The sequence below is a fragment of the Nelumbo nucifera genome, chromosome 6, assembly GCF_055504915.1.
Source record: "Nelumbo nucifera cultivar China Antique chromosome 6, China Antique-T2T, whole genome shotgun sequence".
In the NCBI taxonomy this organism is placed as follows: domain Eukaryota; kingdom Viridiplantae; phylum Streptophyta; class Magnoliopsida; order Proteales; family Nelumbonaceae; genus Nelumbo; species Nelumbo nucifera.
In genome coordinates, this window is record NC_142654.1 from 8,260,432 (window position 1) to 8,529,672 (window position 269,241).

Below are 269,241 nucleotides of genomic sequence, written 5' to 3' on the forward strand. Positions count from 1 at the left end.
CAAATCAGCGGTTTTGGAGAAATAACGGTTTTGGGTAAAACAGAACCGGTCACCTGACCGGTTTTCTGGTTTTTCTGGTCCGATCCGATTTTGGAAACCATGATTTGAATAACACCGTATAAGTCTTCTTCACATGACAAACTTTCTCCCTTGGTATTTGACTATTTGGTAAAGCTTTCTACTGGATAAAGATGTCCAATAAAACTATTTCCAACCCAATAACTAAATGGGGGATCATTTCCCTCTCTGTTGCTGCAAAGTACTCTAAGTAGGTGAGTAGGAGGGATCATCTCCCACTCAAAAACTAGCTTTTGAGGATGTCATCTTTTAACTCTGGTTAGTCCCATGTCCATTTGCGTTCTTGACCTTCAACCAAGTAAATGTTGAAGGTTGTGTTATTGTTTAAAAGGTGAATATTTAGTTTTATTTTGATAATTTGAAATTTGATGAAAGGAAAAATCGATTTACAAAAGGGTAATATTGGGTTTTAAAAAAAATTTACATATCACATAGTGTCACATGTGAATGGATACAATGCTAATGATAGAATCAATTGTCCAAAAAACTAAAGGTAATTTAAGACAATATCTAAATAGCAGGAGTGGAGTTGGTCAATTTCCTAAAAATTAGTACTTTAAGAGATTTGTCCTAAAACTTAAAATTCAGATTAACTCCCCATTCCCCACAAAACATGCCCTAGGGATGCAAATGGATCTGATCAGTTTCGAATCAATGTATATTTGAATCCAATTCGACACTATTCATGCCAAATCCAATCCAATCTGAATATCTAGTTGGATCTGATAGGACTTGATTTGAATTTGAATTTTATCGATAAGTCGGATCTTTGGATCCAATCCAGTTTGGCTTATTTTCTTTAAAAAATAATAAATCATTAAAAGAAAAATAAGATATACTAATTTAAATAAAGTAAAAAACAAAAAATATAGGTACTTTTTAATTATTTTCATCATATATACATACATGTTTTTTATTAAAATAAATAATGTAACAAATTTATAAAAATATGATATAAAAATATATTTATAAATAAATAAATAGATAACATATATATGTGTATTATATATATATTTATAAATATATAATATATATCGGATTGAATCTTCACGGATTAGATAAGGGGTGGTTCTAACCCGACCCGATTTATGGCCATATCATATTATTCGACTCAATGATCCAAACAGGGGTGACCCGAATTCGATCAAATAGGATCGGATTGAATCATGATTTGATCCGTTTGCACCACTGGCATGCCCCCACATGCACTGATGCACATCCCAACGTGCATTGGGAATATCTTCTGTGCTTATCGGGGAGATGTTCCCAATACACGCTTAGATGGAGTCCGCATTCTATGCATCTATGGGGTTCATGGGATGCGTGAACCCGCCAATCATAGGAGATCACGTAGTTTGGGTAACATTGAGGGTAATGTTAATGGGCCTTTGGCCATTAGCCTGAAGTAGCCAATTCAATCAAATACAAAATGACAATCCACCATATTCAAACTCTTACTCCCAATTTTCTCTTCCACGAACCCTATCCCACAAGCACCAGCAAACTCAACCCACAGAGACCAGATCTGCTCCTCACACCTGGCGCCTCACAGGCACATCCTACCATGCACCGGGAACATCTTCCGTAGTTATTTGTTATTATTCATGGGAGATGTTCCCAATGCATATTGGATGTGCATGTGAGGCGCCCATTTGTGAGTAACAGATCCCGTCACCAACACACCGGTGCTAGTCAACTCAAAAGCCACCAGTGCAGCGAGAGGGCTTTCATCCGACGGTACATTTTCTGGTTGTTCTTATTCCTCCCTAATGTTTTTTATGGTTTTCTTTTTTCAATAGATCAAATGTGAGTTACTTGAAGCAGAGAACGGTGGCGTACATCTCTTTCCGACGAATTTGAACTCATGGACCAAAGATGCCAAGAAGAAGAAGAAGGAAAAATACCATACCTGCTGGAATGCCCAGATTTCTTGCCGCCGTTGCACAGTCAAGGATGGGTTAGGTCTCGGAGGAGATGAGGACAAGAGATGGGGAGGGGAGAGCTCAGATTTCTTGCCGTCTATTCACACTTTTTTTTTTTTTTTGCGTTTTTATTTGTTTTCAGGTGATTTAATCAGCTAACGGCTGAACACCCGTTAGAGTTAGTGATTCTGCAAAAAGCCGACGTGGTCTCCTCTAATTGGCGGATTCACGGAAAACGCATCTCATGAACCCCATAGAACGCGGACTCACTTAGATGTGCAACTGGAGCACAATTAAGAATCTATTCATAACAGAGTTCTCTTACAACAATCGTAAATTGGTATGAGAAGAGATCGGCTTTTATCGTAACAAATCAGTAAAGCGCTTGAATGGACTTTGCCGTGACTGAAGCGGAACTCGTGTGAGAAACTATTTGTATTTGAGAATAAATCCCAATTGTGTAAGATCTGATCTGAAGAACGTCCCAAGTCCCAACAAGCCATCGCAACCGTATATGAAAAAACATCATTTGTGGCGAGATGCCTCTAATATACGGCTACAATGACTTGTTGGGACGTTCATGGTTTTTTTTTTAATATTTTTTAAAGAAAATGGATTCAGAATTATGTTTGAACTTTCCAATTTTGACGGGCAAACACGAATCCGAATACAATGGTCCGAATTATACAGACTTCCTAATTAGGTGTCAGCGCTACGTCACAAATCCATTTTCCAATAAAATGCATGCTGTTTGATAAGTCGTTTTTTTAAGAATGTTTTCTCAGACCACGCTGTAAAAAATTGGAAAAGGTGTGGTCTGTTTTTTTACGGTAACACTTTCTTAAAAATACCTATGTAGCAGCAATTGAGAAAATGTTTTTTAAAAAACAACATATTTATACAGCACCATTTTCTGTAAAAACGTCTTTCAGAAATCAAAAAACAGCATCGATCCCAAATACCGTAGAAGGCAAAATCATAACTGCAACCGCATAAGAAATCACATGGCAAAACCAGGTGCTGGCCTAAGTAGAGCAGCCCGACATGAATATTGAATGGCCCCCGGGTCCTGACAACCATTGTTAACGGTAGGTCGGTAGCTCAGATCGCGACCAGTGGATGATAGATCTAAACCGTTGAACAGGTCGTCGACGTTAAGTGGTGGACCAGATGCTTTATCTAGCCGTACAATTGGAAATGTCAAATTGTTGAAAATTGAAAATTGAAAATGACCACAGCTTTTTTTCTCCGCCACTACTCGATGATTTCTGATTTCTGAATGGACAAAACGGACGACGACGAGACGAGCACCAGACATTTTTTTTTTACTAATGAGGTTTCTTTCAGCAACTCCGTGAACGATCCCCATCAAATGTAGTGGCGGTCCATAGGCCACATTCCATGTGATGTGATCATTCATTCATGACTTTTAAACACAAAAAGGAATAGAATAGATTCAAAATGGACAGTGTTTAGATCCGAAGCTGTGACCTCCGAGAAACACATATATCAACATCTTAAAAGCTTATACCAGCTTTTGTTTGGGCATGTTTTTTTTGGGGAAATCCATGCTGCCGAAAAGGCATGATATCGAAAGGAGTTGGAATGTGCATCTCACACCGTCATATGCATTTGTAATATTTTTATATTTGTGTATTTTTGTTCATGTGGATATATTCTTAATGCATAGTTGCAATTGGCTGTGAATATGATGGGAGATTGAATTTTATCTCATTTTCAACCAATGTTTTTAAAATTAGATTGGACCAAACGGTCAGATCAGAAAAATCAGGAATCGGTCATTTGATCGGTTCCGTTTAACCTTAAAATCATTTTTTGGCCAAAAATCATTGATTTGGTCAATAAATCATTGATTTTAGCAGTTGAACTGTCAAATCATTTGACCCGGGAATGGTTTTAGGTCATTTCTTGTGTTTTTTATTTATTTTTATTTTTGTTTAAATGGGCCATCCATTCAAACAGGATGGTCGGACCGTTTGACTCAAGAATCAAACCCTAAAATGATTCCTTGTCCAATTCAGTTTTAAAAACCTTTCTTTCAACATGACAATTGGATTATTTGCAAGCAAAAGCTTTGTATACATTAAAAGAATAGAAATCCAATTGTACATTGGGAATATCTCATCATGAATTTAACATATATAGATGTAGGTCTCTTGGGAGATATCTGATCATGTTGAGACGTTTTTGTTGAGAGCAAACGAGTCTCAAATAAAAAGTTTTCATCAATAGAAATGCCTTGTAAATTTTGATGAATATCACTTGATTGATTACCACTTTTTATGATACCGTTGATTGATTACAGGTTTTATATTACACATTATGGAACAGAATAGGGTATAAACAAAAGCAAGTGCAAAATTGATACTTGATTTAAAAATTCTACATCGCAATAGGCTTAGATTTCAGGGCATAACTTTCCATTTAAATTTTTACAAAATCCCAACATGAGTCCAAATTAGACCCTTAAAATCTATAGAACTTATCACTAAAGTCTGTAAGTTATGGGTTGATGATGTGTAAAAGTGGCACACCAGTCACTCGCTGTCACGTGGACATCCAAAGCCACTTCGGATCGCCTTGGCACCTAACGTGGCAAGACTTCGGAAAAGTGCCTATTAATGATGAGGCTCATGCCGACCAAATGCACCCAAGCTTGACTGGAGACAGGTTGGCAAAATTGACCTAGGACATCGGTCATCACCTCGGAACATTCATGCAACCTAGACATTGGCAAGTTGCCCGACCTCATAGAGGCCGACCTACGTGATTTATCTGCCTTGATCCATTCAAACCATTTACTTTGCAGGGCACGTCGTCCACATAGTGACAATTTACATGAGTCTCCCCCGTTTCTTGGGGAAATGGTGAATGGTCGACTAAGTGACCGTTCTCTAGCGTTCCCCAGATTTTGGTGGTTGAGGCTCGTTACCTCTCAGTATGTCGGAGATGTTCTAGCTGATCCCAAAGTCCTATATAAGGGCAACCTCTTTCCCTCTAACGCTTTGATAAGTTCTTTTCTCTACTCTCAATTCTCTCTAGCTTTCACACTTCAGTACTAATTTGACCATCGGAGCTTCCTTGTTTGGATCCACCACATGGACACTCTGACATTTGCTTTCAGATTTGATTGTGTATTTTCATGTTGGAGCGATATTGAGTGACCATTTCAACCATTTGGTTATCCGTTATGGTTGTAAATGCATTTTCGGGATGTATTTGATAATGTATTTTAAATCATAAATTATTTGTAGGAAATATGGCAAGATAAAAGTCCGGATCAGGTCCTAAATGTGCAGCTGTAGTTGCATGCTGGGACAAAATCCAAACTCGACAATATAGGTAATGACTAACGTTTTAACCAAAAAGGCAGGGAGCGTTCATTTATTGGATTTTGAGAGGGGGGAAAGTTGGTCAATGGGATTTTAGCTCCCATTGACCAAGAAACCCATGTTTTTTTTTTTTAGATTTATGTAGAGATCAGGAAAAATTTATTTTCCTAGGTATCATTTATCTCCTAGGTGGGTAAATGACTTTCCCACTTGGGGTAAAGTTGCCAATACTTGAATGAGACAAAATTCCCCATTTAATAATTGATTTTTATGGCTAAAATAGTCATTGTCTTATTTACCTTAGAAATAAAAAGAACATGGATGAATACACTTACCCCCATGAAACACTTATCCAGGTAAGTGCATTTACCTAGGTAAGTAATTTACCAAAAAGTGAACAAGGCCAAAAGGTCTTTTGCAAGTTGAGCTATGGGGAAAGTGATTTGGGCACATCTACTTTTTACAACTCACCCAAATCACGAATCAGCGTCTACTACTCTCCATTGAGCGCTCCCAATGCATGGCTGCAATGTGCTATGGAGTTGGTGAGGGGAAACTCTAATCTATGGTAGCAAAGTTCGATTCCTTAAACATGTCTATTTTGAGTCAAGATCTGCTCCTCACAAAGAACTTCTTTGATATCTATTCTAAGTTTAGCATCTATGACTAAGGATGTCAATGGGACAGTTTTGGATTAAGCCCATCCATTCCAAAATCAATTTAAATGGATTGAACAAACGAATGAGACATATTGGATTGGACCAATCCAGTCCAAAATATTTATTAGATTGGATTAAACCTGATCCACCCATAATAAATTTATATTGAATTTGGTTGGATTAAGTCAATATCTAATCCATTGATATAAAATAAGAATATACGTGTTAATGGACCGGGTGTGAGTTGAAATCAAACTAAATCAAAACGAATTTAAATATATTGTACAGTCCAGACCTTAAACTGGATTGAACTTTCCAGTCCAATTGACACCCCTATCTATGACTGCCTTCGATTTGAATTAAATAATCTTACAAATGGACACTCAAGAATTAACTTATTAACCCCATAAAAGCTGTTAAATTTTTATATGATTGTATAATAGGATATAGAATCAATGATAATACCCTACATTAGTGATAAAATGCATATAGCCCACAACCTCTCAATCTTCCACTTAGCCTTTACAACTGGTGTGGGGCATTATCATTGGTTCCACCATCACATTTTATTCAAAAAATTTGAACATGCCACCTGGCTCAATTGATAAGGTATCTGACGGGTTGCAGATTGCATAGCCCCATAAAGCTGAAAAGGTTATCCTTTTCTGATTCAGGCATCCATCCTATTCCCATCCATAACCACCAACCCTAGTGGGAGCAGGATTTAATCTCGAATCTCCATCTCAACCAGCCAGAGACTTACCAGCTGAGCAGTTGACAGTAACAGTAAGACACCATCACCCAAAAAATCTCAATTGATATTTGATGGTTGTATATTAATTATAAAATAGACATTCTATAAATGCCAGCCAATAAAAAACCAAAAGAAGGGTATTGGGATAGGTTTCAAAGCTGACAATAACGGAACAAAACATTCTATACTAAACTTAAGGCTACATTCTAATAAGCTTCAGGATTCGTGCTTTTAAGGTCTAAAAAGCACAAAGCCTAAAATTTAACCTTTGTACTTTAAAGCTTAGAAGTGTTTAGACTTTAAATTATGATGTATTAATTTTTAAAGCAACTGTTACCAAATGCTTAAAATACTTTTTAGCTCACTAGTGTGAGGGTACCTGTGCAACTAAAGAATCAAATTTAACTTAAATGGATTACATCAAAACCGAGTCAATTACTATAGTATAGAATTTTATTTTCCACAGTCAAAAACTTAAAATCCGAAGTTTATCTATGCCGGGCCTAAGAATATATATATATATATATATATATATATATATATAGTCCTTGTGTTTTGGGGGAGTTTACATATGCTGCATTTGCTGTTGTTCCAAATATGAAGCGATCCAAATGAAATGCGAATAGTTTTTATATATCAAAAGAGAAAAATATATGATGCCAGAAAGACATGATACAAGAAAAATTTTGACCAATTAAAATCTTTCATGAATTATGATGACAACCCACTTGATTGGTTATTACTTTTATGATGCTGATTGATCTGTTATGAGTTTTTTCAATGTCATGTCTTTATCACATCATGGTATCTAGGGGTGTTAATGGACCGGTTTTGGGTTGGATTCCTTCCAAATCAAAATTCATTTGGATGGATTGAACTAATATGACATATTGGATTGGACCTGGTCCACCCATAATGAAATTATATTGGATTGAGTCAATATTTGGTCCATTGATAGAAGATAAGAACATAGGTGTCAATGGATCAGGTTTGAGTTGAAATCAATCTAAATTAATAGGAATTTGAACAGATTGGACAGTCTTTGAACCGCTCCAAAATGGTCCAAAATATTCATTGGACTGGATTAGACCAGGTCCATTTATAATGGATTCACATTGGACCGGACCAGATTGGACCAAATCCAGTCCAGTTGACACCCATAATGGTATCTCCACGAAGGTGGCCTCGGGGAGCCTTGATGAGTTTACATGCAACCATTGGTCCATTGCCATAGCATTTTCTTGCAACTGTCCAAATAAACATGGAGACGCTACCAACTCAAAGAAAAAAAGCATATAATTGGCTGTTTATAATTAAAAAGAAGCAGAGACCATGTCTATATATGCTGCCTTTATCTCTAGCTATTGCATCAACAGAGATCCCATCTCATAAAAAACTGTAGATGTTAGATTTCAGGAGTAAAAAAAAAAAAACATTAAACTAACGCATTCTTCTAGCAAATTTGCTTAAATATACAACATATGTTGAAAACAAGCCCAGTGACAAAGCCTACCCTTATCTTTACACACCTTTTTAATTTGGATCCTATGCTCATATCTACTGTAAGGTCAGGAATTGTTAAATGTCACTCCTTTAGTTTGTTCTTATCTGATCTGCGGGCTTATGGCCAAGAGAATTGGATGATTGGTTTGATACCTATAGACTATGTTTGGTTTAAAGGAAAAAGTAGGGAAAGGAAGAAAAACCTTTACAAATCTTGTATGAATTTTTCTATTTTTTTTTCTTTCCTTACATTTTCCTTCAAACCAAACACAATCATATAGTTCCAATTTTCCATCTGGTTGGTGGTTCAGTTGGTACGGAATCTATTCCTGTTGCCACCACTTCACCAGGGTTGGGGGGTTTAAGGGGATTGACGCATTATATATGTATATATATATATATATATATAGGGGATTATGGGTTTATGAAAAGGTCCCCCACAAATGAATGAAAAAAAAGAAGAAAAATGAGAAAGTTGTAATATAACTGCAAAAATTTCAGTCAAATAAGATGGCTAGCTAGTTTTCATGTATCCAAGCCTAGTTTTCTTTTCCTGCAAAAATACAAAACTAATATAAATGAGAAGGACTAGATCAAACTTAAGAAACTAGGTTTTGACAAATCCAATAACAATAAACATTTCATTTGAATAACACCCAACACGCCAATGGATTCAATTACATACCATATAAATGCATTCCGCACATGCCCTAAAGTCATTGATGAAACCCGACCCTAATCAAAACTCTAACCAAATAATTTGTTAAACACCATTTCTCTTCTGAAAATTTCGGTTATGTTTGTCTTTTCTATTTGTCACCTGGGAGAATTTGCAATTCTCTATGGGAAGAAGACTGAAGTGATTGAGTTAAACACCTTTTTTTTCTCTTCTTAATATAATTGAGACATTATGAGAAGGAAAACAAACATAAAGTAGAAGAAATATCAATCAAGAAGGAAAAAATAATAATAGAAACCTTTGACACTCATTGGTCTCTTGTTCAGAATCATTAGATTACCTTATCCAGAACCAAAAGTTTGCAAGCTTTTATCAACCCTCTGCAGTCTGCAATATTAAAATCAGCATAAACATACCAAGAAGGCAAGAAAGCTCACCTACTCAGTTGATCTTAGCCAATAGCCACCCAAGACCAAAAGTAAAGTAGTTGGCATAGTTTTTGGTGGGCTCCACTCCCATTTCACAATCGAATACCAGGTCCAATAATAAGCCCATAATTGGAGGCATCCACTATTGTATTCATTAGTCTAACACTTTGATATCTTTCTGAACTAACCAACCAACCATGTGAAGTATTTGGGCTTGGTCGGTGTTGTGGATGGGAAGGATAGGTGATTGGGTCCTTATGAACTACTTGCTCCTTCTCTCATTCTCGCTTATCATCAAGTCCATATGTAGTAGATGTTGGTTTTTCTTTTTTAGGGTCCGTTTGGTTTGTAGCCAAAATTGGAATCGGAATCCGAATCAAAATCTTCTAGAATCAGAATGATTCATTTTCATAGTATGCTTGGTTTAGATAGGAATGAAAATAGAAATTAGAATCGTAGGAATAGGATTTCATTCTCAAGAGAGAGCTAGGGAATGGCCATTCCAGTAGGAATGGGAATAAGATATTGATTCCACCCAACCAAACAATTGGAATCGGAATCGGAATTCGATTCAAAACCTCTATTCCCGCAAATCAAACTAGGCCTTAGTTTTGTTGGCCATCCCTCGTTTAACAACCCTTTTCAAAGGATTCTGGATCTCCTGCCCACTAGAATCCTATCCACCTCTACCTATACATGAAACTAGCTACAACTGTACATTGAGAACATTTTCCAATGAATCGTAACATGAAAATATGAAGTTGTTCCCAATGTACAACTATAATGTCATGTGGGTAGGATTCTTATGAACAGGAGATCCGAGCTATTTTCAAAGCCTAGGAACACCGGTAAGTCAGGTTCGACATGGGTTTGACTCAACTCGAATCCGAACCATTCCACTCTGAATTCCTACCCAAGACATTACCATCATAACCATATATTGGGAACATCTCCCCATTAATGATATGGGAGAGGAGATATTCCCAATGCACGCATGTAATATTCTGTGGGTAGGAAATCTGAGTTAGGGATGCAAACAGATTGGATTGGATTCAAATCAGGGTATATCCAAATCCGGTTTAACACTGTACATCTTGGATCTGATCTGATTTGAATATTCGATCGGATCTGATAGCCCTCGATTTAAATTCGAATCCTATCGGTAAGTCGGATCTTCGAATCTGATCTGATCCGACTTATTTTCTTTAAAAATTAATAAATTATTAAAAAAATAAAATATACCAATTTAAATAAAGAAAAAACAAAAAATATAAATATTTTTTAATTATTTTCATCATATACATACATATTTTTATAAAAAAATAAATAATATAACAAATTTATAAAAATACAATATAAATAATATATTTATAAATAAATAAATTAGTAATATATATATATGTATTATATATGTATTATATATTTATATAATATATATCGGATCGATCCATTCCATATACTACACATATACTCAATGAGGCATGCATGCAAATATTTCAATGCTCACCTCGACCGAAACCTGATAACCCGATATGATTGGATCTGTGCGGGTCTACCCGACCCACTGGCTGGCATCTCCATCAAAGCCCTAGTCCTCTTATTGATTTAGTAATATTAATTTGGTGGGCATCTTGTCACCTTCGAATGTTCCAACTTCCCAAATAAACCTTTTGTTATTCAAGTTTCCGACCTTATCTCATCCTTTTCATACCGGCAGCCACCGACTATTCCACCGCCGTTTATTTTTATTTACTTTTTGGCTGGTGCATCTGTTTGTGTACAGTTTTATAAGCAAATAATCCGAAGAGTATGAGAACGAAAGTACTCAGACGTCACCAAGCACAAGCGTACAGACAGAGAAATGGGCGGCTATAAATCAAAGGCTATTCGTTTGGACTTTGGAGCTTCGAATTGTACTGGAGGCTCGGTTTAGAATATAAATACATACAAAATAGTATATAAATAACAATATTTTAGACTTTACATATTAGTATTTGTATTACTTTCAAACTGAGCCGGAGTAATTGGACCAACCAGCAACTAGTTGAAAGGTTCATTCAGCCGAGTTCACATCTGTGCCCCATAACGTCCCACAATACATTTCTACCGTGTATTAGGAACATTTTTCGATGATGTATTAGAATCAATAATGTCATCACCAAGAGATGTTTCCAATACACAGCAGGAATGTGCTATGGGGCACCCCCTTGTGGGGCGCAGATCTGGATTCCATTCAACCTATACAAACTGACTGTCAAATAAGTGGAGAAAGTATCAACTAAATTTGATAGTTGTTTGATTAGTTGTGGGATCAATAATTTTACTCCACACCAGCTATAAAATGGATATGGCCCACTGTCACTCAATTTCTCACCATCACAATGATTGGTTCCACGACCAATAAAGAAGAAGATGATATGGAGTGGTGGCTTAGTTGATATGCTAGCTGGATAGTTCTAGCAAAGATGTGGATTTGAATCCTGCTACCTGTTTTCATCTACTTTACGAGTTAAAAGTGTGTTATGTTAAATACTGAAAAAAAAACGATAAAACAACTATCAAATTCAGCTAATCCTTTCTCATATATGTGCGACTTGAAAGCACAGTCAAGTGTTTTCAATCCATGGTTGATTGGCCAATTAGGCCAGTTGATCATTAATTTGTCTATATTTATTGATCATTCTTTTCCCTGAACTGTTCTTAGTCAACAAGTTAGACCCGGCTGCCGAACCATTTGATCTCCAGTCAGTGAGTCACGGATTAGATATATATATATATGTATATTTTTTCTATTTTTAACCATTTTTACCATTATTTATTCTTATTACATTTTTATTGTTTGATTTATAACATCACAATTTGACCTATTTAATTGGCATTAATGGTTTAACTACTCATCCATCACTGGAAAAGGAAAAATAGTTCTACTTTTGAGTCGATTTACATCATCGGTTCAACCATTCAGTCCTGTCGAAGTTTGACAACGCTAAAACCACATGGGCCCATTTGTACTTATACTCTTCCCAAATTCAGCCTAAAGTTCTAATAAAAGCTCCCACACCTTGAAACCAGACTGAAAACCTGCTTCATTTTGCCAAAAGACAAAGAGTTACAATAGTTTTAATATGCTAAAGTAAGTAAAAGAAATCTGAAAGTGTCTTTTAGATTTTGTATGGAAAAGAACAAAGTAGCTCAACTTTCTCCAAAGGGATAGACATAAAAACTTAAAGCCTTCCCAAATCTGATTCCTATCATACTAATAAAAAGCTAGTTAAGCCTTCCTCAAGATAGGGTACAGAGAACAAGGTATAAAATATTTACATGCGCGATATGCATTTTTCTATCGCACGATTCCAAGGGCCCAAACTCTTTCTTCTTCTTTTCTTCTCATTTTCTTTGCTAGAGAATCCCCAAACTCCCTCTATTTAACATTTCGGTGGATTCAAAAATCAATACGTATTATACAATATATATTAATACATTGTGATATTTTGAACTTGATAGTTAATTAAAGGATAAAATTAAGAATTTTAAAAAGACTATGGAATTATTGTTTAACTGTGAGACCAGTCTGATGTGTTTGTATGCTTCTAAAGAATTTATTTTAGTTGTAAGGAAATTTGTGATTTTAAGGATCATTATTAAGTTTGGATGTACAGAGAATAAAAATTTATTTAGGGACCTCACTAAAAGCTCAAGCTTTTAGGTTATAAAGGTTTATTGAAAGAAAATCTTCGAAACTAAGTATATTTTTAAAATTCAAAATTCATTCTAAGAATTGAATTGTTGGAGCTAAAACATCTAGGCTGCATTTGGAAACGATACAAATGGAGTGTAGTGCTAGACAGTGTATGCCCTTAGTTTCAATCATAATGATGTACATTATGACATTTAATGTAAATGAATAAAGTACATATTTGATTCATGTTATTATGGTGTGTTTCTGTGTAATATCCTTAAACTGGACATATATGAGACTCGTGTTAGTTTAGAAATCTTCACAGCCGTTGGATAAATCTGGGGAGATTTATCTTGCCAAGGCTGACACTGATATACCGCCAAGTTGGTTGGGGCGGCTTGTCTCAGCTTCCAGAGTGAGACCTGAGGTATATGCAGTGTGGGTTTTCTTAAAACCTTGAACCAGACCAGAATTCTAGTATTGCCCAGGACTTTGGAGATAGATGGGCAAAATTGGAATGTTACACCTGACCCCTAAACTCAATTATGATACTACACTAGGTGTCGGATTGGGCTATCTTTGATATGCCAATCAGTGAGATCCTTAGAGGGGGTCAAAACCTAGGTATGTTGGGACAGTCCGAGAATTCATCTAAGTGGGTGATCATAGTGACATGATCAACCCCTTTGTCGGACAAAGTGAATGATCGGGGATGCACTCTCTCTGATGGAAACTTAAACTGCGGCAGTTGATTTCAACCGTTGAAATTTGTTTTGCAAAATATTATATATATATATATATATATGGTTTCAAAATGTTTGCAAAAGGCTTTAATTCCCGGGATCCATGTGAGTAGAGAGTGCAACACAGTACATTGCAGCCGAGGGAGAGGTCCTCTCTTATCGGGCAGTGTTTGATCATTATGGACTGAGAGGTTAAGTGTAAGACCATTGAGGGTAATACCCGATGGGCTAATATTGCATCTGCCCACAGTCTTTAGGTTTTTATAAGATGGCTTGACCCAAGGACCATTTAGTGTAAATGTTGGGCCCATTAAGAGCCCATGGTGATGGACTCAGGGGTTCACTGTCTCCTATAGTGAATTCGGCCAGGCCTTGTAACAGAGGCTGGGTTGAACCCATGTGGCTGATGTGTAGATCAATGTTTGGGTCCTACGCCATACAAGGATAATCAACTGAGCAACAGATTGAGGGGTTAGTGAGTAGATAGACTTAATGGGCCTAAAGCCCAATTCGAACTGGCTTAATAAGATTAATTAAAAGAGGTCGGTTCTGGTATTTAGATTAGTAAATAGGATAAGGGATTATCCCTATCCACTCAAAGAGTCCAGATCCAAATAAAGATTTGGATCAGGAAACTCCTAATTAGACTAAGTAGGTTGATCTTTATCTGCAGATAAGATAAGTGATTATCCTTATCTTTTAAAGAGAGTCCAGATCCAAATAAAAGATTTGAATTAGGAAACTCCTAATGGGATTAGAATAACTTCTCTTTAAGGCTATAAATAGAAGAGCAGGGCGAACATCTAGATCATCTTACAGACTACTGAATTCCAAAGAGAGACAACACAATTTGACTGCACTGTCTTCTTCTCTCTTGCTCTTGCCACCCTATCAGTTCAATTTCCACTAGTGGGAGCGATCAAGAACAGTTCTTGATATTGCCTTTTGGTAGAAAAGGCAATATGAAGTCGTGCTCACCTGCCCTCCATTACATTCTTGCTGAAAAGCCATCCTACTGGTTCTGCTTCACCTCACACTATGTCATCTTTAGTGGGAGCAGTCTTTGGTTTTCTCCTTGGGCGTGAACACCTTCATTGGGAGTTATTGTTACTCCGTATCAGGTATATCCCTCTATTCCCTTTTTGTTTCATATCTGGTTCGGTTTGGCTTCAAGATTGATACTTGAAAATGCAGTTTTCTAAAATAGGGAATGTGATTTTCACATGAGAGAGAGAGAATTTTTTGAAATTTCGCCCAACCTTCCTGCATGGTTCGGCCATCCATATGATGGATCTCTCATCCCTTCATGTAAATCCCGGTTTAGGATAAATTTGCACTCTGGTTCACTTTTGCCTGTGTTTGGCAACATTTCATTTATGCATTGACAAATGACAGATTAATGCATTTTTACATTGATAATAAGATGTAAAAGTACATCAATAAAAAAAGAAGTAAATTTGCATTCAAGTGGCCTTTTGATAAAAAAAGGCATGATCTTTATTGGAACTCATGTTTGCATTCATTACAGCTAAAAATTTGTTTAGTAAGAAGGTAAATTTTCCAGTGCAAAACTAACCCAATTTTACAATTTACATGAACCGTTTTACACTATACATATTTGCATCGTTTCCAAACACAACCCTAATTTCAGAAAAAAAAAATCAATTTTGGTCCCAAACTCATTATTCAAATGGTGATTCTTTAGCAGCCCGGAAGCAATAGAAATATAGCAGAAATATAGACAACATGGCTGCAATGTGTACTATTAAGTTGAACCATCTTAGATGAGTCCATATACATTTAACAGTGTACTATTACCAGATTACTTTTGTTTATGCCTGAAATTAGAGGATAATATCATTATATGCTCAGTGGAAGATGTTCTCAATACACAGTTGGGATATGTCGTGGGGCATTTGTGGCGTGCAGATGCGAACTGATCTATGTATATCCAAAATGAATCCTAATAAATCTCTTGAAATCACTTTTTCCACATTCTTTGTGTTTCTTATATTTTGAACATTGATGACATGACTTTTTTCTTGATAACTTTTGTAATCCTCGTTCCTCGATGCTTTCATATAAAATATTTTTCCTAATCTTTACCAAATTTCTATTCAACCCCATACATTTCATGGATTCACTCTAATCAACTGATAATGCAAAATCGATTATGATAGATGTTTTCACAACTTGCCTAACACTTGACACACAAAATCGCAATAAGAGCCCATTGAAGCTCAGCCCAATCTCATCAGAGATATGAACTGGGCTTTGGGTTTGGGCAATTCTCACAAAGTAATTAATAACATGGAGATCAATTTTGGGCATTATAAGCGTAAGAAAACGACTCACTTGAGCTGATATTGTGGTTAACAAATACAATCTATTTATGTATTTTTTTTTCTAATGAATCGTACTGAACCACACTGTTTTCATAACCGGACTGGACCAGATGATCGGACTGAAAAAACCAGAAACTGGTCATGTGACCGGTTCCGTTCTCCTCCAAAACCGTTGATTTGATCAGCAAACCGCTGAACTGGCCGGTTAACCGTTTTCAAAATTTTTAATTTCTTTTTATTTTTTTGTCAGAACAGACCGGCCATTTGAATCAAACAGTCGGACCATTTGAACCGGTAACCGGACCCCTGACCGGTTCGTTTTTAAACACCATGCTGAACCATTTTCCGCTGCAGTTAAGAAAAAGAAAGATGCTCTAGGGTGGCTATAGGTGCTTCCTGTGGTTGCAGGAGATCTGATCAATGTCAAACCCCCCTTACTGTGCCCATAAAGGAGCATAAAAAAAAGTAAGTAATTGGGCATCACAGCTATACTAACCACTAATCCAGATGCCTCTCATAGTCAATGGAGAACATTTTAAGCACACACCTACTAGTCTAGTAGAAGCTTGAGACTGAATGTTGTTTTTAGTAGCTTATGCGTTCATGTGCTGGCTCGGAGGAATTTGTTATTCAAGGAACCCTATATCAGTATACTGTGCATTCCAATTTCTAAACCCTATATTGCTTTGATGCCATATTCACATCACCTTGTGGATACTTTCTTTCTTCCTTCCTTTCTTTTTTTCCTTTTTACTGTTTCTATACAGCTTTTACTATTGTTCTACTTCTACTATAATACAATGATAGACACTAGTTCCCCGGTCCAATTCAACCCATCTGGGTCCAATACTTCAATCCTAGCCCTGTATTCAATGTCATAGGCCCAAAGCCCAGACTGGGCTGGGTTTGTATTTCAGGTCCAGATTGGTTATAGCCTTTTTTCAGAGGTGCAAATCCCAGTCTGGCTTATGATCACCCTAGTAAGAGCTGAAATGGAAATTTTATTGCTTTTTTTCAGTAAACAAGTTTTTTATGAAGGCTGTAAGTTTGTTGATCAATACAAATTGATGAGAGATATATGTTATCACGTTACATATGAGAATTACTTTGGTAAGAATGACTAGACTTCATCCCCCTAAAATATAAAACACCAACTCGATGTTTTTAGAAACAGCCTCTCACATATACATTTGTATGCCAATTTATATTAATTAACCTAAAACGTTTCAGGTAGAAAAACCAATAGTACCAAATACAACTTAAGGCTGAAGCTGGAATTCTGTAAATTATTATACCCTTGAATATTTTATTACTTAATTATTTCATATGCTGACATTAGGTAAACCACAAAAGTACAATCCAGTGTATCCCTCCCAAAACAAATAAATGGCTGGGACCAACATTGGGACATGGCCTTTATTCACTAAAAGATGAAGCTATGAGTCCTTTAATTCAACAACTTCAGCCATTATCAAAGACCTCTAGTTGAACCAACCTAACCAACTTACTGAGATGAGTTTTAGTTAGAAGCATAACTTGTGTTGGGTTAGGTCAGATTGAGGTGGAGATTAGCCCTACCAAAGACAGTGAACCTAATTCTAATCCTAACTGAACTTGGCCTTTTGATCCGATGTAGCCAACCTTAACCCAATTCAAGCTGTAGCCAACCTTAACCCAATTCAAGCTGTAAAATCTCAGTCCTAATCCGATAAATATAGAGATTAGGTTGGTTCATCTTTCTTCACTTTTTCTCCTTTTAAATAAGAGGCATCACACTGTTGATTCCATCAATGCTTTGGAGCCCTATATAACTTAGCCAAATGGGGTTGGTATATTTCATCCCCAAGGCTAAGCCCTCTTTCAACCCAACCCAACCTAAATTGATTTTTTTTTTTTTTTGGTGGGGGGGAGGGGGGGATCAGCTTAATGGTAACCAATCAGGTGGTATTTATAAAAATTCACATGAGGGTTTTGATTAGTCAAAGCCCTTCCGGTATTATGTATTTCCCATAGCATAGGTTTTCCCAACTTTAATGAGCAAATTGTGCTATTATCACTCTTAAACACAACATTTAAATTGAAAGTTGCGTGTGTTCATATCACCTTGTTTAAAAAAATGCAAGGTAAATTATAAACTACTGTCCTGTAATTTGGGGTAATGGCAATTACCTCCTGAACTTTCGGATTCCAACAAAGACCCTCTTTATTAGGGTTTTGTTGGTTAATTCGCAAAAGATATCTATGTGATTGTTTAATTTTTTTTTTGAAATCCCCAAATTACCCTTTTTGTAATGATTTTTTAGTGTTTTTTTTTAATTTCCATTCGTTACAGGGTTGATATCAATTGCAAGTTGTGTTTGTTGCAATTCTGAGTTTTCATAAAAGTTTCTTGTATTTTTTGTTGCAATTTTCATTTTATAAAAGTTTCTTAGTGGGTATTTTGATAAATTAACTTCTTCTGTCACTCAACATAACAGAGGGGGGAGGGTCTTGGTCGCAAATGAAAGTTTGGATGTAATTGCCACTACCCCTAAAGTACAGGATAGTAATCTATAATTTACTGAAAATATATAAGCAATATGATTTGTTAAATGAATGTGGATAGTTGGCAGACCTTCTAGCTCTTTCAATAATATACATCAACATGCAAACCCTAGTCCTTTTGAATTATCATCATCTAAGCCTTCTCCCATCTATATGGGGTTGGCTTGGGTTACATGAATCGTATTTTACCTTTTAGATCTATTTAGTGCTATATCCATTGTTAAATTACACTTATATCATTTTTTATTAGTGGAGTCCAAAGTCATTTTGGAATTGTAACTAGCTCTTTAATTTAACCCCTTCAATTCTTAAAGGGCAAGCCACCCCAGTCCTGACTAAAAGGTAGAATACCTGATTGATTGTCAGCAAGGTGCCAACCAGCTAAGCTAGGGATGCAAGCGGATCGGATTGGATTCAAATCAGGGTATACTCAAATCTGATCCAATCTGAATATCCGATTGGATCTAATAGAACTCGATCTGAATTTGGATCTTATTGGATCTTCGGATCTGACTTGATTCAACTTGTTTGCTTTAAAAAGTAATAATTGTTAAAAGGAAAAATAAAATATACCAATTTAAATACAGAAAAAAACAAAAAATGTAAGTATTTTTCAAAATTTTTCATCATATATACATGTTTTTATAAAAAATAAATAATATAATAAATTTATAAAAATGTAATATAAATAATGTATTTATAAATAAATAAATAACATATATATTTATATTTATAAATATATAACACATCAGATCAGATGGGGGGGGATCCGAATCCAATCCGATTTCTGATTAGATCATAGGATATGATTTGAAGATCCGATAATGGATGAACCGAATTCAACTGAATAAGATCGGATTTGATCATAATCCGATCCATTTGCACTCCTACAACCAGCTGGTTGGTAAGGTCTCCTGCTGATCGTAGCAAAAACTTGGTATCGAATCCTGCGGTTTTGCCTACACCTGGGTCGTTGGGGGGTTATGGGTTGGGGGATGTGTAGCCCTCCAATGAAATCAGAAAAAAATTATTGTCATGAAACTTAAAGGTTTTATCTTGGGCATAGGGTTACAAAAACATCATACTAACTGCAGGCTGGCGTGGTGGGGATGTAAACAGCGGCCTGGCTTGAAAACTATATTTGTTTGTTTAAATAATAACTTAAATTTAAATTTTGATAATGTAATCTTAATAAAAATGATAAAGATGCTAAATTATTTATATGTTAATAAATTGAACATTTTTAACTAATATCATCTTATATATATTTTTTAAATTTATCATTTCAAACATATAGTACGATAAAAATTATAGAAAAAAAAATCTTATATATATATTTAATAAAATAATTAGTTCTGGGTCTGAATCGGTTTGAAACTGACAAGAACTAGAACCAATCCAATTATTAATCATGATAAAATTGTAGAACCAGAACCATCATAAATAGTTCGATTGATTCGGATCCGTCAGATAAATCCAACCCATTGACAGCCCTAATTACCATTGCAATATCTGGCCAGTGCCTTATTGCACAAGAACTTGCAGCAGTTCGGTGATGGGTAACTAACTGGGTATCAACTCTCAATCAATTCATACTGTTTTCTTTTTTTCTACTTGGTTCAGGTCTTATTCCTTGCTAATTTGACTCCCACAAGTAATGGGCCTCAGTCTGGGCTCTGAACAAAATTGAAGCACACATTTCTGGGCCGAAGTGGAGATGCGTTTGGGGTTTTATGTGTTTCTACTATTTGGGCCAATCCTGGGCCCAATAACGTAAGGAAGGTGGGCCGTACTTTTACCCAACAACATTAGCTCATCAACGTTCTCTTTCTTTCTCCTGCTGTCAAAAGAAGCACCAAGGCGGCGGGAAACACAGAAGTAGGGCTTCGCAGTTGGAACATAGCAACTAGCAAGCACATAACAAGCGGCTTCGAGCAACCACCGCAGTGACGCCGACGAACTAGCGAGGTTTCTGCCACACCGCGAGCCGCTGCTCTCCCGTCGCAGAAGCAGCGGCGAAGATGGTTAAGTCCTACCTCAGATACGAGCCGGTCGCAGTGTTTGGGGTGGTAGTTTCAATTGAATCCAACATCAGCTTCGACAGCTCCGGAAAATTCCTCCTCACCCCTGCCCTTGAAAACCTCGCCATTTGGAATGTTAGACAGGGCATCTGCTCTAAGGCCCTCTCCCCCTCTCCCGTATCTCATGGCCCCTCACTTGCCGTCACTGCCATCGCTTCCTCTGACTCCTCTTCGGTAATAAAATCTATCCTTTTCTTCGTTTCTTTCAAATTGCTAATGGTATTTCTATCTTTGGTAATAGTTGCGAAATTAAGACGACTGGGTTGTTTGTAGATAGCAAGTGGTTATGCGGATGGGAGTATAAGGATTTGGGATTGTATTAAAGGAACTTGTGAGGTCACACTGAATGGGCATAAAGGTGCAACTACCGCTCTTCGTTACAATAAGCTTGGTTCTCTGCTCGCTTCCGGAAGCAAGGATAACGATGTTATCGTGTGGGATGTCGTCGGCGAGGCCGGACTTTTCCGTCTTCGTGGGCACCGGGATCAGGTGTGCAGTTTTCTTCTGTAATGTGTGTTTTTGTTTCAAGTTGTAATCTAAGTTCTGTGGAAATACTGGGTTGAACTTTGTTTGTGCGTAGGTGACCGATGTTGTTTTCTTGGAATCCGGTAAAAAGCTAGTTAGTTCTTCCAAGGACAAGTTCTTGAGAGTGTGGGATCTTGAAACACAACATTGTATGCAAATAATTAGTGGTCATCATAGTGAAATTTGGTCTATAGATGTTGACCCAGAGGAGAGATATTTGGTTACTGGGTCGGCGGATCCCGAACTTAGGTTTTACACGATAAAGCATGAGTTGGTTGATAGAGAAACTTCCGCGAACTCAAATGGTTCTGAAATTGTAAACAATGGGGATGATGCTGCTGGAAACAAATGGGACGTCTTGAAGCCATTTGGTGAAATCCAGCGGCAAAGCAAGGATAGGGTTGCCACTTTGAGATTTAATAAGTCTGGAAGTCTACTTGCATGTCAAGTGGCTGGGAAGACAACAGATATATTCAGGGTTTTGGATGAGGCTGAATCCAAGCGTAAAGCTAAGAGGAGAATTCACCGGAAAGAGAAGAAGTCAGCAAAAGGGGCTCGGGAGGTAACCGAAAATGGGGACAGAAATCCTGTTGCTGGAGAAGAAGGAAATGTCCCTGTTGTAGTTTCTGATGTTTTTAAGCTTCTTCAAACTTTACGTGCTAGCAAGAAGATATGCTCCATTGCTTTCTCCCCGATTGCTTCAAAGAACTCACTTGCCACACTAGCGTTGTCTCTGAACAATAATTTGCTGGAGGTGTATTCTGTTGAAAGCAGCACATCCACAAAAATCCTTTCTATTGAGCTTCAAGGGCACCGTTCCGATGTTAGAAGTGTTACACTCAGCTCAGATAATACTCTCTTGTTGTCAACTAGTCACAATGCTGTAAAGATATGGAATCCAAGTACTGGTTCTTGCCTTCGTACTATTGACTCTGGATATGGTCTTTGTAGTTCATTTGTTCCTGGTAACCGGTATGCAATTGTTGGTACTAAAAGTGGGACACTGGAAATCATTAATGTTGGGAGTGGCACATGTACTGAAGTTGTAGAAGCTCACGGTGGCTCTATACGGTCAATTGCAACAACTCCAGATGGAAGTGGTTTTGTCACAGGAAGTGCAGATCATGATGTTAAATTTTGGGAGTATCAGATTATGCAGAATCCTGGTCAGGTGCATTCTCTTGTCTCTCATACTCTATCCTTTTCATTTCCACTTTAGTTTAACTTGTTAGGTTTATATTGTTTTGCATATTTCCTGAAAAATCTGGGAAATACACAACCTTATGTAATAAGGCTGATATTATTAGTAACAATAATTATAACCCTTCAGTTGTTTTGTAAAACATTGGTCATCTAGTAAAGAATTTTCTTGTGCTGTTGTTTCCTGATATCTATATAGCAATGATAATTTGGGAGCTCAGTTGGAACTTTCTTTTTGGAAACTCTTAAGCATCATGCTTTTGCAATAAATCAGTGGATTCTTCATTTTTTTTTTTGGATTTCAAAGTAAGCTGCTACATCGATTACCTGTGTTTGAGTCACTTACAAATCTCTACCGGTTCTAGTTCTGTTAATGGGTCAGGTCTGGGTTTGAGGTACTTAATTGGGTTGGTTTGGTTTGGGTCTATTGGGTTTGCCCGACCATTGATAGCCCTAGCTGGCTCCAGCTACTTTCACATTCCAGATTTTCTTTAAGGCATTGATGAGTAAACAACCAAGGTTGTGAACAAGACAACAAGTTGAGCTGACCTTTACCCAGCTTTGCTTAATGTCGGGAACTTTGGGTAGTAGTCAGGCCCAACTCAGTTTACCCAGCTTGTCTTAATATCGGGAACTTTGGGTTGTAAACAGGCCCAGCTTAGCCTTGCTACAAGTGTAAGGTGATTTTCTCAGGATTGGTTTGCCAAAGTTCTGTTTGGTGCAGGATTTGTTTGAATCATTTTATGTCTAGTTTTAGCATAGTTCCGTTAAAGGACCAAGGGTTTTAAGCCTATAAAGGCTACCCACAAGGTAAATAGACAGTGCTTATGGTTAACGGCAATTTTTCTTTTTGATAAGAAATGGTTAACAACAAATTGATTGATCACTTATAAAAAAACAACAAATTGATTGATCTAGCTGATAAAAAAAACAAATTAATTAATCAATTTAACCTTGTCTTAATATTCATAAGTAAATCACTTTATTATGATATCTGAGTGGACAAATCCCAAACCAAGCTGAACCCACACTAACATGGTTCTTGCTCTTTTAGTTGAAACTCAGGTTTAGATACAACCCATTAGAATTTAGCTCAGACTCAGTTAATTGACAATTCTAAATGAATGAATGGGTTTTGATGAACTCTCTCTCTCTCTCTCTCTCTCTCTTGTGTGCGTATGCATGCTCTCTCAATTTGAAGAACAAACTCATATCTTTTTATAGGATATATTTTGTGGAGTCATTAGCAGCTGTCTATACCATGTGCATGCATTTTGTTCTTTCCATCCAAAATATTGTTTTTGAAGTTTGAGCTCTGGAAGTTGTTGTAACATACTAACATTTGCATCCATTTACAACATCTCATTAGCTTGGGATTTTAAGTTGGTTGATTCATTTCTTGTGTTTAACATGCTCATCTTTCCAGGATTCTACGCACCTCACTGTGGCAAATGTAAGGACTCTGAAAATGGAAGATGATGTTCTTGTTGTTGCAGTGAGTCCTGATGCCAAATACATTACTGTTGCCCTGTTGGATTGCACAATAAGGGTCAGTGTAGCTTCTTTTACTCTGAAGTTAGAGTTTTTTTTGGATGACAAAGAAAACTTTCATATTTTCATTTATTCTAGAGAATATTCTCTTTGTCCAACATTCCAATATCACTTGTATGTTTTGTACTGCTTGCACTGACATATAGCTACTTTCTCTATATTTATTTATGGTGTGTTGGTATCGTTGTCTCTAATTCCATACTGGGTTTTAACTTAATAGTATTCTTTTCCTTCCTTTTTGGGAATGATGAAAATCAAGCTTGTGCAATAGAAGCAAAAATAATTACTAAAGGGTCTATATGCAGTAAGTTGCATTCTTTCTGATTAATCAAGAGAATGGCAGATTATAATCATCAGCAATTATTACAAGAGGCCAAAAAGATCAGATGGCTGGGTACCTTCACCTAAGAAATGGAACAAGTTGCCGTATGTGAAAAAATACTAAGAGTAGGATATGCCTTCTTCCATAAGGAAGTATTCACTATGGTAGCAAAGAAAAGGAAGACTATAGCTGCCATGTCCCGGGTATCAGTTCCTGAATAATGCTTTTTAATAATCTTTAATGCCATTTCAAATGGTTACTACTACCTAATTACAAGGTTTACCTGGTACACTTAAGTGGATGATCCTTTTTTTGGTTTTGGTATAGTTACTTTGATTTTTATCACATCCCAACCCCCTCTTTCTTCTGCCAACAAGAGATTTTTCAATAAAGAATTCCCTTATGGGATATCTGAATCTATATACTCATTCCAACTTCTAGATGCCTTTTTTTGGTCCTGTTAGATGCTAATTACTGTCATAAAATCGCCTAATACTAGAACTTCTACTAACCATGCTGAACCAACCCTTTGCAGGTATTATTTATGGACTCACTGAAAAACTTCCTCTCTCTATATGGTCACAAACTTCCTGTGCTTTGCATGGATATTTCATCAGATGGAGATCTATTAGTTAGTGGTTCTGCAGATAAAAATTTGAAGATTTGGGGTCTAGATTTTGGGGATTGTCACAAATCTATTTTTGCTCATGCAGACAGGTTTCTTTTTTATACTGTGTTTTATCACTAAAGTATGATGGATTTTGCATACAAAATGAAACAACTCATGGAGTTCTAATAAACTGTTTCCATGGCAGTGTTATGTCAGTGCAATTTGTGCGTAATACCCATTATGTGTTTAGTGTGGGGAAAGATCGCCTTGTTAAATACTGGGATGCTGATAAATTTGAGTTGCTTTTGACTCTTGAAGGGCACCATTCTGAAGTTTGGTGTCTCTCAATCAGCAACCGAGGTGATTTTGTTGTAACAGGATCCCATGACAGATCTATACGTCGTTGGGACCGCACTGAAGAACCCTTCTTTATTGAGGTACATGCTTTTATTTCGTTGTTTCATCTGGTATAGTTGCATACATGTAAGGCCGTATTATCATTTTGTTTGGAAATAATGGTAGCTTAATTACCATTTTCCTTTTGAATGGTTTGATGAGAAACCTAATGGTGGAAATTTGCGATCATTTCCAATTTCACTTAATAGACATTTTGGATACGCAGGAAGAGAAAGAGAAAAGGTTGGAAGAGATGTTTGAGTCTGACCTTGACAACTCATTTGAGAGTAGATATGCACCAAAGGAAGACCTCCCAGAAGAGGGAGCTGTGGGCATAGCAGGGAAGAAAACAAAGGAGACCCTTACTGCAACTGATTTGATTATTGATGCATTAGACATGGCAGAGGAAGAGTTGAAACGAATGGCTCAGCATACGGTATCTTAATTCTTATCTATTTTATTAATTTTCCCAATGAAATAACTTATGGAAATTGAAATTTGGTTGAAAACTGACTTGATTGAGTCCTAATCCATGGCCTAAGAAATTGAGCAAAGTATTAGACCCTCACCTCCTTTTTAATTTGTTCAAATGGATAGAACTTTTCTTCACAGATCTCTAATATGAAGTCTACAATTAGGTCCAAATTGTCTTTATTGTGATTGATACTATCATCACTATATATTTTCAGGAGGAGAACGAGGGTGGAAAGGCAACTGATTTTCTTCCAAATGTTATGATGCTTGGTATCTCTCCATCTGATTATGTTCTTCATGCAATTTCAAATGTTCACACCAATGATCTGGAGCAGACACTGCTGGTATGGGAATTTTTTTAGTTCTAATTAAGATCTTAAATCAAGTCAGCGTCCAATATATTTTCTTGCTTATTTAAGTTAGAATCAAGTTGTAGTGTTTATAGTGTAAACTTTCTCTAATGCCTTTCCTACTTTGTTTATTTGAATTTAAAGATAAAGTGATCTGAGTTGACACTTGCATTATTGGGTTAAATGAGTTGGCACTTCCGAAGCTATGACTTATTTAATTGGTTTCTTTGTTTGTACTTCCTAATTAGGGTCCAAATCCCAATTGAAAATAATGCTTCTTAGCCACTTTTTTTGTCATAGGGAAAATTGGAGTTCTAGTGTAGTAACATAAAGATGGAGTGGATTCTATAGCAGACCTGGAGTGAACTGGACAGACAGACTTTTGGACTGCAATCCAGCAATTCTTTTGGTTTTAGAAACACTGGTTGTCAGATTTTTCAACAGAAGTGATGGGGTGGTTTTCAGCAATTCAGCAGTTCACCTTCTCTTACATGAATCTTGGTTAACACTTCTCAAAAAAAAAAACACTTTCTCTCTTTATTTGGAAGAGATTGGGAGGCACCATCTGTAGTTGCACACCTTTTTAGATCTTCCATAATGAGCTGCTCCACACCCAAAGGCAAAAGATATTGACATATTGTGGCAATGTTCAAGAGGAGCAGTTTTATGGGGGTTGTTGAGTTAGAGGAATGCCAGAATTTTCATGGATCAGTATAAGCAAGTAGAGGGGAAGCAATAGAATTCACCATGATTAGGGCTGGTGTTATTGATAAAAAAAAAAAAGATTAGGGCTGCTGTATGTTGGTCTTTGTGGGAAGAAAGAAATAGCAAAGTTGGTCCAGGTCAAGAGGATCATCAGTCCTTGGATCCCCCCTCCTGCTGGGTATATAAAATTAAACTTTGATGGCAGCAGCATTGGGAATCCAGGACAATCAGGAATTGGAGGGGTTTTCAGAAATGAGGAAGGGAATACTATAGCCCTTTTCTCTGGCCCAATTGGAGAGGGTGACTCTCTCAGGGCTGAGATATCAGCAGCCTTGGAAGGGATGCAAAGAGCAAGAGAACTGGATATTAGGAGACTGATTCTTGAAGGAGATTCGGAGATAGTAGCAAGTTGGTTAAAGGAAGACAAGCCTGGTTTGTGGAAATACAACAATGAGAGGAAAAAAAATAAATGGCTGGCAAAGGATATTGAAATTATGTACAGCTGGGTTAAAAGAACTGCAAATTTTTTTTCTGACAGGTTAGCTAAGCAAGGGGTGTATAGGGCTTCTTTCTAATTCTGTTCTTTTTTGCTTGTGGGGGAGTTAAGACAGTTTACCTCCCTCTGTTTTATTGTAATACTTCCTAATTAATCTCAACGAAATTCTGTCATTGATAAACAAAAAAAATCACCATGATAAGAATTGCTCACTGGGTTTAATATGATGAGTTCAAAGGAATTACCCCAAGTGACATTCTAAGAGGCTGGTAGCCATGGATGATTTCCAGATCAGGAGGCAACAAAGCATAGCAAATTGGATTGCCCCAGTTGTAGTGAAGCTTAAATTTAATTTTGACTGGTGTTATTTGCGAAACCCAGGGTTGTCAGGGACTCAGGTGTGCGAGGAGCTGTCAGGGACTCAGGTGTGCGAGGAGCTGTTAGGGACCATTCTGGCAACATAATCCTCAGCTTCTCAGTATCAATTGGACAAGGTAATTCTTTGTGGGATGAAGTATTGGCTTTAATTCAAGGTCTGAAACTGATGAAGGTGCAGGAAATGAAAGATGCAGAAGAAACAAGGGGTGGAAGAAACAAAATTGTAACATTGATTAAGAGTTTGAGGAGAGTTAAGAGGGTTTACCTCTCCTCCTTTGTATTCACATTTGTACTCTGTTTTAAAATTCTTAATGAAAGATGCAGTTATTGATAAAAAAGTGAAAGATGTGGAAGTGGAGGGTGACTACCAAACTGTAGTTTCTTGGATGGAAGCTTGAGCATTAATCCCTCTGGAGTTTAGACACCTGGTGAGTCAGGCAAACTATCAAGGTGCCTCTTGAACATCTCATTCAACTGGGTCCATGGAAGTGCAAACATGATGGCGGGTTCTTTGGCAAGCGCAGGGGTGATGATGAGCAGCTACTTTGGGGTTATTCTGGGCTGGGATGTAATATGTACCAGGCTTTAGTTGTTTATGTTTAATTTTTGATGTATCAAGGCTCCATTGTTGGGTGGTGTTAATGAAATATTTGTTACTTGTATATATGTTCTTTAATATATTTTATGGGTCATTGGGGGAGCCTGTGACTGTGGTGTTTACCTATAACCTGGCTGCCTTGCTGTGGTGTGTTTGTGAGTGGTCCTGATTTGAGCATACAGTTGGTACTATATACACTCTTGCTCATTCTTGGATTTTAACTTGGGTACTGTGGATGAGGCATTTGGATTGCATATTATCCATGTTGTTTCTATATGAATTTCTGCTTTTGTCGTAATTTCTATTTCATTATGACTTTCATTTCAGATATTTGTGATTTTCATATTGTTTGGAGTCACTGTAGTGTTGGGTGCATTTGCTGTAAAGTAACCAATAGTGAAACTGCTTATATGCTTGGTAAAATTCTGTAGCACCAATATTTCCTTCTAGCATTTAATGCATTTAGTATTTTTTTATGCTTTTTAAAATAAATGACCTTTTTCTAGTATCTTGAATATTCTCTCTTCTCCTTTGCATCTTGGTTATACTTGGAGATTTTCTTAGCTTCTGGTTAACAACTTCTTTGTGGATGATACACTAACCATAGGCTTTTTGTTTGCAGTCCTTACCATTTTCAGATGCCTTGAAGCTTATGTCTTACTTGAAGGATTGGGCTTCCAATCCTGATAGGGTAAGGGTTTAAATGCACAAATATGTAGTACACCTGACTGCACAGTTATATGTTTACCATGTATTATCAAGTTATTTAAAATGGTTTTTATGTTTCCCTTTTCTTTGTTCTATAATCTGATTGCTGGGTTTTTCCATCAGTTTTGCATTGTTTCCTGATTCGAGTTTGCAATGCAAGGCATTTCATTGCTGCCTTCATTGGAATTCTTGAAAACAATGTTTGTTCATGGGGATATTTTGCTCTTCCTTTTTAAGTGTGCCGGAATATGTAGTTTTTGGTTCTTCCTATTTGTTGATCTTGGTGGCGGGTGGCCCAGGTATCACATCTTTCTAATTTACTTTCTGTTGGAATGCAGGTCGAGCTTGTTTGCAGGATTGGTACAGTTCTCTTGCAAATACATCATAACCAATTGATTACTACTCCTGCTGCCAGGCCTGTCTTGACTGTTCTTAAAGACATTCTTTATGCAAGAATTAAGGTAATCTTTTGATCTAGTTTTATGCATTGACCAAGGTGTGCCCCTTTTTGTTATCAATATTTCCTTCCTTAGTAGAAAATAATAGTAACCGAAATTAGATGGGGACTTAAATCTTCTGCATATCTGTACAGAGGCAGAATATTGATCAATTTTAGGTCTGTTGAGAATAGATTTGCAAAAGCAATTTATAGCATTATGAGGATGATTTTTTTAATGAAATTTGGTGCAATATCACTAATTTGTTAGTTTGAGAGGCTTCTCCCCAAATTTGTGGTTTTGCTGCATATCTTTATTGAAGCATGGGTCTCTGAATTTAGTTTGCTATTTCACATTTTACTTGTGCCACTTATCTGCTTGAAAAATCTCATTTATGCTGTGCTCATTAATCATTATATTGATGTGTCATGTTTAGTGGTTGTCCTAACTTTGTCTCTAGAAAGCATGGTCTTTCTGACCAAAGCTTTCCTTCGGTTTAATTGGCAATTTGGTATTGCCTGGGTTACACAGCAATTCAATATGAATGAATATTTTGAGCCTGCTCTATCTACTATATGGTTGACATCCTTCTCCACCTCTCCCATATTATGTGGTCAAACATTTATGAGATAAAAAATGTTTTGCCCTAACCTACTAGCTCATTTTAATGTGTCTTTACTGAACCAACATTGTTTATATTGCTATTGATGGGCTGTTGTTGCCATTGGGACCATTGAATGATCTCTTGATTCAATCCATCAAAAACCAAAGAAAAAAAATTCAATTTCTTGATTCAGGATCCATTTCTTAGATACTTGTTTAGGACAAATGTTATTCATACCCCTTGTTTTCAGCCATTTTTATATACCATGTACATACATTTCTATGTTTTTCCTTCAAACTTGATAGCCAAGCCTTTTTTTTTTTTCGGTATTATAGCCAAGCTTTTCAAAACTTGTGCTTTTGTAAGTTCATTCTTGTTGCTTTCAAACTTGTGTATTATAGCCAAGCTTTCAATCTTGATACCATGTTCTCATCAAAATCAATTACTGCTTAATGTATAAATTGTTCATTCTTGTTGCTTGGTGCTGGGAAGCCACAAATTGGTGATTAGGGTTTTCATTATAAGCCTTATTAATCATTTTACTTTTATTATACTTATTTTTAATTTGTTTAGACTATCATTTGTATATTATCTCCTAATGTATTTAGGGTTCCTAAAACTTTCTTGTGGTCTTATATTACATCGTTGACTGATTATTAGAATTTAGTTTAGTTTCTGACCCCATAATTTCTCTGCAACTGATATGATATGATCACAAAAAATATAAATATTTTGAAAGCACTTTATCTGTCTTTAATTTCACATGCTTATGTCAAGGGTCAATTAATGTCCTATGTAAATAGTCTTGTTTTTCCGAATACTTCTATGCATTTTTCATTTTAATATTTGTTTTTTTAAAGAAGCAAGGTCTCCTTACAATTGATTCTTTTCTTCGTGTGATGGACATTTTTCTCTGGATACGATCATGTTAACAAGCAAGGACTGAGTAGTTGATGGTCTAATGTGTTTTCATTTGTGTCAGGATTGTAAAGATATTATTGGTTTTAATCTTGCAGCAATGGACCATCTCAAGGTGAGCAAATTTAGCTTGTCCCGACAATTATGTTGTATTGTATCAAGTAGACTTAAAATGTCCCAGTTTCATACTTTCGTTTGGTATTGCAGCAATACTTGTCTTTGAAATCTGATGCTCTATTCCGAGATGCCAAGAAAAAGGTAGAAGAAATCCGTTTACGACAAGCAAGACGTCTGGAAGCAAGAATGGAGCCAAGAGAAGAGAAGAGGAGAAAGAAGAAACAGAAGAGCTGAGGTGATTTGCTTGCAGTATAAGAGGAGCTCTATCACATCGAAGGATTTAGAGATAAATGTCGATGGTCAACCAGGCTGTAAATCAAGGTTGACATCTCGATCTGAGCTGGTTGGTTAAGGCTTGTCACATAATCTACGGTTACGGTACATCACAGAAAAGGTGAGATTTTCTTAATTGCAGTTTAGGGCCCAGAGGTGATGAATAGTCAGTCTATCAGTTTTGATGTAACAAGCATTTTTGGCGGCTGGAGTTCAATACCCTTTAACCCCTAGAAAGTAAAAAAGAAGGAAAATTCATCCTCATTTTTTGTTTTCATTCATCTTGGAGACTGGCAAGTCTGATGTAAATTTTGACGATGATTTTGGTTAATATGTGCTTGAGAAAAGTGAGTCCAATCTTAGTAAATTGTTCGGCTACTTGGGATGTTTATCTATAATGATATTGGTGATATTTGATTGTTTTACATATACTGTGCTGCCGTGTGCGATTGGGAACCTATAGTTTGGTCCAGGCCGAGCCCTATCTTGCCTTGGGGGCTTTGGCCAGGCTGGCCAGTGTTGATATCTGTCATTTTGGCACAGCAAGTATACTTTGATTTTCTCTGCTTTTTTTTTTTTAATTTTTTTCAATGTTAATGTGCAATATAGTGCACCCCTCTCAATCCAAGATTCGGATAGCCGGGGGAAGTTGGGCTATAATTCTACTGTCTCACTCACCATTTTACCATCTTTTAGGTCTATGGATGGATATATGACAGTGGGAAAGGAAAATTTTAAGAATTAAGAGGCATTTGGGATGTCATGTGCTTTGGATATGCAATTATGCATAGAATTGCACACGCCTTTCCAAAGTGGCAGACATGGTAGAAAAAAAATTCCCCAAAAGGCAAAAAGCACATAAACATTTTTTTTTATAATTACACAAATAACATTAAATGATTAAATCTACGACTAAATGATTATAAATAAGATGTAAATACATAAGAGATATTTTAATAATTTTTACAAAAGAAATTTAACAAAATCAATTAAATGGAGTTAATGGGGTCGAGAGGCAAGATTCAGCCACAGATCGCGTTACTACCAATACAATTTGCTATTGAACTTATCTTTTTAAATTTATGTGATATAAAATTAAAGCATCTTTTTAAATTTACTATAAATTATATTATTTAATATATTAATTTAAAAGAGTGGGTTTGCCACCCAAATGGAAAGGCGGTTCCATTTAATTATCTACATCAAATTGGTCATTCTGTGGTCAAGGTTTGGAAAGGCAATTTTAGGAGACATTGTGAATCTGTGATATGATTTGGATATACATGGAAATATGTTAGGAAAGTAAACTAAATCCTTAAAAAATATATTAATAAAAATAGAGATAAATTTTATGACTGTAAATACGTTATATACAAAAATAACCATTATGGTTTATATGAGGTTTGAGATATTAATATAAACCATTATGTTTTATATTAGTATATATATCTTCTATTATATACAGTTTGTCCTAATGGTTATTAATACAAATTGTATTGACATAAATAACATTTAGTAAATAAGTTATATACATAATAAAGAACTAAATGTTCAGAAAATCAATACAATTTGTATTAATATTTATAAATATATTAAATAATTAATTTTAGTATTTATGGAGATAAATCCACTAAGAAGCGAATCAAATGGATATGATTATAACAAGCAATTAGGGTATGGGCGTATTGGTATGACAAATTGACCATTCTGGCCATCCAGTTTGGCTGCAGTTTAAAAACACTGAAGTCGATTCCATGTATTATTCACAGGCAATTAAAATGTGCTGACGTCTTATTTATAGCCAACTTATTTACATGGTGTTTGGAAGCGCGGCCGCTTTTTGGGATCGAGTTTCAAGAAAAAACACCCATGCTTTTAAGACCTGTTTTTCACAAAAAAAAAATATTTCTGCCACATAGGCAGTGAGCAATACTACGCTATTTGGTAAGGTGATTTTCATCACCGTTTTTCATGTATGTGCTGACAGGTAAATACCACATAAGAGACACATCAGTCAACCGTTGGGGGAAATGGTTCACTGATGCATGAAACGCCAAATTTTATTGGTTGGGTCCCGATTTTCGAAGCATGCCCAATTTTTTAATATTGGCTGAACCAAACAATGAGATACATGGGCATTTGTTGAAACACCTATGTGGATCCGTCATGGCACTGTTTTTTTGAAAAACGGCTACGGTTCCAAACATCCCCTTAGTTGTAGAAAGTATTATTTTATAAAATTTGTGGCTTCCTTTTATTTAACCTTGGGCCTAATATAATGCGATTAGATTTGATGTCAAAGATTCAGCTACTAAGGTAATGTTTGGCATTGATGATGATTCCTCCTTGCTGATTATCTAGAAAGTGGTTTTTGAAAAATCACCAAAAATTGTTGTTTGGTATCATTTATGCCATGTAAACCAATTTTTGAGAAATCTGCTTTGAGTCTGTTAGGTACTGATTTTTAAGGGCCGATTTATTTTTGTATTAGAGTTATTATTCAATGTTATGTTATATGTCATATCATCCTCGAAAAATCGGAATCAGGAAATCATAAAAAAAGGTGATCCCTGAAAAGGGTTGATTTCAATAATTGATTTTGGCCAAATTTCTGAAAATCACCAAAATTGGCCAACCAACAGAGACCGATTCCTTTAACGTTGATGTGGCTCTAACATGGCAGTGATTTTCAAGAAACCATCATCGATGCCAAACATCTGGTCTACAGCATCATGAGTGGATTTGATATCGAGGATCCAAATATCAAATTCTTGAGACTATCCGATAAGGTTGATTGGTTCCACTTCCACCACGAGGTTTTTTCTTCATGGCTCTCTACGTTAATGCTCTGTACCCATTTGCAAACCAAAAAGGTCAGGTCCCATGCTCTCTATTTACCAATATCAAACAACATGGTGGCTTAAATAATTCCCTTTAGCCTGTAGAATGCCTGGTTATACAGAAAACTATCCAAAAAGGTTACAAAGAGCGTAGTTAGTCCATAGTTCTTGAGAACCATACAATAGAAGAAACAAATAAAAACACAATAATGATTTAGCTGAAGGTTACTCAATATCAACACATCAAAATCTACATGCACGGCATCCTTTAGCAGGCATTGCTGTAGATTTGATATCGCCTTTTTAAGCATTGCTCCTACAATAGAAAAAGTTAACAGTTGTAAACAAGCAACTCATCATAATTTCGATGTAAAGATTTTTTCTAGGTGAACAAGGGATTTTCATTACAGAATGAAAAAGGTGAAGCTGCTAATGGTGATCATGGAGCAGCCAGGATTTGGGCCTATGCCGGTAAATACATTCTATTTAATACATATATGAGACCCAGCCTGCAAATTTCCGGGCCTCACACAAAACTCAGGCCTAAGCCCAGAAATTTGGTACTAGGCTTAAAGTGATCATCCCTACAAGCAGCTGCAGAGTGAAAGATTCATGCAGCTCTACAGGGGTCACAGAATGCCAAAGGACACAAATAAAAATAAAATAAAACAAACATGGAAAGATAACTACAGTTGGCACTTTTTTTCTGTATTCTGGATGAAATATTTTTCAGGTATTTTTTATGATATCAGAAAGGTATGATACCTGAAAAACTTTAAACAATTGGAAGCCCATCTGAATCTGGATGAATAGCAGTTGATTGGTTACGAATTGGATGATAACCAGTTAATTGGTTATATGATACCTTTTCACTTTTCAGTATCATAGCGGACTCTTTTGTTGAATATGCTATCATCTATCTTTATTTTATAGGAAACAGGGTTCTGTTGAAACCCAATCTAACCCCCTACCCCAAAAAAAATTAAATAAAACGAAAGTAAAAAATAAAAGAAAAAGAAATGAAATGAGAAAAACCAAAGGCCAAAGAGGATTGAAATAGAGTATATAAAGGGTATAATACCATTTGTTCTTTTTCGTTTTTTGATGGATGGGAATACCATTTGTCTTTTTTTTTTCCTTTTATATCATTGTTTAACTGTACAATGATGGGCCCCCAATATGTTGTCATTTGGGAGAGGGGTTCCAATCACAGTTCAAGTTTGACAGATTGTATATTTGTATTCCATGCATTTGTCTAATAGATGCAAGTTGTTGCTTACATATTTTCTATTGGATAAGAGGCTTTAATGCTTGTCCTTAGTTGGCATAGACATTCAATCTCACTCGAGCAGTAACTTCTGGGTGAAGTTTCAGTTCTGCAATATATTCTCCAGTTTCCCGGATCTCTGGAAGAGAAACAATCCGCTTGTCTACATCCCTACAGGCAAAAAGGTGGATAGGTAAGGGTATTATATCAACACAATCAAAGATGACACAGAAGTACTTTCTATTTCATTATCTGTAATACAGTAGCCTGTGGAGGTAAATGTCATGGAAATTGACTGTTCAAATAATAAATTAGGGAAAATTCCCAATTAGTACCCTGTACTTTGGGCCTGTTCACTTTTTATCAATGTTTGGATGGTTGATAAAGAGAATTAGATGACACTTGAAGGGCATTCGTGTCTTTTCAAATGCGACTTAACAGTTGATTAACAGACTGATTAACAGTAGGTACTGGATTGACATATTTTGAAAGTTTGGGTACTAAATTGTTGCGTTTTAAAGTTCGGGGACCAAAGTGACACCAGGCCCAAAGTACAGGGTACTAATAGGGAATTTTCCCAATAAACTAATAAAAATAAATTTATGAAAACAATCATTTCTAGATATGTGATGGTTAGCTCATGGCATTATTTTTTTGAAGAGTTTTTTTTTAGCTCATGACATTATTAAACAATCATTTTTTAAGTTACTGTTAGGTTGTATTTTTCATCTTTTTTCCCTAAAAAACTATTTAGAAAAAAAATAGTATATTGGTGGTGTGGGAGCAATTTGTAGTTGTAGATTGGCAGTTGCGGTGGAAATGATGATGAGAGTTGTGGTGATGGTGGGTGTTGTTATATATAGATAATATTAACCTCCTGACAGATAAAGAAGACGAACTAATACATGGTAATGAGAAAACATATATTAAGCATTCAAGAAAAATCAATATTTAATTAAAATTTTTTAATTAACCATCTATATGATTCACTGTGCATTTAATTTTAACTATGAGAAAGTATATGATACTCCAGACACATCAAACAGTAGATATAACCTTAGTCTCATTCATTCAGAAATGTTGAATAGGTGGGTAGCCCCTTTGGTGGAGTATAACACACTACCTCATTGACTAAAACTCAAAGTCTCAAACATTTCAAAGTAATATTAATAAGCAGGCAAAGGGTCTAAATTTGGTTGATCCAACATTGAGATGCTCTCCATCACTGTCTGAAAATGAGTTGGTAGGTACAGTCCCTACACTATGATGTGCAAAGGCAGAGTCCCCCCATGTTCCTAATATCACAACAATTTAGGCATTTATGGAACAATATTTGCATATTAAACATTACTAGAACATCATTGCATAACAAACACCAAATATCTACTTAACTGTCTATCCTCTAATATCATGTTCCATTATCCAATAACATCTACTAGCATCATTTCTTGTATTAATGTGCTGGGCAATCTCTGACAGTATATTTTTATGAATCTACACAAGGATACAGACATGGTACCTTTGAAGCTGTGCTTTGATAATGTCCACAAGATCTTGGGCAGTAACACTGGAAAGAAAAAAGTGCCTATGAGACACAACATTGAAAAGATGATTCAAGTAAGTTGTGTAGACTTGCATTACAGATCCACTTACGTTCCAAAGATTTGTTTCCCTTTTCCGCCTTTTCTTTTCACCTTGAAAGCTCCAACTGTTTCAAAAATTGTAGCAAGCTGTTGTGCTTCTTCTTTTACCTGCACACAAGGGTATAACATGAAAACCACAACTTACCCATGATTGGATAGATTGCTAGGGTTACAATTCCACCAGAAGGGAAACAACAGAAAGGGTGAGAACATGGTACTTGTAAGGCCCAAAAGGCACGAAGTGAATATAGTTTGGAAAATGCACTTCAATTAGCTGCAACATTAGACAAAACAAACCCAAGGTCCTCAACAAGACAGGAACGGGTCTTCAAATTACCAGAGCCAAGGTTCTCATATGCTATGGCTCTGTTTGGAGTTCCTGATTATGTAGAATCTCCATGCCACCCCAATTCCAGGGAAAATACCAGGTTATAACTACAGGAAGGGCCATTAAAATGAGAAATGGATCAACGACCAGATTGGATGATAAAAAGAAAAAATGGAAAAAGAACACAAAAGGAAACAGTGAAAACCAACTAATACCCACCAAAAATAGAAGAATCCATTGTCATATTTTTTAGCATAAGCAGATAGATCAAAAGAAAAGTTGACTATGTTTACAATATAAGGAAAAATAAGTATAACAAATAAATGTCTGTTAGTCAATTACCCGCTTCTTCTCTGCTTCGATTCTCTCCTCTTCCATCCGAATTTCCCTGGCAAAAGAATCAGGAGAATACCATCATCCTTACATCCGAAACAGTATAATATTCTCTACAAGATATTGCATATACATATGCTGGTTATCTAAAAGTTAATAAAATATTGCTTTCCTAAACTTTTATGTTTATGCCTTGTAATACACATCATGTGACCTGAAACCTTTCATTTGTTATATATTCCATTAATGGCAATTTCTTTGTTGTCAGCTCCAACCTTTTCATTATTTGTCCATTCTTTCATCTATAGTAAGATATTTTATAAGGTGAAGTTAGGGAAATGGGAAGAAGGAAACAAGGGAAAAAGACTTGCTGGAAAGACCAAATAAGAGAATACAACAAGAAGCATAAGAGCTGAAAAAGAGAAAAACTACATGAGAGTCATTGACCACTCAACTCAATTCAACTCAACAAATCTAAACTGTAGGAGTGAGCTATGTGAATCCTGGTTTGCCATTGCACTCTATCAAGGGCCACTTAAGCCTCCAATTGATTGGGGTACTCAAACCTGAAGCCAAGGACCCAGCATCTCCAATAAGGTAACAGAGCCTGCTAAGATCATTTTTTTTTCAAGCAAATATTCTGATGGTCCTTATCAAAGTGCAAGAATTTCTGGCCATGGCGGTTCTCTTTGTAACAGAAAGAATATGAAAGTGTAAATCCCTGGTATCACAAAAAGGATCTGTGTTTTGTTACAGTTGCCTTCTCCACCTTACCAGAAGAAACAGTAACCATGGCACCAAAAGCTGAACGATTTCCCAATGGGTAGCCATCAAGATTCAGTATTATGGATCCCAGATTAGGACTCAGGGGGTATGTCACACTCCAAGGAAGGAAAAGGCCTAGTTGTACTATGAGGAACCGTTCTCTTACTATATTCTGAAGAAATTACCATCATTAGATGTCCAGTTAGCAACCAAAATGGTGATCCAATTTAGAACATCCTAATTGGAATGATTTTCCAAAACACCATAATAAAACTGCAACAAGCATCAATGTTTCACAAACAAGCAAAAGCCAATTCCAAAGAAGAACTAACAAATTCTTAGGGATTTCGCTGTTCATACTGCTTCAAAATGATACACATACACTTACCAGTAGACTTGGTGCAATGGTAAAATCAAATGATGGCAAGCTGAGATTCTAGGAGCTATTGAAGGGATACAAAGGGTCAAGGAAATGAATGTTAAAAAGTTGATTATAGATTCTGAAATTGTGGTGAATTGGCCAAAAGAGGACAGTTCTATGCTCTGGAAATACAGCAATGAAAAGAGGAAGTTCAAGTGGCTCACCAAGGACATGGAAATTCATTGTACATGGATAAAGAGAAGTGCAAATGCATCGGCAGATGGTCTAGCTAGGCAAGAGGTAAACAGAAACACTATATTTTGGGCTGTTTTGTAATTGCCTCATGGTCAGGATGTACTTTGAGTTGTTGGGAGTAAAGATTCTTTAGCTCCTTCCCTTGTAATTCTGATTCTCTCAATCATTAATAAAATTTCATTGTTATTGATAATATATATATATATATATATATATATATATATCCGAATTCGAATCCAATTAAAAAATTCAATATCCGAATTTGATTCGATATCCAACGGATATTGAAAATTAATATTTGAATTTGACTAATTAATTATTTTAGGTAATTAATAAATATATAAAATAAATATTTTATCTATATAAAGTATACAAATATATAAATTATTTATATAATTTAATTATTATATATATATAAATTATATAAAACATTTAAAAAAGTTATATATTATATATAAGAATTAAATAACCGGTCGAATTCGGATATTTATTGAATCGAATAAGGTCATATCTGAATTTGAATCCGATTAGCTATTCAGTATGATGTATGAATAGGATATCTGAATTTGATTCGATTATGTCGAATCTCGAATTTGAAATCGGATTTTCAAATACTGTTGACACCCCTAGTCATGAGTTTGAGAGAAACGATTTTGTGCAAAAAAAAAAAAAAGAAGCGAAAAGTTAGGTCCATATCCAGTCTACCCTCCCAATTCCCCGGATTGCTGGGGCCATCATTGGGTAATGGCCCTTACTTACCTGTAAACTTGCAATGGATGAACAAGTGATTCACTGCATCCCCATTGGCTAGACATGAACTGTAGACATAAAGACAAATCTTCCATTTGAGCATGTTTTGTAGCATTGATTGACGTTATCCACTTATGGGCAACTTCCCACCTAAATTCCTTGAGCTTGAGAAAGGGGACTTCTTAAATAGCCATAGAGTAGAAGTGTTATTCCTGTGATAGCCGTAATATTGCTTGAGGCCTTTGAAGGTCCATGCCCTACTGTCTGAATCTTTAGGAAAAGGAGAAATTAGTTAAAGTGATCAATGAAAGAAGGGAAGACAAGATTTTAAGGTATCTAACTTGTTTAGAGGTCTTCTCTCATATTTCCTTGCTTCTGTTAACCTACATTATATGGATGAATATATATCTTCCAGAACAACTCTACCCACCGCGTTTCTTGAGTACCCAATTAATTCTTGATCCTTTTTCTCTACATCTTCTAAATGTGTTTTAAGTGAACTAGATTACAGTCATACAAAAATTAACAAGATTTGTGCATAATATGTTTTAGTCAGAAGAGCTACTTTCGACTCTTCCAGTTCCAATTCATGTACAAGAAGAATATAAGAGCGAAAGGTGTTTTCTTTTATAATTACTTGAGTAAAACGGGAGTGACAATTTGGGCCTTTCCCATGGGTAAGAGGTAGTTCCGGTAAAATCCAGCCTTGACGTCGAGAAGTTGCCCTTTCTTTCCCAGCTCTGGTATATCATCCTTCAGAATTATCTGCACAAAGCAGCAATGACCCACAAATAGAATTCAACAAAAAAGTATAGAAAACCCGATAAACCACCGTCTTCAAGGAAAAATAAAAACCCTAGCTACCAGAAGAGCAAAATGATAAACCGAAGTAGCCATGGCCACATCTCATCTCATGGACGAGTACCTTCCTGGTCTTCTTGGCTTTCTTTTGAGCCACAACCGCCATTGCAACCCCCTTCTCTGATATTTTTGAGACCTCACTGTTTATCCTTCCACCTAAGCTCTGAAACCAGGAGGAGGAACTCCACGATAACGCTGCTGTTGATGCCATTGCTAGTCCTCTGTCTCCTCTTTGGGTCTCTCTTCACTCTTATCTGTTATCGTTGAGCCTCGTTAACGTTCGATCCCAGGGAACCCACTTTACATTTGTTTTTGTTCGTCTCTTTTCTAAATAATACCCCATTCTTTTGCAGATAACTACCATATTGCCCTTACTGCAATGGGTGCAAAATAATACCCACGTATGGGCTGTATTAAACCATTAATAGGTTATTATTTATTTTAAAGGTAAAGTATTAATTAATTATAAAAAACATAATTAATTTAAAAATATATTATATTAGATCCATGAGAAGTAGAAGATGCATAGATCTAAGAGTGCAAGACACAAATTATATGCACCTTTAAATTTCAATTACTAAAATAATTATTTTTTATTTTATGATTTTTACTTTTTAAATTATAAAAAAATTAAAAATATTTATTTTTGGTATAAATTGTTGATTTTAAATTATATTTTATGATTTTTACTTTTTAAATTCATGGATTTAATAGATCATTCATAGATCTGTCTTAAACTTCTTCCCTACCATTTAAAACAAAAAAAAAAATTATTCTTTTTGTAATTTTTAGATTCTCCGATTTGTTTGGAAAATGAAATCCATAGATCTATTAATCTATACTACTTTAAAAAGCATGAATAGCCTTAGGAATATTTCTGGATTTTTTGAGGACAAAATTTACCCTTACACATTTAAATTTATTGATAAAAAATGAGGGCAAAATAGTAATCAATTATTGATATTAAATGAGTTGAGAAGAGACAATTATAAGATATTCAATGCATTCAATTTCCTCTCATTAAATCCAAAAATTAATGTATTAATTTGCATTCACCCTCATTGAATCATATATTTAAGGCATTTTGTTTCTTCTCATCATTAAATTCTATTAATTAAATTAATAATTCCAATAACATGAAAACATGGGAAATTGTCTAAAACTCACCATGAGTTTTTAACATTTCTCTTAAACTCACAACAACTTTTCAAAATGTCTAAAACTCACCATGTCACTAACTTGACATTAAACTGACTAATGGGTGTTAATATATTACCATTTTAATCTTCATAGAAAAATATAAAATATATACAAAATAAATTAACGGGTGTTAATATATTACCATTTTAATATTTAGGCATGAAAAAGGAAAAAGTTCAAAAAAAGTATTTTCAAATATAAAATACATAAAACATAGAAATTACAAAAATATAAAATTATAGAAATTGCAAACAAAATAAAAAATATTTTTGAATTATAGAAACTATAGAAATTGAAAAAAAAATCAGAAAATAAAAATTTTAGAAAAAACACAAAAAAATTATAGATTGTAGAAAATAGAAAAATGTAAAAAAAATAGAAATTATAACAAAACACTAAAAATGCAAAAAAAAAAACAAGAAAATTGAAAACTGAAAAATACCATTTTTCCTCTAACTCATCATTCAAGGGTAGTTTGGTCATGAAAATTGTTATTTATGCTGACATGGACACCTGTGTTAAGAAGCATTAACGGTGCACTAATTGAAGGTGATTTTTGGAAAATAAAACCTTATTGACATGGTGAGTTTTAGACATTTTGAAAAGTTGTGGTGATTTCAAGAGAAATGTTGAAAACTCATTGTGAGTTTTAGACAATTTCCCTAAAAACATACTTTTAAAATCTATTTGAAAAAAATAGTGTTTTCATCTAGGTGGTGGTAAGAAATTAAACTGTTTTAGGTCAAATGGGTCAATCCATGTTGCCACAATTAAATAATAAAATTCAAAATAGACCAAATGCAAAAAAAAATATAGAAATTTAAAAAATGGGAACATTTTTAACATCATATATTTGACAACAATAATAAGTATGATAAATAAGAAATGCTTTTATTAATGATGGAAATTGAATGTAAAATTTAAAACCAATTAGAAATAAAACTATTTTTCCGTTCTCTCTCATTAAATCTCATAACATTGTATATTCATTATACTAAATAAAAATACATATGAAATGTAAGAAGTAATTTCATTAATGATGAAAATGAAAAGCCAAATTTAAAATCAACCTAGAATTGAAATGAAGTCATAGTCAAATAATAAAATTTAAAAAAATAGAAAAAAATTGGGCACATATCTAATTTTATATATTCATAAAAATTAATATTGAGTACATCTCTAATATTATACATTCATTATATTGAACAAAAATAAGTATTATACATAAGAAATAATTTTATCAATGATGGAAATATATTGAACAAAAATAGATTTATTGACGATATGATAGATAAATAATAAATCTTTAAAAAATAAAAAAATTAAGTAATCAAAATAATATATAAAAATATATATATAATTAATTATATCAAACAAAAATGAAGTGTGATAAGTAAAAATTATTTATATAATGTAGATGATATGTAATTTAAAACTAATCTGAAAGCAAAGCTATTTTCTTATCTAGATGGTGGGTCAATGATCTAACTTTTAAAAAAAATCACAATGTCATAATTGAATAATAGATATTTAAAAAATATAGAACACAATCAATGAATATGTATAGAATTTTGTTGCATTTGAGAACATTTATAATGTTATATATTCATCATAATAAATAAAAATAATTGTTAAAATAAAAATTATTTTTATATATGACAAAAATGGAATACCAAATTTAATAATAATAATAATAATAATAATAATAATAATAATAATAATAATAATAATAATAATAATAATAATAATAATAATAATTGTTATTGTAATTTAAAATTTCCACATACAATACACATGCACATTTATTATAAGCATTTGAGTTTATTTTTAATCATATTGTTACTTATGTTAATTTTCAATTTTTATTTTAAATATAATATATCTAAAATTCAAGTAATTAATATAAAAAAATTCTTACATGCAAATACACATGTTTAATTACTAATACAATCAAAAGCATAATAGGTCTAATGGGATTATTAGTGTGGTTGAGCGTATCACCAAATACCAAAAGAAATGTGTACATCTATTGAAAGATATTTCGTTGGTTAAAACTTTTCATTCATTCATCTTGCATATTGTATTGCACCGTATCCACATTTATTGGTTTGTAACTTTGTATCAATCGACGATACATAATTGATATAATACAATACGGCCGGTACTTATTGGCATGGGTAGAATAAATCCCATGTTATCAATACCAGGCAATCGATAATTTTTTTTTTTTTCAAATCTGGTTCAGAGGGTCCTGTTTAAGATCTGTCCACTTCTAACCCGGTCAAAATCCCGATACACCCTCTTTAGGAACGTATCGGGAAGCTTGAACCTTGGTTATGATATCTACCGATACGTTATGTATTGGGCCATATATACTTTGAAGTTTGAACCTTGGTTATGATATCTACCTGTATGTAAGAATCCTCCACAGGAACAGGAGAATACAGGGTTAACCATGAAATGCTACATCAGCAGGCCACGTGGGCCCCACATGTATGTATCTGAAATGGTATATCATAACTCGGAGGAAGCAGGATGCCTTTTTATGCAAACACAATTTTGACTTTAGATTCTGGACTGTTAAGACATTGAACCCACCGTTTGAGAGATCCCACAAGCTAGTTACCGTGGAGTGTGGACTGAGAAATGACCAGAATCTTTATGCACAGCAGTAGTCTAGTCATCTGATCATCAGCCAATTTTACTTTATTGGCAGTGCATGTTGAATTTCTGATGCTAGGAGACATCCATCTTTTCTGCTCATGGTTTGCAGTCTATTAACCATTTGAATGTCAGTAATTATAACTTGTAAGCAGAGAGGTACATTCAATATCATTGACCATCATCACCATCTAACCCTCATCCCAAGTCCCAACTATATGGGTTGGCTACTTAGCTACATGAATCCTGTTTTACTATTCTGTTCTATTTAATAACAGAACCATTAAGTGCCTTGCTACTTCAAACTATGTTTTTTCTTGGTCTTATCCCTAGCCCTTCTAGCCCCTTCAAGGCTTCAACTTGACCACTTCTTTAAAGGTATTGTAGATGGTCTTCTATGCATGTGATCAAACCATGGTTTCGTCAAATGATTTCATTTCTGAATTCTGACCCTGTCCTATGTACCCATCTTTTGGACATGTTTCTATTCAACATAATTGAACATTGCCACAAAACCCATCCATGAAATCAGAGAAAGGATTATACAGTTAGATATACAAGTAGGATGATACATTAAAAAATGGCATTGGTACAGCTTGAGGCTATTCATGAGACGCGAGGACCTCAAAAATTTGTCGATGAATCAAAACCGCTAGAATTTTTTTTTTCCTCCCAGAACACTCTTCACTGACTTGGCCTACTAATATTACTTATTATGGGATGGCATATAAGGGCAAAAACATCAGATTCTCAATTCAAAATCTGCTCTGCTATTCTGCTGTTCTGGTAAAAGCCTTCACAACTTTCTAGAGAATATCCTCCTATTTGGTGATTACATCTCTCCAGGAAGCATTGTGTCTCCAGGAAGATCACAGTAGGCGTTACCCTAAAAAATAGGGACCAGATTAAGGCATTGTTAGCCAATCCATAAAAGGTGGTCACTGATATTTTTTAACCATGTCAGTAGACACATTATTTACCTCCCCTGTAAGGTGAGCTACACATCTCTTCTCAGCAAGCAACTCAGCTTCAGTCTGCATCACAGTGATCTTGTCATATTTTACCATCAAATAAATGCCATATGTCGATGGTACATTGGAAAATGGGTTAATGAAGAAGCAAACCTTTTTTATGCGCTCACACAGGAAATCATCAATGATCACATCTTTGACAAGCTCGTAATCACCATTTCCCTGAATATTACACATAAGCCTTGAGAGGCAGGTCATGCACTTGACATAACAAACATCATTAAAGGTAATTCATTGAATACGAAACTCACATCTGATCTGCATGGCATGCTGAAGACTATATCTTCGACAATACCATAAGGATTTCCATTGGTGTAAACCTGGAATTGTGCTGTAAACAGTAAGATTGGAGAAAACTATTCAATTTTTTTATAGCAATTCAAAAGTGGGAATGGTGTGACTGGTAGTTTATTATTTATTTATTTATTTATGAATAGTGCGACTGGTGGTAAATGCAGAATCGGGTTTCAGATTTCTTGAGAATCATAATGCATTACTGGAATTTGTCTTCTGAAGTGGAGACATCGAAATTTCAAGAAATGCACGGTTACCTTTATGGATATACAAACAGGAAAGAAACAAAATATCTGTGGTAGCTACTCTAAATGGTAATGACCAATTAATGTCATGTGTGCAGATTTTGTAGTTCATGGTTTTTATCTAATATCATGCCATTGACCTGGAAAGGTTCTTTCTTAAAAAGATCAAGTTAAACCTCCAAAATAGTCTCTTCAGAGTCCAGTTTTGCTCCTGATATTGGACAAATATAACATAATACACAAATAGAGATAAAAAGAATGCACAAGTAGAGATCTAGTTCAGAGAATAAAGAAAATAATTTTCCTCCAGCTCAGAGATCTACCTCTGAGAAATTTATTAATGACTGAAGAAAGGGGAAAAGAAAACATTTTCCTCCAGCATACTATCAACATTGAGAAGTAATGTATTCCTCCTGGTATGAACTCACCCCTGAAGAAAACCAATCACCCTTGGGAGTGAGAGTAATTAGGGATTTTATGGCATCAACAATTGAAACGGCAGTGGAAGCAGCTGAAGATCTTCCCCATTTTTGAATCAGCACACCCCCTCTCTGCAGAATAAATTCTTATCCTTTGTAATAGAATGTTAGTGCAACATTGATTAGAAACGAAGTAAGTCAGTTTTAGTTCTATTTTATGGTTATTACCTTCTGGACCTTCTCAGTGAACTCTTTCTCTAACCAATCAGTGTCCTTAATAACCTCTGTCACAGGTATGCCATTGATTCTAGCATTTAAAAAGTCTGGAACCTACTCAACTTGCAAAGACTCTTAGATTAAGACAGACTCAAAAGAACACATATATCTAACTAAAGCATTTTCTAGAAAACCTATTGGATGACCTGGGTAGTTGAGTGGTTCCCCCAGATAGTCATATTTGACACTTTATCATAAAAGACACCAGCCTTAAGAGCAAGCTGCATGGACCAGAATCAACATTTATTATAAGTTAGTCCTCCTTTTATAGTGATAACCATAATTAAATTGTGTTGCCAACAGGTCTACCTGACACTTGGCTCTATTCTCGTCCAACCTAGTCAAAGCATGGAAGTTCTTTGCAGGTATGTCTGGTGCATTTTTCAAACAAATAAGGGCACTGCACAAAATATAATCAGGTTAGCAACAATAAGCATTATGGAATAAATAAAATTCATAATTTCCCCTCACAGCAATATTTCCTCACTTTGTATTGCAGGGGTTGCCAACAATTATCACTTTAACGCTACGCGATGCAACTGCATTCAGTGCTTTTCCCTAGAATGACATTTAAAACCCAAATAATTAAAAGGTATATGAAAGAAAATGTCCTAGTGTGGCAATTCAGTCTCTAGGAAAGTTATATTTGATGTTAAAGGCTGAATTGAACCTGCTCAGCAAATATCTGCCCATTTATGTCTAGTAAGTCTGCTCGTTCCATTCCAGGTCCTCGAGGCTTTGCTCCAATCAGAAGAGCCCATTCTACATCCTGGAACACCTCATAAGGATCAATGCCAATACTTACCTCCCTCAGGAGGGGGTATAAGGAGTCCTCCAATTCCATAGCAACTCCTGCACATTTTAAGGTTAACATTTTAGGGAGCATTGGGAAATATCAACTAAAATTCCAAAAGATCATAATTTTAACCTGAATAAACAGTATTAGAGATGAACAACAAAAACAAATCATCAACATCATCATCCAATCCTTATCCCAACTATATGGAGTCAACTACATGAATCCTGTTTTGCCATTCCTTTCTGTTTAAAGCCATATCCATTCTTAAATTATTGGCACTTAAACAATAGTACTATTATTATATTTACATATCATATAAATCTGAAATTTAATTCAGATCATTTTCGAATTTAGAATCCTGTTTTGCCTATGACTATTCTCAACTCAACTCAGCCCTAATACCAACTCCCATCACTATTCTACTGTTCCAAATATTGATCAAGATCATTTTCGAATTTAGAATTAATAACTTACATCTAGTTTTGTGCAAAAAAAAGTGTCCCAATTTAATTGTTTCCTTAAGAGACAAGATTAACAGTGAAATCATTCATGGCATACATATAGATAATAATTTTTTACTGTATTCACTAGGTAATAAAAGAATATGGTACAGAATCCTATATAGATACTACAGGATTTTTATGGAATGGATACTATTGTTTTTCTTTCTATATTTTTCCTATGAGATTATATTAAGATGTTCATTCTTATTTAATGATGCACATAGTTTTCAATATATTCAATTTGCATGTTTTGGTCCCATCATCCATCTATGTCCAAATCAAAATTTCAAGTCTTTCAAGAATTATATCAGCGGAGAGAAATGTCTACCATCTGCAAGTGAAAATCAAGTGATATAAAAAGCAATTTACATTATATGAATATCAATCCATACAAGAAATAACGAGCACCATATAGTAGTATGCAACTTGGGTTGGGCCAACCAGAACCCAATGTATTACATTTATAATTGTATATTCTTGTAGATTATGTACGGCATATATAATCTGATTTATGCATATAAGTATGTTTACATTAGATGGAGAGGAGAGAGGATGATGATGATGATGTGTTTTTGTAAAACATTAGCATACTATGATGTCTATGTATCATATTTATGTGTGTGTATGCCTGCATGAATATTTGTAGTATGAATTTGTGCATGTGTTTGTAAATTTGCTAGGTAAGGTTCCTAAGTTATTATTACGTCACCAAATACATGTTACCCCTTCTCAGAAGAATATCTTTTATTCTCAATAGTAAATTTCCCTGATGTTTAGTAAGAGTTGAGAACAACAATATTCTTGCAGCAATAGATTAGGATAGTTGCTAAAGGCTAAAAACATGTACTAGAAGGTAAATAGTCATCCGTAACTAAATTATAAATGAAATACCATCTGCAATTAGTTGTGAGTTGAACTACCATTTTGTTGCTAAGCATTTCTCGAGATGCCAAATTTCAACTTACCTTCAAGTGCTTGGAGTGACCTTTCAGATCCCAACAATTTCAAAGAAATGGGTTGATCTGGCCCAAAAACCTCACCAGATGCAAGCTGATATAGCAAGACAAGTTAGATTCCGACTATGAAATTATTGTTCCATTTTCTGGCAATGGCAGGCCTGGTCTCCATGCAAAAAAATAAAAAAAAAAAGAAAAAAGAAAAAAAACCTTGTACCATCCATATCACCAAACAATAAAACTGTAATCAGCAAGTCTAGTAGCATGTATTAGAAGGATTACTTCAAATTACACCTATAGTCCCCACTGTATGAGTTCCCATTAACAAGTGATGTCCAAGCCAAATCTTTTTGCATCTTTCAGAAATTAAAGAAATGGTGAACAGTGGTAAAAGCCAGGTAGAGTTAATAGAATTATGGTCAGTATTTACCTATCATACATGAATGCCAAACAAAATAATAAATAAACTATCCCTTGATATAAATAAGTATGACTAGGATGAATTTATGAATTTACAAAATGGATATTTATCACGGACACTTGTAATTGTTATTGATGTTTGTGAATCAATGACAGTAACAGTTCCTTTTCAGAAATAAAGCAGAAAAGTTTCATACTAAATATTATACATTACCATGCAGGCAAGGACTCATCCAGGGACAAATACAGTGTTATCAAGTATTCAGAGGCTATATGGAAATTCTGTAGCATTTTGTACTTGAGGGCAGTCTGATTATTTTAGGTGCAATGCATATCAGGGGCCCTGCAATGACAAATTTCTAAACTGGGTAGCCATTGACTTGATTAGGGTGGTGTGGAGTATTATATTCTGTGGAAAATTCTAGGTTAGCATGCAGGCTTTAATCTACTGTAAACTGCGAGTATATCCCTTCCACTTCCATAGAAATCATGCTTCATTTATAAGTTCAAGGGAACATAAAAAAAGTTTTTTTTTTTTTTTTATCAATAACCAGAATATTTCATTAATTAATGAAGATTATACAAGAGAACATCCTGGAGAGAGATAAACTCTCTTAACTCTCTCCAAGATGACAAAAAGGTACAGCAATTACAGAACAGCCCAAAAGAGTTGATCCCCTCCCACCCCTTGCTTTGCCAAAACATTGGCAAAGGAATTTGCACTCCTTTTAACCCACTGCAACTTGATCTCTATATCCTGAGCTAAAAACTTAAACTTCGTCCTCTCATTGACAAATTTCCACCAGTCAGTCTCATCTTTTTGCAGCCAGCTAACAACCAGCTTTGAATCCCTTTCTATGATCAATTTTCTTATATTCAGCTCCTTGGCTTTTTGGATCCCTTCCATCACAGCCAAGATTTCTGTCCTCAAGAAGTCTCTCACACCTATTGGTCATGAGTAAAGGGCAATAACTCCTCCCTCCTTGTTCTGAAAAACACCTCCAATACCTCAAGGGCCCAGATTCCCCTCACTACTACCATCGAAATTCAGCTTAAAAACCTGCTGGGAGGTGGGACCCAAACAGGCCTTACAACAACTCTTGGAAGAGAAGAATCAGCCACCTCCTTCCACTTTCTAAGTAAGTCATTTGTGGGAATGTCATCAAAGCTTCTCAAGGATTTAACCCAATGGATTACTTTGACAGTAATGGCTTCTATGGTTGCTTCTCTGCTCCTTTCCTTGTCTGAAAAAATTCTCTGATTCCTTTCTTCCCATATTGTCCAGCATATTGCTGCTCTTGTACACCTCCAAGGGTTCTCCCCCTCCTCTTTCTCCAGTTAACAAAGGAAGAGTCAAACAAGCCTTGAACATTTGGCGGTGGTTCCACCATTAGCCTTGAAAAGTATGCACCAATTTGGGGAGAGGCACCAAATTTTCTCTTTCTTTGAAGAAAATCACAAGTATTAGTTCTACCCAAGAAAACTTCCCAACAGAAACCACTTACCCTAGGAGGAATAGGCTTGTTCCAAACCTCCTTCACCGCAAGGCCACCACTGAATTATCAGGAGGTTGGGTCAAAGCCAAAAAGAAGGAAGAACAAGAAAAGGAACTAGAAGAATCAATACAACAAATCCTACAATCCAACTCTAACGGGTTCAAGAATACTCCATCCAAATAGAAATATTATGATTCATTTGGTGCTTATCTTACCTAAAAAGAAATATTATAATACTATGATTCAATTGGTGCTTTGATGAAGACTAAGTAAAGATATTTTGAGAAATGGCAAGGCCATAAAATGACTAGGTAAGATAAGGATGTTAGATGGTTTATGATTGTCATGTGAAACAAAGATTGAGGATGTGCCACTGAATGTGTTATTTCGTGTGAGTTAAGGTTCTAAAAGGTTGGAACGACATAGGTTTGGATACAAAATTGGATCTTACTTATATATCATATAATAACAAAGACAAAAGATTCATGTAACAGATCCCACATAGTTGGAAAATAGGCAGCTGCTGCTTCTACAGATAATGATAATGAATTCAATAGTCATACTGTAGAGCTTAGATGTCTAATGTAGCAAGAGTTCCGTACTTTGAAAAGTAGATGATTAGATATCATTCCAGCAGCACCTGAAACTGCAATTTTTATTAATTTCTTCCATGATTTTGTCTCCTCATCCTGTAAAAATAAAAGAAGGATCAAGGATCAATTAACCAAACTTGATCTTTAGTCTCAGCTTGTCAACAGAAAAAAAGAAAAAGGCACATGGAATTATCACTAGAGCCCAAGAAAGCTTGACTAGTTGCCATTGTCCTAGAGTAATCAAGCTTTCTTGGCTTTGGTGATATTCCATGTGCTGAAAGTGACTGTAGTCTGTAGAGACGAGTTGGCAACTAGTCACCGTCAGTGATAATTCCATGGAATTATTCACCAAAATTTCATTGTCCTACGGGTGATAATTCCATGTGCCAAAAAAAGTTATTCATCGAAAAAAAAAATCCATGTGCCAACAGTGACTCATTTCCATCGTCTTCTTGGCTTTGGCTTTTAATTTTGTGCTTTTAGTACAAGGTGTAGTTGATCCGGGTCCTAGCCTTCAAAGTATAATCGTCTTAGCTAATTACAAGTGCATCTTACAGTATATTTCTTTGAAGTTTGAACATTTAATACCAAATAAAGGGAAGAACCCAATTAGAAGTGTTCTTTACATTGAAAGAATTCCACGCTCTGGTTTTAGTTTGCAGCAAAACAGAAAAGGTGATTGTTCATGGATTTTTAGCCCAAATTGGGTATTCAAATTTTCAATAGATAGGATCATAGGATATATTAATTGATTATGTCGTCCACACTCTTCTTCCTTTCTTATATCTAGGAGGAAATGGATGTGGTGATCGTTTTACCAATACCAATAAAAGCACAAACAGGAAATAAGAAATATCAACAAAGGAGGCCAGTAACATCAATGCACATATATCGATACCGCTGATCCTAGAGAAAAAAAGAAATTAAAAGATAATTATGAATTGACGATAAAGAATAAATTTAAAAACCAAAATTACCATCCGAAATAAAACAGATGAATTCAATGATGCAAAGACCACACCAACTCATTGAAAGTAAGAAAGAGGAGAACAACTCACAGCTTTGAGATCATAAGTTAGACAAAACACTCCGAAGCAATCGGTCTTGTTTTCGGTCTGGTTAACCTGCGGAGTTACCGGGGCCTTAACTTCGCTGAGATAGAACGTAAATACATTGTAAGAAGAAATTAAACAACAACGGATAAAGAAAAAAAGAACAAACGAAAAACTACGAAAACGGAGAAGGCATAATCTTACTTGGGTGCAATGGAACACAACACTTTGGCATTCCGTGCTCGAGAGGGTGGCCGCAGTGCTAGCCGACGGTGACTATACAGACGAGTTGAAACTAGTGCGAGTTGAGAAGACGGAAAACGAGTTGTGTATGAGGGTGAGAGTTCTGTCAGAGCCATGATAACAAAGTTCGAAGGAAAGAGTGCAAAGAGAGAGAAAGTTCTAAAAGAGTTACAGAGGTTGTGGTTATTTCATTTGGAGGGAGGGAGAGAGAGAGAGAAGGGCTCACAGATGAGCCGTGAGCGACTGCTGCTAGAAAGGGATTTTTAAAATGATAGCATAAGGCCATTCGATGAACACGTGGCAGGAAATCATGATCCATGATTATTTGTCGGATTATGAACGTGGAAAGTGGAGTGGAATTAAAGACGCTGACTATAGTATCGAAAAGGTACGGTACCTACAAAAATTAATAACTTATCATGAGGATGATTTGGCCCGACCTCAAGAGATACGTGTACGTGACTCGACATAAGTGACAGATCATCTTAATGAGTTCAGGACAATTCAGCGTAACGAAGCTCGTTGACCCAATCTGATAGCCTGTCCAAAGCGGCAGCTTGCTACAAGGTGATACTCCGTTGCCCCGAGTTAAGACTCTCCGAGTAAGAAGCACCCCGGGCTAAGATTCTTCAAGTAGGGAGAATCCCGAACTAAAAACACCTCAGGTTAAGCTCGTCGGTTCTCCAACATAAGCTCGCTCCTGCCTAAGGACACCTTAGGGACCCGCCTCGGAGAAGCACCTCGACGTATCACCAATAGCTCGGTGTAAGGTAGCTCGCTGCAGAGCAGTTCGGCGTAAGGTAGCTCGCTGCGGGGTAGTTCAGTGTATCATAGAAGATTTTCTACTTGACAACCGTACCTACCAAATATTGATCAAGATCATAAAAAAATGGTAACCAATCTGGTGGTGGACATGTTTTTCCGGCATCACAATCTTTTCTTTACGATTATTTGAAAAGGCCAGAGGATCAGTGGATTGAAATCAATGTAAATGGGGAGTGGAGTGCTCGTGGAGCAGGTCTGGCCGTCTGGGTTCCTTTTAATTTGGCAGAATAAGAAAAAAAAAAAGAACTGTCAAAGGAGAGGGAGACGCAGATAAGATTATTAAGGATTCATTTGGTTTACAGTTAGAATTGAAATTGGAATGGTCTACTCTTTGATTTGTTTTGATTCACACGACAATCAAAATCGATCCTCAAATAGTAAAATACTTGAATGAGAATCAAATTCCAATTCCACTTAATCAAACGATCGAATTAAGTCATTTCAATTCTAGACCCCTATTTCCATCAACCAAATGGACCCTAAAGTTATTTGTGCAGGGAATCCAAAGCCCCCAATAGCATGTCAGAATTCTCTTTGCAGAATGCAAAGCTCCGCTGAACGATATCCAGTCTTTTGTTCATCGAGTATGTAATATTAGCAGGCAACTCACAAGCTGGCCAAGTTTGGGGTCTCTAATGGACATGGTAACAACCTGGTTTGCTGAGATTTTAAAATTTTGATATGATATATTTCGTATCAGGCATTTTACGATATACCTATTTATAGGTATTTCGAGAATTGACCTCTGTTTAATGTAAAATATAGTTAAAAATAAGTCCAAAAATTAAATTAAAAAAAAAAAATCTAAAACAAATATAAAAACATGCCGTTTTAAGCACCAATATCTTGAACCTTCAACCTGAATTTCCCCTGAACTTTTGATAACCATCCCCAGCCTAATTTACCTACTGAGATGTTCATAGCGGCATCGTTGTTCAGTTAAACACCTACCTGGGTGCCTTACCCAGTAGCTGGACAACGTGTTGATCCTCGGCTGAACATCCATTTCCTGGACTTAATCAGTATTCTGTTCATCACCTGCGTTGGAGCGACCTCCCTGTTGAAGAAAAATTCTAGCTGATTTCTCTCCTTCCACGTATTCCAACAAATGAGTGCTGACTGCTGACAGAGACTTAAATTAGGCTGTTTGTTGTGGAAATATCCTTGTTTATTCCACACGTATGGAGCTTTTCTCAAGCCCAGAAAGCTGAGACCATGCCCCAAGAGATTTCCATGCGGTGTGCTTGACACCTGCTTGCATGCGACTTATCCCACGTTCTTCTCATCTTAGTTCACAGGAATGAGGGTCTGAAATTGATTATTCTAATTCCAATTGTTTGGTTGGGTAGTAGAATTGGAATCTCATTTTCATTCCTACTGGAATGGTATTCCTCCATATGAGAGAAAGGTCATTTCTTATCCTTTCTTTGGGAATGAAATTCCATTTCTACTGATTCCAATTCTCATTCCCATTCCTGTCTGAACCAAACAGACTATAGAAATAGATCATTCCAATGGGACACTCGAGGGTCTCCACAAAGGTTTGGAAGTTATACGAACTTGGCCTTATTGCACGAGTTTTCAATTGACCTCAAAGTCAAAGCTTTTATTGAATAGAGGTCCTTGACTCATTTGGGACTACCCTTTACTCCTTCAGAAATGGTCACCTGGTGTTGATCCGCATAGGCTGGTTATTGAAACTTGGAATATTTGGGTAAGAATCCTCAACTTGTCGATAGAACAGAAAATTTGAAGAAAGGAAAATTAATTCGCTGGGAGAAACACTCCAGAATCAAGGTAAGGATTTCTATTTTCAAACCTTTAGGTTATGTTTGGTTTGAAGAAAAATGTAGGGAAAGGTAGGAAAACCCATACAACGTTCCTTTCCTTTTCCTACTTTTTCCTTCAAACCAAACACAATGCTAAGGTTCATCACTTTCCATTGCTTTCCCCCTGGTAGAGTTTATCTAAGAAGCTTGTAGATGTTGATAATTAGCATGTTTTATCTGAACTAGCTCAAACATGGAGAGCAACAGATGAAACTTCAATGGAAGTACGATTGATCATCCTTGATAAACAGTAGATGAGCTTGTACATGGCTTCCCAGTTTTTGAGGATTAAGATAATCGTTTCAATTTAATAGTGAATAGACACCTTTGATGCCGAAAACCCTCGAAAAGTTCATAAAACCTTGGATGGTCTTATACTCTACCAGAAGCTTTCCACTTTGGTTAATTTCTCAAGTGTAGGCCATGATCATCTGAATATGATGGATTTCTCTGGGATCTTCTTGAGGGTTTGGAGTGTGTTCTCATTTCAATTAACAGTAGGAAGCTTTCCACTTTGTTGATACGAGCTCTTCTAGTTTTAATTAAAAAAAAAAAAAGAAATTACATGAAAAAGGTGACAATCTATTTTGCTTTTTTTTTTTTTTAGGTTTGTAACATATGCAATCACAACTAAGAGTCCGTTTGGTTTGAAGGAATAGGGGTTTGGAATCGAAATCGGAATGGGTTATTACGATTCCAACTGTTTGGTTGGGTGGAATCAGAATCCCATTCCCATTCCTGCTGGAATGACATTCCCCCATTTGAGGGAATGGCCATTCCCTGCCACTCAGGAATGAAATCCCATTTCTTCTGATTTTAATTCCCATTCCTATTCCTATCTGAACCAAACAGACTATGGGAATGAACCATTCTGATTCCGATTCCAACTATGAACTAAACGGACCTTAGATTAATATAATTAAATTGAAGGGAAAAGGTGTGGCCATCTTGGTATGACAACTTCCTACCGAGCCCTTCTGCTTAAGTGGAAAACCATAACAGCTAGGTGAATAAACTCCTTCTAGATGGTGTCCAGCTTGAGCATTTAGCTAGCTTATATGGTTCCCTTTAAGAAACCCATATATGAAGGAATATGTTTTCTACATGCATATCAATAGTTTTTTTTTTTTTAATGCATAATTGCGTATCCATAGAAAGAATCTCCATGTTGTATCATATCCACATTAGCTATTACCAATGTTTTAAAAACTGATTCGGAGGTAAAACCGTTTTTGCCTCCAAGTCATGAGTCACCAGTTTGACCAGCCGAGTTGAACAATTCAGACTGTGCCATGTCAGTGCATATATGTATTAAGTATATATATAAATATATATTTTAGCAATAAATAATGTATAAATATATTATACATATATTATATGTATTATTTTATATTTAATTCATGTTTTTTAATTCAGTTTTATTTATAAAAAATATTAAAAATTGCATTTTGAGAATAAAAAGGTTTTTTCTTTTGCAAAAATAACGGGGCAAGGCACCTTCGGTTCCTTAGGATGCATAGATCTTGAAAAGTTACCCAAAATAAAAAAAACCGCCATAATCAGACATCAGATTGCAAAGTTATGGCCTCTGAAAGTTTTGTATGCGTTGAGTGTGCAACCTGCAACCTAGTCACCAAGTCGAATGGGTCAATAGTTGAACCGGCTGAGTCGAACGATTCTTAACCAAATCAACATTTTTGACCGTCTGGCGGGTCTTAAATGAATCAGACCCAGAATCTTGGCCGGGTGATGGTTCAAACAATTCAACCAACCGGGTTAAAAACATTGACTATTACAACACTTTTCTAATTTAACAAATTTTAACCCAGAAATAGCTTACTTGGTGAAGAACTCGGCAAAGAGTTCAAACAACATGGTTTAGAAAGAAATACATTTGCCTCCACCTTGTAGAGGTACAAATCATAGGATTAGCTTATAACCATACACCAACTTTTTTATCATGAAAAAGCAAACCATTGAAGTTATCAAAAAGGATGCATGAGAAACTTCAGTAGAAGAGCTTGATAAAATATACACAAAATCTTATAAAACCCTTTTCTTTTCTCCAGTATAATCAAAGCCTAATATTTCAGACCATTTTTCTTAGGATTAAGTAATCTGCAACCAATGCAGAATTCTGAATGACAGCCCCCCATAGTCTATTAGTAACTCCCTATAAACCACATATTGCCTGTGAATTTGGCATCAATTCACAGTCAGGATTCACCCCTGTACAGTGGGGCTACAAAATTCTGACCTGGACTGATCAGTCATTGAAAAATAACAGAATTGAAAAGATAATCACTGAGGTCATAACATGGCTCAGAGGTGGTGGTGACAATTTCAACTTTTGGACCAGCTAGATCTCCTAAACCCCTTACTGTAAGACTTCCTTCTTCCCTGCAATAGCTCTTAGGTTCCTTATCTTTCTTGGGTATTGCCACTTTTATTTATTTATTTATCTAGTGTAGTACTACCATTTATCCTAGTGTGTTTTATGGGTTTGTTGGGCCCCAAGCTCCCTAAGATAAAGCATCTAATACAAGGTTCTGCATCAACAAGAAACAAGAAAGAGAAGAAAGGTATTATGTACATTATGATTGAAACAACATTGTTGTGCAAGATGACTGGTACTGTGGTAGAGAGTGATTCAGCATAGCATACTTTGAATACACCCCTGGTACAATATTGGGGTACGCATTTCTTAATATTGTTGATTTGTTTACTCAGACAAATTCTGTAGCCATCGAGATTTGTCCAGTTTTATATTGAAATCAAATGTTCAATGTCCAAGAGGTCATGCAAGCAGGAGAAACTGAATCAGACAGAATGCAGCTAGAAGTACAAAATGAAAAATTCAAAATGCAAAAGCAGAATCTAGATATATTTATGAGCATATAAGGCGTCGATCTCTTTGAACAAAACATAAAATGAATTAAATAGAAATTAATTTCCTCTTTGTTTTTCTGTTACCTTTCTTCTCGACATTCATTGTGAACACGGTTGACCCGGACATCACTTTGGCCATCAGTTTTTGGGTCAACAGTTTCGACTGTTTAGGTCAAATGGGTCAAAACGGTTAAGGTAACTTTTGCACCTTGACCATTGAATTAGCATATTAGGTCAGGTTAGGAAGAAATATAAACAGAGAAGAGGTATGTCACCTGGGAAAGTAAAGGAAAAAGAGGAAGGAAAGGGAAAATAAAGGAAAGAAAAGAAAGAAGAAAGTAAGGAGGAGGTGGTGGTGGTGGTTCACCGTGATGACAACAACAGTGGTGGTGGCACCGTGGCAGTACAAGATAGCAGCGGCGAGCTAGCGACAGCAAATCCGGCCTCAGATCTCATCTCAGATCTACCAGATCCCAGATATGAGATCTGTCTCTCTCTCTCTTATCATTGCAGTGATCTCAGATTTGGGAACTGATATCTCTATCTCATATTTGAGATTTCCTTTATTTACACTTCACAAAAGTTAAATAAAAACCGCTGCCCAGGTTGAACGGTTTAGTGGTTTGATCACATGGGTCAGCGGTTCTTTGACCATTTCAATATTTTTTTTTTGAGAATTATCAATCCAAAGTGACCCAGAGACATGACCGGTTCCCAGTTTGAACTGTCCGACCACCCAGTCCGGTCCAGTTTTTGAAAACTATGATTGCGAGTCTTACAACACGCATCAAGATTATCGCATGGCTTTTCTCCAGGACAACCCGTCCACCCTACTCCACACTCCACAGAACTTATCGTATCGAATTCCAGCAGCTAAAATTCTATGACCGAAACCTTTCACTAATGGTGAAATCAAAACTTTAGAAAGAAACCCAAAATCCAATCAGAAGGGCTTACAGTTATAGTTGTCTGCTACGCAAAAGAGACGAAAGATTAGAGATTTTGAATTGAATTAAACCTGAGGATTTGAGCACTCCACGACAACGATGAGGACATAGGAGAATACCACGATGAAACGTGCTCTATTAATGAGATTTCGATGCAACATTCCTGGAGCTTGAGTCGGGAGTTGGTTCATTGAAGGAGCCTCCTCCGTGTGTGTTTGGAGGTTTGAAAACCATCATTTTGCCATTTCCGAAACTAGAATGCATTAAGTTGCAAAAGAAATGTAAAATTTAATTAAAATCTAAAAGAGACTAGGCACCGTTCTGGCTATCTTTGGCCTTTGAATGGGAGTTGGGATCTGCTCCCAACAAAATATGTTCACACATGCTTCCAACATGATTTATAGCCGAACATCTCAAACACGTTTTGTATGACCCCATCAACGAGTACAGAACATTTTTGAGATGTGCGGTTATAACTCGTATTGGAAGCGCATTAAAACATGTTTTGTTGGAAACAGATCCGGGCTCCTTGGACGGTGTAGATTGGATATGAACGTAATCTTTGGCAGAACTCAGACTCAAACCCATTGAGTCAAGAAATGAGTTAACTATGGATGTTGGGGGCAACGGTGTATGCTATTGAGAGTGGTTTAGGCTGGACATGTTCACTAATTCACACCCGTGTCTATGTTTAGTTAAAAAGAAATAGGGAGCAATTACTATTTTATCCCACTCTATGGCAATGTGTCATTCCCAAAAATGTTTCTCAATATCAGAGGCTGTTGGCTCCCAACAACCAAAATTTTACCCCAAGAAATGGCCTATAGAAAAAGAAATGAAGCAAAAAACATTGCAAGGAAGATCCGATTTTTTTAAACCCTAATTTCTTGTTTTTTCCCAAAAACCACCTTTCATGCTATCAACCCGGAACCACCCATGTCAACTCACAGACTCCTATTTACAAAGAAGTGAAGAACTACATATTACCACTAAACCACAACATCATTTGTATTTAACTATTTATTGGTCTGAGCCTTACAACATTGCTACTTATGAATCAAGATTGCCTCTAATTGTTTTTTCACACAGAAAGGCTTCAACTGTCAAGCCAATATATCAGGCCTTATGAGGTAACTGTTCATCATTTATTTAAGGATGAAAGTTTGCAAATTTTAGAGCAATATGCAGTGATGTCTCCTGTTTCCTTGTCTTCTGTATTACCTCTATCTGCTCAACAAAAATGATTTCTATTGATGCTAATCAGAGAATCAGAGACGGAGTTTTATATTTATCGACCAACGGATTGCTTTTATATGTCTCACGTACTCCTACTACTACTACTAACATGCTGATGGAACACCAGCAGATCAAGGCAATAATAATCAATAATCAGTGTTTAACATGGATAAAAGATGATTATATTCACCCAATACTAGTGCACTCCATGTATGTGACAGAGAGAAAGTACCTAAGGCCGTGTTTGTTTGCAGTGTAAACCTCATCGATGGAGTTTCACAACGAACCATTTGAAAATTTCTGTACCATTGAAAAACGTGATTATCAATGAACCGTTGAAAAAGTGCTTGACCAAAGATACATTCAAAACTTCACATGTGTATGTGTGAAAGAGAAGTGGAAACTTGCAATTGTCTTTTTTGTGCAATGTAATTTCAGCAGACAAGTATGGGAATTTATCTTGGGCCTATTTGGGGTTAATTAGGTTTCCCGTTTCCCCTCATATTTTATGTCAGACTTTGGGAGATGGTCCCCTTAGCTTTTATGTGGCAGTTCTGGATTGAAAGAAACTACAGAGCTTTTGAAAACAAAAAAGCAAATTTAGAGATCATACTAAAAAGAGTGAAGGGAACCTTAGGGGCTGGGCGTTCATAAAGATATTAAAAGGGTTAAATATTAGGTTTTTTTAAGATCGGACTGAACACTGTAAAGGCTTATATGGTCATTTTTGGCTCCCCTATAGCACCTTGCTATGGGGGTGTTCATAGTTTTGAAATACAATATACTTGCTTTTTCAAATATATCAAGCATCATAGCAAACATTACATCTCCATCTTCATCTTCCCCATATGGAATAGCTTCAGAAAGTTGTTCATCCCCCATGAACAAGAGAATGAACCTAGTCAAGATGGCTTCAGTTCAATATTTGACCATGCATCACAATGAACTCTGCCAAGGCATTATTTGTTGCAATCAAGTTGCTTTGCACCAAACATGGAGAGGTACTTCAAAAACTTGTGTCCACCAATTTGCAGAAATGAACTGGTTCCTAAAAGACAAGGAACCCAGAGATTTTGTATAAGATGTCAGCCAATAAACGACTTTTCACATCTATGCAGGCATTGCAAAGCATCCTTCTTAGAGTGAAAATTGAAAGGGAAGAGACCACCACCAAATTTTCACACCATGACCAAGGAGAGATTACCAACCCTATCCATGTCCTCTAGGGCTGTTCATGGGTCGGGTTGGGTTGGTTTACTGAGATTTTTCCAACCGACCCAACCTGGTCGGGTTACCTGAAATTGAAACCAAAACCGACCCTGTGTTAAGCAAAACCAACCTGGTCGGTTTGAGTTGGGTTGGGTCGGTTTCGGCTCTAAGTTCAACCATGGTAATAAATTGAAATTTCAAAATTTTGATTCTTGAGAGTCAAATTGTATTAGAGATTGTGCTTGAGTTGAGGGGCTAAGGGGGGCGCGGACCAAGTTAGAATAGAAGTTATCAAGAAAATAGAAAGTCAAACTGTATTAGAGAAAGAAGACTGAAATTTGTATATTTTAAGAAACCTTCTAATCTAAGTAAAAAAGGACACCTAATTCTAATTGTAATTGGTTACCTATTTGGTGTAAAAGACCATAGAAACTAGGATCGTTTGATTATTTTCTTTAAACTTTTCCAAAAAAATTCCTTGTCTAGTTGTTTTACAATACTTACCATTAATGTCATTCCTAACTAGAATACTAGAAATTAAGTTAGGTTGTAAGTAGGATAGAGACAACTTAGTTAAGTAGGAACTAAGTAGGTTGTAACTACTAACTAGGAACTAACTACTAAGTCGGTTCGGTTCGGGTTGGTTTCGGTTTTCACACATGAAAACCGAAACCGACCCGAACCATTGGTTTATGATTTTTTACAACCCGAAACCGACCGGTGCTGAAGAAAACCCGGCCGACTCGGGTTGGGTCGGTCCGGGTTGGTCGGGTTGGGTCTTCTTATGAACAGCCCTAATGTCCTCTAAAGTTGGATTAGTGAACACAAATATGCCAACAGGGCACTGGTGCAAGAAATCCTCCTCTGGTACTCCTACCCTTTCACTTTCCTGGATTTCCCTATCATCAAGATGCGGCCAATGCCCTCCTCCACAACTCCCTCCCTCCCTCCTCTCTCTCTCTCTCTGGAAATTTAAAACAAAAGCATCTTCCCTAAGCAAAGAATTCAGTAGCAACATTACCCATATACATGCTTAGCCAAAGGAACTTGGCCCTAATGCAGATAGCAAATATTGAATTATGGAAACTTGTTCTTACCAACCCATTTGAATAATCTTAGCTCACTAGTATTGATGTATAAGTTGCTTGAAAGCATCCTTATTCTTGGAATAGTAGTCAATCTCTGCCTGAAAAAATAAAGCATCATGTCAAGCATCATATCACACATTTGATTGGTCAAAAGACCTAGTTTTTTAAATAAAAAGTTCTCTATTATATTGCCTTTTATTTTAATTGTTGCACACTTGCACAATGATAAATTATTAGATGGTTTTACTGACATGGAGAGTTTTGTTTATCATGCAATGAAGATGTAATGATTTCATGATCCAGGGGTGCCTTTTCAGCATATTCAGAATCCAGTGTCATTTGCATGTCATAGTCCTCAATCCTCTTTGACTAAATTTCTAATTGTATTTTATTTTAATAGTGCATAGTTACCATTGTGTTTTCTTAACACAAATTTTGTGCATAAAATGGTTAGGAAATAGTTTTATTGAATCATGTGATCTTCACCAGTGATCTACTCTTGTTCAAATTGTGGTCAAGGTTGTAATTCACTAATCAATGTGAATGAATATACAAAAAGGGCACAAATTACTATAGAGTTATGACATTCTCATATTTTCTAAATGTTCATTTCCTTTCTTTTTATGCATATTCGGAAATATGATTCCATTTTACCCCCCACAAGAAATCATGGTAGGCAGTAAAATAATAGAAAAAGCTGGACAATATATTTTTATTCAGTTAATATTTTAAATTTATGATTTTACCATTGAATAATTTCTTGTGTGAGAAGAGAGATTCCTTCAAAAGATGATTTTCCCTATAAGTCAATGTTCACTATTTCTCGTCAGAAAAAAATGAAATTTCTTTAACCACTCAAAGATCAAGGGGTTTTGTGGGTTCTTTTCCTTTCTCATCACCATTTGGGGTTTTCTATGGGTTCTTTTACTTGTTCATATCTTGGTTTTCTCTGGGCATTAGACAGTTCTCTGAGCAATCCTAAGATTGGTGACTGAAAGAGATAGAAGTCTTGCAGAGTGGAAGAGGCACTTTTTCATTTGGAGTGAGGATCACTGTGATCCAAAGTGCTTTGGAGAGCATATGAGTTTACTTCTTTTCCTTTCTCAAAATGTCTGTGTATATTATGTACATTATAGACCAAAAATGTAGGAACTTTTATTTTCATATATTTTGTTCTGGTCACTCCTGAAACAAGAACAAAACCTCACAATTTTGAAAATTTCATCAAAATTATAATCCTCGGGAAAAAAGGGTTAAAATTTGGAAGTGGTGATTTTTGGTTTCTTTGTAGTCATGAGCATTGAACATGGATATAAAAGTTGGTTGCATTAGTTTGCCACATAGTTCATCAGTAGAGATCAAGTATAGTCCATGAAGGAAAAAATAATGCAGATGAATGAACAAAGCATTTTATAGGCCTCCAATGGAAAATAAGGGTGGTAGGCAGGGAGGCTGTCCTGTGTCAATTTAGAAGAATGAGGAGACTATTACTGACAGGGGTATTAAATATAGCCTTGCATAAGACCCATTCCACTAATTTTTACCCATGTCCACTATTACCAACAAGGTGATGCAAGGGAAATTGAATATTTTAGAATGCTGGAAGAAAGGAAGCAATGAATGAGAATATCTCTGAGGAAATCGCCTGGAACCAAAGGGCGGAAAGGATTAGATAGTTGAAGTAGGTGCTAACATCTCTGAGGAAGCTTCGAACTTGTTCAAATGGGATATGAATGAGAACAGTTCAAATTTCAATAGTGAAATATTCCATATTCCTAAGAAGGTTGCAAATCAGATTGGAAAGCTTCAAAGGAGTTTTCATTGGAGAGGCTGGGAGGAGGAGATAAAAGTGCACTTGGTGAGTTGGGAGAAAGTCTGTCTTCCCAAAATTGAAGGGGGTTAGGTATTAGGAAGCTGAATTCTTTTAATTCTGCTCTCCTCTGTAAATGGATTTGGAGATTTGCTGTAGAAACTGATGCTTGGTGGAGATCTCTCATTGCCAGCAAATATGGTGTGAGTTGGGGCATTTGGAGAACTAGGGACCCTCCCCCCATCTGGGGTAGCTCTCTGTGGAAAGGGATAATGAAGAATTTTCAGCTCTGGCTACGGGGTCTCAATTAGGGTTGGTAATGGTAACAGGACCAAATTTTGGAAGGACCCTTGGTGCTCAGATGATCCTCTTGCTGAGTCCTTCCCACTCCTCTTCCAGTGTGCTTCAGATCAAGAGGCCTCAGTTGCAGAGTGTTATAGTATTTCTGGTGGTTCAGTTCTTTGGACTCTAGGAATCATTTTGATTGGGAGGTGGCAGAGGTTGTGAATCTCTTGACCTGTCTTCAAAGCCAAGAGTTGGATTATAGTTCGGAGGATAAGTGGCATTGGAAGTGGAATTCCGATGGGATGTTTTCTGTTAAATCTTTGGCTGCTATTCTTGGTAGGAGGGGTGCTCCTGATTTCCCACTTCGGCAAGTGTGGAATCCCAACAGCCCGACTAAAGCCAGCTTCATAGTTTGGATTATGGCTCTTAATAAATGTCTTTCTAAGGAGAACCTTGTGAGAAGGGGAATTCAGGTTTCGGACTTGACTTGCAGTTTATGTGGGAGCAGTGCTGAATCCACTGATCATTTGTGCATCCACTGCCCGTTTTCTGCTCAGTTGTGGAACCATTTCCTCGACTCTTTGAAGGTTTGTTAGGTGATGCCGAGGTCAGTAAAAGAGCTGTTGTGTTGCTGGCAGATTATGGGTCTGAGCAAGAAAAAGAAGACTATCTGGAAGATGATTCCAATTGCTGTAATTTGGTGCATCTGGACTGAGAGGAATAGACGGGTTTTCAGTAACAAGTTTCTAAGTCTGGAAGATTTAATTCAGAAGTCAGTGGGCAAGCTGATTTCTTGGTTGTCTGTGGCTGCAGATTTTAGAAACTGTAATGTGTCAGATGTATTATTTTCTATCTCTTGATTGATTGTGTAATTGCTGATTAGATCAGTCAGCCTGTTCTGGGTCTGATCTCAGCCTCCTGTGAGTAATTCCTTCTCAATAAATATTACTTTACCTTTTCCAAAAAAAAATAATTGACAAGGAATGAGCAGCTCCACCAACTAGATGGAAAACCTCTAAGGATGGTAGGGGAGAAAGATTGATGTAAGTATTATGTAAAATAATAGAAGTGAATTGATTTATTGCTGAGTCTATTTTAAGAAGTAGCGGGGATGTGTAAGGGTCAACCTCTTGTGATGTTTTGGGTTGGTAGGGAGGGGGCAGTGTGTTTTGTTTCCAAGGGTGGAGAGGGAAGTGGTTGATTTCATGGCATTCTATTTTGTTCTTTGATTATGTTGTTCTACGTCCATGTGAATTCTTTTATGCAATCACTGTTTATTGCTTCATTGCCATCTTTTGTATGCTTTTTATCTAGTTACAATACAATCAAGTTACCAACCAAAGACAAAAGAAAAAGAAAAATTGGTATGCCCATGCCTCCTGTAAGAAACTTAGGGTTCATTGAGCATGTTTTTATATCAATATAAAGAGTTTGCATGATGTTCTCAGGCTTCAGAGAAATCAAATCACGTCATGTATCTTGCTACTCTCACAACTAAAATGGGTCAATTAGCTTGAGTGGGTATCATAATTCATAAATAGGCTCTCTTATTAATTTGCCATAACTAAGATGTTACGTTTTTGCTTCAATGCATCAATACTTTTTGCTTCATTCATTGACAAACATGTAGAAAGCATCTGGAATATAACTTACCTTACGGACACCAATTACAGCTTTCAGAAGATTTTCACCAATTAAATTCTTCATAACCTCATCTTTCTCAAGAGCTTCTACAGATTCAGAAAGTTCTTTTGGCAGTCTTTCAATACTTTCAGAAAGACTAGAAGGATTTGTTTCTGTCCAATAGAATAGTATTGCCAAAGTATCAGGTTGAGTATTGGTTTCTTAAATATCCTCTTAGTAGTAAAAGGATCATGTTAAGTTGAATGAAGCAACAATGACCCATTCTGAAAAATAACCATTAAAATCTCTATAAAGATTATATGGAGAGCCCACATGGTTTGGCATCACTTGCAAGACTTCATATATGGCTTTCCCCAGTACATAAAAAGCTTCAACAGGGAATCATAACTAGAATCTTGAACTGTATAAAATAATAGTTTTTGGTTCATACTTCTTCATTCAACATGAAGAATGCACAGGAAAGGGAACTTTTTGAGTTTTTTGTCATCTCTGTCCTGGCTTGTTAAATGAATATAATCTCAATATACACTTCAATCATATAAAAGTTTCTAAATACCAATGTATAAAACTAAAAAGGCTACCAGATCACAGGTCAGACAGTCCAACCGCTGAGTCAATGCAATGACTCATGACATCATATATAAAGTATAAACTATTATGCATATTATAACATATTACAATTTGTTGTTAGTTTTTTTCTTGGTTCAATACAAGTGACCAGGGTTCAAGTCTTTCATATATATATATATATGTTTTATTAATATAGATATTAAGGAGACAAAATCAAATGTAAATAGCATGATGGATCAACAGTGTATTATTTTACATGGGGAAGAGATCACATGCTCAAATCTTGTTATCATTATTCTATGGCTTGTGATAAATCAGTGACCCTGGTGGGTCATTGAAAACTGGATGGGTTGTTGAAACCTAGACAGTTTCAACAGCTTTCACGGGTTTCTGATGAGTCAGCCAGTTTTTCAGAAATTTGAAAAACTAGTGTTCTAAAACAAACCAAAATGGCAGGGGCTATGTTCACAATATATTTGTAACGTAAAGCTGCAACCTCTTTGTTGTACTGCTATGTTTTTTCTGTAATAAAATTCTGTTTTCCAGTTGGTGGTAAAAAAAGAAAAAACAGAATGGTTGCTGGTTCCTGGTTTTCACAGTCCAACTATCCGGTCTGGTCTGAGTCTTAGAAACATGACATGACTATCATGTATCCAGGTTTTATAACTTCTAGGTACCAAAAGGACATAAGTCTTAGATTATCTAGGTATGCTCACCAAGTACTTGTAAAGAAGAAAATAATGTTGTTGAATGAACTTGTTAAGTCAACTTCAAAGTGAATGTCTATAGTTAACCATGAGAACTTTGAAAATTGTTTGGAGGCTGAGATGGCCATCTTATATCAATATAAATGGGGAATTGAATAATATATTGTCAAAAATCATACCAACAGGTTCAGGTAAGCGAAGATGTCTACGGAGGCCATCAATCCCAGCAGCAACTATAGAAGCCAAGCCCAAGTGTGGATTTGCACACCCATCAAAGGATTTAATCTCAAAATTGCTTACAAGTCCATCTGATACTCCGGGTGGGCATGCAGTCCTCAGTGGAGCTTCCCTATTTTCTTTTCCCCAGCAAAGATATGCTCCACTCCAAGTATCTGGTTGAATTCGATCGTAGCTGCAGAACAATAAATCAGTTGCACATGGAAGATAAAAGATAATAGTCATAAAGATTAAAGACAAGAGTGAGTAGTGAGCACCTCCATAGTCTTTCTTTCTATATCCTCACATTGCTATCTCACTAAACTCATCTTAGAAGGTCTTAAAATATTAAATTCCACATGCAAATTAATTGAACGAAACAGTTGATCCCTTGATGCCCCTTGCTTTGTCAATCCATCTGCTAGAACATTAGCAGTTGTGGTACCCATTTCACTTTTGCTTTAGGCCTTCTATTAGTTCTTGTAGCGCTCTTAAGACATTTATATTTCATGTGTAAAAGCATAGACAATGCCAACTGCCACAGACCCAGTTTAATCCATCTTGAATCAAAACAGAGTCAGCCCAGTCCCATGACCAACCCAAGTTACCAAGACAAATTACAAGAACAGTGTAAGAATCAACAAGTGGCTGACAACTGGCCACCTTGGCTGATGTGGCACAGAAAGTTATAGAAACCAAACCTTCTCACTTAAGAAATTACAAGAAATGAATGAACAAAATTATCAAATAGGGGGTTCTCGAAGCTTCGGTGAGCGAGCGAAAACCAAAGCTTTGAGAATCCCCTATTTGGTAATGTTGTTCATTCATTCATCCTAATAAAATATCTTCTTAAAAAGCAATTAAAACTATAAAATCGTTATTTTTGTGTGAGAACTAAGAATTTAAGACCTAATGTGGACTTGTTTGGGCTTGCCTTGAGGGGCGTGGCACGGGGGTCTGGGGGCGGAGCCCCCGGCCCAGCCGCTAGACACGAAAAAAGCAAAAAAGCGTCAAATTTTCAAAAGGCGCACACCTGGGCTGAGGCGTAAGGCACACACCTTTTGAAAGGGATGAGGTGCACCTTTTAAATCACAACCTAAGCATTAAGACAATGATGAGGCCAAAAAAAAAAAAAAGAAAGAAAGAAAAAAAGAAAAAAAAAGTGAATGTATTCTGTTTTGAATGTTTTTTGTAGTAGGACCCCAAATTGTTGTTTTTGGGTAGCTTTGTTGACAGTTTGGGTCCAAGGGTTTTGTCATTTTATAATTCAGATTCTGGTCAGGGGCAGTTGGGTGCACATCTGTTAAGTTTTGGTCTCCTAGGTCTTTGTAACAAAATTTATCTTTTGGGGGTTTGTTTGAAGTTAGCTTTGTTCTCAAGGAGTTGTTTTGAGAAAGGGAAACATTCTAGGGGCTCATTCGTAAATATTTTAATTGGCTTCTCTAACAAGCCATTGAGTCTTATAAAAGAGAAGGGGGTTGTTTCTGTAGGGCTCATTTTGGTTCTCTCTCTCTCTCTCTATCTGTCGTTTGAGTTGTAGCTCAGCCCCAGCTAGGGTTTTCAAGTATTGAGAGTTTGGGTTTTGAGGAGTCAACCCATTTTGGCACCTTCCAATCCCTCTTGACTACGTGTCTGCATGGGATGCCAGCTTGTTGCCGTTATTATTGTAGCAGAACTGTTCCAGGAGGAGTTCTACTTCAGGTTCAGGTCTGAAATCCTTGAAAATCCGACTTGGTTTGTTGTTTTCAATTTGATATTTCTTGTGCTTATTGTTGTACACTTGGAAGTGTTGCATGTAATTTGTCCACACCAGATAGACAATGATAAAAAGGTTTTGAGAATGTTCCCTAATACTGATGATATTTGGAAAATTTTCCTTGAAATGTCAACATTTTTCCAACTTGATGGACATCTATTCCCAAGAATCCCAACTTGAGGGGGAGTGTTGACAGATAGTGGGCCTGTTTTTACTTATCTTTTGTATTCTTATTGGGCTTACCTAATTGGGCTATTCTTTTGTCTTGTTTTTTTAAGATGTCACATGACTACAGGTTAGGGGCTTTGCTGTAATTTCTCTTTTATGAGTTCCTGAGTATAAACGTGAGTGAGGAACCCATAAACCCCCAAATCTATTTTTCTCTCCAACTCCCTTTGTTCTTCTCTTTTTCTCTTCTTCCTATCTTCCTCTACTTTTCAAACATGTTTACATTAATTTATACAGTTTTTTATTTTTTTTATATTGTTGGAATAGGCAAGTTTTCTCTTTCTTGAGGGGGAGAAGAAAGAAATGTGTGAAAACCTTATTTAGTCCTCGGTTACAATAGAGAAGAAGGAGAAGAAGAAGAAGAAGAAGAGGAGAAGAAGAAGGGTTCGGCCAGTAGAGGAAAATCAGTCCTCTCTAGTCGACCTACTTGTATTTATCTCCAATAACATAGTTACAAGAAAGACCATATTGTCCCTCATAAGTGATGGGACACATAACTTAAACTTAAATAAAACAGACCTTTCACTCTCAAATAGATAAACCCAAATGACCAAAATACCCCTTTTGTGTATTCTAACACTCCCCCTCAAGCTGGAGAGTATATGTCATATAGTCCCAGCTTGTCACAAATATAATCTACTTTGCCCCGAGACAATCCCATTGTAAAGAGATCTGCCCACTGATTTCCTGAGCTCACATGAGATGTGGTTATCACTCCACTTATCACTTTCTCTCTTACAAAGTGACAATCGACCTCAATATGCTTGGTTCTCTCATGGAAGACTGGGTTGGAAGAGATGTGAACAGCAGCTTGGTTATCACAGTATAGTCTCATGGGTTTGTCAATCGAGAACCCCATCTCTTGTAGCAAGTTCTTCAACCATACTAGTTCACATGGTATGAGCCATAGCTCTGTACTCAGCTTCTGCACTACTCCTTGCCACCACTATTTGTTTCTTGCTCTTCCAAGTTACAAGATTGCCACCAAGGAAGGTACAATACCCTGTAGTTGATCTCTTGTTTGATATAAAACCAGCCCAATCAGCATTTGTGTACCCTACTATTTCAAGAGTCCCTCCACTTTGGTATAGCAAACCACAACCTGGAGCACCCTTCAGGTACCTAACAATCCTTAGAACTGCTTTCCAATGAGGAATCCGAGGATGTTGCATAAACTGACTCACCATACTCACAGCAAATGATATATCTGGTCGGGTAATAGTGTTAGACAGTTTATGTATGCCCTTAGCTTCAATCTAATTTGATGTACTTTTGTTATTTAGTGGAAATAAATAAAGTGCATGTTTGATTCATGTTGTTTGGTTTAATTCTGTGTAAAACCCTAAAACTGGACATTTGTAGAGACTCATGTTAGTTTTAAATGTTCACAGCCGTTGGATAAGTCTGGGGAGATTTATCCTGCCAAGGCTGATGCTGGTGTGCCACCAAGTGTTGGGATGGTCTGTCTCAGCCATCAGGGTAAGACCCGAGGCACATGCAGTATGGGATTACTTGAATCCTTGAACCAGACCAGATTTCCAGTCTTGCCCTGGACCTTGGAGATAGATGGGCAAAACTGGAAAGTTACACCTGACCCCTAGACTCGATTATGACACTTCACTAGGTGCTGGATCAGGCTGCCTTTGATATGCCAATCAGTGAGATCCTTAGTGGGGATCAAAACCTGGGTATGTTGGGGCAGTTTGAGAATTCATCTGAGTGGGTGGTCATAGTGACAAAATCAGCCACTTTGTCGGACAAAGGGTAATGATCGGGAATGCACTCTCTCTGATGGAAACCAAACTGCCGGCAGTTGATTTCAATCGTTGGAATTTTGTTTTGCAAAATTAATATATTTACATATATATGTACGGTTTCAAAATGTTTGCAAATGGTTTTAATTCCCGGGATCCATGTGAGAGGAGAGTGCGGCACTGTTCCTTGCAGCCGAGGGAGAGGTCCTCTCTTGTCGGGCAGTGCTTGATCATTAAGGGCTGAGAGGTTAAGTGTAAGACCATTTAGGATAATATCTGATGGGCTAATCTTGCACCTGCCCACAGTCCCTGGGTTTTTATAAGATGGCTTGGCCCAGGGACCACTTAATGTAAGTGTTGGGCCCATAGGGTCCATACGATGGACTCAAGGGGTTCATTGAGTTTTTCAGTGAATTCGGCTGGGCCTTGTATTAAAGGCCAGGCCGAACCCATGTGGCTGGTGTGTAGATCAATGCTTGGGTCCCACGCCATACAAAGAAGCCCAACTGGGCAGCAGATTGGAAGCTAATTAAACACTGAACACTTAATGGGCCAAAAGCCCATTTCGAGGTGGGCTGATATGATCACCCATCCTGGGGGCGAATTTTAGATTGAAGTTAGTAAAAGGATTGGGCTCTTAGCTCTATCCACTCTTAGAGACCAAATTCAAATCAGATTTGAATCTGGTAACCTCCTGATAAGATCAGGAGTAAGCTAACTCTATCTGGGAAAGGGATTAAGATCATCCCCTATCCAAATACTGATTTGGATTGGGATAACTCCTAAGGAGGAGATTTCTTAATCAAGAAGAAAGGAGGAGATTTCGAACCAACTAAGAGGAAGAAATATCAGATTTCGAACCAAGCAAGATCGCAAGAAGAGTTCCTGCGATTTGAGATTAGATCTCATACTCTCCAGAAAAGAAAAACAGTTCAGCCTTTTTCGTTTTCTGGAGATCTCCTCCTGCCGCCGCCATCTGCAATATTGCAAGATTCGATCTTTGCAGAAAAGAAAGTCAAGAAACCAGTTCTTGACATCAGTCTTGCAAGAAAGACTGGAAGAATTCAGTGTTTAGTACATCCAGGGGATTCTTGTGAAGGATCTAGTGTGTAGGACGCACCCTGCTGGTTCTGTTCCATCCACAGCTGTGTCATCTTCAGCAGGGACAGATCTTGGAGCATTCTTTGGGCGTGAACACCAACTTTGGGAGATACTGCTTCTCCGGATCAGGTATAATCCTCCCATTTATCTTTTGGTACAGATCTGGTTTGATTAGGGTTCAAGTAGATCCTTGAATATTGTATTCTAAATTTAGGGAATATGATTCCCAGTTGGGAGAAGGTAGGAAATTTTTGAAATTCGCCCACCCTTCCGCAACCTTTATGGCGTCCATTAGATGGATCCTACCATTCTTTCAAATAGTCAGATAATTCAACTTTCCCACCAACCTCTTGTATCTTCCAGGATCATCAAACTCTTCACCTGCATCAACACTCAACTTGACATTAAGTTCCATAGGAGTCTCTGCTGGTTTAGCACCTAACAGTCCTGTTTCTTCAAGTAGGTCAAGAACATATTTCCTTTAACATAAGTTAATTCCATGCCTTGACCTTGCAACTTCTATTCCCGGGAAGTACTTTAGCTTACCCAAATCTTACGTATTGAAGTGGTCCTGTAGAAATTTCTTCAACCTGTCAATCCCGTTACTGTCACTCCCAGTTATGACAATATCATCCACATACACCACTAGCAAGATTTTCCCATCTTTTGAGTCATGGCTGAACACAAAATGGTCTACTTGACACTATTTCATCCCAAAGTCTTTCACTACTTCACTGAACTTGCCAAACCATGCGCGTGGAGATTGTTTCAGTCCATAAATTGCCTTTTTGAGTCTACAAACTTTACCATCCTCCCCCTGAGCAACCTGGCGGTTGCTCCATATACACTTCCTCAATGAGATCACCATGTAGGAAAGCATTTTTGATGTCAAGTTGCACAAGAGGCCAATCATACATAGCAGCTAATGAAATCAACACCCGAACTAAACCAATTTTAGCCACAAGAGAAAATGTCTCCATATAGTCCACAACATACAACTGAGAATAGCCCTTGGCCACTAACCTGGCCTTCAATCGCTCCACACTGCCATCTGGAAGATACTTCACTGTGTAGACCCACTTACACCCAACAACATGCTTACCAGGAGGAAGAACAGTGAGTTCCCACGTGTGATTGTGTTGTAGAGCAGAGAGTTCCTCTTCCATGACTTGCCGCCACCTTGGGGAGGTAAGGGCTTCCTGGACAGTCTTGGGAATGGAAACAGATGATAGCAATGATATAAAGTTGCGATGAGAAGCAAAAAGGTGAGCAGCTGAAACATAGTGTGAAATAGGATGAGAAGTACAAGTGCGTTTACCTTTCCACAGGGCAATAGGAAGATCAAGGTCTAAGGGAGAAGAAGCAATGACAGGATCTGTCGATGAGGGCTGAATTGGAGGAGGGGCCGGTGCTTTTCTGTGAGTATACACTTATTTGATTGGTGGCCTCTCAGTAGTAACTGGCATGGGAGGTGAATTTGCAACTGTAATGGGAACCACGGGAAGGGGATCCGCAACAAGGATGGGAAGAGGAACTACGGGGGAAGGAAAAGAAACCACAGTATCCGAGAAAAAAGGAACTAATTCAAAGAAGGTGACATTGGAGCACACAAATGACTTATGGGAGTTAGGGTTATAGCACTTATACCCTTTCCGAGTCCTTGAGTAGCCAAGGAAGATACACTTAGTAGCGCGCGCATCTAACTTGTCTAAACCAGGTCCCATGTTTTGAACAAAACAAACACATCCAAAGACTCCTGGGGTGAGAGGAAACAGAGACAAGGTGGGAAACAACACCGAGAAGGGGAGTTGACTTCCAAGGATGGACATGGGCATCCGATTGATGAGAAAACAGGATGTGAGGACAACATCACTCAAAAAATGCTTAGGGACATTCATATTAAGCATCAAAGACTGAGCAGTTTCAAAGAGATGTCGATTTTTCCGTTCAGCTGCACCGTTCTATTGTGGGGTGTAGGCACAAGAAGTTTGATGAATTATCCCATGGTGCTCTAAGTATTGCTGAAATGGTATTGAGGTGTACTCTTTGGCATTATCAAAGCGAAGAATTTTAATATGAACACCAAATTGGGTACGTATTTCAGCATAAAATTTTTGAAAAATAGAGAACAATTCACTGTGATATTTCATAAGATAAATCCATGTCATCCTTGAAAATTCATCAACAAAAATTACAAAATACTTATAGCCATTGTATGACATTGTTATGATTCGGTCTGCGTTGGAGTTCTATTTGTCTGAGATCAGTCACGTAGAGAAATGTAGAAAGGTGGAAGAAAGAGAGAGAGAGAAAAGGAGAAAGTCTGGTTCGAACTAGAAGTCAAAAAACTTAACTCCCATTCGGCCAGACATGTGCTTTTTTTATTAAAATAAATGGAAAAGACATATGTGCCCTTATTTAAGTAAGGAGCACTGGTTCTAACATAATATTATAGATCAACAACCTTAATATAAGTATAAAGACAAAAATACCCCTTACGCTAACACTCCCCCTAAAGCTGGTGAGTATATATCATATAATCCCAGCTTGTTACATATGTAGTCCACTCTTCCCCGACTCAACCCTTTTGTAAATAAGTCTGCCCACTGGTTTCCTGTATTAACGTATGCAGTGTCTAGCTCTCCATTCAGCACCTTCTCCCTCACAAAGTGACAGCCAACCTCAATATGCTTGGTTCTTTCATGAAACACCGGATTAGAAGAAATATGAACTGCAACCTGATTGTCACAATAGAGTTTCATTGGAGTATTGATGTTGTACCCTACTTCCTGTAGAAGGCTCCTTAGCCACACTAATTCACAAGCAGTATGCGCCATAGGAAGGCTCCCTATATTTTGCTTCTGCACTTCTTGCCACTACTGTCTGCTTCTTACTTTTCTATGTCACCAGGTTACCCCCTAGGAAAGTGCAATAGCCTGTGGTAGACCGCCTATCAGACATAGAATCGGCCCAGTCAGCATCAGAATACCCTTCTATTTCAAGTTTCCGCCACTTTTGTATATCAAACTGTGACCCGGAGCCCCTTTTAAATACCTCACAATTCTCATAACTGCATTCCAATGAGGAATCAGAGGTTTCTGCATGAACTAACTTACCACACTAACCGCAAATGAGATGTCTGGCCTACTAATGGTTAGGTAGTTCAGTTTACCTACAAGTCGTCGGTATCTGCCAGGGTCTTCAAACACTTCACCCATATCACTGCTTAGCATGGTATTTGTGTTCATAGGTGTTTCAGTTGGTTTAGCACCCAACAAGCCTGTTTCTTCCAGCAAATCAAGCACATATTTCCTCTGGCACAGATTAATACCATACTTAGATCTCGCTACCTCTCCCCAAGAAATATTTCAGTTTACCAAGATCCTTTGTCTGAAAATGATCCTATAGATAAGTCTTCAGCCTGTCAATACCCATGTTATCATTCCCGGTAATAACAATATCATCTACATACACCACCAACAATATTTTTCCTCCCGGAGAGTCATGACTAAATACTAAATGATCAACTTGGCACTGTTTCATACCAAACTTCTTTACCACCTCACTGAACCTATCAAACCATGCTCGAGGAAACTGTTTAAGCCCATATATAGCCTTCCTAAGTCTGCACACCTTACCATCCTCCCCCTGAGCAACAAACCCTGGAGGTTGCTCCATGTAGACCTCCTTGAGTAAGTCACCATGCAAAAAGGCATTCTTGATATCAAGCTGATATAGCGGCCAATCATACATAGCTACAAGAGAGATCACAACACGAACTGACCCTATCTTAGCAACTGGTGAGAAGGTCTCTGTGTAGTCAATACCATAGGTTTGCGAGTACCCTATTGCAACCAATCGCGCTTTTAGGCGTTCAATACTACCATCAGACAGATACTTAACTGTATAAACCCATTTACAACCAACAGCTTGCTTCCCAGGAGGAAGAACGGTGAGGTCCCAAGTATGATTATGATGAAGGGTTGAAAGTTCTTCTTCATCGCACGACACCACCCTGGAGAGGCAAGGGCTTCTTGGACATCCTTAGGGACAACAACTGATGATAACAAGGTGACAAACTGGCGATGGGAGGCGGAAAGGTGAGCAAGTGAAACATAATTAGAAATAGGAGGAAGGGTGCAAGTGCGTTTACCTTTCCGCAAGGCAATGGGAAGATCAAGATCAGATGCTGGGTTCGGGTCTGGAGCTGGATCTGTCAACGGTGATGTAGCCGGAGGAGTAGTAGCTAGTGTGCGTGGGCGATGTGTATACACTTGACGGATAGGTGGGCGTTCAACAAGTGGTGGCACTGGAGGCAAGGATTTGGTCATGGCTGGAACAAGGGGAAGATGGTCGGCATCGGGGAGTGGAAGAGGAGGTGACGAGGAGGAAGAAGTATCACCGGACCCCAAAAAGAACGGAGTAGAATCAAAGAAGGTGACATCAGCACACACAAAGGACCGTCGAGAACTAGGATGGTAACACTTATACCCTTTCTAGGTCCAAGAATAGCCAAGGAAGATGCACTTGAGAGAACGGGTATCGAACTTATCATTCCCGAGACCCAGATTATGGACGAAGCAGACACACCCAAATACCCTAGGAGTAAGAGGAAACGGAGACAAGGTGGGAAACAGGATCGTAAACGGAGAATGACCATCAAGGATGGACGTGGGCATCCGATTAATCAGAAAGCAAGAGGTAAGCACCGCATCACTCCAAAAGGGTTTGGGAACATTCATGTGATGCATGAGGGATCATGCTATTTCCAAGAGATGGCGATTCTCTCTCAGCCACCCCATTTTGTTGTGGGGTGTAGGTACATGAGGTCTGATGTATAATGCCATGTTGGTCCAGGTAATCTTGAAATGATGAGGATAAATATTCATGGCCGTTATTAGACTAGAAAACTTTAATGTGAATACCAAACTGATTACGAATCTCAGCATAAAATTTCTGAAAAATGGTAAACAATTCACTTCTTTCTTTCATTAGATAGAGCCATGTCATCCTTGAAAAATCATCTACAAAAATGACAAAATATCTATACCCATTATATGACATCACTTTATAAGGACCCCAAACATCGGAGTGAATCAAAGAAAAAGGACTCGACACAAGGTTATCAACCCTAGAACTAAAGGGAACACGATAGTGTTTCCCAAACTGACACAACTCACAATCCAAAATAGAAAGTTGACTCAAAGACGAAACCAATGATTTCAAAACTTTCAGCGACAGATGACCAAATCGACAGTGCCACTGGAGAGGAGAAAGGGATGACTGGAGAGCTATTGAAGTTTTTCCACCACCGTCAAGGTAATACAGTCCACCAGCTTCATGCCCTCCACCAATCTTCATCCCTGTCTTGAGATCCTGAAAAACACACATAGAAGGATAAAAAGTAATATAGCAATTAAGTGATTTGGTCAGCTTACTAACAGACATAAGATTAAAAGGCAATTTAGGAACATACAAAACTGAGGATAGGGATATAGGGTCTAGGTCAACATTACCAACACCACAAATTGAGGATGTGGAACCATTAGAAAGGGTGACAGATTGTGATGTTGAGCAATGAGATAGGGAAGAAAACACACCTAGAGTTCCAGTCATGTGATCGGAGGCTCCAGAGTCAATGATCCAGGGATTGGGTGTGGATGCCAAACAAGCCATACCTGAGTGAGCAAAAGTAGCCATGTTCTGCTATGATGTGGATTGGATAAACCTCTCATATTCATCACGGGGAACACTCACCATCTCCTTCACGGGACCATCTGTGAATGTAGGAGGTATCTGATCAGATGAACGACTCTCCTATCTAAAGCTGGAACTGGTGTCACTAGTCACAATATGATTGGCCTAGGTTGAGGGTGGACCATGTAGATCATAACAATAGTTAATGGTATGTCCATCCATACCACAATGAGTGCACCTCCTCGGGCCTGAGCCATGCCCTCTACCACGGGCTCCCCCTGAATCTCTGCCCCCAGTACGACCACCACCACGATTATAAGTAGGCCCACCATTGCCACTTCGGCCATACACCGGACCACTACTACCACCACGGCCAGATTGAGCTCCCCGAGCTCCACCTCTAGCACCACGGCTTCTCGACACAACAAAGACAGATCTATCTGAGATATTAGAGTTCTCAGTAAATCCTAGTCCTCCGGAGTCGAGCAAATACCTCTTCTAAAGAAGGGAGAGCTGATCCTCCTAGTATCTGAGCCCGTACTGGTTCATATTCAGATTTTAGTCCCACCAAAAATCGAGTCACATCAAGTTGTTCTCTCTGTTGTTGCTGAATTTTGACATCAGAAGTGAGAGGGTGGTAGGCATTCAGCTCATTACGTATGTTTCTCGTACTGGCATAGTACTCCTCAAGACTCTGATTACCCTGTTGCATATTGAAGTACTCCTGAAACAACTGATACACTCTGGTTGTATTGTCATTACGTATTGTCCCACACATCTTTGGTAGTGTCAAGAAACATGAAATTTACACTAATCCTGGGTTCCATACTATTCCATAACCATGTGATGATTTGAGCATCCTCTTGCTCCCAGTCTTCATACTCGTGAGAGTCAGTGGAGGGTTTCTCCTCTCTTATGTGTTTTACTTTCTTCTTTGCCTTCAGAAAGACTTCGACGGATTTAGCCCAAGGCACATAATTCTCTCCATTTAGTTTAATGGAGGTCATCTGAACATTCAGGTAGTCTGTAGGCACCATCACATTAGATTTACAATCACTGTTATCTCCCATTCTGTTATCACCGATTCTGTACACTTGCTGAATTCTATTATCACTGAATTCTGCACACTGCACACGACTAGATCACACTTGTCACACTGATTTCAGCACTTGTTGTTGCTGAAAATTGTACTCTTTACACCACAAAGCCTACCCCTACGATTACCTGAAATCTCACCACTATATGATCACAACTCTTCCTTCGAAATACACAAAAACAGCATAAACCGTAGCACACTATTGTCTGAAACCCCAACATATGATCTGATACATACTTCCTATTTGATCCATAACAGAAATCATGCATAGAAATCTCTTACCTTATCACTGAAGGAACAACCACACGAGCAGAAAATCAGTCCACATAAGACAGCCACTACACCACACAGATCGACCCTCTTCTCTTCATCGATTAGGGGAGGGCTTCTTAGAAACCACAGCAACCGACCACACAAGACACGACTGGAGGCATAGAAACCTCCAAGGGAAGAGGGCGATCACTCCTTTTCAGCACTTTCCCTGATCTCCAGTTGAATGCAGGAAAATCAAGAGAAACCCTAGATTGGGTGCGCAGAGAATAGAAATCTAGGCAGACTCGAGTTGCTTTGATACCATGTTATGATTCGGCCTGCCTTGGAGTTCTATTTGTCTGAGATCAGTCACGTAGAGAGAGGTAGAAAGGTGGAAGAAAGAGAGAGAGAAAAGGAGAAAGTTTGGTTTGAACTAGAAGTAAAAAAAACCCAACTCCCATTCGGCTAGACATGTGCTTTTATTATTAAAATAAAGGGAAAAGACATATGTGCCCTTATTTAAGTAAGGAGCACTGGTTCTAACATAATATTACAGATCAACAACCTTAATATAAGTATAAAGACAGAAATACCCCTTACACTAATAGACATCACTTTGATCGGACGCCAGACATCATAATGAACTAAAGAAAAAGGACTCAAGACACGACTATCAACTCTTGGACTAAAAGAGACTCTATGATGTTTCCCAAGCTGACATGACTCACAATCCAAAGATGAAAGATGACTCAATGAAGGAACCAGCAACTTCAGAGCCATGAGAGAAGGATGACCAAGTCTGTAGTGCCATTGAAGAGGAGTAAGAGACGACTGAAAAGCTACTGGAGGGTCACCACCATCAAGGTAATACAATCCACCTGCCTCATGCCCTCCACCAATCTTCATCCCCGTCTTTAGATCTTGAAACACACAAGAAGAGGGATAAAAGGTTATGGAACAATTAAGTGACTTGGTTAATTTACTAACAGACATAAGGTTAAAGGGGAACTTGGGAACATATAAAACAGATGATAAAGACAAGGAGGAGAGATCAACATCACCAACACCACAGATGGGAGATGTAGAACCATTAGCAAGAGTAACTGTTTGAGATGTGGAGGACCAAGAAAAAGAAGAAAATACATTAGGAGTCCCAGACATATGGTCCGAGGCTCCAGATTCAATGATCCAGTGTGAAGGCTTGGAAGCCCAGCAAGCCATACCTGAATGGGCAAGGGTAGTTGTGTTCTGCTGAGAAGATGTTTGAAGGAATTGCTCATTTACTGCACGGGGTACACTCACCATCTCCTTCCCAGAAACACCAGTAGATGTGGAGGGGATCGGGTCAGTTTGCTGACTTTCAGTAGCTGTACCACTACCCTTAGTCACAGCATGGTTAGCCCAAGTGTTGGGTGGACCATGTAAATCATAGCAGAAATTTACCGTGTGCCCCTCTAATCCACAGTATGTACACTTCCTAGGGGCATTACTTCTTCCTTTACCACGACCTCCCCCTGAGTCCCGATCTCCACTTCGGTCACCAGCATGGTTAAACATGGGACCACCACGGTTACCTGGAAATCCACCACCACCACCACCACCTCTATTTCCACGGCCTCCCCCTCTAGTCACCACAAAACCAAATCTGGCTGAGAGAGAAGAATGCTCTATAGACTCAATAGATGTCCTCCTAAGACGGGCAAAAACTTCTTCAAGTGAGGGAAGAGCAGACCCCCCCAGTATTTGTGCTCGGACAGGCTCATATTCAGCCTTCAAACCCACCAGAAACCTTGTCACATCAAGTTGCTCACGCTGTTGTTCCTCAGACTTGCATGGTATTCCTCCAAGCTTTGACTGCCTTGTTTCAGATTAAAGTACTCTTGGTACAACTAATACACCCTAGTTGTATTGTCTTGCCCGGAATACAGTTTCTTAGCATGATCCCAGATTTCTCTAGCTGTATCTAGGAACATAAAGTTCACGCTAATTTTTGGTTCCATGCTATTCCACAACCATGCCATTATTTTTGCATCTTCCTGTTCCCAGTCACTAAACCCTAGAGAATCAGAGGAGGGTTTCTCCTCTCTCACATGTTTTACTTTTTTCTTGGGTTTTAAAAACACCTCCACAGATTTTGCCCACGACACATAATTCTCACCATTCGACTAAATAGATGTCATTTGAACATTTAGGTAATCTAGAGAAATCATAACGCTTGTTTTATTGTCATTCCCATGTCCAATCAATGCCATCTTAACTAATTCACCTTACCTCACAAAGAAATCACTGCTATATGTAGAGTATTCAGCACAACCTCACACACTTCCACAAAACTTATCTCACTTTCAGCACCACCAACTTCTTCAAATACACATTACACATCAAATACAAAAGCTGAAATCACTCAGTCATTAAATCAAACACCTGTACTGCACACTGCAAAACCACTCACACACCAAATACAAGGGCTGAAATCACTCAGCCATTAAACCAAACACTTACACTGCACTCTGCAGAACCAACTTGTACTCAGCTGAACACTGTTCACCCAAACCTGCTCTCTTCATACCATCGAATAGAGAGCTTCCTACCAATCACTACAAACAGCCACTGCACCACAAACCGGAGGCATGAAGGCCTCCTACAGAGAAAAACAACCACTCCTTTTCAACCTTTCCCTTAATTTCCCAATGGTTCTTGAGAAATCTGCAAAACCCTAGAGAGGAGGGCGATAAAAAAACTGGGTAAACCAGAATAAAAGAGCAAGACGAGCAGATCTTAACTTGTTACATGCACTCTGAAACCATGTGAAAACCTTATTTAGTCCTAGGTTACAGTAGAGAAGGAGACGAAGAAGAAGAAGAAGGGTTCGGCCAGTAGAGGAAAATCAGTCATCTCTCTAGTCGACCCACTTGTATTTATCTCCAATAACATAGTTGCAAGAAAGACCATATTGTCCCTCATAAGTGATGAGACACATAACTTAAACTTAAATAAAACAGACCTTTCACTCTCAAATAGATAAACCCAAATGACCAAAATACCCCTGTTTTGTGTACTCTAACAAAATGCATAGTAAGTTTCTCAAGTCACCTAGAGGAGACTGCTTGCATCCAAATGGAGAGAAGAATTCCAAAATAGTAGACACAGCTACAGGAGATTATTAGGTAAAAAATAGTAGACACAGGGTGTAGGTGGAATCCCCCTTTGAATGTGGCAAAGTATATTTTCTTCTTCTTTCTTCAGGTGGCATTTGAAGAGGGGTAGGACCATGTGGACGTGCCTAAGAGCTGCTGTATGCTGGACATTGTGAAAAGAAAGGAATTCAAGAATATTCTGTGAGAAAGAAAGAAACTCCGAAAGTTTGATAGGTTTAATTCACATCAGGGTGGTACAGTGGTTGAAGTCCTCGGATTTATTCACAGACCTTACAGTGGACGATTTTCTGAGAAAGTGGAAAGAGATTACTAGCTCTGCCCAGGTGAAAACGGGTTTTTGTGTCTTGGACCCCTCCCCCATTGGCTTTATAAAGTTGAGCTTTGAAGGCAGCAGTAGAGAGAACCCTGGGCATTCAGGCATTGGGGGTGTGTTTAGGGATGAGAATGGGATTGTTTCAGCCATGTTCTCAGGCCCAATTGGGGCAAGTGACTCTCTCAGGGCTTAGATTTTTGCGGCTTTGGAAGGTGTTCAAAGGTCCAAGGAAATGAATATTAGGAGGCTTGTAATTGAAGGGGACTGGAGGTGGGTAGTAGGGTGGCTGAGAGAAGACAAGGCTGGGTTATGGAACTACACCAATGAAAGGAAAAAAATCAGGGGTTGGCTAAGGACATAGAAATAAAGTACAGTTGGGTGAAAAGATCTGCTAACTCGTTTGCAGATGGGTTAGCCAAGCAAGGGGTGACTAGGGAATCTTTATTCTGGTCTCAGTTGTAATTCTGGGTTTTTTTTCCTCACTTTGGGGGCTCTTACCTCTGCTGGGGGAATTAAGAAAGTTTATCTCCCCTCCTTCGTATTTAATTAATGAAATTTTTGTTATTGATAAAAAAAGATTATTAGGTAAAAAAATGTTTTCACCATTTGCTTTGCATAAAAGGGGCACAGGGGTGATAGATACCAGAAGGATCTTCTCTGTTGAAAATTCTCAAAAGTATTAATTTTATTAGGAACAATTTTCCTATTCTCATCTTTTCAAATTCCATAGAAAATTGCAAAAATGGATAAAGATCAATTTTGGTCATGCCCTTGGGTCCATGTTTTTTCATCTTTCCAATTCAATTCCTAGACATATTTGGGATTCAGGCTCCTGTATCTTTATCCATGCATACTGGTTTACAGAAACATCACTGGTACGATTATGCAACACCAACTTTTTATCCTTCCTTTTCCATAGTGGGTTTTGATTTGCTACGGTCCTCACTCATTTTGTACTTTTTGTAATTTTTTGAGGAAAATCTTTCCCTCAGTAATGAAATTTTTTACTCACTTATCAAAGAAAGAGAAAAAAAAAAAAAACAAAAGATCACTATGTCATACTTTGAACCAATTGGTACTTGTTATTTACCAAGAGATTTAAGGACTCATATTCACTATTCTTTTCCATTTTGTAAAGTAACAAAAAAATTTGGTAACAGAAAAAAGTTATAGAATGAGAAGAAATTGTTCAGATAACATAATATATACAAAATAATACAGTAGAGAACACAAGAGAAATCACCATATTAAAGTCCCTCGCAAAAATAGCTTTACCCGTCTCACTCAGAATTGGGTAAATGAAAGCCCATCTAGAATAAAAGGATGCTATGTCAGCACATAATTCATTTGTCTATTCTGAAAATTCATCCATCTGAAACCCCTTTAATGTCAGAATCTCCTTCATTCTCCCTGCCATCTTTAATTTCCTTGATCTTCTCATCTTATATTTATTATTTTTGTTGAGACTCAGGAATTCCTGCTCTAGTCCTAACACTTTTTCTCAGCTGTGTAGATAGCTATCCACATGAAAAGTCTTGATTCCAGGGGGTAGACTTCTTGAAAAGTCGAAACAAACCAAGAAATGAACTATGTATCTTTACCATCCTGACCGATTGTTTTCCCAAGTCTAAAAATCCTGGATTAAAAACTCACAGGAGTGCAACCCCATATCCAGAATTCCATACTTTATATGAATAACCCTTCTCCAAAATAAAGATGAGTTTCCCCATCCCTTCCTAAACTTTCAAAGTCATCATCCAAACTGTTTTGTTAATTGTACCCACTTTCATATGCAGAGGGCCCAAATTTCTAAGCATACAGATCAATGGTTTATTAGCATATTGAAGTTGCAAGATGACATGGCTGTGCTAATATCGTGTGTATTTTACCGAGAACCTTGTTAATGCTCCTGTAAAAAGTATTTTATATATTAGAGTCCCTTGGGATGCCACTCCATCTCAGCAAGGGCCTGGCAATGCTAACCAGTTTTTCCATTCAATTATGGCGTTAATTTCAGAAAATCAATCAAAATGCTTAGTTTTTAATAGTCACCAATTCATACAGACTGAATGCCAGATATTAAACAATTTTATTAAAAAGAAGCAAAATGGAAGAGAAAATATTGACCTATTTGGGAGTGGCGCAGTAAATGCTAAAATTGAAGGAAGGTGGCTTAAAACTCCTGCCATAAACTCCTCTCCAACCACAGACATTCCGTGTAGTGATGATTGTTTGGATCCCATAAAAACATTTTTTCCATTTTCCCAAAGACTTATGTGCACATGAGATCCGGAGCCAATATCATCTAATGAGTACCTGAGGAAATCAGAAGGTATTATGTAGTGCATTGAAAACCAATGTTTTCAGATGTAACAGTGTAACAAGAATGTTTCAAAAATTAAGATTATACCTCAAGAGATTGAACATAAGCCTTGAAAGCATCAAAATATAAGATTACTTTGAGTTTAGTTCATAATACTTATTGCAATATTCTCATGATCCAATAAAAAAGATTAAGAAATTAAGTACTATTGAATCTGTCAGTTTTTCTTTATTTTAGTGCTGCAGGAGCACTATGTAATTTTCTCCTTTTTATTATTAGAGTGGGTCGCCCTAATGTAAATACCAAAAGGCTGGTGCCGCCAGAGACAGATTTTGACTTCAAATCTTTTTGTCTCTGCTCTCTTCTCTCCTCTCACTGTTCTGAATCTTTACTGTGTTTTTACCAAAAAACATGGTATCAGAGTGATAGATCTGTGATTAGGAGCAGTGCGATCAGTTTTATTTTCCCCTCCAGAACAAGATTACTTTAAGCCAATAACGAATCTAGATAGCTATAATCATACCAAATGCCATATGTATATTGTATAACCTAATGGACTCAATTTCTTACTTGGGCACAAAAGTTGCCAGTAACCCATGTTTTCTTGCAACGGCCCTAATAGCTTCACGTGCAAAAATTAGGTTGTCAGCAGCATCAGTACAAACTCTATGCCCCAAAGCTATTTCAAACTGACCCTTTCCAGATTCTGCATGAAGCTGTAATACAAAAGAAGCCATTTTAAAATTGTAAACTGGAATAAGAAGGGAGAATAACCATAAATAAATCACATCTGATTTCAGAATGATACAAAATGGAGATGAAAGAAAAACAAAATCCAGCAAGGGTAAAAAAGAATGTTCTATTGACAGTTAGGCTTCATTTATTGTAATAAAAGAATGTTCTATATTCAAGAGCAAGTACCAAGAATTCCCAAATATAGGCTAGCTCCAGCTAACTGACCCTTCCTAATTTCAACTCAAGATCTTACAATTGTGCCCAGAAAAGTTGAATCCTGTTCATCCCTTATTTTGACATTGTATCAGCCAATCCATTTAGATCATTGCATCAATGAATAATTAGTTACCAATTTCCTATACAGGTGCCTCATTTTCCTTGAGGTGTTTCAATATTGCCGCAATCCCTGACTTCCACTCCTTAGCCAATCCACCACCACCTTAGAATCCCCTTCCTCAAGCCACAGGTTCTGCCCAATATCACCCCTTGTAAAACTGCTAATACTTCAGATCTAATAGAGTCCCAGGCCCATATTAGAGTTGATTGTGTCAGTGGATACCCAAGTTGCTAATATCAAAATTTGGTTTGACCTGATTGTGTGTTATTGGATCCCACTCCTCTTTGGTTAGAGAATGAGTTGTCGACAATGATGTCATGTGCTGCAATCAAACCAACCTTTTTGCATTTCAAATCTAAAGTCTAAACCATACATCAACATCTTCATCAGTTTGTGAACTGAACAGACAACTAGTAAACCAGCTTCAAGGAAATGGTATGCGGCTGACCCCATAATCTATAAATCCCTTGAGAATTTGATCAAGCTGTCAAGCAAGCCTTCTTAGAGGTGTGTAGAATGTATGGGTCTATTTTGTGTCAAGCACAGTTTTATCTTTGTATTTTTGTTAGTGATATCGGGATGATTCTTCAATTTAGCCATGCCAAAACTTGGACACAACACCAACTTGGCACTTGGAATGGAACTTTGTGATGCACCAAGCTCAAATCCGCTAAAAAATGTAATACTTATTACTCCTAAACAAGGTATCGTGATAAAGGAATCAAAAAAAAAAAAGAGAAAGGAATCAACCAATAAAGCACTGGCACTAACTTTCAAATTTTAATTTATTTTCTTATTTTGTAGTGGATATCTATAGGCAATCAAATAATTTGTACATGTCCCAAATATCAAGGAATTTTTGTTTGATCAACAATAAAAGGTGAATTTCACTAAAGATCAGTGAAGAGGAAGGGTACAAAGAATGCAAAGAAAAGAAAAGGCACAACTTACCCTGCGAATATCAAAAAAATATCACAACAAATAAACAAAAAGGAGTAAGGATCTTTTACTTAGCCAATGACCAATTCATTATCAACCTAAACTGCCACCTACAAATGATGCTAGAGTCCCCCAAGATGCTGGGAGAAACAGGATCACCAACATCTACAAAGGAAAATAACCCAAAGAAACATCAGAACAAGAAAATAACCTGTCCAACAGCCCAAACAGAACTTTCCTTTCAAGTTTAACTGCCACCTAGACCTGTCCATACCTCTACCTCTACTTCCTCTCCCACCTTTGGCACTAACTTAGAAAATTCATGACAAATCTCCAACAGACTCCAACCTATCTTCTAACAAACCCTCCCCACCAATTTAAACTTTGTAAAATTACTTTCATTCATCCCAGTAACTAGACAAACCTTCTTGGCCAAGCATTTGAAAAATCCTTCCAATTGATTGTCATTTCCAGGGAAAATCTTATTCTTGCTAAGCTTGAGAGTATGGCTAATCACTATCTGTGGAGGATCATGAGGTAACTAAGTTATCCTAACCACCTCCATGACCTTAGGTATAGAAAATGTAAATCCCCTGTTAAAACTAAATAAACTAAAAACAACTCATAGATGGACCAAGAAAAGGACTCAGTTCTCATTACAGACAGATATCCTATTAGTAAAATGGTCATAAGTCACAACTTCTCCATGACGCATGACATTTGCAACATCCTCAACTTATAAAATGGTTCTGTTGAGCAGCATCCGAATTGGGTCAGTGTCTTGCTACTGTGTACTTGGGTAATAGCCCCCATTTTGGAAAACAATGAGTTTGTTGACATTGTTTCCCAAAATAGTAAGAAATTCTGTGTTGACTACACATGTGATTGAATTTCTAATTCTTTTTTGAAAGTTTTGATCCCTGGATTTTTCAAAGTTTCTCTGTATGAAACTGAAATTTGATAAACCCCAGAATTTTGTAAAATTTCTGAAAATTTAAGCCCCCAAAATTCTTAAAATTTCTTTTTCTTAAACTGAAATTTGATGGCCCCTAGAATTTTAGAAAACTTCTGAAAAATTCAAGCCCCCAAATTTTTTTTCAAAATTTGCACCTGAAACTGAATTTTGATTACCCCCCAGAATTTTGGAAATTTTCTGAAAATTTGAGTCCCCAAAATTTTTCAAAACTTTTCTATTTGAAACTAAAATGTAATAGCCCCTCAAATTTTGGAAATTTTCTAGAAATTTGAACCCTCAATAAAAAAAATTCTGAAAATAATTTGATAGAACCCAGAAATTTGGAAAATTTAATCTCCCAACTATAAGAAATATGACCAAATTTGATCTCCCTAGGATTTTGGAAAATTACAGTAAGTGTACATATTTTTCTTTTTACAATGAGAAGCAATATTACCAAAAGTCTAGAAGGGTTCCCTGGCTCAGAATGTTAGATTTGATTATATCATATTTAGGTCTAAGCCTCACGAGAAACTGATTCACCTTTCGTTTCTCAAAGTGCTTCTGAATATACTTAACACATTTAGGAGGATCAGAAGGGTCAATGTGTACTAGTTCATATTCATCCCACAAATCCAAAAATTTGGCATAATATTCCTGTATTTTTGGCTCCTTAACAATATGCAAAGATTCCCTATTCAATTTGGTACTGCCTAGACATATTAGACTGGTAATAAACCTTCTTAGATAAGCATACATGTCAAAAGCCGTTCTCATTCTTCTCATGGGTACAACGATATGAGTTTCAATGGAACTTTCCATTGTCAAGTTTCCATTACTAAAAAACCTTTTGCTTCAGCTTCATCTGGCTTAGTAACTGTACCATTTAGACAACATTCCAGACCCTTTCCCTCAACAAAGAAATCAAAATGGAACTTCCACATACTATAGTTAGTTCCATCGAACTTTGCAGGTATAACATCAACCTTACCAGCTGTTATGGGCCCGGGAATAGGATCTCGTCACGGGTCCACGGGGAAAACCTCCTGTTTTCCCTTGTTCCTCCCTGCTCTTGATGAACCTATCTTGGCGCCCTAATGGTGATTTGTCCAAGAGATCACCTAACTCTCCTTGCTCTCTCTTTCTTGACTGAAATTTTCGATGCCTTTATTGAATAAAATCAGCTCCTTAAATAGGAGATTACAAGAGATAAGAGTTCTACTTTTAGGAAGACTCCTTGCTAATTAGGAAGACTCCCTACTAATCTATCCTACTGAACTGATAAGATAAGACTGAACTGATAAGATAAGATAAGACTCCCTTAATCTATACTACTGAACTGATAAGATAAGATAAGACTCCCTAGTAATCCATACTACTGAACTGATAAGATAAGAACATTGAATAGAAAAGACTCCTACTAATCCTTACTACTGAAAGCAGATAAGGCAAGAATACTGAATAAATAAGATAGGATGAGAACACTAAATAGCTGCTGCTGAGAACACTATATTATTGCTGCTGCTGTCGGCGTCCGCATCACCAGCCATCTAGGTTAACAGTATCTAGTCTAGAACAATAATAGAAATGAGTCTGAGTCCGAAAAAGAGAAAAAAGAAGCAGTTCTTCAGATAAAACTGATTAGAAAGTCTTTTAAACACTAGAACAAATATCCAATAACAAAAGAAAATGTGACTCTCGAAGATAATAATCCAAACAAGTAGGTTTTAGGACTGACAGTCCAAATATGGAAGGTTGTAGGCCTGCAAAACTAGAGAAGGGATGAAAACCCTTCTAAATCAAAGTAAATCTTCAAACCAATAAATAGAGCATCTAAAGTAGGTCAGGGTGAAACACACACACAAAAAAAATCACCTGGTGGGCATCTTTTTCAGAGAAAACAAGTTATCTTGGGCTGATCAAAACAGCCCTCAAAATGTCTTGAAAGTGTATTCAAATGGAGGCCTGAATCCTTATGAACCTGAAAAATAATAGTAGAAGCCAGCAAGAGAAGAGAAGAAAGAATGGAGAACAGAAGATAAGAGAAGAGAAGAAGATTGAGAGGCAAAAAGTTCTGCAGGCGGCACCAACAATGTAATTTATATTAGGGTGATAAAAAAATAAGAGGAAAAGTACAAAAGTGCCCTTGTGGCACTAAAGTGAACCGAGGACAGTCTTTTAACAATTCCTTTGAACACATTTTTGAGTCCCAGGTCTTGAATCAACTCAGATGCTTTGATACCATGACAACAAGAGAGTTCAAACAAGAAGGAAGACAAACAGTTTCAGGGTGTCGAATAGAATAGTCGACCCCCACCCCATATATCCTCTATTAGATTAAATGATATGTACAATTACAGAAATACCCATAAAGGGCTAAAAGAGAAAAAGAACAAATACAAAGACTATATATTACAATAATATTGTACAAAAGGTTCTATTATAAAATTATACATCAGTCTTAGAATCTCCACATCCATGTGGCAATAAACAATTATATAAAGAACATAGACTGTTGGAATGTTCAATTTATCTCTTATGTTTGTATTCTGCTGAGTTAGGGTCCGTTTGGACTAGTTGAAGTAGCATTTTTCTTTGTTTTATCTACTGTAACTTAAGTAGGGGCATAAGGGTCCTTTCCCTTTTAATTATGGTCACCCTAATATATTATATAAGCTGGTGCCGCCAGCCAGTTAAGTTGACTCCAAAACACTCTCTTCTCTTCTCCCTTCTCTCCTCTCTTTCCCTTCTCTTCTTCTCCCTTTCTTCTCCTCTATTCTGCTGTTAATATGGTATCAGAGCAGTTCTGCTAGGCCTGAGAGCAGATCGAACAAGTTCCCTCTTCCACAACTTCTTGTCTTCTTCAACTGTGATCAAAAGGGCAGACCTACGACTGGTACAGATTCATTTTAATATCCTTTTTTCTTTTATCTTGGTTGTGTACCAAGGAAAAAAAATGAATCCAGATTGCTGAATGCTTTCTGAGAAGTTGTGAGGTTCAAACCTCCTTTTTTTTATGGATTGTGTAATCTCATACCTGAAAATACAGATCTGTAGGTCATGGATGACCTAATTTTTTAGCCCTTGTGGTGTGACCGTACTGGTTTATGACCCCTCCTGGCAGTCTATGTGTTTGGATGGTCTGAAGTTGGTGGAATGTGACTGTTAAGACAGTTCAGCACTGAGATCAACCTAAAATCTTGCCTTTTTTGGACAATCTAAGCTGGTTTGTAGTCAGATTGTGTCCAAATTGCAGTGTGTGCATGTGGGCTTCATCCTTGGTGTGTTTCTAGGACTGTTTTTTGGTCATAGGAGGGATCATAAGGTGTGTGTAGGATCTGAAAAGTGTTTGAATCGTGTCTTCTGAGAATTCTGCAACTTCTGGAATTTCAGGAGGTCAAAATGGAATGAGTGGGGGGATGGATATGAGTTTCCCCATGGCTGTAATTCCCTTTGATGGACTGAACTATCTTGAATGGTCTAGGGGAATTAAACTTTACATTGCTAGAGGGAAAATTGGGTATATTAATGGCAAAGCAAAAGAACCAAAGACTGGTAGTACTGAACATGAGAGATGGGACTAAGAAAATAGTATGGTGATGCCATGGCTCTTGGTTTCCATGCTGCCACAAGTAAGGAAGACTTTTATGTGGGCTGAAACAGCTTGTGAAATATGGGAACAAGCAAAATCTACTTATTCAGAACAGAGACATTATGCAAAGATATATCAATTATAAGTTGAATCCTCCACTTGCAAGCAGGGGGAGAGGAGTCTCTCGGTGTACTACTCAGATCTGACATCAATTTGGAAGGAACCGGATCATTATCAAAATTGAATTGGAAGTGTGATGAAGATGCAAAGGCCTACAAATCACTTGTTTCCCAACAATGGGTTTTTGCTTTCCTTTTGGGGCTGAATCCTGAATCCATGAGGTACAAATCTTAGGAAGTAAGAACTTACCTTCAATTCAAGAAGTTTATGCCTTAGTTCAGTCTGAGGAAAGTAGAAGAAGTGTGATGGATTGTACAGAAAGGAAACCGATTGCACTAGCTGTCCGAGGGGGTACAAGTTCAAATGTCAGAAGTTCTTTTAAAAAGGGTGATTCACAGAAGAGAGTGGATGACAAAGACAAACTTTGGTGCACTCACTGTCAAAAGTCCAGGCACACTAGAGACACATGTTGGGATCTTCATGGTAAGCCTAAATGGGCTCAGGAATTAAGTAAGAAATCTGATTCGAGTAAGAAGCCAACCCAGTTAGAAGAAATATAACTCAGTAAATGTGGCATCGCAAGAGACTAGTCCCAATGGTACCCCAGGAGCGACACTCTGGTTTTACCCCAAAGAAGAGATCATCAACTCCTTTCGTGACCATTTGGAATTATAAGGTAGGACACTTGGCCAGATGGATTTTGGCCCTACTCCTACCTCCTTTGCGTCGACATCAAGTAACACTGCCACTACTTTCCAAGTGTCATCTCATACATCTAATTCCCCTTGGATGATTGACTTGGGAGCCTCAAACTACATGACTGGTAAGTCAAATTTATTTCAGATATATAACCTCCTCTCTAGGAGAGATAAGGTGAGACTGGCTTATGGGTCTTTTTCCACCATAGCCGGCCAAGGAACCATTTCCCTTCCTCTTGGTCTTACCCTCTCTAATGTGTTGCATGTTCCTAAATTACCTATCAATTTACTTTCCATTACCAGTATTACTCATTCCTTGAATTGTTTAGTGACCTTCTTTCCTTCATGTGTGTTTCAGGATTTGACCTCGAGGGAGACGATTGGTAGAGGAAGCATGGTGGATGGTCTCTACGTGTTGGAGAATAAAGCCGGTCTTGTGGCTATATAGTCCTTAAGTTCATCTAGTGAGAGCCATGCCTATTTGTGGCATAATCGTCTTGGCCACCTTTCGTTTGAGTCTTTAAAACTTATGTTTCTTGAGTTATTTAAGTCTTTGTTAGTTAGTGAATTGTAGTGTCGGACGTGTCAATTGAGCAAACATTATAGAAATTCTTTTCCTTTAATAAATAAAAGATCTGAATTTCTTTTCCATATTGTCTATTCTAATGTTTGGGGCCCTGTTAATCTATTTGCTGAGACTGGACATAAGTATTTCATTACTTTGATTGATGACTACTCTAGATATACTTGGGTTTATCCTATGCAATCTAGAGATGAAGTGCCAAAGATTGTGAAAGACTTTCAATGAATGGTTTTCACTCAATTCCAAACCAAAATTCACATTTTCCAATCAAACAATGCAAAAAAGTACTTCCACAGTGATCTCGCAGAGTTCTTTGCTTTGTGTGATCTCTTCATCGAAGCTCTTGTGCCGGGACACCTCAACAAAACGGTGTTGCTAAAAGAAAAAATTGTATATTCTTGAAGTAGCTCGTGGTTTATTACTTCATATGAATATTTTGAAATGCTTTTGGATGGATATTGTTATGTGTGCTGCATATATCATCAACCGTATGCCATCTCGATTACTATAGTATAAGGCCCCACATCAACTTTTGTTTCCTACAGCTCCACTGTCCCCCATTCCAATGTGTGTCTTTGGGTGTTGTTGCTTCATTCATGACTTGCCTCCTATTCGTGGTAAACTCGATCCCCATGCCATTCCTTGCGCTCTTCTTGGTTATCCGTTATCTCAAAAGGGTTACCGTTGTTACGACCCTGCTTCACGCAAGTACTATGTCTCCATAGATGTATCTGAAGAAAACTGAAGAGAGGAGAGCTGAGAGTTCGGCAATGAGGGTCTGAGAAGAGAGTTTCGAACTTACCCTCTCTCAGCACCCTAACACTATTTTATTTAGATATATTTGAATAATTACAAGGAGGCCCTTAGTTGGGCAAGAATTTTCAAAGAACTTAATATTGACAGGATGGGCCTAGAATAAGGCCCATTATAGGAAAGAAACATAAAAAACAAGAAAGAATAAACAACCTATGGGCCATTCGGCCCATCTTCTCTACACTCCCCCTCAAGCTGAGCATAGATGTCAATCATGCCAAGCTTGCTGGTATCATGCTGAAGTTTTGCCTTGGGAATGCCTTTGGTGAGAAAATTTGCCAACTGTCCTTCGGATGTGATGAAAGGAAGACACACTTCACCCGAAAAGACCCTTTCCCTAATGAAGTGTCGATCAACTTCAATATGCTTGGTTCTATCATGTTGCACTGGGTTGTGAGCAATGTTGATGGCAGCCTGATATTCACAGTACAACATCATTGGCTTGTCATATTCAACTCCAAGTTCTTCCATCAAAGATTTGAGCTATAATAATTCAGAAACTCCATGTGCCATGGCCCTGTATTCTGCTTCAGCAGAAGACCGAGCAACAACCGATTGTTTCTTGCTTCTCCAAGAAACAACATTACCAGCTACCAAGCTGCATACCCAGAAGTAGATCTTCTGTCATCAATGTTCCCGGCCCAGTCAGCATCGGTGTAGGCTTCAAGTTTCATATGACCATGCTTGGCAAACAGAATACCCTTTCCTGGGGAGCCCTTCAAATAACATAGGATTCTCTCCGCAGCTGCCATATGAGTGTCTCGGGGAGCATGCATGAATTGGCTAATGCAACTGACTGCATATGCAATATCTGGCCGAGTCATGCATAGGTACAAAAGTTTCCCAATAAGTCTCTGAAAGATTCCTTTGTCTTCTAACAATGTCCCTTCTGAGGCTGAGAGTTTATGACTCATATCAATAGGAGTAGCAACTGGTTTAGCACCCATCTTTCCAGTTTCAGAGAGCAAGTCAAGAACATACTTCCTTTGGGAGATATCCTTGGATCGAGCCACTTCTATGCCAAGAAAGTATCTCAATTCCCCCAAATCTTTAATCTCAAACTCTGTATGGAGAAAATATTTTAGATCATGAATTCCTGAAACATCATTACCAGTCACTACAATATCATCTACATACACAATGAGGTATACTGCTAGAGGTCCACTCCTCTTCACTAAAAGGGTATGATCGGACTGTGTCTACACATAACCAAAGTTAACAAGTGTTGTTCTAAATCTCTCAAACCATGCTCTAGGGACTGTTTTAATCCATAAAGAGATTTCTTCAGCCTGCATACCTTCCCTTTCATATCAATTCCATACATCCCTAGAGGAAGAGACATGTAAACCTCTTCATGTAATTCACCATTCAGAAATGCATTCTTCACATCCAATTGGTAAAGGGGCCAGTCAAAGTGAGCAGCTAAAGATAGAAGAACCCTCACAGATGTCATCTTGGCAACAGGTGCAAAGGTCTCTAAATAATCAATCCCATATGTCTGTGTATAACCTTTTGCAACCAGCCTGGCCTTGTACTTTTCAATGGTGCCATCAGCTCGGTATTTGATAGTAAAGACCCACTTACAACCAACCGGATCCTTCCCTTCAGGCAAATCCACCACTTCCCATGCATCATTCTTGTGTAGGGCATCGATTTCAGATCTCATAGCATCCCTCCATTTTGGAATCTTAAGAGCTTCTGACACAAACCTGGGAATAGGGTGAGAAGCAACAGAAGAGAGACAAACAAAGTATGAAGGTGAAAGCAAACTGTAAGAAAGGTGCTTGGAAATGCAGTGTGTTGTGCACTTCCGTTTTCCTTTTCTAACAGCAATGGGAATATCAAGGTCAAGGAAGGATGAATCCAAAGGTGCTGAAACAGTACCTGTTGTCTCTTCTGTGACTGGAAGTGTATGAGGCTCATGTGTTGTAGGAGAAACAACCTGCACATTTCTGGATCTTTGCCTTTGATACACCTTGGGATTAAGGATAGGACGAGGAGGTAGAGTAGTGGGACAAGGAGAATGGAACGACTGATCCACCCTTGATGCATTTAAAGGAGAGGCAGACACATCAAGAGACTCAACAGGGACAGGAAGAGGAAGAGCAAACACCTGTGACAAATCCTCCCCCTGTGGACAATGTCCTTCTGGAGAGGAACCATAAAAGGGGGAAAGCTCATCAAAGGTGACATCCATTGAGACATACCGATTGCCGGACTTTGGATCAAAACAACAATAACCCTTTTGTGTGGGGGAATAACCAAGGAAGATACACTTTTGAGCTTTGGGTTCAAATTTATGCCTTTGGACACTTGGAACATGAAAATAACAGGTGCAGCCAAAGACACGAATAGGAACAGGAAAAGGTCCTTGTCTGGATGAAGAAGAGTGAAGGGAGACTTAAACCCCAAAACCCTGGATGGCATACGGTTTATAAGGTAGGTAGCAGTAAGAACAACATCACCCCAAAATTTGGTAGGAACATGTGAGGCAAATAAGATACTTCTTGCAACTTCAACAATATGCCTATTTTTCCTCTCAGCAACCCCATTCTGTTCTGGGGTCCTAGCACATGAGCTTTGGTGAATAACCCCCATGTTAGAAAGATAGCAGGATAGTTTTTTCTCAAAGTATTCTTTTGCATTGTCCGATTTGAAGATTTTAATCCTGGTATCAAATTGGGTTAGAACAAATTCATGGAATTGTTTTACAAGTCTTGGAACTTCATCACGGGATTTCATCAGGAATATCCAAGTGAACCGAGAAAAATCATCAATAAACAGGATAAAATATTTGTAGCCACCCATGGAGGGTAAGTGGTAAAGTCCCCACACATCAGAATGCACAATATTAAAAGGAACAAAAGATCTTTTATTGCTCAAAGGATAACTGTTTCTACAATGCTTTGACAATTCACAAGACTCACAATGAAGACTGGACAAACTAATTCCCTTAAACAGTTCAGGGAATAAATGACTCAAGGCAGAAAAAGACAGATGATCAAAACGACAATGACACAACATAATCCGACTAACAGACTCTGAAGAGGCAGATCCGAGAGCAACATTCCCAAGATGATCAGTGCATTGTCTCGGAGTATCAAGCAGGTATATTCCGTTCGCCTCATGGCCACTCCCAATCACCTTCTGAGACTCTAGATCCTGAAAAACACAGTAGGAAGGAAAAAAGGTTACACAACAGTTTAGTGACTTGGTTAAACTACTCACAGACAACAAATTTGTATTTAGTTTAGGTACATGGAGGGCAGAAGGTAGGAACAAGGAATCCGTAGCCTTGATGGTTCCCTTACCAGAGATAGGGGCAAGTGAACCATCAGCTAAAGTGATTTTATCACGTCTAGGAAGTAAGTCATATGAAACAAACAAGGTAGACAAATTGGTCATATGGTCAGAAGCACCTGAGTCAATAATCCAAGGGATCTTGAGATTACCTGAAGTGGTAGCATGATTGGCAGAAGCCCTTATACCTGAATGAACAAATGCTGAAGCAGTAGAATTTCCTGAAGGGTTGGAAGGAGAGGTCACATCACTAGCTAACTGATCATCTTCCCAAACTTTTCATATTCTGCTCTCATGGCTGCCAACTGTGCAGAAGCAGACATCTCTTCACTATCTGGCCCGGCAGCTACATTTGCACTTCCTGATCTTTTACTATCAAGTTTTTTTTGAAACTGAATGGGAACAAGATTAGGATGTAATTTCCAGCACTTGTCTTTGGTGTGCTTCGGCTTCTTGCAGTACTCACATATAACTTCTTTCTTTCCTATGTCACCAGAAGTTCCAGCATTCCCTTTAGGTTTAATCCCCATATTGGCAAAGTGATCATTAATATCAGCCCCTTGAACCTGGACAGCCCTTCTGCTCTCTTCACTACTCACCAATGCATAAGCTTGTGACAAAGAGACACACTCCTTGGAAAGAATATTTTGTTTTGTGATATCATATTCTGGGTTTAGTCTAGTTAAGAACTCAAATACTCTGTTCCTTTCAACCAATTTTCTGTAGGTCTCTGCATCATTGGTGGTGTCCCAAGTTACAGCTTCTATTAGGTCAATCTCTTGCCATAGGGACTTCAGGGTTGAGAAATATACAGCAAGAGGTTTCTCCCCTTGCCTTAAATTCTTTACATCACTTCTCAATTTATATGCCCGGGCCACATTGAGTTTTTGGGAATAGGTTTCTGCAACACTGTCCCAAATTTCTTTTGCTGAATTCATCCATAGGTAGTGTTGACTGATTTGTGGCTGCATTGAGTTCACAAGCCACCCAATGACAGTGTAATTTTCTTGCATCCACTTCTCGTAGGATGGATCATCTTCTGGGGGAGCCTTCTTACTCCCGGAAATGAACCCCCACTTTCCTCTACTACATGCATGAATCTTTACTGATTGTGGCCATGCCAGATAATTAGTTCCATCTAGTTTAACTCTGGTCACAGTCAATAAGGAATCACTTGGAGTCCCTTGAACCAGTCCATATTCAGCACCACTTTTGTTTTCAAACTCTGAGGAGTACATCATGTAAACACTCCAAATATGATTTCAGATGACTTCTACAAGTATACTGAATAAGGACAAGCAATAACAGAGTTCAGCTGACCACAAGAAGGCAGCACACTGAGTTCAGCCGACCACAAGAAGGCAACACACTGAGTTCAGCCTTCAAGAAGTAAACAGGAACTTCTAGGCACTCAGCCGAAGTACCTTTTCAAATCTGGACTTCAAGGTAAATACCACTTGGTATTGCTGAAATAGCCCCTTTTACAAACACAGTGTGAGCAATAGAGACAACCCCACTGTCAAAAAGAAAAAACAGGCCTCAAGAACAGTTCGTACAGCCCCCCAAAAACAGCCAAGTATAAGTAACAATCCACAGCCTTGTTCCAAGGATGTTTCGACAGTTTTAACAGTCCAAGAAGGAGTGAAAAACAACCCAGAAATTTCTGGGTTAAACCAGATTCAATGGCAGCCGAAGGTAGTATAGAACAACCAGAGTTTTCGGACACTTCAACAGTCCAAACACATCCAAAAGCAATACAGAACAACCAGATGAAAACTGAACCCAGAAATCTGAGCACAACTTACAGTTTCGAGCTTCAAACTAGAACCGAGCTGTTCCCCTTCCCCTTTTTTTCTTTTCTCTGATTCTTCCTGGCCACCGAACCACTTCTCCAAGAGATTCGAGTCTTGGGCACTTCCAATGACCTCCAAGAATCAGGCAACACGAGTTAAGCTTCCAGTCTTGGGATATTGAAGTTCAGGTATGCTCTGATACCATGAAGAAAATTGAAGAGAGGAGAGCTGAGAGTTCAATAATGAGGGTCTGAGAACAGAGTTTCAAACTTACCCTCTCTCAGCACCCTAACACTATTTTATTTAGATATATTTGAATAATTACAAGGAGGCCCTTAGTTGGGCATGAATTTACAAAGAACTTAATATTGACAGGATGGGCCCAGAATAAGGCCCATTACAGGAAAGAAACATAAAAAACAAGAAAGAATAAACAACCTATGGGCCATTCGGCCCATCTTCTCTACAGTATCCTTCTTTGAGAGTCAACCTTTTTTCTCGGTTTCTCCTTAGGAGGAGAGTAGGGTTGAGAAGAAACACACTTAGGTTCAACTACCTCCTCATCATGATCCTTCTCCATTTCGTGTCTTTCTTCGCCGCCATAAGAACCAACAAAGTTCAAGAGTCGTGGAACCTGAAACTATGCAACCAATATCATCGGACTCTCCAGAGGTAGATCCTCCTCATCAAACAGGTACACTTGTTCCCATTGATATTCCTGAACTTCTTAATATTGATCCCCCTGTTGTTAATGATCTTGATGTTCCTATTGCTAAGAGAAAGGGTGTTAGATCTTGTACTACCAATCATCCTATCTCTCACTTTGTGTCCTATGATCATATTTCACCTTCATATCGTGCATTACTTTCCTTTATTGACAGTGTCTCTGTTCCTAAGAATGTGGCGGAAGCTTTATCCAAACCTGAATGGACAGATGCAATGAAGGAAGAAATTAATGCCTTACACAAAAATGGCACCTGGGAGTTGGTGGATCTTCTTGAAGGGAAAGAACCAGTGGGTTGCAAGTGGGTATTCACAATAAAGCATAGGGCTGATGGTTTGGTAGAAAGGTACAAAGCTAGATTGGTGGCCAAAGGGTTTACGCAAGTGTATGGAGTAGACTATGCAAAGACCTTTGCTCCAGTAGCCAAGATGAATTCGATCAGAATCCTCCTTTCACTAGTAGCTAATCTCGACTGGGAACTTCACCAGTTGGATATTAAAAATGCATTCTTGAATGGTGACTTAGAGGAGGAGGTTTACATGACTCAACCTCCAGGTTTCTGTGCCAAAGGGAGTGAACAGAAGGTGTATAGGTTAAAAAAATCATCATATGGGTTGAAGCAATCACCTCGAGCCTGGTTTAGTAGGTTTCATTTAGTTGTACAACAGGTGGGATTCAAACAATGCCAGCCAGATCATACTCTGTTTGTGAAGAAAGGTGAAGGGAAAATTGCAGGTTTAATTGTGTATGTTGATGACATAGTAGTCATCGGAGATTAGAAGACTGAAATACAGAAGCTAAAGAAAATCCTAGCCACTCAATTTAAGGTGAAAGATCTAGGCCCCTTACGTTATTTCCTTGGGATTTAAGTTGTCCGCTCTAAAAAGGGCATCTTTATTTCCCAAAGGAAATATGTACTAGATCTATTAGAGGATACTGAAAAGTTAGGAGTGAAACCAATTGATTCACCCATTGAACCCAACCATCGACTAGGAGACAGTCAGGGGGAGTGTTTGAAAGATGTGAAGAAGTTCCAGAGATTTGTAGGGAGACTCTTATATTTGTCTATGACTAGACCTGACATTGCCTATTTAGTGGGTGTCCTTAGTCAGTTCATGCCTAACCCCAAGACAACTCACTTTGAAGCTGTAGAAAGAATCCTTAGATACCTCAAGAAGTTCCCAGGAGCTAGTTTGCTATTCCAAAAACATGGGCATTTGAAAGTGAAGGTGTATATAGATGCTGATTGGGTAAGGGCAACCGATGATAAAATCTAACAGTGGGTATTGTACCTTTGTGGGGGGAGACCTAGTCACCTGGGGAAGTAAGAAGCGAAGTGTGGTGGCTAGATGCAATGCCGAAGCAGAATACAGAGCTACGTCTCATGGAGTTGCTGAAATCGTGTGGATAAAAAACTTGTTAGGAAAGTTGGGTTTTGCAGCTAACAAACCTATGCTACTCTACTGTGACAACAAAGCTGCTATCAATATTGTTGCTAACCCAGTCCTCCATGATAGAATAAAACATATTGAAGTGGACAAGCATTTTATTAGAGAAAAACTTGTGAGTGGAGAAGTGTGCACTCCATATGTCAGTTCAGAGGAACAACTTGCAGACATCTTCACCAAGGGCCTTCATCATGTGCGGCATAATAATTTGTGTGACAAGTTGGGCATGATTGACATCCATGTCCCAACTTGAAGGGGAGTGTTGGAATGTTCAATTTATCTCATATGTTTGTATTCTGCTAAGTTAGGGTCTGTTTGGACTAGTTAAAGTAGCTTTTTTCTTTGTTTTATGTACTGTAACTTAAGTAGAGGCATAAGGGTCCTTTCCCTTTTAATTATGGTCACCCTATATATATTAATATAAGTTGGCACCGCCAACCAGTTAAGTTGATTCCAAAACACTCTCTTCTCTTCTCCCTTCTCTTCTTCTCCCTTTCTTCTCCTCTATTCTGCTGTTAACATAGACACTGCATTTTAATTTTTGAGAATCTGAAAAAATGGAAAAAGCAACATTCAAGAGCATATTCTGCAAAAAGAGCCTGTATTATCAGTGATTTATACTATATACAGAAAATGCATCCTATATACTAAAAATGAATAGATGCTAGACATCATCATACACCTTCAAAAGAGCCAGGGGTGTCAATTGGACTAGATTTGACACAGTCCAATGTGAGTCTATTATAAATGGACCAGGTCCAATCCAATCCAATGAATGTTTTGGACCAATTTGGACCGGTCCAATTCAATGTATGGACTGTCCAATCTGTTCAAATTCATTTTGATTTAGATGGGTTTTAACCCAAACCCGGTCCATTACACAAATATTCTTATCTTATATCAATGGACCAGATATTGGCTTAATCCAACCCAATCCAATATAAATTTGTTATGGACGGACCAGGTCCAATCCAATCTAATAAATATTTTGGATTGGCGATTGGTCCAATCCAATATGTCTTGTTGGTCGGTCCAATCTGTCCAGATTGATTTTGGATTGAGTAGGAATCTGCTGAATTAAAAAATATGAAAGAAAGTAGTTTCTTGAAGAGAGAAGGAAGAGAGAAGGAGAAGAGAATAAGAGAAGTTGAAAAGAAAAGAGAGCAATGATCTGGCCGCCCCTTTCACTTATTATTTATACTAAAATAATAGAACAGTACAAAGACAACTATGCCCTTATAAGGCGGCAAAACATAAAACAACATATATAACACTCAGAAACATAACAAAATTTGGACTCACATAACTACTGTGGTCCCCACCTCCTATCTAACAACTAACAGAAAACATCTACTCAAAAAAGCAACATAAAACTAATTAATCTTCAACACTCCCCCTCAAGTTGGGAGTAAATGTCACACATTCCCAACTTGCGTAGATCATGTTCAAGCTTGTTCCTTGCCACCCCTTTAGTGAGAACATCAGCCAGCTGCAACTCTGAAGAGACATAAGGCAAACAAACTTCTCCGGTTGTTACCCTTTCTCTTATAAAGTGTCTATCAACTTCACTGTGCTTTGTCCTATCATGCTGAATTGGATTGTGGGCAATATTGACTGCAGCCTGATTGTCACAGTATAACATCATAAGTTCCTCTGCTTTCACCCCAATCTCACTCAAAAGAGATCTAACCCAAAGAAGTTCTGAGACACCATGAGCCATGGATCTATACTCAGCCTCTGCACTTGACCTTGCCATAACCGCTTGCTTCTTGCTCTTCCAGGAGATCAAGTTTCAACCTACAAAGGTACACACTCCTGATGTAGACCTCCTATCATCTAAGCATCCTGCCCAGTCTGCATCTATATAGGATTCTAGCTTCAAATTCTCATGATTTGAGAAAAGAATGCCTCTGTCAGGGTGCTTTTTTAGATATGCAAGTATTCTCTCAATAGCTTCCCAGTGTTGAACCCGAGGTGCATGCATGTACTGACTCAACACTAACAGCATAAGAAATACATGATCGTGTCATACACAAATACAGCAGTCGGCCCACCATTCTTTGATATCTCCTCACATCCTTTACCAATTCACCATCCACACCATTAATTCTGTGATTTGGATCAATAGGAGTGTTTGTTGGTTTGGTCCCCAGCTTCCCAATCCCTTGCAGTAGGTCAAGTACATACTTTCTCTGTGAAATGAAGATCCCATGCTTGGATCTTGCAACTTCAATCCCTAAGAAGTATTTGAGCTCACCAAGATCTTTGATCACAAATTCTTGTTGCAATGATTTTTTGAGATCATCAATCTCCTCCAGATCATTTCCTGTCACCACTATATCAACCACATACACAATCAGAATTGATGCCAAAGCATCTCACCTCTTCACAAAGAGGGTGTGATCAGACTGTGTCTGTGTGTATCCAAAACGGATGAGTGCCCCTTTGAACCTGTCAAACAAAGCCCTAGGTGACTGTTTCAGTCCATACAGTGATTTTCTGAGTCCGCACACCTTTCCTTTACAAACATTTTCATAAAATCCTGTTGAAATGTCCATATATACCTCCTCCTGTAAGTCACCATTGAGGAAAGCATTTTTGACATCAAGCTGGAACAAGGGCCATGAATAGGTGGCTGCTAGAGATAAAAGGATACAAACTGAACTCATCTTAGCTACTGGTGCAAAGGTTTCCAGATAATCAACACCATAGGTCTGAGTATACCCTTTTGCTACCAACCTTGCCTTGTACCTCTCTATCTTACCATCGGCCTTATACTTCATCGTGAATACCCATCGACATCCGACTGTCTCCTTGTCTGTGGGGAGATCAACTATTTCCCAAGTTTGGTTTTTGACCAAAGCATCCATCTCATCTTGCATGGTTGTTTTCCACTCAGGTTTGGAGAGAGCCTCAGTAACATTCCTGGGTATAGACACAGAATCCAGGGAAGAAAGAAAAGCACGGTAGGAGGATGACAAGGCACTGTAGGAAAGATGGTGTGAAATAAAGTGGGCTGTACACTTTCTCTTCCCCTTACGAAATGCAATGGGAAGATCAAGGTCAGTGGGATCAGCTGCAACAATGGTGTTAGGGACAAAAACATTATCATCAGAAAACATAACAGGCTCAGGCTCAAGAGGAATACCTGGAACTATATCTACCGAATCTGGAGTTTCAGAAGGACTGACAGAGAGTGGTGTGGGTCGAGGATATGTGGAGTCAACCATCAACTGCCGGCGTTGATATTGCTGTGAGGCTGCCCGTAGTGGCTCAGGTAATGAAACTGGAGGTGCAGGTGCTGGTTGAACTGATGGTGCTGGTTGAACTGATGGTGCAGGTGGTGGCTGAACTGATGTAGATGTTGGTTGAACTGATGGAGGCACCACAGAAACAGGCAGAGGAATAAATTGTGAGTTCTCCTCCCCAAAACTCTCCCCCTGAGGAGAACCACTTGAGAAGAAGAATGTGGATTCAAAAAAGGTAACATCCATAGTGACAAATCTGCTCATCGAAACTGGGTCATAACAGCAATACCCCTTTTGGTTCTGAGCATACCCAAGAAAAACACATTTCTTGGCCTTAGGATCCAATTTCTTGCGATAAGGGCCAAGAATGTGAACAAAAGAAACACAACCAAAAACCCTCAGAGGTACATGAAATATCTCTCCATCTGGAAAAAAAAGGCTAAATGGCACCTTAAACCCCAAAGTCCGTGAAGGAACACGGTTAATCACATGTACAGCTGTAAGAACTGCATCTCCCCAAAAATGCATAGGAACAGAAGCACACACCATAAAACTCCTTGCCACCTCCACAATGTGTATGTTTTTCCTCTCAGCAACTCCATTCTGTTGCGGTGTATATGCACAACTGCTCTAATGAACTACACCATGTTCTAAGAGATACGTGGTTAGGTCCTTCTCAAAGTACTCTCTGGCATTACCTGATCTAAAAGCCTTAGTTTTCACTCCAAATTGTGTGAGAACCATCTGGTGGAATTGTCGTACTAAGTTAGGAACCTCATCACGTGATCTCATCAAATATATCCAAGAATATCATGTATAATCATCCACAAACAAGAGAAAATAACGAAATCCTCACATGGAAGGGATTTGATATGGCCCCCATACTTCAATGTAAACGATATTAAAAGCAAAAGTACTTCTTTTGTTACTTAGTTTAAAAGACTGTCTACAATGCTTTCCTAACTGACAGTTCTCACACTCCAAAGTAGATAATTGAAAAGACTCGAACAACTTTGCGAAAAGACATTTCAAAGAACTAAAAGAAAGATGTCCCAAGCGATTGTGCCAAAGCATAATCTGGTTCACTGACTCTGACCCACTACTACTGTTGCTGCTAACATGATGGCCCCGATGTCTCGAAATCTCATCCAGAAGGTAGACTCCATTCACCTCACAACCACTCCCAATCTTCTTTGATTCCAGATCCTGCAAAACACAATTACCAAGAAGAAAGGTCACATAACAATTCAAATTTTTTTGTCAAAGAACTAACAGACAGTAGGTTGGTATGAAGTCTAGGGATATGTAAAACAAAAGACAGAGTTATATCATTGGTCACTCTAACTGTCCCCTTCCTAGCAATGGGCATATGTGAACCATCTGTTGTAGAGACTCTATCTCTACCAGAGCACAACTGATAGGAACTGAAAATGGTAGGGGCATTAGTCATATGCTCAAATGCTCCTGAGTCTATAATCCAGGGAGGTCCCTCCTTACCTGAAGTGGATGCAAGATTTGCAGTTGCATATGAACTACCTGTATGTGCAAAGGAAGTGGTGCAGTTCGCTCCTGCATTTTGCTGTCTATCTGGAAGGCTAGACTGGGTGAATCTTTCTTACTCATAAGTTGTCCAAACCTCTCCAATTTTGTTCTCACTGTTGCTACTGCAATGGATTCCCAATCAGTTTGGGAGAGAGGGGCTGAAGAGTCTCTTGTAGTGGCTACATTTGCATTTCCCTTCTTGTTTCTTATCTGAGCAGGCATAAGATTTGGATGAAGCTTCCAACAAGTGTCCCTGGTATGCTTAGGCTTCTTGCAATAATCACACACCAAGTCCTTATCTTCCCTTCTAGTCTCACTACTCCCCCTGTCTCCATTCGGCTTAGGTTTTGTTGTACCAACCATAGCCGACTGGTTAATCCCAAGCTGTTTCAGCATTACATTCCTCCTACTCACCTCTCCAGAGACAAAAGCATAGGCCTGAGAGAGTCACACCCTCCCTAGAAAGAATATGCTGCCTAGCAATGTCAAATTCAGAGTTCAGCCCTACCAAGAACTCAAAAACCCTATTCCTCTCTACCAGTTTGTGATAAGTTGCTACATCATTTACACTTTCCCATACCACAATTTCTAAGTGATCTATTTCCTGCCATAGGGTTTTCAGCATGGAGAAATACATAACAAGAGGTTTTTCTCCCTATTTCATACTTATCACCTGATTTCTTAACTGATAGGCCCTGGCTTCATTTTGCTTCTGAGAGTAGGTTTCAGTCACTCCATCCCAAATCTCCTTGCCAGTATTAGCCCGTAGAAAATTTTTTGCAATATGAGGTAAAATAGAATTACACAGCCAGGGCATTACCATGTAATTCTCTTGCACCCATCGGGAAGAGTCTGTATCAGGTTTCTTCTCCTCCCCAGTGAGATACCCTAATTTTCCACGGGCACCAATAGCCATCTTAGCTAATTGTGCCCACTCCAAATAATTTGTACCATCAAATTTTACTATAGTAATGATCCCAGACCCAAAAATATCACTACTACCTCCAACACCCAGTCCCACAGTACCGGTAGATTTCATCTTCGTATTCCAACTCTCCATTTTACTTCAAACAGTTCAATAGTAAGAAAAAAAAAATAGATTGGAGACCTTCAAAAATTAATTTAGTACCACACACATAGAAACCAACCCTTCCGGAAGAAGAAAACCCTAGCTGGAGGGAAATCTCTCTCCTCCCCATGCTTCCCAACAAAGAGAAAAGTGAATCGATCACTCCGGGAGGCCTAGAAAATTTCAGAAACCAAACCGCCCTCTGCAAAAAAACAAAAGAAAACTAACAATACTTGGGCGCCCAAGATCAGATCAAAAACAAAGAGCCCAACTTTTCTGGGACTCTTCCCCGTACTCCAGTTCTTCCTAATTTTGATGTCGAATAGTAGATCACCTTCCTAATGTCTAGATCCCACAAAAAATTCCAAGAACTGGGCAATCTATAACAGATCGATCAGCCCTTTACTACTTCATGCAGTCGGTTGATCTAAGGCTGCATGAGAATACTTCAAGAAACCCTAGCCGATGCTCTGATACCAAGTAGGAATCTGCTAAATTAAAAAATATGAAAGAAAGTAGTTTCTTGAAGAGAGAAGGAAAAGAGAAGGAGAAGAGAAGAAGAGAAGTTGAAAAGAAAAGAGAGCAATGATCTGTCTTTATACTTATTATTTATACTAAAATAATAGAACAATATTGTTAGTGTAGGGGTATTTCTGTCTTTATACTTACATTGAGGTTGCTGATCTGTAATATTATATTAGAACTAGTGTTCCTCACTTAAATAAGGGCACATGTGTCTTTTCCATTATATTAATAATATAAAAACATGTCTGGCCGAATGGGAGAGTAACTTTTCCCTAATTCGAACCAAACTTTTCTCCTCTCCTTTTCTCCTCCTTTCTCTCTCTCTCTCTCTCTTTCTTCCTTCTTTCTTCCTCTTTCTTCTTGGCTGTTATCAGACTAACAGAACTCAAAGGCAAGTCGAATTATAACATGGTATCAGAGCACAACTAAGCAACACAGATCTGCCCAGATTTCTGTTCTCTGCGCACTCAATCTAGGGTTTTCCCTTGATTTCTCTGCCATCGATTGGAGATAAGGGAAAGGGCTGAAAAGGAGTGGTCGCCCTCTTCCCTTGGAGGTTTCTATGCCTCCAGTTGTGTCTTGTGTGGTCGGTTGCTGTGGTTTCTAAGAAGCCCTCCCCTAATCGATGAAGAGAAGAGGGCTGATTCGTGTGGTGCAGTGGGTGTCTTGTGTGGACTGATTTTCTTCTCGTGTGGTTTGTCTTTCAAGTGATGAGGTAAGAGATTTCTATGCATATTTTCTGTTATGAATCAAACAGGAAGTATGTTTCAGATCGTATGATGGGATTTCAGACTGTAGTGTGCTAGGGTTTATGCTGTTTTATTGTGTGATTCGAAGGAGGAGTGGTGCTCATATAGTGGTGAGATTTCAGGTAGTCGTAGGGTAGGGTTTGTAGTGTAAAGAGTGCAACCTTCAGCAATAACAACTGCTGAAACCAGTGTGATCAAGCAGTGGGCAGTGGGCCGAATTCAGTGATAACATAATTCAAAATGGGAGATAACAGTGATAGCAAATCTAATGTGATGATACCCACTGACTACCTGAATGTTCAAATGACCTCCATTAAACTGAATGGAGAGAATTATGTACCTTGGGCTAAATCTGTAGAAGTTTTTCTGAAGACAAAGAAGAAGGTGAAACACAAAGGGAGGAGAAACCCTCCACTGATTCTCATGAGTATGAAGACTGGGAACAAGAGGATGCACGGATTATCATGTGGTTATGGAATAGTATGGAACCCAATATTAGTGTAAATTTCATGTTTCTTGACACTGTCAAAGATGTGTGGGACCATGCTAAGAAGTTGTATTCTGGTCAAGACAATACAACCAGAGTATATCAGCTGTATCAGCAATACTTTAATCTGCAATAGGGCAATCAGTCTCGAGGAGTACTATGCTAATATGAGAAACATCCGTAATGAGTTGAATGTTTATCACCCCTTCACTTCTGATGTCAAAATTCAGCAACAACAGAGAGAAGTTGACGTGACTCGATTTTTGGTGGGGCTGAAATCTGAGTATGAACCAGTACGGGCTTAGATACTAGGAGGGTCAGCTCTCCCTTCTCAGATAGATCAGCCTTTGCAGTGTCAAGGGGCCGTGGTGTTAGAGGTGGAGCTCGAGGAGCTCAGCCTGGCTGTGGTGGTAGCAGTGGTCCGGTATATGGCTGGAGTGGTGGTGGTGGACCTACATATAACCGTGGTGGTGGTCGTACTGGAGGTAGAGATTCAAGGGGAGCTCGTGGTAGAGGACGTGGCTCGAGTCCGAGGAGGTGTACTCATTGTGGTATGGATGGACATACCATTAATTATTGCTATGACTTGCATGGTCCACCCTCAACCTGGGCCAATCATGCCATGACTAGTGACACCAGTTCCAGTTTCAGATAAGAGAATTGCTCAGCTGATCAAATGCCTCCTACATCCACAGATGGTCCCGGGAAGGAGATGGTGAGTGTTCCCCGTGATGAGTATGAGAGGTTTGTTCAATCCACATCTCAGCAGAACACGACTATTTTCGCACACTCAGGTATGGCTTGTTTGGCATCCACACCCAATCCCTGGATTATTGACTCTGGAGCCTCCGATCACATGACTGGAGTTCCAGGTGTGTTTTCTTCCCTCTCTCATTGCTCAACATCACAATCTGTTACCCTTGCTAATGGTTCCACATCCTCCATTTGTGGTGTTGGTAATGTTGACCTAGACCCTGTATCCCTATCCTCAGTTTTGTATGTCCCTAAATTTTCGTTTAACCTTATGTCTGTTAGTAAGCTGACCAAGTCACTTAATTGTTCCATTACTTTTTACCCTTCTATGTGTGTTTTTCAGGATCTCAAGACGGGGATGAAGATTGGTGGAGGGCATGAAGCTGGTGGATTGTATTATCTTCATATCTTGACGGTGGTGGAAGAACATCAACAGCTCTCCAGTCATCTCTCTCTCCTCTCTAGTGGCACTGTCGATTTGGTCATCCTTTGCTGAAAGTTTTGAAATCTTTGGTTCCTTCGTTGAGTCAACTTTCTGTTTTAAATTGCGAGTCGTGTCAGTTTGGGAAACACCATCGTGTTCCCTTTAGTTCTAGGGTTGATAACCGTGTGTCGAGTCATTTTTCTTTGATTCACTCGGATGTTTGGGGTCCTTATAAAGTAATGTCATACAATGGATATAGATATTTTGTCATTTTTGTTGATGATTTTTCAAGGATGACGTGGCTCTATTTAATGAAAGAAAGAAGTGAATTGTTTACCATCTTCCAGAAATTTTATGCTAAGATTCGCAATCAATTTGGTGTTCACATTAAAATTTTTCGTTCTGATAATGGCCATGAATAAATACCTTCATCATTTCAAGAATACTTGGACCAACATGGCATTATACATTAGACCTCATGTAACTACACCCCACAACAAAATGGGGTGGCTGAGAGAAAGAATCGTCATCTCTTGGAAACAGCATGATCCCTCATGCATCACATGAATGTTCCCAAACCCTTTTGGAGTGATGCGGTGCTTACTTCTTGCTTCTTGATTAATCGGATGCCCACGTCTATCCTTGATGGTCATTCCCCATTTACTACCTTGTCTCTGCTTCCTCTTTCTCCTCGGGAATTTGGGTGTGTCTGCTTCGTCCATAATCTGGGCCCCGGGAACGACAAGTTAGATGCACGATCCCTTAAGTGCATCTTCCTTGGCTATTCTCGGACCCAAAAAGGATATAAGTGTTACCATCCTAGTTCTCGACGTTCCTTTGTGTGTGCTGATGTTACCTTCTTTGAGTCTACTCCGTTTTTCTTGGGGTCCGGTGATGCTTCTTCCTCCTCATCACCTTCCCCTCTTCCACTTCTAGTTTCCGATTCTGTTCCCCTTGTTCCAGCCGTGACCAAGTTCTTGCCTCCAGTGCCACCACCTGTTGAACGCCCACCTATCCGTCAAGTGTATACACATCCCCGCGTGTACCGGCTACTACTCCTCCGGCTCCATCACCGTCGACAGATCCGGCAGTTGTCTCCACACCAGCCCCGAACACAGTATTTGATCTTGATCTTCCCATTGCCTTGCGGAAAGGTAAACGCACTTGCGCCCTTCATCCTATTTCTAATCATGTTTCACTCACTCACCTTTCTGCCTCCCATCGCCAGTTTATCTCTTTGTTATCCTCAGTTGTTGTCCCTAAGGATGTCCAGGAAGCCCTTGCCTCTCCAGGGTGGTGCCGTGCAATGGAAGAAGAGCTCTCAGCTCTACTTCATAATCATACTTGGGACCTCACCATTCTTCCTCCTGGGAAGCAGGTTGTCGGTTGTAAGTGGGTTTATACTGTTAAGTATTTGCTTGATGGTAGTGTTGAGCGCCTGAAAGCTCGATTGGTTGCAAAAGGGTACTCCCAAACCTATGGTATTGATTACACAGAGACCTTCTCCCCAGTTGCTAAGATAGGGTTGGTTCATCTTGTGATCTCTCTTGCATCTATGTATGATTGGCCCCTATATCAGCTTGATATCAAGAATGCCTTTTTGCATGGTGATTTGCTCGAGGAGGTCTACATGGAGCAACCACCAGGGTTTGTTGCTCAGGTGGAGGATGGTAAGGTATGCAGACTAAAGAAGGCTATATATGGGCTTAAACAGTCTCCTCGAGTATGGTTTGGTAGGTTCAGTGAGGTGGTAAAGAAGTTTGGTATGAAACAGTGCCAAGTTGATTATTCTGTCTTCAGTCATGACTCTCTGGTAGGAAAAATACTATTAGTGGTGTATGTAGATGATATTGTTATTACCGGGAATGATAAAATGGGCATTGACAGGTTGAAGACTTTTCTACAGGAACATTTTCATACAAAGGACCTTGGTAAATTGAAATATTTCTTGGAGATAGAAGTAGCAAGATCTAAGTATGGTATTAATTTGTGTCAGAGGAAATATGTGCTTGATTTGCTGGAAGAAACAGGTTTGTTAGGTGCTAAACCAACTAAAACACCTATGGAAACAAATACTTGTCTGGGCAGTGATATGGGTGAAGTGTTTGAAGACCCTGTCAGATACTAACGACTTGTAGGTAAACTGGACTACCTAACCATTACTCGGCCAGATATTTCATTTGCGGTTAGTGTGGTAAGTCAGTTCATGCAGAAACCTCTGGTTCCTCATTGGAATGCGGTTCTAAGAATTGTGAGGTATTTAAAAGGGGCCCCTGGTCGTGGTTTTGATATACAAAAGTGGTGGAAAACTTGAAATAGAAGGGTATACTGAGACTGGGCTGGCTCTATGTCTGATAGGCGGTTATTGCACTTTTCCAGGGGGTAATCTGGTGACATGGAAAAGTAAGAAGCAGACAGTCGTGGCAAGAAGCAGTGCAGACGTAGAATATAGAGCTATGGCACATACTGCTTGATATACAAAAGTGGTGGAACACTTGAAATAGAAGGGTATACTGATGCTGATTGGCTGGCTCTATGTCTGATAGGCGGTCTACCACAGGTTATTGCACTTTTCTGGGGGGTAATCTGGTGACATGGAAAAGTAAGAAGCAGACAGTCATGGCAAGAAGCAGTGTAGACGCAGAATATAAAGCTATGGCACATACTGCTTGTGAATTAGTGTGGCTAAGGAACCTTCTACAGGAGGTAGGATACAACATTAATACTCCAATGAAGCTCTATTGTGACAATCAGGCTGCAGTTCATATTTCTTCTAATCCGGTGTTTCATGAATGAACCAAGCACATAGAGGTTGACTGTCACTTTGTTAGAGAGAAGGTGCTGAATGGAGTGATAGACACTACATACATTAATACAGGAAACCAGTGGGCAGACTTATTTACAAAAGGGTTGAGTCATGGAAGAGTGGACTACATATGTAACAAGCTGGGATTATATGATATATACTCATCAGCTTGAGGGGGAGTGTTAGTGTAGGGGTATTTCTGTCTTTATACTTATGTTGAGGTTGTTGATCTGTAATATTATATTAGAACTAGTGTCCCTCACTTAAATAAGGCACATGTGTCTTTTCCATTATATTAATAATATAAAAACATGTCTGAACGAATGGGAGAGTAACTTTTCCTCAAATTCGAACTAGACTTTTCTTCTCTCCTTTACTCCTCCTTTCTCTCTCTCTCTCTTTCTTCTTTCTTTCTTCCTCTTTCTTCTTGGCTGTTATCAAACTAACAGAACTCAAAAGTAGGCCGAATTATAACAAGTACAAAGACAACTATGCCCTTATAGGGCGGCAAAACATAAAACAACATATATAACACTCAGAAACATAATAAAATTTGGACTCACATAACTACTGTGGTCCCCACCTCCTATCTAACAACTAACATAAAACATCTACTTAGAAAAACAGCATAAAACTAATTAATCTTCAACAGACTGGATGGGGTCCAATCCAAATCCGGTCCATTGACACCCTTAAACAGAACATACTTTCATATAAAAATGTCAAAAACATTACAGATGCACTTTTATACCTGTTCCACTGGGATATCCAAGGACTGGAGAGCAAAGTAAACTTCTTGAAACAAAGGGGATGCAGAATCAAATGCCGATGTGGAGCAATAGGGTGTTGAGTCAAATGGTACCCATTCCTCCCTCCCACCTCTAGAGAAATTAATTGTATTTTTGTCATAGTGAAAATGGAAAAAATAATACAAACCTATACAACACAGGGACAAAGCATGACAAACCTTAAAACATTCCTTAGGAGATAAAATTCATTTTCAAAACCAGCATTCATTTCCTGCACATAATGTATTAATGAATTAAAGAATGTGCATGACTTCATATGTTGGACTGGGGATATTAGAGTTAATACCAAATTAAATTCATCTTTCAAGATTTTTGTAATCCTTCGCAGTGCCTCTCTTGGACAATATTCCCATGCTTGGCCAGGTTTAACATGCATGTCTGCCAAAACCATTTCCTCTTTTTGTGCCCTATCAAGGAAAAGAAATATAATACTATAAGTCATAGCATACCAACTTAAATATCTATTGACTTGGCTTAGGAATTAGGATTTATCCAAATTGACAATGATGGAAACCATCAAGATACAAAAGAGTAGAAGAATTGTATAGTAGAAGAATTGTATACCAGACACTGGTATATACACCATTTTTTTATAATAAATAAAAAAAGAAAATTCATTACTAATAGTCAGGAGTACAGAGATCAAAAACAAAGAATGATGAGGAATCACCCAACAAGAAAACAAAAACTAATACATGTCAAAATTCCCCCTTTGAAATCTCCAAAGTAGACCAGAAATCAAACAAAAAAAGAGAGATAAATATGGTGAGAAAAATGAGGGCTACAGAAAGCAAGAGAGAAAAATATGCTATGAAGCATGAAGTCACTACCCATGTTACACAAGACATATTTCCATTTTCCATTACCTTGTGACAGATTTATGGAGGTTTATGACCCACTTTAAGGCTTGACTTTGGGTTAACACAAAGGTAAAGTATATAACAAGTACATAGGCATCATGACCCAAGCACAAAAGAAATGAAAAGATTTAAAATATCTTTAACAAAAAAGATGAATTGCAGCAGTTTAAAAAGCTAGAATGCCAGTCTGCCAACCTCATACTTAAAAACTAGTATAAAAAACAAATGAGCCAAGATCCACAACATCCGACCAAAGCCCCTGGACCAGTGGACCTTCCAATCCAATCCACCAACAGCAGTTAACCAAGGTCATCTGTAATACTTCCCAACTCCCAGGCCCCAACCCTACCCACCAAAAACAACCACAATATGACAATACTGAAGTCCAATTCCTCAGAAAATAAACAATCTAGCCTTAGACCCCCAAATCTTTAAATGCTGAAGCTGGAAGGCTCAATGTTTTACTTATCCCTCTTCTACTCCCTTTCTTGTACCATCTTTTTATCACCTCTCAAGTTTTCCAAGCCTTATCCCACTAAATGACTATGGACTGCACCACATCTTAGGTGTCTGTGTGTTCAAGAGCCCTTCCAAGTGGTATAATTTTAAGATTATAGATAAGATAAAAGAGAATTACAAATTCTAAAATCTGCATAAAAGTTTTATTTGCCTCTTGCTTTCAAATAGTTGAAAAACAGCCCACTTGATGTATGGAACTGTTTGATATTAGATGCAAACCAGAAAATGAACAAACAAGAGAGGAAGAGAAGAGAGAGCTGGCGGCAATGAGTGTTAGAGAGTAAGAGGTTCGAACATAACCCCTCTCTAACACTCTAAACATCTTATTAATAAGTTAATCTTTTACAAATTACAGAGAGGCCCTTGAGTGAGCAGGAAAATACAAAAAACAGACTATTACAGAGTATGGGCCCAGAATAAGGCCCACAACAGAGAGAAACATAACATAACATAAAATGACAGTCTATGGGCCATTCGGCCCATCTTCTCTACACTCCCCCTCAAGCTGAGCATAGATGTTAATCATGCCCAGCTTGCCAGTGTCATGTTGAAACTTCCCTTGGAAATGCCCTTGGTGAGAAAATCTGCCAATTGTCCTTCAGAAATAATGAATGGAAGACACACTTCACCGGAGGAGACTCTTTCACGAATAAAGTGTCTATCAACCTCAATATGTTTGGTTCTATCATGTACCGGGTTGTGAGCAATGTTGATGGCAGCCTGATTATCACAGTACAACATCATGGGTTTGTCATGATCTACCCCAAGTTCTTCCATTATGGACCTTAGCCACAACAATTCCGAGACTCCATGTGCCATGGCTCTATATTCTGCTTCTGCGGAGGATCGAGCCACAACTGTTTGTTTCTTACTCCTCCAAGAGACAACATTACCAACCACCAGACTGCAATACCCTAAAGTAGATCTTCTATCATCAATATTTCCAGCCCAATCAGCATCAGTATAGGCTTCAAGTTTCAGATGACCATGTTTGGCAAATAGAATTCCTTTTCCTGGAGAGCCTTTCAGATAGCACAAAATCCGTTCTGCTGCTGCCATATGGGTATCTCTAGGAGCATGCATGAACTGGCTAATGCAACTGACAGCATACGCAATATCTGGCCTAGTCATGCACAGGTACAAAAGCTTCACAAGAAGTCTCTGGAAGACCCCTTTGTCTTCCAACAAAGTTCCATCCGAAGCTGAAAGTTTGTGACTCATATCAATAGGAGTTGCAGCTGGTCTTGCACCCAATTTGCCAGTTTCAGACAACAAATCAAGGACATATTTCCTCTGGGAAATAAGAATCCCATCCCTGGATCTGGCAACTTCTATGCCAAGGAAATATCTCAACTCCCCCAGATCCTTAATCTCAAATTCTGTACGGAGGAAAGACTTAAGGCCCAGAATGCCTGAGGCATCATCACCAGTCACTATAATGTCATCAACATACACAATGAGATACACTGCTAGAGACCCACTTTTCTTCACAAAAAGAGTATGATCTGACTGTGTTTGAACATAGCCGAATTTAACAAGTGCAGCTCTAAATCTCTCAAACCAGGCTCTAGGAGATTGTTTGAGGCCATAAAGAGATTTCTTCAGTTTACATACCTTTCCTTGCATATCTTTCCCACACATTCCTAGAGGAAGACACATGTAGACCTCCTCATGTAAGTCACCATTCAGAAATGCATTCTTTACATCTAACTGATAGAGAGGCCAATCAAAGTGAGCTGCCAGAGACAAAAGAACCCTCACAGATGTCATCTTAGCAACAGGGGCAAAAGTTTCCAAATAGTCAATCCCATATGTCTGTGTGTAGCCCTTTGCAACAAGTCTGGCCTTGTACCTCTCAATAGTCCCATCTGCCCTGTATTTAATGGTAAAAACCCACTTGCATCCAACTAGATCCTTCCCTTCAAGCAAATCCACCACCTCCCAAGTACCATTTTCATGTAGAGCATCCATTTCAGCCTGCATGGCATCTCTCCATTCTGGAATCCCAAGAGCTTCTGATACAGACCTAGAAATGGGGTTAGAAGCAACTGAAGAGAGGTAGGCACAATATGAAGGGGAAAGTAGGTCGTAAGAAAGGTGTTTGGAAATGCAGTGTGCAGTACACTTCCGCTTTCCTTTCCTAACAGCAATGGGGACATCAAGATCTGGGAAGGAGGATTCCAAGGGAGCTGAAGCAATACCTGTTATCTCATCTGTGATTGGGAGGGTATGAGCCTCATCTGTTGTAAGGGAAACCACTTGCTCATTCCTGGATCTCTGCCTTTGATACACTTTGGGATTATGGGTAGGACGAGGAGGTAAAGAGATAGGAGCACTAGGACAAGAAGAATGAAGTGGCTGATCCTCCTTTGATTCATTTTGGGAGGATACAGATTTGTCAAGAGACTGAACTGGGAGAGGAAGGGGAAGAGCAAAAACTTGTGACAGACTCTCCCCCTGTTGACAATGTCCTTCCTGAGAGGAACCATAAAAAGGAGAAAGTTCATCAAAGGTAACATCCATAGAGACATGTCTGGTGCCAGTCTTTGGATCAAAACAACAATAACCCTTTTGTGTGGGGGAGTAACCTAGGAAGATGCATTTGTGGGCTTTTGGTTCAAACTTGTGTCTCTGCACACTTGGAATGTGAACATAACAGGTACAACCAAACACACGAAGAGGAATTGGGAAGAGATCCTTATCTGGATGAAAAAGACTGAAGGGGGATTTAAACCCTAAAACCCTGGATGGCATACGGTTTATTAGATAGGTAGCAGTAAGTACAGCATCACCCCAAAATCTTGTGGGAACATGTGAGGCAAATAAAAGGCTCCTTGCAACCTCAACAATATGTCTATTTTTCCTCTCAGCAACTCCATTTTGTTCAGGGGTTCTAACACAGGAGCTTTGGTGAATAACCCCCATGTCAGAGAGATACAAGGATAAGCTCTTCTCAAAATACTCTTTTGCATTGTCAGATCTGAAAACCTTAATTCTGGTACCAAATTGAGTTAAAACGAGCTCATGAAATTGCCTCACAAGTCTCGGGATTTCATTAAGTATATCCAAGTGAATCTAGAAAAGTCATCAATAAACAGGATAAAGTATTTGTAGCCCCCCATAGAGGGTAAGTGGTAAGGCCCCCACACATCAGAGTGTACAATATGAAAAAGAAAAGAGGATCTTTTATTGCTCACAGGGTAATTTTTTCTACAATGCTTTGACAACTGACATGACTCACAAATGAGACTGGACACACTGACTCCCTTAAACAGTTTGGGAAACAAATGACTTAAAGCAGAAAAAGGTAAATGACCCAACCGACAATGACTCAACATAATTTGACTGACAGACTCTGAAGAAGTAGAACCAAAAGCAACATTCTTGGGATGATCAAAGCATTGGCCAGGGGTGTCAAGCAAGTATATTCCATTCGCTTCATGGCCACTCCCAATCACCTTCCGAGACTTCAGGTCCTGAAACACACAGTGAGAAGGGAAAAAGGTTACACAACAATCCAATGACTTGGTCAAGCTACTTACAGATAACAAGTTGGTATTTAACTTAGGTACATGAAGAGTGGAAGATAAAAGTAAAGAGTCTGTAGGCTTGACAGTTCCCTTGCCAGAAATGGGGGCAAGAGAACCATCAGCTAAGGTGATTTTGTCACGGCCAGGAAGCAAATCATATGACACAAACAAAGTGGAAAGGTTGGTCATGTGATCAGAAGCACCTGAGTCAATGATCCAAGGGGTCTTGGGATTACCTGAGGTAGATGCATGGTTAGTAGAAGCCCTTATACCTGAGTGAGCAAATGCAGTGGTGGCTGGACTTCCAGAAGGGTTGGATGATGAAGTTACACCTTCAAGCTGGCTGATCATCCTTCCAAACTTCTCATATTCAGCTTTCATGGCTGCCAATTGTGCACTTGCAGACTCAAACTCTATATCTGTACTTGTGGCAGTATGTGCACTTCCTGTCTTTCTATTGTCATTCTTCTTCTGGAATCGGATAGGAACAAGACTGGGATGCAATTTCCAGCACTTGTCCTTAGTGTGTTTCGGCTTCTTGCAATATTCACACACCACCTCCTCCTTTCCTATGCCACTGGGAGCTCCTGTAACTCCTTTGGGTTTGATTCCCATATTTGCAAAATGATCATTGATACTGACCCCTTGAACCTGCACTTTCCTCCTACTTTCCTCACTACTGACCAAAGCATATGCTTGAGACAATGAAACATCTTCCTTGGACAGGATGTTTTACTTTGTAATGTCATATTCAGAATTGAGCCCTGTCAAGAACTCAAAGACCCTATTCCTTTCAACCAATTTCCTATATGTTTCAGCATCCTTAGGGGTATCCCATGTCACGGCCTCTATCAAATCAATTTCTTGCCATATAGATTTTAGGGCTGAGAAGTATGCTGCAAGTGACTTCTCCCCCTGTCTTAGAATCTTCACATCACTTCTCAGTTTGTAAGCTCTGGCTACATTCAACTTCTGAGAGTAAGTTTCTGCAACACTATCCCAGATTTCTTTAGCCGAGTTCATCCACAAGTAATGTTGGCTAATCTGTGGCTGCATTGAGTTCACAAGCCACCCAATCACTGTGTAATTCTCCTGCACCCATTTCTCATAAGAGGGATCCTCCTCTGGGGGAGCTTTCTTGCTCCCAGAGATAAACCCCCACTTTCCTCTACTGCAAATATGAATTTTTACGGATTGTGACCAGGCCAAATAATTGGTTCCATCCAATTTAACTGTAGTTACAGCCAACAAGGAATCAGTTGTAGTTCCCAAATTATGTCCACATTCAGCAGTGCTCTTGTTCTCAATTTCTGAGAAGTCCATTATGTAACAACTTCAATTAGGGTTTCGGCAGGCCTTTAAAAGTGATCTGATTTCAAAGAACTCAGATTGAGTTGAAACAGTAGCAAACAAAACAACTCACAAACTCAATTCAGAACTGACAGCCGTGAGAACCAAGTTCGGTGGCAGCACTTTCAAAGGGGAGAAACCCTGATTCAGCCTTCAAGGAACAATCAGTAGGCCTCCAAACAATATGTATTCTTGGTTCCCAACAATAATTTCCCAAGGAGAACAAAGAAAACAGTCCACAGTACCTAAGAGGACTTTTTACAAAACTATGTATGCAACAGTCAACACTTCACTGTTAACAAGCAGAAATCTCTTCAAGAACACTTCGTCTAAGTCCAAGAAGCAGATGAACTAAGTAGAGGCTTGTACCACTTAATTTAGATCAGTTTTTTTAGCAGTTTGGAAGCCCAATAACAGCCGAACCACACTTCCAGAATAACCCAGAAATCAGTCCAGCAACAGTGGGCCGAATGGAGGTGTTTTGAATGCTTTAACAATCCTCCCAGATAACAAAAAAATAACTCAGCAAAGAACTGAGAAAAGACTTACAGCAAGAGTCTCTGGTTTCAACTATAAACCAGGCCGAACACTTGTTCTCTGAGATAATTTCGAAAGTCCTTTTCTCTGATTTCAAATCAGGCCAAACAACTTGCTCTCTGATTCTTCCTGGTCACCGAACCCTTCTCCAAGTGTATAGACACTTGGGCACCCTCCAATGACCTCCAAGAACCAGGCGGATGACTGTAAACTTTCAGCCCTAGAACCTCCTCATGTAGTTGGCTGAACTAGAACCACATGAGGGACACGCCAAGCAATGACCCACTTTGATACCAAGTTGAAAAACAGCCCACTTGATGTATGGAACTGTTTGATATTAGATGCAAACCAGAAAATGAACAAACAAGAGAGGAAGAGAAGAGAGAGCTGGCGGCAATGAGTGTTAGAGAGTAAGAGGTTCGAACATAACCCCTCTCTAACACTCTAAACATCTTATTAATAAGTTAATCTTTTACAAATTACAGAGAGGCCCTTGAGTGAGCAGAAAAATACAAAAAACAGACTATTACAGAGTATGGGCCCAGAATAAGGCCCACAACAGAGAGAAACATAACATAACATAAAATGACAGTCTATGGACCATTCGGCCAATCTTCTCTACACAAATTTTAAGGTTGTTCAATTAATAGCTTGCAGGATTTTTCCCTTTTTGTTCCCTTACAGGACTAGTTTATGATGATGATCATAAATTTCTGACATATATGCTAGGCATTTGTACTAGGAATGATGCAGAAGATATGAATAGTGATATTCACCTTATAATGTGCAAAAAGTACATTATGAATAGAGAATACCTACCAGCATTATTTCTTATGAATCGATTTCACATTTCATCATCTTTACCACAATTCTGCCAGGAAATCATGAGTCATGCTTCAGCAATAATGAGACAACTAAGACTGCTGAGCTATGCACCATTCCATCCACAAAAATTTAACAAAATAAAAAAGGAGAAATTAGAAGGAAAAAGGAAATATTGGCAAATACACTACTGAAAAGAGTTTTCTTGGTAGTAAGAATAAAATTTGTTCCTGAAACCGCTAAGAGAAAAAGAAACAGTTGGATATGATGATATAATCTCAGTACCATGGGAGCATCCACTTTCTTGACAAATCAGGCATCAACCTGATCTCACCCACTGCAGTCAGATTAGTTCCATTAGATGGGCCATCAGAAGTTGAGCTCATAGCCATGGATGCAGAAGTTAAGCCTACACCATTTTTCTTCACAACATCATAGAAACGCTTTATAGGAACTACCTGAAAACAACAACATAACAGATTAGCCATTCTCCCTCTCGTATTCATGGTTTACAACTTCAATATCAATTGACAGTTTGGCATATAGAGATAGGGAAATTTTGGGGATATTTTGTTAATTTTGCTACAATATTTGGAAAATCTAAAGAAATCAAGAAAACTTTCTAAAAACATTAAATTTGTTAAAACTATGGAATTGTTAGGAAAAGTATAATTACACATTTAAGGCTCAAAAATACATAACAAGCATTCATATCAAATAAGAAAATATTAAAATACATGAATAGGTATCTCTTTATCTCCCTTTTAGTCTTTTAACCATCTTCTCTTCTTTACGTATACCATTTACTTGCCATCTTGACAACAAGGAGCTGTACAAAGGGAGCATACAAAAAATTTCCCCTTCAGAGATGCAAATAAAAAATATTCCTCTTCATAAAAAGTGTCTCATGTACAAAATAGGATTTACGATCTATTCCTTGAAATAGATTATGAATTTCCGGCCATGAGTGCAATCTTCCCATTTCTGAAAAACCGAATCCAAAGTTGCTGTCCTGTTTTTGGTATCCTTGCATTTTTTCTTGCCACAGCCCCCAAAACACAGCATCTGGAATCATGTTCCACACTATTTTACCACTTTTCTTCAATCCAAAATCCAAAATCCTTGCAAAAAAAAAAAAAAAAAAAAAAATCCTCCACCAAGTCTGGACAGCATCCCTTGACATCAGACACCTCCAATACTCTTTGTCCAAATGGAGCAAGCAATGTTGAAATGCAATAATAGATGTCTTTGGCTTTGTGCTGGCACAACACACATTCTAAGTTTTTTTTTATCAATAACAGTGTACGGAGTAAGAAACACAGAAGTAAATGTCAGTCAATGTTGGATAAAATCTCCTATCTCTCCCCCAATTGTTCCCTCATTTACAGAAGTGCCCAGAACATAGATTCTCTCCCCACCCCTTGTTTGGATAAAACATCATCTAACATGTTAGTGCAATGTTTAACCCAATTGAAGGAAATATCCAATATCTCTCGTCAACCACTGGACTTTCTTCTTTTCATTGTTGTATATCCAAAACTTTGAATCCTCTCCTTGTAACCAACTTACTACCAGTTTGGAATCACCCTCAACAACCAACTTCTTAATGTTCAGTTCTTCTGCTCTTTGAAACCTTCCAATAGGACCAGCACTTCTGTTCTAAGGGAGTCCCCCAACAATACCTGACATACCTGGGTTTCCTATGCTGCTTCCATCAACATTAAGTTTAATGAACCCTCTTTCTGGAGGCGACCAATGGTAATTAGAGGACTTAGTTGAGCAGGATTCGGCCACTTCCATTTTCCAAAGAGGTCATCTATTGACACACTGGAAAATGTATCCAAGGACTTCAGCCAATGTACCACTCTAATTGTGATTACCTCCATCACATCTTCCTTGCTTCTCTCCTTCTCTAGAAAGATTCTAGAGTTCCTTTCAACCCAAATTGTCCATAATATTGCCGCAGGTTTGGGAATGGAAAGGACAATTTTCACAGTTACCCTACCCGTTGCCATCCCAAACCCGGCCCAACTTGCACCCCTATTTGGAAACCTCTCCCACTACAATTATTCCACTTTTGTGGATATTGACATGTAGACCCAACACCACCACAAACCTTCTTCTTTTATTTTCTGAAATTTCTTTCTTTTCCAAGGACTAGGGCTTATCCCTTCTATTTTCTGAAATTTCTTTCTTCCTTCCATTTTTTCATGAATATGTTGATTGTATATGATTTAAATGAAGTTTATACATTTGTTATGAAGATTATATACAATTACTAGTGAAAGATGGTTGCTACTTGCTATGGAACCTAGGGAATTACCCTAGGATTCATGGTTTTTATGGCATCCCAGTGAACGAGGCTCCTGCCAATGCCGGGTCTAGGGAGGAACAGATGTATGCAGCCTTACCCCTGCACATACAGAGAAGCTGTTTCCAAGATTGCCTAGGTTACAAGGCACCCTTACTGTCACCTAGCCTCACCTTGGCACCTTCAATTTTTTTTTTTTTTTTGATCGGTAACTGTGAAATTTCATTAGATTAGAAAAAAGATATAGTACAGTTGAGTAAAAACATAGAAAAAACAGTGAGAGATAAAACAGCTTATCTCTCTCCTTAAATGCACCCTTCCCTTACAATTGTGCCCAGAACAGAACTTGTCGTCCCACCCCTTGTTTTGCTAGAGTATCTGCAAAAGACTTAGCGCTACACACCAGCAGAATGATACTCCCATATCCCTCGTTAGCCATCTGAATTTTTACTTTTCGTTGTTGTAAAACCACATCTTCATTTCATCACTACGCATGCAATTTACAACCTACTGTGGATCCCCTTACCCTACTAATTTCCTAATATTCAAAGACCTTGCTCTTTGGACTCCTTCCATCATTGCCAAAACCTCTGCTCTGAGAGAATCTCCCTCTTCCACTGGGCCTGAAAATAAGGCAATTATTCTCCCCTCATCATCCCTAAATACACCTCCAATTCCAGATGGTCCTGGGTTTTCAATGCTACTACCATCAAAGTTAAGTTAAGCAGATCCTGTTTCTGGTGGAGACCAAAGATAAGTAGTAGCAGGTGTATAAGGAACAGATTTTACCACTTCCTTCCATTTTCTAAGAATATCATCCGTAGTTACATTAGTGAGCCACCCTAACCATTATTGCTTCAATCAAGTCTTCCTTATTTCTTTCCTTTTCCAAGAATAATCTTGAATTCCTTTCTTCCCATATTGTCCATAGTATTGTCGCTCTAGTGCATCTCCACATTAGTCTCCCCTCTTATTTGGCCATGGAAAGAATGACGGATCAAATAACATTTTCACATCAACCGGAGGATCCCACCTACACCCATACAAGGAGAAAAACCATTCCCAAATATATGCAGTAAAGGAACAAGAGATAAGTAGATGGTAACAGTTCTCACCATTAGCTTTGCATAAAACACACCAATGTGGAGATAAGCTCCAGTTCTCGTGCTTTCTTTGAAGCAAATCACAAGTCTTGATCTTTTCATGAACAGCTTCCCAACACAAAGCTCCAACCCTAGGAGGAATTGGCTTGCACCAAAGCTCTATAGCTGGAAAAGAAGGCAAAGAACTAATGGAGGGTTGAGAGAGGGATCTATAGAAAGAAGCACAAGAGAAAGAACTGGAAGGAGTACAAGTCCAAATTCGGCTATCCAGTTTATAAGGTTCAAGGAAAACTTCCTTCAATAATTGGAGTAAGTTCATCACATCAGAGTCTCTTCCTGAGCCCTAAATCCCAGCTTACACCATTGGTAGAGTTTGAGGGGACAAGGAACTTGGTCCCATCAAAATTATGCACCAAAACCCCATCAATCATCAATCAATCTTCAAAAAAAGCTTCCTAGGTGTCTGAAATTAAACTGCCCAACACAGCCTTCAACCTTTTACCCAAAACCTTGGCCAAAATCTTATATACACCCTATGAGGTTGATTGGTCTGAATTCTCTCAACTGCCCAAAACAGCCTTCAACCTTTTAGTTCTTTCCAGGACTGCAGATCTATGAAACTCCTCGAATACCTTCATTAAATCTTCCTTTATAAAATTTCTGTACTTCTTGTAAAATGTCATGGTGAAGCTGTCCAAACATGGAGCTTTCTCCCCCTCCAACTCTTTTAAAGCCTCCCAAACCTCCCTCTCCTCAAAGCTTCTCTCCAACTCTCTTGCCTGCTCCTCAACTAATCCCTCAAGCTTAATGCCATCCAATTTAGGTCTTCTCCTCTATTCCTCCTTGTACAACTTCAAATAGAAGTTCACTACACTTTCTTTAATTTGGCCTTCCTCTTCTACCCACTCCCCTTTTACTCCAAGACTTTTAATTCCCTCATTCTGGCATTTTCTATTTTATGAAAAATTCTTGTATTGTTGTCTCTTTCCCTGATCCAATGACATTTTTCCTTTTGTCTCCATTTCATCTCCTCTTGATATGCAATTCTATCATAATCTAGCTTAGCCTTTATCCTTTTCTACCTTCCCTCCTCTTTCATCCTGTCCTGCCCCTTTAAGATGTCTAAGCACTCTTTCTTCGTGTTGTTCACTCATCTAAACACCTCCCTTTTCCATCCTTTCTGTTAACACTTTCAACTTCTTACTAAAAACATGGCTAGCTGTCCCCTCAATGTGCATCTCAGCCCACCATACTCCCATTTGGTCCACAAAGCCTTCCTCCTTAGCCATAAGTGTTCAAACCTAAAGGGAGCTCACTTCGAAGGAATCCCTTCAAAGTCTAGGTAAATCAGAGCATGATCAAAGAGTGGTCTAGGTAGAACAAAGATACCTGTGGAAAATTTTCTTCCCAATCACTTGATACCATGAATCTATCCAACTTCACTAAAAAATCCTCCTCTTGATTATTTGTCCATGTGAGCTTCCAACCCAGCATAGGAAGATCCACAAGTTCCTACCTACCCATAAAATCCACAATACCACTAGCTCCTCTACTACTCTAGGTCACTCCTTTCTTCTTGTAAAGAGACTAGGCCGAATGGGCCCTAACAGCCTCTCATGTGATATCCTTTATTTTATCTTTTGTTTTATGTTGATGGGCCTCACTTAATGGGCCTGTTATTTGTTCTTATTTTACTTTCTTTATGTAACTGCCATGCTGGCCACCCACTTAAGGGTATACTTGTCCTCATCAATTTTTTAGAGATTAATAAAAAGTAGGGTTAGAGGAGAAGGGTGATTATTCGACTTCTTCTTCTCTTACCTCTTCTCTTCGCCATCTTCCTCTCTTATACAGTTATTCAGATCTGTTCTATTCTGCTAATCACTAAATTTAATCTTGATATTAGAGGACTGATTTACATCTTGGTATCAGAGAGGGTTCAGTTCCTTTTTCTTCTTTTTTTTTTCTTTGTTCCTATACACTCTAAAATCAAGAGAGTGTATGGAGAGATAGGTTCTCTATAATATAGAGAATCACTTGCCTAGTTGGTAGAAGGGTTTGGAGAGTTTAGTTCTGGCCAGATTTTGCCAAGAAGTGATGTTGTTTTGCTGCTGCCCAAAACCCTAGCCAAATGGAGATTTTCGAGTTACCAGGAAAGGTGAAGCTTGGGTGTGGCGCTCTGTGCTTGGAAGGTGTCTTGTGACTGCTAAAGGAGGGCAGTTCAGGTTTGGAAGAGTTTGGGTTACTCCGGTAGGTGTGGTAGTGTCTTCTCTCTCCCGCCCATCTGCTGGACAGAGCAAAACCCTAGTTTTTCAAGCACCCAAGTTCTGTTTTGACTTCAAGTAAGTTTATATAGTCAAAATTTTCTGTTCACTGATTTTCGTTTGATTAATGGAGACATACGGAAGTGAGTTCAAGCAGGTGCCAGCTTCTGGACCTGCTCCAGTAGATTCTGTTTTGACGGGTGTTACCACAATTAAGCTAGATGGGACGAACTATCTTGCTTGGGCCCAGTCTATAAAAATCTATGTTTGTAGTAGAGGAAAACTCGGGTATCTCACAGGCAGCAAGGTGAAACCCGAAGAGACAGACCCTGAATTTGAAAGATGGATGCAAGAGAACTATACTGTTTTAGGATGGTTAGTCAACTCTATGCAACCTCATATAAGCCAGCACTATCTCTGGATGTCTTTGGCTAAGGAGATATGGGACAGTGTAACTGAGACCTATTCACAGAAACTGAATGTAACCAAAGCATACAAATTGAAAAGTGATGTGAAGAACCTGAGACAGGGGGAGAAGAGTGAGGCAATCTACTACTCTATACTAAAGTCCCTATGGCAGGAAATTGATGTTATGGAAACAGTGGTATGGGAGAGTAAAAAGGATGCTGAAATGTATAGAAAGCTAGTGGAGAGAAATAGGGTGTTTGAGTTTCTCACTGGACTCAACCCTGAGTTTGATATTATCAGACAAAACATTTTGGCCAGGGATGAGGTTACTCTTTCACAAGCATATGCTATGATAAGTAGTGAGGAGAGTAGGCGGCAGGTGCAGTTGCAGAGTCCATCTACAGAACATTTTGCACATGCGAGAATGAAACCGAAGGGCCCTACTGAGAAAAGAGAGCAATTGTGTGAATATTGCAAGAAACCACAACATACAAAGGACACCTGCTGGAAGCTTCATCCTGAACTTCTTCCTGATAGATTTAAGAACAATAATAACCCTAAGAAGGGCAGTCAGGTGGGAAAATCCAAGACTGCTAATGCTGCTACAGTGCCTGAAGGGGGAAGTAAGGAAAGCGAAGAAAAATCAACTATTGAGCAGTTGGCTGCAATGAAGCTGGATTTTGAGAAGTATGGAAGGCTCCTAAATCACCTAGAAGCTACGGTTTCTTCAACTCACCCTTCCAACAATACATCATCTTCATCGGCTTTTGCTCACTCAGGTACTCGTGCTTCTGCGAATCATGCTTCAACTTCAGGTAATCGTAAAATCCCTTGGATTATTGATTCCGGTGCAAGACCATATGACCAGCCTATCTAACTTGTTTTGCTCATATCACCTCCTCTCTGGGAAAGAGAAAATATCCCTTGCCGATGGGTCCCTTGCCCCCATCTCTGGTAAAGGTGATATAAAGACCTCTGACACCTTGTTCTTATCTTCTGTTCTCCATGTCCCTAAGCTTAACACAAACCTCTTATCTGTTAGTAACTTAACAAAGTCAATGGATTGCAGCATAACTTTCTTTCCCACTCATTGTGTTTTTCAGGACCTGCAGTCTCAGAGGATGATTGGGAGTGGCCATGAGGCGAACGGAATAAACTTGCTGGACACACCAGATCAAGCTTTGGGACTACCTCATGGAGTTGCCTTAGAGTCAGTCGTGTCAGAGTCTGTTAACAAAATTTTATTATGTCATTTTCGGTTTGGCCACTTGTCCTTTTCTGCTTTGAGTCATTTGTTCCCAGATATGTTTAAAGGAGTGTCTTTATCGAGTCTTCATTGTGAATCATGTGAGCTGGCAAAGCATTGTGGACATTCCTATTCAATTAGCAATAAAAGATCTTTTTCTCCTTTCCATATTGTTCACTCTGATGTGTGGGGGCCATATCACATGCCAACCATGGGGGGTTACAAGTACTTTATCCTTTTCATTGATGATTACTCACGTTACACTTGGATTTATCTCATGAAATCCAGGGATGAAGTACCAGCTATTGTGAAAAATTTTCATGAACTCATCCTCACCCAGTTTAATACCCATATCAAAATATTCCGCTCTGACAATGCTAAGGAGTATTTTGAGAGAACCCTCTCCACCTATCTTGAAACCTTTGAGGTTATTCATCAAAGTTCTTGTTCCTACACTCCATAATAAAACGGGGTAGCGAAAAGAAAGAACAGGCATGTGGTTGAGGTTGCCAAATCCCTTTTATTTGCATCCCATGTTCCTATAAAGTTTTGGGGAGATGCTGTTCTTACTGCTACCTTTCTGATCAACCGTATGCCCTCCCGGGTCCTTGGCTTTAAAACCCCTTTTAGTCTTCTCTTGCCGGATGAGGATCTCTTTTCTCTTCCTCTCCGTGTGTTTGGGTGTACTTGCTATGTGCATATTCATAGTCACCAAAGGCACAAGTTTGAACCCAAGGCTCATAAGTGCGTGTTTCTGGGATATGCTTCCACACAAAGGGTTATTGCTGTTTTGATCCGGTTCGTGGCACCCGCTTTGTATCTCGGGATGTCACCTTTGCAGAGTTGACTCCCTTCTTCAGTATTCCTCCTGAGGGAGAGAAATCTGATGAGTACTTTGCTATGTCTCCAGCTGTTCCGCTTCCCATTCCTTGTGAGTCCGATCATGGGGTGTCCTCCTCTTCCACTGGACCTACCCCTGATGTCCCTGCTCCCCCTCCTGCTTCTGCTCCTGTTTTCCAGAGGTGGTACCAAAGGCGGAGATTCAGACATGTGCAGGTTGTTTCCACTCCTTCAGAAGAGCATCTTGCCACTCCCATCATTCCTGAGGAAACATGTCAACCCTCTACTAACCCATCTCTGACTGTTCCAGACCTTGACCTTCCTATTGCTCTTCGCAAGGGCAAGCGGAAGTGTACAACCCATTGTATATCCAAACACTTATCTTACAGCCTTCTCTCCCCTTCCTACTACTCTTTTCTTGCCTCTGTTTCTTTCCATATGATACCCAGGTCTGTACCGGAAGCTTTATCTCAAGCTGAATGGAGGGATGCTATGATGACTGAACTTGATGCACTGCATAAGAATCATACCTGGGACATTGTGGACTTGCCGGAAGGAAAGGAACCAGTGGGTTGTAAATGGGTGTTTACTATTAAATATCACTCTAATGGCTCTGTTGAGAGGTTTAAGGCTCGATTGGTTGCTAAGGGTTACACCCAAATGTATGGCATTGACTATCTGGAGACATTTGCTCATGTAGCTAAGATGACTTCAGTCAGGGTTTTACTTTCTCTAGCAGCTACTTTTGACTGGCCCCTACACTAGTTTGATGTTAAGAATGCCTTCTTGAATGGAGAACTGCATGAAGAGGTCTATATGTCCCTACCTCCAGGAGTGTATGGGAAAGAAATGAAAGGCAAGGTATGGGAAAGAAATGAAAGGCAAGGTGTGTAAACTACACAAATCCCTTTATGGTCTCAAACAATCTCCTCGGGCTTGGTTTGAGAGATTTCGGGCTACTCTTGTCTCCTTTGGCTACATTCAAACACAATCTGATCATACACTGTTCTTGAAGAGAAATGACTCTCTGGTGACCTTTTTGATTGTTTATGTTGATGATATTGTGGTCACAGGTAATGACATTGAAGAGGACAGCAAACTAAAAGCATTTCTCAACTCTGAATTTGACATCAAAGATTTGGGAGATCTTCGGTATTTCTTGGGCATTGAAGTTGCTCGATCTAAGGATGGTATATTCATATCTCAGCGCAAATATGTCCTTGATCTTCTTGCTGAAACTGGTAAACTTGGAGCTAAACCTATCTCCACTCCCATTGATCCTAATCATAAGCTTTCTGCCACAGATGGTGCACCTTTGTCTGATAAAGGAGTGTTTCAAAGACTGCTTGGGAAGTTGTTATACCTTTGCATGACTCGGCCAGATATTTCCTATGCAGTAAGTGTTCTCAGTCAGTTTATGCATTCTCCCAGAGATACTCATCTAGCTGCTGCAGAAAGGGTTCTGTGCTACTTGAAAGGTACTCCAGGGAAAGGTATTCTATTTGCTAAGCATGGTCACATGAAGCTGGAAGCCTTTACTGATGCAAATTGGGCAAGATGTATTGATGACAGAAGGTCCACCTCTGGTTATTGTGCTCTGGTTGCTGGGAATATTGTTTCTTAGAGGAGTAAGAAACAATCAGTAGTTGCTAGATCTTCAGCTGAAGCAGAATACAGGGCAATGGTTCATGGTGTGTCAGAATTACTATGGCTACGATCCCTTCTAGAGGAGTTAGGTGTGGACTATGAAAAACCAATGATGCTCTATTGTGACAACCAAACTGCTATCAACATTGCACATAATCCTGTTCAGCATGACAGAACTAAGCACATTGAGGTTGATAGGCATTTCATAAGGGAAAGAGTCTCTTCAGGAGAAGTTTGTTTACCATTTATCACATCAGAAGAGCAACTGGCTGATATCTTAACCAAGGGAGTTCCCAGGGGGAAATTGACACACTATATAAGCAAGCTAGGCATGATTGACATCTATGCTCAGCTTGAGGGGGAGTGTAAAGAGACTAGGCTGAATGGGCCCTAACAGCCTCTCATGTGATATCCTTTATTTTATCTTTTATTTTATGTTGATGGGCCTGTTATTTGTTCTTATTTTACTTTCTTTATGTAATTGCCATGCTGGCCGCCCACTTAAGGGTATACTTGTCCTCATCAATTTTTTAGAGATTAATAAAAAAATAGGGTTAGAGGAGAAGGGTGATTATTCGACTTCTTCTTCTCTTACCTCTTCTCTTCGCCATCTTCCTCTCTTATACAGTTATTCAGATCTGTTCTATTCTACTAATCACTAAATTTAATCTTGATATTAGAGGACTGATTTACTTCTCTTCTTATAAGAAAATCTAATTGAAACCCCTCACTCCCTGCACAATTTCTACTATATCTATTCATTTCTACCAACCCCATACACCCTAGTAGCAATTTTCTCCTCCTTACATTAGTATTAGTACGGGTTGAGAGGAATAATTGCATTTTTGAAAATCAATCGGCTTCTAAAGAAATGCTTCTTAGAGATGGTAATGATGGAACATTAACAGTTACCCACTCCCAAATGACGTAAGGATAAAATACAACTCTTATGCCTAGTTTGATTCCTTCTTTTCTAACTTCCTAATATATAACTTTGCACTGTACCTGGGCTATACTTGCATATTGTTGGCACATCACTCTTACTAACAAAAAGGTACATGAGTTTACCAAAGAAGGTAATCTCATATCAGTTTTAATAATACTTTCTAGTCCTTTAAGGGAAGAGGATCCACATCAATAATAATCTTCAGGATCCTTCTCCAGGACAAATTTCCCCATTGAACTTTCTGGAAAACTTTCTAAATATCTAAATTCCAAGATGAGGTTCTTCTGTACTATATTATCCAGTTATTAATAATTAACTTGAACCTTTTCTCTATCAATTGTCCCTTGTCGTCATGTGTTCAAATCCTAATTAACCCAAGATGATCATCTCCTATGATATTTATAAGGATACTCTTCAGAATTTTGATGTTGCCATTCAGGTTAGTATAGCCAGATATGCAGAAATGTCAGAGATGTAATAGTAAAAGCTCCTTTTAAGTAGTAGATAACTAAAGGAAAATCCATAAGCACCTTTAACCACCAAATTTGTCTTGACACTGAACAACCACCACTTGAGTTCTATTAATTTGTCAGTAGTTTTTTGCCTTAGAATATACAAACAAGCCATTCCCTTTCTCCCTAAAAACTTATTTTTTTGACCAGAAATTTCTCCTAAAAAACTATTATATTTAAACTTCTTAGCGTATTGCCGTTTTCCATCAAATAATAACAAAAACAGTAAAAACATGTTAATAATCAGAGCCTTCCAATTAATGACAAACTCACACGACATCGATGCTGTCCAGAGGTATCAACCCAGATAATCCGTATAAACACAATGTCCTTTTGAAATGTCATTACTAAGTCATTGGATACAGCATTCTTCGAATCAAAAAGATCAATAATCCCATCAATTTTGTAAAGCCGAATTGCATTTTTCTTAAAGATGTCTTCAGCTGCTTCCACAGCTTCAGGAATTGTGAAGTCACCATCATCACATGCATCACATAGAACAGAAAATACAACTTCTCGTGCTATTTTAGCACCTACAGAGTAAAAAACGAAAGGTGATAAAAGAAGAACATAACAGTAGTTCCTGTGAATAAAACAATTAGCAATTTTATTATGTCAATACTTGGTGTTGTAGTAGATGATTCTCTCATGTGTGGACCTATTTGTCCTATTATATGTTTTGTTTTTCTTCTTATTACTGTTAGTAATTATTCCGCTTTAGTCCTCGGGCCCATTAGTGCTCTTAAGTTATTAGTGCTAGTATTACTAATCAGGGGATTTTTTTGCATTTTTTTGTACCTCTAATCAAAGTCTTAATAAAAGCAATTAGGGCCGGCCAGAGAGAAGGACTCTGCCACCCATTCCTTTTCAATTTTCTCTTCTTCTACTTTTTCTCTGAAACCCTTGCAGGTCTGGGAACACTTGGGTTAGCAAGAGGTTTTATTGTGATACACAATGATCAAATATCTTCTAATCTTTAAAGTTGATAGCAGAAAAGCATAAACGGGTTCTAAATAGCCATTTCCCTGGATATTTCCTACTGACACAATACTTTGAACCCCTAAAAGACTCCTATTTAGCCTTGTGAGGCCAGCTGTCTACGATATTCATTCATTGGGTGAGATCCTGGTAAGAGGTTCACTCGGCTCCACCAGATCACCCTCATCTACTCCCTCACCCTCTCACGCTCATCACAACATTCTTCCAGATGTTGCTAGAGATTCTACATTGTTAGTGTGAATGCTTGCTAGAGATTCCACATTGTTAGAGTGTGTTCCAGTCACGACTGCTGCCAGTGGCAGGGAAAAGCATAGCAAACATTAGTGCCTTTAAGAAGAAAATGCTTGTATTAAAAACATTGTGGTTTAATGGAACATCCTAGAATAAAACATAAATAGGAAGAATTAGTCACAAAACCCTTGTAGATGATGGAATGTGAAACAGCAAATATATTAAAATCATGTCAATTTTTTGGATTTTGACCAAAAGTGGGAGAGAAAGATTGTCTAAAGCCTATCGTTACACTTCCATTCTAAATTTGAGGTGCCAAAACTTACACATTTGACTTAAACTTGATGTCATTCAAAAGATTATCAGGTTAACTACCAAAGAAGTCAAAAATCATGCAATAAAAACAAGAGGTGAGAACTTACAAAGAATATACATCCTATAATGAGAATCTTTACTTTCAGGCTAGTCCTTAAAGATTTAGGAATGTTGCTCATTTTTCCTATAATTACTCAAGTTAGATTAGGTAAATTATTGAGATTGGTTCATTGGGTCCTATCTTAGGTAGGGCTGTAGTTTCTTTAAGCCAGATGCTATCAATACATTGTAGAAATTATTATTTTTTTATTGGTATACTTCACTTATGTTTAGGAAAAAGAGACAATTATATTGTTGTGCACCCCTAGTACAAATTATCCCTATTCATCCTTTGCTTTGCAAGTGAATCAGCTACACTGTTTGCTGGTCTATGCATCTATGACCACATCACTACCAATTCTGTAGCAATCTGTTTGATTTGTGCTAAGGTATATTTGCACTGTCATGTTGTCTTAGAGTTGTTTGTGAGCCATCCTACCACAGTTTTGGAATCTCCTTTGATTGGTAACCTTGAACATTATTATTGGTGTTTTATGAAAGTTATTTTTGATGTCATGTTCTTGGAGTAGCATTTCCTCCATGAAACTTAACCATAGATATTAATACAAATAATCCTACAGCATCTTACAGCTTCATAGTAAAAAGTAGATTTTCTGATCATATTGATAAAATTAGCATCATCATCAATGCATAGCCATCAGATATTGTTGATAAGTAAAATTATTGACTTACCTAAATAAAAGGTTTCAGGAAATGCATAACCATCAGTGCTGAACATGACCTGTAAAGAATTGCATGTTTAATATTTGAGGCTACAAGTACAAGAAGAAAAAACAAAGCATATAAAAAATAAGAAACATGCGCTCATCCTTGTAAACATTACCAATGTTACAATTTTTAATACTATTCAATTAATTTCATCAATTGAACAGATAGGTTTGATAAAAAATAACTATGAAACTTATTTATTTAAACTAACACTTTTTAGCCTAAAAAAATATTGCAACTTTTTTTTTTGATCAATAATACCAGCTTCATTAAATTAAAAGAAAAGAGGGAATATGGATACAAGAGGGGAGATAAAATATCTTAGCTCCCCAAAAACAGAAAACAAAGGGAGTGCAAAGAGAAAAGATTAAAAATTAGCCCAAAATACAGACTCCCTATTCACTCCTTGCTTGGCCAACCCATCCACAAATGAGTTGACACTCCTCTTCACCCAGCTGTAGTGAATCTCAATGTCCCTACCCAGCCATAAGAACTGTTTTTTTTTTCATTGTTAAAGTTCCACAAACCACTGTCCTCTGTCTTCAACCAACTAACCACCACCTTCGAATCACCTTCCAGGATCAAACGGCTGATATTTAATTCCTTTGCTCTTCAAATTCCTGCAAGCGCTGCAAGGATCTCAGCCCTAAGAGAGTCACCTTCTCCAATAGTGCTAGAGAATAAAGCAATAACAATCCCTTCCTCAAAAAAAAATGCAACTTATCAACTATTTTTATTCATTTGTCAATAAAGTTTATTGCCACCATCAAAAAAAAGTTCATTGCCTTAAGTTTACAAACTTACTTTTCTTCCTTTTGTTGCTTACCCTTATATGGCAGGTCTCTTTTGTCATTTTACAGTTTTACCCTTCTTAGCTTCTCTTTTTAACTTGAGAAAGAACTAGAACCTCACATGGCCTGGGAAACAAAGTTTCCATGGGCAAATAAGGTAGGATTGGTGAAGTTTATTTGTCTTGGGCTAGTGGTAGGAGGATGACAATGAGTACACCACAACTTATCTTTGTCATCCACCCTTTTTTGAGAATCAATCTTAGGCTTTCCATGGAGATCCCAACAAGTGTCCCTAGTGTGCATGCATCGCTGGCAATGAGTACACCACAGCTTATCTTTGTCTTCCACCCTTTTCCAAGAATCAATCTTCTTAACAGAACTTCCATTACTTGAATTTGTACCTCCCTTGACAGCTAGAGAAACCAGCTCCCCCTCCGAACAATTCATAACATTCCTCCTGCTTTCTTTTGACTGTACTAGACCATATACTTCCTGCACTGATGGGAGCTCTTTACTTCCCAGTATCTAAACCCTAATAGATTCATACATTGGGTTCAGCCCCAAAAGGCAAGCAAAAAACCATTGCTGAGACTCCTCTCCCCTTGCTTGCAAGTTGAAGAAGCAGCTTGCAACTGATAAGTCTCCGCATAATGACATTGTTCTGAGTAAGTAGATTTAGCTTGCTCCCAAATCTCAAAGGCAGTTTCATCCCACATGAACGTTTTCTTACTTGTGGCATCATAGACAACAATAGCCACGACAGTATCATGTTTTATTGGTCCCACCTATCATGTTCTGCACTTCCTGACCTTGGTTCTTATCTTACCATTGATATAACCTATTTTCTCCCTTGCAGTTATGTAGCGTTTAATATCCTTAGATCATTCTATGTAATTAAGTCCATCAAACGGGATTACAGCCATAGGCAAATTCATGTCTAATGCCCCACTCATTCCGCTGTGGCCAGAAGACCCACCAGAGGTCACTGAATCCTTCGAAGACATTGATAGAAAGGACCTAATTACATAGTTCGCCACTGTCACAAGAATATTCGAATTCACATAAACCAGAACTGCAGGCCAGTTCCTCTTCAATTAAACCAAAGAATGCACACTACTACACTGCTGAAATGAATTCCAGAGAAGGGACAGTTATTCTACTGGTCTGGACAGCCCCTATGAGGACCACTACACTCTATTTCAGGCCATACAAGCACTCCAAACACCACAAACAAATATAAAACTGCTGCTACAGCAGACACAGGTCGTCTAGGCCACCACAACCCAGTTACAGGGTACAAAACAATATCACACGTTCCATATGGGACTGAAAACACCCTTCACAGCATGAGTGTACCCCCTTTTTAGGGGGTTCTTGGCACACGACCAAGAAAGAAAAAGAAAAAAGACACTTACAGGTCAATCGATGTGTTTTTCCTGCTGGCTTCAATCAGAAGAAGAAGAAAACTGAAGCAAAAAGATGGTCGAACTGACTTTAATCTCAGAATCGATGCTCTGATACCATGTTTTGGAGTCAAAAAGATAGGCTGGCGGCACCAGCACTTCTATTTATGTTAGGGTGACATAAAAAATAGGTACAAGGACAAAAATGCCCCTGCGGCATAGTACAACTACTGTTAACAGATATTACATATATTCATGAGTTCACAGATTTCAACTGGTCAACTCATGTAAGAGTTAACGAGTCATTCTCTTTGGGTAGCACTCCTTATAGATATGAAGGCAAAGCCTTCATTGTCATACTTAAGCGATATAGGACAATGAACAACCAAGTTTTTTTCTTTTTCTTTTTTTGATAAGTATAAGAGAAATTTTCACTAAAATTAAAAAAGAAAGGAGCTTAGTAAATCCTGGGTAGGTCTTAAGGCAACACCTAATAACAAAACTAGAACAAAAAAATTACAAAATCAATTATCCATTTCACAATTATGTAGCCCCAACTTCTCCCAATCAGGCAATATCAAATCCCAGTTGGTTGACAAGGAATATGTTGGTCACTGTACAGTGGGTGGGGAGATCAGCAAATACTTTGTCAGATGTGTTAGCCAAGCAAGGGGTAAATAGGGAAGAATTGTTTTGGGCTCAGCTGTGATTCCTGTTTTTCTTTCCTAGTTTACTTGTAAGATTCAAGGAGGGGCTGCAGCTCGTGCCTCTCCCTGGGGTGTTGTATGAATTCACTCTAAATTAGTTTCTGAATTAATAAATCTATTATCATTCATAAAAAAAAAGGTTTGCCAATGTCGTCCCTAGTTTGTCCAGCTTCCAACCTTTTCTTTGAAGCTTATTCTAATCCTTACTAATGCCTTTCATCTACAATCTAGGATGTTGAATGAACAAGCACTATGAGAATGAAGACCTTGCATATTCTTTGTCCCACATTGCTCAAGTATGAAAGTGGATGTTTTGCCTTCACCTATATAAGAAGAGACACCCATGAATGTTGGGTGGTAACAATTTCAATGTCCTAAGCCCAAAGCCAAGCTTGGCTTGGCCTAAGCCCGTACAATAGTTCTTTCATGTATTCCATACATGCTGATATAATATAAAATATTATAAAATATTTAAAACTTTATTTACCAAAGAAATAAATATTTAAAACTTTATTATTTAGTCCTATAAACCCATATGCCGGCCTGGGATCATATTTCAGTCCTGGGGTCCGGGCCAGGCCCGGGCATAGACTATAATTCTTAGGGTAAAAGACTAAAACATACCCAGAGGTTTTCAAATAAACTTAAATATACCTTGTGGGCTGATCCCACTGGGCTTAAATATACCCTCCTTTAGTTAAAGTTACATGTCATTTGCATGTAACCAATTTAAAATTTTAAAAGCCCTATTGTTTCATGAAACAGATCATCTATATATTGACCAGAGATTCTGCCAAAATGCTCTAGATGCTGGAATGTTTCCCCCTTAACCATTTCCGCACCAGCTTTCCCTGCCCTCATCCATCTCATGGGACTGATTATTCTTGCAGATGCCACTGATGGTGTCCTGATCTGCAACAAAGGATAATGAGAATGATCATTCTTACCACCTATAAGCATTGTGCAAATCAACAGGTTGGAGCTACCAGGCCAGGGAACTGAACAAAAGAAGTCCCCCAACAATAGTGCCAATGAAAACCACTATTTGGCTTTGACTCCAATTTGTATTCCATTGCAACATAACAATAAAGCTACCCATTGAACATGAAACTATTAGGTGATGATATAACAGAGGCCCAAAAGCAAGTTATATCTCATCTCCAATCAAAGATGACAAAACAATGTAGTGCCCTCACAAAACAGATTATCCATTTCTCTCCACAGAAAATCAGTCTATATCAATTGTAAGATGCGTGGATGAAGATAATGAAACCAAAAAGAGCTGATTGGTTTGCAATTCTCAAAAAAATGAGGTTGGAACATCTCCTGCTATTCTAGGCGATCTCTCCCACGTTGTGGTATGAAGACATTGGTATCTATTCAAAAAGGTACCTCATGGAGTTTTTAATAGTAATAGCACACACAATTTGGCATTTGGACAGATATTAACTGCCAACCGTCTTGAGTAGCCATGCTATGTGCCATTCAGATGTCTGTATTGATGGACATTGGGCAGCATTATTTCAACATCTCCACAAAGACCAATGTAAAAAAACTTACTCTGTTTTTTCTTGATTTTTTGGGGGCCTTTCGTCTCATCCAATCTCCAGCAGCAATGGTTCTCAACATCTAAAAGCCCTTAAACTGTCTAAGGACTGTTGTAAAGAAGGTAAGATTCCTGCTAAGCTACAACGCAAACTGAATTCCTCTGGATTCAAACATCAGAAAATCCAGCCACCACCAGATAAGCTTCAACAACAGGCCGGATTTGCATATTATCACAGACAAACACCGACTCTGAGTTTTCGCATAGACTTTTTATTTGACTCTAACACAACCTCCAAAGCATGTTTCTACAACATCGTATGCAAACCAAACAAATGGATTGCTTTTGAAAAGATGGATTGCAGGCCATAAATAGTATCCACATCTTGCTCAAGGTGGAGTGGGGGAATGGAAAACTTGAACAGGGCTATATGATTATAAGGGCACTGAATGGTTCGATTGCAACTGAGGAATGGAGAACCTACCCGGTTGCAATGACAGGTGAAAAAGAGAAGAAAAGAGCAACAAAGGGAGAGAGAGAGAGAGAACTCAATTATCACAACTCTTTGTGAGAGGAAAAAACAATGAACACTTTTTTTTCGAAATACCATTTGATTTCACATATTAACCAATAGAAAGTGCAAAAAAAAAACAACTGATCTGATTTAAAAACTGTATAGAAAAGAAAAGAAAAAGATTGTGCAGAGAAAAGAAGAGAAAGGTTCAAGAGAATGGGGAGAAACCAAAACAGAATTAAGTCCTTCCCTGTGAGCAGTGTTCTAATGATTGTGGGCTCAGAGATTAGGTGTAAGAGACCATTACAGGGCTGATTACCTAATGGGCTTTATTTTTGTAAGCTTAGGAGCTGTACTCGAAGTAGCAAAGGAGAGAAGAGAAACTCTGAAATGCAGTGAATGTCGAACTGTACTAGACAGTCGACCATGCTATTATATATTTATATATGAATGTAGTACAAAGTACAAGAAATTACTGGGATGCCCCTGATTAGTGATGGGACACCCAAATGACTTAAAACATTAAACAGGATTAGGCCCATTAGCACAGGCCCAGTTACAAGATAAGATAAACATAAGTATGGGCTAATAAGAACTCTTATCAGCCGAACATCACTCTAACATTCTAACACTCCCCCTCAAGCTAAGCATGGATATCAATCATGTTTAGCTTGCCAAGTAAGTCCCTGAACTTTGTTGTTAACAGCCCTTTAGTTAATACATCTGCAATCTGCATCTCTGATGGAGTATAAGGCACACAGAGTTCTCCTGAAATAATTCTTTCTCTGACAAAGTGTTGATCGATTTCAATATGTTTTGTCATGTCATGCTGCACGGGATTGTTGGCAATGTTGATGGCAGCTTTATTATCACAATACAGCCTGAGAGGACCCTCAGTTTTGATACCAAGCTCATTAAGAAGAGTTTTGAGCCATAAGAGTTCAGCAACACCGTGTGCCATAGCTCGGTATTCTGCTTATGCACTTGATCTAGCCACAACATTCTGTTTCTTACTGCGCCATGTGACTAGGTTTCCTCCCAAGAATGTACAGTAACCTGAGGTTGATTTTCTGTCTCCAACAGACCCAGCCCAATCAGCATCAGTGTAGGCTTCAATTTCAAGTCTGTTGTTTTTCCTGAATAGAATTCCTTTCCCTGGGAAAATCTTCAAGTATCTGAGAATTCTTTCCACTGCTCTCATATGAGGGGTCTTTGGTGAGTGCATGAATTGACTGACAACATGCACTGCATAAGCAATGTCTGGCCGAGTAAGGGATAAGTATATCAATTTTCCTACCAATTTTTGGTACCTTTCTTTATCACAGTATTCCTCACCCATTGATTCTTGTAATCCATGGTTCGGTTCTATTAGAGTGTCTGCTGGCCTGCACCCCATCATGCATGTTTCCTCTAGGAGATCTAGCACATATTTTCGTTGACATATGTAGATTCCTTCTCTTGATCTAGCAACTTCAATCCCAAGAAAATAACTCAGATTTCCCAGGTCTTTGATCTCAAATTCTAAAGCTAAGAACTCCTTCAACCTCTTCATCTCTTTCACATCATTTCCAGTAAACACCATATCATCCACATAAACAATGAGTGTTGGAAGTTTGTCATCCTGTCTCCTTGTAAACAATGTATGATCTACACTGCTCTGAGTGTACCCCACTTTCTTCATGGCCATACAAAGTCTCTCAAACCATGCCCGGGGAGACTGTTTCAAACCATATAATGCTTTCCTTAGTTTACACACCTTCTTTCCAACATCATATTCAGGTGGGGGTTCCATGAATACCTCTTCATGAAGATCACCATTTAGGAAGGCATTCTTCACATCCAGCTGATGGAGTTCCCAAGAGAATTTTGCTGCTAGTGACAGTAGAACCCTGATTGTGTTGAGCTTTGCTACTGGGGCAAAGGTTTCCTTGTAGTCAATTCCTTCCATTTGTGTAAATCCCTTTGCCACAAGTCTGGCCTTGTACCTCTCAATTGACCCATCTTCCCTGTGCTTTATTGTGAATACCCACTTGCACCCAACAGTGCCTTTCCCCTCTAGCAGGTCCACCAATTCCTACGTTCTTGCTTTCATTTCTTCATTCATGGCTTCTTTCCACCTTGGATCAGATGCCGCCTCTGAGTACCTGGAAGGGACACATACAGAGAAAAGGGTAGACACAAAGGAATGATAGGCAGGGGATAAGTGTGAATAAGAAACATAATCAGCTATGGGATGCCGAGTGGTACAAGAACGAACAGGCTTACGGAGAGCAATAGGAAGATCCAAATCTGAATTGAGTGAATCAAAATTACCTTGGATTGCAGAGACAGATTGATCTGGGTTCAACTGGTTGCAATCATGAGGTTGAGGGCCCTTATTCCTTCTGTTGTATGTAAGTATCTCTTTCTCTTGCCTACTGGAACCTTCAGGAGCATCTGCTATATCAGGAAAAGTAACTGGCACAATGGGAGCATCACTAGGTTGACCCGGAATGTCACAGCTAGGAGTAGTGGAAGGTGATGAAAGGGGAACAAAAAAGAAGTGGGAATGAGAATCCTCTTCCAACCCACTAGTCTCCCCCTGAAGAGGATTCTGAGAAGACTGGAAATAGGGTTAAGACTCAAAAAAGACTACATCTCTGGTGACATACTTTTTCTTGGAAACAGGATCATAACACTTGTACCCCTTTTGTGTAGGAGAGTACCCCAAAAATATTCCGTTTGTAGCCTTGGGATCCAGCTTGGTTTGCTTTGGATCCTTCACATGTATGAAGCATGTACAGCCAAAAACCGGTAGGGGAAGAGGAAATTCTGGAAGAGTGGGACACAAAACAGAGAAAGGAGTCTTCATACCCAATACCTTAGATGGCATCCGATTTATCAAGTATGATGCAGTGAGAACAACTTGAGACCAATATTGCTTGGGCACATTATGCTGGAAAAGTAGAGCTCGAGCTGTCTCCAATAGGTGCCTGTTCTTGCGCTCAGCAACCCCATTTTGCTGAGGGGTGTAAGCACACGATGATTGGTGTAACATACCTGCATCTTCCATGAATGAGCTCAGGGATCTTTCAAAGTATTCAGCTGCATTGTGTGAACGGAATTTGCTTAATCTTCTTATCAAATTGTGTTTCAACCATCTTGCAAAACATCATAGTTATCCGTGGAACTTCATGACGTCCTTTTAACAGATAAATCCAAGTGCACCGAGAATAATGGTCAATAAAACTGATAAAGTAACGGAAGCCATCAATGGAAACAATGGGTGAAGGACCCCAAGCATCAGAATGGACCAAATCAAAAGGGGCTTGAATTTCATTACTAGAAACTGGATACATTGATTTGCATTGTTTTGACATTTGACACACATCACAAATTAAACTCTGACTTGGAATGCCCTTACATAATTCGGGAAACAACATTGCTAAAGAAGAAAAAGACAAATGACCTAGCCTAGCATGCCACAGGTGCAGCCTAGCTATTGACTCCACACTTTTCAGACTAGTAGTAGCAGAAGCTTGAAGGGTTGAGCTGATATCTGCATCAAAATAGTAGAGGCCCCCATACTCATGACCACTCCAATCATTCTCCTCGTCAATCTGTCCTAGAAGACACAATGAGAAGGAAAAAAAGTTATACTGCAGTTCAAATTTTTTGTAAGCTTTGAAACAGACAACAAATTTGATGTAAGACTAGGAACATGTAGGACTGATTTAAGAGAGAGATCCTTGCTTAGGTCAATCACCCCCTTTCCAGAGATGGTAGAGAGAGACCCATCAGCTACTCTCATCTTATCCTGGCCAGACAACAAATGATACGAAGAGAATAATGAGGACATATGTGTCATATGGTCAGTGGCTCCGGAATCAATCACCCAAGAGGTAGAATTAATGGAACTAGTTGCACTAAATGCAGAGGCTGTACCTGATTTGGCAAACGAGGTGGAAGCTAAAGGATTGTTCTTCAGACGGGCAAATGCTCGGCTGAGAACCTCTACCTCACTAGCTGTGAAGCCCAAAGTACTTGGTCCAGAGGAGTCAGCAGTCTGCCTTGTGGTGGAAGAGGACACTGTTTGAGTACTCTGTGAGTTGTCACTGCTGTTGTTGGTGGCAAGATTCCCACTTGTTGTGTGGCCCATATGTTGCTTTTTGTCCTTTCTCAAAGCAGCTGGCTTCAGATGAGGGTACAAGACCCAACATTTCTCCTTTGTGTGTTTCTCACCACCACAATGGGTACACTTGAGGGACTTCTTGTCTGAAAATCTATTTCCCTTGGTGGAGACTAGGGCTGAATGTTCTCTAGATAGTTCTGTGGATTGTGTCTGGGAGTCAACTTGCATCTCCTTTCTCCTTACTTCTTCATTCCTCACCAGGTAGTAGACATGGTGAAGCTCAAGTAATTCATCTCTCCCTAGAATCTGTGACCTTATACCTTCATATACAGGGTCTAGGCCCGCCAGAAACTTGAAGGCTCTGCTCTCCTCGATCTGTTTGTCATGCCTCTCCTTATCCTTGGCATTTTCCCAATCCAAAATCAAGTGATGGTCAAGCTCTTCCCAGAGGCCTTCCAGTGTTGTAACGTATGTCTTGGATACTTTCTCCCAAATTTTAGTGGTTGTAGGGAAATGATGAACAGTTCTGGCCACCCGAGGAGTCGTGGAGGCCAGCAACCAAGACATGACTGTGGCATTTTCCTTGCGCCACACAGTGTATTCAGGACTGCCAACCTCTGGTTCTTTCTTGTCTCCATCCAAATAGCCTGTGAGTTCACGAGAGGTAATGAATAGCCTTGCTGAGACGGACCACTCTCTGAAGTTATACTCATCCAGCAGCACACTTGTAATCTGTAAGTTGTGCAGATTAGGGTTTTCCAGGTTTAAGGACCTTGCGACAGGTCTGTTATCTCTAGAGGAAACTTCACCGGATAGTGAGGACATCCTGACTTCAGTCCTAGAGTTGTTCACAGTGTTGTAGGGTTGGCCACAGTGTTCACAGTGCTGGTAGCACACTAGATAAACTTCACTTAGACTGAACCAGTTCGGGTACAGTAGCAAGTAAAAAATTGAGGCTGCAACTGTGCAGTGTAAGTCTTTACCACTGTGCTGTGCAGGTCTAAAGTAGGGCTGGTAACCGACCTGAAAATAGGGATATTTACCACTGTTATGTAAGAGCCTTGCTGGAGTACCGAAGCTGCAACTGTAGAAGAGGCTAAATCTTTACCACTGTTCTGCGCAAGTCTTGCTGGAGCACCGAAGCTGCAACTGTAGAGGAAGCTCTCCCCCTTTCGGCTAGTGCTAGGACTGCTGAAATCAGTCCTCAACTAGGTCTTTCCTATACAAACCTCTCTTAGTAGCCAAATAGCTACTACTTACTGGAAACAACCTAGTAGGACATCTACTTCTGGGTCTTACTTCCCTTGAGTCCTACAATCAAGAGAAACCCTAGGTTCAAATCTGCTTTACTCTCTTACACCCCTAGGTCTTTACTGCAGCAACCCAGAAAAAGAAGAGAGAAGATGAAAAGACAGCAAGAGAAGAGAGTGCGCCTGCTGAAACCCTAGGTTCGAACTTGCTCTGATACCATGTAAGCTTAGGAGTTGTACTCGAAGTAGCAAAGGAGAGAAGAGAAACTCTGAAATGCAGTGAATGTTGAACTGTACTAGACAGTCGACCATGCTATTATTTACATATGAATGTAGTACAAAGTACAAGAAATTACTGGGATGCCCCTGATTAGTGATGGGACACCCAGATGACTTAAAACATTAAACAGGATTAGGCCCATTAGCACAGGCCCAGTTACAAGATAAGATAAACATAAGTATGGGCTAATAAGAACTCTTATCAGCCGAACATCACTCTAACATTCTAACAATCTTACATAAGTCCATTATCCTTGGGTCTTCATAGAGTGGCTGAATCCAATGATCATTTAAGTGTAAATGTTGGGCCCAAACTAAGCCCAAGTTGATTGAGTCAGGGGTTCACTACCATGAGCAGCGAATTCGGCCTAACCTCTTTTAGAGGTAGGGTGGAACCCTTATGGACTTGTGTGAGACCCTTATGGATCCCACGCCATACAATATTCAAGCCCAAAATGGCTATGCAAGTATGAAACACCTTGGGATGTGAATCATTAGAGAAAATGCACCTATCCTCTTAAGAGGATAATGCTTATCAATTAAAGATAGAGTCCTGATCCAAATTTGATTTGGATCAACTCCTAAATAGATTAGGAGAGTGCTCCATATAAGAGACTAAGAGGGGAGGGGCGAAAAAACTATTCTTTCCACTCTCTCTTGCTCTCTTTTCTTCTCTCTTGTCTCCTAGAAACCCTAGTTCGACCTAGCCTTGATGGGGGTTGTTTTATATCAGTCCTCCACTATGTTTTTGCAAGAAAAACATCAAGGCATATCAGGTTCACATTATCAATTCAATCCAAGCAAGTTGGAGAACAAATTTGCTAAAATAGTGTTGCTGAACCAGCTTCACATACACACTGCGCCATCTTCAGTTGGAGGCCGATTTTGAGACTAATATTGGGTGTGAACTACCACTTTGGGAACTGCGTTTTTGTGGTCTCCGTATCAAGTATGATCAGTTTTAATTAGGGTTTCAAATCTGGTCCAGTTCGGTGCAAGATCAATCCCAAAATTTCAGATATCAAAATCACCGAGAAATCAGTTCCCAGGTTGGGTTAGAAAATTTTGCCAGCTACCAAACCTAGTTTGGCCATGTCAAACCTGATTTCTAACCCTTCCAACAGCCTTAATCGAATTGACAAGCACACCAGAAGATTTAGGTTCCAAAGGAATGTTGGGATTGGGTACAAATGGATTGGAACTTGACCCAAGGTACCACTTTCCACCAGGCTAGAAAAAAGGCAAAGTTACTTAAGGAATGCCTAGTTGACCCTAGTTAAAAAATGAGGCCCTTACGAAGGTACCATCACTTTTCTTGCAAGGACAGTTGGAAACCACCAACGAGACTCCCTGTGTTTGTTGAGCCTCTAAGAACGTTTTATGTCCAGTTGAGCACTGGTTGTGCTCCCTGCCAAGGGAGCTCTTTTCTTCCCTACCAATCCCCGCTACAGCTTCAGATCTAGTAAGATTTTCTAGATTCCGCTATCATCTTCCTCTAAAAATGTTGTTCTGTATTAAAACTTTAAAATCTTGAAACCCCGGGTGTCTGGTCATGAAGGCACTACAATGTTGGAGGTCTCAAATTCATCTGACTTACTTTCCCCTTCACTTGACAATTCAGCCCCTCCACTTGTTCACAGACTTCTTTGGACAAGATCTCTTGCTCCTAGGGTTTTGTCTCTCTGGAGAGGTCGGATGCTTAGCCCTCACTGTTACTCGACCTCCACCCCTCTCCTTTGAAATAGAACTTCAAGCATAGGTTAATTGGAAGTTTATTGGATTTGGGGCCTGCGCGGGGCAGGGGGGAGGGGGGGCACATAGATCCACATATAACCAACTCCATGCTCCATCTAACACATCAGGCCTAAAAATATTTCTTTTCATAGTCTTTCTCCTTCTGAGCATTCCAACTAGGATATGAACTAGCAGGAATAGAGAAAAGGATAAATCATTTCTTAAAGAGAGCCCGGGAGCATTTTGGTCAATACAAATTAACATATAGCACTTGTTCACTTGTAGTTAACAACATAGAGAGATAAATACAAGAGAAAATCTAGTTTATCCATATCTAATATATCATAATACTGCAAGTAAAACATGTCATGTCATGGATAATGATGGTGCACTCATACTCTAAATTTTCATGCTTATCCTTCCATAGAATTTTCTTCTAAAGATATATACTATTTATATTAGCCAATAGAAATGCAACGCATGGTTTATATCCAAAAGAAGATTGTATATTATAAAAAGCCACACAAGGTTATTGATATGCACAAGTTAATATGACTGCACATACTGAAACTATAAACAATAAAGATAGATCAAACACTTGCACACTTTATCACCTTCTTTATTGGAGCTAACTCTAGAAGCCCTTTGACTGAAGATATCATCCCATGGACACTAAGCTTTGGTACAGCCAGTCCAAAGTCAACATAGACCTGATTGTGAGACATTATGTGATCTGTGAGGATAATTAGAACTGTAACTTAATACCTTCCTGATCACTGATTCCTTGAAAACTAATAGATTGTACCTGGGGGTAAACCGAGGCCAGATATGAAGCTTCTTTTGAAAATGGATAGGATGCATGGAGAAGCACAATACAACTTCTTGCAAATCTCTTGTCCTCCAGAACAGTCCGCAGATGAAGAGGATTAGACAGTCTCAGATCCAAATCCTTGTCTCCAAAACTGATGCTCAAAAGAAAGGGCAAAAAGAAAACCCATAAAATTACAATGAAAACAGAGGGAACAGAGGATAACCACAAGGGAGCTTCCGATTTGACAGGGTTATGCTAGTAAGGTTAAATTGATACCCTGTGTGTATCTGCATTGGCAAGTTGAACTTCAAAGCAACCTCCAAACTACATGTAAAAATATAATCAATAAGGTGCTTATTCTGGATGCGGATGGGCTTCCCAGCTGTAAATAGAAATAGCACAAGAAATATCATCTTTCAATAAATATGAAGACACCTGAATTAACAATGCTAAAATATCATGTATACAAAGCGCATTACATCCCATACCACTTAAGGTTTCAATAAGTCCTTCCTCCGCATCCTTCTTATTAACATGTGTATCAATTTCTAGACCACTTCGATATGCAGCTATGCTCTTCAAGGCAACAACTCTATCAGCAACAGTACTAGATATGCTAAGAAAACAAATTTGATAGATGGAATGACTCCTTTTGCCAATAATACACAGGGTAAGTATGTAACACCACAAATAAATTTCAAGGATATGACTTCAACTTTGTCATAAAGGTTTCCGTAAACATGTCCAATGTCCATTCTGATCCATTTGGTAATTCCTGAAAAAGAAAAACTACTATTACAAAGTTATCATTACAAAACCCAAACAAAATGGTAACATTATGTGTTATCTCCAATGATGTGGTCAAAAGGATGATAATGAATATAGAAGATGAACAAGATTTAAGTTCAGTCTAAGATTTATCATCAAAGTTAAAACAGTTTCGCAGATAGCTTAGCAAAGCAAGGGGTTCACAGAAAAGATATATTTTGGGCACACTTGTAATTCTGTACTGGGTCAGCTTACTATGTTGATTTCTTTTGTAACTTATTGTTGTATCCTAAAGTATTTTAATCAATAAAAGTTTCAAAGTTATTGATCAAAAAAAAAAAAAATTAACATCAAAGTTAATATGAAAATTCCAGGAAAGAAATTAATAGAAAACAAATTGAGGTCATCTAAACATGACCTATCTGCAAGTAGAACTCCATTTCTAATGGATGAAATAAGATGATCTGCACGATTTTTTTATTTTTTTGAAAAAGGTAAGGTAAATTTTATTAAAAAACTAGAAAGAACATGATGTAACAAGCCCCCAAGAAACAAATCCCTGGCCAGGCAAAGGAAAACACAAACTACAACAAGATTACAACTCCCACAGACTTCTAGATCTCAGCAAGGCTGGCAGATTCTGCTGCTGAAGCCCCTTAACAGCTGAGACCCAATACACCAGCTTTCCAAAAGACAACGAAATTAGCCCGTCCACATCCTTAGAGGTGTGATGGAAAAGTCTTCCGTTTCTTTCAGCCCACACTGTGCTAAAGGCAGCTGCAGGAATAGACACCCATATACAATTAGCAGTCTTTGACAGACCTGGCAGGTTCCAGCCCCATATGATATCCAAGACCAAGTTAAGCATGGCCCAGGACACCCCCACAGCATTGAGGTAGTGCTACTGGAAACGGGAGACAACAGAACAGTGGATGATGAGGTGATCTGCGTCTTCAGTCCCCTGCCCACAAAGAATACAACTCAGATCAAGAATCTGCATTTCCTTTCTAATCAGATTCACATTTGTAAGACACCTGTTTAATACTGCAGCCCACACCAACACATTAATTTTGATGGAGAAAAGGGGTTCAAGATCCTGGTGGCAGGGACTGTGCCATGACTGCACGTAGACAGATTGAGAGCAAAAGATTTAATAGATGTTTCGACTGGTGCTACAGTAGTCCGAACCAGAAAGAGAAGAAGAAGAAGAAGAAGAAGAAGAAGAAGAAGAAGAAGAGAGAAGAAGAAGAAGGGTCTGTCGAAATCTGATGGGTTACCCCTTCAGTCGACCCCCTTAATCTATATTAGACTCTAATAATCTTTACAAAGACAAAAATGCCCTTACTTAAGTGTGGGGCAGAGTAACTCTAATAACACTGCCACATAAGCAAGCTACTTAACAAACATAAGAAGACTAAACTACCCCTATTCGGCACACTTTAACACTCCCCCTCAAGCTGGAGAATATATGTCATATAATCCCAGCTTGTTACATAGATAGTTCACTTTCCTTGAGCTTAGAGCTTTTGTAAACAAATCTGCCCACTGGTCATTCGAGCCCACATGTTCTGTATTTATCTCTCCAGCAAGAATCTTCTCTCTCACAAAGTGGCAATCAACCTCTATGTGCTTTGTTCTCTCATGAAAGACAAGATTGGAAGAGATATGGAGTGCAGCTTGGTTGTCACAGTACAATCTCATAGGTTTATCCATGTGAAACCCAATTTCTTGTAGGAGATTCCTCAACCACACTAATTCACAGGTGGTGTGGGCCATGGCCCTATATTCGGCTTCAGCATTGCTTCTGGCCACAACCGTCTGCTTTTTACTCTTCCATGTCACAAGATTTCCTCCAAGAAATGTGCAATAGCCTGTAGTAGATCTTCTGTCATTCACTGAGCCTGCCCAGTCTGCATCTGTATACCCAACTACTTTAAGTTTTCCCCCTGGTTTATACAATAGCCCATGGCCTGGAGCTCCTTTCAGATACCTCACAATTCTAAGGATTGCATCCCAGTGAGGTATACGAGGGTTCTGCATGAATTGGCTCACCACACTGACTGCAGATGTCGGGTCTCGTGATAGTCAGATAGTTCAGCTTTCCCACTAGTCGTCTATACCTTCCAGGATCTTCAAATACTTCTCCTGTATCACTGCTCAACTTAACATTTGGTTCCATAGGGGTCTCAGCCGGTTTTGCACCTAACAGTCCTGTTTCTTCCAATAGATCAAGGACATATTTCCTTTGGCACAGATTTACACCTTGTTTTGACCTGGCAACTTCTATTCCCAAGAAATACTTTAATGTTCCAAGGTCTTTTGTTTGAAAATGATTTTGCAGAAATACCTTTAGTTTGCCAATCCCCAATTTATCACTACCAGTGATGACAATATCATCCACATAGACCACTAATAAAATCTTCCCAGCTTCTGAGTCATAGCTGAACATTGAGTGATCAACCTGGCATTGCTTCATTCCAAAACTCTTCACCACTTCGCTGAACTTCCCAAACCAAGCACGTGGAGATTGCTTCAACCAATTAAATTGCCTTCTTCAGTTTGCACACCTTACCAACCTCCCCCTGAGCAACAAACCCAGGTGGTTGCTCCATATAAACCTCCTCCACCAGATCACCATGGAGGAAGGCATTCTTTATGTCAAGTTGAAAGAGAGGCCAATCATACATAATTGCCAAGGAAATGAGTACACGAACAGAACCAATTTTAGCCACCGGAGAGAATGTCTCCATGTAGTCCACTCCATACAACTGTGAGTAACCCTTAGCAACAAGTCTGGCCTTCAGACGCTCCACACTACCATCTGGCAAGTATTTCACAGTATACACCCATTTACAGCCCACAGCATGCTTACCAGGTGGGAGAGTAGTAAGTTCCCACGTTTGAGTATGTTGAAGAGCAGAAAGTTCCTCCTCCATTGCCCGCCGCCATCCAGGTGAACTAAGAGCTTCTTGAACATTGTTAGGTATGGAAATAGAGGACAAAAGTGAAACAAACTGGCAATGTGAGGTAGAAAGACGAGATAATGAAACAAAATTGGAAATGGGATGGAGGGTAGAACTGCGTTTACCTTTCCGTAAGGCAATGGGTAGGTCAAGGTTTGAAGATTCAGTAATAGGAGCCATGAGAGGATCCGCAGATGAGGTAGAAGCCGGAGGAGGGGCCGGTGTCGTTCGACGTGTATACACTTGGCGGATCGATGGTCGTTCAGTGGTGACCTGCACTGGATGAGGTGATGAGTCTACTCCAACAACAACCTCTGGAACTGGATCACTGACAGGAAGAGGAAGAGGAGGTAAGGGTGAAGACAAGGGTGCTTCATGACTAGAGAAGAAGGGTACAGACTCAAAAAAGGTGACATCAGGGCAGACATAGCACTTTCGGGTAATGGGATTATAACACTTGTACCCTTTTTGAGTCCGAGAGTAACCAAGGAAGACACATTTAATTGAGCGTGCATCTAGCTTGTCTATTTCAGGACTCAGATTGTGGACAAAGCACACACAACCAAAGACACGAGGAGTTAATGGAAACGGAGATAAGGTGGGAAACAAGATAGAGAAGGGGGACCGACCATGAAGAATAAAAGAGGGCATCCGATTAATGAGAAAACATGCAGTGAGTACAGCATCACTCTAAAACCGTTTAGGAACATTCATGTGGTGAAGCATAGACCGAGCAGTTTCAAGAAGTTGACGATTCTTCCGTTCAGCCACCCCATTTTGTTGAGGGGTGAAAGCACATGAGGTCTGATGAATAATGCCATGTTGTTCTAAATATTGTTGAAATGAAGTAAGAAAGTATTCACGACCATTATCTGAACGAAGAACTTTGATTGGAACACCAAATTGTGTGCGTATTTCAGCATGGAATTTTTGAAAAGTGGAAAATAATTCACTTCTTTCTTTCATTAAGTAAATCCATGTCATTCTTGAACAGTCATCAATAAAGGAGACAAAATACTTGTACCCATTATAAGACTCTATTTTGATTGGACCCCAAACATCTGAATGGACCAAAGAAAAATGACTCAACATACGACTCTCAACTCTTGGACTAAAGGACACACGACGGTGTTTACCAAACTGACATGACTCACATTGTAAAACTGACAACTGACTCAATGACGGAACCAACATCTTGAGAACCTTGAGAGATGGATGTCCCAGTCGGCAATGCCATTGTAGAGGAGTAAGGGAAGTCTGAAGTGCAATTGAAGATCCACCACCGTCAAGGTAATACAATCCACCAGCTTCATGCCCCCCACCAATCTTCTTCCCTGTCTTGAGATCCTAAAAAACACAAGTGGAAGGAAAGAATGTAACAGAACAGTTAACAGCCTTGGTTATTTTACTAACAGACATAAGATTGAATGGAAACTTAGGTACATATAAAACAGATGATAAGGGGACAGAAGCCATGTCAACATTACCAACACCACAGATGGGAGATGAGGACCCATTGGCAAGTGTAACAGTTTGTGATGTGGAGGTTTCAGAAAGAGAAGAGAACACACCTGGAGTCCCGGTCATATGATCTGAGGCTCCAGAGTCAATAATCCAGGAAGGAGTTTTAGATGACATGCAAGCAATACCTGATTGGGCAAGTGTGGCAGTGGTATGCTATGAAGTAGTTTGAAGGAACCGTTCATACTCATCACGCGGTACACTCACCATCTCCCTCCCAGAAGTAGATGTAGATGTGGAAGGAGTTCGGCCTGTCAGTTTACTGTCACTGATATCAACCTCGCTTGCTACAGCATGATTAGCCCATTTAGAGGGAGGGCCATGTAGGTCATAACAGAAATTCACTGTGTGTCCTTCCCTACCACAATGAGTACACTTCCTTGTAGAGTTATTTTTTCCTCTACCACGGCCTCCCCCTGAGTCACGGCCACCCCGACCAATCATGGAATTGCCACAGCCTCCTCTGGGAGCATGACCACCCCCTGTTGTACTATGTCCACCTCCTCTAGATGTCACAAGTGCTGATCTATCAGACTGTGTGGGGTTCTCAGTCTATCCCAAAGAAATTCTACGAAGCCTTGAGAATACTTCCTCAAGTGTAGGAAGAGTAGAGCCGCCCAGTATTTGGGCTCTAACTGGTTCATATTCCAACTTCAGTCCCACTAAAAATCTTGTAACATCTAGTTGTTCCCTTTGTTGTTGCTGAACTTTAATATCTGGAGTGAGGGGATGATAGACATTGAGTTCATTCCTTATATTCTTCATGCAGGCATAGTACTCTTCTAGTGTTTTGGTTCCTTGTTGTAAATCAAAGTACTCCTGATAAAGCTGATATACTCTTGTTGTGTTATCTTGTCCAAAATATAGTTTCTTAGCATGCTCCCATATATCCTTAGCCATATCAAGGAACATGAAGTTGGCACTAATTTTGGGCTCCATACTATTCCACAGCCAAGTCATGATTTGAGCATCTTCTTGTTCCCAATCATCAAACCCTGGAGAGTCAACCGATGGCTTTTCATCTCTTACATGCTTTACTTTCTTCTTTGCCTTGAGAAACACTTCCACTGATTTAGCCCATGGAACATAGTTCTCCCCATTCAACTTAATTGAGGTCATTTGTACCCCTAGGTAGTCGGGGGAAATAACCACACTAGGTTTCTGATCATTGTACCCATCTCCTATTGCTGCCATTGTACTCTTTCACAGTTGCCTCTAACCTTACTTCTCAGCTACAAGCTGATTGAAGCTGTTCACAGTTTGATACTTCAGCACCTACTGCAGCCCCTAAACACAACAGTGGGAGCACACACTTGTTCTTATTCACACTACTGCTGACTTCACACACCTATGACCCACATAAGCATCAAATTACCACTCACTAATCACAAATAGACCCTCTTACAACCACTCAATAAAAAAAAAATGTGCATCACAAGCACCATAACACAGTCAAAACTGCTACACCCAGTTCAGACTTGTTTAACACACTTAAGAGGGCATTACACAACCACGAAGAGCTCGCAGGTCACTGCATTCCACCTTACACCACTCGGCCACTCACAGCAGCCCTACACCATTCAACAACTCACAACAGCCCTACACCATTCGGCTACTGCACACACAGCCCTTTCTAGGGCAACAATGAACCTAGTTCTCTAGGTTCCAATCAATACTAACAACTTCTTGTAGGGTTTCTACCCAGAAATATCAGTAACACTAGAAGAAGAGAAAACCGACCTTCCTTTGAGAATATCAATCAACCATTCACTGCTGAAGTCACTTTCCTTGCTGAAGAAGGTTATGCGCAGCAGAGAGAGACGAGCTGTGATGTTTCTGACCTAGGGCGAACCAGTTCTCTCCATTGACTGACCAGAAACGAAGGAGAAGAGTCACGAACACTGCTGAGGCGCTTTACCAACTGAAGTAGGTCAGGAGCATGGCTCTGATACCATGTTTCGACTGGTGCTACAGTAATCCGAACCAGAAAGAGAAGAAGAAGAAGAAGAAGAAGAAGAAGAAGAAAAAGAAGAAGAAGAAGAAAAAGAAGAAGAAGGGTCTGTCGAAATCTGATGGGTTACCCCTTCAGTCGACCCCCTTAATCTATATTAGACTCTAATAATCTTTACAAAGACAAAAATGCCCTTACTTAAGTGTGGGGCAGAGTAACTCTAATAACACTGCCACATAAACAAGCTACTTAACAAACATAAGAAGACTAAACTACCCCTATTCGGCACACTTTTAACAATAGAAAACAGCCCATCCATAGTCCAGATCCAACTCCAACTATCCTCCACGCTGGTATCCACCTCTTGGCCCAAGAGCAATAGAAGCAACTCAGCAAAACTCCACAGCTCCCAATCCTGAAAACTTCTTTGAAAAGATGGACACCAAACAACAGCATTCCCCAAGTTCTCATAGTAGTCAGCAACCCGTGCATCTTGGTCCACTGCTAACTGGAACAACTGCAGGAAGATCTTAGCTAAAGGACAGTCAGTACACCAGGGGTCTTTCTAGAAAGTCAATCTGCCACCATTACCAATTTTTGGGCTGATTTCTCTACAGAAACTAGCAAGGAGAGCCATAATTCTCTTCCAGATAAAGCAGCCCAGGGAGGGCAAAAAATTAGTTGTTATCCAATCTCCTCTGTCCGAGCCATATTTTGCAGAAATTAGGCCTCCACTAACTACCTCTCTCGATACCAAATTTCCTTGCCAAGCATTTATTATATAAATGTTAAAACTTGCTGAAAGTTACATTGCTGTGGATATATTACCCACACCCGAAAAAACATCAAAGTAAAGCTAGTACTCAATCCCAAAATTAAAAGATTACACTTTAGCCCAAAACATCTTCTACCTATTTGCCCCTTGTTTAGATAAAACATCTGCAATGCCATTTTCAGTTCTTCTCACCCACTTAAAGGTAATATTTAACCCCTTGTCACACATTCAATTTCCCAGATCTTGTGCCTGTAAATCCAAGGACTTTGACTTGAAATTTTGTCCAAGAAATAACCACCTGGGAGTCCCCTTCCACTTCCAACATCTGGAACCCAAACTGTTTTGCAAATTTCAGTCCTTGAAGAAAAGCCAGCAGTTCTGCTGTCAATGAGTCTCCTTGCTCTACAGGGCCCGAAAATAGTGCCTGTACCTTACCTTCTGAATCTCGAAAGACACCCCCTAAACCAACCCTTCCTTCACTTCCCAAAAAGCTTCCATCAAAGTTTAATTTCATAGCATTGGTTGTTGGTGGTCTCCACTCCATTATCACTCTCTCTTTCTCTTGAGCCAAATGTGCCCTTCCATGATCTCAAAATATCATGAGAAATCATGAAAGGTTTCTATGGTTTTTACTGAGTGTGCAACTTTTATTTTAATGGTATCTATGATCTCCAACTCAGACCTACTCTTTTCATTGAAAATCCTCCCATTCCTTTCTTCCCATATAGTTCCAAATCAGTGCTACTCTCACTACTTTCCACATTATTCTTCCTCTCTTCTTTGTCTATCTTAGAAAGTTTGGATCAAAGAGACCCACCACATACTGGGCAGGAGTTCATCTAAATCCAAAAAGAGAACAAAAATGATCCCAAATACAAAGCACAAGATAACAGTAAATAAACAAATGGGAAATACTTTCACCACTAGCTTTGCAAAGGCAACATATATGAGGGGAAGACATTTATTTGACCTTCTTTCCTGCAGCAAGTCACAAGTATTTTTCTTTCCAAAGAAGATCCCCCAACAAAGATGCACTGGTGAAGAAACCATCAGGAGATATTGTCATACCCTTGTGTCCTCTATACGTTGGTCCAAGAAGACTAAATTTAATTTGGCCAATAGAAGTATGAAAGTCTCACATTCCATCTCCCTAAGACCCCTCCTAAAACCAAAGTCCCAATTCAACCCCAAATTGTTGAAGGTCACAACTTTGGAAATGATATTGGATGTAGGAATTTATGTATGCTAGAAGAAATAGAAACAAACTTGGTCAAGCAAAACCATTTTAACATAACCAATATGTTTCTTTATTATTGTCTTTATTTCTTTTACAAGTCACAGATAATTATACTAACAAATTAAAAGTGGTGATAATGATGATATTATTAGGATTATTATTTATATAATTACTTCTCTTAATATTAATCAATAACTATAGATCCTGAGGCATCAATAATACAATCTTTTTATGGACACATCAATAACACAATTACCATAACATCTACTGAACCAACAAAAGTGATGCTTCTCAAGTCTATCAATAGCCAAATTTCTTAATGGTACCTATCAACATTTAAGAACAGAAAAGTATTTGTAGAACTACATAAGTATCTAGAAAAGCAAAGAATTGCTTGACACAAAATTCAAGTATTACAACTGTCCTAGATATTACATGCATAGAATATACTAATGAATTAAATTGCAGTTATAAAGATATAAAGATAGAAAATAATAAAAAAGGGAATAAAAGAGCATGGCCATCTACATGTTGATGAATTAGAAGTCAAGACTGGATAATTCAACCCATAAAACACCATAAGACAAAATAAAAAGAAATTAAAGTTACTCACTTTATCAAGAATCTTCTCAGCCAGGTGCTCAATCCTTAATACCCTGCAAACAACTGGTGAATAATTCCTATGCCACTCAACATCATGCATCTTATCAAACTCAATTCCATCATCAATAAGAATGGCACCTATCTTCGCAGCTTCAAAGCACTTTATGCTAATTGACTGTAATCCAGAGGATCTACGATGTGTTTCAATAGCATGCAGTGATGTCTCACATCCATAGAGTTTAGCAATATCCCTCAAACTTCTCTGTCATTTACAAAGCATGTACTGTCAGAACAAATGTTAAGAAAATCGTAGTCCTAGATTCACTGTTCAAATTCTGCGATTCTTTACATCTTTACATATATGAGCACTCACAGTGCACTAAAGAGAACTAAATCTAAGGTAATACAATTGCCTCTTGTTTTCTCTACCCGCTTTTATTTTACCAACACCAAATAGGTTTTTCCCTTTTTTATCAATCTACGAAGAAAAATATAAATATCAAACTTTCAAAAGGCACAGCATCAGAGTTAATTGCAGCACATAACGGAGCATGTTACGTCTCAAGCTTATCTCCATGTACTCTATTTATTTTCTAACTTAAGTATCAAAACCAAGATAAGTGTGATTTTGATTTCTACGAAGAATAACATTTTAACCAAAACGTTAACTGAGAAGAATAAAAGAAAATGGAAGTCAATACTTATTCAGTGAAAAAATACGGGATCTAGTTTAACAAAGAAAAGGGGAAAAATAAAATACAAGCTAAGTTGGAAATTAAAAAAAAAAAAAATGGGAGCACTAGAGAAAACTCGAGACGTTAATTGCATAGACACGTCTTTATGTGAGAAAAACTTGAAAATCCGAATTAAATAAAGATATTGGCGTTTTAATGATCCAACCCATTCATTTACCAACCAGAGCCAGTCAAGTGAATCGCACTACGACTCGTGGACCTCTTCAAACAGGTCTCCGATTCACAAGTCAACCAACTCAACTGGAGTGGAAACTAACCAGGCAGCAGGGTTAACTAAATTAAACAGGGTAGCGGAGAGTGTATAAATGGAGAGCAGCCAATAACCAGTATTCAGTAATGGAGGAAGCAAAAGAAAGGATTAAGAATTTCTTCTATTTTTCCTTTTACCAAAATTTACCTTGAAGGAGAGAGAATGAGGGACGTAGGATAAAGCCTCTCCTTCAGCTTCAGAAAAACATCTAAGGAAAGGGAAGGTGGAATCGAGGTCAACGATATTGTGAGCATGGGCGTCCACGAGTTCTAACTTCTCTACTGCTTCCTTCAGCTCTGCGTATCTCTCCATTCCCTCTCTATCGCTCAGTCGCTCTGAGACAGATCTATCCGATAAGTGAAAAAGGTTTCTCACTTGCTCCTACTGAGTACTGAGTTGGAGATATGAATTTTCTATATTTCTATTGCAACTGCCTTGTATGGACGTTGACGTTTGACTTCCTAGTTCCTACTTAACAATTTTTCGAACCACGTGTCGCAAATCAACGGCACACCTGAGACAGGCGCGGCGCCTCACATCACCTCCCACCCGTATATGTGACGGAATGAGTTCAAATCAGCCCCACAACGTCCCACAGCACATGTCTGGGATTACGAGATGATATTATTATTTCTGAGATTATCATCAGGAAATCTTCCCAATACATATTGGGGATGTGCTGTGAGACGTAGTGGGGAGCAATTATATGGGGGGCTGATTTGGTTTATGAGAGGATCTGCTCCTCACAAATGGGCGATCACAAAAACATCTATCTTGCATTGGGAGCATCTCCGTGAATAATAACTAATAACTTAATAAGTACGGGAGATGTTTTCAAAGATAGGATGTGCATGTGAGGCGCCAAGTGTGAAGAGCAGATTCAATCTCTATATTGAGAACATCCCATGAGATGAGACCGAATCTACTCTCGCACAGGGCGTCACACTCGTGCCTCACACGCACATCGCACCATGCATTAGGAACATCTCCCGTATTTATGAATTATTATTTACGGGAGATGCTTCCAATGTAGATGTACATGTGAGGCGCCCCCGTGTGAGGAGCAGATCCCGTTGCCCATGAGATATGCATGTCGGGCGCCTGTGGGGATCTCCTACTATCACCGTTAACGGGTCCCAACTCTCTCACTGGTGAATGGTGACGCCTCTCGAATCGAGTCTCAACTCGGGTTTGAATCGAATTTTCTCCGTCGGATTTGCATCGGATTAACGTCAAATTCAATTTTAAATCGGACAGTGAATAACATTAATGAATGATAAATCAAAATATTACGTAAATATCGACATAATTTGTACAAGGATGTCAGAGTTCTCAGGATGCCCTGCACCATTTTTTGGGCTGCACTGAACTAGCATTATGTGACAAGTTTTCCACAATGATTGGTTTAATGCTCAGTTTGGAAAGAGTATAAATACAAATATGTAATGTGCAAAACTATGTATTTTGTATTATTATTTTTATTTATATTGTATATATTTAAATTTGTATTCCTTCCAAAAGCTCAATTTAGCCTTTGTGAAATAAGTACAGAGAAAAAGCCTTTAATTCAAGTTCGAGAAAATTATAAATGCAAATATGTATAGTATAAATACAAGTTTTTGCATTCTATATATTTGTATTTGTATTCTTTCCAATTGAGCCTCAAATATATAAAAAATAATACAAAATATAAGGTTTGGTACTCTACAAATTTATATTTGTACTCCTTCCAAACTGAGTTTTACAAAGAATCATATTTGAGTGGATTTTTCTTCTTCAAAGATTTCATATTGCACTCCCATTTATTGGCTCTTAAACCCTTCGTTTATCTTACCAAGAGAATTAGTTTTGATTGATTAATTCAACCTGTAAAATTGTAAATCGATTCATCATCCATTTCAGTCAAGGTAAAAATCAATGGTAACAAAACCCAAGTTTTAAAAACTGACCAGGAATCGAAACTATTCTGGCCAATGGTTTCCCGATCAATAGTTTGACCATCCAATTTGACGGATGGTCCATTCCAATTTAGAAAATAAAAAATTAATTTAAATACAAAATGGCAAAAAATGAACGGATCAAATGGGTCAAAATGTTGAACCACCCAGGTCAATGGGTCACTAATCAAATCAATATTTTTGGCCAAATATCATGTTAAAGGTGTAATAGAACTGGTTGTCTGGACGGTTCCTAGATCAACCGATCCAACTGTCTAGTCCAATCTGGTTTTCAAAACCATGACAAAACTGGTCATAACCGGCCAACCGGCCATGCTAATCACGGTTCACGGGAATCTGTAAACCAATCCTAACCAGCCTCTTAGGCTGCGTTTGTTTGAAGTGTAAATGAGAACCGGGGTAAACTTTACACCCCGGTTTTGATTTTACAGGCATTTGGTAGAGTCCTATCAATGGGTGTAAAAGTCCATTCTTGTCAGTATATTCATCGAAAAATCAGTGGAAAGTTTTACATCATAAAATCAATGTAAAACTTTACCTTCCTCTGTCCAACGGTTACCTCATGTCTCCTTTATTCGTTTGAACCAAGAAGAGAGTGAACCAGTGTGACGGCGGCATCCCCCACCTACGACCGGATCCCTTCCGCGCTCCATCCCATGCCTCTCTCTCTCTCTCCCTTTTTCTTTTCTTCTCCTTCTTTTCCTACCTACGACCAGCTCTGTTCACTATATTCTCCGGAGAACACAAAACTCCCAACGGCGATACTCTCCTAGCATTTTCACGCAACTCCAAAACAATAACAACAGCGCAAATCCTGCAATCTTCTCCACGACTATTGCTCTATCGCCTATTCTAATAGCCATGGTCTCTATAGCCCCGTTGCGATCAATTTGATCGATTCCATGGAACCCAACTTCCTCGAATTGTGCCTCCACTCGCACTCCATGTTTCACTAGCATCTGAACCAACTCCATCTGCCGATCGATGGTATGTCCCCACCGTACCCTCACACTATAACCCTTCCTATAGATCCAATCTTTGCATTGTGACTCCCTCTAACCATGGGAGTGCAGTATTCATGGTCTCGATCGGCGTCCAATGGCAATGCCAATTCCCATATTAGATCCGTTACCGATAATGGTAGAATCCGATCGTCGGCAAATTCCACCTCAGAATCTATTTGTTCGATCCCACCAAACAAGGGCTGGTCCAAAATCGTCCCTTGGATTTTCACCAGCGCAAGGTCCATGTCCAAGGAGCGTAGCCTCACATTGTACGCAGTGTTGCCTCCGCTGTTCCACCCGGTAAGGAAACAGCAAGAGAAGTCGGCGTAATTCTTCAACTAGGGCTGACCATTGGGGCTCAATGCCTGATTCTTCAACCACAGAAGTGCATCTTCCCCATCTTTATAAGCAACCGGGAGCCTGTGCTCTGGAGCGAGACAGTAAGCAACAGACACAAGAATTGCAGGTCCAAATCGAATGAAATTCTCACAGAATTCGTGGCAGAATATGGTGTCTGGACCGTTGAGGATCATTCCACCACCGTGGAAGTAAATCGAAACAGGAAGGTGCACGACCGGCAGTAAGCATTGATGAGCGGTGAAAGCAGCGGCTGTTACTCTGTCGAGCCCAGTTTTTATGCGAAAAGCAGCGGCAGTAAGCTTTTTAATTTACACCTTAGACAACTAAACATGATCAGTGTAAATTTTCAAAATCAATCAGTTTCAATTTTCATCGATCACTAAACCGGTTCACATTTTTCATCGTGTAAAATTTGAATTTATAAACAAATGCAGCCTTAGGGAAAATCAAGCATCTTTCTTGACAACAATTCAAATCTTGAGAGTTGAGATATTATGAAGAATTAAAAAAATCTTTGAGATATTATTAAATTGCTATAACGTACACTGTACACCCATGAAGCATCGTGCTTATCAAATCTTGAGATATTATTATTACATTGCCGTGCAATGTAATAAATATTATAGAATGAGACAGCAGTATTACCGCACCCTATTCCTATCCTCCAGGAGCAAAAGATGATTAAGCTTCTTACATACATTGATAAAGCAGTTGTAAGGATGCAATGGAATCAGGCTATGAACAGTATGTACTTGATTAAAAAGTTATAAATATTATAGAATATAAAAATATATTACTTTTTCAAGCTTTTAAACCGAACTCAAACTTTTTTTCATGGGATAACCCATAACCCCCCACCCCTGGTGCAGGCGCCAAGTCTATTACAGCCAAGCAGAGACCTTACCAACTAGCCAGTTTGGCACCTTGTGAGCCGAACTCAAACTATTCGAATATTTAGTCAAACTGAAATCAAACCGGAAAAATAGAACTCAAATTGAATTTGAACTCAAATACAAGAGTATTTTAGTCGAATCAAGGCTTAGATCAGTTCGATTGCACCCCTAGTTTACTTGCCCACTTTATGACTAGATTCACTAGCAATTGGGTAGTCAAATAAACTCCCCAAAAGAACATCATTTTACTATTGGAAATTTGGCAAAATATAAGAAACTGAACCAATGACAAAGTGAGACATCACAATTAATACTTTAATAAAATCTTTAACATAATTACAAGTATACCTTATGAAATGTAAACTAATGAAAATTAAATAGACCACATAACATCTTTAATGTGATAGTTACTTTTTTAATTCACCGTGCAACTTCTGCATTGTATGCTAATGTCCACTCCCTCCAACATGTTGCTTATTTCAGTTCCCATATTTCAACTTTCCCTTTACCTTTAAGAGACTTCTACCTGCATCAAGTCACTCCTATTGATTGTCTATGCACATGACCAAAACATAGACAACATTTTATCATCTTGTCACCCATTAGAGCTGCTACTCCTGTGTCACTAATTTTATCATTCCAAGTCATGACATCCATTCATTTTAGCACGCTCATCTTAGCTATACAAAAATGATTTTCAAAAAATTAATACCTTCAAGCATTCTTCTCCTTTCAGCAATGTTCAACAGACAAAATGCAACTGTTAAGAACAGAATTACATATGCAATAGTACAAATAACCATTCCTGTACTCAATAAGCTTGACAAAATTTGTTCACCATTAAAAGAAAAAGCTTGACAAATTTTATATATCAGATCCAATTGGAAATGTTACCATTACCTCCATCTTCGATTACATTGACAATGGAAATCTAAAAATCACTCTTAATATAACCTCCCAAGTCCCTGCACACAACATAATCTCTAATGCATGCTTAAGAGAAAAAGAAACCTATATATTCTTTGTAGACAATCTCATTCTGTCCATCATGTTGTAATTTGGACATGGATATGTAACTGGAAATTTTTCAGTGGTACAGGATGTTACCACCATCTTGTATCAACCATTTTCATTTCAGGGTACTAACCTTAGAATTCTTATGAGTTTGGTGTACTGCCAGCAATCCACTGCCAAATGCCACCTGAACCTTGCCTCTGACTGGCAGAAGCAAGCTCCATCTGTTGTTCCAAGGCTGACTTTTGGTTCCGGAGTACTTGTACCTCATCCTCTATAGATTGCAATGACTCTAGCATCTTCTGTAGTTCTGAAATTTGTGCCTAGATAATGAAGTAGACAGACAGAAAACAACACAATTAAGTGGGAAAAGAAAAAGAGATGCCTCAAGAAACAATAGAAAACCAGAACACCTCAAGAAACAATATGAAACCAGAAAAAGAAAAGAAAAACCTCTAGTTTGAAGCATCTTGATCTCTCTGATGCCAGTTGACCTTGGACTGAAATAAGTTCCTGAGAGAAATAGAAGAAACAGAGAAGTTCAAACATTAACCAGTTGGCAATAACCTTTATTTTCAAATAATCCCTATTAATGTACCTTTGACAACTCAGCATGAGTGTTGTTCATCTCATTGAGACTTCCTTGGAGCTTAGAATTCTCTTCTCTCACTTTTGTAAGGGATGACTCCAGCATCTTCTTTTCTTCCGTAATTGCATTAATTTCAGCTGTGAAATCCTCTTTTGAATTCTTCATTTGGACTTCCTCATAATTTGAATCTTCTGTATTTGTGAAATCCAACTCAGTTTTTGTAGTCAAAGCATATGCAGCTGTTACAGAAGCTGCTGCAGCAGCTGCTGCTGGTGATTGGAAAATCTTAGGCCGTAAGGAGTCTTTCAGTTTGGGTCTCAAAACAAATACCTAATGGAAACCAGAGGTGCTGTTAACAATTGATGTGATAGCCTGAGTTAAGAAACCATTAGTGGCTATAATAGCATTTTGATTACATTTGGGAACTTCAAAGCATAACATTTCATATCAAGTTGTCCAAGTGGACAAAAAAAGAAAAAGATTGAACATGAATTGATGAATGCAAAAACAAATTAAAGGATCTATTGAACCCATTGCCAATGATAGCTATCGCCTCCAAAACTGAAGTCCATTGTGAGTTGGGCCCAATCACACATCATCAGCCCCAATTGATGGAGCAACTACATGTCCAAGACCATAATGGCTCGGCTGTAGTCAAGGGGGCAAGAGTATACTATTATGGTCTACCCTGTATCTTTAAATTAATAGCCTTGTAAAGCCCATCACAAGCCAATCCGTTTCCATCTGCCACCTGAACCAAGAAGGGCTGGGTATGTATAGCTAGGCCCAATTGTTTAGCCAATGATTGATTGATAAAGTTTAATGTGTTGCCACTGTCCACTAACATAATCACCCTTTGACCCATCAACAGCCCATGTACCCTCATGGTTTGAGGGGAAGGAAGGCTCATTAGCATCCTAATCACTTAATGACATCTCAGTCATCTTAGATTCACGTGGGCCCAGGTCATTGTTAAGTGTATTATCCAAGTTAGCCATAGAGTTTGAAACCTCATCCACATCCTCAATTTGGAGTAGATATACTTGTTGAGTCTTACAGTGGTGGCTCAGGGAGAACTTTTCATTGCAATTATAGCATAAGCCTTTCCCTATTTGATCCTGCATCTCAGCCCAGCTGAACCATTTGAAGGGCAGTTGGTTGGCCTGTTAGTCCAATCAGCTCGATCCGGTTCAGTGGAGTCTTAAGAATCGGGTCAGGTCCCCAGATCAACCATCTAAGGCAGTTCAGTTTCTTGCATCCTCACCAATCCAGCGATGACCATTATAGTCATATACGTATCTAGACCTTTAACTTCAAGCCTATTTCTTCCTTCAATCCTCCAACGAAATACCCCACCAGATTTAGACCAACCAGTGACTTTGGTAGCTAGTTTCTCAAATTCAATTTGGCACTCTGATTGTTTTGATTTGGACAAAATTTCATCAAAGTTTTCATAAGCAGTGAGACCAAATATGGCACAAAGCACCTCATTGAATTCAATCCACGAGAGTTGAGGATTGGATCTACAGTAACATGTCGTGGTCTTCTACCACCCCTACCATGTGCACCCCTTGTAGACATAATAATAGAAGTAAAATACAGGAAGAAGATAAATTTTGAAGCACCCCAAGGAAAGAAAATGCTCTGATACAACTTGATGTGGGCAGACAACCAATTTATAAAACTTAACAGTACTTCAAGAGAACAAGAATGGGCAATAGAGATAAAAACCACAAAATACAAGGAACATGCATGTGCCAGGGCCTAAGCACTACCACAAAATACTAGGCATACACCTTTTCAAAAGGGCTGCACCTGTGCACCTAGGTGTGCCTTTTAAATCACTGGCTGGGGTTGAGCTACAACTCAAATAAAAGAGAAAGAACAAAAAAGACCCCCACGGAAACAGCCCCCTTCTCTTTTATAAGACTCAATGGCTTGCTAGAGGAACCAACTAAAATATTTATACATAAGCCCCTACTCCCTAGAATGTCCCCCCATCACAGACAGCTCCTTCAGAACAAAAGCAACTTCAAACAGCCCCCCCAAAAGATAGCTCTAGTTATAAAAACACCCAAGCGACCAAAACCCAATAGTGGTGCACCCAACTGCCCCTAACCAAAATCCAAATTATGAAATGACAAAAATACCCCTATATCCAAATTGACTACAAAGCTACCCAAAACAACTATTTGGGATTCTACTACAAAAAATTCCTTTTTCTTTATTTTTTTTTTCTTTTCTGAGATCATCATTAGACCCATTCCAACCACTAGGGGTGTTTTTGGTTCATGGTTGTGTTTGTATTTCGTTTGGTTCACAAAAATCTCACGATGGAAATAAGAGTTCTGTATGCTGTTGCTGCCTCTGAAACTGAAACCAGCAATACATGGTCCTAGAACCAGTAAGAAAGACATTTTTTAACACAACTTTTGTAGCCTTGTCAACTGTGCAACAAGGTTCACTGATGTAAGCATGACATAACACCAATGGTGTGTCACCACACACCAATAGATCTTGTCACAATGTTTCTACTTTTTACTCAATAATAACCAATCAAAAGTAAATAATGAAGGTACACATACACCAGTCGTGCAATCAAAAAATGAACCATGAATAGAACAACCTCTTTTGCATTATGCCATTATCTAGTCCAAAAAAATGTCAATTTCAAAAAATGGTATGGTTCTAGAACTACACTACACCACCCTTATTCAGAACCATGAACTGAAGACCACAGACCTAAATTGTCCATTGTTTGGGGATGGAGGCAGGAGGTAGGCATGTCAAGCAAAGTTTGAATAAATTATCCGCTTGGGTTTTTTTGCTTAGGCTTTTGTTTCTGATATACATCCTCTCATTCACCCCCCCAATCTTTCCTTTTTAATGAAAGTTGTATTTTTTTTTTTCAAAAAAAAAAGTGTTGGGATACTCTCTTTTTTTTTGTCAGCTTTGGGATACTCTCGAAAAAACAGTTAAGAATTGCAGAATAGGTGGTTATGGAGAAAGGAAGAAGTTGTAATCCGTGTTCATTGATAGTAAAGGACCTTTTACTTATTTCAATAAAGTTCATTTTACTGTCAATAATCAAAAATAAAATCATGTTTGTCAATCATAAAATTCTCCAGTGAGCAATGGTATTAAGCAGCAACACAAACAATTAGGAGATTTTTATGCAGTTACTCAAGGGAACAAGTACGGGACTAGTAAATTATTTCCTCTACCAGGAAACTATCCAGAACATGTTTCAGAAAACTTGTACAAGAAAAATTGTTTCCTATCCAAAAAAATGTACATGAAAATTCCAGTATATGGATAATCATGAAATGTTTACCAGTAAATTTAGTTCATGATACTAACTATATGCAGGAAAACAATTCTACAAGATTACAACATTTAATGGAAACAAACTTTATCCAACACAAAACCTGAAACTTAATTCATTAATTGTCACTGTATTAAGTACCTCATTGTTATATTTCCCATTGTAGCCACCAAAGGCAACCAGAAACTTCTCTCCATTTATTATCGTAGAGCAAAGACTGATTCCCTGTAAAATATCATATCCAAAGTTTCACGATATATGTAGGTATTGATGCATTCAAAAGTACAAAGAAAGCATTTTTCAGCAAACAAAGAAACCAATCAAATTGAGTATGGTGCTTCTAGAATGTCTAGGAAAGTGTATATGATACATCCATCTGCAGTGATTTGGATGGTAATTTACATATACCAAACATGGACACACCCACATACGGGTATCCATACAGAAGCATATGTAAGCAGGGCAAAGCAAAACACCACCTAGGATTTGGAACCAAACCTACATACACAGCCTTATGACAGGCCACGATGCATTAAGCAATGCATTGTGGTAAAATAAAGGCAATTAAACAAAGGGTTTCACCCAACAGAATGGAACAACCAGTAGTGATTTTCAATATTTCTTATATAATACCAAAGCAATGGCATATGTAACTGTGAATACTACCAATAACTTAGTACAAGTCCAGTATTAAGTTCAAAACCATATTGTTATAAGTTGCAAAGCCGAAACAAAGAGGCAAACAATCAAACAAACAAAGAAGCATAAAGCAAGGAAAGACACTAATCTACTCATTGTGAGGTTTTTCACATAAAGAAATTATAGGGAAGGTGGCAGTATATCCCTCACATAAAGAAATTACAGAAGAACAATGTCAAGAAGATAGGCAAAAGGTTCAGAGAGACTACTAGAAGGGAACAGATAAGGATATTCTGATCCTACAAAACATGTGCAAAAGGACATGCATATCTTCCTATAGTAAGGACAAAAGCAATATTTCATCTCAAATATTAGTTATGATGAGGCCATTCAAAATTAACAGAAAAGCCAATATCACAAAAATCTAAAAGCAATAAATGAAAGAAAAATAGAGATGACTTGGGATGGTTCAAAAATAAAAGAACTTCTTGAGGAAGAAAATAGACCCCAAAATAAAAGAGCCCTTTGAAAATCCCACAGCTTACAGGGAAAGCAAGTAGTGATGTTTAAAGCAGCATTCAGGAATACATGATTAATTACTTTAAAGCTATATAAGATGTTTACAAATTATAAAGATGTGGAAGGATGACTACAACGGCCATTACAAATGTGGGGCTAAGAAAAAAAAAAAAAAACTGTTTAAGATGAAGTACTTAGGTGGTCATTCCAACAGGACCAGAAAACAGCAAGAAAGTACTGAAGAAATATTACACCAAGAACTAGCTGTGAAGATACATGTTGGCATTTGTCTTCCATATGCTCATCAAAACTAAGATAGCACATATTTAGTTATTACTTCTATCATTCTATGCATCAAACAAGATTAAGAAACACACAAGATTATAGAATATTGTCAAATGCTAACAACCTCACTGGCAAGTGGATCTCGTTCTTTTACACTCGTCAGAACAGACCAAACAAGCTTGGACATGTTTAACACAAGGGCTTCTGAAGCACCTGAAAATAGATAAATTAAATCTAATTATAAATCCATAAAAGGAGACATTTACTAAAAGAGAGCATAAAACCACATCATATGCTAGAAATAAAAATAAGATGACAACCAAATTCTCATATACCATTTTTATTATCTCCGCCACCAACTATATACCAGTTTTCATCTAAAGTAACGCTAGCATGGGCTGCTCTAGGATTCACTGTATCACCCTGAATTTGTGGTTGGGACCATTCCATCTGCAGAGTAAAGAAGTAACAGCATGCTCAAAAGTGAAGAAAAAAGAACAAATTCTAGAGGTTAGATGTACAAGGGTGTAACTTAGACCATTTGTTGGGGTGTTAATATAATCTGCACCAAGATATTTCTGCAAGGTTTCCTTTTGGCCCAAGATGAATAAAATTATTTATTTCACATGATTCTGTCCTAGTAATAAACATGGTTGAGACTCAAGTCCTTACTGAATTGATAGCTTAGGATGGGCTAAATCTGATGGCAAATACAACTTTGGGAACCAAACAATTTAATAGCCTCCTAAATTATGATTAGTGGATATACCAGTATAGGTTGCTAGAATTTGTGCAAGCTTTTCAAAATCATTGGGGTCATCAAAGAGACATAATTAAATGCCAAGACCATAGATCAATTTCTCTAAATATATAAATTGGAATGCAATACTTAAGCAATTGTACGACAACTGTAGTTAGTAAAAAATAAATACAAAACTAGTTTCCAGAAAGTCAAATGCTTACAGTTTGCAGATCTAATAAATGAAGGTCATTGAAGCAGGTCAAATGGGAACAACCACCAAATACCAGAAGGTAGCGTTCTGCATGCACTGCAGCTGTGTGATCAAATCTTGGTGCTGGAGGAGTCTGCCTACAAAAACAGAAGTAGGGAATCTACAACTTTTCTGAAAGAAAAAAAAAAAAAAAAGCTGTCAATAAATGTAAGGAAGTCCATACATACGTGGTTTCAACAATATCCCATGTCATAGTCTCTAGATCAAGAATATATATATCATTAAGCAACTGCCTGCTAGCATCTTCTCCACCAAACATTATCAATCTACAGCCAGACACTGTTATGGACTGCCCTCCACGAGCTCTCTGAAACAGTATACATCACCATGATGATCAATTCCACTAATCAAGCTAGATAAACTTCAACTGCTTAAGTGTGACAATGGGAACAAGAATGATAATTAGATCAGAGTTACAACTTTCAAAATTATAAATCAAATATAAAAGGGACAGGGAAAATGATAAGGAAAGGATAACATCTAAACAAGATAAGCTATAAGTAAGTGTAAAAAAATGGATAAAAACATTACCGGTATTTTCCCAGAGGTCTTCAAAATACTATAGTGGTTTGTTTCAAGATCAACCATCCGAACTACAGGAAGTCAAGGTACATGACATAAGGTACATAGAAAGATCAGGTGCTTTATTTATTTATTTATTGTCCTCTTTCTCTTTTATCAGTACATAAGGTTAAAAGACTTGTTTCAGAGAATAAAAATGGCTTATAAAGAAACAAACCTACTACATAATCAGAGGGATCCTTTGAATGACCACCAAGAAGAAGAAGTTTTCTTCCCCATTTAATCTGCCAAAAAACAATATAATTGACTAAGAAGTTATTAGAGAACATCTACAATCAACAAACGAAAGGATGGCAACAGTGTGGAGGAAAAAGTAATGAGGTAGGAAAGTCATTCATCAAAATTCTTTACCATGCTGTGACCTGAGATGGCTGGAAAGGCTGAAAGGAGGCTACTATCTTCTAGATTATCAGGGTTCGAATCCATATAGAGTTTAAGTTTAGACCACGCCAAAGTTCTAAGGTCAAGAACCTGCAAAAACAACCAATGAACTAAATCTTATGGGACATCCAAGAGCAGACTCCAATTGACAAGGAAGGTTTGACATGTCAGATACCTGAATATCAGACAAGTATCTGCCATTTCGACTCCCACCAGCAATATAGAGTTTTTCATCTACCACTTCCGCTGCATGCTACAATATTAAAGAAGATAATTTAGTGAATGCCACAGTATCCCATCCACAGAAAAAGGAAAAATTCCAGCACACAAATGCACAGAGTGGTCGAAGGTTGACAATAAAGCAGATTGAAAGGACCAAATTGATGCCAATTTGTAATCCTCACCCCTAAAAAGAAAAGGAAAGATCGTGGAGCAAGAAAGCAAATTATATAACCAAGATAGAAACTTAATTTACGTCCTAGAATGAGATTGTGACCTTGTAGCGAGCTGGAGGTCGTGAGCCAGTTACAGGGAGTTGTACCCACTGGTCATAGGCCAACGATAAATGCCAATCTTTAATATCTGAATCCACATTAATCTCTTCAATTCCCATACGAACTGTTTAAAGGATCACTGGAAATTGATAATTCATTAGTTTCCAAGGTTCAACAACCAAATCGTAACTCAACAGGAGAATAGCTGGGCACACAACAATAACTCATTAAATTCCAATAGAAAAACAAATGGGTGGAAGCAAATTAACTTAGAAACTTGCTCCTCCAGTAACTATATTTCTGTCTTCTTACGAATTAAACTCAATCTAAATCGTTAAACCTATAACCCAGGCTATCAAATCAGCCACATTTCCAAATCAATATCAAGTAAGAAACAACAAATCTGTTTATTCATCTTAAATTTGCAAGACCCAGGACATTTAGTTGCATTACTATAAGTAAAAAGAATCCAATTCTGCCGTTCAAATCAATCACAAAAAGAAAGAATAAACAAGAAATTTTAGCGCGTATTGCACAAAAATTTCAGTCCAGATAGAGATCCCATACCAGAGAAGCAGATCCAAATCGATAGAAGGGGACAATGTGGAGAGATCAAGAGGTCTGCTCCCGTAAATTTCGCAAGCAGAAGACCGATACTAATGAAGACAGCAGCACAGAGGGAAACGCTATCTTTCTCTCTCCCCTTCACTGTGTAGCTTCAAGTGTGATTTATGTCTTTGCGAGAGACAAAGAAACGCCACAGCCCACGGCAAAGCTCTCGTCTCAAGTCTCTTTTGATGCTTTTACCCTCGTTTTCTGCCTCCAGGCTCCAGATTCCAGATCTCTCCGCCACGGCCCACGGCAAAACTTTCCAGAGTCAAAACTTCGCAAGGTAAAACGCCTCGGAAATGACTGACGAGAGGAGAGATCGGATGTGATCGTCCTTCAACGTCACTGGGCAGTCCTCCCTAAGGGTCCGTTTGGTTCATTCCCCAAATGTGTGGGATTGTAGGAAAATTTACCTTACTAGAAACTTGAGAAATTTATGAAAAGGCTATTGTTGGCTTCTCCCATGCCAAATTGAAGTAAATTTTAAACATGCCCGTATGATATGTTTAAGTAATAAACACCTGGCAAGTTTAGATGACACGTGGCATTATTTTGCCCCATGTTAACCTAACAAATGTTCATTACAAATTTAAAATTTTGTTCACATCATAAAATGTTCATATACAACAACAAATTGACATAATAAGTGATGTTAAATAGACAAAATATGGTTTGGGATTTATATAACCCAACATATTTCTCATACTAAATAACATGAAAATACAAGTCTATAGTCTATAGATCCTATACTTGGTTGGTTTATAACCTTTCTTACCACCTAACATAATTCCCATAGAAAGTCGAAACTTCATCTTCAAGCCATTTAGCAAACATGGGAAAAACATGATATAAGGCTTACTATGGCAACGGTAACAAGCATCCACTCCAGCTAGGGTGCCCCTGATGACAAGTTTACATCAATGCCAACCTCCTTCGCACAAGGACTTGATTCCTTAGGCTTAGTTTGGAAGGAGTATAAATACAAATATATACATTATAAATCTATACAAAATCATATAAAACATAAAGTTTTGTGCTCTGTATATTTGTATTTGCACTCCTTTCAAATGGAGCCTCAGGTTCAGTTTGGAAGGAGTATAAATACAAATATATAGAGTGCAAAACTTTATATTTTGTATGTATTTGCATTTTATATATTTGTATTTGTACTCCTTCCAAATTGAACAAAGAATACAAATGTAATTATGTAGAGTGTAAAACCTTGTATTTTGTATTATTTTACTTGTGTTTGTATTGTATAAATTTGTATTTGTATTCCTTCCAAACTGAACCTAGGCTCAATTTAGAAAGTAGTATAAATGCAAATATATAGAGTGCAAAATCTTGTATTTTGTATTTGTACTATAGATATTTGCAATGTTTTTGAACCATCGTTGACCCGGATGGTTAGACCATTCGGCCCGAAAACTATTTGAGTAATCGGTTCTGTTTCATTCCTAACCCGTTCTTGGGTAAAAAATCGTTGACTTTCTCAAAAAAACACTGGCTCAGGCGGTTGGACTGTCAACTCGTTTGACTCTAACTGCGGTTCACAGTATAAAGATGGAGGAGAAAAACACATGAACTCAGATCCGAGTTCGTGTCTCAGATCTGTGGAAGAAGAAGAAGAAGAAGAACTTGCAGAGAATCTCGAATTTGAGATCCGAGAACTTAAATCTCAGATCTCAAATCCGAGAATTCATATCTATGTCTGTTGCCACCGCTTCGTTGTTGTCAGTGACGTCGAACCATCCTCCCCCTCTTCGTTCTTCTTCCCTCCTTCCTTTCCTTCCTCTTCTTTTCTTATTTTCCTTTCTCCTTCATTTCTTTCTTTCTTTTCTTCTTTCTTTCTTTCTTTTCTTCTTTCTTTTTTTTTTCTTTCTCAGTTGAAATCTCTTCTCCACTCTAGTTCTCCTTTCTCAAATCTCATATAAAATATTTTCCCTAACCCGAATATACAAACCGTTCAACCCAAATGGTCGAACTTCTGACCCGGAAACTGGTACCTAGAACGGTTCCGTTTCCAGGTCAGTTTTTAAAACCTTGCATATTTGTATTTGTACTTTTTCCAAGTTGAGCCTTACATGCTCTTTGTACAAAGGTGGATGGTTGAGCCTAGATTTCCTACCCACTCTCTACCCGCGTGAATTGGAGCCACACATCTCTATTATGAATTGAGAGATGTGTGGCTGCAATTCATGCAGGTAGAGAGTGGGTAGGAAAAGCGAGTAGGAAATCCTGAGTGGGGATGGTTGTGTTGATACCCATTAAAGTGATACATGGGTTTCTTCATAAGTGTGATAAGAGTAGTAAATGGTTGCACTAACGTTCTGTTTGGCAAGTCTTTTTCATAAGATCTCTCGATAGCTTAGATAGCCAAAAGATGTAATGAGGCTTGGGGTGTTGTCTTTAAAGATTTAGACCATTTGGTAAATATCTTAGTTTAGCATGATCTACCGAATTGTTAAATGAAAGATTTTAGATGCCTAAAGATAGAAAGCTTCATTTGAAGCCTCTAGAGTTTTGGTCATTTTGGGCTTTCTTAAACTTTTTAAGGCATAGGTCTTTTTGACTTCATGCTTGGGCAGCCCACGCAAAGTGCGGGCTGTGTTGTGCTGGCCCGTGGGCCGTGCCGTCCTCCCTAGTGAAAACTATGGGGGTCGGCCCGGCATGGCTCATGGCCCAGGCCCGTGTTGTGCCACGGGCCGATCTGGCTCGTGGGCCAAGCCTTGAGCTAGGTTGGGTTGTGCATCAGGCCAAAGATATTTATTTAAAAAAATTGACAAAAAACTTAAAATTGTAATTTTATATGAACTTTGTGTATACAATTGCTTATATATATAATAATTAAATAAGTTAGTATAATAAAACTAAAAAAACTATTTATTTTATTAATATATTATATACTATATATTATTATATAATTATAATTTATATGATATTATATATATAATATATAGATATAAATAAAAAATATATGGGTTGTCTCGTGGGCCATGTTGGGTCAGGCTGTGGGCTGGGCTGTGCTGGCCCGTGGGCCATGGATGGCACGGCCTGCTTGGTTGTGTCGTGCCGGGTCAACCCATGGACCTAAAACCCCAAGCCCAACACATGCCACATAATCGTGTCGGACCATGCTACCCACGGCCCGACACGACCCGATTTACACCTCTACTTTTCTTTGCCAAATATAGAAAGACCAAAATTTGGTCTTCCAAGCTTTGAAAAACCTAAAAAGCAAATAGTTTTTTAACTAGTAAAAGATGAAACTTCTATACCTCTTTTGCCCATCAATTCAAAGAACAGTATAGCTAAACTTGTTCAACAGTATTTATATGATTTCATATGGAATTTCATCCAATTGGCATGACCTATCAAGTAGTCATAGCTTGTAAAGAAACTTTCGTTCAAACCATTCATTATATATATATATATATTTTCGTTCAAACCATTCATTATATATATATATATATATATATATATATAAACATAACTATTATATTCAAAAGGGGCAAAAGGGAGGAGGATATACATGAGAGGATGTACAAAAAAAAAAAAAAATTCTATCCACACATCAAATTTAGCCAAAAGATCCGTAAGTTCAGCTAGGGGTGTCAATTGAACTGGATTTGACCCAATCCGATCCAATCCAATGTGAGTCCATTATAAATGGACCAGGTCCAATCTAATGAATGTTTTAGACCAATTTGGACCGGTGCAATTCAATGTTTGAACCATCCAATCTGTTCAAAATCATTTTGATTTAGATTAATTTCAATCCAAACCCGATCCATTGACACATATATTCTTATCTTATATCAATGGATCAGATATTGGCTTAATCCAACCCAATCCAATATAAATTTATTACAGATGGGCCATGTCCAATCCAATCTAATAAATATTTTGGACCGGATTGGTCCAATCCAATATGTTTTGTTGGTCCATCCAATCTCTCCAAATTGATTTAAAACCAGTCTCTTGACACCCTTAGGTTCAGCTCCCTTGGGGTGAGTGAGGAGGGGCCATGGCTGATTTCAATATGGGAAGAATGAATAATCTCTATTAAATTCCTTTCAAGATAAGCATACCTGAAACCTTTGAACTGATCAAAGGAGACAAGCCTGGAAAAGGTGCACGAAAAATTTCTTTATCTAATGGCTTCCTCCTTGCAAGCTTGTTGTCAAAACTTCTCCTATTTCATTCATCTCAGATATATATATATATATATATATATTTATTTATTTATTAATGGTCACCAAGAAAAAAAAAACTGTTAGTTTCTAGTTTTAAATTTCATGGTTCAAAGAAAAAAAAAAGTCCCGATGCTTCGTCCAAACACTCCAAACCATATAGTATGGAAGTCTCAACTTCATCTGAAACCATGGTTTCTTCAAATATATCTCCACTACACAATAAGTCATCACCCTACTCTCATATTCAAATAAGAAGTCAAATGCTACGGAACATCCATCCAAGATCATGACATCTGCATACAACTTATTTGCAAAAAGACTAGTCCCTCTCAATAGTAGGTGGGTGCCTTTCCAAGATTTACAGCAATATCCTAGATTTGTTTAACCACAATGGAAGCATATGACTTCTATTTCTCTGGACTCTTTGCCTCAATAGAACTATTTTCCCTCTTCCCACCACCGGCCTTGGCTGAAGAGTGGGATCCCCTGCATTGTTATCTACATTATTGAACTCTTCAAATACCGATTCAACATTGGGTGTGTTAGTACTCATCACTAAGACTGCATCCTCCCTACCAATCTCCACAGGCTTATGCCAATTGGTCGTAGCTATGAATATTTTTCCTTTTAATCTGTCGTATTTCGAAGTGTACATGTTCTTTTGATTATCATATTAAATCCCATAGTTCATTATGAATAAGTGAACTATAGCCCATTGGAAACTGATATTCACTGTAGATTACCTCAATGTAGGCATTACAAAAGTTGGATTCTACATCAACAATCTTGATGGCATCGTTTCATGAGAATCCATTAGAATTGATGAGGTTCTTCATTGTCCAAAAATTCCTCTTTATAGTTTTTAACTTGATGGAGACCCATCTCAAGGCCCATCTCATCATCTAGGCGGCAACTCATGGGATAAGAGTCACATGCAGGATAAGGATAATTCCAAGATTCAAGATTCAAGATAATTCAAGATAATCCCAAGAAGAAAGGATAACCCATGCATGGGTCGATCCAGGGAGATCGGACGGTGGAGATCGAGGCAACCTCTAAAAAGACTTCGATCCGAGCTAGAAGATTAGTTGTTTAGATCACTTACAATTTTCTTTCCTAGTTGTTCTACAATTTTCCAGATGTATTATAAATACAGTTATTTCTAAGCTAATAGACATTCAAGTTTTTCGTCAACTTTTCTCTCTCCTAAGAGATTCACGTATAGTTCTCTTTGGCTTCATTGCGAAGCCTTGCGTTCGCCCGGTGCTTGCATAGCCAGCCCGGTTTTCATTGCTTCTATGCTGCGTTAGGTGGTATCAGAGCAGGGAGTTTGCCCAGTCAGATGGCCAACCCAGACGGTAGCAGTCACAACCCACCCCTTGACGAAGATCAGGGGTTACAAGCTGTTTGGAGAGCAATCGAAGAGCAGCGCACAGCCACACGTAACATCAAACAACAGTTGGCAGAGATCGCTGGACAACTGCGAACCTTGTTACGGGAGAATGTTCCACGGAACCGAGAAAATCCATATCCAATCAAAGGGGACGACCATGGTAGCCCCCTCGTCAATCCTACACCCCGGCATCCTATTCTTGACGATGACAGTGACGATGAGCTAGAACTCGGTGTTGCTCCAGTCAATCCCGGCGACAACAGGAATGGTAGGAATTGGCGCAACCCAGGTAATTTCAACCCCCGTCAAAATAACGATGAATTTAAACTCAAGGTAGATATTCCTACTTTTAGTGGGGATCTGGATATAGAGGGCCTTCTAGATTGGATCACAGAGGTCGACCGTTTCTTTGAATACATGGAGATCCCGGAAGAACGAAGGGTAAAATTGGTAGCCTTCCGATTGAAGGGAGTCGCATATGTCTGGTGGGAACGGATGAGAGAGACCCGGATCAGAGAAGGAAGAGGTCCTATTCGAACCTGGAGGCGCATTAAACAGCTTATAAGAGGTAGATTTTTACCCCCAGATTATGAACAATATATGTTTGAATCATATCAATGATGTGCGCAGGGTTCTAGGAGTGTCAATGAATATACATCTGAGTTTCTAAGATTGGCTAAACGAAATCAGCTATCTGAAAGTGATAACCAGCAGGTAGCCCGTTATCTGAGCGGTTTGAAACCAGTTATCAGAGACAAAATTGGCGTTCAGATGGTTCTTAGTGTACAAGAAGCAAGGAACCTAGCCTTGAAGGCTGAATTAATGTTCCAAGAGAAGACCCGAGGTGATAATTACCGCCGGTACAGTGGGAGCGACAACAGACCGACAATAGTCGACAGGAACAAATCGGTCCCAAGAGTACAACCTTCTCACCCGGCGAGTACAACTAACGCCAGTAAAGCCATCACAGGAGGAAATACTCGAGGTAATCCTTCCAACCCTCCTAAACCCAGTAACCCCTATGCAAAACCTACTCCTTTTAAATGCTTTAAGTGCAATGAAGTTGGGCATAGGTCCAGTGACTGTCCCAGACGGAAGGCAGTTAACATGGTAGAGAGGGAGGAGGAAGAAGATGTTGAAGAAGAGGTATATTGTGGGCCTGATGGAGAAAATGAAGAAGGTCCCTATGAGCATGAAGAATACACATGTGTTGTGAGGAAATTAATGCTGTCCCAAAGAAGCAAAGATACCAATCAACGACACCGACTATTCCATACCAGATGCATTGTACAGGGTAAATTATTCGATTTAATTATTGATAGTGGCAGTCAGGAAAATATTATCTGCAGGGATGTCATACAGAAATTGCAACTAATTCCTGAAAAACATCCAAACCCATACACAATTGGGTGGATCAAGGAAGTCGGCGGTGTACGAGTGGAGGAACGCTGCAAGGTCCCATTCTCCATTGGTAAGTACTCTGATGATGTATATTGTGATATTGTAGATATGGATGCTTGCCATATTTTGTTAGGGAGGCCTTAGCAGTTTGATACAGATGCAAGACACCTAGGTAGGAAGAATACCTACCAACTCGAGAAAGAGGGTGTATGTTACACCTTATTACCTATGGCAGAGAGGAATACCCCAAAGGCCCCAAAAACATATGAGAAAAATTTCCTTACTATTACACATCACCATGCTGAATTTGTAAAAAAATGTAAGGATACCCGCGAGATCCATTTGTTGGTAGTGAAGGGAGAAAGTGAGGATGAGACACTGGAAGAAAATAAAATTCCAGTGGAAGTGCAGGGACTATTTGATGAGTTTCATGATGTAGTTCCAGAGGAGTTACCTAAAAGACTCCCACCCATGCGAGATATACAACACTATATTGATTTTGTTCCTGGTGCTAGCCTGCCTAATCTACCACATTACAGGATGAGTCCTAAAGAAAATGAAATCTTATGGGAAAAGGTAGAAGAATTGTTGAAAAATGGGCATATTCAAGTCAGTATGAGTCATTGCGCAGTAACAGCATTGTTAACACCAAAAAAATGATAGAAGTTGGAAGATGTGTGTCGACAGCAGGGCTATTAATAAAATCACTATTTGCTACAAATTCCCCATTCCCAGGTTGGATGACATGCTAGATCAGCTTGATGGAGCTATAGTATTTTCAAAAATCGATTTCAAGAGTGGGTACCATCAGATCAGGATCCATCCCAGAGACGAATGGAAGACAACCTTCAAAACTAGAGATGGATTGTTCAAATGGTTAGTCATGCCTTTTGGACTAACCAACGCCCCCAGCACCTTCATGAGGCTAATGAATCAGGTACTGCGTCCTTTTATTGGGAAATTTGTTGTGGTATATTTTGATGACATTTTAATTTACAGCAAATCCATCACTGAGCACATGGGACATATCAGGGAGGTATTAAAAGCATTAAGGGAAAATAAATTATATGCTAATTTAAAGAAATGCACTTTCATGAGCGATAATTTGTTGTTCCTGGGATTCATTATAAGCAAGGATGGAATTAAGGTGGATGAAGAGAAGGTGAAAGCCATTAGGGAGTGGCCAACCCCATTGAACATCACGGATGTAAGGCGTTTCCATGGGTTAGCAACTTTCTACAGGCGATTTATCAAACACTTTAGTAGTATTGTAGCTCCCATCACTGAGTGTTTGAAAAAGGGGAAGTTTCAGTGGGGAGAAGAACAAGAGCAGAGTTTTGCCCGCATAAAAGAAAAACTACGTACTGCTCATGTCCTTGCCTTACCAAGTTTTGATAAACTATTTGAAGTAGAATGTGATGCCAGTGGAGTTGGCATAGGGGCTGTATTGTCCCAAGAGAAGAGACCCATTGCCTTCTTTAGTGAAAAGTTATGTGAAGCCAAGAAGAAGTGGTCCACCGATGACAAGGAATTCTATGCTGTAGTTAGAGCCTTGAAAACATGGAAACATTATTTAATTGCAAAAGAATTTGTTCTTTACATTGACCACCAAGCTCTTAAGTATCTCAATCAACAGAAGCAGTTGAAGAGTGATCTGCATGCAAGATGGTCTGCTTTCCTTGATAAATTCCCATACAAAATTATGTATAAGGCTGGACAGCAAAATACAGTGGCCGATGCTCTTAGTAGGCGTGTCGCCCTCATCAAGACCCTCAGTGTTGAGATTGTAGGTTTTGAGTGCTTGAAAGACCTATACGCCCAAGATGAGGACTTCCAATAGGCATGGGAAAAATGTACAAATCGACAGCTAGCAGGTGATTTTTACCTTCATGATGGGTTCCTCATGAAAGGGGAACAACTGTGCATCCCTTGCACCTCCCTCCGCGAAAAGGTCATCAAGGATCTGCATGGGGGAGGATTGGCCGGCCACCTTGGGAGAGACAAAACAATTGAAGCAGTCAAGGGGCGTTACTATTGGCCGAAATTAAGAAGGGATGTGACTACTATTGTGAATAGATGCTATACCTGTCAGACAGCCAAGGGACAGACCCAGAATATAGGACTCTACATGCCTCTACCTGTTCCTACTGCATTTTGGGAAGACTTGTCCATGGATTTCGTGCTAGGTTTGCCCCAAAATCCGAGAAATATGGATTTCGTCTTCGTAGTGGTTGACCGGTTCTCAAAGATGGTTCATTTCCTTCCATGCAAGAAGACAACAGATGCAACAGCAACAACCAAGTTATTTTTCAGAGAAATTGTCCGTTTACATGGGGTACCTAAGACCATCACATCAGGTAGAGATATGAGGTTCCTAAGTCATTTTTGGATGACCCTGTGGAGGCTATTTGATTCATCATTGAATTTCAGCAGTACAACCCATCCGCAGACGGACGGACAGACAGAAGTAGTGAATCAGACCCTTGGAAATTTGATTCGCAGTATCTGTAGGGAGAGACCGAAGCAGTGGGATTTCGCCATAGCACAGGCCGAGTTCGCCTACAATAATGTAGTCCATAGCTCAACAGGTAGATCTCCGTTTTCCATTGTCTATATGAAGGTTCCTAATCATGCACTGGACTTGGTGAAGCTACCCAGGGTACCCAGTGCCTCGACAGAACAACTGGCAGAGCAGATCCAGTCCGTCCAAAATGTCGTAAGGCAGAAACTAGAGCAAACCAACGCAAAATACAAGATGGCGGCAGATAAGCAAAGCCGACACCAAGTATTTGACGTCGGTGATGAAGTTATGGTGTTTTTGAGAAAGGAACGGATTCCCGTGGGGAAGTATAACAAGCTACAGTCTCAGAAGTACGATCCATACAAGATCATGAAGAAAATCAACGACAATGCTTATGTCATAGACTTGCTGGATCACATGGGCATCTCTAAGACATTTAATGTTGCTGACCTGCATCAATACCTACCCGAGGCAACACTTGCATATCCCAGTCACGACTCGGGGTCGAGTTCTTTCCAAGTGGGGGAGAATGATGGAGACCCATCTCAAGGCCCATCTCATCATCTAGGTGGCAACTCATGGGAAAAGAGTCACATGCAGGATAAGGATAATTCCAAGATCCAAGATCCAAGATTCAAGATAGTTCAAGATAATCCCAAGAAGAAAGGATAACCCATGCATGGATCAATCCAGGGAGATCAGACGGTGGAGATCGAGGCAACCTCCAAGAAGACTTCGATCCTAGCTAGAAGATTAGTTGTTTAGATCACTTACAATTTTCTTTCCTAGTTGCTCTACAATTTTCTAGATGTATTATAAATACAGTTATTTCCAAGCTAATAGACATTCAAGTTTTTCGCCAACTTTTCTCTCTCCTAAGAGATTCACGTATAGTTCTCTTCGGTTTCACTGCGAAGCCTTGCGTTCGCCCGGTGCTTGCATAGCCAGCCCGGTTTTCATTGCTTCTACGCTGCGTCATAACTTGTTTCTTATGCCCCTTTCATTTATCTATAAATAAGGGGGCATAGGGGAGTTGGTCAATCGGTTCTTTTTTTTTTCATCGACCAACTTTAGAGTGTTATTTTTGCATTAAATACTGGGCTCCGAGGTAAAGAGAGTTTCATTTACACGGGTAAAAATGTACTTAATCTCCTACATAGGTGAATAACTTTTACACATGGGCAAAAGTTTATAAAATATAATGAGACAAATTTGTTCATTTTAATATTAACTTTTTATGGATAAAAAAATCATTATATTACAGTATTGCTTACCTATGAATCAAAAGAACATGGAAAAATGAACTTATCCGAGCAAATGGCAAGTGTTTATATAGGAAACATTTATCTGTGTAAGTGAAAATTTTGTAAATGAACGAGAGACCTTAATATGGAATTATGTACAGTCGACAAAATACCTAATGCTATTGGGTCATGCAACATCAATATAGGCAGGGCCCTGAAGTATTTTTTCTACCTTGTACCCAAGGTGGACAGTGGACCTGCTCTAAATAGCTCAAACTTTTGGGTTGGGCTAGGAGGCTAGGCTTAGAACCAGCTTGAAAAATAAAAGATTGCAAACTTTTGAAGGGCTGTTGCTGCATTTGGCTTTGCTAGACGGGCTTTTACTTCAAACGCTGGCTACCCTCTCACCGACAAAAGGGGGTAAAATATTTTTAATTCAAAATAAAAATACGAAGAGTGACATCATTTGTACTTCCTAATTCCTGAAACTCTGAGACAAATGACAACCTTGGTCAATATGGCTTTTAAGCCCCATTTTTACACTAAAAATTCAATTTTAGACGAAATTGCTTGGCCAGATTCTGAGATTCCTAAAACTAGCTAGAAACCTGGAAGAACATGTGAGGCCACATGAGAGAAAAATAAAGTCAAAGACATTAAGGGTCCGTTTGGTTTGCAGCCAGAATTGGAATCGAAATTGTCCATTCCTGGCATTTGTTTGGTTCGGTCAGGAATCGGAATCCTGCTGTTTGGTTCAATTAAAAGTTGGAATCGGAATCAGCCAGAATTTCCAATTCTGCCCCTATTAAAAAAAACTAAAAAACATCCACTAATTATATATTTTCAACATATACGCATATTGGGAATTCATGTAATTAAACCGGTTCTTCCATAAGAACGACATCTTTAAAATCAAATCATCCTCACTAGCAATTGTGATTTATGAATTATATCTAATAAAACATGAACAAATTCATGGTAATTCACAGTACCTAAATATTGCATCAAACAAGAACAAAACTCACGAAAACAAAATTGCCATGCCACTTGAATGAGTGCCTAAAATGTCAAATTCAAGACGAATGCAAGAACGATCAGATTCTGGGGTGTGAAGTTCTTTCCGCACAACCACATCAAACCTTCATTCAAATAGGACATGATTCAGATATGAAAAGTACTATACTGAACTTAAAATCCAGAATTCTTAACTTCCACTGGTACATGCATGGATGTTGAATATCATATACAGCATGACCATTTGCATTACTCCAGTTATTGCCTTTTACTGGCACATCTGCAGGATCATAAAATATGACCCGGAACTCTGGAACAGCAGCAGTGTAAGGAGTGGAAACAGATGTATCATCCTCATCCCTCGGCAGCTGATCCAACTCAGGCCATACCAATTCTCGCCTATAACAACAATAGTTGAAGTCATGCCAAACATTTTAATACAAACATAATGAAGAAAGTAAGGATGAAACAGAAAAATATATCGATTCAAAAAAGCAAGAGAAATTCGTAGTACCATGCTGCAAAGTCATCTTCAATACACTGATCATCATCTCCAAGACCCACAGGGACAAGTCGTTTCCCACCTCTCTTCGAGAAAGTAAACATTTTTTTGATCAATAAGTTCTAATTGTTTATGTTTCTTTGTTCTTTCCTGAGTGAGAGAGGCTACAACTAGTTGTCTCTCTTCGGGAAGCTTGTAGTGGTTGTATTTGTTTCGTCTTCTCTATATCTTAGATTATTAATAAAATTCTATTCACTTATCAAAAACCAAATGGAAAGAAACATGCTTTAGAAGATTCAAAGAACTAGCAGATGGAGAAAGATACATTTATGCTTTACCTCTGTAGATTACTATAACCATTAGAGAAATCAAATAACATTACATATGCATTGATATTTTACCTCTGAAGTCTCCAGTAGCTGTTGTGGTATGAGGTATATAATCTCAGTCTTATTTCACAACCTCGAATAACAACTTTCTGACATATTTTCTTGCCAAAAGCTCTTTATGGACAGCAAGCTCTGAATGGCCGGTTAAAGTCAGGAACAGCAAATGCTGACAGACCAGCTTATACAAAGATGATATGCCTTTGGGCACAAATTTGGTTCTTTTTTTATCAATAACAGAAGAATTTTTGGTTCTTAATGCTCCAGTCTGTGCACATGAGAGTATTGCTCCTTTCGTAAATCTAAGACTACGCTTACCTGTTTTGCTCTTTTATTTTCCTTTCTTTTTCTTTCTCTTTATAAGCATCTAAGTATCAACACCACCTTAAAATGGACAAATTAAAAGAAGTAAACTCTAGGAACTTCTGATCTGAATTCTGCACTCAACTCTTGCTCCATGCTTCACAGGTATGCAACTAACACTATAGGCTATACCGGGGGACAACACAAACAGATGTGCTTACTCTATGTTTCTAAATCCAATGTGGAATGGGAATTATACTATGCAACACGCATCAAATACCTATTCTACATTGGATTTAGAAAAATGGATTATTCAAGAATAATTATAAATTAAAATGTGTCTACCATTTTTTTGGTATTTAATTAAAATGTGTCTACCATTGACATACGGCCTCAGAAATTCATTTTGATTATCGGTTGTAATTCAGCTTGTTTTATCAACCCATCATGATGATTTTGGACCCAGCACTGCTTTTACTCCAAGATGCATATCAGTATCAATGGCTTACAATGAGGTAGAAACAGCATCAAAACCACACAAAACTCTAAGAGAGTTCCTCCTTTTTTTTTTTTTTGTATCCTAGGGATCATTCCATCCAAAGGAAAGCTCTTGAACTAAGTTTAATCCTAACATCCTTGCTCCGATTCCATGTCAACTTCTAAGAAAGAAAAATAAATCAAGCAGTCTTAATAAAATCACTCCTAAATGATTTTTACAAGTGTTGTAGATATCCAGATGACAAGAAGTCTTCAGATTGCCTAAACTCTCCAGATGATTTTTCATTGAGCAGACTTCTTATACTGATAGCCTTAAACTGTGGAGTGTTGTTTTATTCCTTTTTCAGATTATGCCCACTTTGACAAATGAGATAAGTTTAAGGTTGTAATATCAATAAAGCATATAAATACTTGTGGAAGAAAATAGCAGTAATCAGAAGCAGTACCCAAATCCAGACTCAATCTTATAGGTTGCAGGGAAAAAAAATCCATTATACTTAAAAAAGGAGAAAATAAGGACTGCAACCTCTATAAGTGTTTGAACAGATATGCCTCTTAATAAAATCACTCCCTACCAAAACGGGCTTGGCCATTTGGGTGTTTTTTTAGCAATCAAAAAGACTGAAAGGGAGTCTGCATGGCCATTGCAATGAACCTACTGATACAAAACAAATATGTACGGATATAGAGAGAGAAGATGAATCAAAACGTTGAATATAAAAGAACTCAGGGCCTTATATAATCCCAGAAATGGAGACACCTATGAATCACAGAAAAAAAAAGTATTAGATACATCGGTGTATGAATATTGATGAATCAATTTTTGGTGATGTATCAATTTTTTGTGTGGTAAGTATCAATTTTTTGTGCTTAGTACCTCATCATTTGGTCTGCTTCCAAGTGGCCGATGATTCAGAGGCCGAAGTTAACTTCTGCTGGATGAGGACCTGGATGTCGAGCTGACTAGGCCGAGCTGGGGGCAGATTAGGTGCCGAGTTAATTGGGCCGAGCTGGGCAGGTTAGGTTCCGAACTGACTGGGCCGAGCTAGGCAGGTTAGGTGACGAGCTGACTCTGGGCGAGTTAGGCAGGTTAGGTGACGAGCTAACCAGAGTGTCGAGCTGCCTATTTGGTGCCGAACTGACTAGAGGGCCGAGCTGCCTATTAGGTGCCGAGCTGACCAGAGGGCCGAGCTTCGTAGTTCTTTAGATACCTGCAAGGAATCAATGTCAAAGGACCCGGGGTGGCTAACCCGACGAGGTCGCTCCGATGCTTAAGTCAGTATTCTCATAGTAAACTGCGAGCTAAAAATCACAAAGTATGAGAGCTAGAATTTTTTTGCTTGCCCCCCTATGCCATTGGGGTTGGTGCCTTTATATAGGCATAGTTTGGTGTGGGCTTCACGCACCGCATCCGAGATTTTCGAGGAGTCGTCTAAGTGGTTTGAGATTCCCTGAGGCAACCGCCATGCACATTGACCACCCTCCGGATTGTTCGGCACGTGGGCCAACTTTCAAGGATCGTGGGAGTGTTAGGATATGCATGCCGAATTTGTCAGCGAGCACGTCTCGCAGGTCGCCAGGTCGGTGCCTGGGCCAGGCCGCCAGTTCATGCCTGGGCCAGGCCGCCAGGTCGCGCCAGGGCCAGGCTGCTAGGTCGCGCCTGTGCCAGGACTCTAGTTCGTGCCCGTGTTAGGCCCCCAGGTTGCGCCAGGGCTAGGCCGCTAGTTCACGCTTGTGCCAGGCTGCTAGGTCGCGCCAGGGCCAAGCCGCTAGTTCGCGCCAGGGCCAAGCCGCTAGTTCGCGCCAGGGCCAGGCCGCCAGGTTGCGCCTGGGCCAGGCTGCCCAGTGGGACACCATCAACTTGGCTAAGGCAAGTTGTTGCCTAAGTGGTTTCATGTGTCACCTAGTTGTTCCAAGGTGCCATGTGTCACAATATCATTGGAGGGCCAAATCTGCCCTCATCATTTGTCCCCCACTCCCGACCTGAAAGTAACTCGACGAAGGGAGTAGATTGCTCATTTTGGCCTAAAATGACTAATTCGATGAGCTCGTAAGCGTCAATTCAATTCCTTAGGCTCTGGGACCGATTTGCAGCCCACTTTCCTTACCCTTGATTTTTCCCATGCCAAAGAGGCAACTGGGTCTTATGTGGTGCCGAAGTGTTTGCCAGTTCGACACTTTAGCCCTTAGGCTCTGGGAGCGACTCGTAGTCCACTCTCCTTGATCTTTGATTTTGGCCATGCCGAAGAGGCGGCTGGGTCTTATGTGGTGCCGAGGTCTTTTATCAGCTAGCACCTTAGAGCTACGGTTATGCTGCATCAACCTCGTTAGTGACGTCGGTTACCCACTCCTACAAGAAGCTACTAGGAGCTCGACCTACGGGGGTAGCACTACTGACTTTAGGTCACCAGCTCACACGAGAGCCTTGGAAGGCTCAACCGACAGGGGCGTCCATGCAATCTGTTGGCCGCCTACTCCCGCGGAAGCCATGAAGAGCTTATCTTTGTAGAGGGTACCTCACGAAGAGAGCTTATGAGGCTTTATTCGAATTAAAATAAAGTTGGTAGAGCTGCTTAGTCTGTTGGCCATCAACTTCTTGCATAGTCTTTGAGTTCATAAAAAATGAAAACTAGAAAGTGAGAGCTTTTACTTCTAAAAGGTGAGAACTTAGCTTTCTACAAGAAGAGGACTTAGCCTTTCGGATGATGAGAACTTAGCTTTTTGTAGCGTTTCCCATAGACGGCGCCAATTGATGAATCAATTTTTGGTGATGTATCAATTTTTTATGCTAAGTTCCTCGTCATTTGGTTTGCTTACAAGTGGCGATGACTCAGAAGCTAAAGTTAACTTCTGATGGATGAGGACCTGGATGTCGAGCTGACCAGGCCGAGCTAGGGGCAGATTAGGTGCCGAGTTAACTGGGCCGAGCTGGGCAGGTTAGGTGCTAAACTAACTGGGCCAAGCTAGGCAGGTTAGGTGATGATCTGACTAGGCTGAGCTAGGTAGGTTAGGTGATGAGCTTACCAGAGTGTCGAGCTGCCTATTTGGTGTCGAGCTGACCAGAGTGTCGAGCTGCCTATTAGGTGCCGAGCTGACCATGGGGGCTAACCCGGCGAGGTCGCTCCGATGCTTAAGACAGTACTCTCATAGTAGACTACGAGCTAAAAATCACAAAGTATGAGAGCTAGAATATGCTAACTTGCCCCCCTATGCCATTGGGGTTGGTGCCTTTATATAGGCATAGTTTGGCGTGGGCTTCACGCATCGCATCCGAGATTTCCAAGGAGTCGTCTAAGTGGTCCGAGATTCCCTGAGGCAACCGCCATGCACGTTGACCACCCTCCAGATTGTTCAGCACGTGGGCCAACTTCCAAGGATCGTAGGAGTGTTAAGATATGCATGCCGAATTTGTCGGCGCTTGGGCCAAGCCGCCAGGTCGCGCCAGGGCCAGGCTGCCAGGTCACGCCTATGCCAGGCCGCCAGTTCGCGCCAGGGCCAGGCCTCCAGGTCGTGCCAGGGCTAGGCCGCCAGTTCGCGCCTGGGCCTGGCCGCCAGGTTGTGCCTGTGCCAAGCCGCCCGGTGGGACACCATCAACTTGGCTAGGGCAAGTTGTTGCCTAAGTAGTTCCGGGTGTCACCTAGTTGTTCCGAGATGCCATGTGTCACAATATCATTAGAGGGCCAAATCCACCCTCATCAAATATTTTGCAGACTATACTCACCAATTGCCTGGATCTGGTGTGAAAAACCGTTAATGGTAGCAGTGAAGTAGATCGATCCCAAAAAGAGTATAGCATATCTAAAAAAGAAAAAACCAGTCGGTTAGTGAAAAAAAAAGAAGGAAGAATGAGGAAGAGGAGGAGAGGAAGAAGAAGATTCAATTAGTGGGCAGTTGATTTCGAAGAAGAAGAAGAAGGAGGAGGAGGAGGAAGAGGAGGATAATGGTTTAGTAGTGGTCTTACCTCGTCGGAGGTTGGTTCGACCCTCTGTTCGGTGATGGAAGATGGCGATGGAGATCTCCCTGTTCGGCTCTCCCAATTGAAAATGAAGAGGGCATTTTTGTTCAAAAATAAAAAAAGATATTCATATCTGGAATGGGAATCGCATTCGTTGGGGAGGGGTCGGGAATGGCCATTCCCCCATACGAGGGATTTCCATTCCGTCTAGAATGGGAATAGAATTCCGATTCCGCCAAACCAAACATTTGGGATCATTCCAATTCCAATTCTGGACTCCTATTCTTGCGAACCAAACAAATCCTAAATCCATCATTTTGAGCATTGATCAAACAAACAATTAATCCAAGAACCTCAAAGTTTAGAAAAGAAGACAATAGATAAGGGGTTAATTGACATAACAACTGCAAGCCCTTCATTTCAACTATTTTTAGGGCCATTTGGTTCGCAATTGGAATCGGAATTAAAATCTTTTGAAATCGGAATGGTTTATTCCCATAGTCTGCTAATCCAGATAAGAATGGAAATAAGAATTGGAATCAATAGAAATGGGATTTCATTCCCAAGAGAGAGGTAGGAAATAGCCATTCCCTCAAATGGGAGAATGTCATTCCAACAGGAATGGTAATAGGATTCCGATACCGCTCAACCAAACAGTTGGAATCAGAATAACCCATTCCGATTCCAATTTCAGACTCCTATTCCCACGAACCAAACGGGCCTTACAAATTATGCTTTATAGACTTTCCAACCCACAATATGAACAATGGGAATCAGAAAGTTGTAGGCATTGTGATCGGGGCTTCAAAGTTATTTGGCCTTAATTTATAATGCTTTTGAAAACAATTATAAGAAATGGTCAAAGTACTTTATTGTTCAAATTTGCTTTTTGTAGCCCAAATCCCAAAAGCAAAACCTTACCCAAATACACCCTAAGATTAAAAAATACGTGCATAATAAATTCATTGAGCTTAATTTGGGATATATAAATGAATAAAAAAATTAAAATAAAACGCATGCGCCATGCCTAATCTTTCTCTAATATATAAAATGAATTATAAAATTTATGTTTGGATTTACAATTTTGTAATTATAAGAAGTATATTGTATTAAAAACATAACCAATATTCAATAGAAAATTAAAATTATAACATGCATGACTCTCCAAAATATCCCCAAGTCTCCCCTGAAACTCCAACCCTAACAATGTCAAAATTAAATATTTGATTTGGGTAATTCAATAGTGGTGTCTTTAGATTCAACAACTAACCTAAACCGCCCAAGTGCCACCATGAGGACAACCATCATAACCAACCAAAAGGTGGTGGCAAGTTAAGATTCAATTATAAACTAGGCATGACTCCCGTATTCAGTACGGGGCCACTAATATGAATTATTTTTATTTTTTATTTTTTTAAATCATTTATATTAAAATTTATGTTAGATTTTTCATTTGTTGTTTTGATAGATTTTTATTTGATTTAAGAGACTTACCATATTTTATCTAGTATATGACTCTGTTATGGGGCAGTCACACATATGTATCATTTTGGTTTTTACTCATTTTTTTGTTTTTTATAGTAATATTATTTTATTTGAGTTTCACTATTTGTCTAATAATTATATTTATATTTAAAAATCAAATAAAACTAACTATTGAAATTATAGGCTATAGACTGAAGTGATTGTAGGCAGAAGTAGTTGTGGATAACCACTTCTACATTTCCTTCATTTTTTAGGAATGGATGAGAATGGGAGCTTCCCACTTCTCTTGTATTTTTAAAGAACTATTAATGAATGTATGACACCTGTCTTAGAGGGTACCATATGTCTTGAGTTCAAAAATTTAAATGTAATTAAAAGCAATTTATATATATGATGAGTGGGTTTTCTCTTTGAAAATATAAGCAAATCAACTTCTTAGATGCTTTTTCAAAAAAATTAAGGTTAAGACATGTCTGAATGGTGGGGGGCTATGACGTGAAGACCTTCCTTTAACATATATATTAGATTTTCCTTGTTTTGCATAAGGTATTAACTTGGTGATGGTTTATTGGTCAGTGGTCAGTAACGATGGAGGTAGGATTTGATTTGAACCCAGGTCTGAGGCTGTGATTGAGTGCTTCCCCTGACTTATTAGATCTACCTACTCAACCAAGACCCTTACGCGTGAGAGAAGGAGAATGGCCGATTGCCCTTCCGACCACATCTTGAACTAGCTCTCATTCAAAGCATCAAAATCAGGATGAAAATGCAACCTGTCTTCCAAGAGTCTCATTGTCAATATCAAGCGTGTTGCCACCACTTGCTTGTATATATGCAGTTCGACGTTGACGTAGAATTGATTGAGAGAGAGATCTTCAAACGGTTTCATCGTTTTCAAATTTGCATGGTTTCATCATGCACCAATAAGCTTAGACCACTTCTCTCAATTTCATTGGATTTGAGAGAAATAATAACTTGTCATCACTCATCACTACCCACCCGGCCACTCCTTTACTTTACAGGTGGACGTCCCTGCAAAGCTGCGGCAACCAGCCCGACTGGACCAAAGGCGCTGCACTGTCTTGCACTATTTGTTCATTTGTCGGATTGAATGAAAATGGGCTCCCATCAAGGACTTTGAGTAACTTGGAGTATGGGCGCACAGCCATGGAAAAAGGTTTATTAGATGACTATCGTAGAGAGCAATCCATGTAAATTAAGTTGCTTGAGAGTTGTGATATAAGAAAGGAAGAATAGATTATCACGTTTCCATGCAAACAACGGATCAGATTAATATTAATGACTTGTACTATATATGTAACGCTAGACGAATTTTCAAAATGGAAATTAAACTAGGGATTAACCAGGCTACGCTGATGAGCAACCAAGCCTATAACCCTCATGGTGTTGGGCGTGGCCCTAAGGCTGAGGCCAAATGCAATGATCGATGGTCGGTCTGGATATGACTGGCTCTTCCATGTTGACGCCATACCCAAATTAATTTAGGGTCTATCTGATTTGCAATTGGAATTGGAACCAAAATTTTTTAGAATCAGAATCGTCTATTTTCATATAATTTATTTGGTTCAGATCGGAATTAGAATTAGAATAAGTTGGCATGGGATTTCATTGTCAAGGGAGGGAGAGGAAATATCCATTCCCTCAAGTGGGTTTGAGGGAATACTGAAATGAAATTGGGATTCTGATGGTTCTGCCCAACCAAACAATTATAATTAGAATGATGAATTCCGATTTCAAACCCCTATTCTTATGAACCAAATGAGAGAGTTCACATCTGCATCCCCTAAGGGAGCACCCCACAATTCCCCACAGCATATCCCGACCTTGTATTTGGAACATCTTCCGATGATGTCTTATTATCTTTCATACTATCATCAGGAGATGTTCCCAATATAAGGTCGAGATGTGCTGTGGGGCGCAGATGTTACCCTTAGTTGGCGGGACTGGACCAACATCTGCTGGCAGGCCCCTAGTATCAATCACAAAATAGTGGTTTGAGCTAGCTAGCTATGAGATGCGGCGTTAGGGTGAAGGCTTTTCTACGTTTTAAAATATATGGAGAGGTTGAAGTGTGAATGAGTGGCAGAAATGGAATGACAATCACTGCCTTCCTTTGCAATGCATCATACACATTCAAGTCAAAAGTGGAAGACTCCTTTATGCATTTGTATATTTAAAAGAAGTATTACACGGAGAGAATCTCCACTAGCTAGGTCCCACTATCACCACCTACAGCTACAGGCCATGCCACCACCCATTACACATAGACAAATTAGCTTTCTGAATGCTGGGAGAAGAAGCTACTAGATGGCCTCGATGGTGGCTATAAATAGAGACTCAGCCCTATCGTTGGGATGAGAGCTCACCTTGAGCATAAACCCCTGCAATTTCCTCCTTATTTTGTTCTGCCATCTGCTTCCTACTTACTTACTGTTAATGCTAGCATTCTCTCTCTCTCCCTTTAATTTGTAGCATGGAATAAAACGCAACGGCCTTGCCACAAATATGCTTACCAGTGGCGTTGAAACGTTGCAATATAGTATATATGTATTTATGTATCTAGTGAGTTGGTAATAATATATCGACTGAATGATTTAATTAGAAGTAGTGGATGCTTGTTCATTCCGGCCCCTAAAATTGGAAAATTGCATAATTATGGGATTTGTTCATGCAACTCTTGGATGCATATTTTTCCATACAGACATGGTGTGGAAATAGGGCGACGCATGCGAGCTAAATTCTTTTCTACTGGCATTCGTCGAAAAGAAAACCGCCGGTAGGAATTTCGTCTTACAACTGGGATATCTGCAGACTGGGTCACCTAATTTAAGCAAATTTCACGTTTTAAATGAGATAGCAAGTTCTCACTTTGCACCTGCTGTGACTACGGTCACAGCACTTATTTGCCACCATCCAATAAAGAAAAAGATCACGTGATGTTTTGAATTTTAATGGATAGTCATTGCAGCAGATATGACCCACCAAGATCTGACACGAAAACCCAATAAAGTAGGAAAGTGGCTTCTCTTTCTCTAGCAAATTATTTGTTATTTAATTTGGTCTTTTTGATTTTTAGAATATAATATAAAATAGTATATAATTATATATGATAAAAATCCATTATAGCAATTTGAAGATTTGTGGTGAAATATGTTGATCAGTTGAAAACTCTCTGTGTGTGATAATCCTAATGTTCTTATCACCGTTTTTGGTTCAATAATTGCATGGTTTTCAAAACTGGAGTGATCGGTTCCATTTTACCCCAAAATTGTTACTTCGCTAGAAATTGTTGGTTTGGTCAGCAAACTGCTGACCAAGGTGGTCGAACTATCCAATGGTTTGATTGTTTTTTTAATTTTTTTTTGTCAAAATGGGTCATCTGTTCAATTCGAATAGTTGGACCATTCGACCTGAAAACCGAACCCCTAATGGTTCGTTGCCTGATTCGATTTTAAAAACCTTGAATAATTGAAAAGTGCCCCATTTAATCATAGGCTTGTTAGGATTATCACACGTTAATATGAAATTTTTGAAGTGTGTAAGTTTGATATTCCATTTGAAGTATTTACACTGCATTGAGTCAAGGCTTTTAAATAAGGTCCACCGGTCCATTGATAACTTTACAAATTCCCAACCCAAGTCCGCCCAAGTTGCACCCCTAAAATTTTATATATATATATATATATATATATTAATATATTTAACATATTTTTTATATATTATATATTTTTAAAATATTTATAATATATTATATATGATTTATTATTTATAATATAATATTATATATATTTATATAATATATTATAAATATATTAAAAACCGAAGAACCAAACCGATCAAAAACCGAAACTGATAGATTGGTTAACCGGTGGTATTAGTTTGATTTCGGTTTGGAGAAATGGAAAAACCGATGGTATCAATTTGATTTGCAAAAATTGCCCATGATCGAGTTAACCAAACCGTGGACACCCCTAGTGCTATGCATGCATGCAATTAAGTATCAATAACTTATGATATTATTTTATTGGGACTTAATTTTTATGACCTGCATGAAACCCAAAGCAACTATCCGCTTTATATAATATAGATATTTAGACACTTATTCTTAGTTAAAATGACTACATAAGAAGTATAAAAAACAATTTAATATTTGTATTTGAAATCATCACCAGATAAGATTAAACTTCTATCTTGTTATTGATTAAATATTCTAGAAAAAAAATATTTTGACAAAAATGTTCAGTTTGTTAGGTTAAAATCTAAATAGTGGAAATACATAGAAATTGTAGTTAAGGATAAAATACAAGCAAAAAGTGAAATTTATTCAAAAATTAATGGCCATTAGCAGTCCATTTGGCTAATTGTACTAAGGTTAAAAGTAACATTGAATTTTATAAGAGTTGTTCTAAAAATAACAATGTAAATAGTTAAAATTTGTGGAGAAATGTGTGATAATAGACAAATTTCAAGGGAGCCAATAAAGATTGCCTCCTTTATATTTTAATTAATAATTCCAAGGCTAAAACAACATAATTAACATTATTTGAAGCCACTAACATTGCATATAAAAGCACAAGATAGGTTTATGCTCATCTTTGAATGAAACTCCACCATTAATTCCAATCTCTTCTAGATGGAGGAGGGCCCTTATTTAGTAGGGGCAAATAAAAATAAATTATAAATTATAAGAATTACAGTAAATATATTCTTCACATTCTACACAGTTTGGGCTGTCAACAAGCTAGGAGTGTAAATGAGATGAATGCATATATATTTTGGTTTATTACTTTTGCTTAGCTTCATATGTTTTTGAAGGAATGGAAAGATCCATCGTATGGACGCCCGGATAATGCGGAATAGAATGGGCGAATTTCAAAAATTTATTTACTTCCTTCTACTGGGAATCGCATTTCCTTTTTTTTAGAAAACTAATTTTCAATGATCAATCTTGAAACAAGAACCGAACCAGATCTGAACAAAACAGCAGGAGAGGGAAATACCTGATACAGAGAATTAATATCCCCCAACGAAGGTGTTCACGCCTAGAAAAATCACCAAAGACTGCTCCCACTGAAGATGGCGCAGTGTAGGACGGAGCAGAATCAGCAATGTTCTTCACAAGAACTGGATCCTTCGCAAGAACCCACTGGACGATAGGTAAGCACAACTTCTTCTCAATTCTTTCACAAAGAACTGAAGTCAAGAACGCTTCTTGATGACTCCCACGTGAGTGGAGACGAACTGCTAATGGCGGCGACAGGGAGAAATAGGCACAGTCTTACTGTATGTTGATTTCTCTCTTCTGTGTTGTATTTGTATCTCAGATGAGTTTGTTTTGAGGTTGCCGCCCCCTCATCCTTTTATAACCCTAAAGGGATCAGCTCCTAATCCTATTAGGAGATGTTGATCCCCTTAAGTGATAAGGTAGAGTCCTTATCTAATCTACAGATCATGATCAGCCCTCCTAATTTGATTAGGAGTTTCCATATTTGAATATGATTCAAATCTGGACTCTTACTGAGTGGATAGGGACTTTCCCTTATCCTTTAAGGCTGGTCCATATCTCAGATTCACCCCATTCAAGCTAATCTAATTAACCCAGCTCGTATTGCGCTTTTCGCCCATTAAGTGTATGTGCTCACTTAAGCCTTCCAAATTGTTGCCAAGTTAGGCTTTCTTTGTATGGCGTGGGACCCAAACGTTGATATACACATCAGGCACAAGGGTTCGGCCCAGCCTCAGTCACAAGGCCTAGCCAACCCCTTGAGCCCATCATATGGACTCTATGGGCCCAACACTTACACTAAGTGGTCCTTCGGCCAAGCCACCTTGTAACACCCAAGGACTGTGGGCAAATGCAAGATTAGCCCATCAAGTTTAACCCTCAAAGGCCTTACACTTAACCTCTGAGCCTATAATGATCAAACACTGCCCGACAAGGGAGGACATCTCCCCCGACTGCAAGGTACAGTGCTGCACTCTCCTCTTACATGGACCCCGGGGATTAAAACCTTTTGCAATCAATTTTGGAAACCTATAATATATATATATTATATCGCATAAATATATTTTGCAAAACAAAATTTCAACGATTGAAATCAACTACCGGCAGTTTTGGTTTCCATCAGAGAGAGTGCATTTCCCCGATCATTACCTTTGTCACTAAAATCACCCACTCAGATGGGTTCATGAACCATCTCAACATACCCAGGTTTTGACCCCCTCTAAGGGTCTCACTGATTGGCATATCAAAAATGGCCCAATCCACCACCTAGTGCGATACCATAATCGAGTTTAGGGGTCTGGTGTAACATTCCAGTTTTGCCCACTAATCGCCAAGGTCCAGGGCAATACTGGAATTCTAGTCCGGTTCAAGGTCTTAAGATGATCCCACACTGCATGTACCTCGGGTCTCACCCTAGTGGCAGAGAAAGGCCACCCCAATCGACTTGGCGGTACATCAGTGTCAGCCTTATCAGGGTAGGTCTCCCCATACCGACTGATTGGCTGTGAACGTTCTAAACCAACACAAGTCTCATAAGTGTCCGGTTTTAAGGGTATTACACAGAAACACACCACATAACAAGAATCAAATATGCACTTTATCCATTTACAATAAATGTCATAAGTACATCAAACTGATTGGAGCTAAGGGTATACAAAACTGTCTAACAGTTTTGCAATGCAATTTCATTTGTATTAATACAAATTCATGGGCGTGTAAATGAAAAGAGTGTAAATTTTGGTTTACTACACTTTTGCTTCAGAAATTTAGTTTACTTTGCTTGATAAAATATACTCTTTATTTTATATTTCATATTTTATATTTTTTGCTCAACTTGCTGATAGGTTTGTACATCTAAAAGTTAAATCCAAATATCATATGTATCATATATGATTAATACTTACTTACACACTCACATACTTTTACACTAGTCTTGAGCGATGCAAACAAACAAAACAAATGTTAAGTGGAATTTACACTCAACTCTTGTGCACTACCTTTGCACCAGCACAACTGAAATTGTACTGCAAACAAATGAGATCAAATAGAACCAAACAATGTAATTAGAGTAACATTTAGCTTGTATGTGATGTTCAGAAATCCAACTCTAATTGAAAGGGAACAAAAGGAAAAGGGAAATTAAGAGAGATAAAATCTAGGTTGTCTGAAGGGATGAGAGATACATCCCATGGACGCCCAAAGATTGCGGAATAAGGGGGTGAATTTCAAAAAATTTTCTCTCCCTTCAACTGGGAATCGTATTCCCAATTTAGAAAATCATATTTTCAAGGATCATTCTTGAACCATAAACTGAACCAGATCTGAACCAAAAGGAGTAGGAGAGGATTGTACCTGATCCGGAGAAATAGTATCTCCCAACGAAGGTGTTCACGCCCAAGGAAGGATCCAAAGACTGCTCCCACTGAAGATGGCGCAGTGCAGGATGGAGCAGAATCAGCAGTGTTCTTCTCCAAGAACTCTGTCCCTCGCAAGAATCAGCAGGATGGTACGTTAGCACAGCTTCCTTTCAATCCTTTCTCAAAGAACTGATGTCAAGATCCAATCTTGACTTCTCCCACAACTGGAGATCGAACAGGCAAACAGGGCGGCAAGAATAGGGAGGCGGCAAGAGAGTATTCGCAGGGTGCAGAATTCTCTCTTCTTGATTTCAGCACTGAAAAAAATCTAATGTGATGTCTCTAAAGGCTGCCGCCCCCTTCTTATCTGTAGATTAGATTAGTTTTCTCCTAATCCCATTAGGAGGTTTCTAAATCTGAATCACATTCAGATCTGGACTCTCTGAGTGGATAGGGTCAAGACCCTATCCTATCTGCTAATTCATCTCAGAATTCGCCCCATTATTAACTAAATAAATAGCCTAGTTCGAAATGGGCTTTAGGCCCATTAAGCTTATGTACTCACTTAACCTTCCTAACTACTGCCCAGTTGGGCTTCCTTGTATGGCGTGGGACCCAAGCATTGATCTACACATCAGCCACATGGGTTCGGCCCAGCCTTTATTACAAGGCCTGGCCGAATACACTGTTAAGGACAGTGCACCCCCTGAAAACCCATCAAATGGGCTCTATGGGCCCAACACTTACCTTAAGTGGTCATTGTGCCAAGCTACCTTGTAACACCCAGGGACTGTGGGCAGATGCAAGATTAGCCCATCAGGTATTATCCTCAATGGTCTTACACATAACCTCTCAGCCCATAATGATCATACACTGCCCGACAAGAGAGGACCTCTCCCTCGGCTGCAAGGAACAGTGTTGCACTCTCTACTTATATGGATCCCGGGAATTAAAACCTTCTTGCAAACATTTGAGAAACCATAATATATATACTTTTATATCTCATATAAAATATATTTTGCAAAACAAATCTCAACGGTTGAAATCGGCTGCCGGCAGTCTTGGTTTCCATCAGTGAGAGTGCATCCCCGATCATTACCTTTGTCTGACAAAGGGGCTGATCCTGTCACTATGATCACTCACTCAGATGAATTCTCGAACTATCCCAACATACCCAGGTTTTGACCCCCGCTAAGGATCTCACTGATTAGTACATCAAAGACAGCCCAATCCGACACCTAGTGCAGTATCATAATCGAGTCTAGGGGTCGGGTGTAACTTTTCAGTTTTGCCCATCAATCTCCAAGGTCCAGGGCAATACTGAAAATCTGGTCCAGTTCATAGATTCAATTAATCCTACACTGTATGTGCCTAGGGTCTCACCCTGGCAGCTGAGACAGGCCACCCCAACCGACTTGGTGGCACCACAGTGTCAGACTTGTCAAGATAGGTCTCCCCAGACCAACCCACTGGCTGTGAACATTCTAAACTAACACGAGTCTCATTAAGTGTCCAGTTTAAGGGTATTACACAGAAACATACCAAAAGAACATGAATCAAATATGCACTTTTGTTCATTTACAATAAACTCATAAAGTACATCATTCTGATTGAAGCTAAGGGCATACAAAACTGTCTAACAGTATTTGGTATCATCGTTGTTTAGTTAAAACGTTTTGGGTTGATAAATATAATTGATGAGAGAAATGTGCAATCAAATCAAACATGAGTCATTTGAGCTAGAATGATTAGGTTTTACTCTTATGGAGCAAGAAAATTCTCTACAAACAATAATTCAATACTCAAACTTTCAATTTTCGACAATCTATACTTGATGTTAATTCACCGTCCGTCGGTACATAATACAATAACCTTTCTCTCCGAGTGGGAATCACTGTTCACTGCTGTAACCTTTCGAAGAGCACTGGTGTTGTTCAGTCCTCAACTGCTCATTCATTCCTTAACAGCAGTTACAACATGATACATTCCCATAGTGAAGTGAACATCAGTTTTCAAGTGTTTAACACTGCAACCCAGGTGCGACATAGCGCTACTTCCGTTCCAAATGGTGTTGAGAGTTTCAGCTTCTGCTATTGCATCATCCTTTTTGAGATGTGCCAAGGGAGGTAAACTTTCATCTTTGTTCATAAACCCGCCGCCTATTGTTTCTGGTTCTACCTCCGAAACTAGATTATGCAGTTGGGTTCTTTAATCAAATGCTTCTCGTGCAACCCCCGCCTCCCATTAGGATATTCGATCTTGTCTTATCTGCAATTGCCAAGATAAAAAACTACCTAGCTGTTGTTTCTCTTTACAGAAAATTGAATCCAATCGGTGTCTCTCCCGATTTCATTACGCTAAACATTCTATTAAATTGTTGTTGTAACTCTAGTCATGTTCCATTCGGTTTAGCAGTTTTCAAGGAAATTATTCTGAAACGGGGTTATGGCCCCAACACTTTCACTTTCGCTTCTCTGATTAAGGAGATGTGCATGGAGAATCGGAACAATGAAGCTGCTCAGATCTTCCAAAAAAAATGATTGAGCAGGGCTGCATGCCCACCGTAATCACATACGGGACTTTGATTAATGGATTATGTAGGTCAGGAAACAAAGCCCTAGCACTGAATTTGCACAGAGAAATGGTGGTAGGTTTAAAACTAACGTAGTTATGTACAATTTGGTTATTGATGGCCTTTGTAAAGATGGTTCTATAGATGAGGCTAAGGAACTCTTTGCGGCGATGATGGTTTCATAGATGAGGCAGGAACTCTTTGCGGCAATGGAACTGTTTAAAACTCTCGAGTGTACTGCATTTGAACCAAGTATTAAGATATACAACTGCCTAATACATGGAATGTGCAAAGCAGGAATGCTTGAAGTTGCTAAAACGGTCCATCAGTTAACGCCACCTCTCCTCTGTCGTTCAACTCAAATTGAAGAGAAAGAGGAATAGGGTAAAAGACAGGAAATAAAAGGGTGTCGTTAGTTTTGACATTATAAAATTATTTAAACTGTACTTGATCTCAGGTGATGGCCCTGACTGACCGTGAGTTAAAGCTAAGTATCAGATTTCTGCAAATTAAAAATTCGAATACATATTTTAAAGTTAAGGGACCAAATTGTCATTCAAACCAAAACAACAGATTACTAATGGAGAATTTTCTTATATATTTAAATAAAAATAATAATGATATCAAATATAATCAGAAATTACAAGTTTCTTTTATGAAAGAATGAAAGATAGAAAGCTTGCAGTATTAATATTCAATGTTGGAGAGGTCGCATTTCAATTATAGGACTTAAATAAATCATGAACCTCCGTGGTGTGAAACCATAGTTCTCCAATAACGAAACTAAATTATTCATTGAAGAGCATTAAAAGGTGCCAACCCACTAAGTGATTCTAGGTGTCAAGCTCTCATGAGAAGGCACCACTCATGCTTTACATTATGATAGAGAATTTGGTAGGTAGATTGGTATGTGGTCGTAGTTTTTTTGTACCATTAGCTAAGTATGTTTTGCACCAAAAGGCTAGCCCTCATGAGATGCGTAGGCTTAAAGGCTTCTTCTTTATAAAGTATGGAGGGGGTGAAGTGTGAATGACTGGACCAATTCGCATGCAAAGCTTTCATGATAGACTTCAAGTCAAAAGTGGGAGACTCCTTTTATTTTATTCTTAGTTTAATTTCAAAAATTTCATGGAGAAGGCCATCACCACTATACCACCGCGGCAACACCACTATCCACATACACTCGGTACCAGCCTTCTGAATGATTGGGAGAAGAATCTACTGTATGGTCTGAAAGGTGCCTATAAATAGAGACCTAGCTGCGGCCATTTTGCTCATCGTTCTTTGCCAACTCGGATTCAACAATAATCCTGTTAAACCCATTTGAGTTTTAGAGATGGTGAGTTCAAGAGTTACAGGTTTTGCATTCTTGGTATTGCTCCTTGCGGAGCTCTCCTTTGCTGCAAGATATATCCAGGGCAGTGGAGGTGGAGGTGGAGGTGGAGGTGGAGGTGGAGGTGGAGGAGGAGCTGTTGACAGCTCCGCCGTTGGCTCAGGATCTGGTTATGGGTCTGGATATGGTTCTGGGAGTGGTTCGGGGTATGGTGGTGCACAAGGAGGAGGATATGGTAGTGGAGGAGGTGGTGGAGGTGGTGGTGGCTCTGGTTATGGGTCTGGAGCTGGTAGTGGTTCAGGGTATGGGTCTGGTAGTGGGTCGGGGTATGGTTCTGGCGAAGGCTATGGTAAAGGTGGTGGTGGAGGTGGTGGAGGCGGTAGTGGCGGAGGAGGAGGTGGCGGCTCCGGATATGGGTCAGGAAGTGGCAGTGGTTCTGGTTATGGATATGGTTCCGGAAGTGGTAGTGGCTCAGGATCTGGCAAAGGTGGAGGAGGAGGAGGTGGGGGAGGAGGTGGTGGTGGTGGAGGTGGTGGCAGTGGTAGTGGTTCTGGCTATGGCAGTGGCTCTGGCCATGGATCAGGATATGGTGGTGGAGAATCTCCTTAGACATAAACTCCCTACATCATCTTTGCTATATGTCTCCTTATTTATCTTCTTAGCCTAGGTGTGAGCTCTCTCTATCTCTCTCTCTTGCTGGCTCTCTGTGTGTGTGTCTCAGTGTGTGTATGTTGCTATAAATAAATTGAAATATATGCATGGCTTTATGTATCTGCCAGTACAATAAGAGTGTATTTACCTATTTGCTTTAGCTCGATGCATGCCATGGTTTGTTTAAAAGTTCAGAACTGTTAGATACAGAGTACATTTAAGTAAGCACACAATCAGTATGCAACATCTATCACAAACTAGATCTCAGTCCATTTTTGTGATGCTATTACTTAAGCATAGTTGTCAGATATGTGTTACACATTGATTGTGTGTTTCTCTTAGTAAGTGTGCTCATTTGGTGTATCTACTCTACTACATCTCGAGCAGTTTTTCACCAATCTGTTCAATGTCATCTCTATCATTTTTGGATTCTGAATCAGCAATCCATAATATGACTAAATGCACCAAAAAATAAAAAACTTTTGCTCCGGAGGAAACAGTCCTTTTCATGGAGAATGATAAGGCCTCCTACATATTATTGAAAATTTTAACCTTTTATAATGATATCGGATGAGGTGGCTCTAACGAGTCCCGATGAGGTAGGCATGGCATTGTAAGCAAGTTAAATGAGCACTTTCAAATTTTTTGACACCTTCTCCTTGAAATACCCCTAACCTACTCTTGAAAAAGATTAAAGACAACTTTTAACAATTGTCAAAATATTTATAAAGTATTCATTGAATGTGCTTCCTATATTCTGTCTACTGGATCCGGTCCCTACTCTAACATTCATGTGCCAGGAAAGTAACAGTCCCTCTTTTTCAATAGTAGGGAAAATAAACCATTGGTATTGAGTCTATTGACTATTACACATCATCGGGGATTAAGGGAGAGCAAATCCGCCCCCCACAACGTCCCACAGCACACTCCTACCATGTATTGGGAACATCTCCCGATGATAATACCAAAAATGATGATGTCATCATCATCAAGAAATATTCACAATACACGGCGGGAATGTGCTGTGAGATATTATAGGGGGCTGATTTTAACTCAGATTAAGGGGTGGATGGAACACAGCAGGGTGCAGTTAACTTGTGGGTTTGATCCGAGCCTTTATACTTGGAGGGATGCCGAATGACGAGGTCATTGACCTCTTACTACAACTAAAGAAGTAAAGAACCAGTAAATTGATAATACCATCATGAGGATTTGCTACACACTTATTTGAAACTTTTATAGCAGAATAACGTTGAGGTCTTGAGGATATAAATTATTCTTTCTAACCCTTGAGCAGTTTGTCTCTCTAATCTAACGCCTATCTAACAAAAGGAAGTTTACGTATAAAATATATATATATATATATATATATATATATATATATATATATATATATATATATATATATATCTAACAGAAGGAAGCCGTCATTGCTATCAGGGGTGTCAATTGGACTCTATTTGGTACAATCTGATCCAGTTCAATATGAATTTATTTACAAATGGATCAGACCCAATTTAGTTCAAATTTAATACAAACCCAATCCAATCCAATTCATTAAAATGTAAATGGACTGGATTGGATCCAACTCAATCCAAACTGAATGAAAAGTATCAAAATTTTTTATATAATCCAACAATCATGCTAGTAGAATTTCAAATTAAAATTACAAAAATATATTAGAATAAAGAAAATCTAGAAAATTAAAACCAAGGTTTTTAAAATCGGACTGGACAAGGAATCGTTCTGGGGTCTGGTTCTTGGGTCGAACGGTCCAACCATCCGGTTTGAATGGACAAGCCTGCTCTGACAAAAGAATAAAAAAAATAGAAAAACCCAAAAATAGCCAAAAACCGTTCCCGGGTCGAATAGTTCAACTGCCCGGATTAGTGGTTCGCTGACCAAGTCAACGGTTTTTTGCCAAATAATGGTTTTAGGGTAAAACGGAACTGATCAGGTGACTGGTTCCCGATTTTTTTTGGTCCAACCGTCTGACTTAATCCGGTTTTATAAACAATGGTTAAAATCAAAACAGCTTTACAAAATGTTTTTCTTTAATTTGTTCATTTTATAGATTAATCTTATTCACGATAGACTATTAATCTTCTTGATCTCAGGAAGCTCTTTTTTGTAAAATTCCCCTCATATATAGTCTGTCAACCGGTACTTGTAAAACACAAAAAGGTTCTGGTTTTCTGGTTTTCGTTTCTATTGTAAAGATTTAATTTAAGTCCAACTCAACCGATAGAAGTTTGGACGAATTTATTTGAATTTAATTCAACCCAATTTCTATAGTAGGCCGTTCAAATCCAATTTGATTAATTTCGGTTTAGATCGGATCAACCCAAAACCGATCAATTGACACCCTTAATTGCTATCCAAAAGAAAGCATATTTATTGTTAAAATGGCTATAGGTTGATTGATGAATTACATCAAATGATTTCTAGAGAAGCAAATATTGAGAATTTTATATTGTTTGTGTAAAATTTATTATAAATGTAAACTAATCATCTTTGCCATGTCAAAACGACGACCATGCCAGAATTTTAGTCCATTAATTTTTTAACAAATGAAATTTGGATTTAGTATATCCAATTCATTTGCATGCTTATTGCGTCTCTTTCTCTTTTTTCTTTTTCTTTTTTTATTCTTGTATAATTCTGGTTTTCTCAATGAATTCTTTATTTTTCAAAATAAATAATAAACTATAAATGTTTTATATGCAAACATTCAACATAGAAGTATGGACAGGCCTAATGCAGATTTCTAATTTCCACTGCAGAGCTATAAACATTCAAAATGTCAAAAACCTGACATCAATTACTATTTGGCACCCATCCCAACTGTACTTTGGGCCTAAAAATTCTGACCTTAGGAACCATTATTCTCTCAACATTCAATGAAAGATCCCATGCACTTGATAGCTATGTAGCCAACATGTAAAAATTCAGATTAACTGACAGGCTGTAGAATCAATGTCATGAAAATGTTCAACATCAGTCATAAATTCTATGTGAGAGACTGATAGGTTATGGGTCATATGCAATTTATGTCTAGCACTGGGCGCGCTACCACATGTTCCACAGCCCACCATACAGTTGTTGTGTTCAGCTAATTCAATTCATGTGAGGCGAGAAAGTGGTTAAGGGGCATATGAGTTTGGATCTCTTATATATTCATAAGAACTTTATTCACGCCTACCCATGCCTTATTATAGTTGTACATTGATAACATTTCTTATATTTATATGAGTCCAGATCTCCTTCCCACGAGAATTCTACCCACACCTATCGCACCCATACATGGAGAACATCTCATCCTCTGTATAGTATTATACAGGGGGAGATGTTCCCAATTCACGTGGGGTAGTATATTGTGGGTAGGTGTGGTGGGCAGAGTTCTCGTGGACAGGAGATCCGGAGTTTACATATATTCAGAGGGGTGCCTTCCCCCAATGCCTTGAAAATGCCCCTAATATTTTAAGTTTTTTTTTTAATTTTTCATGTAAATAAGGTAATAATCAATTTAGTCATAAAAATCTATTATTAAAATGATATTTTTGTTATATTTAAGTGTTGACAACTTTCCATTCACATGAGAAAATTATTTATCCACCTAGGAAATGAGTACTCAGGAAAATAAACTTTCCTTGGTTCTTAGCTCCACCCTACAGTTGAGGTAGGTGCTAATTCAGAATTGATGCCAATATATGAACAAACATTAGTGCTTAGAGTGAGGATATTTGACATTTTGAATTATGTGAATTGAAGTGTATTTATCCGTAAAAAATATGGATTTAACTCCGCCCATTCTGTAACCCACCTAAGAGAGTGCCCAACAGAATAATCTGGATAAGAATTCGGGCCCGGGTAATTTACAAGGGTGGGTCCTAAGGACCTAATCGTCTTAATCAAAGACATTGGTTACTTATGAGGCCTGTGTCCCAAGACCTTAGTTTTTGCAAGAGAAACTCAGGCCATAGCTTTATGGGGCTACAAAGAAGTGTTTCGGCCTTTTGACCTTTGGGCCCATGGAGATTATATGGGTAACGATCAAAGAGCCTCTACCGAGGACTCTTCAAATAATTCGTAAAACTGATTAACTGATGGCTAAAGGTAATCTGATACTTCTGCAGCATGGCGGGTTGCAACCTGGCAAGTTGTAGGATCCAAAGCACAATTGTCAGGTAGTCTACATCCTTAGCTTAGACGGTTAGACCCAAGGACGCCCAGCTTCAACGTACTAAAATCCAACTTTCCAAAGCTTCAAAATCAGTATGTAGTGTGTACTGTGTCCAATCAATTAGCAGCAACAGCGCTCATTGATTCTTTTTTATCAAAAAACAACCACAACAACTATAAACACTCCCATTTTATTCACTGGAGAGAGAGAGAGAGAGATCAACGTGGCCCGTCCCAACTCATCTTTCACGTCGTCATGAGACTCTCTTCTCTCTCTCTTCTCTCCCTCTCCATCTCTAATGACGCCAATATAATCGTCTCGACTTAGGGCTTTGCCATCTTCTCCCCCTCTCTCGCTATCTCTATGTTTCTATTTCAATTCTCTTTCCCTGCAATCCTCATCAAAGGAGATAAATCTGAATACTAAATTGTTTGCGATAATGGCGAAGAAAACAACGAGTAGAAAGGGAGGGAAGGTAGAGCAAATTCACATTCCAAAGTGTTGTCAGCAACCCAGAAGCCGTGCCCCCAAACCTCGCACCGACTTCTCTCCTTTCGTCTGCTCATCGTCCACGTCCTCTGCGTCATCTTCACCTTCTTCTTCCCCTCCTGAAGCTGCCGCCACCACTGCTGCCGGCGATCGCCTTGCTTTTTATACTTATCGTCGTCGTCGTGGTTCGTCTCATCATTCATTATTTCCAATCGTTGAAGTATATATCAGTTTATTCAATTGCTCAATTGAATTTTGTTCCTGCATTTTATTCGATCTTCTGGATTGAAATTATGGTTAAAATTTCTGCTTTGGGCACTCTCTTAATCCCCAATTTGATTAATCCTCTGTGGTTATGGAATTAATATTTGATGATGCATTTAGAGATTAACGAACTTAGCAATTCTTTGCCGTTCCATGTTCTTCCTTGACATGACAATGGGATGAGATTAGTGCCAGAGAACAAAAGTTGAGTCGAGAAAATTGGAATTAAAACTAAAGGAACTAGAATTACGGTTTCCAGGTATCCACAATTGGGAAACTAGTGCCTATTGAATTGAAAACTTGGATATGTTACTGAGGATCATTGGTGGATTCATCAACCTTCTTGAGGTGTTCCATCCCATTCATCAAAGAAAGGAGAAATTTCACACTGATTAAAAAGGTTACAAGACAATTTCCAATTACTTAATTCCAAAAGGTTAAGCCCGTCTCGTTGTATGGTAATTAGTTGATGTTTTATTGAAGAAAAATGTTTAAATGCTCTTTTGAAGCATCTCTGCCAGATCAAATGAATAATGAGTAATCATGTTAGTGGATAAAAACAAGAATATGACCACCCCAAAGAAAAAGTGTCTCCTTTCTCAGTCTTAGGCCGATGAAAGTCATTTCTGTTCTATCCTTTTTTCTTTGATAAGTGATTTCTGTTTTTTCCCTTTTTAGAATGATCATGCGAAGTTCTTCTCTCTTTTTTGTGTTTTGTCATATAATAACAAAAAGGGAGTTTTTTTTTGTAGTAATAAATGAAGCTTAGAATATCTTTTTAGATTGTAATCTTATATTAAACACATCTCGTTGTTCTCCGTGGTGCTATGGAGTCCAAAATGAAGTTGCTTCATCCATTGTCTTTGTAGCATATGTTGAAATTTTATTTAAAATATTTAAGCTTTTGTTTTGGAAAATTTGATATGATAGGTCCTGCACTGGAGCTCTTGAGCTGCAAAGATGGTTTATCCAGCATCACAACAGCTAGCGTGGAGCAAGGATGCAAGGAAAATGAAGCACCCAAGTTCCCTTTGGTTCAGTCTAGTCCCAAGAACAAAGGACAGGAAGGACTCTTGTCAGATTCAGTTGGATTACAACTTACTGAAGCTGACTCAGTTTATCAAAATGCAATGTTGGATATCTGTGATGCTAGGTTTGTCTCATGCCTTTGTGGCATTGCAGTCTTGCAAGAATTACTTGTTGTGGAAATGGCTGTCAATTTGTCCAGGAAATCTCTGGGTTCATTAATGATTTACTTTCTTCGAAGAAACTCTTTAATGCACTTCCCTCATAATAAAACCGGGTTCCTCACTTTTAAGATGAAGAAAGAAAAACTAGGCTACTACATGGCAAAAAAGGGCCATTACCCTATGTTGGTTGTGCCCATCTGGGTCTTGGGAGTGGTGGACTGGATACGGACCTAATTTATGGCTCTTTTTTTTTTCACAAAGTGGGCACTCTCAGGCGTGAACCCACTTTCTTGCACTTTCTGCACAATGGTTCAGATGGCAATTGATCCAAAACAACTTGATATGCCCATATTGAATATTTTGTGGCCAAAAAGTTATTGAGTTTGAATCATCAATACCATCAAATATTAACTATCGAGACAAATACAATACTGCAGATGCAAGATCAATGAACCATATTATCAATATACCAAATTATTTAACTATGATATCTTTAACGGGAATTTCATCAAGCCAATACAATGCATCAAATAAGCACCTGTATAAGGTAGTAATAGCTACAAGCACCAAGTTTGTTTTTTTATTGAAATCATTCTCCATATGAATGTATTTTCATCTTTCCTTACCGGGTTCAGACGCCTAAGATTGATTTAGCTACATATTGCATTCAACTCCAATAAATACATCACAGATCAAATGGACAACCATTTGGTATTTTTAGTATTCTATGTTGCAGTGTCATTATTTTAAGCAAACTTTTCTCTTGTCCAAATTGTCAAAGTCTCCCATGACTGCCAAGTTTGAAGCATATATTAAGTACTTTCTCCCTTTATTTATTTCTTTATTTATTTATTGATAAGTATCAATAAAATAATGACAACATTGGGTAATGTCCTATTTTTATTTAGTTTTTCCTTAATTCAGATAAAAGTCCAAATTTACTGGCAACTCAACTTGGGTTCTAACACTTTAAACTTTGTTTAGATGCCTTAAATTGGGTTCTTCTCAAAAATAAAACCATTTTCTCTGGTGATATCATATTTGATCATTTTCCTCAACCCTTTTTGTCTAATGATTTATTTTCTTCCTTGATTAAGTTCTACCCTTCCCAAGACCCCAGATAGCTGGGACCAACATTGGGTAATGGCTTTTTTTTATTTAGTTCTTCCTTAATTCAGATAAAACTCCAAGTTTACTGGCAACTCAACTTGGGTTCTAACACTTTAAACATTTTTTAGATGTCTTTAATTTGATTCTTATCAGAAATAAAATCATTTTCTCTGGTGATATCGTATTTGATAAGGAATCTTTTTTTCCGCAGCCCTTTTTGTCTACTTTTGGAAATAGGATATATGTGATGTTCCAATAACAGACATCTTCTATTTTATTCAGGAACATCAGAAGGCATGTCTCTGATACTGATGGAACATTAGCTTTTACTCCTGATAAATCTACGTCACGAATTTCAGAAAGCAATGATGTTTGGATAATTCCTGGAAATATAGTGTGGGCTAAAACAGCTTGCCAGATGTGGTGGCCTGCAGAAGTAGGTTACATTTGCATTATTTTCAGAATTTGATTGATATTGAATTGGTTAATTTGCAATTTTATTTTGAGGTAAATAGACTCTTTATTCATTAATATTATAGAATGAGATGTAGATATGTAAATATGGAAGATATGGTCAAGTCCTGGCAACCAAAATGTTGGTCACACTTTAAATGTAATGAACAACATGCATTAATTGGACAACCTAGGTTAGTACAGGTAATATTTACACTATTGGAAATTAATTTCCTCAAAGATAATACCTTTTCGGTCTGGCATTTCAAATAGTTAGAGTTTTCCAAAGTGGTAGCCTAACTGATGTTTAACTGATATCTTCAGATCATGGGAGAAAGTTCAACTCCGATTAGTACAAGTAATCAATGTGTTGATGGACAAGTTCTAGTGCAATATTTTGGAAAACATGAATGGTAAGATCTCTAACCTCTCTTGATACAGGCTTTATGTTGTTTTTCAAACTGCAAAGGAACCTTTGAGCTCTGTTGGCCATTTAGTTGTGGGAACTAAAAGTTTGAGGTGATTTTGCAGTGCTTGGGTTGATCCAGTTGGAGATCTTTCACAGTTTGAGAATGTGAGTATAGACTGTCCACTTTCTGTCAAAGAAGCCATAGACCTAAAGGGCATTTGGATGGGATTGTTAAATCCAAAATCCAGATTCTAAACTTCCCCCTATAATGCCCATGAAATGTGGATTACAAGGATTTTAATCACTTCACCAAATTCCACTACTGAAAATCTTATAATCCAGTTGCAGACTGATTATAAGATCTTTTAAGAATTGACTATAGAATCTACATATAAATCCAAACTAAACACCTTGGATGCATATGCTAGAACTCATTCATACATCTCCCCACCCCCTCCCCCCACCCTAGTTTTTTTTTTTTTTTTTTTTTTTTTATTGCCGCAAATCTACAACCCACTTCACACATGTTGATATTGAAGACTATGTTAAGAAATAAAGATGCTTCAGTGACTGCTTGTGTTCTAAGCAACTTATGCCATCACTGATCAAGCCAATTTAGTCAGCTTTTGTTAACTTGTGACCTTTTCATTTTGTTTTTAACCATTCAATATTGTTCTAGATACTCAAGACTTTTGGTTTTTGCTTTTTTCAGTGCTTTGAATCAAAGAGCTGCAATCCTATGAAATCATTTCAGGATGCTCTGAAACAAGTATATATTTGACCTTGTTAATGATGCAATTTTATTTTAATATTCTTCTATCTGTTGCATTTCTCAATGACCTATTTTGTACTAATGTGGGCCCATTTTCTTCTCTTATCTGTTTGCAGGCCTTGCACAGGAAAGAACAGATAGACTCATTTAGATTGTCAGATCAAAGTCCTGATGTTCAAAACATCCAGACACCCGGTGAGTTCTTTGATCCCAAATTCCTCACTTTACTTTTAAGTTTGACCACCTTTTAAAAATCAAGAAAGCACTATGGGTTGCAAGGAGCCAACCAGCGGTTGGTAAGGTCTCCTGCTGGTCGTAGCGGAGACTTGGGATCGAATCCTGCCTGCATCTGGGTTGGGGGGGGGGGGATGGGCTACCCCCCGTTGTGTAGGACTCAAAGAAGCGTAGAATGAAGTGATACTTGATACCAATTAGGTGGGATAGTCAATGATCAGATATTTGATCCAGAGTAAGCTGGATTAAAAAGGCCATCACACGATGTCAGTCCCAGCTATCTGGTATCATGGGGGATTCAGAATTTCAGATTAAACTGTATAGATCTCAAAAAACAGATTCATAGATGATTGGTTTGAATACAGATCCACCCTCGGGCAATCATGTTAAGACTCACCCCAGCAATATTTATGCATTTTTAATGTATGCACATATTTAATGTCTTTATCATAAAAGTTGGTCTGAGTATTACATTGTTAACTAAATGTTACAGGCTGTCTTATGGAAGTCATCTGTGGGTGACCCTATTGTGGATTTACAAAACCCAATTCAATTAGTTGTGTTTCAATCAGATTCAGATATATCAAGTATGTAAAATCTGTTCAAATTCAGATCTAGGTATACCGTATATACCAAGATCAGGTCAAAATGAAAGAATGGAATAGATCCAATGGTCATGATTGTCTGCTCCATTTGGCTGCTGCTCTGCTTGTGAGGGATATGTCACTCAAACACCATGTTGAGAATTTTAATATTCAATCCTTAGATTTCTTCTTTTGGAAATTTAGAAATTGAGTGGAAAAGAAATAATTGGAAAGCTAAGCCTATAAAAAATAATAATAACAATAATAATTGGAAAGATGAGGCAAGAAAATGCTCAAACATAGATATGTACAATAGAAACATACATACTTCTGATGCAACTAAGTTCTATCTTTGTCAGAAGCTTAAAATAAGAAAAAAAAAGCACTGGGTTCATTTTTCTCTAATAAACGAGATTATACTTGTTCATATGTTCCTAGAAGCAGCATTTCCTCACAAAAAATCATCTTCTCTAATAAATGAGACTTATGTGTTCACAGGTCTATGTCCCTGGAAGCAGGGACAAAACCAAGATAAATAAATTGTTTTACTTGAACAAGGTTAGGTAACAAAATTATGGCTTTTCTTTTTCACTTTTTCCTTTTATTGTTTTTAAGACAGCCAAAGAGGATACATTAAGCAGTTTTAAGTGTCTCCCTGGCAGCATAAGCGCATAACTTCTTCAACCACTATGGTGTTTTTTTGAAGATGGGGGCTATACAATGGGGGTTAGCCCATCATCCATCCCTAAAACCCTCCTCACCCCTGGTGGCAACGGGAATAGATCCTGCATCTCCACTTATGTCGTAACCAAGAATGTACCAACTCGGCCACCAACCAGTTGGTATGGGAATAGATCCCGGTTAGTCTTATATTACTTTCTGGGCCTAATTTTAATTTCTGATTGCCAGAAAAGTGGAATGCATCAAGCTCGAGCAGAACAGATGGTGATCACTTGGAGAGAGGAAGGGGTAAAAGGAAACGGAAGCCAAAAGTTCATTTTGATGTAAGTTGCTTTTACATTTCTTCATTGTTTTGTTCTAAATTACTTTGGCATGTCCATAATTGCTTTCACATTCTTCTTCTTCTGTAGGAGGTGACATTTCCAATGAAACCAGTGAAGAAAGTACGGAGATTCAGGATAATGCGGTATCTTGGCCTTGTAGCTCCAATTGGATCCCCCTTCTCACTCACTCCCCATTTAAGAACTACTTAAAAAGTCATATGGTGCTATCGCCTCTCATCATCTTTCCTTCTCCTTCTGATCTTTTCAAAATTAATTTCATCTTCTTTACGCTTGTGATAAGATTATGGGTTGTATTTATGGTGAGAAATTTCCTTGTCAATAGACAATGATCCATCTCTCACTTTGTATCATATTAGTTGTTTGAACAATTAACAGGAGATTGTGTTTGGTCCAATTGCTGTTTCTACCAGAAGTTTTTTGGGTCGATCAATACAGATACAGATTGGTGAGAGATGTGTTCCTAGAATATCAGAATCATTGATGTTTTTACCTGAAACGTAAATTTGACGTTTCTACAAGCAGCTTCCCACACATGCATTGTTTAAGGTACGCCTGTTGCAAACTTGAAATTATAAACAGTCTCAACTCAACTCTCAAAATAACCATTGTATGCTAGTTTGTATTGATTAACCCGAAACGTTCCAGGTAAAAACAGCAACCGTACCAAATACAACCGAAATCTCTCATGCCGATTATTAATAACATTCCATGGATGAGGACATGCTGCCAAACATACGTTGCAGACCAGGAGGTTTGACACGTGTCCAGATCGTTGTACTGACCTGGTCTACTGTGGGGTCATTTTAGTGTTGTGGGCCAAATCAAGGGTAACTCACTGAGTCCACCATCCATGATGACCAAGATGACTCGGTCAGTTGAATATTTCTTCTTAAAATAATATATATATATATATATATATATATATATATTATAATATAATATATAATGAAAAAAGAATAATACGTAGTGGAATCGACCTGGTCAACTCGACTCGACTTAATTCTGCTCTGAATTCATACCCGGAGGTCGCGAATGACCTAGTCTGGGTTGGAGACTGGTTAATAAAGTCTAAAACTGCAAAATGTGCCCGGACATCTATAAGATAATAACCGATTATGGTGTCGGGTCTGGTTTGGGACAGGGGTGGACCAGTCCAGAACCGATTACGAATCGGTTATATTGGGTCTGACCCGATTAGACCTAACTACAAATGACATCTATAAGATAATAACAACCTAGAACTTCAGTTTTTTATAATATAATTCAATAAAAATAACATTAAATAGTAAAATAAACAAGTGTTTTAAACCAAAATAATCTTATAGTGTCTATCAAATTTACCTTTTTTAGATATAAAATACAAGAAAATGAGGAGACTCATATTATTAATAATATGATCAGCTTGGCAAGGTGCCAAATCTACTAACGAGCAAGGTTCAAAATATTGATAGTCTGATATGTCAGTAGGGGCGTGTCAGATTGTTTCATGGCTCGCATTTTTTTTTTTTTAGTTTTTTTATCAACCTGGTTTAAAGGGATTGATTTAAGGCCCATCTACCCCGTGAACTGAGTTAAACCCCAAAACACTCACTATAAGGACATATCGGGAAGTCCACAATACGTTATGTATTTTCAGCCTGGTTCAGAGAGGTTGGTTTAAGGCCTGTTTACCTCTTGAACCGAGTTAAACCCCCAAATACTCCCTATAGAGACATACCGGAAAGCCCATGATACGTTATGTATCAGTTGATACAGCCCGAAATGTATCCAAAATTAAGGTTGAACAAAACAGCTGTTCAGTAGGCTGTGGAACCAATTATAAGGATCCACACCAGTAATAAAATACATAGAACACGGACCTTTCACAATGGAGCCCATTATAAGGTTCCACACCGGTAACAACCATCACATTCAAGTAATCCAAATTCTATATTAATTAGTTACTGAGGTGTCCCTTAGGTGTAGCGGAGACTTGGGATTGATTCATACCTGCACCGGGGTTGGGGGATGGGTTACTCACTTACTCACAGTGTATAACCTCATGAGCAAAGGGAAAAAAATAAAAAAGAAAAAAGATAGTCAGCTTGGGCCTTAATCGGTTTGAAACAGCAAGGAACTGGTCCCAAACTCATAATCCAATTATTAATCGGGACCTATGCTATAGACAAGAACCATAACAATCGGTTGGATTAGTTCAGTTCTATCGGATGGATCTGACCCATTTACAACTCTAAATCACCTGGAGTTCGATTCACGTTGACAAAGTAAAAGAAAAAAAATAAAAATAAAACCGTCCATTATGTTATGTCATAGGTTGGGAGAGGGAGGAGGCCGGCAGGACTGAGTGGGACCCTATTGGCGTGTGGCAGGCACGATATTTGAATTATTTAAAAAGTTTTCTTTCTGATGGGGTCATGGATTTGACCCAGCGGCTTCGGCTTTTATAAGATTTCCGAGACAATGAGAGCACCTAACAACAAACCACACCCAATTAACAATTTCTTCATCTCTTCTTTAAATAATCAGATAATAGTGAGAGAGAAAGAGAAAGAGAGAGTGGGGACTGAGTGGGACCCTTTTTATGTTGTTTATGATCTTCAATATATCTAGTATTTATTAATATATATAATTATTGCTTTATACTAGAATTCAATAATTCATCAATAGCTCCAACGTCCAATCTACCAATGGATGAGTGATGAGTGATGAGGCTTACTATCCCTTTGCGCCGATTTAGGGAAGCATAGCTAATAGCTATATATACTGCTGTACTCAGAATTAATTAATAAAAACAGGTAAACGCATGATCCCTATCTGTTAGGGTTTGTTTGCATGTTCCTATCACTGTGTATACTTTCAGCTTCAGGCTTGATTTAAACAATGAGGATGAGGGAGGGCTCTGGGTCTGGGATCCAGCTATTGCCCCCATTAGGACCTGTTTGTCAGGTAGAAAGATCAAATAGATGATTTAGGCCCACAAATATACAGAAAGCAGAATTACGAAAAGGGTCAGAAATCACTTCAGCTAGCATGGGTTCCTGCTCCTGTGCTTTCGCTTTAAAACCATGGGTTTCGTGCAAGTGAGAGTGTTCATCATGCCGATACAAGTCAAAATGTATGTAGATTGCTGCTGTTATGTCACCTAATTTGGGTCTCATGGTTTCAAAAGGACTACTCTACCCCTCTTCTTATCATTTCATTTATCGAGGTATCAGTCTTTATAATTTCCACAATTACACTAGAGTCTGGCAGATCATCAGATGGTCCACACTCTAAACTCTAAACTCCAGATTTAGTGATGCGGCCAATTACACTTCCGTTGTTGAATCTATTATATCCATGGCCGTTAACCTGTTTTATAGTTTTTGGCCGTTTTTTATTTTAAATATTTTTTTTATGTTTTTTTTTATTTTTTTGTTAGAACGGACCATTCATTCGAATCAGATGATCGAATCATCGACCCGAAAATCAGTTGTCAAAACGGTTCCAATTCCGAATCAGTTTTTAAAATATTGCTAACATGTATATAGGGGGATCCAGATTCTCTACAAATATAAATGGATGTAGCAATTGGACCAGGAATTATGATGCAATTTGTTGCGGAGTGTTCTACAACATGATAATGTTTTTGTTTTCGCTTGTTTTTTAAATCGTCACATCAGCAATAAAACAAAACCGCATGTTATTGAACTCTATTTTTTGTTTTAATTAAAGGAAGAAAACAAGTTTGTTGTGTTTCAAAAGAAAATTAATGCATGCTTTTAAAACCATCAAAATAGTGATTTTTTAAAACAAGAATAAATTAATGTTGCATTATAGAATTGTTATATGATCTATGGAGTATGATATTAAGGGGGTTTTTAACAACATGATTTTGTTTTTGAAAATAAAAAATTAACGACTGCCAAGTCAGCAAAATTATATTGTTTTTTCTGTTAATATGTCAGTTGTTTTTTTCATTTCAGAAACAAAACCAATCATGTTGTCGAATACCCCCTAAATAACCAGATAAAACATGTTTTTGAAACAAAAAATTCAAGAGTATGCTTTTGATTTCTGTTTCAAAAGTATAAAAAAACACAGTTTATTTTCAAACAATAAATACAAAAAATATGTTTTCAAACACCTAAGTGGCACTGATGTGGCGGTATTTTTCTAATAAACGTCAATAGAGCCAAACATAGCCTAAATTGCTGAGAGGAGAAAAGGAATCATCATTATGTAAGCCTTATCCTAACTATATATATGGAGACCTAAGTCCAACCCATATCATTTTTGTTCCTTAAATCAATTTTGCACTTCAGCATATGCACCCTTTGGATTCCAAATTAATCTAAGGTTGCCCTGATTCCACTCCCATTGTTCTTAAATTAACATCATTTCTATTTCAATGTTCAAATTTTTTAAATTTTAAAGCTTCTTATTTCTAAGGTATTTGTCATTAAATTTAATTTTACACTTAAATCCTTCCTCAATTTGAGAGAGAAGGAAATGGATATATATATGTGACAAAAATTGAAGCTTAGTTTGATCAACAAAAATTCTTTAATGAAACCTCTGGCAACAAACCAACATGTTATCATCATGTTTGGTGTGGGCCATGAGTTAATAATGCCATTCAAAGAGTGTAGACATAAAAGTGGGTTTATAACGGCTTTTTTAAAATCAATTCCATGTGATTGCCAAACGCCCCTTGCGACTCGTTTAAAGTAATCTGATTGGTTGATTCTACCACCAAACCCCCGCCCCTGCTAAATAATTTGGCGAGTTAAGTCCATTTAGTCCTTCACCCAAAAAATAAAAAAGTTGATAGAATGGTCCCACACACATAGCATCAGCACGACGAAGGATCCACTCATCCACCAATCAGTGATGCCTAACCCAACCCACTAATATACCTCTTGCTTTTGCATGAGGTTACGTTTAAAAGAAAAAAGGAAAGAAAAACGGTATATTCCAATCACACGATGATGATTCCATACATGCATGGCTCATTACCCAAGAAAAAGTTGATTGATGGATCTGGATCAAGGGCACGTGATAAGATGGGCGGTTCGGTTCATATGCCATGCCATGCCAATACCGGAAGTCTGGAAATACTTAAGGAGAGAGAAAGAGAGAGAGAGTTGCTATAAAATTTTTGTACTGCATGGATTGAGAAGGTGACAACTAAAGACTAACGAGAATGGGTTGTCATCTAATTTTGGAGGTAATTGAAATATGAAGGTGATCGACCCTTAATTTTGATTTTTGAAACGATCAGAGCGTATGCGTGAGGATTGACGCAGAGACATTGCTTTAAGCCCTTTAATACCATCGATCATGTAACAAAATGTTGACAAACAACGCAAACAAGTGATTGGGTATTCCCATATTTAATTACTCTATCTTAATTTCTCACAAAACCCTTTGTTTATACGAGGGTTGTCTCGTCTCATTTGGGATTGGTGTGATTTGAGGGAGGCTTCAAGTGGGGATGCTTGTATATAAAGAAAGCTCCAAGTTGACTTGGAGCCTCTCTCTCTCTCTCTCTCTCTCTCATATGTGACAAAATGGGATTTTGTTTCTTTCCATCTTAGAAGCAGGAGACAAGATTTGGTTAGCAGGCTCTTATGAAAAGAGGAGAGCATAAATAGTGGTGCAAATCTAGTTGCAAGCTGAGAGAGAGCTTTTTCAAAAGAAGGGTGTGACTTGTTTTAAGGAGACAAGAGGGGAAGATTTGGAAGATGATTTCGGAAGTTACTTCATGCTTCCAGAGCGGCTCTCAGGGATTGCAGATGTATGGGGTTGGGGTGGCTGATGATGTGATATCCTCTTCTCTGGAAGACAGTTCAGTTGCAGAAACCCAGTCCAGCGCTCTCCTCTACAGCCTCTCCGTTCTCAGGGACAAGGTTCATCAGGTGCAATCCTTGGTCAGTCTCGTCATCTCCCCCAATAATCAAGCCCAACCTGAATCCACCGCCATGGCCATAGCCGGTATGGGCACCCTTATTCAAGAGATAATCGTTACTGCTTCTTCTATGATGTTCACTTGTCAACAGATGGCTCTTGGCTCTACTACGGTGAATAATAGCAGCTGCCATGAATTGCACCAGCATCAGCACGTTAAGGCTTCACCCGGCGGCGTGCTGCCTCAACCCACCGGCACCGGCGGTCGGGAGGTTCAGATGGGAGAAGGAAGTGATCAACGAGGATTCTTTGCCGCCGGTCAGCAACATCTTGATTGGTATGGTGATAACTATAACAGTAACACTAACAATAGCAGTAACAACAATGTTAAACCCGGTATCACCATTAGCAATAGCAACACCACCACCACTTACAACAACGATGTGGGAGAGAAGGAATTGCCAAATGGGGTTGAGAGCGATGGTGGGTTGCATGATTTCTCGCCCAAGAACTGTGATATCATCGAGTTGGAGGCAGCAGATCTTCTGGCCAAATTCACACATTATTGCCATGTCTGTGGGAAAGGATTCAAGCGGGACGCCAATCTGAGAATGCACATGAGGGCACATGGGGATGAGTATAAGACCAGTGCTGCTCTGAGCAACCCCATGAAGAATGTGAGCAATTCATCAATGGGATACAAAGGATACTCCATGAAATTGCCCAAGAAATATTCATGCCCACATGAAGGCTGCAGGTGGAACAAGAAGCACGCCAAGTTTCAACCCTTGAAATCCATGATCTGTGCGAAGAATCACTACAAAAGGAGCCATTGCCCCAAGATGTACGTCTGCAACAGATGCAACCAGAAGCAGTTCTCCGTGCTGTCCGACCTCCGCACCCATGAGAAGCACTGTGGAGAACTCAAGTGGCAGTGTACATGTGGGACGACCTTCTCCAGGAAAGACAAGCTCATGGGTCACGTTGCTTTGTTCGTCGGCCATGCCCCAGCAGTGAATTCAATGATGAAGCAAGGAAAATTGGATCATCATCATCATCATCATCAGGCCGTGCAAATCCAGTGAAACAGGAGGTGAAGACTGAAGATGATGGGGGGGCTGGAAACCATCAGATAAATTAATTAAGGTGCCCGAGATTTTATTCATGGTTTTGAGGTTTACAGTCCTCATCAATCCAATCCATAGGTCTTGTGCTTTATTGTATATTCACCGTCACCGATCGACGTTCAGCTTGTGAATTTGCTTATTACATTAGATGATGAGTTTCTTGGAGATGCTAGTAGCTCTAGTGTTTTTTGAAAGGGAAAATATTTGAGTGTTTTAAATTACTTTAAATTTAATTCTTCTGCACAGAACACTCCCCTTTTCCTCAATCTGATCACCTTTAAATGTTTCCGTTGGTTTTATTTTCTGTCCCAATTGCTCCTAAAACTGAACTGACATCTGATCACAGTTTCTGAATTCTGATCCAAACTCCAAAGGCGATTAACTGTATGTGCAGACTTATGCGGATATATCTCTGATTTGGTGGTGTCATTTATAGATACCAAGTGTGTGTGTGTGTGAATGTTTCCACTTTCTAGGCAATTACGCAGTACTGACTACAAGTAGAGCTAGTGCCGTAGAGGAGTCTCTAGCTAGCCAAGTCAAGAGAAAATTTAAGTAGTATTGGGATTAGTGTATCTTTTCTTGGTATACGCATCATATAGAGCTTATTATGGTTCCCAATACCTTCAATTTGGCCATATTATTACTCAACAAATGTGAATTTTCTCTTTACATATGTTCATCAACACTATCATATCCTCTTGTTGGTTTATACCATTAGTGCATAAGCTTGAGCTAGAAATACAAAAAGAAAGAAAGTTATTCCTGCAGCGACTGAAAATTTGTAACTACCCCTCCCACCCACAAAGGATAGGGGGGATCGATCCCTATTAGTTTCACCTTCAAACTTAACTAATTAAATCAACTTGATTCAGCATGTAAAAACATGAAGTAGGGTATATATATATATATATAATGCTACTCAATATTGGGTTGAAGGAGCAACAAGGGTTAGAGACAAACAAAAAAAAATAAGGTAAAAATAGTAAGAAATGATTTAATCACTTGCAATTTAATAATGAATATGACATTAAATAGAACCAAATGGCAAAACCGGATACATGTAGTCAATCCCATATAAAATTAGGGTAAAAATGATAATGATGATGATGATGATGAATTAATGCCATTCAAATATTGGATTGCCATGAGAATTTGATTTCAACCCCAATGCTAACAAAACAACTTTAGATCTAGGCATATCCTATCTGATCCATTTTCTGCCTTAGCATGAAAGAAACCAAATCCAAATCCATATATATATATATATGAACTTCCTCATGAATCAGATATTCTTAGGTGTAAGACAAACTGAAGAAGGCCTAATAAAAGCTCTGAAACGTTTTAATTAATAGAATGAGATTATCTACAGAAGCTTTACGTAAATTCCAGTGTTGAGTAAAGGTGGTCCACGCAATTGTGTCAGTGTATTTGTAAACCGTTCTAGCTACATAAACACACAGACGGGTCATGAATCTCCATTTTCAATATGTATGTCAAATGTCCATGAAAGAAGAGCTCCAGTCTTGAGTCATTCTTGTCGTAATTAGGTTCTCTTTTATCAAAGGAAAATCCCAAGGAAGTCAAGGAGGAAAAGGGTTCCTTGAAAGACGTAGCCCCGAAAATGACTGTTGCTCCTTTCGGTTTTAGTGAACGTTTCTTTGAATATCGGGACTTTAGTTTTGGTGGGTTTTTAATCTATCAGGAATTCTAGCCTTCTATCCTTCCTTCAGGACCATTTTACGTTTATCAATCGAAGCAATTTTGTCCTTTTTTCTCTTCTTTCATTTTCCCCCCCTTACGAGGATGGATGAAAATCAAAGCATTAATCTGAACAGAACATCTACCAGTGTTGCTGTAATTTGTATGAAAATTATATTAGTAAGACTCAATTTGGAAAGAATATAAATATAAAATACATACAAAATATAACGTTTTACATTTAATACATTTGTATTTATGTTCCTTCCAAACTGAGGCTAAATGTGGCTTAAGATATAGGCACTAAGCACACTTTAGCAATCTCTTGGGTGGGCCTGACTGACAATGTACAAGATGGAGAGCATGGGTATCATTAGGACGAATGAATTAGGATTGGCTCCTCACACCAACCTCACAACACATCCCATCATGTATTGGAAACATCCCCATGAATAAGAATAATAACATACAAGGATAAAAAATAAAATGTTACTGATGTGTGGCTGAAATGTGCTGGAAGTTCGGTGTGAGAAGCAGATAGGAACTCCGTTGAGAGTTCAGACTGAGAAAACATCAAAGGCCCTGTTGTAAGTGATATAACAATTAATTATGTATTTTATATCGCAGAATTGGCTTGAGATGTTATGTGCATGATAATTAGGACTAGCTGATGATGGCTATGCTGCATTGAAAAATAAAGTAGATATATAATAAATGATGCTGTTGTGGGTCACAAATTTTCATAGAAATTAGCATTTTCCGGATGCAACTTTCAAGGGCCCCAATATTGTGAATGGTTTTGCTTTCCAAGACAAATTAAAACAATTTCCACATCAGCAAAAAAACATGTATTTTTTGTGCTGACATGATAGTTGTTTATATCTGTATTTTTCCCATACTGAACAAGTACTCCTTAACTTCACCACATGGTAGTGTATAAGCAAAATAAAAAGCTGAGTGTTAGGGGCTGTTTGATAATGGATGAAGTGGTTGAACTGAATGAATTAACACTTTGCCTCTTAGGCTCAGTTTGGAAGGAATATAAAGTGTAAAGCCTTGTACTTTGTATTATTTTTTATGAATTTATACTGAATTGTACATATTTGTATTTGTACTCTTTTCAAACTGAGCCTTAGTGCATAAAATAGTCATATAACAAAGTTTAGGAGTACTATAATAATGAACCCAAAATTCTTTTCAGCCATTAAGGAGCATGTACCAGTAACCTACATGGTGGTTTATTCATTGAAAGACCAAGCAATAAAAGTCATTCAGTTCAGTTACTTTAGCAGTTATTAAGCAACCCTTAGGGCCGGCCATGCAATTGTTATGGGCCGGAGCCCTGTGTGTTGGAGATTTAAAGACACATGAATAAAGGAATAAGTCATTTAGTTCAGCTACTTCAGCCATTTCCCAACAGTTCCTGAGGAAACAATGAACCCAGTTATACTTGTTATGGGAGCCCAATGTTGGCGATTTTTTTATTTTTTTCCTTCTTTTTCATCTTTCAGCAAAACTCATACTAAAAAAGCACTTTAAATTACTCTGAATCAAATCAGCCTAGAGCAATGATGAACAGCATTGTAGTTCTTGGCATGGTTTTCAAAACCAGATCGGAAAATTGGGAAATGGTCACCTGACCGGTTCCGTTTTACCCCAGACCCGTCTCTTTGGCCAAAATCATTGATTTGGTCAGTAAACTGCTGACCCATGTGGTCAAACCATTCGAACCATCCAGTGGTTTTTTGCCGTTTTTTATTTTTTAATATTTTTAATTATTATTTTTATTTCTTTTGTCAGGATGAGCCATCCGTTCAATTCAAACATTCAGACCATTCAACTCGGAAATCAAACCCCTAAACAGTTCATTATCCGATTCGGTTTTAAAAACCTTGGTTCTTGGTGTATTGCCAATAAGGAGAAAAAGCTGTGCCAAACAGTACCACGCACCCTACCCAGTCACAAGGGACATCCTTGACAGATGCACTTAGAAGCATCTCTGACACATCTGAAGAAAAAACCTTGCCTCTGAATCTCCTAGAGAGGAAATTGCAAAGTAATCAATGAGCTTTATTGTCTTAAATTTTCCAGTCTGGATGGGTCTACAACTCATTCTGGAAACAGTAGAGAGAATGTGTTTGAAAGATTCACTGTCTTTGCCCTAAACTCTGAAACTGGGGAAATGGCAACTTAATTCAACCCACCGACCTGTGCAACCATGCATACGAAATTGTTGCTAGAATTCCAGCCAACTGATTCATTCAGAGTTAAAATCATTTTCTCGTTCTAAAATCCGTTTGCAGAAGACGGGATAGGCTCCCCACAGTCCATCCCTCCCGTGAAAGGGGAACATCTCGCCATGACAATAAGTACGGATGGCCGTCCAAACTCTGTTTGCAGCTACTACCAAAGCATACGATGATGTTAATTATATGATCCCTGAAATTGGATATACAAGTAGTATAAGGTCTTATTTATACTATTCTACTACTACTAAACAGATACATAACTTTCCGTAAAAATTATGAAAATTAAATCTAAATACTATATATCATATATGGTAAATACTTACTTGCACAAATACATATCAACTCTTACACTGATAATAATAATTAAAAAAAATGAATTTACTTTCCATTCTTTAAATTTCAAGATTTATATATATTCTTTTATTATGTATTTATCAATCAGATCTAGAATTGGGTTCAATTATTAGAGATCGGATTTAAAATCAATGTTTCTAGACCTGGCCATGATTTGTCAGTTATGCACGTAATACTGTAGCCAACTGATAAATTTTCCAAGAGTGTCCATTAATTTCTCCAATTACTACTTCAAATAGACAGAGCAAGACTCTTAATTCATAGAAATGCAACTTGGGTCCGATTTGGGCTGGAAAATTGTGAATTTTTCAATGTGGGATGCAACAATTGTTTTCTACTGCCCAACAACGCTAGCGATGAAAGGGATAAGATTCATAGAATCATTCTCTGGTTGGTAGTCAGGTCCCACAGACCCATGGCCCTGGTCAACTGGTTGAAAATTTGAAAACCCTTCTCGTGAACTGAAAAGGATTTCTTGGTCTAATATCAACTTCCGGTACCAACTTGGCATGTCCGTCTAAACCTTAAATGCGCACGATAACTCTTGGACAAAACTTTGCAGAGAAAAAGTAAATCTCCTTTACATTTTTTTTTTTTAACTTTTATAAATCAAACCAAGCAAATCGGCCACCTTCGCTTCGTTTATAAATCTTAATGGGTGAAATGAGATGATGTTGTGTTAATTAACAAAGCTTCAAAATTCAAATTTTAAAATTCATTGTATCCAAAAATTGACACTCCCTCTTCTCAAAACCAATCTTGCCGGGGATTCGAAGTTAGTTAGCTATTGAACCTGCCTTGAAGATCATGGTTTTTAAAATCGGACCAGACTGGATGGGCGGACCGGAAAAACCAGGAACCGATCACCCGACTGTTCCATTTTCCCCAAAAACTGGATTTTCTCCCAAAACCGTTGATTTTGGTCAGCGAATCGCTGAATTAGGTGGTTAATGGTTCGAACCGTACAAACGGTTTTGACCATTTTTTATTTTTTTGAAAATTTTTTATTTTTTTATTTTTCTGTCAGAAGGGGCTGAACGTTCGGTTCGAACAATTGGACCGTTCGACCTAGTAACTGGACCCCTGACCAGTTCGATCACTGGGTCGGTTTTAAAAACCATGTTGAAGATAACATATAAGAGAAGCTTTATATATAACCAATGTAAGAGCACACATTATTTATATAAGAAACTAAGTGTTAATGATATATGATATATGGCATTTGGATTTAATTTTTATGATCTGCATTAAAACCAAAACAAGTATCATCTTTATATGGTATAGAATAGATATTATATATTAAACATTTTATAAATAAAAGTCATAGGTCCAAAATTCACCCTGGCCCGGCTCATATAGGGTTGGGCCTGTTTCAGGCCTGAAATCCATGTCAAGCAGGTTATTGCACTTATCAATGGTGCAAAACCCAGCCATGATTACCCGAAAATCTTTTTCCCCAAATTGAGGCATGACCAGGGAATGGATCACTAGCCATGGGAAGATGGTGGCAACTAATTAGTTAAAACATGGGGCCCCTATTTTTTGGGCAACTATGACTAGCGGTGGCAATTGGACGGGTTGGGTTGGGTTTGATTTGGGTTGAGCTTTAACCCAATTCATCTAGCCCGCCAATCCATTAATGACCCAGTTATATAAAATTAAATGGGTTGGGTTCAACCAAACCCGCTTTAACCCAATCCAGCCCGCCCAAACCCATTAATCTTATATTTATGAACTTAAAAAACAAACTAACTCTCTCTTAACAAATAAGTTGGTCATAGCTTGGTGATAATTGTAGTTACTATTTACACAAGTGGTGAAGCTTCAAATTACATTACATGCATGTTATTTTTACACAAGCGGTGAAGCCATTTGACTATGTTCAGATTTTGAGTTTGACCGAACCACTTAGGTTCAAACCGGTCAGACCAACTTGAACTATCTAATTGGATTATCTTCAAGCTAATCACATCAAGGGTGGTTGAACCGTTTAGATCTGGATCAATTTGATCGGACCGGTTCAGTCAATGGTGGATTGACTTGGATTGGACCATATCAAGTTTGTGCACGGGTTTGGGACCGAACCATTTGACCCGAAGCGCATCAATGCAAGTAAATCGGGTCAATCAGATTCAAGTTGGGTTGTGTGGATATTAGTCGGACGGACGGTCCAGACCGAGCAAAGCATGCAGACACCAAACCATCTCGCCCAGAACTGTTTCGAATGCGGGTCGACCCGGGTCGGCTTGTACTAGGTCGTGTCGGCCTGTGTGAACATTGGTTGGACCAGATGACCCAAACTGGGCACAGCAAGCGGTACTGAACCATACCGCCCAGGGTCTATTTCGGATTCGGGTCGACCCGGATCGGTATATGCTGGATCAAGTCAGACCACGTTGAACTGGTCCGAACTCGGGTCACATTGATTTGGATTTATGTTGAGTGAAGTTTGTTGGTTCAAGACAAAACTAAATTTAGTCAACAATTAATAGAAAATTAATGTATTAATTATAAATTATTTAATTCAAATGAAGAAAATTAAAAAAAAGAACTAAAGAATTAATACTTATGTCTGTAATGATTAACCGAATGGTTATCCACAACCCAATACATTTAAATGGACAGATTGAGTGATGGGTTGACCATACAACCCCCAAATAAATGAACGGGTTGGGTGGATTAAATATTGGGTGGATTGGGTGGATTCAGCGCGTTGGGTGAAAAATTGTCAATCCTAACTATGACTTCATGGAAATATATGGCTTTCAATGGACAGTCTTGGAGTCCATTTGATAGGGGATCATGAGCTGGGGTCTGCTGAATTTCCCCTTCTGACTTGGTAGCTATTAAGGGTCATATTCACCATTCTTCCATCTTCATATCAAGACACCTGTCTTGACGAAGAATGACTTTTCTGTGTGGGTTACGATGCTAAAACAATTCAATGGACAGTCTTGGAGTCCATTTGATAGGGGATCATGAGCTGGGGTCTGCTGAATTTTCCCCTTCTGACTTGTAGCTATTAAGGGTCATATTCACCATTCTTCCATCTTCATATCAAGACCCCTCTCTTGACGAAGAATGACTTTTCTGTGTGGGTTACGATGCTAAAACAATAAAGAGCTTGGCTTAATGCGTTCCAACTATCTCAAGGCTTTAGTATATTAGCCCAAACACGTAGTAGTATAAATAACTCTCTTTTCACTTATCCACCAAAGTGAAAAAATAGAAACGTGTTTTCTTTCACAGAACATAGATTAAAAATGTTGACATGAATACGTGTCAAGACCAAAAAAAAGAATTCAAAAACATGAAGTGAAACTAAAAATGGAATCCTAACGAAAAATCGAGGGAAAGTTGTTAAAGATTGTTTTGAAGTTCTTAATCTCTTTATGTGTTCCCAGAGCAAATCTGAAACATGTACAAATTTTGCACCCGGTTTGGTTTTGCTCCATTTGTTTGTAACTATGATATGCACTCCTATCTAATGCAAAATTTATATTTTTGTTGCATTTGCATTTATTGGTAGTGCAAATTTTGCATCTCAAAAATCGATATAAAATTTGTATCACATTTCTTCTGCCTCAATCCTCTCCTGTGGAGACCACATCATCTTCCTTCCTCCCTCACTCAAACAAATTTCCCTCCATAGAGACATTAATTTTACTTCTTACAAGAAAAGAAAACAAAGTCAAATCTGAAGAAGTAAATCAGAACTTACACTACCTATTTGTACGCCCATGAATTTAAACTACAGCAACTACAAACTGAGCCTCATAAATTTTCCCTGAACTCTGTCTCTCTTATTTTTTATCAAACCAAACGCAACCAAGAGAATCTTAACAAGTGATACAAAAAAGAGATGAGTGAAATGGTCTGATAAAAACAAATAATGCAACCAAGGCCTTATAAGAGTTGGACAAAGGTTGAAAGAGGGGCACCCTAGTGCTACGAAGGGTAGGGTCATGTGGGTGCACCTCATTCACCAAAGCACCTCAACGCATATTTGGTTTTTTTAAAGCATTAATACACCAGTTTGTTAACAAAATGTTCATTGCATATGCCAGTGGGAGTATGCTTAGCTTTAGTCTTTTAGACTTTGGTTCGTAAGTGCATCACATGCGCATCGAATAAGCATTCCCATTATTTATTACACTCATCAAAGCCTGCAGCCAGTGTTATAGTGTTGCCGATGCACAGTTGGAATGGATGGTGGGATCCTGTGTTGGGATTATATCCAGATTCTCTAGACCCATGTATAATTGAATTGAACTGTTTTTTATATCTAAGCATCAAACATTAAATAAGATTATAATAATAACATTAACATATTAATATTTTTATGGTAATTAGTAAAAATTAATATTAATAATAAAGTTTATTCACAAAAATATTAATAATAAGGGATCTTTCACAAGGCAACTTGGGTGAAGATCCAAAAAAGCCGGTAATTCTGCTATTGTTTGGAACTTGGGTCTTGGAAGAGTTTTCAGAGATTCTGAGTTGGAACCCATTTCGAATTTGCTTAAAATCTTGGATGAGGTAGCTCTTGAACCTTCCAGTGTGGACTCTAGGGTTTGGTCCCTTGTCCCTTCGGATATCTTCTCCTACTCCTCTTTTTTCAAAGCATTGACACAGCCTAGTCCAGTACCTGGGTCTTCTTTTCCAGTCCGGGAAGTTTGGGGTAGCCCTATCCCTCCTAGGGTAGGTGCTTTTTGCTGGGAAGCAATCATAGAAAAGTGTAACACTTGTGACATACTTCAAAAGAAAAGGCCTAATTGGTGTTTATCTCCGCATTGGTGCATCTTATGTAAGAAGAATGGTGAAAGCTGTTATCACTTGCTTGTTTCTTACCCTTTTGTTTCAGAGATTTGGTGTTGGTTCTTTTCTTTATTTGGTTGTAGGTGGCCCTCCCCTTCAAGCGTGCAAAGCTTATTCAGTTCCACTCAAGTGAGGGGTTTAAAGAAGAGAGGTAAAATTTTGTGAAGATGTGCTAGAGCTGCTATTTATTGGACGGTCTGGGAAGAAAGAAATCAAATATTATTTCATGAAAAAGAAAAAAAGCAAGAAAGACCTCATAGAAATTGTTTATGTTAGGGTGGCACACTGGGTCAAGTCTTTCAAGCTTTTTGAAGCCTATTTAGTAGGAGACATCATTAGAAACTGGGAAGAAGTGGCTCGGTCAACTCCTATGTCTAGTGCTATTAAACCTGTTTGGACTCCACCAGATTTGGGTTTCATCAAATTGAACTTCGATGGTAGCAGTGAAGGTAATCCAGGCCCTTCAGACATAGGTGGTATTTTCAGGGATGAAGAAGGTCGAATTATTGCTTTGTTCTCAGGATCTATAGGCTGGGGGGATTCTCTGAGAGCTGAAATCCTGGCAGTTCTAAAAGGAGTAAAAAGAGCTAAGCAGTTGAATATTAGTAAGCTGCTGGTGGAAGGAGACTCTCAATTGACTGTTAGTTGGTTGCAGAAGGAAGAGTCTAGCCTGTGAAAGTTCTCAAATGAAAGAAAGAAAATCAAGCAGCTAACTCAGAATATGATTGTAAGAATTCAATGGACCAAGAGGAGCACTAATTCCATGGCTGACACCTTGTCTAAACAGGGGGTGGGAAGACCTAATTTCTTTTGGGCTATATTGTAATAGGTGTTTTCAGTTCTGTAAGTGAGGGTTAAGATTTCTTACCCCTCCAATCTGGTTGTAATTTCCATATATTTTTAATAAAATTACTGTTATTGATCAAAAAAAAAGATCCAAAAAATCCGGACTTTCTTGTTATCACCCTAGCAAATTTCAGCCCCAAAACCCTTGCCACATATCTAGATCAGGCCTTCTTTTGAGGCATAGCCTGGGTTATCCAGACTTCCAGAGTTGGGATCTCCTACCACCAAAATACATTCCAACAACTTTCTAACATGACCCGACACTGCAAATCTCACCATGAGACGGAGACCCAACATAAAAGTGGGAGCTGCCATGTATGAGATGTGCAGTACGGGATCATGTTGGAAGGGTGTTGGAACATATTCTGTTGGCAAGAGATCCAAACTCGTCAAGTGGGAGCTGCCATATGGACTGTTAGTTCATTACAGTTGACACGCATCATTAACCTAGGCTAGAGATAAATATGCATTTAAACACACATCAAAGATTTTTGTATCCTACATCCTTTCAATATTAAAACTAGCACAATTAGTTAAGGAGGAATAACACCTTAACAGATACAGCAGCATTAGCAGAATTGCAGAATGGTGCAAGGTCAGATAAGCTTACATAAAATTTCAAATCAAAGCGAAAATGGATTTAAGAGAAGCGAAGAGCGCACATATACATGTGAAGGGATTAAGAAAAGCAAAGTGTGTGATAGAGTACAAAACTGATATATCACTTAAAAAAGTTTAAAATTGTATACAGAGAGATATGTTCTAATTACGGTTACATTGGTCTACAAAACCAGTTACAGCAGCCTCAGCCCACTGTTTTTTAGAATCTTGTTAGACTTTTTAACTTCTATAGCATCTAAAGGAGTTTGTTCCCTATGATAGAGAAATGCCCACAAAGAAGTTAACAGAAGATCCAAACCAGGCCCAATTGAAACTCGTTCCTTTTTCCTCCTTTTTTCTTCCCTCACCACAGATTTCATAGTTCACTGACATGTCAGGAAAGTAAGATATGCGGACACAGTTCCCAAACTCATCACTATAAAAAATCATAACTAACTTGGCCTAGTGTCCACGAAATAAATTCTCAACAAAAGCAAAGGAAAAAACTTAAAACTACTGAGCCGCAAAGAAAGCATCAATCACCTCTCAGCAGCAGAAGCAACCTTCTGCATTATCATTGCTTCAGCTGCACGTATTGCTCCTTGTGACCCTGTGATTGTAACTTTCCTGCCAAATTAACAGGGAAACATGAAATAGACAAATACAGGCACATATCAAAACACCAGAAAGCGTACAAGTGTATATCAAGAAGCCATAGTCAATACCTGTCAGATGTCCCAGACATAAAATCACCTCGGTCTGATATCTTTATTCTGGCACCACTGACCTGCAGAACAAAGTGACTCTATTTATTGCACCTGCTAATTCCTATTATGCACAACAAAGCAAATAAGCAAACTGGAGGCTATTTCTTACAAACCTGGCTAATTTCCATTATATTCCTTCCACCACGACCAACAACTACTCCAATATGTTCATCAGCAACACCAATTGTCACAGAGTTGCCTCGATCTTCCTGGATCAACCAGAGGGGCTTGATGAGAAGGAACTCCAAGCACGTAAACACACACACACACACACACACAAATGTGATTTGCCCAAATATGATATTGGAAACTCAAGGTTAAGCTAAATTTGTGAAGAATGAGAAAACATCTGGACAGCTGGTAACTTTAAGGGCCAAAAGCATTGTAAATTTTAACTAACGTAAATTTTGACCTAAGATGACATCAAATCACATCCAAAAGAATGCAGCACTCTCCCATCCAAGAAGAGTTCAACTTATTGCATCCCAAGGATCTAGACCCAACTCATACGGCAACGTTAATATGATGAATTCTCTCTTTCATGAAATTACAATGTCCATGGCCTTTTTTTTTTTATTAATCACCCATAACTTTCCCCTTTACCCCTTTTTCCCCGAAGTGCTGGTTGCAGGACTTGATTCTGCGTCAATGCTGGAGTAACCCAGCTAACACACCAACGAGCCAGTCCTCGATTGGCAATGTCCATGGCCTTTCAAAAGAAATAAATAAATCTGGCCCATTTTGAGCATCAAAAAGATGCACATTCTGTGAACCCAGATACATAGTTTTCTTGCCCCTTCCCCGGTTGGGTTGGTCTAGTAAACAAAAATTCCACGTATATATTTCACTTCCCAAGAGGGTTGGTTCAAACCATGTGCAATATGGATCTGCCCAAGCAGTCGTGCAGTGAATGCACAGATGATCAATGGATTCCTGGACTTGCCCACACACCCCACAACTCATATCTTCAATGGGAACACCTTTCCTTGCTAGGTTGCCTCTAGTCAGACATTTGCCAAGAGCTCATGTGAAACTAAGAAGTTGATTTTTGAAGGAGAGGAAAGAATCCATACTTGTTTTACAGGAAACTCAGATCCCTCAAATCACTTAGACCATCCGCAAAGGACTTGACTGTAAAAATGCCATCAGCACTCCATTTCCAAGTCCACTGATCATGCAAAAATGGATCGAAAGAGAAGGCAATTAAGCAGTTCAGAAGATTGGACACCCCTCCTCCAATTCTTAGTCATGAAAACCACCTCTCCCGGATCAGATCAAAGCACTCGGCAACTGTGGCCTCTTTGTTATCAGCCAAAGAGAACAAAAGAGGGATTTTTGCAATTATTTCCGAGTTTTAGGGAATGCTTTTCAATTATTGCTTGGTTTAATGGTAAAATTTCAGGCTGGCAAGTGTGAGAGCGTAGGTTCGAGTCTGAGAGCAGCTAAAATGACAATAAGTTAGGTCCAAATCCACTTCTCCGAAGACTCCAGTCCAGATAGCTAGGACCAACATTGGGTAGTGGCCTTTTATAAACATCAGCATTTTGTAAGTCCAAAACAGTGAACTACTTCATAATTCACTAAACTGGGCTGCTGAGGCAAAGTGCCAAAAACAAAAACATGAACTGACATGGAAGATCATTTCTCAAAATTGATCAACTCTGATGTTCTACCAAAAAAGATGGACCAACTCTGACAAACATAACCTGGAAAACAATGGGACCTAAAAATTAATTTATCAGTAACTACAGTAGAAGATAATACTAATACTTATGAAGCATTTTTTAATAGCATTCCAAGTTAGACATCCTAAATTAGCATTGAGCTTAGTCATTGATATAATAATCAGTAACCATTTGCAAGATAAAGTCAAACAAATCAAGAATGGGGCAAACCTTGTTATTCTGAAATTTTCCTCCCGTGCCATTTGGTCCAAAGTGTATTGCATTGTATGCTACTGTTCCAAGAGAAGGAAGCATGTATGTATATGGAATACCATGAAAACCGGAGAAGTTAACACCTAAAAGTTCAAATTAAAGAAAAAATTATAAAGCATCAATTTTCACTTCAACCTGTCCTATAGATAAGATTAAATCAGAACCATATAGAACCATGAAATATTGGTCATGAATGTCCCTCATTTACAAAATTGTAATCTATGATCAATTTTAGGAAATAGAACCGCACTAATGATTGAGTTTATTATTTTTTTTCCAACCAACTCAGCCTTAATCCTAACTATTTCCATATGAATCCTGCCCTACCATTATATCAAGAGCCATTTTTTACCGTCAAATTACTCAAATCCTTGCTCATTATCACTGCACTCAAGTGCCAATACAGCACATCATATTGAAAATAAGTGCACTCCATCAAAGCAGGAATTCTTAGCACCCACTGAATGTAAACACAAAAATTTTGACTGATAGATTCGTAGAAAGTGTTAGAAAGTTCATCCTGGAGAGAAATCTGAAAAATTTTTAATAGACAGCAAGGCAAGAAGAAATTATTACAAAATCTGCACTATAATGGTGTACTGGTGGCCATATGTAAGGAAAATGCTGAGAAATGTTATTTTTTGTAATATTTTTACCCAGGATATGTTACTGTGGTGATGGATAAATGGAGAAAGTTGAGAATTGGTGTACAGTCAATGTATACTTTGGGGATCCTGTAGTCCCCTATTAATGAGATATACTTTAACATTTCTCCAAAAATTATCAGTTCATGAGATGCAATGTGAAGCATTATTTTTTTTCATCAATAATTGTTCTCTGCTCTATCAACTTTTCTTCAGTAATGTATCAACTGTATAAATAGGCAAAAAGCTTTACAAGTATTAAAAAGAGGATCAAACAACAAAATCCCTCCCTAGCCACCCCATCTGTTGTTAAAAAGCCAGCTTTAACGTTACATTTCCTAGGATACAACTCTACTATGTCACCATCATCTAAGCCTTGTTCCAACTATATGGGATTTATATGAATCCTGTCTTGCCATTCCGTTCTGTTTAGTGCCATAGGCATTGCAAAGGCCCTAGAAATACCTAAACAAAGACGTTTTGGAAAAGATTAATGCTCTATATGAAAAACACACGAGAGCTTGTTGATCTTCCTGATAAGAAAGAACTAGTAGGGTGCACGGGGATTTTCTGTAAAATGCCAGGTTGATAGATCAATGGAGATACAATGCCAAGCTGGTAACTAAGGGTCAGCTTGGTTATTGAGAAATAGATGAGAAAAAAGGGAATATTTCCATTAGATACCATTTCCGTTTTTTTCTTTTGTGGCATGAGGAAGAGAAACACTGCAATCTCAAGTCCCAAAATGAGAGATGTGAGGTCTCACTAAAACGGTGCAACCCTAGTGAGAAAATAAAAAAATGAGCAATAAGTGAAAGTTTTCACATCCCCATTCCTATGTGGCTAATGTTTTCAACTCTCCATTGACCCAGCCAGTCAGACAGTTGACCTGATGACCTGGTCCTGAATATAGGTTCAGTTAACCTATAACCTGCTAGATTGCAAAAAAAATACAAAAAATAAATAAAAAGACTTGGTGAATGATCCAATCAACCCAGATGGTTAAACCATTGACCCATTCAACCTGTTTCTGGGTCAATTTTTTATTTTTTATTGTTATGACATCACAGGCCAACCCATTGACCTGTAATTAAACTGGTGAGCCATCCACCCAGAGGGAACACCGGTTCAGTGTCCAGGTCAATTTTCAAAACATCATCACAAAGGCACCTTCGTGACATCTGATGATATGTGGTTCCTCATTTCTGTCATGTCAGACATTAAAAGCATGCAAATCCAATGTGTACATTGTTAAACATGCCAACTGGAGAGCAAAAAATGGACTAATTTATATAACCAACCCAATTATCTCAGCAACCAAACACTAGAAAAGAAATTTTTTTCTCATATATTTGTTCTTAGCAACCAAATACAAGAAGATGGCAAAATGAGAAATAAAATTCATTTTTTTCGTCTCATCCTTTCCCATACTAATTTTCTTAGCAACTAAACAGACTCTATGGGATTTATGCAGATGTATAAGGTTCACTACACTGAAACATTTCACCTGTCACCAAGAAAAACTCTAAGGGTTATTCCATCTTTTGTTGCAGACCTTGCATAGCCACTACATCAGCAATACATCAAAAATGCCTTCTTGAACAGGGATCTAAAAGAAGGAAATACAAGATTCATCCACCAGGATTTCGATCTCCAAGTGGTGAGCAAATTTGCTGCTTGAAGAAATACTTATATAGCCCCCGTTTTACAAAAATGAAAGTAGCAAAAAAATGAAAGAAAAACAAAGGAAAAGGAGAAGAAAAAAGAGGGGCAGAGGCCCCATTTCGGTCCAAGAAAGAGAAGGAAAAAAGTAGAAAAAGAAACAGAAAAAAAAAAATTAAGAAAAGGGGGCAGAGACCCTGTTCATGTCCAAGAGAAAGAATCAAATAAGAAAAGAAGATGATGAACAAGGAGGTAGAGTGTTAAAGCCGAGAGCAGGACAGAGAACCAGAGCTACTTCAACTCTTCAAGGGAGCTCTGCCTCCTACACTCATACACATACACACAGCAGAAGAGGGAAGAAGATTTGGAGGAAATTTTCTCTTGTATTCCTCCTTTTGTTCGAATAGCTACTTATAGCCTCTTACATCCATTTTCCATCAAGAATAACAACCCAATAACTATCTCTGTTGACCTGTCCTTCTAGAATATACATATTTAAGAGGTGGTTTGTAGGGAATATCTCTGTGGGTCAGCACTCGATTTGGATCCTGGGCCTAGGATGAAGCTCAAGTGTATGGGTCCTGTTCCTCCACTGATCTCTAGGTTCTATCAACTCCCTCTCCCTAAATATCGACCTTGTCTGCAAGATTGATGCCTTGATGGAGGGAAACTGTTGCTGCAGCTTAGCCAAGTCCAGCATCTTCAATTCGAAGGTTGGACCACTGTACTAACACTTGCTTGATGGTACGATTGCCAGACTTGATCCACCTATCAGCAGTGATTTTATGAGGTTGGACAAGCAGTTCTCCATCATCAGTGAACTGAGGTTAAGTTGAACTAACAGAAGCGGAGGGAGAAATGAATGGCTTCAAGAGAGACACATGAAAGACTGGGTGCAGCTTGGAAGATGCTGGTAAATCCAGCTTGTAAGCTACTTGACCAATCCATTCCAAGATCTTGAATGGGCCGAAGTATCTGGGTGATAATTTCTGCCAAGCCCGACAAGCTAAAGAGGATTGCTGGTAAGGATGTAGCTTAAGAAACACCATGTCTCCTGGCTTGTATTCCACATCTCAATGCTTCTCGTCATATGCTGATTTCATTCTTTGTTGGGACCATTGCAGATGCTTTTTGAGGGATTGAAGCAATTCATCACGAACTGGCAGTTGCTGGTCTACTTCAGCAATAGCAGAGGACCCCTTCTCATGAGGTAAGAGTGAAGGAGGATCCCATCCATAAACAGCCTTGAAGGGAGTAGGTCCTGTAGAGGCATGGAAAGTGGTGTTGAACTGGTATTCAGCCCAAGGCAGCCAATGTGTCCACTGTTTCAGATTCTCACCAATAAAACACCTTAGGTAGGTTTACAGGCAACGATTTATCACCTTGGTCTGTCCATCGGTTTAGGGATGGTAACTAGTAGAATATGATCTCAATCCGTGACTATGTTATTAGGGGTGCCATGCAACTTTGCTACATTATCAATGAATGCCTGTGCTACTGTAGTGGCAGTATATGGGTGAGGTAATGCAACAAAATGGGTGTACTTATCATTTGGTCCACCACCACAAAAACCACTGATTTTCCTGCTGATTTAGGAAGGCCTGTGACGAAATTCATCATGATATCATCCCAGATCTGATTTGGAATTGACGGGCTGAAGTAGTCCAGCTGGTGACTGCATAATGTATTTTTGTTGCTGACAAGTTGCACAAGAAGCTACATAAGTCTGCATCATTTTCTTCATTTTGGGCTAGAAAAAATGGGCCACCAGCCACTGGTATGTTCGGAGTACGCCTGAATACCCAACCAAGGGCCGAAATCATGAAACAACTGTAAAAGGTTATGATGATGGACCGAACTCCGGGCTACCACCAAACAACCCTCATAAAATAGAGCAGACCAAACTCCGGGCTACCATCCAAACCCTCAAAGATGCCTATATATCCCCCTCTCATTCTGACACCCGAATATGGACCCTTCACCCAAATGGCGAATTCTCTTCTAAGTCTATGTTCAGGGCTTTGACTGCTGAAGATCAGCATCCCTCTTTTCCTTACAAGAAAATTTGGTGCAGCCACATCCCCTCAAGAATTTGCTTCTTTGTATGGGAAGCCCGTCTCCAGAAAGTTAATACTTGTGATCTCCTTCAGAAAAAGCTTTTGGGAAGACGCTCCATTTCTCCTCATGTTTGTATTTTATGTCTCAGCGAGGGTGAATCTGCAGATCACATCCTTCTTCATTGCAGCTTCACTCAAAGGATATGGTCCCATTTCTTGAATATGGCAGGGTACAGCTGGGCTTTTCCAAAACACATTATGGACAACTTGAATCAATGGCAAGGAATAGGGCTTAGCAAAAGGGGTAAAGTCTTTTGGCAATCAGTGCCTCATGCAGTAATGTGGGGCATTTGGGATGAAAGAAACACCCGTATCTTTGACAATAAAAGCAGAACCTTGGAGGAGTTAATCTCAGATATTACCTATCTTTGCATCCTTTGGTCGGTGAATTCAGATCTATTTAAAGGACTTTCAGTCAATGATATTATCAGAAATATTCACCCCTTTCTGTTTCTACCTCATCCTCAGCAAACTCCCTTTAGGCATCCCGTTTCCATCAGTGAAGGTATGATAACCCTTAATTTTGATGGTTGTGCCTTAGGCAGTCTGGGTTTTGCAGGTATTGGTGGTACAGTAAGGGACGAAAGGGGCAATATCTGCTGGACTTTTAGTGGCCCAATCGGTTGGGCTGACTCCACAAAGGCTGAAGTGATGGCTGCTCTAACCGGAATCAGGATAATTAAGAATTTGGGTATTCAGAATTTGATCATTGCAGGTAATTCAGAAAATACAATAAAATGGTTAAGAGACAAAAAAGGGGGCCCTTGGAGACTTTATCACTATCTGACTGAAGCTTGGGATTCTTTGGATGGATTGAATGTTAACTTAGTTTGGATTCCTAGGGAATACAATCATACTGCAGATGGCCTAGCTAAATTTGGTGTGTATTTGGAGCATCTGTATAGCGACAAGCTTCCTCCTTTGTAACTTGCACGGGTTCCCCCCCTGTTTTGTATATCTCCTTTTGTTCCCCCCCCCCCCCTTTTATTCTCAATAAATCTTGGTTAAATTTTCTCAAAAAAAAAAATAGAGCAGACCCATCCATTGAATAGCCAGGCACACTACTGGGATCTTGAGCCCACTGGGCTCAAATCAGGGCCAATTCCAAATCCTCCTTGGCTTCTTGTTTGATCTAATACAGGAGGAGAAGCTGCAACTATGAGACCCCCCATATATCTTAATTCTTCGGGCCTGGATAAAGCATCGTCCACGGCATTAGAAGGACTTGGTTTATGGTCAATCACAAAATCATAACCCAATAATTTGGCAGTCCATTTCTGTTGCTCTGGCTTATAACCCGCTGCTGCAACTAGTGTTTTAGACTGCGGTGATCAGTCCTCACCACAAAGCGCTGCCCTAAAAGATAGGTCATCCATTTTTGGATGCCAAAGTAACTGCTATCAATTCCTTTTCATACGCAGACTTGAGATGTGTTTGGGAAGAGAGCACTTTACTAAAATATGCTACTGGTTGGCCTTGTTGCATTAAAATAGCACTCCCTCCTCTCCCTGATGCATCACTTCCAATAGTAAATTCTTTAGAAAATCAGGCAGCACTAGGATGGGCGGCAAAGTTATTGTGGTTGAGTGTTTCAAATGCTTGTTCATCTTCTTCAGTCCAATGGAAAGGCCCCTTTTTAAGTAGTCTGGTAAGGGTTTCAACCATGAAGCCATAACCCTTGATGAACCAGCAGAAATAACAGGTTAAACACAAAAATCCACTCAAGCCTTACAATGAAGTGGGTTGGGCCCAATCCACCATACACTTGATCTTTTTTGGATAAATTTGTATCCTTCCACCTGAGATAACATGGCCCAAGTACTGGACCTTAGTTTGTCCAAAAGAACATTTGGAAAGCTTTGCAAGAAGTTGATGGTGTCTCAGTATGTCCAAGGTACAGCATAGGTACTCCAAATGGGTGGGCCAACTGGGACTGTACACCAAGATGTCATCAAAGAATACCAATATATGACAATGCAAAAAAGGCCCAAAATCATCATTTATGAGGCTTTGAAAAGTGGCAGGAGCACTGGTCATGCCAAAAGGCATGGCCAGAAATTCATAGTGACCATCTGCAGCCATGAATGCTGTCTCATGAACATTGCTGGGGTGCATTCCTATTTGATGATAAGCCGACCTCGGATCTAACTTAGAAAAGAACACCGCTTAGCCCAACTCACCAAACAGTTCATTATCAACGGTATAGGGAACCTGTCTTTTAACTGCAATGTTGTTCAAAGCTCAATAGTCAATACAGAAACACCAAGTCACGTCCTTCTTAACTAATATGACAGGGGACAAGTAAGGCCTGTTGCTGGGTTGTGTCAGTCCCTCGGCCAAAAGTTCATTCACCATTTTCTCAATTTCAGTTCTCTGATATGGTGGGCAGCGAAATGGCCTGACAACAATGGGTGCAACACCTGGACATATGGGAATTTTATGATCATGGACCCTTGTACGTTGCAAGACCTAAGGCTCTTGAAAAACATCTTGGTACTCTTGTAGGAGAGACTGAAGTTGGGTTTTATCAACTTCAGGGTCTTTCGAGGTCTTCTGAAACCAAAATTGGGTCCAGGGCCCATGAGCCCAAATGCATAAGGATTAACATGTATAGATGCTAGTAGCTTTTAAGAATAACATGGGTAGACTCTTGCTTAGGTGATTGAGGATAAAACCCCTGAATCTGACATTTCCTCCCGTTGAAATCAAAATCCATAGAGAGTTTGGTCCAATCATTCAAGATCAGGCCCAATTGCTTTAGCCAATGCATCCCCAGGACTATGCCATTACCTAAGAACCCCAAAGGGTATAAGTCTACTGTGAAGAAATGATTCTGGACCTTAAGGCCCACCTTCCAACACACCCCTGAGCATGTAATCAAGCTCCAATTTGCCACAATTATTGAAAAAGCTATAATGGGCTGTACTGTAAGGCCCAATTGACTGGTGAGTTCATCCAATATAATGCTCAGGGAGCTACCACTGTCTACAAGGATAGAGACATTCCATCCCTCGATGTGGCCCACTACCCTCATGGTCTGGGGTGTCCTAAGTTTGGTAATTGCCTTTTGTTGTCTGTTGGGAACTTTGGAAAGAAAGAAATAGAAGAATATTTGAAGTGAAGTTTCAAACAAGTGAGCATATGACACTACTATGCACCAAAAGAATTATGGATTGGGTTCTTATTCTCCCAAAGTTTTGAAGGAATTACAAAAGAAGACCTTGGTTCTGGTTTTTGGAACATTCTAGAGCTGGCTTAATAGTTACCCTTTTGTTTGGTCTATGTATTTCTCTTTTTTCTATTGAGTTGTCTCCTTGTAGCTTCACTCTCTTTGTAGCTAATGTTGTTCATTCATTCATTGCAATAAAATATCTTCTTAAAGGGCAATGAAAGTTATAAAACCATAATTTTTTATGTGAGAAATAAGAATTTTAAACCCTAACATAGACTTATTCGGGCTTGCCTCGAGGGGCGTGGTCAGGGGTCCAAGGGGTAGAGCCCCCGGCCCAGCCGTTAGACTCAAAAATAAGCAAAAGGCGCAAAATTTTAAAAAGGTGCATGCCTGGGCTGAGGCGCAAGGCGCATCAGGCGCACGCCTAGGCGCCTAGGACCTGGGTGAGGCGCATACCCCAAAATGCGCCTCACCTGTGCGCCTAGGCACACCTGAGGCGTGCCTTTTAAATCACTGCTTTGGGTGCAAGTGGACTCCTCAAGATGTGGTGGGTCTCTTTGACCCAAATTTCTTGAGACAACCAAAGAAAAGGGGAAGAATTATGTGGAAAGCAATGAGAGCCACCATGATATGGACCGTATGGGAAGAAAAGAATGGGAAGATTTTTAATGAAAAGAGTAGAACAGAAATGGAAATATTTAGTTTGGTGAATATTAAAGTAGCACATTGGGTGAAGACCCTAGAGGATTTTCAAGGTTTCTCAACAAATGACAATGTAAGAACTTTGAAGGAAGTAGCTTTATCAGCTCAAGCCAAGGAAAGGGTAAATATGGAATGGAGACCCCCAACAACCAACTTTGTTAAACTCATTTTTTATGGGAGTTATATTGGTAGTCAAGTTGCAGCTAGGCTGGGAGGGTGTTCAGAGACACAGAATGAAAGGTCTTAGCATTAAATTTAGGACCATTAACAGATGGAAATGCATTGACAGCATAGCTGTGTGGATTATTCCACGGGTTAAAAGTTGCTAAGCAATTTGGTTTCCACAACTTGGAGGTGGAAGGGGAATCTCAGGTGGTCATTTTATGGACAAGATGCAGTTCCCAAATCCCATGGGTCTATAGACATACTTTTCAGGAAATAGAAATCATATCAAGGGAGCTAAATGCTGTCTTTAAATGGGTGAGAAGATAAGCAAATGGGATGGCAGATGTGTTGGCCAAACAAGGGACAGCAAGGCACCAAATGTTTTGGGCAAAATTATAAATTATAAAGTTTGTCTTTAAGGTGGAAATTCCACCTATTTGTAATACTTGAAATTGATATTAATAAAATTTTTTTTACTGATCAAAAAAAATTTACAAGTAAGCCCTAATTGCTTTTTATCACCAAATGCCAAAAAGAAGATGAAGGTTCATTATGGAATCCCAGAAACCGCTTTCCAAGAGAGTGTATTCTTATTTCTAATCCTACTCAATCCCAAACCCCATCATCTTTGCTTTTGCACACCAAATCCCACTAGAGGAGGTGATCTTTCTTCTCTTGTCCTAGCTTTCACAAGAAATCTCTCTAATAATTTTCTATATTTTATAATCTTTCATTCTTAAAATGAACCATAAGTGGATTGCATATCCTCTGTGCAGTAACATTAACCAGAGATACTGAGATTTTAAAATGCCAAAACCATATAAAACAGTACTCGGAATCAATAAAAAGAGAAAAAAAAAGCATCAAGAAAAAACTTTTTCTATTTAAGTTAAACAAACAAAAATATGCTCAATTGATGCATGTAATTATGATGAGAAGCCAGTAATAAAAGGAAAACATGGTAGCATCATGTACACTACTTCATAAAATCACACCTGCATATGAAAATGGAGTGTTCATAGATTGTGAGTAATGAGCATCTTCTGTTAGCTTGGACAAAATCAGATATATCGCCCGCATCTGTTCCTCTGGAGACCCTGTCAGTGTCACTAGCCTATCATTCAATCCAATAAAATTGTGATCCTGGGGTGATATCTTTATTCCTGCCTGGGAATCTTCAATAAATGACCTGACAAAGACAATCAGAACAGTGGTTGGCAGTAATGTAATGTTGTTGTAATGGCTTCAAGAAAATAGAAGCAGCAAGTAATCCATCTTCCAAGAAAAGAAACATAAGAACCCAAGGTATATACACATTGCTCCAAGTTCTAATAACAGTTCTACATTCCCATCAAAAGAAATAGGCATTGACTCACTAATCATCTACCTTGGAAACTTCTCCAACCAGTTAAGTGTCCTACTTGAACTTCCTTATCAGAAATCATGTATGTGTATATATAAAACAACTCATATGTGATATAACATCATCAAGAAACTCAACCAATAAACCAAAAAGGCACTGGCAACCAAAGTTCTTAAATTTTATATTAAGAAGCTCAGACATTTTATCTGTTGCTCAAGGTTTCCTCGATGGAAGAAAAGGGCTTAAATGACAATGAACAAACTTAACCTGAAGCTTTCTTAATAGAAGCCTTTTTCCAAATCAAGAATTTCAAAAGCTTTGAATGCTAGGTTGCAACACTACTTTTTTTTTTTGAATAACACTGATATTCTTAACAAATAAAGTAAGGGTGCTTTACTTTATGGTAGCTCCACCCTTTCCAATAATGCCACCACAAGAGCTATTTGGAACAATAAGCCTCACTTTTGATTTAGGGTCAGCATCATCGCCATCTTCAGCATGAGCCTGAACCAGTACAAGATAAAGTAGAACAATGAGCCTCATTTTTGTCTTGCACTCTGATTTCTTTGGACTTGTAATTAAATAGTTCTACTTTCTTCTGCTTCTTAACAAAGGTTTCATCATCATTATTAATATCCTGAGAGGAAAATAAAAAATGTGATCCAATAAAATGAGGGAAAAGTCAAGAGTGTAAAGACTACCTCACTCAGCAATTTGGCTAAAATCAGTTCCATTGCCTTGATTATGTCATTGAATGCTCCAGATATCATGATTATTCTGTCGGATGTTCCTGGAAAAAATTCATGATTGCGTGACAATTGAATCCTTGCCCCGGACTGTGACTGAAAATCAGTAATTGTTGAGCCACCCTTCCCGATGACAGAACCAGCAGCCGCATTGGATACAAGGAATTTAATATATGTATGTTTCTCTTTGTCATCTAACAAAAGCAAGAATAAAAGATGATCATTAGGATTACAGAAATAAGTAGATATAATCATACATCTATATGAATGTATGCACATGCCATATGCAGACACAGATAGGAAGAAGGCAAGGGGAGATGTTTTTAAAACAGTAAGCAAGGCAACAGTTGGTAGACAAATTATTAATTCAGCTAGGAAACCTTTGGACCATCTCAGGCAAGACCCCTATCATCCCAGCAGAGGATGGCCTCATCTTGTAAAAAATCTTCAGAGCACAAATGAAGTAACTAGAGTTTGGCCAAAACTAATGGATGTATTCAAGTATTTATGCTGTTGTCAATAAAACAAACCCACTAGGGAGAATTGGATTTCAATCTCCCATTTTTCTAATCATTTTTAGTCTCCCTTAGCATTTGATTGAATTTTTATTCCATTTCTAACAGTAATCTTAACTATAAATTGCAGAATCAAATTTTGGACCCTAGAGTCCTACAACTCATGGAGACTCAATTTCCTTTACAGCAAAGTCCATGTAGAACCAACTGAAACATACCATTAGCAACCACAAAATGATCTTAGGTGGTGTTTGGTAGCTGAACTGAGCTCTAAATGCTAAAATTCTTGCTTTCCGGTGCTTTGTGATCATTTGATAGCACCTCTGAATCGACCCTCCAAACTCTGAAAATGCCTTGGATTTGTTAAGAGGACGACCTACCTCCGAGTGCATTCAGAGGTAACCGACAAAATTTGTTTTCCCACTGTACCCTTTATGAATTTGAAAAATCTAGAACTCCCCCTCCTCCTCCGTCTCCTTCCCTCTGCAATCAACCTGCAACAGGGAGAATGTGGTTATCCTTTCTCAATCACCGTCTCCATTTATCATCATTGTTTCTCTTCGCCAAGCTTCTTATGCGAGCAAACCTTCTTGGATTCACCATCGCATCGCTTCTTGCCAATGGCTGAATAGCTCCTCTGCTTCTTGCAGGTAGTACAGTCCTCTGATATTCTACCTCGGTTTCTAATTTTTCAAGGTTTCAAATTGGTGTTTTCACTTCTCGCCAATGGCTGAATAGCTATTCTGCTTCTTGCAGGTGGTACAGTCCTGATATTCTACCTCAGTTTCTGATTTTTCGAGGTTTCAAATTGGCGTTTTGTTCGTAGATGCCTTTGCTAGTAGTTAATTATGTGGAAAAGAAGACCAAAAAACAAAAGAAAAAGTCAGTTTCTGGTTCAGCAGATTGTTTTGCATATTATCTTTTGAAGTGTCCTGTACACTATTGTGTTGGTTTATTTGCAGAGAGAAGGAGGAGGTCAATTACTTTTATTAATATTTTTAATATTATTTAATAACCTCTTTTATTATTTTATAAATATTTTCCATAATACTTTAACCATTTTCATTTGTTGTTATTTAAATAACAATTTGAAGGGTAATATTGTAAGATGTACTTTTTTCAGATGTCACAACATCCAAATTACTGGACAATTCCACTATATTCAGATATCTGCAAAAGTAGAAAAACAAATTTTCAGATTGCTTTCAGAGCCTTTTCAGATATTTTTTTGCTTTTCAGACTTGAGATTTACCGAATGGATTCAAGTGGTTATGCCATGATTCAAGTTTAAAATATAGTCTTTTCTAATGAATTTTGGGTTGAAAAATGTAAATTTGAAGTCATAACACTTGCAATAGCTAATACCATCAGCAGTAGTTCTCACTTCAAGAGAGGAACATCATGGGATACAACACTGGCCTAGAATACATCCTTGAGATATTCAAATTAACTGCATGTAGAGACATGAAACATGTTTTGTAGAAGTAGCAACTAGCAAGTATGGCCACTTTAATAAAGCTAAGCTTAGTTTAAGATGGTTACAAGGATACTTCACCTTCCAAAAAAAATATTATATGGTTGAAAGAATTGAGGGATGATGACTTGGATCTACCTTAGAATTCCATATGGCATTTTAGGACAATAATTTGTTCAAGTTTAAGTTTATCATGTGTATGTGCATATGATTATTAGATTTAGATGGTCAGAAATATCATCTTCTGATCACTGTGTAAAGCATAAAGCAATCCCCTAACCTTCTACTTATTAAATGGTGTTTTCAATGGCTTAAATATTCCACAATGTAATAATGCCTCCAAATTACAGTTTAGAAAGTTCATCTTCTCTGTATTGGCACTACTGTCATTATTCTGAAACTTTCTATCCATCAATATCAAGATCTAAAACCATTAATAGTTTAAAACATTAGATCCAATCATTATTGTTCCATTATAAAAAGAGCACTTCATTTGGAGACTGGAGGGGAGTGAGTCCAAGGATAAAATGGTTCAGAACTTTATTATCTGAGCAATGAGAATTTTTTATTTTGTGAGGTGAAGGGGCAGATAAATTGAAAACTGAGAATTTGGTTTAAGCAGGGGAGATGAAGGTTTTATAGCAATCAATGTTGTAAGAGGTAGGTGGTTGGTTTGTTCAGGAGTGACATCAGTTAATCAGGAGTGTGGGGTGTGACTGTGTATCCTGAATGGAGGGATTCCACATGGTAAATTACTGTAGAGATTGGTACATAGTGGATTTTTAGAGTAAAATTTCTGTCTTTCCTATATGAGATTTTATACTTTGTTATCAATGTTGATTGTACGGTTGACCATTATCAAGGGGTGCTTGGATTCCTTCGTTTTGGATTTTACTCTTTTAGATGATTATTTATCACCTTTTCTTGTATTTTCATTTTTCTTCTAATAAAGTTTTATCTTGATTATCAAAAAATGGTCCAGACTTAACAAAGTACGCACAAAAGTCAAAGAGTTTAGAACAAGTGTGACTTGATAATAGCATAAATAAATTGGGTAGATGTAGGATCAGTGTTTTTTTTTTTTTTTTGAACAGGTAAAGTAAATTTGCATTGCTATTCAAAAAGATATTACATCAGTTAGCTTGTACATCCTTATACGGTGCTATGGCCTATACACATTCCTGTTAGCAAGATATTAACAATACATTAAGCAGAGAACAAAAATGCTCCCTTGAAAAAATGATTCACAAGCCACCCCTCTGAATTCCTTGTGAGCAGATAACCATGAAAACAGTTTCTTCTTAATTCTCCTCATGACCACCTGCTCATCATTAATTGACTGCTCAAATATCTGAGCATTTATTTCAGTCCACACACACCCTAAAAGACCAACATAACCATTTTTTTAGGGCATATTTTATCAATTAACACAGTGTTCCCAAGTTTGTCAGCCTGCTATTTTTAGCACTTCTCTAATCTACTCCTTCCCTTGACAAAGAATCTTCTACAAAGTTAGATGATCTCAGAGCCCACTTGAACAAGGCACTGAGGATCTACCCTCTCTTATTGCATGTGAATATATCCAGAAGCCAGAATCAATGGTCTCCATCCATCTAATTAGAACCTAAGATTATCCTCGAATGGTTAATCTTTCTTTCTATTTTTAACAGTTTATGCTTTTTTGTGGTAAATAAAGAAGAGTTTGATTAAAACCTGAAAAAGAAGAGATTATGAGAACAGATGGCAACCTTTTTTGGGGTGAGAGGATGACAACCTTGACAGATGTTTGATTTCTGTCATAATGCCAGCATTGCCATAATCCTTGGCTGGTAATCCTTGGTCAAACCACTACTACCTAAATGTCCCTTTCCAGGCTTCCACCATCATATTCCTGGAGTTTAGAGAAGTGCAACCTCGGTCCTTGTAAGTAAGTTAATAATTGAACACTTGTAGAATCTCAAACACCTATGGGCTCTGAATCGATGGCTAAGATAGCCTTATCACTTTTATGAAAACTACTACTCCTCTTAATCATCATCATCATCATCATCTAAGCCCTGTCCCAACCACATGGGGTTAGCTGCATGAATCGTGTTCCACCATATGCCAAAATTGCCAGTATTACCCATGCTACAGCCTTCAAAATTCAATTTGATTTCATTCAAGGCTAGTGAACACCACACTTTCTTCTCGAGAAAAGGTAATGTATTTCATTAATAAGGAAAACAAATAAATACATAGCCCCGCATAATAAGGCACTGAGCAGGGATCGGAATTTTCTTGTACATCCCAAAAACCCATTTCAATCAAGTAGATACAAAAAGATTACTGATAACAAAAAAAGAACTGTATGGCATATTCTTGAGAAGTCTTTGTGATGCCAACCAAGAGTATATTCTACCCCAAAAACCTTTCATTACTGATCCTACTGTGTTGTACTTGTCTTCAAAACTTCTCCTGTTTCTCTCTATCCAGATTGACCCACAGCACAGCTGGTGGAGTAACTACCCAAATAACTTTGCCTTTCTTAGACAGACCAGCTAGATTCCAGCACCATACCGTAGTAACTCCATCAGTCCTTTTGGGAAGCAGAACTGCACCCCAAACAGCCTCAATGACCACAGCTCCCTTGCATACTTGCAATGTATGAATAGATGTTCCACTCCCTCTGAGTCTTCACCACATGTTACACATCTACTAGGCTCCCTGCATCCATGGAGAAGGTACTAGGTTTATGGGATGACAAACTAGCCTACTGCCATCTTCCAATGATGTCATCCATGGAGAAAGGTGCAACAACATCTAAATTTTTTATCCAATGCACCACCTTTACTGAAAGGTTTTCAATAACTTAACACTTTGACTGACCTCAATCCTTATAGTAGGGAAAATAATTCTGCACATACCTAGTTCCCCTTCTAATTGGACCTGAGTATATCACCAAGAATCTTTTTTTGATAAGCAACACAAAATAGATTCATTAACTTAAAAAATTATGTACAACAAGAAGTTGTGGGCGGACAAAAAGTCCAATATATCCCACTAATTATATCACAGCCCCAAACAGACTCCAAAGGACAATTCCTTTGATTACATCACTGCCCCAAAGGTAACCCTAAATAGATACACTAACTACAGCATAGCCCAAAACATAGATTGTCTTTGAACTCCTTGCTTAGTAAGGCCATCAGCCATGCTGTTAGCTGACCTTCTAATCCACCGTATTTGAATCAGCATTTCTTTAGAAGCCTGCTTGAATCGCCTGAGATCATTTCTTAACTGCCAAATTATATCACCAAGAACTTGACAGATTTATTTCTGAAAAGCCCTCCAATACCTGATCTTCCTGGATTTTCCAGACTGCAGCCATCAAAATTTAGCTTTGTATGGTCTTGTTCAGGAGGCTTCTAGTCTACTTGAGATCTATCACTTCTTGTAGATGATGAAGCCACATGCTGCCATCCTACAAGGATACCCATTAAATCTGAACACTATTTCCTATTTAGTTTGAACCCAATGAATCACTATTACTGTGACCAATTTTTTTTATTGCTCTTACTATAACTAATTCAATCAAAGATTTTTTTATAAAGATGGCACTCATTATCATTGTTGCTCTTATCATTATAACCCCTGACATGTACTTCTAGTTTCTTTTTTCCTCTTCCTTTTAACAGTAATAAATCAAAAGAATTTCATGGGCAAGGAGAACAAGGGAAAAAAGTACAATATGGAGACTACTAATCACTCAAAAATACAAAGAGTACAATCTCAACCCTTAAAGGGTACTCCCTAGAAGGGACAACCACTGTGAACCTTCTTGAGCAAACTGTTTGATAAAGAATTGGCAGTTTTATGATCCTTTCCAAAGAAGCTGCTCCATCAAGAATCCAAAGATCTAACCACTTTGGTAAAGTGCTGTAGAGACCAAAGTTCCCCTCTGAATTGGGCCATCCAGCCAAAACCAATTTGTCAACACTGTATGTGATCTTTCACAAACTGAAGCTTTTTTTTTTTTTTTGATAAATCACAAACTGAAGCATATTTCACTCAGCCTATGAACAAGACCAATATTTTGTCCCCTAAAGAATCTCTTGCCCTTATAGGACCAGAATGCACCACTACATCTCTGTTCAGTCTGTTGCTTTCTAGAAATGCCCAAAGGACATTGGTTCCCAAAATAAGAGCTAACAAATTTCTATTTTAAATACATGGTGCCATGGAATCCAAACCTGTTGTAGAGGATTTTGTTAATGGCATGAGCAGCAATGGCCTGCCAACCCCTAATAATCTAGTCAATTAAGATTGCCTTGACTTCTCTAATAACAACCCAAAGAGCCGCTCTTATAGTTACATGGCCATTGATGGTTTGAGGCTCCCTTGGGTTTCTCTATCTTTAAAACTTCTTAGCTTTTACATATTTATTTTCCTGTCCATAGAATCTACAATTCATACAATTATAATTCTCTACACACCTAATGCTTCCAACCATGATTTTTACCTCCAATAACAATCTTAATAGACAGAAGATACCTCTCATTTGTCTCCACAAAAAGCTGCATAAAACAATTGGAATTGCAAAAACATTTCACCATTCTAAAAGCAGTTTTTTTACAGTAAAAGGAAATATATTAAGGACGCAATCAAATAGAAGGAAAATGTATTATACAGGACGAATTATTTTAAGGTAAAGATACTTATAACAATACATATAAAACAATTGAAATGAGTGTTAGTAATCTTTAATTGCACTATGTGTGTGATCTTCTTAATTCCAAATTTTTTCCTTTTTTTACTTTTTTATGAAAAAAAAATGTCAAAATTGGAGCTATATCATGTTGAAGAAGATCACTGCATTCTGCATACTACAAATACCTTGTTAAAGCCAAAGCATTTGAATTAACAGGGGCATCATGCTTGACTTCTAAAATAAGGCATTCAATATCAGCAAGGTGAAGAAATTACAACTTTTTCTAAGCTTGATACATCGCCGCATGTATCACATGCATTGTTCAGTGAAAGATAAAGGATTGTCCATTTAACATCAGCAAGGTTTCATTTTTCTTTCAATTTCTTCTCTGAGAAGGTTGTTTTGCTCGACACATCTTATATTTCTCAAAATCTACATATGTATTGCGTCAGTTAATGCCGATCCATGCTCTGCTCGCTCCAGGTCGACCAGCTAGATCTAAAACGGTAAACATACCAAAAACATTCCCTGAAGCTGCATTAACATGTTTTAATTCTAACATAAACCGCTTAACCCGAATACAACAAGCGTGACAAAAATCGTAAATTTCTGTCGAGCACAACAAAATTACCACACTAATAATACGAAACCGAAAGAGCCAATGAATCCGCATTTCTCATCGAAGCTCGCATCGTTCATCTCAACAAAGTATAACACAGAGGCTTACATTTTTCAAATTCAATGAAACAATATCATTTGGAAACTTCACTAATTCACATACTCAGGTTCCCGACATGATAGAGCAATTATCTATCCACGAGGTCAATTCTTTCCCATTAAAAACTTCTAAAAGATATGTAAACGTTAGGGTTTCACAAACAGGAAAATTTCTACCGGAAAAAAAAACAAAAAAAACAAAACCAAAAATGTAAGAAACTAAAATTGAAAAGCTATGGGCCCGATGATAGAAACCAGATCAGAAGGAACAGATCTCCATGGGAGTAATAAAACAATGGAAGTTACAGGACAAGCAAATGCGCTTCGAAGACGTCTTACCTGAAGTCGGAGATTTAGGTGGTACGGATCGCTTGGGCGCGACATCAGGAGAAGAAACGTAAGACGACTCTGGTGATTCCATTCTTTCTTCTTTTCTTTGTGTTCTCACTATACAGATAGATATAGGGGAATAACTGTCTGAGAAAGAGAGAGAGGGGGGGGGGGAGGGAGGATCAGACCATTCGCATTGTTCGAATGGTTAAAAATGAGCGAAAATTTTAGATAGAAAGCAGATATTTGTTCTGTCTTCCAGTCGGGGAGAGAGAGAGAGAGAGAGAGAGAGGTGCGTGTGCTTGTGTGTTTCTTCAACGTTCAGCGTCTGTGCCTTGGCTCGCTTTTCTCTCTTTTTTGTTTTGACTCGGAGCGTGTGCTCGTTGCCGAAGAACCGCCTCTAGTATTGATTTCCAATCATGTTATTACATATAACAATCGTCGATTGTTGATGTATTAAAAAAAGAGGCATAACATATAATTCCTCTTCTCGTGTTCTCTGCTAATATGAGTATACGACCACTTTTTTTATTGTTCTCTCTGTATATATAAAGCCAGTTTTATAATCATTTTTTCCTATATTTCATGAATAGCTGTTTCATTTGTTTCAAATTACATATAATTGTTTAGGTACAGTCCGTCGTTGACCTTGCTGGTCGGAACAGTAACCCTATGAACCAGCCATGATGCCGATTTGGGTCAACCTCCAATATGCTATTTCACCCAAAAAAAAATATTATAGATTGATCTATAATCCATTGACCCATATGATCAATTCAATGGATTAGCAATTTGATTGTATTGCGAGTTAGATTCCTTTGATTGAAATGGTTGAATTAACTGATCTGAATTAATTAATGATTGAAATGATTGACATCAATTCTGAACTGACATCTACTCCAATATACAATAAAATTAAGAATTTTAACTGAACAGTCATTCTCCCTAAAATTAATATCTACTTAGAACAATCATAATCACCCAAAATCAACAATACTCATCAAGATAATAAAATCAAACGATAGTTATAAATTCTTGATTCCATTGCATCTAACATTATATTGCCACTTGAAAATCAAATCTTGTTTACCTTTTACTTTTCAGACTTAAGGCGTTCTTTGAACTTTGAATACCAACATAACCAGCCACACCTAACATCAAATGAAAAAAAGGTTTCAACTTAGTCCTGATAAATAATACCAAGTGGCATGATGCGTTCATAGTTGTCATATGGTCCACCAACTCAGCCAAGAAATCATCCTCACAAATTATGGTGGAATATGGATTAGTGGAACGATTGTGGGGTAGAATAAGGGGAAGTCATGTACGCAAGTCAGTAGACGGGCTTGTCAAACTGTGGGTTGGTTGGAATTTGTTTAAAGGCACTTTTGTGAGATGAGTTTTGACCCGATGAAAGTGGGATTTGAGAAGAGAGGAATGGAAAGGTCTACAAGCTTCTTTAATGACATCTCCTTCGTAGATAGAGTCCTAGAGAAGTGAGAGATAGGTTGATAAGTGTCGTGCTCTGTTTTGATCCTTTATTTTTCTCTCTAATTGCAAGTTGGCTTGTCTAATGCCTACCATTTATATGGTTTGACCTAGAGGGAACACCGAGCCAAAAGCGTTATTATTCAACGGTTGCATGCAATAACGTAATTGGAAAGTGTTGTGAAAACAGTTCATTCAAGGTTGAAAGCAGTTATCCCTCGATAACAGCGGCATAAGCGATAAGCGTGTTGGCCGGATGGACGGGAGAGTACAATTTGTTAGAGAATCTTTTAAAGCAATAGAGCTTTGGGTACGGCGTGGCGTAGCGGAAGCTGAAGCTCCACGCATACGCATAGCAAGGGTGAAGCGACCTCAGTACCTTCTATAAACACATATCCGATATAAGGATCAAATAGCTGAAGTCAAAGACTCGAAAGACAGTCTATGGACTGTTTAGGGAGAGCAATGGAAACTGGTAGGGGTTTGGGTTTTAACCTGTACCCTTCTCAAAACCTGTATTGGTTGGATTTTCAGAATTCAAATCTTCCCTATGTATTCAAGGTTCATTGGTCACGATTCAATCTGGTGTGATCAAGAGGTACAATTCAAAATTAGCGTCATTTATTATTAATTACCTTTTAAACAGTCACAATTTTTTAAATTATAACTGTTAAATGTGCATTTTCTAAACCAGTACCTACCTTTTCTTCATAATTCTTCAAAAACTATTTAAGGAGTATAAATAAGACATTTCACACACAACTTCGAAATTCATTTTCTCTCTCTCTCTCTCAATCCGGTTTGCTACAGTCTCACAGAAGGTTTATTCGAAGACTCTTCAACTTTGTTGGTTGCAGATTCTTGCCCAAGGCTCTATTGTATCTTGGGAATGGATTTGCCTATAACCCAACAGCAAACTCAGTGTAATTGAGTGGGGGCAAATAACGTTTTAAAGACAGTGTCTTTAGACGCGCCTCAGAGCTTCTCCTCCAAAATTTCAATGACCCCATTTCCCAACAGGCTGGTTATACCAAAGATTTGGAATCAAATCCTAAGGTGTCATGGGTTTGGGGATGGCCAACCCCCAGTGGGGGTGTTCATTAAAAAAAAAACAAAACAAAACGAATGAAGTCGGAGCAAAGGAATCGGTCAAACAATTAATTCGATTTGGTTTTGATACAAGACAATGCAAAAAACCAAAGGGACCAATTTGCTTTCGAAAATATATACACAGTTCAATTTATCGAACCATAAATACCCCTCCCTAGTTGTGCAACCCCATGAGAAAGAGAAAAGAAAGAAAAAAGACAAAAGGAAGAATCATTACCCATTGCCCTTATGAATAGGATTTTCAATCGCTCAGTTCACTCCATCCCCCAAAGGGCAAAAAACTTGAATCAAGACTTATTATATTTGGATAACTCAAGGTGCAAAGTATTGATACAAGCCGACACGTCGGTCTGATTGTATTAGTATTTTTTTAAACCGGTTCAGAGGGGTCGATTTAACGCCCAACTACCCAATGAATCAGTGTCTATAGATGTTTTAGTATTATAATACTTCCTTTTTTAGTATAAAAAAAATGGAGAAATACACTGTAGAATTCTGAAATTACAGCTCCCTCATAGTCTACTAATAGCTCCCCCTATAAATCGCATCCTACCCATGGATTTGACATCAATCCATCATCAAGATTCATCCCACTTATATGGTAGGGTTAAGAATTATGAGATAGGGTGAACAGTCATTCTTCCTAAAAAAATGCCCATTGCCCCATTTGACTATGTGCCAAAGTCTAGCGAGAGGCAAATGATGGCTCCTACTAGGGGTGTCCATGAAAAACCAAAAAATTGAACCGAATCAAGAAAGCCGAACCACAAAATGCGGTTAACCGAACCGATCAGTATATGTATTTTTATGTATATTTTATATATTTTTAATATATGTCACATATTTTCTATGTATTATATATAAATATATACTTATATTATATTTATAATGATCTATTTATAAATATATTATATGTATTATATATTTTTCAAATATTTATAATATACTATATGTCATTTATTATTTATAATATAATATTATACATATATTTATATACAATATATTATATATAAAAAACCGAAGAACCAAACCGATCAAAAATCGAAACCGATAAACCGATTAACTAATGGTACCAATTCAATTTCGGTTTAGAAAATTGAAAAAACCAATACCACCAATTCGATTTATAAACGAAATGATTAAAAAACATTACTACAAATCTACAACATAAATATATAGCAGGTATAAGAAAAAACAAGACTAAAACAGTGAATCTAGCCGGTCCCGTCCCGTGGATCATCATTTCCCACCAGCCTCTAGCATCTAACCCATCCAGAACACGGCTTTGGTTGAGCATTGACATGTTTGGATGGTCAAATCGCTCGCTTGGGACCAGCTAAAGTGATGTTCCTGGGCCCCCCCTGAGCATTTGTCTAAATAGAACATTTCAAGTGACACATATATATTCAATGTCAATGATGACACTTCAATCAGAGTATGAACCAGGAATCATTGTTTCAACCCATATTTTTTAGCAAATGCAAATAGTTTAACCCACCCTTTCCATACCAATGGAGATTGGAAAAAAAAATGGATGGAGTAAAGAATAAATAATTGGGATAAGTGAATTGCAATTCACTTCAAAAATCTGAATTCCAGCCTCCTTTTAATCTATTAGTAGCTTTTTTATAAATCATATCTTGCTTGTAAATTTGGCATCAATTCATGGATAGATTCAGTCTATCCCTAAAAATCCTAACTCCACCCTAGGGGTGGACTGAACTATAAAAACCCTATCCGTGCCATGTATGGACTGATGGCAAATATGACCTTAATTTGATACCGTGGGTAAGGGTGTAAGGCAGTCAATGGAATGGAGATTGGTCTCACTCAACCTGGTCTAATGAGTTTATTGTAGACGGATCAGATCCAACCCAATATGATGAATGCTTTGGAACATTTTGAATTAATTCAATTTAATGTTTCAACCGTCCAATTTGTTTAATTTGGTTTCGATTTAGATTGGGTCATCCAACTAAACCTGCTCCATTCACACACTCACACTCTTATCTTCTGTCAATGGATTGAATATTGGTTCAATCCAACCCAATCTAATATAAATTCACTATTTATACACCGGGTCCAATCCAGTCCAATAAATACTTTGGACCACTAAGACTGGACCGATATGTCCAACTGTTCAAACTGATTTTACTTCAAACAAGTCCAATCCAAATCCTGACACATCTATTGATAGAGGTATATTTTTATTAATTGTACCATCATATTTCCATTTAAAATGAAAAAAAAAGTAACAAAGAAAAACAAAAATGAAAAAAAAAACAATAGCCCCACCATCTTACCTCTTCCTTCCCATCTTATCTTCAATTTTAAATTACTTGAAACAACAAGAGTCAAAATTCCGAACAAGGAAATCATGTGACAGCATATAAGACCACCACCTTGGTCGGGGATATACTTGTAATCATGTACATTTATATATGACAGTCTTGTCTGGAAGATTAGACCATTCAACCCACTAACAAAAGAGGGTCTAAGGTCCATAACAAGCTTTAGGTCTTCATTTCATATGAAATTATGAATGTATTTTATTTCTCTTTTTAGTTTTCTTATCTTTTTACTATATGATGATGAATTTTACCTTTGACTTCACATTCGGAGAATCCAAACCAACATATGAAAAACCAAATCTATTTATTTTTCCCTTTTCTTGCTTTATTCACTTTTTCTTCTTCATCTTCTTTTCTCTATCTATACTATACACATGTATTTATTACACGGGTGGGAATAAAGCATGCTGGGTCAAAGTGCAGCCCATTAACCTTTATTAGGGCAGTTTACGAGTCGGGTTGGGTCGGTTTACCAAGGTTTTTCCAACCGACCTGACCTGGTCGGGTTACCTAAGATGGAAATCGAAACCGACCCAGTGTTAAGCAAAACCAACCTGGTCGGTCTGAGTCGGGTTAGGTCGGTTTGGGTCGGTTTCGCCTCTAAGTTCATCTGTGCCCCCCATGGCCACCTAGTTTTCTGGAAATATATTTAAAACTGAAATATGTATTTTAGAAATATATATATATATATATAAACAAAAAAAATACATACAAATATATTGGAATATATATTTTCTGGAATTATATATCTGACATATTTCATAATATATATTTTTTTATATATAAACAAAAAAATACATACAAATATATTGGAATATATATTTTTCTGGAAATATATATCTGACATATTTCATAATATATATATTTTTAGATATAGATATTGGAATATATATTTTCAAATATTTCAGTTTTTAGTTAAGTAGGAACTAAGTCAGTTCGGGTCGGGTTGGGTCGGATTCGATTTTCACACAAGAAAACCGAAACCAACCCGAACCACCGGTTTATGAATTTGTACAACCCGAAACCGACCGGTGCTGATGAAAACCCGGCCGACTCGGATTGGGTCGGTCCGGGTTGGTCGGTCTGGTCAAGTTGGGCCTTCTTATGAACAACCCTAACCTTTATCATGAAGAGCATGCAATTACACGGGTTTGTTCCCGTGCCTTATATTGGGAGGGGCGCTAAACAAGGTTCAAAATATCAATACACCTGGGATGATATCGATAGTGTTTTTTTGCCTTTTTTTTTTTTCAAAACCAACTCAGGGGGGCCGGTTTAAGGCTCCTCCACCCCCTGAATTGGTCAGAATCCAAAGCCACTAGCACAATACATATCGGCCAATACAGGTCGATACATATCGATACTAGATCATTGTCTCATACTCTCATTGACACTTCGTATATGCCTTTAAGGTTGGCCAGCTTGCTCTAAAAAAGTGAGGGGTCACCATTCAAGCTGAACCTCATAAAGTTTATGTAATAAATATATATGTAGATTCGTGGCATGAAACCATGATGAATTTTAGTTTCAGTGTTATCACAAATGTGTATGGTATTTGATGAGGGGTGATTTGGCCCGACCTATCAATACATGGACACGTGGAGGTGACCTGTTGATTGGACATCGACTCAACACTTTCTGCCACCTCAGCAGAACAGGTCACTTTGGCCAAGATCGAAGTCTGAGCAGCTCGTGGTGCCACGAACTACCAAAGTGACATGTAGCCAACTTCTAGAAGTTAGCCAACTGTCTTCGAGCTTCACGGGACCACCCCACACGTCCTTAGGTCTTATCCTCATCCCGCCCAGATCGGACAAACACGATAAGCCTTATCGGATAGAACGAAGTCCACCTCCTGGTGCAGAACGGACTCCTAACAGCACAAACTGAGGATCTCGGAGGTGTTTCGTGAAACCCATGACAGCTCATCTATATAAGGGCGCCTACCCCAGTGATACAAGGTATGCGTGATTTAGTGCATTCTAGCTCTCTTACTCTCATGCTTTCAGCTCGCATAGACTAAGATATTAACTTAAGCATCGAAGCAACCACGCTGGATGAGCCACCCTGGGTTCTCTGAGCATTCCTTCTTTGTAGTTCGACCAACCAACTAAGCAATTGATGTCCAAACTTCCATCCAGCTAAGAGCAATCAGATTGTGCACTATCAGTATTATCCTAAAATACCTAAAAAAGCAACCTATTTTACATCTTAATTAGTTTATTTAATTATTTTTTGAGGTAATTTAAGCAAATAATTTTGTATTGTATGTTATTGTTATTCTCATGAGCGCTAACTATAGATGAACAAAGAATATGGCTTGGCCCCTTCTCATTTTTTGTACAAGAAATACCTATGAACTAATAGAGTATTTGACTTTTTTTTGTTACAATCTATTAGGGCAATTGCCCTCCCTATGCTTTTAGTTAAAGCTTCTATTAAATCATTGATTATGATCATATTTCTAGACATAGAATCACATTTTATTGAAAACAAAGATTTGTTAAGGGGTATGGGACAACACTTTATTTATTTATTTATTTATGTCTTGTTTGGCATCACTTCGAATGAGTGATTCTATGTTTGACATCATCTTTTGCCAACAATCTATTCAATCCACATGGAAAATGTGTGCCCACGGCCCGATTCTAAGAAGTGAAAATTTCTCACTTCAGGGAAAGGGGTTTTTCAACCCGCTAATTCTTGCTGCCTTTTTTAATAAAACGAACACGTGTGATCATGAGAAAATGGGTATGGAGGTAATTTCAGGCAAAAAAAAATATAACATCACGTTTCAAGGGGTGCAAATGGATTGGATCATCCGAGATTCTATCATATTTAGTCAAATTCCGATCACCCCTATCCAATCATATATATATATATATATATATATATATATATATATATATATATATAATATACTTATAATTATAAATATATAATACATGTATTTATGTTATTTATTGATTTATAAATATATTTTGGATATTATATTATTTATTTAAAAAACATACATATATGATGAAAATAATTAAAAATTACTTGTATTTATTGTTTTTACTTTATTTTATTTATTTTTTAATAATTTATTAATTTTTAAAGAAAATAAGTCGGATTGGATAAATTCAACTTATTGATAGGATTCGAATTCAAATCGAGTCCTACCAGATCTAGTATGATCTTCGGAATTCAAATCTGGTCCAATCCGTTTGCATCCTTAATTGATTGTTCCGTGTTTAGTTCTCTTTGCTCAACAAGGTTTTTTTGGTTTTTGGGTAATTCGGTTTTTATGAATTTCGGTTTTTGGTTTCGGTTTTTAAAGTTAGAAATTTGGTTAACCGAAAAAAACCTGAATTAACTAAAATTTATTATATAATATGTAATATATAATATACAATATACAATATATAACATTTAATATATAATATGCTATATATTATATTGTATTATAATGAAATTCAAATTCATAACAATAATATATATATATATATATATTATAGGTTATAATATATAACATTATATATATATATATATATATATATATTAAATTCGGTTTTTAACCAAAATAATTAAAAACTGAACCAAAATTTTTGATTTTTGGTTATTTTGGTTTTCTTGTAATTCGGTTTCGGTTCAGTTTTCATTTTTTTATTTCGGTTTTTAAAATCTCGGTGTTAGTTCTTTTTTATTTATTTATCTTTTTTGTTTCTTGGGATTTAATTGGGGTCAGAGACGAGGCATGCAAAACTCGGCCCATCTCCACCACGTTCCACTGCACTATAAGTAGAACAATGGAAATTAGTGACTCTTTCGAATATTTCAGTTTTCTTTTTTTGTATATTTGTTTTTTGGTGCTTAGGCTGTGTTTGGTTGCACTATTACAAATGTATGGGAGTGTAAATGTAAAAAATGCAAATTCTTGTTTAATTTTGTTTTAGTTTTTATTTTATTCTTCTTCATGTCTTAATTAACTTCATTTGTTCTGCAATCAAACAGAATAAGTTAAAATTTAAAACAAAAATAGATCAGAATTTACACTTTACACTGCCATGATTTTGCATTAGTGTAAATTTATTTACATTGCAACCAAATACAACCTTAGGCTGCGGTTGAAAACAATGCAAACAAGTGTGAAAACAATGCAAATATGTAGAGTATAAAACAGTTCATATAAATTGCAAAATTGGGTTAGTTTTGCACTAACAAATTTACCTTCTTACCAAACTGACTTTTAGCTGTAATGGATGCAAACATGAATTCCAATAAAGCATATGCTTTTTTTTCATCAAAATCCCACTTGAATGCAAACTTACTTATTTTTTATTGATGTACTTTTACATCTTATTATCAATGTAAATATGCATTGCTCTGTCATTTATCAATGCATAAATGTAATGTTACCAAATACAAGCAAAAATAAACCAAAATGCAAATTTACTCTGAACTGGAATTTATACTCCATTTGCATCTTTTAAGCCTGATTTTCTTGAAACCACAAGACATTGAAAATAGTTTATACTGGCAAATATCCAGAAGGCCCTAGATTATATATGCTCCAGAAAAGTAGTTTGATTGCCTGAACCCCCAGCATATTTTATATCACACCGTTTCTCAGCCTCGGTCATGAGTCCGGATCTGCTACAAAGTAAGACGTGTACAGCAGATTATGAGATCCTATCTACGTAAGTTGCTATTTATCTAATAAAAGTATGGATAGCTGACGTGTTATTTAGATTTTAGAGAGGATTTCAATTTCCATTGTTCACATCTTATTTGCAGTAAATTCAGACTGCTAATTGCTCTATTCGTATTGCGTCGTTTAGGGGTGATAATGTGCCGGGCCGGGCTTTGGGCTTATATAATTTTTATATAAATATATTGCAGTCTGGACCGGGTTGAAAATAATCCGTTTAATAAGATGGGCCTCAGTTTGATATGCGCTTAGATTTTGGTCCATATTTTTTTGGAAATCCGTTTAACCTTTTAAAAACCAAGCCTCATTCTACTAATTCATGGCATGAGCCCATGTGAAATTTAATTTTGGTTAAAGATGCTTTGAAGAAGTTATTATAAGAGGCTTGAATTGATAGACCTCATCCCATGTACCAAACATTGCTTATAGGCTTTCTAGATGGGCCTGACCTCAAAAAGCGGAAAGAGCACGAAAGGTCTCAACAAATCAGTACGGGAACATGTATGCTGCTGGAAAGAAATAATATCGAAAGTGCTTTGACCAATCAAACCCTCCAAAGTTTTACGGGGGATCATAGTCAAACTCCAGCCAGCATCAACACCTTTTTTTTCTTTTTTTTTTTTTTCTTGTGAAATAGTGACAACTTTACTATTGGTTAATACACGCTCTTAAAATTGCAGTGAGGGTTTCTGTTTTTGTTAAATATGCATACAAACTACATTTGACATTAAGGCTGCGTTTGAAAATGATGCAAATAAGTGTAAATACAAATATATAGTGTAAAAGGTTCATATAAATTGTAAAGTTGGGTTAGTTTTGCACTAACAAATTTATCTTCTTACCAAACAGACTTTTAACTGTAATGAATGCAAACATGAATTTCAATAAAGTATATGCTTTTTTTTTATCAAAAACCCACTTGAATGCAAATTTACTTCTTTTTTATTGATGTACTTTTACATCTTATTATCAATGTAAATATGCATTGATCTGTCATTTGTCAATGCATAAAAGTAATATTGCCAAACACAGGCAAAAATGAACCAGAGTGCAAATTTACCCTGAACCAGGATTTACACTCTATTTGCATCGTTTTCAAACACAGCCTAAATAGACAAGGCACATGGCATTCTATTGTTTGTAGAACTAACAAATGATCTTGTGCTCAAAGCTGAAACTAATGGTTTAATATATGACAAAATTTATACCTGGGTAAGTGCATTTACCCAGGTAAGTGTTTCCTACCCATGTTCTTTTTTTTGTTTAATTCATCCAGGTGAAGTGAGTTTCCTTATTTTCCCATATTCTTTTGAACCACAAACTTTCCTGGGTAGGTTGTTATCTTTTTCACCTCTTGCCAATTTTACCCTTTGAGCCCAAGTCCATGTGATACAAATCATACACATTGTGTCCCTTATTTCTACTGTTTCCCCTCTTCTTTTTTCCCCGACAGTTGTAGAGGGATTGTCATAAGACTGGGGTGACTGGATAGAAACCAACCCAGCTCTCACAGAGTGAATTCAAAGCCCAACTACCTAAACAGAGTGAATGTTGGATATCTTGCAATCTCTGAATATAAACATGAATCCTGTATTCTATGGATCAAGGTTCAACCATCAAGGAACCAGAACATCATATAGCTCTCACAGTGTTCAAACAACACAGAAAGCTACATTCTTAAATTTATATTCCCTGTAAACAACCAAATCATTCTCCATCTACTGAGTCTCTATCATGGTATTTTCTTAATAACCAGAGAAAATCCCAGTATTTGTTCAGCATATGGTCAATAGGCCAAACCCTGTCCCACTTCCCTGTACAGAATATTGCATAGGCATCATCTGCATACCTGTAAGAAAAGGAAAAAAAAACATAAATAACTATATTGGTTTTCCCAACTGTATGAGGGGAATTTTCATTTTGGTCAATGCAAAAGGAACTTTCACTTAACAAGCTTAACAAATTCCAACATCCATGGAAATGGAATGTGCATTCAAGTCTACCAAGTTACCAACCTCGTGCTCGGGAGGACTGATGTGATAAATGCAGAAGTTGTGAAGTAGCAAAGAAGCAGCTTCAGGACAGAAGAATAATCCTTGGAAACAGGACATCTCTGGCCAAACACATGAAAAAGAAGAGAGAAAAATATATCACATTTCATGAGAGATGTAATCAACAATGAAAAGATAGTAGAGATTAATACATATGCCAATTACAAGAAATGCAAGGTGAAATGCATATGCAACAAAGGGGATGTCTCATATTCAACACATAATATGAGAGCAAAACAACAATGAATCTAATTTCACCTAAAACCATTGAACTTATGGTTTAGAGCTAAATTAGGACAAGCAACAAGTGCTGGCTTGTCCTAGTCTCCAAACACAGCAAAAGAAACAGAATCATAGCCAGTTTGTATGATATGTTCCTGGAACAGATTAAGAAAAGCATAAAAGCAAATTTCTTAAACAACCCTTACTGTTTAGCTAATTGACTAACTATATCCTTACTGTTTAACTATTGTCTTGCACCACCCCTACTGTTTCTGATAATTGACATGTCTGCAAGTGTTAATGGGAAAGGCGAAATGTCAAATTTGCCCTCCTTTATTACTCAAATTTTCAAAATAAAACCCAAATTTCAGGAAGATAACTGCTTAGTCTCCGTCTCCGGTTCCTTCTTCGTCTACCAACCACACCGTCGGAGGAGCAAACAGATGGTCTCTCTCTCGGCTGATTAATGGTGGACGTGCCGCTTGTGAAAGTGGGCAAATCTCTCATATACGAAAAATGGTGCCAAGGGTGGGGCTTACTTATAGTCTCTCTCTCTCTCTCAACTTTCTCTTATTTTTTGCTTCGTTTCTTCTCACAGAGTCACAGTTCGGCCAGCCCTGTTCAGCTTCTTCAAGCTCGCGACACCGAATAGAGCGCTAGTGGCAAACCTTGCTTTGCTATCCCATCTCTCTCTCTCTCTCTCACTCAATTTTCTCTTATTTTTTGCTTTGTTTCTTCTCACAGAGTCACAGTTCGGCGAACCCTGTTCAGCTTCTTCAAGCTCGTGACACCGAATATAGCGCTAGTGGCGAAACTTGCTTTGCTATCCCATCTCTCTCTCTCTCTCTCTCTCTCCCCCCCCCCCCCTTCTTCCCTCTTCTAACACAAGTAGGAATAACTAGAAGCAACAGAGGAGTGAATTAGATCAAGACGGAGGGAGTAGATAGTAACCAAGTCTCACCTTTGCGAGACTGTGATTCCAACTTCTCTCTGAGACGGTGGAAGGGACAAAAATATAACGAAGAAGAATGAAATCGAGAGGGAAGGAGAAAGGAGAATGGTGGGGAGAAAAGGACTGGCAGTTGCAGCTGGGAAGAATTTTAAGATAGGGTCAAGCGATTGAGAGCAGCCTCCGTAGCAATGGTCTCCGATGGTCGGTAGCAGGGAAACATCTACGGCTGAGAACAAAAGGCCAACTGCTATACCTTTGCAGAAATTCCTTGTAGCGGACCAGATTTCGCCAAAACTGAAACTGACCAACGTCTCAGCCACTGGAAAGATGCTCCTCTCCAAAAATTCAATTCTTCTCCATTTTAAATCTGTTACGCCAGCATCCAAATTCACCATAAGAACAGTGGTAGCAGAAGCAGAAGAATCGAAGCACAATGCATCAAACTCCACAACTGGAATGTGGCAACTCAGGGTTTACTCCTATGGATGTGAGCAACAAGCTATTCAATACTGCTGAGAGCACAAGACTATTGCTGAGAATGAGAAATCAGTCACTACAACGTCCAAACAGAACAATAAAGAGTCCAGTCATCGGTTCAGCATCACAAATACAGACATTACTGTCAGTCCGAATGTGGTTCTCCCACTCTAACCATCCAATTATTCAAACTAGTAATCATATAATCAAGGCCTAAGCCCTACGCACCATTGGATAAAGGAGACTGAGAGAAACTGAAACTAAAACACACCTGTTCAACACTAGATCAGAACCTGCTAGGGTTTCATTGCACCATCAACTCCCTCCTTCGATTAGGGTTTCAGCAGACCAGCACCATCCCACGGCCAGACACAGCTAGGGTTTTCAGCAACTGTCGCATGAATCCACTAGGGTTTCAGCAGAAGTACAGCCGCAGGACTGACTAGGGTTTCTGCAAGCACAGTGGGTTTCTGCAAACACAGTCGCCAGAGAGAACAGTGGGTTTCTGCAACAGTCACCAGAGAGAATTAAAAAACACAAGTTGCCGCTAGGTTTTTTTTCCTTTTCTCCTTTTCCTTCTGAAACAAAAGTAGTCACGTCCAATCCCCTTCGGAAAGACTGATGCTAGGATCATAGGTCTTCTCCAGCCCAGAAATTCCGCTCTTATACCATGTAGTTTCTTGTGATGATTGAGAGAGAGAGAGAGAGGTACAGATGATAGAAAGGAAAGGCCAAAAAACTCAGTACTGGCAGCCGCCAGTTTTCTATTTATATTAATCTTTATAAAAAGGCAAAATTACAAGTATGCCCCTGGCGGCATATCCTAGAATAAGAACAATAGGAAAAGAAAAAAAGAATGGACTAGTAAAGTAACTGAAACTGTCCCACTAACATCAATTACAATGAACACTCAAGCCTTACAACACTCCCCCTCAAGTTGGGCTGAAGATGTCTATCATGCCCAGCTTGTCACATAGCTCATTGTGCCTCGAACACGGAAGTCCTTTTGTGAGGACATCAGCAAGTTGTTCCTTGGTGTTGACATAAGGGATACAAATTTCCCTTTTTTCCAATTTCTCTCTTATGAAGTGCTTATCCACCTCAATATGCTTAGTCCTCTCATGTAGGACCGGGTTGTTGGCGATGTTTATTGCAGCCTTGTTGTCACAATAAAGAGACATAGGGTTATGAACAGCAACCCCAAGCTCACCTAGGAGGTTCTTTAGCCAAAGGACTTCAGCCACCCCATGTGCCATAGCTCTATACTCAGCTTCTGCACTTGATCTTGCTACCACACTTTGCTTCTTGCTCTTCCAGGTCACCAGATTTCCTCCCACAAATGTGCAATACCCACTAGTGGACTTTCTATCATCCACTGCTCCTGCCCAATCAGCATCTGTAAAGACTTCCACCTTCAGGTGATTGTGTTTACTAAATAGTAGGCTTATTCCTGGATGTTTCTTCAGGTATCTAAGGACTCTCTCTGCTGCCTCCATGTGTGGCTTTTTAGGAGAATGCATAAACTGGCTCAGAACTCCAACTGAATAGGCAATATCTGGACGGGTCATGGACAGATAAATCAGCTTTCCCACTAACCTCTGGAACTACTTTACATCTTTCAGAGGTTCACCAATACAGTCACCTAGCTTGTAGTCCGCATCCATAGGAGTGTCTACCGGCCTTGCACCTAACTTACCTGTATCCCGTAATAGATCAAGGGTGTATTTCCTTTGAGAGACAAAGATACCCCTTTTTGAACGGGCAACTTCGATCCCAAGGAAATACTTTAGGAGTCCTAGATCTTTCACTTCAAATTTGGATGCAAGGAATTGTTTCAATTTCTATAATGATGATATCGTCTACATACACTATCAATACGGAAACCTGCTCCTGACATCTCTTCACAAAAAGTGTATGATCAGACTGGCACTGTTGGAACCCCATCTCTTGAACTGCCATGTGAAACTTACTGAACCAGGCTCTGGGAGACTGTTTTAAGCCGTAGAGAGACTTCCACAGCTTGCACACCTTGTTTTCACTTCCCTTAGCAGAAAATTCAGGAGGTTGAACCATGTATACCTCTTCTTCCAAGTCACCATTCAGGAAGGCATTCTTTATGTCCAGTTGATGCAATTCCCAGTCAAAATTAGCAGCTAAGGATAGGAGAACCCTAATCGAGTTCATCTTAGCCACCGGGGCAAAAGTCTCATCATAGTCAACTCCATATACCCGTGTGTACCCTTTGGCTACTAGTCTTGCTTTGTACCTTTCAACTGTTCCATCTGCCTTGTGCTTAACTGTGAACACCCATCTGCACCCCACGGGTTCTTTCCCCTCTGGAGGATCCACCAATTCCCAAGTCTGATTTTTGTGGAGGGCATCAATCTCCTCCTTCATGGCACCTATCCACTCAGGGAATTTTAAGGCTTCTGCAACATTCTTGGGAACAGGGAC

General features: G+C 38.4%; 10 protein-coding genes and 1 pseudogene across 22 annotated transcripts in view; 4 read left to right on the forward strand and 7 right to left on the reverse strand.

The window, feature by feature from the left end:
• The first annotated feature begins 20,526 nt into the window (after window positions 1-20,526).
• Window positions 20,527-31,857, forward strand: LOC104604572 (transducin family protein / WD-40 repeat family protein). Its single transcript, XM_010268972.3, has 12 exons — window positions 20,527-20,942; window positions 21,042-21,257; window positions 21,349-22,464; window positions 23,920-24,042; window positions 24,902-25,083; window positions 25,182-25,413; window positions 25,599-25,808; window positions 26,062-26,190; window positions 28,996-29,064; window positions 29,420-29,542; window positions 31,105-31,155; window positions 31,248-31,857. The coding sequence occupies exons 1-12, from the start codon at window positions 20,709-20,711 to the stop codon at window positions 31,389-31,391; spliced, it is 2,829 nt and encodes a 942-aa protein (XP_010267274.1). The 5' UTR covers window positions 20,527-20,708; the 3' UTR covers window positions 31,392-31,857.
• A 2,466-nt stretch (window positions 31,858-34,323) lies between these two features.
• Window positions 34,324-41,127, reverse strand: RPL9 (ribosomal protein L9). The gene is made up of 7 exons (XM_010268973.2): window positions 40,898-41,127; window positions 40,610-40,737; window positions 37,851-37,896; window positions 37,191-37,288; window positions 37,057-37,104; window positions 35,551-35,708; window positions 34,324-34,586 (listed from the first exon to the last, which is right to left on the reverse strand). Exons 1-6 carry the CDS (start codon window positions 41,042-41,044, stop codon window positions 35,588-35,590), a joined length of 588 nt encoding a protein of 195 aa, XP_010267275.1. The 5' UTR covers window positions 41,045-41,127; the 3' UTR covers window positions 34,324-34,586; window positions 35,551-35,587.
• A 4,120-nt stretch (window positions 41,128-45,247) lies between these two features.
• LOC104604574 (malate dehydrogenase [NADP], chloroplastic) lies at window positions 45,248-53,277 on the reverse strand. 3 transcript variants are annotated; one of them, XM_010268974.3, is made up of 14 exons: window positions 52,983-53,277; window positions 52,785-52,878; window positions 51,736-51,822; window positions 49,227-49,311; window positions 47,630-47,811; window positions 47,447-47,517; window positions 47,269-47,359; window positions 47,106-47,180; window positions 46,912-47,013; window positions 46,693-46,815; window positions 45,977-46,045; window positions 45,819-45,887; window positions 45,675-45,728; window positions 45,248-45,580 (listed from the first exon to the last, which is right to left on the reverse strand). In XM_010268974.3, the coding sequence occupies exons 1-14, from the start codon at window positions 53,135-53,137 to the stop codon at window positions 45,527-45,529; spliced, it is 1,311 nt and encodes a 436-aa protein (XP_010267276.1). In that variant the 5' UTR covers window positions 53,138-53,277; the 3' UTR covers window positions 45,248-45,526. The 3 variants fall into 3 exon arrangements, 2 of the variants coding, with proteins under 2 accessions (XP_010267276.1, XP_088745548.1); XM_088889422.1 differs by lacking the exon at window positions 51,736-51,822; XR_016077242.1 differs by lacking the exon at window positions 45,248-45,580 and having other exon boundaries at window positions 45,977-46,056.
• Window positions 53,278-60,494: 7,217 nt separating this feature from the next.
• Window positions 60,495-160,040, reverse strand: NODGS (nodulin/glutamine synthase-like protein). 6 transcript variants are annotated; one of them, XR_016077241.1, is made up of 21 exons: window positions 159,788-160,040; window positions 158,646-158,897; window positions 149,528-149,592; window positions 149,306-149,424; window positions 149,094-149,199; window positions 148,812-148,968; window positions 148,621-148,716; window positions 135,636-135,684; window positions 133,572-133,831; window positions 122,307-122,479; window positions 114,690-114,810; window positions 114,562-114,614; window positions 114,346-114,475; window positions 86,525-86,670; window positions 85,759-85,947; window positions 68,240-68,472; window positions 66,793-66,935; window positions 63,054-63,142; window positions 61,573-61,795; window positions 60,980-61,047; window positions 60,495-60,738 (listed from the first exon to the last, which is right to left on the reverse strand). XR_016077241.1 is itself a non-coding variant. In XM_088889419.1 (19 exons), exons 1-18 carry the CDS (start codon window positions 159,950-159,952, stop codon window positions 63,080-63,082), a joined length of 2,520 nt encoding a protein of 839 aa, XP_088745545.1. In that variant the 5' UTR covers window positions 159,953-160,040; the 3' UTR covers window positions 60,495-61,047; window positions 63,054-63,079. The 6 variants fall into 6 exon arrangements, 3 of the variants coding, with proteins under 3 accessions (XP_088745545.1, XP_088745547.1, XP_088745546.1); XR_016077239.1 differs by lacking the exon at window positions 61,573-61,795; XR_016077240.1 differs by having other exon boundaries at window positions 60,495-61,047.
• Window positions 160,041-162,181: 2,141 nt separating this feature from the next.
• LOC148790588 (putative carboxylesterase 9 pseudogene) lies at window positions 162,182-163,273 on the reverse strand (annotated as a pseudogene).
• An 868-nt stretch (window positions 163,274-164,141) lies between these two features.
• Window positions 164,142-173,698, reverse strand: LOC104604577 (Galactose oxidase/kelch repeat superfamily protein). 2 transcript variants are annotated; one of them, XM_010268983.3, is made up of 15 exons: window positions 173,264-173,698; window positions 172,699-172,835; window positions 172,378-172,455; window positions 172,173-172,292; window positions 171,979-172,045; window positions 171,771-171,832; window positions 171,407-171,546; window positions 171,190-171,316; window positions 170,562-170,676; window positions 170,351-170,439; window positions 168,925-169,008; window positions 165,468-165,788; window positions 165,323-165,382; window positions 165,003-165,192; window positions 164,142-164,535 (listed from the first exon to the last, which is right to left on the reverse strand). In XM_010268983.3, the coding sequence occupies exons 2-14, from the start codon at window positions 172,813-172,815 to the stop codon at window positions 165,013-165,015; spliced, it is 1,560 nt and encodes a 519-aa protein (XP_010267285.1). In that variant the 5' UTR covers window positions 172,816-172,835; window positions 173,264-173,698; the 3' UTR covers window positions 164,142-164,535; window positions 165,003-165,012. The 2 variants fall into 2 exon arrangements, with proteins under 2 accessions (XP_010267285.1, XP_010267284.1); XM_010268982.3 differs by lacking the exon at window positions 164,142-164,535 and having other exon boundaries at window positions 164,611-165,192.
• A 29,570-nt stretch (window positions 173,699-203,268) lies between these two features.
• On the forward strand, window positions 203,269-204,302 carry LOC104604634 (uncharacterized). Its single transcript, XM_088889418.1, has one exon. It carries the CDS (start codon window positions 203,495-203,497, stop codon window positions 204,098-204,100), a length of 606 nt encoding a protein of 201 aa, XP_088745544.1. The 5' UTR covers window positions 203,269-203,494; the 3' UTR covers window positions 204,101-204,302.
• Window positions 204,303-208,505: 4,203 nt separating this feature from the next.
• LOC104604578 (uncharacterized) lies at window positions 208,506-215,304 on the forward strand. Its single transcript, XM_010268986.3, has 9 exons — window positions 208,506-208,999; window positions 210,009-210,231; window positions 211,661-211,814; window positions 212,156-212,244; window positions 212,363-212,405; window positions 212,953-213,009; window positions 213,129-213,207; window positions 214,740-214,834; window positions 214,922-215,304. Exons 1-9 carry the CDS (start codon window positions 208,765-208,767, stop codon window positions 215,042-215,044), a joined length of 1,098 nt encoding a protein of 365 aa, XP_010267288.1. The 5' UTR covers window positions 208,506-208,764; the 3' UTR covers window positions 215,045-215,304.
• Window positions 215,305-220,432: 5,128 nt separating this feature from the next.
• Window positions 220,433-222,137, forward strand: LOC104604579 (protein SENSITIVE TO PROTON RHIZOTOXICITY 2-like). The gene has a single exon (XM_010268987.2). It carries the CDS (start codon window positions 220,582-220,584, stop codon window positions 221,827-221,829), a length of 1,248 nt encoding a protein of 415 aa, XP_010267289.1. The 5' UTR covers window positions 220,433-220,581; the 3' UTR covers window positions 221,830-222,137.
• Window positions 222,138-232,540: 10,403 nt separating this feature from the next.
• BTR1L (binding to TOMV RNA 1L (long form)) lies at window positions 232,541-253,976 on the reverse strand. 2 transcript variants are annotated; one of them, XM_010268989.3, is made up of 8 exons: window positions 253,453-253,976; window positions 245,673-245,911; window positions 245,369-245,475; window positions 244,604-244,797; window positions 235,105-235,166; window positions 233,323-233,418; window positions 233,168-233,229; window positions 232,541-233,069 (listed from the first exon to the last, which is right to left on the reverse strand). In XM_010268989.3, exons 1-8 carry the CDS (start codon window positions 253,532-253,534, stop codon window positions 232,982-232,984), a joined length of 930 nt encoding a protein of 309 aa, XP_010267291.1. In that variant the 5' UTR covers window positions 253,535-253,976; the 3' UTR covers window positions 232,541-232,981. The 2 variants fall into 2 exon arrangements, with proteins under 2 accessions (XP_010267291.1, XP_010267290.1); XM_010268988.3 differs by having other exon boundaries at window positions 235,105-235,229.
• Window positions 253,977-264,617: 10,641 nt separating this feature from the next.
• The window catches only part of LOC104604635 (uncharacterized), a 12,495-nt gene continuing 7,871 nt past the window's right edge, over window positions 264,618-269,241 (reverse strand). For all 4 annotated transcript variants that reach the window (XR_016077060.1, XR_016077059.1, XR_016077061.1 and 1 more), the window contains 2 exons: window positions 265,101-265,198; window positions 264,618-264,934 (listed from right to left, as the gene is read on the reverse strand). Coding sequence is in view for 1 of the 4 variants with exons in the window: in XM_010269072.2 (XP_010267374.1) it covers window positions 264,793-264,934; window positions 265,101-265,198 (240 nt within the window). In the remaining 3 variants the exon portion in view is untranslated. The remainder of the gene's footprint in view (window positions 264,935-265,100; window positions 265,199-269,241) is intronic.

What these genes read in the sequence shown, in the direction of transcription:
- LOC104604579 (XM_010268987.2), top strand. Translation starts at nt 220,582, where the DNA reads ATGATTTCGGAAGTTACTTCATGCTTCCAGAGCGGCTCTCAGGGATTG.
- LOC104604578 (XM_010268986.3), top strand. Translation starts at nt 208,765, where the DNA reads ATGGCGAAGAAAACAACGAGTAGAAAGGGAGGGAAGGTAGAGCAAATT. An exon ending in AGATGTGGTGGCCTGCAGAA is followed by an intron (nt 211,815 to 212,155) that starts GTAGGTTACATT and finishes TGATATCTTCAG; the next exon opens with ATCATGGGAGAAAGTTCAAC. An exon ending in TTCAGGATGCTCTGAAACAA is followed by an intron (nt 213,010 to 213,128) that starts GTATATATTTGA and finishes ATCTGTTTGCAG; the next exon opens with GCCTTGCACAGGAAAGAACA.
- LOC104604574 (XM_010268974.3), bottom strand. Translation starts at nt 53,137, where the DNA reads ATGGCTCTGACAGAACTCTCACCCTCATACACAACTCGTTTTCCGTCT. An exon ending in TAACTTATGATCTCAAAGCT is followed by an intron (nt 51,823 to 52,784) that starts GTGAGTTGTTCT and finishes TTATTTTTACAG; the next exon opens with GATGAGGAGACAAAATCATG. An exon ending in GGCAGATATTTGCTGAGCAG is followed by an intron (nt 47,518 to 47,629) that starts GTTCAATTCAGC and finishes ATGTCATTCTAG; the next exon opens with GGAAAAGCACTGAATGCAGT.
- NODGS (XM_088889419.1), bottom strand. Translation starts at nt 159,952, where the DNA reads ATGGAGAGATACGCAGAGCTGAAGGAAGCAGTAGAGAAGTTAGAACTC. An exon ending in ACCTTTATGACAAAGTTGAA is followed by an intron (nt 149,425 to 149,527) that starts GTCATATCCTTG and finishes TAGCATATCTAG; the next exon opens with TACTGTTGCTGATAGAGTTG. An exon ending in TCCTGAAACCTTTTATTTAG is followed by an intron (nt 133,832 to 135,635) that starts GTAAGTCAATAA and finishes TTTACTCTGTAG; the next exon opens with GTGCTAAAATAGCACGAGAA.
- LOC104604572 (XM_010268972.3), top strand. Translation starts at nt 20,709, where the DNA reads ATGGTTAAGTCCTACCTCAGATACGAGCCGGTCGCAGTGTTTGGGGTG. An exon ending in AACGAATGGCTCAGCATACG is followed by an intron (nt 25,809 to 26,061) that starts GTATCTTAATTC and finishes ATATATTTTCAG; the next exon opens with GAGGAGAACGAGGGTGGAAA. An exon ending in CAGCAATGGACCATCTCAAG is followed by an intron (nt 31,156 to 31,247) that starts GTGAGCAAATTT and finishes TTGGTATTGCAG; the next exon opens with CAATACTTGTCTTTGAAATC.
- LOC104604634 (XM_088889418.1), top strand. Translation starts at nt 203,495, where the DNA reads ATGGTGAGTTCAAGAGTTACAGGTTTTGCATTCTTGGTATTGCTCCTT.
- LOC104604577 (XM_010268983.3), bottom strand. Translation starts at nt 172,815, where the DNA reads ATGGGAATTGAAGAGATTAATGTGGATTCAGATATTAAAGATTGGCAT. An exon ending in GACCTCCAGCTCGCTACAAG is followed by an intron (nt 172,456 to 172,698) that starts GTCACAATCTCA and finishes TTAATATTGTAG; the next exon opens with CATGCAGCGGAAGTGGTAGA. An exon ending in TCCCTCTGATTATGTAGTAG is followed by an intron (nt 171,833 to 171,978) that starts GTTTGTTTCTTT and finishes GACTTCCTGTAG; the next exon opens with TTCGGATGGTTGATCTTGAA.
- BTR1L (XM_010268988.3), bottom strand. Translation starts at nt 253,534, where the DNA reads ATGGAATCACCAGAGTCGTCTTACGTTTCTTCTCCTGATGTCGCGCCC. An exon ending in TAGCCAAATTGCTGAGTGAG is followed by an intron (nt 245,476 to 245,672) that starts GTAGTCTTTACA and finishes GTACTGGTTCAG; the next exon opens with GCTCATGCTGAAGATGGCGA. An exon ending in CACTCCATTTTCATATGCAG is followed by an intron (nt 235,230 to 244,603) that starts GTGTGATTTTAT and finishes TTGAACTTTTAG; the next exon opens with GTGTTAACTTCTCCGGTTTT.
- RPL9 (XM_010268973.2), bottom strand. Translation starts at nt 41,044, where the DNA reads ATGGCATCAACAGCAGCGTTATCGTGGAGTTCCTCCTCCTGGTTTCAG. An exon ending in GTCACTCCCGTTTTACTCAA is followed by an intron (nt 37,897 to 40,609) that starts GTAATTATAAAA and finishes TTCTTTTGCCAG; the next exon opens with GGAAATTCGGATGGAAGAGG. An exon ending in TCGAAGCAGAGAAGAAGCGG is followed by an intron (nt 37,289 to 37,850) that starts GTAATTGACTAA and finishes CCTTGTGTGCAG; the next exon opens with GTAAAAGAAGAAGCACAACA.